The sequence below is a fragment of the Ixodes scapularis genome, unplaced genomic scaffold (assembly GCF_016920785.2).
Source record: "Ixodes scapularis isolate PalLabHiFi unplaced genomic scaffold, ASM1692078v2 PGA_scaffold44__24_contigs__length_19508400, whole genome shotgun sequence".
NCBI classification, from domain to species: domain Eukaryota; kingdom Metazoa; phylum Arthropoda; class Arachnida; order Ixodida; family Ixodidae; genus Ixodes; species Ixodes scapularis.
The window spans coordinates 10,964,486-11,231,345 of record NW_024609873.1 but is presented as its reverse complement, the minus strand read 5'-3'; the positions used below and the strand labels follow the sequence as shown (position 1 = coordinate 11,231,345).

Genomic DNA, 266,860 nt, shown 5'->3' with positions numbered 1-266,860 from the left:
GTGCAAAATAATTTGTCATATCATAGTACAAGGTTATGGATACTCATGTCATGGGAGTCTGCAGCCTTACCGCCGGATTCAGAAACCTCACTCAAACTACACTCAAACTGAAGGGCCCCTCCACTTCCTCGAGGAAGGCGCGAGGGCCGGCGCTGGCCAATCGCGAGGACGGATCCGCCGTCACGATTGGCCAGCGCCGGCCCTCGCGCCTTCCTCGAGGAAGTGGAGGGGCCCTTCAGTTTGAGTGTAGTTCGAGTGACGTTTCTGAATTCGGCGGTTAGTCTCGTGCCAACGTCTTTAGCAGCCGCCATCAAGACAATCTGGGCTACTGAGGTGTTCTGCAACAATTTTGTGGAGTAGAAATTTCCAAACTTCAGGAACATACGTTGCAAGATCAGAGGTTGTAAGGCATCGGCCCTCTAAAATTTCTATTCGCTTCCTCCACCAAATTTTCCATGACCAGAGGAAGCTAACAGCTTGGCAATTTATGATACACGCACTGTAGTCTTTCATGAAACATTTGTACACGATTCGGCACCATTGCTTCGCTCAAATTGTTGTATTTATTTTTTACATAGATGGTTTTTATTGGCTCTTCCTACCACTGGAAATGACGTTCGTTGTTGTAGTGGTTGATGTTGTTGAAGCTGTAGTTGGAGATGTAGGGCATTCGTCGTCGATGTCGCAAAATCCTTGAAAAAAATCGCCCGCCGCCCCCGCGGGATTCGAACCCGAGTTCGCCGCGTGCGAAGCGGAAGCATTGCCACAAAACTACACCGCAGCTTTTTAAATTGCAGCCCTAAGGTGCCCGCTTCCGCGTTGAGCAGCGCCGCTGTCACCGCGTGCGTTTCATTATGGGATGGCAGAGTTTCCCCGCTAAATTTTATGGGGAAACCGATTGCGCAGTGTTGCATTATGGGACGTCACAGACCTATATAAACACAAATTCAGTTTCCCCGCTAAATTTAGCGGGGAATCGAATTGGTGTTGAGGTCACGTGACGTTAATTTTCTCAGTAAATCTAGCGGAGAATCTGTATTTGTTCATGGGTGACTTGGCACAAAGTCATGTGACGTCATCTTCCCCACTAAATTTAGCGAAGGAATCGAATTGGTGCTGAGGTCACGTGGCGTCAATTCTCCAGCTTAATTTAGCGGGGAAGCTGTGGAGGAAGGGTACAGGTAAGGAGCAGAGGGTACGCAGAAGGGAGAAGGAGAGGGCACGGAAGAGGAGGAGGGGAGGAGGAGGAAGGAGGGGAGGGTACGAAAAATGAGGAGGGTATGAAGGAGGAAAAAGACATGGAAGAGGAGGTGGGTGCAAAATCAATATGTTAAAAGAGTGATCTATATATATATATATATATATATATATATATATATATATATATATATATATATATATATATATATATATATATATATATATATATATATATTTCTTTCACAAAGAGTTTAGCACGGTATATTGCAAAATCAAAATACCTCAAGAGCTGCGCTCTAACTTCACATTACAGAGGTTAGTAAACATCCTTTTTTTTTCATTATTGCCCGTTCGGACAAGTACAAAACAAAAGGATGACACTGTTAAAACTACTACCCGTATGCTATCAATGCGTGGTCATAAAATCTAAAATTATTTCAATGTGTCACGTACGTTGTGCATTTACACCCAATCAGGCCCACATTTCAAGTTGGGGTATACAAACTCTACTCTGGAGGCATATTTTATTAGTTACGTACGTATGGGTCGGTTATCCACATCGGCGTGCCTCACCGCAATTCTACTACGCCATATGAAATACGGGCCCAGGATCATGACTAGATCGACAGGGATAAATTTCAGCTTGTCTGTCCACAGGAAGAAACCTCATGCTATATGGGGTTAAAGGCAAGCCTTTTTTAATAGTTCGCTGGGGAACGTCCCAGAAAGAAAAAGCTTCCCAAAAGTCAAGAAAAACATGTTCTAAAGTATCAGGCTTTTTGTACAAAAACAATCAATGCCTCACAGTGCGTCATTTTATTTCTCCCTCTAGTCAAGTTTTGACAGAAAGTGCATTGGTAAGTAACAGGAAAAAAGGTTTTAATAGAAGGGGCAACAATCATCTTTTCTTTTAGATAAGACGCTGCACTCTGGGCCGGCATGAAACATGGAACGATACAATGGTACAGGAGAAACTATTTTACTAAGGTCACGAGTTAAGCGCTTGCATGTGACAGTCGACAAATATTGAAGAGAACAACGCACAGAGAGAAAACGACATGCTTTCACCATTTCTCAAAGAAAACTGCTCAGTTACTTCTGCTCGGTTCAACATGGCGAAACAACAAATAAAAATATTAATTTCGTCTGCAAGTATCGCTTGAAGAGTCATACGAAAAAAAAATGGTTGGTTTGCCTTCTACGGAACATAAAATGGGATGCAGTCTGCGCAACATACAAGTGAGATAATGATAGCCCTCCCTTACTGACGCGACGGAGAAAATTGTCGCGATGCATTCTCTCCGAACCCAACCACCAGATAAAAAAAAAAAGAAGACGATGTAGTTTTTAGCACACGCAAGCATATGAATAAGGTACACAATTTTCGCGATTAAAATATTATCATAAGCGGTAGCACGCGTAAAAATAGGCAGATCCCATTCTCTCCATTTGCCAGCTGCTTCTCGTGTTTCTGTACTACTGATGACCAGTATCGGTTCGATCTCCTACATTGTTGCAGAGGAACACCTACGCGCTATGGCGGTGTCTACGTAAAATTTAGGTTTTCAAAAACGCCGGGCTTTGTGACCCATGTTTCGTGCCATAAGCAGCAGTACTTTTGGCAATTGACAGCAGCACCCCTATCTATGCTCCCAGTAGACCTCCCCTTCACAGACCGGTGCTGTGATGCCGCCGTCTTCTTTAGAAAAAATGGCGACGTCGTCCGCATAGGACCGGAGTTTGACCTCTTTATTTTGTAATGAAAACCAATTAATACATTTATCGCGTATGATAGTTCGAGAAAAGTTCCTTAAATAAATACTAAACAACAGTGGTGATGGCGGCCGGCAACCCTTTTTAACTGACGAATCCAGAGAAATCCGCTTTATTGGTTTCTAGTCATTTATGATCCGTGTTGTACATCCCGTGATTGACAGTTGAACAATTTTTTTTTATAAATCTTTCCACTCGTACGTATTCGAATACTTTACACAGTACGGCATGCTGCTCACGTTGAGATGCTTTTTCTAGATCAATTTGGAGGCTGCAACCTGATCAAGTTCAGCATCGCACAACTGTAATATACGTCTCGCAATGTTTAGGCTCGTTAAATAGAATCTACCTCGGATACCACAGATCTGTTGATACCCTATTTGTCGCAAATAACATTCTGTAGCCCATAGGGTGAGACTTCTCATTATCATTTTATAGTCGACGTTACCTAAAGCAGTGAATCTATAATTCATAAATTTTCTAAATTTTTGTGCATCGTCGACTTCAGGATCAATAACAGTACGAGTATGTGTAGAGAGGAAGGCGGTAACCTGTCTGCCTCGCGCACCTCGATTACTACGGCATGCTGATGCGCAGTTACATGGTATATACATTTATTTTTATTTTTATTTGTAAAATGACGCAGTTAATTTATTCACACCTGGATATGGTGGCTAGAAAGGGAAATGTAACGAGCGCCGTATTCGTGCAATGATAAAGAAGGGCGCAAGGCCCGAAGAAAATTTTGAGAGAGCCTAGATTGAAGAGAATGTTCATCTCAAACCATGGGGTGCGTTTGCAATCTAATGGCGGACTCCACCGCCGCAGATTGATTGCAAGTGCGCATGCGCTGCGTTTTCGCGGGGCGAGGAGGAAAGCAGGTAGGAAGGCTGAAACGCTCCCCAGACGACCAACGCGTTCGTCGCCTCCTCGCAGCTTGTATTGGAAACGCAGCCCATGCACCATGTGACCGCGACCCAGCAGTTGGAAACTCTCTTTAATGTAGGATCCCATGAAGTTTTTGGGACAGCTGACTCGCCTTCTGGCTGCAGCGTCCCTAGCTGTCCCCAAAAGTTTATTCGCTAAATTTTCATCGCAGAATTCAGGCGCACGACCCATTTATCTGGTGAAACGTTCGGAATTCATGTAGTTGTGGAAACCTGAGTCAAAATATAAAGAAGCTATGCGACCGTTCAACGCACGCGCTGCGGGTAGCGCATAAGTTGCGATGAAAATCTTCGCCATCGTGAGGGGCACAGCAGTCATCACGCGTCTCGTTTTTATCGTAGCTATGTGCTGCCCTTCGCTGAAACCCGGCACACTCCACCTTCCAGCCACCATAACCTGGAGCGTTCTTTGTTGCCAGTTCGTCGATCGCCTGCTCGATCTCTGCCACGCTTGTCGGTTCTTCAAGTTTTACTGTTATCGTTTCATCGAGACGGGACACCAGTGCTAAGTAATCTTCAAGTGGCGCGACGCTGCCAAGTTCCTGTCGCAGAAAACAACTATTATAATATTCAATGAATGCTTGTCCCATAACCTCCGGGTGACTACATGGTAAGCCACCGTATTCTATTCCGATTCTGATTTGTTTTTTCCCTTACATGCTAAGTCTCGGCTCTTAATGCCCCTTCCGTAAGCAGCGGGCTCCTCCTCTAAATTGTGTTTAGCGGCGCGGGCACGTGCGATGGCCACTTTATACTTTTCCACCTCTAAGTCCGCAATTGTACTTTTTACTGTCTTAATTTGTTCCGAAAGCAGACCTGGATTTTCATTTTTGAGTTTGCACAGCCGGTGAAGGTAACTAAAGAGTTACTTTTATTTTGTTATTTTCCAGAAAGCAAGCGTGCAGGAGCGTTATATTGCACTAAATTTAACTTAGCGCTGAAACCATACCCATTTTTCGCACGCGCTCACCCATACGGGGTGCATTTTACTTAGAGGGGTGCTGAACCGAAATTTGGATTTTGCAAAATAAGGTCGCAGAAGTGTTGATCGGGACGCTACGAACTGCAAAACATCACTCGTAAATTGATATTTCAAAGGGATGGCCGTATTTTTGGGAAAGAGGGCGCGATCAAGCGAGGGCTATGACGTCACGCTCCTCCTCGAAGAGTTGAGAATGAGGGCAAGCGCCATCGCTTCTCTCCTCCTCGCTTCGGTTCACCAGCTCGACGGGGGTACGAGGGGCGGATTAAAGGGAGTTAGATTCGTGACGTCACATGTGTCTTTGGCCCTGTTGGCCGTGTTGAATCGCGCACTTCTCGTCCAAAAATACGACCATCCGTTACAGCAGGGGTGCACAACATGCGGCTAGCGGACATGTGTGCGCCTGTGCGGCCAGTGGGCATGGCACTGCCGTATGCGCTCAAGACGGCAACCAGTGCGATTATGCCAGATATTGAAAACCCGCGCAGTTCCCAATAAACATGTTCAATTTTTTTTTTTTTTTTTGCCCGCGTCATTTTTGGGTTGTGCACCCCCTCGTTTTAGATATCGCTCTATAAGTAATATGTTTTCGGATTTGGCAGCGTCCCGCCTATCGCTCCAGACTTGTTTTGTGAGTTCCGAATTTCGGTTCAGTATCCCTTTAACAATTGATCTACATATCTCAAAGAGAACGTTATCCTTAAGATGAGTATCATTCATTTTTCACTGGTCCTAACAAAACCGAGGTTTTTCCTTGTAACCATCAACAATAATTTAAAAAAAAAAACTAGTGCATGATTAAAAAAAGAAAACGGCACATTATGGTCTTCGTATCGGGTCAAAAGTTAGATTGACACGTAAGCTCTATCAAGACGAGCATTTCTTGAGGGCTGATAATGTGCGTACCATAAACATTCGTTAATTCTTTAGTAAGCTGAAACGTCCTGCAAACTGTATTTCGTAATCAAATTTTCTTAAATTGGTTATACCACTGTCGCCTTGTCTTATAATTTTGGATCAGTGCGGTGCGCCTAAACACAGTTAAAATCACCTAACAAGAAAACTTAACGTTGACAAACTAAGTTATGGTCAATGCTCTAGAAAAACACTTTCATTTGGTTAAGGACATTAGGTTATATACATTTATAATACGATACACAACATAAGAAATGCAACAGTCGCGAATAACGAGCTGACCAAGACTGTCAACTATAACTGATTGAACTTGCGCGTTCAAGTATATTTATAAAAACAACATACAACTCCCTTACACACCATTTGCTAGCGGCACGCACAATTCGAAAGAATGCAAGAAAGATGCCACTAGGCATGCGGTCTCTTCGTCACTTCAAACTTATGAATCACAAGGACGCCTATATGTTTGTCGATTAGGAGCCTCTTAAACTGATATTGCTGGCGGCACGGGCAAAGCGTCGAACGTTAAGTGTCGCCACATTTAGCTTTCCGGCGTAAAGAGGACCTCATATAACATGGACTCACCTTGTCTAGAGCTCCACAACAGTTACCGCCTCATACCTCGTCAGCCGGTGGGCTTCTCCGGTGCTCTCGGTTAGAAAACAGAAATCGATGCGAGACGAGGCGGTTTCTTCCTCGCGGGTACCGTCTTCACAAACGGCTCCTTCATGTTTGAGTCACCACTAACCTTAGCTGCGTCCGAGTCCGAATCATAATCGAGTTCCCATGGTCTTTTTGTGGCCCGTGCACAAGCATCAGCCATACCCTCGACAGACGGCCTTTGCGACGTTGCCCAGCTGCGTCGCAGAGGTCGTCGTTGGCTCGGCGGCTCTCGCCTGTTTCGCTTCCCTCTCCGGTGCAGCGTTGAAAGGTGTCTTCTCGTCTATCCACGTTGAGACCGCAGCAACTTCTGTGGCTTCCGCCATCTTCGCAAACTCTGCAGGCGCAACTCGGTCGGTGTCATTCTTAGCCCCCTACAAAAATGTGTGTGGACGTCCTATGTCCATTGTTTTGCCGTTCTATTTCCCCTTTGTCCATCCTATGGATTCCTGTAGACAGTTCTTGGACTCTGTATGGATCGCTGGTTTGCCATAGAACGGCCACAAAAGCGCTACAGGGATCTCCGCGAAACAAAAAGTTTTCTTTTTCCTTTCTATTTCCATGCTATGGTCCTTGTGTGTCTGTGGACATCCTATTGCCTCTCTGTGGTGTGAGCTATAGATCGGTAGATTAATAAAGTGATGCCGGGTATTTTTGTTAGGCGTAGTGAGGTGTCTGAGTTAAAGAGTTGTTAATTAAGCGCACCGCATCAATATGTTACATTGATATCTAGAGACACGTTTTTAGCAGGGAAATTTTTTCGCTGAATTTAACGGGGAAATTTTTCCGCTAAATTTAGCAGGGAAATTTTTCCCGCTAAATTTACCAGGGAAATTTCTCCCGCTAAAGTTAGCAGGGAACTTTTTCCGCCTAAATTTGGTGGGAAAAGTTTCCCTGCCAAATTTAGTGGAAAATTTTCTCCGCCAAATTTAGCAGGGAAATTTTTCTGCCATATTTAGTAGGGAGATTTCTCCCACTAAAGTTACTGGGGAACTTTTTTCCACTAAAAATGGCGTGGAAAAGTTCCCTGCCAAATTCAGCGGAAAATTTTCCTTGCTAAATTTAGCGGGAAATTTTTCCACTAAATTTGGTGGGGAAAGTTTTTCCACTAAATTTAACGGGCAAATATTTCTGCCAAATATAGCAGGAAAAGTTTTCTGCTGAATTGTGGGGGGAAATTTCTCCCGCTAAATTTAGCGGGGAACTTTTTTCCACAGAATTCGGCATAAAAAGTTTCGCTGCCAAATTTAGTGGAAAACTTTTCTCCGCCAAATTTAGAGGTTACTTTTTTTTCGCTAAAAAAGGCAGGGAAAAGTTCCCCGCCAAATTTAGCGGGGAACCTTTTCCGGTAAATTTAGCAGGGAATATTACCCGCTAAATTCGCTCATAATGCCCAGTGCGGTTACGCCACGCCACTCAAGCCAGAAACAAGCGCCTGAGAGCTGCGCGCCAAAAAAAAAAAGAATTGTAAGTTGGACTGTTTCTTGTCTTTCTTCCTTGTCCCTATCTTGTTGCACTTTTTAAATACTAAGAATCATATGTTCACCACACTCAAACATTGCTGGGTTATCATGACAAAATAAATTCCGTACCATTAAACTCATGCTCATACATTGACCACGACACCACTCATTTTGGGTAACAAAAGGTGTCGAATTCTGACAATTTTGAATCCTTATAGTCAATGCGGACGACAAGAGAATGTGTGGAAATGTTTATTTTTCAAAAAAGAATGCTGGAGAAAGAACGTCTAGGAAAGTGATGTGTGTGGAGAGAAGGTCCCGAGCAGAGCTGCAGGGCCTTCCCACTCAGGTAGGCTATCTTATTTTACTGACAAGGGGACAAAACACTTTATTTTACAAGGCTATGAACAAAGACATGTGCATTGCCAAACACTCTCCGAAAATAATGAAAACCGGTCGGGCTTTTACAACTGGGAGTACCCAAATTTTAAGTTTTTTTCAAATATCCCCGAATCAGGATTATTTTTACAGGTTCATATTCATCAAATTTTTGCGACATACATTTAAGCACACTAAACCATGTGAATAACTGATCTTAAATGCACAAGCCAGCATTTTGGTTCACCACTTGAAAGGGAACTTTGTAACACTCTTAAAGGGATGCTGAACCAAAATCCCCATTCCACAAAACAAGCGGCAAAAGCGTGCAGCGGGATGCTACTAGCATCAGAACATCACTCATACAGCGATATCTCGAACGGATGACCGTATATTTAAAAAAAAAATGAGGCACATTTGACAGAAATGTTTACGTCATGTTTCTCCGAGAAGGAGAGAGAACAGCCTTGCGTCTTTTCCACGTCGCCGCCTTGAGGGAGCGAAGCGAAGAGAGGAGGAAACTAGGTATCTTCATATCACACGCCTCATCGACCTGGTTCAATCTCGACCTCTTTTTCCAAAAATACAGCCGTCCATTCGAGATATCGCCTTACGAGTAGTGTTGTAGGGATGTAGCGTCCCGCCTACATTTCCTGCATTAGAGGTGAAAATGGGTAGTACGGGGGGCAGGAGCACAGTCATGCAGCTTTACACAGCTCTCTGTCTTGTCCCCCTAAAAATCATTACTATTATGATTTAAACAGCCTCAAACATGTATGTCTGATCAACACAACATAAAAACAGACTTCCTTCGACTTTAAGGGCAACACACTTCTTGGCTGAGAATGCATTTACCTTCACAACACGATTGGTCAATTGCACGCAAGAAAAGTTTCTGGTCATCATAGGGAGATCCATAAGCACCGATTGACATCTCAGCTCCTGAACATAAAATAATACAGAGCTTTCAGATTGATCAGACATGTGACGACCCTGCGTTCTCGAAAAAATAGACACAATTCTTCCCAAAACATGGCTTCCATCATCACACACTGCCTCTACGTAAGAGTTCAGCCGACGAGACTTGTCCAGCCGCTCAACACAAAACAGGACTCCGTTCATTCTAACCTTACTGAAGGAGATGCCTTCAGGAGATACCTCAGATTTGCCATAAAAGACACAGCCAGACAGGCATGTACAGAATTTCTTCAACTTATAGTGTTTGATCAATGTTGTCATTAAATGACCAGCAGACGATTGAGAAAAAAAAGTGCTACGGCTACATAGCTTTGGCAGAGCTGACATAATAAGGTACTTCTCCACAATCTGCCAGTGTGCATACCGTGTACCGTTGACAAGCTTGACAATGGAACCGTTCATGTTTTCAAATGAATAGGCTGAATAGTTCCACAACGGACCCCATTCTCTTACATAGTCAACAAGATGCAGAAGAAGGTGTGCATTGTATGTGATGTGTTCTTTGCCATACAGTTTTTCATATTCTTTTAGAAAAAGTTTCATTTGTTTCGCAACACTTCGAAGCTCATCTAAAGGTATGGATTCCTTCAAAAGAAAATGCATTAAATAAACAAACTGTACCCAGTTCTTGTAGTACACAGGTGGAAGAAGTCCCCTAAGAACAACTGGAGAAAAATACAGCAACCAATTGCGCCATTCCGAGGACTTCCAGTACCGCCTGTGCACCAAAGAACGAGGGAGCCTTGACATCTCATGAATTGGTTGAAGGCTCAGCAACCTACTGTCAACGACAGAGATCTTACCTCCCATGCTAAATGGGAACGCTGACTTGCAGTCGAACCACATGCATGTCGTGTACTTCACAAACCCTGAACACACAGCATGCATGTAGTCGACTACGAAGCCTGTAGGAAACTTAAAAAAAGCTAGGAGCAGGAGAACAGACACGCCTTTAATGCCACGGCATGGTGTGGCATTGCGCTCTGCTTTCTCTGCATTCATCTGAAAAGATGCATGCGTTCTCATAGTCTCATTACTTGAGACTGGGTACACGCGGCAATGGCCTTTTCCTTTCACAACAACTTCCCCTTTGTGTTCGCACCATGCACACCCATATGCTCCATTAAACTGAGTCATGTTCATAACCATGGATCTGGCTACAGTATCCACTGAACATGGCCCAGGAAACACATGGGTGTGCATGGTGTCGCCACTTGGAGCAGTCCATGTGAACCCATCTGAGGCAAGGCGGTTGATCTCCTCAACAAAGGGCTTCAAAAAACAATTCATGTCGGGCTTTCGGGATCCAAACCATAACCCAGCTAACATAACAGAGTTGGTTCGTTCCTTCTGTGGTAGTTCGTTCACCTGCAGCTGCAGGGGCCAGACACTGAACTTCGATGATTCATACAGAGGTACACCATCAGTGTTCCATGTGAAACTGATGTCGCTTGGTGTCAGGGGCAACTCATTGTAGGCCTTGCTAAATGTGATGTCCCCAACATCAAGCGACACCTTCTTCGGTTTTAGCAACACTGAGCTTTTTGGATCCTCTAGGATGTCACGGCACTGACTTTCAATGTCAAGTGTAATAAAAAAAGTGCCATTTTTTGTCAAGTTCGAAATTGTGTGCCTGCTTTCACAATCAGAACAGAGGATGTCAGTGTCCTCATCATTAGGAGCACCAAGATACAGCATAGTGTCTGGGCAGTAGAAATGAAGCTTAGCTAGCTTTTTACACCCTGAAAACTGCTTATAAAAGAGGTACTTCGACATTGGAAACGACGTTCCTTCCGGCAGGTGTGCTTCAATCACCTGAAGCAGGCTTTCAGTCGCTTCTTTTGTACCATGGTGGCGCAGGCTATGGCCCATTACCAGCAGGAGGCTTTCACCTTGGCTGATTCGGCAGCCAGGATAGAGCTTGTCATCCTGGAAAAGAAAAAAAAGCATTACTACATATTACAGCATTTCTACAATTACTGCTGAGCTCCTTGCACTCCATCGCGATATCCTTCCTCTTTTGAGCATTACGATTTATGACATACGTTTCAACTTTCTTGGTTACTTCCCAGAAATGTGTAGAGCTTTCCTATATATATTCACAATATCTTTGCATGGAAATGCTTTTAAAAAACTTGTCGGTTTTATTTGAAAAGGAAGAACCATAGTCATATGGCAGTTCCTTAATCTCCCCTGATGAAAATTAATGGGTTCTAATTGAAAACCCATCAGAAGTCCAAAAACCTAACTGGTTCAAATTGGTTCCTAATGGGTTTTTGTCCAAAACTTAGCTGGTACCAATGGGATTTTTCAGCTGGGCCCTGCTAAAGATCAATGGGTTCTAATAGACGATTTGCAATTTTCCCAAGCGCCCCGGCCCGTGCATGAGGAAGTGTGGGAGAGATAGTTCCTCGTCTGACTGCTCTGCCTTGAGATCGCATTGCCTTGTCTCCCCTTAATCCTCTGTTTTTCAATTTCATTATCTATTATATCTATTCCAGTGTATTTTTATTGCTTCGAAGCGTTTCTATTCCCTTCTGCGCACAATATTTCTTGCATACATACAGTATTTGTGTCCTTATTTTGCCTTCTTCAACGGGAGTGCCGACGGACAACACACCGCTTCGCACGTCGTTCCCTGGGTGAGTACTACCGTTGCTACCGATTCCTGTCGCGCTGTTAGCTGTTCATTTTGGTTCATCTGACGCGCGTGCAGTCGAGAGGAGCCATTTATGAACACCCTCGCACATGTTATTGGGGTAGGCAGAGCTCTGAATCGACAATTGCGACGCGAGAGGTGAGTGGTTGAGTGCGGTGCGATTTAGCCGCCCGCGCTTACTTTGATGACTTGCACTGTAGCGTGTGCCTTCCAGTGCCGACTAAGATACAGCACATCGCTTTGCCGTCGCGAATCATTTGTCCGAATGCCTGCGAAACCGTAACACCGTTCGGCATATCCAACGCTGCGGCGCCTGACAATTGCACGCAGCGGCGCAAGCCCTTAAGCGCGAAACACATGTACGACGAAACTGTCCGATCCGACGTCCGACCGCGCAATACGACGGTCGGACGTCGCGGGTGTTTATAAACGGCTCCTCTCTACTGCACGCGAGTCAAATGAACCAAAATGAACAGCTAACAGCACGACAGGAATTGGTAGCAACGGTAGTACTCACCCCTGGAACGACGCGCAAAGCGGCGTGTTGTCCGTCGGCACTCCCAACGAAAAAGGCAAAATAAAGACGCAAATACTATATATATACAAGAAATATTGCATGCAGAAGAAAATAGAAACACTTAGAAGCAATAAAAAATTAATTGGAATGGATAAGAATAGGTAATGAAACCGAAAAACAGAGTATTAAGAGGAGGCATGCGACAAGGCAATGCAATCTCAAGGCAGAGCGGCCAGGTGAGGGACAGACTCTCCAACAATTCCTCGCGCGCAGGCCGGGGCGCTTGGATTTCACAAAAGGCCTATTGGAAACTCATCAGGTTCCAATTAGAAATCAAAGACCTAAATGGCTCAATTGGCCCCTAGCGAGGTTTTTTGTCCGAACACCTAAGACTAAGGCTATATGCAAGACGTCGTGCACCTTGACCGGAAGTGGCTATACGCACGATGTGGAGAGCTCATTCCGGACAGTGCGTGTATCACTGGGAGCTCGTTAACCTCCCTCCCCCCTACTGTGTTCACGCTGCTTTGTGGCAACAGTATGCGGCTCATAATTGCAAAACTATGAACCCACTTAGGCCCCCCCCCCCCCGATCACGCTGCTTTGCGGCGTGCAGCCGGCGACCCAAGCCATGCACCTCCAAAAAGGAAGCCCCATGCCATTTTGTTAAGCGAAGTTTCGTCGAAAACATTAGCTTTTTTCGGTGTTAATCGTAAGAAAGAAATGTGAATATCGCCAAATGCCTCAACAAAACAAAACGTTGGAGAGAAAAAAAAAAAACCGGGTCCGCTGCGAATGAGGCACATGCATTACCGCTATGCTACACTACAGCTTCGAAAATCTTGTTTTGACAGTCAGTTTCATATGAGAACCAAAAAGTTTTGCGTTGTGCGTATAGCCGCTTGCGGTCAAGGTGCACGACGTCGTGCGTACAGCTTTAGTCAACACCTAATTGGTACCAATGTAATTGTTCAGCTGGGTCGCATAGACTGGTGGTGGAAATATGTGTGGACCAAGTCCTGCTCTCCTCAATTGCAGCCCCCAAAACTTTTTTTTTTTTGGTGATAATTGTAAAAAAGAAATGTCGTAAATATTGGAAAATGCTGTTCTTAAAAAAAAGAGTTGACTTGTACTATGGTTCGAACCCGTGACTTGCAGCGTATGCAGTAGACACCTTTCCACTACGCCACACTAGTTTCAATAGATACGATTTGACAATTTGTTTTATACTAGACCGAACGAGTTTCGCGTAGTCCATATAGACCAATCCATTTAGTGCTCTCTGGGCAGCACCATTTTGTTCGACAGCAGCGCCCTCTCCATACATCAGGGAAATTCAGCGGGTTCGGCGGGGTAAAACGAGAAAGAAAGCACGCGCCCAACTCCGCTAGCAGGCGACAAAACAGGAGGTTGCCATTCTCCATCTTTGGGCTGTATCGGCGGGCTGTACGGAACATCAAACTCTCACTCGTGGCTGCCGTTGTGAAGTGGTTCGCGTTATTAGAATAGTTATGGCGACTCCAAAATCAGCCTAGAGCTCTCTGTTGTTTTACTTCGGTAAACGATCAACTGATATATCTTTTTTCTGTTACTTAAACAGCAGTTGAGTCAGCCGGCAGTACTACCCTCAACTACTGCGTGTATTGTGGCAGGAGAGCACGTTTGTATTTATTATTTCAGACATCCACTCATGGTCGCTAAAGGCCTACACCAGTACGAACTTTGTATGGTAAAAAAGGTACAGCCACTGGATTCACTTTCCACTTGAGAGACCGGCCAGTCCGACACAGTTTTCCCTATCTTCTTTTTTTTATTTGCACGCAGATAACAGAGCAATTGGACTCTTAGTCTTTTTTTTATCTAGCATAGTAATACACGATATCTGGCATACCAAAATCTGCGCATATGTGCTTGAAATTCCCAAAATTACGCGATTTTAAACAGAGGTTGTACGCCAGCCGGATGCTAGGTACTGCCCACTCGGCGGAGCAGACGACAGGCGGGCTAGAGCATTTTTTTTTTCTCTTTTACCCTCTCTGCTATGACCCTCATAGAACGGTCTATAGCAACTTCTAGTGAAGCTGCACTACGTAGTGCATATAGCATTACTCTTATGCAAGATTGAGCCATTATTACCAGTTCGCTGATTTCTGACGGTACTGAGCCAGTCTCACTAGCTGCAGGAAGGACACTTTCGTCGCTGCTCGATGAGTCTGCACCGTCCTCGCTGCTCGATGAGTCTGCACCGTCGTCCCTGTTCGGTGGTGTGCTCGGCACCGCGTTAGTAGCGGTGGGAGGGATGTTCTCGTCACCACTCGAGGATTCTGTAGTAGTGGCGTCGCATGAAGGGGTCGTCTGCATCGCGTCATTTGCACCGTGCATGTCGTTTGACGCCGCTGAGTTCTCTCCGGTTGCAGGAGGGGACGCAGCATCACTGGCGCCAGCGACGCTTCCAACTGCATTTCCCTTGTCTAATCTGCGCTTCGTGCGCCCCGGCATTTCATAACTTCGATCCCACAAGTACTCCTTGTAGCGCTTCCTTCGCTTTCTTTGCTTCCTCCGAGGCTCCGCATCACCCCGCACCGCACTACCCGGCACCGCATCGCCCGGCACCGCTTCACCCGGCATTTCTGTATTCCTAGTCAAGCTACAGAACTACACACAATCGATTCACCGGAATGGCAGCAAAGCGGGGACAAAGCACCGCAAAGCACGCATCAGCGAAACCTGCATTTGTGGCTTTGATATTGGATTAAGCTTGGCTTTTCTGAAACAAGCTGTTGCCAGACGCGCAGCCTGAAAGTGCCCAGATCGACCGAAGTCGCCGAAAGTGTCCGACTGAACTTGGTCATAACACTTTTTAAGCGTTCAAATGCTCTGAAATTAAAAAAAAAGTTATATTTACGAAATTCAGGGACTTTGGAAACTCAACAAGTTTTCCCACGCTTTAGAAATGTAATAATACTGCAACATAAATATGTTACAAAACCCTTCTTGCATCAGGGCGGTCGCTTCCAAGGAAACGTCGATAGGTGGCGCAGGCTACCGCCCAATATAGTTGCACAGGCCAAGGTGGGTACTATCCATTCTGCAATTCTGTTTATTTGGTTGCACCGTTGCACCACGTTTCTTCGCCGTTCACCCATTTCGCCTCGGATTTTTGTTCTCGGTCTCTGTATACCATGACGCATATCTTAATCAAGTGGAAAAGCGCCAACAAATGGGACGTTTATTCTGTGAGAACGCTAGTGGACGAGGAATTGTCGTGCCGGCTCTGCAGTGACCCAACATACATCGATCTTGTCCGTGACAAGGACCACCTCGTCAAATGGGACAAGAACAAGGCAGCAGCACCAGCGTACTTGTTGGCAATAGGTGAGCTTCTTAAGTTGTCTTTGCCTTGTAATACCGCGTTTCACATTTCGGCGTCACCTGTGAAGAGGTAGGGCCAGTTATTTCGAAAAAAAAAAAGTGTAAAACGTGTCCGCTCCCAGCTCTATGATCTTGTCGCGCCGTTTTGTTGCAGGACCAGTTTGCTAGAAACTGCGTCTTAGCTAAGATTTCGTGGGAGACAGCATTGCCAAAACTAGCGCACAAATGCAGTTGCTCGGGATGTTTTAAGCGCTCGAGCGGCCCATGCTTCGCAGGGGCACGTTTTGTGCCACCAACCTCCGCTGTAAAAGTTAGACTTCTCGCCTTGTGTAAATAAAACGCAATTAAGTGTCGATGTCGTTTTTGTGCCGTCACGGTATGTATATTAAAAATTTGTACAAACGTAGGCAGTGCCGTAGCTAGATATTTATTCGAGAAGCGGGGGGGGGGGGGGGGGGGAGGGAGGGAGGGAGGGAGGGAGGGAGGGAGGGAGGGGAGGGAGAGGAGAGAGAGAGACAGACAGACAGACAGGGCTGGGCCAGCTGGGCCCTACGGCCCTGAACGTAAACGCAAAAAAAAACTGTGTTGCAAGTATTGCAACGTCGAGGTGTTGGGAGAAGTTGCTCTGTTTAACGTCAGTGTTACGAAGTTGCTTGGTATATTTGTTTTCTTAATTTAGGAGGAGAGATGGCAATGGAGAAAAAGAGGAACAGGCTGGCTGCCACATATGAAGAGCTGCATCCACAAAAGGTACCACAGAACTAGGAATGAGATAGAAGTTACAAATTATTATGTATTGACTTGCCCTTTTCTAATGTTGACTTGTTTTCATGGGGCTCTACTATGCTTGTGTGGTTGTTGAAGCCGTAAAGAAACAAGTTATTTACGTGACAACACAATACCAAAATTTATTCCAGGTTCTGAGAGGCACGTTGCCGCAGAAAGTCTTGTGTCCCATGCCTTAAAGGGGCCCTGCAATCATATTTAAGCATCTACCTTCTTTTGCGGTTTCCACGTCCTTCAGGGTTCGGGCAAGCCAGCGGGAACGGAGAGAGTAACTAAATATTAGTGCGTCATATTTTAACTGGACGACACGGAAACCTCCACCTGCGGAGGCAACCCGCGGTGCCGAAAGCGTGCGATATGTGACGTTTTTGGTCCTGGGCTTACTACTGGTCAGAGCCACTATAAGCTTCTTTTTAGTCGAAATACAAAATACAAGTGGTGCGAACCGTTTCAGTTGCTTTGTTCACTATTTTTTGGTCAGAAAAGAAACAAATGCAGTTTAGAGAGTACGGAAACAAGAAATGACCCGTCGACATACCTGCCACGTTTCAGTTGCTTTGTTCACTATTTTAGGTCAGAAAAGAAACAAATGCAGTTTAGAGAGTACAGAAACAAGAAATGACCCGTCGACATACCTGCCACCAAGCAGTGGGAAAGGCGGTGCACACTAGAAAGGTGTTGTGGGATGAGGCACCCACAAGCGGCGAGCGTAGAAAGGTCCCGGATGTATGTGGCGGCGCTGCGGTCTTATGTACTAGAGGATTCGACCGGTTCCGAGCGTTCCCAAGGCCTTTGGCGAGCAACTTTGGCTTGCGGTTTGTCCTTTTGGTGGTATGGCAGCGCGAAGTGGCTCCCGTTCTGACCTGATCTTTACCCTGTATTTGTCGTCGTTTGTGGCCAATTAAGTGTCATGCCGAAGTAGTGTTTAATCGCGCAGCGAATGCAATGCGAGCTGCTCTGGCTGCCTGCTTCATACAGCCTATCCAAAACATGCTTTAGTGGCGCCCTCTCGAGCCGTCGACACGGAATGCGGCAGCCGTGACCACTCGCTGAGCCCACTACCCCTCCTCTAGTTCACTGCCACTCAAGCAACCAAGGACGTCATGAAAGGTTATTTTCTGCTTGTTTTTGTAATTTTAATTTGCCTATAACTTTTAAAATAAAGCAAAACTTAAGAAAAGTTTTATTAAGTTACTACGTTCAGTGCAAATTAAAAACCAGTAAAAAAGTTCTTGCAGGGCCCCTTTGAAGAAGCCCTGCGAGGACTTTTTTTGTGGTTTTTAATTTCCACCGCACCTGAGCGCACTGAACGTAGTAGCTTAATAAGACTTTTCTTGAATTTTGGTTTATTTTAAAAGTTATGGGCAAATTAAAATTACAAAAACAAGCAAAAAATAACCTCCTTCATGACATCCTTGGTCGCTTGAGTGGCCGTGACCTAAAGGTCAGCGAGCGCTCACAGCTGCCGCACTCCGTGTCGACGGCTTGAGAGGGCCCCACTAAAGCATGTTCTGGATAGGCTGTATGAAGTGGGCAGCCAGGGCGGCTCGCATTGCATTTGCTGCGCGATTACACACTAATTTGGCATGACACTTCATTGGTCAGAAATGACAGCAAACACGGGATAGAGATCAGTTCAGAACGGGAGCCACTTCGCGCTGCCGTAAGGCCATACCGCAAGCCGAACCTTCTCGCCGAAGGCCTTCGGAACGCTCGGAACCGGTTGGACCCTCGAGCCTGTATACGAGCACAGCGCTGCCGCGTACATCCGGGACCTTTCTACGCTTGCCGCTCATTGCTGCCTGATCCCACTATCCTTTTCTAGTATTTCCCACCGCTTGGTGGCGGGTATATCGACGGATCATTTCTTGCTTCCGTACTTTATGAACTGCATTTGTTTCTTTTCTGATCTAAAATAGTGAACAACTGCTTTTCTAAATAAGTGAAATGGTTCGCACCACTTAAATTTTGTGTTTCGACTAAATAGGAGCTTTTAGCGGCTCTGACCAGTTGTAAGCCCAGGACCAAAGAAGTCATATATCGCGCAGTTTCTGCACTGCAGGTCACCCCCATAGGTGGAGAAGGTTTCTGCGTCGTCCAGTTAAAATATGTCACACTGATATTTAGTTACTGTGGCTTGCTTGTTGTGGAAACCGCAAAAATGTTAGACTCTTACATATGATTGCAGGGCCCCTTTAAGCCATTATATACATACTTCATTCTCCCTTAAAGGGATGGTGAACTGAAATTTGGATTACAAGAAAACAATGCAGGAAATGTAGGCGGGACGCTACAATCTCTACAACACTACTCATAAGGTGATATCTCAAATGGACGGCCGTATGTTTGGAAAAAGAGGTCGAGATTGAACCAGGCCGACGAGGCGATCTCATTTTCTCCTCTCTTCGCTTTGCCCCTTCAAGGCCGCGAGGCGGGGAAGGCGTGAGGAAGTTCCCTCTACTTCGGAGAAACAAGATGTAAAGAAATCTGTCAAATGCGCTTCCTTTTTTAGAAACATACGGTTATCTGTTCGAGATGTTGTTGTATGAGTGATGTTTTGGTGTTTGTAGCATCCAGTTGCACACTTTTGCCGCTGTGTTTTGTGGAATCCAGATTTCGGTTCAGCATCACTTTAAGTGAACTGTGGAGCAGAAGCTATAGGGATTATTTACGCACGCCTTGCGAGCGGTACATTCTGAGAACAGCGCAATCCTTGCTTCCCTGTTAGCAGATAGCGGCAGCTGCCATGCCGGCTGGGTGTTCCTGGCCGCACCCGTGCAGTTGTACTGCTCTGACCGAGCTGCCTCCAACAATTCGTCTTTGCGTCCGGCTAAGTTACAGTATCATCTTTGTCAAGTTGTTCTCCATCGGCTCTTTTGGCCTAAGTTTAAGTGGACAGGGGAGCATACGCTATACTTCGTATCACCTTATGTTGTACTGCAGCGAAGGCTAGAAGCGGGAGCTCGTAGCGTTGGCAGCTGCCCTTGGTGCACGAGAGCTTGTGCCGCCGAGGTGTCCCCTAGAGCAAGGAGCTCGCGCTTGTAGCCTTTCCTTCGGTACAACACAAGGTGAAACAGAGTATAGGAGGAGAATGTAGAAACTTACAGCATGGATTTGTTTGCTCGACAGCCGAAGGATCTCATCTGAGACGGCTAGCTTTGACTGCAAGTGGAAACCACCTGATGCTAAAGGCCAGTGTTCTTCTCGCGCACAAGCAAGTAAAGGCTTACAAAAAAACATTTACGGAAAACCTGTATCGGCGATTTTACAAGTGATTTGACCCCTATCGTCGCTCGGCTGCAGGAACTAAGTGCCGTGAGCGTACTGTACATGCTTCTAGAGATTAACGGTCACATATTTCATGCCGATTCCTGGGCACCATTCACGTTGTCTTGTCGCAGAAAGCGACCTCGTCTTTTCGCACGTATGCGTTCGTTCCAGGCGATGAGCGAAGTTTTTGACAAATCTAGAACCGAGCGATGAGACGGGTGACAGTAATCGATTGCAGTTACTCAGTCTTTCCTTCGTTAAGTTGCCTACATGCAATACAGGCTTTACGCAAACATCATTTGTAAGCCTTCACTTGCTTGCATGTGAAAAAAGCACTTGCCTGTAGTATCGGGTAATCCTGGATATCGGTCATTTTAACTCGGCTGTCGAGCAAACGAAAACAAATTTAGACTTCCTCCTCTTAGTTTATGTTCCCGTCCTCTTTAATTTGGGCCAAAAGAGCAAATGAAGAACTGCTTGACGACGACATTGTAACTGTGCTAGACATGGGGAAGAATTGACGAATTGAATCGGCCAGCAATTCCTAGCTGGCGCGGCTGTCTGCTAACATAGACGCAAAGATGGCGCTTTTTCCAGGATGCACTGCTCGCAAGCCGTGCGTAAATACATCCTATACACCATTTTGTATTACGAGTCTCTCTTCTTTGCTCTGGAGCATGTGAAAGGACACAATGAAGCAGTCCGAGAGCTCAAGCTCTTGTTTCACCTTTGCTATCTCGTTATTTCTTCTTTTTTTTCTGCAATTTTTTGCTGTCAGCATTGGGTACACTGATTTCTATGATGAGGATTTTATGCAGAATGCTCCATTGCCTCGTCCCAGTTATCCGAATCGGAGAACTCAAATTTCTGAATTACCCACCGAACCTCGACCTATTTTCTAGTGGGCGAAGCATTTCAATGCTGGCAGACTTATCCTTAATACGGTGGATTTCAAGCTCAATTGCTGTTTAAAATAGAAGTTTCTTGAAAATTCCTGAAATGATAGTTGCTGCCATTGGGAAGCTGGAGAAAATATGCCGAACCACAGCACTGTGATTGTGACTTTAGCATAGCTGCAAAGGAACACACTGCATGAACCATCACCATCATCATTTATAGCCCTATTCAGCTTTCAGTTATTTTAAGTTATGGTGACATATTAAATCAAACCTTAAAGTGTTGTTGTCTTGTAATTAAGCTTGACTTGCTATTTCAGTTCAGTTCATATGTCCTTATTTGAATTTGTAAGGCCTACGCTTTAGAACAAACAGCTACCGTAAAATACCGGGCAAGCGCCCACTCAAAATTTAGAGATAATCGCAAAAAAAGGGGGAATGGGCGCTTGTCCGGTCATAAATTTTACATATAAATGTACTGTGCATATTTTCTCAGCTTTTAAAAATTTGGATATCGGCGCTTAATGTGGAATGGGCAGGGTGCATGGTATTCTACGGTATACTCGGTGACAACTTTTCTTGCCAATGCCGTGGAAGGTACAGGCACGCATTCCAACTCCCATTTTGAACGCTGAATAAAGCTGTGTGCAAGCTCTCCTCCTCTCCCCGGAAATGCCAAGAAAAGTTGTCGCCGAATGAAGTGATCAGGTTTTAAAATAAAAGCACAATGTTTTTTTTTTTCAGAAACGCTGCTGCAACCAGGCCGAGAGGATTGAGGAGTTAGAGAAACGGGTCGCTGACCTAGAAAGGGAAAATGCAAAGCTTCGGGACCAGCGGATCCTAGCCGAGGAAAGGCTGACTCGGGCAGAAGCTGGACTTGGTATGGCCTTAGTAATTTTGAATCATAACCTACAGGCTGTTGCAAAATAAAGTTTCAACTTGATGTGTCGAGTTTCGACGCATCAAGTAGAAACTTGCGTCGAATACGTCGTGCTGGTCAGATTTACATATTAAAAATGTAAATCTCAATACCAAGTGCAAAAGAAAAAAAAAATTCGAATGCCGAGATTCTCAAATTAATCAGTTCTTCACTCGTGGAAATGGAGCGTGCTGGTTAAGTTACGGTGTTTGTGGAGAATAACATAGAGAACAAAAACAGGACGACACGTTTCATTTTTTTTTTTTTTATCATCAGGTAGAGATTTGAATTTTTAATGAATAAATGAAACTGGCACAATATATGTTCGAGGCAAGTTTAAACTCCATATGTTGAGCCGCTTATTTTTGAGTGTCTCAAAATAAAGTTCAAGCTAATATGAATGGTCCTTCAACAATCAGCGACTGAACGCACCTAGTTCAAACTTACCTCAAATATGTATTTGACTAGTTTCATTTGCACATTAAGATTATAAATCAACTCCAAGTACGAAAAAAAAAACAAAAAAAAAAAAACCTGACTTATTTGGGCATTTTGTTTTGCCTTAAACTTGATATTTATTTTTGTCTAAGTTGTTTGAGGTATCACATTTGAATTAACACCACAGACAGTACATATCATTGCCATCTGCAGAATACAAAATAATGTATTCATTGTTTTTTCACATTAAGGAATAAATTAACTGATGGGAGAAGATTTCTAATAGTGTTCAAGTTCAGCACGTCATTAAAAGAAAAAATTTTTTTTTCGCTTCACGTTCCTGGGACGTGTTTCTTTTAGCCTGTACACATTTTGGTAAAAGAAGATTGTTCCGATGTTCTGAACCTCTGAATATGCAAGAATACAACACTTCCGGCAAATTCTTGATAGTTTTTTTTTTTTTCTTTTTTTCGCCAACTTTTTATCCCCGCATTTATTCATTTTTTTTTTTTTTTTTTTTTTTTTTTTTTACTATTGGCACAGGTATTTAGGTCGAAAAGACATAGCTTTGAACTTCCGAGCCACTGAGCATGTGACTAGTAGTGCCTTCTAACAATGAGTCTCTAACAATGACCATCTACACAATCTTTAATGCAGTGAAGAGCGACAGTCGCTATACGTATGCATAAATAATTTCAGATTAAAATAAGCTCGACCACGCCCTATTTCCCCTTATTGCTTTCTTAACAGTCTGAAATATCTGGGAGGAGGGGAAAGCGACTGTCTCTCTTCGTTAGTCTCTAATCAAATAATTTATGGTTACTCTACTGCTTTCCAGACCTCCAAAAAATGGCCAGGCGTATGAAGAAATCTCTGCAGGTGCTTGTTGAGCAGCTTCCGGCGCACCCAGCATTTGCTGTAGCGAACGTCATTCCCGCAGTACTGGTATGTTCAACTTAATTTATTTGGATCGAGCAGTTTTGCTGGAAACACTGTTTGAGAACTTCATGAGTCTAATATGGGGCTCAGGGCCAAGTGTCTTAAATGGACATTGAACATAAATTGAATGTTTCTTTATTCTATATTTTTGCCTCGTAAGAAATAAATTGCCCAGTTTCCTTTTTAATATTTTAAAAACACTAATTCCTATTCACACGGAAGCATTAGACTGATTTGCATCGAGAAATGAACATGCTTACTGACCGGCATATCAGTATGCCGAATGAAACATGGCAACCAATTCAAGGTCTAGCTCGACATGTGGCATACAGTGCATGGACATGACAGTAATGTTCCGATGCAATGCAGTCAGTCATGGCCATGTGCTACCTTGTATGCATGCAAAATACCAGTGTTATTGCAATTTAATCGTCAGCTGAGAGTTTGAAATGAGGGAGCTTATGTGAAGTTCCAGTTGTTTGCATGGGCACGACCTGTGGGAGACAAACCTACTCAATTTTTTTTTTCTTTCAATACATGCTCGTGGTGCACCAACTTTTTCATTTTTGTTTGCCGAAGACATATGCCTTGTTTAAAACGATAAATATATGGGCTGAAAATCATTTTAGAGTAGGCCAACCACCATAAAATCTACAACCTTGAATCATGGAAGGTTTATCACACTTGACTGCCCATTCTTTTTGTAAGGAATTATCGAATGTTGCTTTTAATATCTGAAGCTTTGAATAGTTGTAAATAAGCTGTAAGGAGCACCTGGTGGGAACCACCTTGGTTAGTCATCTGTTGGGCGCGACATTGATTTGATAATAGTTGCCAGCACCATTGGCCTGCCTTGTTTCATTTAATGGCTTTACTGTTGGCACCGTTAGCAGCATATGCATAGAGGCAAGAAAGGCTATTGAAACACATCTACAAATATGGGATGTACACTTTGCAGTACTGTTATGTGAACACATCTGTGGTTTTTGCATTTTACTTGGACTGGATATAGACATTATATCTTACTATCCAAGTTGGTGCCCCAAATGAGCATGGTCTAAACACTATACTCAGTCTCATCCTACGATGGTCTAAAGCCCAATGCTACATGCCGCCGGGTCCAATCACGAGCCTGTTAGAAACCACGTGGTATATTTGCTTTGCCATACGTATCGGTGCGCCAAGACGCGTCATGCGGAGGCAAGTTTTTGTCTGCTTATCGAGCCCTCGCGGCGGCTCCGTCTGCTTGCCACTACCAAAGACTACTGAAGGGATTAAATACCGTGTGGAAGCAATTTGGCAGAGGGAACCTGGGATCAGAACCAGTGGCCATTAAAAAATGAATATGAGTCGGAGTGTTTGACACGCTCGCGTATGTACGGACCATATGCGCACATACACACATGGTCCGTACCAATCTTTGTGTATGTACAGCTGCAACGGAAAAAGAGTGGCACAAGTGATCGATAACCGGAGCAGACAAATGGCGAAACGCGGCGCTATTGTTTTGGAGCGCTCCTATAATAGCGAGAGTACCAGGCGCGTTCAATATCTCAATGTGGGGGTGGCCAGCAGAAAATGAAGGGATAAGATAGCTTTCGAGATACGGGCTTTAGGATAGGCTGCTTCCTGTCGGACACCCCCGCGTTGGCCGACATGGAACGTGACTGGCAATCTCGCTATCGGCAAGCTCGGGAACAATAGCGCCTTGCGGCGTGATTTGGCCGCTCCGGGCGTCAGCCACTTGTGCTACTCTTTTTCCGTTGCAGCTGTACGTACACTAAGATTGGGTTGGATTGTTATGGCTAAGGCTAAACGACTTTATGTCAGCGTTGCCTGTGCGCCGTTCAAATTTTCCAAATGGTTGACATGTTTACAAAATATGGCAAGAATGTTTATGAAACTAAATACCATATACCCTTACTTCACCAATATAAAATAGCACGCTGTCATAACAGAGAACCATATGCGTAAGATTAGTGCACTTCGTGTTCTCCGTGTCGGAATTTCTCTCGCGCACTTTTTCGCAATGTGGATGCAAGCTTTTCTGAGGTAGTGCCCGGCCCGCCAGCCTTCGGGCCCTAGACCATCGCAGAGTGAGACGGAGTATAGTACCCTCCATGGCAACATTTCACTTAAGATAAATAGAAGAACAGCAAAAACAAACAATCTTTTGTTTGGGCTGCTTGACCACCAGTTTATTTTCTTTTTAAATTGAAAGCCTCCCAAGAATGCAAATAGTGTGGCGGAAAGCACTCGTTAAAGGGAAGCTGAGGTGGTTTTGTATCTGAGGAAACACACTTAAATCATTTTCATTTGACCTCCAAGATCTCGAATATCGAGGTTATTTTTTTAAAAGTTTGTGTATGAAGGCTGCAGAAAATTATCTTCAAAATACCGCTGAAGGCCCTCCTTCCCGGAGCGTGACGTCGCAAAAGGAGTTTTCGGAATCTCCGCTCGCGCGCATCTTCAGCATATATCAAAGCTATGCATGGGCACTCTTGCTATTTTTAAGAAGGGCAGAGATGTCACGACTGATGCGTGTACGGGGGAATATACCTGGCCAGCTTGCGATTACACGTGCGGCCCTCGAGCGACAAGCGCTTGGCAACCAAAAGGTCCTCTTACGACGTCACGACTGGTCAGAGGTTTTTCGTGTTTTCTCGCGTTTAGTAACATCTTCGGGAAAAACAAACGTGATATTCAGATTCACAGGATAAAACTATGCTATAATCTCTATCGAATTTTTTTTTTAAACTGTTTCAGCTTCCCTTTAAAGCCACCAATATACGAAGGGACGATTTATAATTGTAAATGACTGGTGTGACAAAAGTGCAAAGAAACATGGATGTCACACTCATTCTAACTTTTGCTCAGTGCACATACATTGTAAAAAACTAACCAGCTTTTCTAAAGTGTGCAAGCGTTTTAGTTCCATCGAAGTTGCCCTCTTGGAAATTAGCTACAGCAAAAGGTGTAACAGTCACAACGTGAAGTTTCTGTATCTAATTAAAATAAAAGTCTCCTTGTCGTCTAATGCCTACTTACTTGCATTAACTTATACTCTGTTTTACCTTATTTTATACCACAGTAGAAATTACAAGCTATTGGAGCCAATACACCGCTGAGAAGGTGCCCCATGACTTCCACGTTGGAAGCAGGTGCGCATGGAACACAGTCATGTGGCACGCTAAAAGTGTTGGGTTGGCTCCGTGGTGGCTCGCAGCATTTTCTGCAATATATTGTAAGATGAAGCGGAGCCTCGGAACTACTATAGTTGACCAACTGGATCCCTCAAATGATAGAAAGATGTAACGAGCAATTGCATGGTATTAAAATTTTCTTATCATGAAATAGCAGTTTTATGTGGTTGTTGCAGATGCCTTGCTTATGTGCATTCTTATACACTGGTTGCATGTGACGTCATGTCCTTCGTCCTTGCTGTTGGCAGAAGCCTGCTTACTCATTTCTGGTCGCTCGCAATGTTTGTAGAATAGGTACACTAAAGGCTATGCTTGAGGAAGCTTGTCCACCCGAAAGGAGGACCAAATGGCGTCAAGTGCAACCTATGTATACAACTTCTAAAATCGAGGAAGCTTGCATATCAACTTTAGGTATTTAAGTGAAATGTGCCAAGCTGTTGACGCCTCTTTTTCTTTTTCCTTCAAGGTGGACATTGGAAGCAACGTTCATGTGGATGAAAATTTGTTAGAGCAGCTAAAAAGAAAGGAGACAAGTCCTGGGCCTTTCGCAAGGGGCCTCCTAACCATTGTGTTTTCAGATGAGGAGCTCAATGGCCACTCGCTCTTTGGCAAAAAGTGCAATGCACAAAAGGAGGATACAGTAAAACCAGGGCTGGACCCCGTACGAGTTAATGCAGTGATTGGTATGTTCGGAACTGTTGCAATTAGTATTTTTCTTCAGCTCATCCGTTTAGACCAGGGGTGGCCAGGCTGACCCGGCCTAAGAGCCGCAAAAAAAATCACGAACATTTCAAGAGCCGCGGGGAGGGGGGAGGCCGATTTTTGTTTAGAGCAATAAACGAAACTCGAACTAATTTCGGTCTAACTGAGTAAAAAGCCATCCAATTGTGCGTAAGGCAGCAGTAGCACAACATTACCAAACCGCAACCTGTCTTTCGATTTAAAACGCGTTTCATTTCTCTTTTAGGGGAAGTGCTTTGGAGGGGGGGGAGAGGAAAGATAAGGGAGGGAGCGGCGAGCCGCACTTTAACACGGGGAAAGCCGCAGCTTGGCCACCCCTGGTTTAGACAATACACTATGCCTAATAATTGACTTGGGGCCTTGTACCCCTGTACTTTATTTTACAAGTTGTCTACGGCGCTAGCAAAGACATGGGCTTGAGAGTGTGACTCAGTAGAATGCAATGTAGCAAATGGTGAGCTGTGTGAGTTGGTATACAATAAACATGGTTGAAACAGTGCACAAACGACACAAAAGGAAGAGACAAATCTGACAGGACAAAGTTCTGAGGAGCTCCAGCGCTCTGTTTTGTCCATTCCGTCTGTGTATTTTATGTCTCATATGCTCTTTTAACCATGTTTAGCAGAATACAATGTTTGCACAAGCATATGCACAGAGAAGACCTTTCTGAAAGCCATATGCTTGCAAACATAACTTTGCTAGCACTCAAGACAACTAGTAAGATAGACTATGGTGCTGTGTTGTAGCTTGCTACGGAACTCTTTGTGCTAAATATCTACACATGTCTTTAATTTTATTAATGCTAACTGTACCTTATGTTTTAAAGAGCTTTGCTTTATTAAAAGCATTTCTAACCTACACATGTTTCCTTTCAGCAAATCTACGTGCTCAAAAAAGGCTTGGAAACAAATCTGGCGGTTTAGAAGTGTACGGCAGTTGTGTAACTTAATTGACATTGGTGATCATGTTTGAGCTTTTACCTCCTGGTGACTTTGTAATCCAGCTTTACTTGACTTTAAAAGCCGGTAAGTATGCTAGCAACATCGTGACAGTTTTAATGCATCATGATTCCGGACATACTTTCATTAAATTTTGGCACATGTGGCTGTTTGCTTCCATCATGCATCAATGATGACTGTGTGGTATACATTGCAAACCTTCGCTACTTTCTTTGGCTGGCACTACTTTATTTCACTTTAAATTTTATTTTGACCAGTGATACGTCCCAAATTACTAAAATAAACAAAATCTTGGCGGTTAAAAAAATATCTATATCTTTCAGGACATTCCAGTAATGATTAGTAAATTACATATTGGTATAATTATACTTTTGAACATTTCATGGTGTGTTAAACTGTTGTGGAGCTTTTGGTTCTTTTTGTGTGTTCTGGAGAGAAGTATTCAACTAAGTAAATGAATCCATGCATAATGCTCATTCTTTGCATTTTCGACATGCAACATGATGCTGTTAATTATTATTAGGTGACATTATTGCAGCAGGACTACATTATAGGAATTAGTCTATGCCCAAAAAAAATTTCACAGCAATAATTTCTCTAATATATTTTGGTCACTTGATCAACAGCACAAGGTGGCATTCCAACTTCTAACGCCAACCTTTTGTTTATTCCCTGTAGATCCCAGGACTATACTCTGTCTCGCCAAAAACCGTGCAGTGCAGCCAAAGCTACAACCCTCGTAAGCCAGTGGGAAGAGCGAAAGTCAGTCTTTTGCTCTGAAGACTGACAGCCCTCATAAGCCAGTGCGAAGAGCGAACAGCGTTCTTTAATTGTCTCACGAGGGCTGTAGCTTTGGCTGTACTGCACGGTTTTAGTGAGACAGTATAGAACCACCTTTTTGTGTTAGTTAAAATCGTTGCAGACGTTGCACCTTTTTAAATGGTCCAGTATAGTTACCTCTTAGAGAAGTCTGCTTAACATAGTATTTCAGTGAATTTAACCTTGTTCTCCCCTTGTGTCATGCGTTTGCATCTTTAGGGAACAATAACTAAATAACAAACTAATATTTATTTTATTTTCTAGCGTACACATGCAAGATCTTTGGGGACAAAGAAAAGGCAGTGAAGGCCAGCCTGGCCTCGTACCTTGCAAAGAAACACAATTTTTCCCAGTGAGGTGAGTGGAAGTGCTGAATGAATTTATCCTTGATGTTTTTTTTATATATGTAAGAGCCTTAAAATGTTTGACACCCCAAAGGTCGTTTCTTTTTGTCTAACTGATGCAAGTTATAGTCATGGACACGCAAAAAACACCACAACGCAGTCTTGTGGGGCACGCGTGTCAAAAAATAACCTCTACGCGCAAAAAAAAAAAAAAAAAATATTGATGGCGCAAGACGCGATTTAGTCAGTAGTCACCTCCTTTACACTTGTCTTCTCTCTCGGCATTTTGGATGCGTGGAGGAGAAATGGATCAGCTTGGGCCATCATGTTGAGGTGGATAGAATCTCTGACCATCTCGTTGAGGTGGAAAGAGTGTATCATCATTCCCTGACGTCATAGACTTTGCTCACAAAATTTAAAATAAATCTCGCGCCATCAATATTGCTGTAAAAAAACTTTTTTTTTTCACGTAAATTTCTTTTTTTACACGCGTTTCAACCGGATTGACTAAAAAAAGCATTCTTTTTCCTTTTCAGTAAACCGTTAAACACTAAATTGAAAAAAAAAAAAGATTTTTAATAGGCCTAGAAAAAGCAAGCATAATTCAAAATATATCTTGCACGCGAAAACAAATTTTTTGTTGCATTATTCATGCCGCAAGATTCAATTTTGGTGGGGCAGGGTGGAGGTAGCCGCACTCTAAGCTCTGCCCTTCAGAAATGTGCTTAGTTGACTGAGCACCAATTCTCTCATCTCATTCGTCGGAGGGGAGATTGACGTATCAAATTTTAACTGTAAAATTGTTTTTCCGTGCCGTGCACGTTTGGCAGCCGCAGGCTGGCGAAGACATTAGCAGACGATGTAAAACTTGCAGCCCGAAGCCTTGACAGAGAGCCTTTTGGCTTCCGTGCTTGTTCGGCCGCTTAGCCAATGGTAATGGGCGGGGTCGCTGATTTGTGGGCGGACTCACAGCGGCCCGTGACCTCTACCAAAATTATGTTTCAAGACATAAATAATGCGATGGAAAATTTTTTCCTGTGTAGGATTTATTTTGAATTATACTTGTTTGTTCTAAGCCATTAAAGAAGTTTTTTTTTTTTACATTTCAGTGTTCCTTTAAAGTTTGCAAGCACCTATTTTATAAAACTGAAAAAACACACCAAATTAGGTGTCTAGAATTAGCAAAAAATATGGGTTTTGCAGTATCATATATGGAAGAATCATAAATACTGAATTGTTGATGAGATGATTCGTATAAGTAGCAAGTTGACAAATTATTGGCTCTATTAATTTCTGCTTTTTTTTTCAAATAAGTTGCTAGCATCACTGTCACTAGTAACCGCATTACATCCATCCATGCTTTCAGAGATGTTGTCTTCATGGTATTACCTGGTATACCAAAATGTTATTTTTTTCTTTTCAGGTGACAGATGCCCGGTGCAAGACATGTAAAATAAATAGTTCACAACTGATCCTCCTTTTTGTTGTATATATACATTAGCATTTCCCTTAGATGTATGTGGGTCTGCAGACCCCATAGGTACTCCTTGTAGACCTTGCATGGCTTCTCTGCAGACCCCATAAGGACCCTGTGTAGACCCTGTACGGCTTCCCTGTGGACCCTGTAGGTACTCCCTGTAGACATTGTATGGCTTCTCTACAGACCCCATTAGGACCCTGTGTAGACCCTGTAGGTACTCCCTGTGGACATTGTATGGCTTCTGTGTAGACCCTGTATGGCTTCCCTGCGGACCCTGTAGGTACTCCCTGTAGACCTTCTATGGCTTCTCTGCAGACCCTATTAGGACCCTGTGTAGACCCTCTATAGACCCTGTATGGCTTCCCTGCGGACCACGTTGGGACTCCCTGTAGACCTTGTATGGCTTCCCTGCAGACCTCATAAGGACCCTATGTAGACCCTGTATGGCTTCCCTGTGGACCCCATAGGTACTCCTTGTAGACCCTGTATAGATTCTTTGTAGACCCTATGTGGCCTTTCCGCAGACTTCATGTAGACCTCGTATAGGTTTTCTGCGGGCACCCTATAGACTCTGTATAGTTCCTGTGTAGACACCTTATAGAGTCTGTGTGGACTCTATGTGGTGTCTTACCACAGAGAGGGTATAGGATGACCTCACATGGTCAATAGAATAGGACGTCCATAGAACGTCCGTTGGCCAATATTCTATAGGGCAGCCATAGGACGACTACATAGAGGCAAAAGCATGTGTGGTCTCCCTATGGATGCCTTGTGTCCTGCCTATGGACGCTGCTCTATAGAACGTCCTAGGAGTGTCCATACAGATTTTTGTAAGGGCTAGCCCTCCCTTCACGATCTTTAGTAGCGGTAACGGCACTCGCGGAGACTACCTCCGAGTCCAACTCGTCCATGACATGCTCGGTGTTTGTCTCTCTACCTCTGGTTCCTGCGGCAGCTGCGGAAGTCCTCACACCCTACTTAGTGTTGTGGTTGAAATGGTGGCAGGACTCACCCTTGGGCACGTGGGAGTCGCGGCGGATGTGGCCGGTCCGCTAACAGAGCAGGCAGAACGGCGTCCTGCCCGGCACCACGACGAGCGCCAGTCCTCCGGCGATACGCAACAGATGCAGCAGGTCCTTCAGTGTAAGACCAGGGGGGCCATGTAGCACGTTTTGGACTCCCAGGAGACTAGGGAGAAGGAAATGACGTCAACAACGCTTTTTGGGTGTTGATTGGTCGAGTCGCTGATGACGTGTTGCGTAGTGCTGCTAAGCAAAAAAGCGCCGAAAAAATACAGGGACACAGACGAAGGGAAACAGGACAAGGCGCGTCGGTATCCTTATCTACAAATGAGTTTGAATTTTTGAAACGCGGGCTCAGTAGATAGAAAAGAAATGATTCTTTTTTTTTTTTTTTTTTTTTGTGTGTGTGTGTGTGTGGCTATATAACGTGTGAAAGCGCCTTGTCCTGTTTCCCTTCGTCTGTGTCCCTGTATTTTTTCGGCGCTTTTTTGCTTGCAATGAACCAACTGGCCCAAATCTCCACTTTGCTGCTAAGATACGTTCATTCACACCTACGCCACTTCCTTCTCCCTAGTCTCCTGGGAGTTGAAAGCGTGCAACATAGCCCCCCAGGCTTGAGCCGAATGACAGCCGTTCGCGTCATCGACGCGCAGCCCGTAATGTCTTGTACCCGGCACTAATCGCTACCCACTTCGGTTACTGTGCCGTACGATGCCAGCGCTGCCCTCACCTCGTCGTCAGGAACATGGTACAGCAGCGAGTGCAGTTTTGGCGGATGTCTCGGTTTCCTGGGTCGATGACAAGGCTTCACCCCCCCCCCCCCCCCTCCCTTTGGTGACAAGGTCGCCGGCGGCGAGGGTCCTACGCTTACCATCGAGTAACTTGAAAGTGGCAACCTAGAACCGGTTCATCGGGTATGCCCCTCATGAGCGGTGGCTTTGGGGAGCATTACAAAATGCTGCAGGGTTCCCTGGAAGTCCTCGACGCGGTACGGGCGGCCACGAACATCAGCGTGCAAAAACACGGTGTTTAACACCTCAGAACCAGTTGGCAGAACCGGTAGAATAGTAGAATAATCATTAGACGCCGCGCCTTTTAGGGCAGCGCTGCCCTAGGGTGCCTCAATGTCCTTTTTTAGGGTGATACAACCCTTGGTGGTACCCGATGCCGACAGCACGCGCTCATGGGTAAAGTACAAAGAAATCGACGAAAACAAAATGTCGCCATAGCACAGCCAGCGCCACAAGCGCGTACAGGGACACGCTCTTCCACACGCTTCTGAACAAAAAAGAAAAATAAACGTGTGGGTCAAAATGGCCGGATGTCTCCACCCTAAGCAAAGCGCACATGAAATCACTCTACACTGCCCTCCCGGGCCACTCTAGACCCTTTCTGGAATTTGGGCTGGCCACATTGATTGCTATCATTATCTAAAAAAATTGCATATGTGATATATTAATGCCGGCCTTCTGTTTACTGATGAAGAAAGAAGTTGAAGATGCTGCTAAGCAGATGATTGGAGGCCCATACATTCTAGGCGTTAGCACGACGTGAAGCAGGAATTGAATGCAAGTGCTGCCTAAATGTTAATTTCTAACTCGGGCCCAGCCAAAGTGTTAGTAGCACGCACTCGGTTTCAAAGCCCTTAGATGTATAGAACTTCATCCAGGTTTGTATGTGGGTTGGCGCTTCCTTCTGACTGGTTGCATTTTTGTCGCCATCTACACTGAAAGAGATTGAAAAATAACTGTGCAGTGAAGCGCACAGTCTCGTTTACCGTTTACTTGCGAAAGTGGCGGTGCCTTATAAAATACTGCAGACCACAGGTTCACTGCCGCCATTAGTAGAGTAGAAGTTAAACTGCCAGTTGAGTCAACGTTGACCAGATGGCACTGAATTCCGGAAGGGGTCTATTACCGTTTCACCGGATCTCATGATTTCACATCCTCTAGCTCTCTTCCGCTAGCGTCCAATGCCCACTGCACGCGCCGTCTAAAAAAAAACAACAAGATATCAAAATGCTCTTGTATATAGAACTGTCAATTACGCAAACTCGTGCCAGAAGTCGCGCTTTCACGTGCTCAGGAACCAAACAAATTTAGCAGTCTCGCGTTAATGCAGCGACAAGTCACGGCAAACTCGTTGGGCATCGGCGTCGCGTTCAAGCACCATGGGGCAATGGGGTGCTCGAACAAAAGTGTTCCGGGCAGAATTGACATCCGTTTTCTGCCAAAAACTTTTGTTTTGTTTCATTTTTTTGCGGACGCTTTTGTTGTGGTTGTCTTTGTTCCGGAGCGCCTGACAGCGCGTCTCCCGGCATGAGCTCTTGGCATTGACAGTGCTACAAAAGCATTTTTTTATCAGCCTCTTTTTCTCTTTAGAGAGCACGCGCAATGGGCCTTAGGTACTATACAAAAAGCCTAGTATGGAGCAAGTTATTAACGCTGTGGCTATGTTATCACCTCGGCTTCGCACGTAGCAAACCCAGGCTCGATTTCCGCGGACCCAGTTCGATTTCCGTGTACCCAAGTTCGTTTCCTGCCACATCTTTTTTTCAAGCATTTGGCAACGTCGACGACGGACTACAACACCAACAACATTGCGAACTACAACATCAACAACATCGCGAACTACAACATCAACAACGGTCGTCATTTTCAATGGCGGGAAAAGACCACACCACTAAATAATGTAAAAAAAAAAAAACGTTCGGAATTTTGATGATTAGTGCACGCGCGCTCTGGACAAAATTACAGAGAAATATCCGATAACAAAATACCGTCGTAACACTGCCTATGGCACGAGCTCGTCCCGGGAGACACGCGTTTACGCTCCATACGGGACACACCAATAAAGAAAAGCCTATTTTGTTCCGCATGCTTTTGTTCACACACACCACGTTGCGTGACCACAACGCCAATGCCCACGACTTTGCCGTAAAGTGCCGGAGCTGTCGCTGTGACCGCGTGTGGAATAACATAGGGCTGTTCGATTATGTTTGGTTCATATCAGTCGATGGATCGATGGATCGATCGATGGGTCTAAATGGTCTAACACTTTTCGGTTAAAAAAGAAAAAAGCCTTACAACAAATCTGCCCTTAGATTTCGCGGGCCGTTTTGTTACCTTTTTACCCGTGCCACACGGACATGGCAAATTCCATTCAGGACGAATCTCATTCGGGCGCCGAATGACATTACATTTCAAGCCCGTGCTACACGTACATTTCGAATGTCATTTTGCGCCATGATGATGATGATAGCGCCTGCTCTCTGAAGAAAACTAATTCTAAAGTTTTTTGTAAGCTAAATATATTTGTTCAAGGTTATGATCTCTAAAAAGTGTCTATAGGTAGTTTTAAACAAAATTTGCCGTCAATTGACCCCGTAAGTGATGACGTCACAACATGTCGTCTGGGTCCAAAGAAACCGTTGCTAGGGACGTTGCTATGGACTAATGCATGGAGACTCCACATGAGGCGAGATTTTTGCTACAAGTAAGTAAATAATTTTTTGTAAGCAACCTAACTTTTTGATATCTAATTATGAAGATGTTCCTGTCGTCTCAGTGTCGTATTGCAACAATGGAAGCCATTTCTGAAGTATCACACTCCGCTTTCCTTTGGTAGCAGACGACACGATAGATTTGCTGGCCTCTGTTGCAGCGGGCGTCTTCATTGAATTGCGTCGGCAAAAAAGCGACAACAACAAGTGCATTGCCGTGGCCGTAGAGGCCTCCGCAATGTGCGTTTTTTTCTGTGAAGAACCCAGCTTAGTTCAGAGGGGTGAAAATGCCGTAAAATAAAACCGCACCATGCAGATCATTTACGACGACGACCTGAAGTGCGTTAGCGGCGTAGTGCAGGCCAGTATGAGAAACAGATCGTACGCCGTCAAGGTAATTCGTTTATCATTATTATTATTATTGAGGTTGTCAGCTTATTAAAGAATTGCATGTCTATCGCGATTTCTCAGTAACCATTGCAGCGATGGTTACAACCAGGTACGACGCACCCTCCCATAGCGCGAGTTCACAAACAAAATTTGGGATCTCGACCGATCGCCTGAAGTGTTTTTCTTACGAATCCAATGCGATCTTTTAGTAGACAATCATCTCGATCGACGCCCGAACTTTCGATAAACCATCTTTTGCATCGCATTATATCATTATATTGAGAACAAATCGTTATATTTAGAACAAATGTAATATCAGAATACCGTCCTTATTCACACGATTCAAACGACGGCGCCGGCTTGGCCTGCCGGCGTGTGGCAGACGGCATACTTCTTGCATTCGTCGTCTGCTGCAGGCATCTTGAGGATCGGAAGTTGCACTCGTAAATATTTCAGAAACTAGCGATTACTGGCACACTTCTTTCAAAACATATATGACTTTCAAGCTTTCTATATCTGTGATTTTTAGAAGTTTAAATCCTACTCCTTATTATTAAAGGTCGGGTTTTCGTAGCGAAACCTAGCCACATGTATTGGTTCGTAACAACGACCCTAGCAACGGTTTGTTTGGACCCATGACGTCACACTTATGGAGTCAATTACTTCATGCTTTTTGCGTTTCCGCAGTAATTCATTTGCTGATGACGCTCTAGTTGCTCTAGCCGAAATAAGCCAAAGCCAAAAACAGAAGCTGACCAAAGCCAGAAAAAATGGCGCCTGTACAGTCGCGAGTGTCGGTCTTTGCACCGGAGGACGGTAAACGGGTGCGACGGTTGATGAGCGCCCTGATTTCTTTAGGCGCCGAGCACCGAGCCGAGCAGCAAAGGTTTGAAGCCGAAGCTGAGGACGCTCACTCTCGCGTTCGTGAACTCGAAGAGCAGCTGCTCTCGAACTCCGTGGCTCTGGCTGCTGCTTTCGCTGCGCACCACCCAGTGCACCGATGGCGTTGGCGGTACCCAAGAAACCAGAGGGGGTTTCTTGCGGCCCTTGCGGCTCCATCGGAAGAAACTTGGAAGTTCGAACAAAACGTAACAAAACCGAGAAGAAACGCGAAAAAGATGGCGACGCAGGCGAAGTGGCTGTGTCTACTGGGTTAAAGAGTAGCCGCTAGCAAGTATGTGACAAGCCGCGCTTCAAATCTAGTATAAAAGAATGCATACATAAAAACAAACACAAAAAAATAACTTTTACTTCGGGTATATTTTGATTAAAGTAATCACATTGGTGTTTTTTTTTTTTACTTGGGGCCTGGGGTGGAGGTTACACATTTGGCCCGTAACCGAATGCAAATGAGTTCCGCCGAACCCCTTTGGTGGCAAATAACATTTGCAGCAAACGCCATTCGTGCAGGCCGTGTAGCACCAGTCGAATGACATTTGGCGCGAATGTCATTCGTTGTAAATGGCATTCGAGTTGCCAATGTGGCACGGGTGTAACATAGGTCCTTTTCTAATCGGCGAATCAGCCCGCGCTCTTGAGTCCCTGGCACGTGCCATCTGCGGAGTTTCGAGAACTGATTCGGCGCAGAACAGAAATGTACCTTAGCTAAAGGTACCTTTAAGTTCATGTGAATGGGGTATTAAACATCAATAGAGAAGTGGTATCAAGGCCCGTGACTAATAATTAACGTTCCGTGTTTTGGGGGGTTCATATTGCACCGGATTTGAAGGCTTTTTTCAGCCTTTATTTTTTCACAAAGACTGTGTTTTTCGGGATCAATATTGTGTATAGCACTGAAATTGGGGATTACATTGAAGAAAAGAGGGTCCGGACGTAGAATTTCAAAACTCCCAGAGGGCATAGGGATAACCCAAATACTTGGCGAACGTCCCCGTACCAATAATAGAAATGGGCGCAATAAAGTGCGTGGTTCCGACGAAATAAAAACCAGCCTCGTAAAGACTTCAACACTTCAAAGGGACTGCGTTCCGCTTCAACAGTAAATAAACCTCTAGATTAAAGTTTCTTCTTGTAAATATTGTATGTGTGTTTTTTTACCATTCAAGGACTTCTTTAATTAAATTTTTTCACTATGATTGTAATCAAATTGACTCGGGGTTTATTTTCAGCGTTTAATCGGCAGTTACCAAAAATATGAAACCCTACTAATAAACGAGAGAACTACGCCTGCGCGACTCTCCCGGAACTCACTCCGAAGGAAACATACTGTCTTCCTTCACTTCTACTTATTAAAAATCGCCCAATTATTTCTAGCCCTTCTTTTGTGCGAACTTTTTCAAATCGCCAGTAACCTCTTCTGAGAAAAAAAATCGCGGCTTGTTTCTGAAAGACGTTGAATTTGCCGCATTCGAGGTGAGAGGCAGAGCTCTCCAGAACTCAACCTACTAAAGTAACCGAATTATTCGTAAGTCGCTTTGTCTTCCCATACAGACACTAGGAGAACGTAAACTACAATCACCCACCGACGATTGGGAGACACCGTCTCGCCACGGATGAGCAGCAGAGCTAGCCTAAGAAAGAGCCCGCAGGCAAGGTTGCTGTGCTATTGCTGTCCGACGGCCCAATTGCTCAAACTGCAAAATACTGAGCTATATGTAAATCGACGAAATCAGTGCCGAACTCGAGTACGCTACGATTAAGAACACTGAGGTGGGGTACATTGGAGTGCGCTCCGGAACACCGAAAAAGAACAAGCTGAGTCACGGTGGTGTCGGAGTGTCGTATACGAACTCTTGTTCACAGCTTGTTCAACTTCTCATAGAGGAAACTGGTATATTTCGATGTCCGCTGAGTCCTCTCAGCTTACGTGGTGTGTATCCTCAAATTTTTTTTCAACATTTCTTGTACTCCTTCCGGCCCTGCCTAGCATAATTATATAAAAAAAGAAATTATATATTTCTTAATCTTCCCCTTGTCACTGCATGAGGAGTGGCTAGGGTCTGTGGTTGCTTTTTTTAGCAACTATGTTGTTAATATAAGAGCCCGCACTGGTATTTAAAAGCAGTACGTATATTTCGTTTCAGGCGCCACCGTGGTCGGTGCCGCCTGTGTATACGTTTTATTCCCTTGCATGTATTGTTGAGAAGAATGTTAGTCGGCAAGTTGAGGATGAGCTCAAGCACTGCTTGACATGTGTGGTCGCTTGCACGAGTGTTCGACTCTTTGAAGAACTCTGGCAGCGTAGTTAGTGTCAGGTCCCTGGAACTTTTCGCTGATTATATTTGCACAACTGAGCAAATGTGCTGGGGCGACATAAGCTTGTTCACAACACCTTCAGCGTGCATAACCATACTGATGGCCAGTTGTGTTGGAAGGGGCGGTCCCCCCTGCGAAATATCCAGCTACGTAGGTCAGAATATGAGTCTTTATTAAAAAAGCTGCCAAATCATAGTCGGTGACGTTGAATGCAAAAGCTAGGACACCAAGCAGAAGACTTTGCGCAGGTGACTCGCGTGCTAAAGCCGACAAAACATTTGAAAACACTTGTGGTAGCTCGTGCTAAAAATACCCACTATTCCTCCTTGAGATCACACTGAGATTGCATAAAATAGCGTAATTTTTTACTATACTCTCATCCCTCCGGGCACAATAACAATTTAGTAGTGCGAGAGTACAAGGATAAAAGAAAAAAAAATCATGAGCTATTCCACTCTGTGAAGGTTTATGACCAGCGAAGCTGTTTAGCACACCACATAGACTCGCCCCGAGATGCCGGAGGAAACTAGACACTCGCGACGGGACCGCCACCCCGGGAGAGCAGAAGGAAAGGAAACTAGACACGCAATCACTTGAGACGACGACAAAGAGAGGGGGCTGCGAGCGTAGACATGATCGACACGGATCGCCCAGCGGCAAATCTTTGAGAAACCTTTATCTACCTGAGGGTCTACTGATCTTGAATATGGTGTCTATTGACAACTCATCTACTGAATAGATTTATTGCTAAATTACCGAAGAATCAAAGAGAGTTCCGGGAATGGTGTTCCATGCACGCGCCGCACGTTCCGGCGTCTGCAGCAGCATAGCCTCCCCCATAAAAATTAACTGTTGGGCTAGTTGGCTACACATTGGTAAAAATCAAAAGCGCGAACACCAAGGAAAAGAAGAGGAAACAGGGCAGACCGCCTACTCCAATTGGGTGTTTAATGCATTCCCCGACTAAGACATAAAAGAAGAAACAGGACGCGTGAAGGTAGAAAGAGGACGAAAATTAATGTCATAAGTTATAGAAGCATTAAAGAAATTAAAATTAAATTTAACTCCATCCCTTTACACTAGCAAAGAAAAAGAAAGAAAGAAAGCGCGATAAAAAACAAAATTTAGAACTATAAACAAAAGCAACCAAGGTCAAAGAATAAGTTGGAAAACATTAAAGCGACCCGAGTTAAGAAAAAAGGTTGCGGTAGCCCATCACCTTCTCAGACAACGCTATCAATGGTATGCAAGCTTCCCCTTGAGACCAGATGATTTTTGCCTGATATACAGGGTGATTCAAGGAGAGGCCAGGCTCTTTAAATTGATCGCAAAATTAGGGCTCTTAGCCTATCGCGCTACGACTTTGTGCAGCGTTGCCCGCAAATGGTGCATCGTTTTTTTTTTTTTGTAAAATTTGCGAAGAGCGAACTTGAGGAAAAAGTAAAGAAAGAAAAAGGCTTAGCTTCTATGGAAACGCAGCGAAGCCACCGGTCTTCAAACAACACGGCGCCGTTTCGCACGGGAGACAAGAGATGGCGCAAGCGGTTGCGACGCCAACTGCCGCCAACGAACGAGCATACGACGCCGAGAGCCGGCGTCTTTAGCAGACAAGGAACTGCAGTTTTTTGTTGTTACCGCGCCTGTTTTTGTTTCTGTGACTGTCGGCGCCTGCGGAACGCGCGCCGCTTTTGAGTCGAAAAGCTCGTCTGCTAAAGACGCCGACTCTCGGCGCTGTATGCTCGTTTGTGGGCGGCGTTCGTTGCGCCATCTCTTGTCTGCCGTGCGAAACGGCGCCGTGTTGTTTGAAGACCGGTGGCGTCGCTGCGTTTCCATAGGAGCTAAGCCTTTTCCTTTCTTTGCTTTTCCCTCAGGTTAAATTGCTCTTTGCAAATTTTACAAAAAAAAAAAAAATTCAAAAAATATGCACGATCTTTGGGCAATGCTGCACAAAGTCGTAGCACGATAGGTTAAAAAACCAAATTTTGCGGTCGATTTAAAAAGGCCGGCCTCTTCTTGAATTACCCTGTAGTTCTCAGCATCTCATTTTATGGTAGCACATGAGGATTTCTGATTGTTGGAATATAGGTGTGCAGTGGCAGTCCCGGGCGAGTATGGCAAGAAGCCCCGATGGTGATGATTTAAGAGAAAGGTGTTGCTCTCGAAGTGTCACATTCACACAGCGGCCATATTGTCTAACGTACACTTTCCCACATGTGAACGGAATTTCATACACTACGTTGGTGTTACAGATGACGTACTTATGTGTATGATTGACGGTGCATTGTTTAATATTTGCTTTTAGCGAAGTAATCATGGGACACATTTTTTTTTAGTTTGTACGTTGCTGATAATACCACCCGTACTTTGTATTTTATTTTTCAGGCTATTCGTTTCGAGTTGTGTGATATGTTGTGGGTGTATTGTATCATAGCCGGACGACTTTTCTTTTTACAATTCCGTTTTCCTCTTCCACTCGGAGTTGACAGGTATTCTGCCGCTTCAAGCATTAATAAATTAATATACCCGGAATCCTGCAGTCTTTGACCTTGTGCTTCGGAACTACGCTTGGCCGCGTGTTCCGCCTCACCACGGTCCAAAAGAAAAAAAGACTCCTACCGTTTGATTCTGCCCACTCAAAGATGATCAAAAGAAGAATAATACAACATTTCTTCATAGCGGCTCGGCAGGTCTTGTGAACACACAGCCAAGTGGAGCTGTGAACACACAGCCAAGAGATCCACATAACTCTATGAGGCAAAAAACCATCTTGTCTCAAGCGGACGCTTGCATAAGCACAGTATCAATAGTGTTGTCTGAGAAAGATCTTCACCCCTGCCCGTTTCGATCTGCATCAGCATCGTATCGGCGTGCGGTCGTGTGTCACTACTGCGTGGTGCGCGTTAAAGACCCTGGGCTAGCACTCGTACTCCACTGGCTAAATTGCTCATCTACAGTGGGTAACAATGTCGCCATGCTCTTTCAGACTAAACAAAATTAACTGTTGGGCTAGTTGGCTACACATTGTATAAAAATTCAAAAGCGCAAACACCAAGGAAAAGAAGAGGGGACAGGACAGAGCGCTTACTCCAACTGGAAGTTTAATGCATTCCCCGAGGAAGACATAAAAGAAGAATTAGGTATGTGAAGGTAATAAAGAAGAAGGAAAAATATTATTGTTATAGTTTATTGATGCATTAAAAAATATTAAACTAAATCTTACCCCTTGACACTAGCGAAAAAATGTAATAAAAATTCAGAAATATAAACAAAATCAGCAGGGCAAAGAGAAGGTTAGAAAACACTAAAATGACCCGCGTTAAAGAAAAAGGTCGAGGTATCTCATCTCTTTCTCGGACAGCGCTATTGATGGTGCGCTTATGCAAGCTCCCCCGAGAGACAATATGGTTTTCGCTTCATAGAGTTCTCGTGATCTTTTTCTATGGTAATGCTTGAGGATCTTAGTCTGTTGGAATATGGGTGTGCAGTGGCAGTCAGGGATATGTATGGCGAGATGTCCCGATGGTGATGATTTCAGAGAAAGGTGATGCTCTCGAAGTCTCACGTTCACGCAGCGCCCAGGTTGTCCGACGTAGACTTTTCCACATGTGAATGGAATTTCGTAGACTACGTTGATGTTGCAGTTGACGTACTTGTACGTATGCTTGACGGCGCAGTTGTTGTTATTCTCGTTTTGCGAATTAATCTTAGGACACAATTTTTTTAGTTTGTTTGGAGCTGAAAGTACCACTGGTACTTCATACTTTGAGCCTATCCGTTTGAAGTTGTGTGATATGTTGTGGAAGTAGGGTATCACTGCCGGTCGCGTTTTCGAGGAATGCATTAAACTTCCAGTTGGAGTAAGCGCTCTGTCCTGTCCCCTCTTCTTTTCCTTGGTGTTTGCGCTTTTGAATTTTTATACAGACTAAACACTTGTTGTATAAACAGCTAACGACTATTTTTTTTCTGACTTGTCCCTTCTTCTTTTCCTTGGTGTTCGCGCTTTTGATCTTTAACAATGTATAGATTTCTCTAGATTAACAAAGTCTTGCAGATCGCCACGAGAAGCGCCACCGAAATTGAAAAGGTATTGCGGCAGACAGCGGATGAGAGGAGAGCCACGTGAGGGGCGCCCCGCTGCGGCGAGACGCCGAAACAGAGTTTTTTCCGAGCTTTGGAATGTCCGCTCGTGCTCCTCGCTTTCCTGGCGCTACCGCTTCTTTTCTAGTCGGGCTTGAAAACAATGTTTTCTGTCCTCGCCGCAGCAAAAGCTGTGCGCTGACGTCCAGGTTCCCCGAGAAATGCTCTGTGCTACCAGACCCTCGCGCTCAAAATCTGCGACCGGGCACTCATGGCTCTGTCGTCGAACTGCCAGGCTCTTTGAGTATACAGGAGGCTATGATAGTAGTAACCACGGTGTAAGATACACTCTTAAGGTGAGGACATGGCGGGGCTGAACGCGCGGCGCGAGGAATCAGATAGTGTTCGTTCGACGGGCATCCGAAAGGCTGCATCACTCCCCTGCCACCGTGCACGCGGCTGACAGTGTCGCCGGCGGCCAAACGGTGAAACTATGTGAGAGCGAAAAAAATTATCTCGTCGCCATGACACCCCCGGTACACCGTGGTCTTTCTGCACGTGCGACAACCTCGCTGGAGCTCTGCGCGCGTGGTACATGAGGCGGCACGAGCCGTCTTGTACGTGCCCACGGGTCGACGAGTCATCTGCCGGCGCCGCTTGAAACCATAGTGAGAAAAAGTGAAGAGCGAACTTTATTGGGCACGTCGCGAGCAGCGCGCTGTCCTCGCCTGAAGAGTATTATCTTACACCGTGGTAGTAAGTTTTCTGAAGTACAAACCTAAAACAAATGGCATATTGCACACGCGTTCGTCAGTGCTTTGTTTCGTTATTTTTTCGAGTCGTTCATACTGGGAAGGCGTGCGCGTGCGGTGCCGGCGACGGCAGCAGGACCTGTTCTAAAGCAAAAGCCTAAAACAGATGGCATCTAGCACACGCGTTCGTGAAATATTTATTTTGGTTATTTACTTCGAATCTTTTATACGGGGAAGGCGTGCACGTGTGGCGTGTGCGGCGGTGTGAGCCTAAAGTTTATAGTCACTGCACACGAAAACTCCACGGAACCCTAGCCATAAACAGCTTCGCTGCAAAAGCTGTCAAACTAACCTACCTCCGTAGAGCACATAACAACTTCTTTATCTGGAATGGCCTTAATTCGCTGGATATGCCTTTAATTGGCGGTTGGGAAGGAGAATACACAGTGTTAGAATGGCGCACTCTAAAGCTTTGCGTACGCAAAGAATAGCGTCGTCGCCAATGCGGATGCGCCGAAAGCTAACTGCGGTTTGCACTTTAAACGCGCTTTTCAGCGTACGTTATTTTTCAGAATTTTCGTACGTAAGGAAAGAGTATTTTCGCTCCCCCGGGGATTCGTGATGAGAACTTGGCTAAAGCCAAGACGAGCACAGGTAAAAAATGGCGGTTGCAGGACCGCGACTGCGGCCGCTTTGGCGGCGTCGTGAGTGCGACGTTGGCCGCATCCTCGCAGCTGCGATTTTCAATACGGGACGACATTGTACTCCTCCCTAAGGTTCACGTCAGAAACGTTTTGGAAGACCCAGCAAGGCGTATACAACGATCTCCGGCCACTTGCTGCTTGCGATGCGCGAACGTTTCTCAGCGAAGGTGAGACCTCTCTTGCCGGGGTGTCACCGGTCGACCGCTCGGGCCGGTCGACCGTTCGCCGACCGGGCCACAGCTCGCGTCGAATTCTCACGTTTAAACAAATCTAAAATGTTACTCTAAACCAAACAAAATTTGTTCTTTTTTTTTTTCAGTTACAGCATTTCGTGCGTGAAATAAAAATTGTTTCTGCACCTTGGTGGCATTGCTTGCGCGAGGTGCTCGCGCTTTTGCGTCGTTGAGGAGAAACGCCTCTCTAAAACACACCTGCGTTGCGTGCGCTAACACAAGCGCAAAATGTAGCGCTAGCGTGCGCTAAAATTGCGTACGCTAGTCTAGAACTCCCTAATCTGGGGACTTTCGGTTCTTCAGAATAACTTTCCCAACACCACGGCACACAGCAATTAGTATAAGGCATTGATCCTCACATTCGGTCACAAAAACAGATTCTGGTTACCGACTTACGCAGGGAGTACGCAGGCGTCTTGTCTCTGCATTTTTAACGGATTATACGTTGCCCGATTGCGCTCTGATGTCTACTTTTGCATCGATTGCGAGCCGCCCGCAGTGTAATAAAGTTACGTCGCCAAGTCAAGTAACCCTTTTCATTATTTATTATGTTTAGGCGATATAACCTATCCTACTTTCATCTTTGACGCTCAAACTGAAAAGATCGAAATGACGGCGAAAAAAACAAAAAAAAGAAAACGATGTTTCGAACTTTGTAATGCGAAATGAAACCGCAGCTCTTTAGAAGGAGGGGAGGGTACGAAGGAAGGGTATACCCCTCTCCTCCTCATCTGTACCCGCCCCTCCTTTACTCCTCCCCTCCTCCTTCCCTGCTCATCCTCGTTCTCCCCTCCTCCTGCGTACCCTCCCGTCCTCCTCCTCCCATACCCTCCTCTCCTCCAATAGCTTCTCCGCTAGATCTAGTGGAAAAATGGACGTCCCGTGACATCAACACCAAATCAATTTCATACTAAATTTAGCGGGACGCTTACGCCGACGGCGACGCCGCTATGCGCGGAAACGAGCGCCTAAGAGCTGCGCTTTAAAAAGTATTTCTTTGGGCCATTGGGAGTGCTCCCTCATGATCGTCACAGATGCTCGGCGGTAAAAACCTTGTGCTGGCTCCCCTCGGCTGTGTTCCAAATCTTACCCAACTAACCTGTCTCCTACGTCAGCTGGTAATACCACGGGACACCTAGTAAGCGATCCGCGACTCGATTTTGGAACGGCCACAATTATCACCTAAATACTACGCGGATTGGCTTCGTCTTGGGCTATGGCAAAAAGATAACATAGCAGCGATGGCGGAAAACTGCAGACAATCTCTTTTGATCATTGAGAAGGCACTCGAAGACATAATAATATTAACCGCTGCAAACCTTTTCTTTTTTTTAAAGTGACGATGCGGAATTTTGTGAGGTGGCTCCACCAGCTCCTTTTGCTCCCCTTCCTTTTGGGCTGTATTTTGAGATCAAAATGACTAACTCCTTAGAGTTGGACATCAAAATTTGTTTTGATTAATCAGTACAACCGCTGTAAGCCTAGTCCAGGTGCCTTAAATGCTTATGCTCCACGAATCGTAATTTGCACCAGTTTCGTTTTGCGGAAATTGCTTCCACACGGTGTAGCGGTACACCGCAGGGGCTTTCGAAACAATGATATGTAACTTATGTTCGCTTTTACCCGAATATGATTACAATATCACAAAGAAAAGATCCAAAGGGTTGTTGACTGGTCATTTGCATGAAATCTTCGAAGCCTTCACTAAGTTACAAGCGTAATCCACTAATTATACGCGCTTTGGGGAAACAAAACAAACAAGGCTTCCACATTATTTACTGCGTTCGAACATTTGCAGCCTTGAACTTAAGAATACGAAGCTCTTCCACTGCCGAGGACGAGGATACGGAGGAGCTCCCGTTTACGCTCGCGCTCTGGTGATAACAAAAGGTTTACCTTCCTGCGGAAGGTGCACGGTCTGTATGTGGTGCGTGCGTTGAACACAGCAAATCGCAATAACCGCACAAAAATAGCTGCACCTCATTCTCTCTCATTTCGAACGTCTGCCACCAAACTCAACAGAGCAAACGAGCTTTGACGGCTGTGGGTGCAGAAAACAGACTACGAGCAGACGGCGAACAGATCACGTGACGTATTTATTCGATTTGATCCGACGTTACCCACCGATCGAGGAGGATAGCGTAAGTAATTACTCCGGAATAAACAAGCCACTCCTGGAACGCTAGTTGTGACGTCATCGAGTAAGCGCTAGAACGTTTTGAAACGCCATGGTACAAAGCATTCACTCCGGAATTGGATCGACTAAATTTTGGAACACAGCCCTCGCTTGGCCGAGGGCCAGTGACGCAGCTGACGTAACAAAGCGGAGAGCGCAGGATTTATTTTTTAGAATACGTTTATTACGGCGGCCATGCTGGGTTTAATTAACCTGGGGCAATGCACTATACGAAGCAGATCATATGCCGCTATGAGATATATTTTATAGACACCTTCCTTTAGCAAACGTGCTCTTCCATTTAAAAAAAATATTAGCGTCATAATTTATATTTTTTTCCACAAAAACAGGAGCGTGTAAAAAAGCGTGTTTCTTGTCTGTTTAGACAGCCTTGATGCTAGTACGCCTCCACGGGTGACTTGTCTCTTAGCTATAGGTGAGACATTTAGCCTGTGCAGTACAACCGCTATCTTGATGTCCTTAAAGGTGTACTCCGCCGATTTTTGAACTACCTCAACTAACTATATTTTCTGACTCCCAGGCCTTTACCCTTTCTGGAATGCTATTTAATATCGTGAAATTCATAATAGTTATTGCGAAATCTGCAAATGAAAATGATGCAAAAACAGACATTCAAATATACCCGCCCTTTTCAGGGCCGTGACGTCAGTGGAAGTTCAGCTTGCCAGTCAGGCGAGTAGTCTAAAAATAGAATATGCCAATTATTTGTTCCGTGCTGGAGCGCGGGGACTGGGGCGAGCTTCCAAGGCATTCATTTGACACCATGAAACTGCTTCAAATCAGTTGGGAACAAATTCTACAGTCCAAAGAGTGAACCCCTGCACTTCCAATGACGTCACTTTTTCATTGTTGCCAGTAGAGACTTTCAGTTTGAAAAACACGGTGAGGACCAAAATTGTAAATTCAATAACTCCGTGAAAAAAAATTATTTTGACCTAATATTTGGGATACTATTTTGGCGATGTTGTTTGGCGAGTTTAGCAAAATTTAAAGCAAATCGGGGACCATGAAGAAATCGGCGGAGTACACCTTTAACGAGCACCACGCGTTTTCGATCCGGCCCGGCCCGGCCCTTGCCAGATGGCTGTAAGTCTTACCCGACCCGGACCCGGCCCGATGGGATGCCTACCTGATCAGGTCCGGCCCGGGCACGACCCGATGAGAGGTCATGGGGTGCACCTCATCTTTTAAATTTAAATCTGCTCTGGAGGGCGTTGGTGCATTTGATTCGTTTAGCATAATCTGCATGAAAGGCGCTGTAATATCGCAGTCACGCGGTGAACCTTCGAAAGCTTTCACAAATACAAAACACAAAGCTTATCTTTAATAACCAAACAACGTTTTTTTTTGTTTTGTTTTTTCAAAAATTTTGAAAGAAAAGCGAAAGACAATCGCACTGTCCCCTGGGAAAAAATTGCCCTAGTTTTCTTGCCTGTTGGCAGCTATACCACCAGACTTGTGCCCGTTACTCCAAAAAAGTAATTAATTACAATTACAATTACTTGGCCTAAAAAGTAGTGGATTACCGTTACAAATTACTCCCCGTAAAAGTAACTGATTAATTACTTCGTTACTTTACTCAATTACTTTTGCGTTACTTTAAAGGAACACGCAAAATAACTGCAATATCTACTGCGTGTTTGTGGGGGGAATTTCGGGCCCCATCAAAAACAAAACAGATTCAGTACTATATCTACCGATTATTTTAGGATAATAATTTTACGGCGATGGATCTATAAAGCTCTAAAGGACTGGAACAGGTGTTCGATATGAACGAATCTAGCGCTGTCCACCCGGGACAGAACTGAATCCCATGAACATGCGACGAATGCACATGGGTGGCAGAGGCACGCATACTATTCGAAATATGGCAACGGCAAACTTTACAACACGACTCTCCTGAAGTTGTGGATTTTTTACGGTTGCTATATATTGCCTAAATAGGGGCTGGTTTAGCCACTAAAACCAACTGGCTGTAAACATGCGGTACTTGCGTTTGGGCAGGTTTCAGAGTACCGCTCGTTGAAGGTTGTTACCCGGCCTTGACCCACTTCATCTTTTTTCTTTGTCATCCAACTAATCAAAACTGAAACTTCACACGAAATATTCATCCACACTCTTTCAGCCAAGCTAATTTTTCAGTTTAGAAAATATTAAAAAAGCACAATTTTCAGTGAACAGCAGGCTTCAATGTATCTCACGCGTTTACAACCGCCTTGCGTTACCAGCTCCTGTGGAGGCACGCTACTGTGTCCAAGTCAGCCACTGTTTATTCTCAGAAAATTCGGGCTGGTGTTCCCTTTCCCTACAATGTCGGAGTAAGTTCCCGTAGGCACAATCCGCTGACGAGAACCCCAACATTCTCGTTTCTAGGTATATGGGTTCAGCTTTGAAGTCCCAAGCCATTTTGGCTGTTCTCCCCGGCCACCTTATCGCCTGATGTCTAAAGTTACTGTTTGAACTGACATGCTACATTCTTTTTCTGTTCCAATGAGCTGCTGCCACCGCTTCCGTTATGTTTGTGCCTTACGCATCCGCTAGTGCGAAGTCAAGTGACAGAAACCACAAAGCTAATTGGTCCAGCCAGTATTTAGCTTTCACAGCGCTGTCAAAGATGAACAGGGTCAAAATCTAGTTGCAATTTTTTTTTGTTTGCGGGGTGGGTGTGCGTAGGCAGAACATCGACAAGCAAAGGACGGTCTCGTATGACAAAAAAAAAAAAATGCTAATTGGTTTTTGGGGGATAGCACGCAGTGGGTGGGGCGGAAAGGAGGGGGGCGGGGCGGGAAGGGGGCCAGGGGACATCTGCACCACGGTCACAGTGTCCACGTTCGTACTCTTCACGACTCCCACTCGATGGTTTTATGGGCCCTTAGTTTTCTGCTCTTTTGTGCGCTCGAAGCAGTCCGTTCGTTTTCCAAGTCGAAGCTTGTTGCCTTCATGTAGACAGTCGAACCCTCCCAGCCTGACTGCCCGTACGAACAAGTCCAGAAACGGGCCCTGGCTGGGCTGTCGCGGTTTCCGTGAATTCCTTTCCTTCGCCAGCACTAGATCTCTTCGCGAGCGAACCCCCGTCTTGTGTTACCATGCTAGAAGCGCGAAGGCCGTTGCATCGCCCTTCTTCCTCTCTATTTTTCCCTTTGACGGGGCGGAAAAATTGTAACGAGTAATTTCAGCAACGCGTTACTGAAAAAGTAATGACATTAGATTACAAATTACATTTTCAAAAAAGTAACGGATCAATTACAAGATTACTAGAAAAGTAATTAATTACAAGTAATTCCGTTACTTGTAACGGATTACTTCCAAGTCTGTAAACCAGTATACTGATGGATTCCCCGGGATTTTTTTCGCATCTTTTTGCGGGGTACCTTAGTAAGACAGTTTTCTTTACTGCTAAGTTTTCTTAGTGGCGTCGTAGCGAGTTCGCATTTCGGCTTTTTTGTTTCTTTGACATCTAAACAATAAGTGCGTCAGCAATGATCGTTTAGATTTGAAAGAAAGAAACGTTTCAGAAATTGTGGTTCACCTTTGCCCGAGCCCGGCCCGTGCCCAGAAAGAGTCCCTGCCACCCGGCCCGCGTGCCGGCCCGGGCTCTCCGGTTGGCCCAGCCTCGTACAGAGGTCTAGTAGTGATTACACGAACGCGTGACGGTACGAAACTCATCCAGATCGAAACGGGAGGGGTGTAGGGATCGAGCCCAGGAGGTTCCGCAGCGCAAGTGTTCGCTCCACGTTCCGAGCTGACATCCGTTAGCTCGCTCGGCCACCGATCCCTCCTAAGAACGGGTACATTTGAGACAACTACATGCTCTAAAGTTCGTGTAAAGAAAAAAAAAAAAACATTTTTATGGAGTTGTGAAATGTGAAAATGTCCGTGCCAAATGACGTTCTTTTTTTTAATTTTTTTTTTTTATAAAGCTGGATGTATACAACTTGTGGCGCCCAGCTGACTGGGGTGAATACGACAACAAACGCCTATTCCGGGATGCGTTCTTCTTGATTCATATGGTTTCGTTGTTTTCTTTTTCTGGCCTCCCGTCCTTCCAGCCCCCGCGACCGTGAAACCATTTGCAGCCTGGTCTCCCCGCCCGCCGCCCTTGCTCTTCTCTCCCGCCCCACGGAACCCTCATGGCGGCAGCAGCAGATGTCCGCTTCTCGGGCACGCGCCCTATCTGAGCGACGGCTGCCAACCATTCCTCCATCCGAGAGAGGAAGCAGGACGGAGCACAAGCGGGCCGCGTGTTCCCCAGAAGTCTGGGCCACTTTCCTTTCGGTGCTGGCGTCTTTTTTTACTCCTTTGTTTGTCGGCGTCTTCTTTCCTCGTGCACCCCGAGTCTGGGGGCGATACCCTCTCCTTCCCACGCATCTCCCTCTCCACTCAGGCGAAGGCCCCCCATCGTCCGCCGACTCTCGTGCCAAGCAGCCACGGCCACGCAGCGTATTCGAGTCTTCCTGCCGTCATCTGCAGCTAGTCTCGTAGGACCGGCAAGAAACGTCGCAAGCCCACAGAGTATTTTTGAGTTCGTCGATTCCATCGAGCAAGGCCGACGACTCTGGAGCTATTCAACGTACGCCAGTCTTCAAGACATCATCCACGTATGGTTCCAAAACATCCGTAATAAGCGCGCTGCCACTCCACAGTGCATTTTTGCGTTTTTCGGTTTTATCCGACGAAGTCGCAGTCACAGAGCGTACGCGAGTCTTGCAGACGTCATCTTGTACCAAAATACCAAAGACACAGCTAATCACCAGCGGTGTTTTTTTTGTTTGTTTTTTATTTCTTTAGTTTTAAGGGAGGAAGCAGCCAACTGTGGAGCTACGCAGCGCACGCAAGTCTTCCGGAAGTCGTCTGCCACTCCAAAAACATCAGCAAGAAGCGTTGCAATTCCAGACTGCCTTTTTGAGTTCTTCGGTTTCTTTTCTGACGAAGCCGACGACTCGTCATTCACGCAGCATACGCGACTTATCCAGACGTTATCAGTCGCTGATCGCGAAAAATCCGGAAGACGCGTCGCAGCTCCCCCAGTGTATTTTTGCGGTCCTTCCTCGGTCCCATAGCGACCCAACGCTGCGACCCTGGAACCTCGCTGGAGCCCGGGCTATGGCGGCGCGGCGTCGCTCTCGCGCCCGATGCCTTCGCTGCCGCGGCGCTCGGCGTCCTCCGGCGCCGCAGACGTGCCCGCGGCCAGACTCAACTACCGCTACGCCGGACTGGAGCGCTTCTCCGGCCGGCCCCGCGTCTACGAGAACCCGCCGGCAGACGCGCCGCCGCCGTTGCCCGAGCGACAAGCCCCGCTGACTCCGCCCTCCTCCGTAAGTCAGATTCCTACCGCTGCTTACTCTCTTGTACAAATGATTAGCGTGGCGTTACCGGTAACCCCGTTTCCGTAGTATCTCTTACTAGGGAGTTGTAGTAGATCGTTTTTCTCCTCCGCTACGGTATCCCCGAAGAAGACGCCGCAGCTGCGCATGCGCGCCGTCAGCCTTGTCTGCATACTTCAAGGTCTTGGGGCGGATTACGGAGCGCCATCCGGATGCTTAGCGGGCTGCGTGAACGGTGTACTACAATTCCCTACTATTCGCGACTCCAACTAACTATAGGTGGCGCCACTCATTTTCCAAAATGGCGGTTATAGTGAGGGTCGGAGATGCGTGCGGCTGTTGAGCCTGTCTAGTGTGCTGGCTTCACTGAGCGACACAATTTATTTCTGCTGATACGAGGAAGCTGAAGTGTTGTAAGCGCAGGTCCCCTCTTTATCCTAAGAAAAAGAACGGTGTTTAGCGTAATATTTAAGCAAGGATGCGCGTTTTAATTCTGGAGTGAAACCGAAACTAATCTCTATTTTGGATTTGATTTCTCGATATAGGTCTTAATTTCGGATTCGTTCTTAACTCAAGATGTGTCTCACATCGTAATTATTTAGTTAGAGAAGTTCACGGTCGCTTTATTTTGTGACATACATATTCGATCCAGGCTGATATTTGTAGCTGAAATAATCAGCGCCGATATTTGTGCGCTCTGGCTGGTTTTCTCGCTCAGAAATTTGTCGTGGGAAATGATAAACTGCGGGCCTTTTGATGGGTTTTTGGGTATTTAGATGATTAATTGGGTAAAATTATTCCCGGCACAAGAATAAAAGAATTCCAATTTTTACAATATGTCCACAAAGCGTATAAATTAATGAACGCTGTTCTCACTGCAACAACCCTAACCGCTCATTCCCACTGGAAGCGGATCCGCGTTCGCAAAGTGGTTGCGAACGCGGTTGTATAAAGATCCAGTGCAATTGCACGCGCACTTGACGTCATCGAGTGCGCGTGCAATTGTACTGGATCTTTATACAACCGCGTTCGCAACCGCTTTGCGAACGCGGATCCGCTTCCAGTGTGAATGAGCGGGGAATTCGAGTCAGACGGTTGAAGTGCGTGTGTTTTATAGCGACGCGTGACGCATATGACTTTATGTTACATCCAATGTTTGACTGTTTGTCTATCTTGATAACGATGTCAGAGTTTTTCATACGCTAAAAAGAAAACAAAATTATACCTTTTTCAGAAAGACTATTATGTGGCGTTAATCGGAGGCATATATTGCCGCAATTTGTGTTATTATAATAATATCAAACTTCAGATATTTTAATACGAAATTTTTCAAGTTCTAATATAATTTGTTGCTTATGATCTAATTTCAAACGCGTAAGCAAATATGACAATCAAAAGTGTGCTAATTATTCTCACTGGTGCCAATTGCAGCATTTTGAATTACCGAGTAATTGTGTCTAAAATCATCGAAAACATTTGGGCTAATGTGAGACATCCATCTAAAATTAATTTAAATGTGGGTAAAATATATTTTGCTATCAAAGTAGCGACTTTTGACAATCGGCAAAACGTCTAAAGACGCCGCCAATATCCTGCCAGACCAAATGCCCAAAAGCAAAAAAGAAAAAAAACTATTTTTCTTTATTACCAATTTTTTCATAACATTTATTTACTTTCGTTTTTACGCTCCGTCGTTTTGCCAATCTCAGCCTTTCCAGTTCGAAGGAACGTATACCTGCTTGCACGTCTGCTCACTGCAGCACGTTTCGTTGGTGTTGGAAACCGGTAAAACAGTAGTAAGTTGTAGCATTGCGTATACGAGCGAACGCAAGCGCTGTGTTCTTGCGTTAGTTTTGCTTGTTCCACACTGCGCGTGCGCGGAGCCCGAAATTGCGGTCTTGGATGGCGCATGGCGATGAGGCGCACGCACAACGCGGGGCACGCAACTCTATCCCAAATGCACACCGCTTGCGTTTGCTTCTATGAGCATTCTATGCGCAAGACTAAAATCCTCCAATAAGGTACAATCCCATACCGGCTGCAGCGCTGCGTTGGGACAGTAAAGAGTGTTGTTTGCATTCGGAAATGACATATCGCGAGCCATGATCGCGTGCAGTTCCGCCTTGCCCGCTGAGCAGGGAAATCGGGGGACCCTCACTAGAGTGCTTCCGTTTCCGCCGCGGGAGGGCCAGCGTCGAGCTGGAGACGCAAATAGTAGGGAGTTTTAGGGAACCGTTTTTGCACATCCACTACGTAGGATCATCCCTCCGGTACGAACTGCGCATGCGCTACCAACGAAGACGCGCATATACGCAACCGAAAAAGTCCGCCTGGTCCGGGTATCGAACCCGGGACCTCTCCATTACAGGTGGAGCTCTCTGCTCGTACCGGGAGACCTGTCGTAGAGTATCGGATGTGCAAAAACGGTTCCCTAAAACTCGCTAATACTGTTTCCGCTAGCGTGCACGAGCGACGAGCACTGGTGACTCCGCCTTCTTACGTAGGTCATGCTCGCACACAGTGATCGCTATCCCAACAAAAATTTTCGGTACAGCGGTATTATAATACTGGAACCGTTATCACCATTGTGAAACCGGGCTGGGCACGCACCGCATACCATCCGTGGAATCATTAATTATCGTCGTCAGCATTTTCTTGTATTTTCTTTTAACGCGGTCTATGGCGGTGGTTGTCTATAACTAGGGATCCGTGTTTTCGGATATATCCGAAATTCGCAAAAATCCGAAAAACACTCTCCTATAAATTTTCCGTTTGTTCGGATTTATTTGAAAAACTCCGAACTTCGAAGTCATGGCGGGAAAATAGACAGAAAAAAGAGAGAGTTTTACAATGAAACGTTTCTAAGAGCACAAGGTCAATGGTCCCGTGGAAATTCCACGTCAGTTTTCTTTGAAATCTACCCTTTTAGCACGCCAAGGTTCCTTCATGAACAAAGGGTCATGGTACCCGGAGGTCATTTATTTGATTTTTGAATTTTTTTTATATTTTACCCATCAAAATGAACTCGGAATTCCAGAGAATTCGGAAACTAACAAAAATTAACTCCGATAAACCCCGAATACTCAGCGAAAAAGAAACTTCGAAAAACACCCTCCGAATTTCACGAGAAAAAGCTCAGAAAACACGGAATCCTAGCTGCAACGTTTTTTGCCGCACGTCCCCGGCGCGGTTCCGATTCAAGAATGTCCGACACGGTATTGTGGTAACGCGATACTGCGATTTTCTAATCATTTGTTAACTACTACAGTGGTGTCATTATCCTCAAACGGCTGCTTTTAAGGCGCCTTGGGATGTGTGCTTCGTCCAAAAGACCGATTTCACCAAGCGTTCCACGCATGCGTGACGCCGCCATAACTGTAGTTCATAGCAGGCAGGCGCCAGTTCACGAGACAGCTCGTGCCGCCTCGTGCTCTGCTCGCACAATCCCTCAGCGGAGTTGTCGCACCTGTAGAAAAAACTACAGTTCTTACGATGCGTGGAATAAAACCGGCTGTGAGATCCAACGTTCGTGACGTCGGCTGGTCTATTAGTGGCGAGAGGTTTTGGTGTTACCCTCCTATAGAAAGTATTCACTGGACGCCATATTTGTGGGTGCTGTTTAAAGCGCATGCTCAGAACGAGCTTACATCAATAGGCTGCTAAGACCGGCAATCTTGATGGTGTGGAATGCACGTTGCAAAAGAACTGTGGACGCTCGCCGTCAGCACGCGCTCAGCCACCACGCACACAGATATAGCCACCAGTGAATGCTCCCTATGGTTCCCTTTCGTGACGTCATTACCTTGCGAAGTTTGATGGTGTTTTTAATTAGTATGGTGGAAAGTGTGAAATCACTGCGCTCTAAGACGAACAGTTCCAACGCCGTCAAAGTTGAAGTTCTTCCATGACGTTTATATCCGACGAAGAGAAATCCCCCTGCTGACGTCATAGTCAGCATTCGGCCAATCGTGGAAGGCCGACCACAGCGACGCTTTCGATCGCGCACGCCGCGAATACACCATTTCCAAAAGAGGGCAGCCATCTTGAATGTCGTCAGTTCTGGTATGCGGTAAAACATCGTTTGATCTCTCCACGCCGCTGGAAGGTGTTAACAAGAAATGCGTGATTGTCATACATTCTTGTTTTGCCTCACCTCTATTTTTTCGTACATTCCAGGTTGAAATGCCTTATGATTCTTTCCTCCCGCACACTTGATATGGAACTCACAGGACTGAAAACAAATGGAAACGAAAAACGTCTATTTTCGCTGGAAGGCGGCCATGGCTGCTCAGCACTAAATACGAATATATCTTTCTTCGTCATCAGAACACATTGTGGCTCCAGCTCAATAAAGAGGCAAATAAAATACTACACCCATACGATATACTAGTGGTCAGGGGTCTGCCGCTGGTGAAGCCAGATACATTATATATGCTCAAAAACTCTATAGCGGGTTGACTAACGTGGAACTTTGGGCTAGTTGGTATTTCATGATTAAAAATTAAAACAGCGCAAGGACACGGACAAGAACACGAAAGTAGACGAACAAGGCGCTTGTTCGTCTACCTTCTTGTTCTTGTCCGTGTCCTTGCGCTGTTTTAATTTTTAATCCATAGCGGGGCGAGGTTGAGAGGCCGGGACACGCAGGGCTCATGCGTCAGAAATGTAACCCTAGACAAATCCGGGGCCTGTCACTTAAGGCCTTAGCTTAGTGCGTCTTATGAGAGGCGACCTCATGTGTGCATTCTGTCTCAATCGCAGCAGCTGTCTTTCAAGAGAGAGATGTTCTTCCGTGAGAGCCCCGTTGCGTCGAGCACGGTCGGAGTTCCAACGACTGTAGCTGCGGCAACGCTGGGCGCGGGCCTCGCTTCGCCATCTGCACCCAAGGAGGAAGGCACTTCCCCCTACGCCACCAATGGGTGCAGGCAAGCCGAGGGCTGCGTTGGCTTCGCCAGCCTGCCCAACCAGGTGTACCGGAAAGCCGTCAAGAAGGGCTTCGAGTTCACCCTCATGGTGGTCGGTAAGGTGGATGGGTCATGCTCAGCCGAAACACATCGTAAGGGGGACATTGCAGTCCCTCGAATCCTGCAGACTCTGACCAATGCCGCCTAGACTGCAAGGAATTTCGCAAGACGTCATCTTTAGCAGATACCCGATCCGCCCCGTGTGGCAAACACGCTAATGCTCGACGAAAGTCGCTGCTAAGCACAGCTTCTTGTAAAATGGAGCCCGAAACAGTATACACAAGAGTCGTGACTTATTGTTCGCTCAATATTCGGGACACTTAAAGAGAGAACGTGTATGAATGAGGAGCGCAAGTTGGTCTGCTTCCTGCACGGGGGTTGCGATGATGTCAGAACGCCATGCCTTTATTGGCCGATTAAAAAAAAAGTGGGTGGACCTCAAAGCATCTGGCACTCACTATCCTTTCAACCGAAGCTAATCCGAGCTCGGCGACGTTCTTACGCCACCGCAACTCCTATTTAAGAAGCAGACGACTTCCTCTCCACATAGGCTTTGTGAAGTTTCGGTGTTGCTAGGTTTGCCACCGCGTGCGCAAGGTTCATCCTTTCCGCACCTGGGGAGGCTTGGGAGTGACTCGGGCACTTGCCTGTGTGCAGGGGAATCCGGACTGGGCAAGTCGACGCTGCTCAATTCTATGTTCCTGACGGACGTTTACTCGAACGAATACCCGGGTCCCTCGCAGCGGGTCAAGAAGACGGTGCAGGTGGAGACAACGCGCGTGGTGTTGCGCGAAAGCAGCGTGCACCTCTGTCTGACGGTGGTGGACACCCCGGGTTTCGGGGATGCCGTGGACAACAGCCAGTGCTGGCAGCCCGTCGCGGACTACGTCGAAGCCCAGTTCGCCGCCTACCTGGACGCCGAGTCGCGTGTGCACCGCTCAGCGCTCTCCGACGGCCGAGTCCACTGTTGCCTCTACTTCATCGCACCCTCGGGCCACGGGTAAGCGGGCTCAATCAATACCACCTAGATTCGGCGACAAGGTAAGAGCTCGGGCCCAAACTCCTCCCACATCGTTCCATTCTAGTAGACCAACTGTTAGAGAGGGGGTGACCTCCACTTGAGCGTTCGCTCTACTGAAGTGGAAAAGGTCGAAGGAGCTTGCTCCCAATTCTTTGCCTGGCACCAATTACAAGAAACAGGAAATTCTCATTATTTCATAATAATGAGTGCTCTATCTGCCCCAAGCGGCAAACACGGTGAAGAATCAGAGCAAGCGGCAAAGCGGCAGACGAGTGCGCCTTGGCGACGCCGTCTGCAAACACTGCGGTCGTTGGGAGACGCATAGCAAAAAGACGCGCACGCAGCGACGCAGACGCGAGATAGGCGCCGCCGCATGGGTCTTCTATAGTCCCTGACAACGTAAGAACGGGAGGACGTCTCTTTCAAATGCCCGGCCTCCAGAACATGCTCGTTGACTTCCGCCTTGCTTTGACTGTGCGTGCACGCTCGAAAATCACAAAACACCAAAGCGTAAAAAAATAAAAAAAAAATAAAAAAATATTTGTATTGGAGCGATACGCCCCAGAAAGCAAGGCCTGCGACTTCCCCCTCCACCCCCCCCCCCTTCTCCCACACAACCCAAAACGTAGTCACTAGTGGATCCACGCATCGAAGCACAACGGGCGTGACGCGACGACGCCAAGACGAACGTGTCTGCTGCTTTTAGAGCTTCAGCTTCATTGTTCACCGCTCGAGGGCAGGTCCGGGATCCACATACGATGACGTCATGCGCAGGCCTTGTCTTCTATGGGATGCTGGTCGCGGAGGCGGGACAACTGAAGCACCTTGATGCTCCCTTCATCTTGTCCGTGACTATACGGGTAGAAATTGAGAGAAAGGAGACGAAAGCGCGTGGGGACGCCAGAGCGCCGAGCCGTGAGTGGAAAGGGTAAAGGCCCGTTCACAGATATGCAACCGAGTAAGTCCGAGAGAGACCAGACCGGTTTTTGAGCCTTTTGCGAGGTCTTCGGACCTGCTCCACTGCAGCGCAACCACTCCTAAGACGTCGCAAAAGGCTTAAAGAACGGTCTGGTCTCTCTCGGTCTTACTCGGTTGCAAATGTGTGAATGGCGCTTTATGGGTAGACGTAAAGGATAGCTGCCTTCATGTCTACTCACTCTTCGAACGCGCTCGAATGCGAACGCCGTACACCGGCGTTCGAAGAGTGAGTCGAGTCAAAGGCAGCTACACTGCTAAAAAAGGACCTTTTAAGTACGGTAAATATCTCTGTTAAGGGCCGTTTACACTCTTGCAATCGAGTACGACCGAGAGAGAAGAGACCTGTTGAAACCTCTTAAAATTTCTTACGACGAGAGAACAGACTGGCACTCTAACGCCATCTATGCGGTGACCCTGGAACTGCATTTCACAAGAGCGAAGGTTTTGCGGGAAACCCGACGTCAAATTTACGTAATACCTATAAGAAGGGCGTGTTTATAACGTTGACAAAAGTTTTTTGAGCCAAGAAAGAAAGGGTAATGCGCGAGAGGAATTGAAAATATGCCGGACCGCCAAGTTTACACCGCTACCCTATAGATGGCGCCAGAGTGCCCACTCGTTGTAAGAGATATTAAGAGGTTTCAATGCACCCAGTTCTAAGAGGTTGCAAGAGTGTGAACCTTGTTGTCACAACATGCTCTATAGAACTGAATTGCATAACATGTGCCATACTTCCTTAGTACGGGAAATGTTGTGGCAACAAGGTTAGCATGTGGCCGTGCCGCACACGATTAGGATGGTACAAGTCCTGTTTGCTGCTAGCGTCGGGAGTGTGCCATGATGTTCAAATTAAACAATGTTCTGTTAAAATCAATGGCAGTACATGTTCCATTTATACATCTGACTGCACACTCACCATTTTTTACAAAGTACTCCTTCGCTCTCCCTCCTCGCTACCCCCCCCCCCCTTAAAAAATCGAAGAAAGTATTGTTTTTTTTTGTACGGCAAAAATAAAGTATGCATTGCCAAACGCTCAGTTGGCACTCAAAATTAGCTCAAGCCGTTTTGACAAAATGCCAATGTTTCTTAGCTCGTCTTTGTTTGATTCAAATGTTATAACTTACAATTTATTTTCGTCAATTTTATATAGAGGAACCACTGCCCACGAATACATGGGTACGAATGGCGTGAGTTTAAAGGAACGGGCCTCACTTCCCTTTGGAACTTCGTTAAAATCACTTATAATTTTCAAATAAGATGGCAAATTCTCAAACATTGGAATCTGGTTCGCACTCCTAGTGCTACATTTGAGCGGACACTGAACGTTTGACGATGCAATGTATTTTTTTTTTTTAGGTGAACGATCTTTAAATTTGTTTAGAGGATACGCCGTATGATTTTAAATGTTGGGTAAGTTGAGCTCTGCAAATATACTATTCGTAAAAGTGTTTCTATGCTCCTATAGTGTCACATATGTGGACTGATGAAGCCGAAGTTCCTCATGCTGTGGATGCGGCATCCTTTGCGCAAGAAATTTTGGTGGTTGCCCGTAATATGTGCGCGTAAATTGCGAACATGCTCTTCTAAATTTTTAAAGATTCTAAAAAATGTGAAATATACGTTCTTGGTTCCTGATGGAATTCAACCATTACAGTAAACAGATTGTAAACGAAATCCGAGTGTTTATAGCCTCAAAAGTCTTAACCTTTATATCCAAAGTGAATATCATCAGTTGAATATAAAAGTTGAGAGTTTAATACTAAGAGCTCAGGGTGAACTGCTCCCTCCTCTTTCCCCTTAGCAGAGCGAGCGCCGCAGAGGAGGCGACCTCCTCTCCAGCGTTCGGTCTGCAGGAGTGAAAAGAAGTGGGTGGAATTGCTCCTGAGCTCTTGGCCTCTCGCCTAATATGGGTAGAGGAATTTGTTTTTAACTTACCCTTTTTCTTGGAAAATATATTGTAAACACATAATGAATAAACGAAGACCCTTCGCTCAATCACTAAAATATACATATGAAGATAAGGAGTGCTAATAAAAAAAATAGATAAAAAAACTAGTCTCTTGCAGGTTTATAAACGCGGCACAAGGCGCTCCCCAAAAACTCTCTGGCCACAATAATTTGCGGTATCCTCCTTTCCACTGACCTATTCTAAGGTGTTCGCTCTGCTAAGGTGGAAAGAGTGGGTTGAGAAATGTCGCTGTACTACGTTTCTTATGCCGCCAACAAACTATAGTCCTAAGCTCTCCTACCAGGTTTTGCATTTGGAAAGTCCTTGAAGGGTGTTCGGGTGCACCAGAGCAATCCTCCGAGAAAGCTGCCGAGACCTCTTTTCCAAGTTCATGCCCACGAGTCGTTCGCAAAAAACGTTATGTTAAAATGTGAGATCAGTTTAGTTAGAGGAAAACTTGTAATCTTTTTAACTTATGCATCTTTAGTTTGTGCAATTATCTAAAAAAAGTAATACGCTTTTTAAGCATTTCTTTATTAATTCATGTATCTACTATGTAGCTCTCCAAGTATTGCAAATATATTCCACTGAATTAATCTGTTACGTAGTCTGTCAATCTAGCAGAGAATACACCGATGTCGGAAAGCACTTATACTCGCACGTCTCCTGAAGTAGGTCAGGCTCAATCAGTAGCGACATAGCTTATGCCCTATGACCAACATATCTCGAAACTCCAACACCACTCTAAATTTTACAGCTCGAGTGGATACCATAGTTCGTACTGGTTCGCGTTTTTACTGCAGTTCTGTATTTACGTGAAACGTTCCCTGGCTAGGTGTTCGGAATTTCGTGAAACCTAGAAAAATGTGTGGCCACGAGGTTTGACATAAATTGTTTGGGTGCCCGACGCTGATTGCTTAACTGGGAGGTCATGTGACTAGAGGTTTAGGCGAGAAGGAGTTCGACCGCCTCTGCGCTGTGAGATATAGGATCTCTAGAACTATGGAAAGCTCTGGAAAATCGCCAGTTTTATTAGCCTGAATCGCGGTACGTATCGCTTAATTCTAAAAACACCTATAAATTATACAGTTAGTACGCGTTAAACGCTGATGAAGAACGCCATGAGTGTCGGCCTCTGCCGTCTGGAAACCCAGAGAATTGCTAAATGTGCGCGATGCTAGGGCATTTCAAGTATGCAACAGAATTGCCTTAGAATTTGCCATATATCTCTTTTTCGTTGGAGGCTGGAATCAAGCTCACAAATCAGCGTAATCTTTTTGTAGTATAGTTTTCTGGCATGAAATCCTCCCTTTTTGGTTGTTTTATCAGTATTTTATTGTTAAATCTTCAGTTATGTGCTTGGACTGAATCGGTTTGAAGAATCCTTATAGCGACCAAAAGCTTCTTTTAAATCACTAAAAAAAACTTTGTATTACGAGGTTATACTGCAAAAACCTTTATTTTCGCGGCCCCTACTTTTCGCAAATCGGCCACAGGGGACATAATCACGGCCACTAAATTCCTCGAATTCCAGACGCCTCCATTAAAACTCTTAAGGATCGAAATGTTCTCATGCCCTTAAATTTTGCGAATTTTCGAATTCTCAAGATTCGCGAAAATTACAGGCTTCCGAACATTAAGGGTCTACAGAATCTCCTTATAATTTGTTGCAATGCATATATTAGCATAAATTTACCTATTGTTATACTAAATTAAAAGAAAAATGATTTTTTAGCTTTTTCACTTCTTTGAAAATATTAATCAGCTTTCATTACATCGCAAACAGTTTAAATGCCACAAACTGTCAACTGGCTATTAAGTCATGCTTCAAAGTACTTGACGCAGCAACTGGAATGTTGTGAGAAGTACCATTTTACTCGCGACGTTTTGTTTTAATGCGAAAACATTCAATGTCTCATAGAGCGAGCCGACGTCATAATCTTTGAAACCATGCAAAACGGCGCCCTAATGAAACCACGCGCAAAGCTAGCCAACGCCAGCTTTTACACTTCGGTCCCATTGGCTGGCGTGCTTCGACGAGGCTCCCATTGGCCGCTGCGGGTCAGTTTGTGTGGTGTCATCCTGACTGTGTTATCACACTGTTGTGTTATCACTGATCACCGCGTTCGCTCCCCTCTTATCGGATTTACGGCGCGTATCAGTATTCACGGTGGATGGAGTAAACCAAGGGGTTTGTTCTGCTAGGAACTACGTTGCTGTCTGTTCCTTCCTCGCGCCGCAAGGCACACGACACCTTCAACTATCGCTCACTTGATGACGCTGCGTGTCCGCGAGGCGGCGGCTCCACCGTTCCACGCCCAAGGCCAGCGCGTTGTACGCCGCAGATTAAAGAAGGGAGCGAAGGGCGGCGTGCGTGCTTTCGCATTCACAACTCATAAGAAGTGCTTAGGTGTACCTCGAGACTTTTGTTTCTGTTTTGCTCTGAAGCGCGTGAATGAGTGTGTCCTGGCGCAAGCTCTTGGTATTGGGGACCTTTAGCAGTCCGTTACTGTGCTCCGCGTACCGCACTACCGGATCCTTTTAAGCATGCTTTTTAGCGCGCGCGCCACGGTCATGGTATCATCAGGGTGCGCGCTTAAATGCATGCTTCGAATGCACCGGTAGTGCGGTAGGCGGAACACGGTAACGGTTTTATAAAAGCCCCTATTGACAAAGGTACAGGATTTAGTTTCTACGTTGTCCCGCTCAAAATGATCCAAGTGCCAGCTTACCGAGTATCCGCGAATTTAATCAAGCTGTACTCCAATTTAACCGAATTAAGTTGTTATCAATTTAATTCAAGTGCAAATGAGTTTACTCGAAGTTGTAACCAATTAAATCTTTAATCGGTTAAAGAAACAGTGCACGAGTTCGCGTCGGTAATTAATGCTCTAGGACAAACTTGGTCTTTTCAAAAGTGTTCGACCGCATTCCACATGAGAAGCTGCGTACAGAATTGGTGGTTGCCTTAAATATTACTAATATTTTGGGGTAACTAGAAAGTTATTTGACTATGACGCAACAATTTGTACAATTGGATAGCGCGTGCTGCGGTGCTATACACGTTACGTCTGGTGCCCCACAAGGATCAGTTCTCGGGCCTGAATTGTTCTTAAGATTTGTTAATGATAATGTTTGTCAAATTCCAGTCAAGATTAGATTGTTTGCAGATGATTGTGTCGTTTTTAAGGAAATCAAAAGTCTCGGGGACTGTGAAGTATTAAAGTCCTCGTTAGAAAGGTTGTCTAAATGGTGTGCCGATTGGAAAATGACATTGAATTTATCAAAGACTGTTTGTATATCTATTACTCGCAAGAAAAGTCCTTTACTTTTTAATTACTCTATTGGTAACTATAGGCTTCTTAGCGTTTGCTCATATAAGTATCTGGGTTTGACTATAACATCCGACTTAAGGTGGAACACACATGTTAGTAACATATGTAGTAGAGCCATGAGCATGTTGGGTTTTCTTCGCAGGTATATGAAGCATAGCTCCAGTAAGACAAAGTTATTGTTATGTAAAACTCTGGTTAGGCCAATGTTAGAATATGCTAGTGTCATCTGGGATCCCCACACATCATGTTGTATTTTAGAACTCGAGAGAATTCAGAGATTAGCGGTGCGTTTTGTGTTCAATTTGTATTCCTCTTATATTTCCCCCACAAAACTGTCTACTGAAGCGGGCCTGGAAATCCTGCAGGAAAGAAGGAGAACGAATCGTCTAAAATTTCTCTACCTTATCGTTAACGACGAACTTGGAATAGACAAAGATGATTACATTACATATTTTTGCCCCAGGTTTACTAGGCATTTTCACAGCTGAACAATAAAACTATATAGTTATAAAAATGACGCATTTAAATACTTCCTCCTTTCCTCGAATAATTATTGATTGGGATAGTTTGCCAGCTGGGTAGCTAAACTCGTGGAGCAAAACATTCTTCGCTTTCTGACGTAGCGGGGGGAGTGACCAAAAGAATGTCGCAAAGTTTCCTCCTCCCTGCGCGCGCTCAACTTCGCAACTTTTGACGCAAAATCCGCCGCGATCCCTAGGCGGTGCACGAGAGCACGAGACAGCGCGGGGAGGTGAGCGTTCACGCCGCTCGTTGTACGTTGTCTTTGAGCTCTCTAGCGCCGACAATCCCGTCATGCCTCGCCCAGGCAAGGAGCGAGAGCAGACGACGAGAGTTCGTCTGCTGCGATGCGGCATTCGCACAGCGGAACTGAAGGAAAAAGTCGGTTTTCTGCTCGAAATCGCTTCCCCGCGGGCCACAAACTCAAACGCGAGCTTGAATTGTAAGCGTCTGATATTTCACGAACGGAGGAATCGACGAACCGTGTTTTATTTGCGAAATTTGAGTCGCTTTGTTGCCGTACAGACGCTGAAACCTACCAGTGTGTAATGAAAGGCCCAGGACAAACACAGAGGCCGCGAGATCTCGCATCATCTGTGTGCGGGTGAAAAGTGGAACGTTTTTCGACAAAGCTCCCGCAGCAGAAAACTGTGACGCATTCGCTCAGCGTCCGGGAAGGCTAAACATGGAGACGTTGCCCGAGGCTTAAGCAAAGTCATATTTGAACGGCAGCTATGTTGCCCCCTCGTATTTTGTTTGAGAAAGCTCTCGTTCTTAATGCGCTCACCAGGGAAATAAAAAAGTCTTACGAAACGCATTGCTATATGTTCCAAAAAACTAGATTTAAGCCGTATCCTTTCAGTGGTTCACTCATAATACCATACTTAAAACGAAGCAAGCTCTTGCGCGTACAGTGTCATAAATTTTCTCAAGTGTATGCTGTTTTGTAGTCAGCCGGTTTCGGAAACTTACGCCGTCTGTAGATATCTCTGACACCCGAGTTACTTAATTGGAAGTCATCGCAAATAGAAGTTACACGTTGCAGCAACCAACGTCTATAGATAAACGATGTCAGCGACTGCGCTCTCGCATTCCCACCCATCACGTCGAACGAAAAGGCGCTAGTTTCGGTTTGAGGTCGGTACTTTTCTACAACATCTACGGCGACAGCATCAGTCTGCACTCGGTGCATTCGGCAAGTTCGTTCGGGGCCGGTTCTCTGTGCAGCACTCCGCGGGTGCAATGCATTAGAATTCTCACAGTGCAAGTTTGAATCACGGATCGGGAGCCCGTCACTGCCCTCACCGGCGGCCATTGCTTGACACCAGGCAATACGTTGCGTCCTGTCTAGTTCTCCCTTCGTTTTCGTCCTTGTTGTTTTGGCGTATTTCCCCATGAGGCAATACACGCAAATCTAAGGGAGAAACACGCAAAAATAGGAAGCTTGTACGCGGTGCTTGAGGGCGAGTATTTTATGACGTGCTGCGATGATTACATCGGGTGCTTCGAGATGAAATAGACATTCGTCAAACGTTCGAACATTGATTTCAAAAAAGGGGGCCGGAGCGCCACCGACTATTAGCGCCGAGATGTTTCGGTGGCGCCGTCTTATGGTTTCCCTCCGTGACGTCACGACTGGGATTTGCCTCGCCGTGACGTCACCAGTTGTTATTCTGGCTACTTACCATCGGGGGCGACGACGAGTTCGATGGTGTGTTTAAAAAGCACAGTAGAAGCTAGGAGCCATCGCAATCCGAAACTAACACCGTCATAGTTGACAATCTCACAGTGCTCATATGCCCATGGTTTGGCCAATCGTGGAAAGCTGACCACAGCGACGCTTTTGGTTGCGCACATCGCTAATACCGACGTCACTTGCTTCAGTTGCTAAATAAATGGCACGTTCAGCGACTGTACGACACGCTCCGAGTTTCAGTTTGTCACGGAAGCCCTCACAGCAGTTCAAAGAAAAAGCTTTCACCATGAAATACTATGTACACGAGGTTAAAACGATGCGAATGTCCCCAGTAAAGGCCTTCTAACTTATCGTTTGCTGGGCTCTGATGACTCCGAGATCACGAATGACTCCACAATAACTCTCAGTAGCCCTTGTCTCATTAAACACATCACAGCTAACGCCAAACAAAGTCGCCCTCGACCCTCAACCACATAACATTTATTAAAACAAGATTGGTATTTTAACGGGTTTAATATTCTTGTCCAGAATATTAACTGTTATTTGCGGAAACACGATAGAAGTTTCTTGATCGTGAACAACATACTAACGTGATAAAATTGAGTTTTCCCGTTTCTCCTATAGCACGCATTAGATCGTTTCAAGCGATGACTGCCGGTGGTGCCGCTCGACGCCAGCAATACAGGCCTCTATCCGCGATCCAGCCTACTAAGAGATCAGTGGCGCCAGTGCTATTAGGCATAAATCGTTTATTTGCATCGGTACACCCATACCTGCCGGATGTCGGGACGAGGCGCAAAACTGTGCATCCGGCCAATATTGAAGCCGGTTTTTGGCCGAAATTGCCTCGACACTCGCCAAGAAGCAACGTCAAAACTTTTGGAGCATATACTCAGCACCAACATAATCAACCACTTGCACTCGATCAACTTTTTTTACTCTCACCAACACGGTTTCCTAAAAAATCGCTCTTGCGAAACCCAGCTTGCCGAATTCACTCACGACCTACACATTAATATGAATAACAATTATCAAACAGACGCCATATTCCTAGACTTCTCCAAGGCTTTCGACCGAGTTCCGCATAATCGCCTCTTCTCTAAACTTTCAATGCTCGGTATTGACAAAACTATAATTTCTTGGATTCGAGATTTTCTTACGTCGCGAGTTCAGTTTACCATTGCTAACCATCATCAATCACCCCTTGCTAACGTAACATCAGGCGTTCCCCAGGGAGCAGGGCTCTCCCCACTTCTATTTCTCATATATATAAATGATCTTCCGCATGACATCGACTCAAAAATTAGGCTGTTCGCAGACGATTGCGTTGTTTACCGACCAGTCGCAAACTGCTCTGATCATATCAACCTGCAGGGGGATCTAACAAGAATTAACACTTGGTGCGATCGTTGGCTTATGCCTCTTAACTACGAGAAGTGCAAACTTGTATCATTCACGCGGAAAAAATCTACTCTTTCTTACTCATACTCACTTGATGGCGTTTCAATTGGCTCTGCTCCCTCATACAAGTACCTCGGTATCCATCTGTCTTCCACACTTTCTTGGATTCATCATATCGACGTCATCACTGCTGATGCTCCGCGGACTCTCGGCTACTTAAAGCGGAATCTAAAATCAGCACCTTCTCACCTAAAGCAACTAGCGTACACTACATTCGTCCGCCCCAAACTCGAGTACGCCTCGTCCATCTGGCATCCATCACAAGCTTACCTCAGCGACAGTCTGGAAGGAATTCAAAATCGTGCAGCCCGATTCATTTCATCAGCATACTCCCGCGACACCAGCGTGACACAGCTTAAACTTACTCTCGAGCTTCCACTGCTCTCTGACCGCAGAATAATCTCGCGATTATGTCTCTTACATAAATTTTACCACACTAGCACCAACTTATCAGACTCCCTGATATCACCTCCTGACAGAATTTCATCACGCCTCAATCACAGCCGTTGCATCAAACGCATAACAGGCAAAACGTTAGCGTTTAATACGTCATTCTTCCCTCATGCCATAACTATCTGGAACTCTCTTCCTGAAAAAATCATCCTTATTACTGACCAATCCGCTTTTCGCCAATCAGTGACTGCACATATCCAATAAATTTTCACCATTTTAACCTGTATTACTGTGACTATTGATTTTACATCAATTGTTTGTGTGTTCTATTTTTGTGTTTATATGTTTTGTATTACCCCACAAGCTTCCCCCCCTTATGTAATGCCCCACAGGGCCCTTAAGGAGAAATAAATTAAATGAAATGATGTTTCGGCGACTCATTTGTGTAATTTATTTGTTCAGTCATTTTATTGGGTCCCGGGCTACTGTGTACACCCCAAAAAAGAAATGTATAATTACACCTTGACGAGAAGCAGGCACGTAGCCAGGATCTTGTTTCGGGGGGGGGGGGGGGGGGGGGGGCTGAGGGGCGCTCATGACAAAGTGGTCTAAGAAGGGGAAGGGTAGAGGAGGCCCCAGCAAAATGGAAGAGTGTTTTTTTTTTTGGGGGGGGGGGGGGGGGAGGGGGCGGGCCTTATGCCTCCCCCCCCCCCCCCCCCCCCTTGGCTACGTGCCTGACGAGAAGGAGTATTGTAGTTTTACATCTTTATAAAAAGGTGTAGTGCATTATCACACGTTTTAAGAAACGTGTTTAAAACATCACACATTTTTAAAGGTGTGAGGTTTACATTTTTTATAAGGTCTATTGCTACACTTATTAGGGTGTTAGTTATGGGACACCCCACTTACATGTATAAAAGTGTGAAAATGTTTAATATGTGTATATACCTCTAACGGAAGAAAATCTCTTTCATATGATTACATCGTGTGCCGATGAAACGATCTGTCGATGACACCTCGTTCGATGAACTGATTGGACCGCCAATGAGTGACGACTGCCAGTAGAATTTCAGGGAAATAATTCTGCCGGCTGCCGGGAGACTCCAGCCTATCCAAGAATTACCCCGGTTCTTTTTTTGTTTTCCAACATTCTGAATTGTGTAACAGCTTATTAGTACCTCTTCGGATATTACAGAAAAAACGATGGCACCAGCAAAAACTCTGACAGCCCGGCTCACAGTCATGTGGGAGACTGACAGCTAGGTACTCGTCAGTCGCCACCATGCCTTGAAAGCTACCGGTTCCGAAGAACCGGAGCGCGCAGAGAACTTGTGGTTCCACGGTCATGGTAGACGTGATTGCCCGCCACCTCGAAGTCCGGGTGCCGAACGAAGCTCGTCGCAAAATCAACGCACAACGGGTTTCGATAGCCGGTACTGTCGCCGAAAGTTGTCGTCGGGGAGTTGAAGGGCGTCCCCGGTGGTCTCGGTAGCGACGCCGACGGCGGCGGAAGATAAGCTTGGCCACAGCGTACGGCACCGCCGTGTTGACTAAGTTTAACTTCGCCTCGATCTGAAGCGAAGATCTCGAGCCCAAATCACGGCTCTCGCAAAGTTCGGAAACGTCACTGTGACGTCAGCGACAACTTCGACAAACGAAGTTTCTAATGACTTTTTTTTTACACAAACTTTGAAGGGATTTGGAGCGTCAGCAGGCCGCCTATGGACAGTCAGCTAAGCATTAATTTTAGTTTGGCGTAGGGATGTAGGGACAAACGGGAGCTACGTCAACGGCAAAGCCGTTCAATCAGCGGGCTCCTCGCGCCCCTCACGCGCTGCACGCGCGCCTCCATGAACTTTGCTATACTCTATTTCACCTTGTGTTGTACCGCAGGAAAGGCTACAAGCGCGAGCTCCTTGCTCTATGGCACACTTCGGAGGCACAAGCTCTCGTGCACCAAGGGCAGCTGCCAACGATATGAGCTCGCGCTTCTAGCCTTCGCTGTGGTAGAACATGTGAAACGGAGTATACATTCTGCCTCTCTCAAAGAAATGAGCGTTCAAATGATTGACACCTCGCTCCGCGCGACGTCAGCGTCGCGACAACCCAATTAGAGCGTTCCGCAAACTTCGGGCACAAAGTTTTACTCGACGAGTTTAGCGATCCTGATGTTGTAAGTACTACTAACTTTTTAGATTCCTGTTCCCAGTTATTGCAGCAAGTGCAACCTGTGTGACATTATGTTTCATCCACTCCTGTAACAATGTCGAAAGAGATTGACAGTATTAATAAGGAAACAAAGAATGAAAAGAAACCCATCTATTTTAATCCAAGATACACTCAATTTATTCCACCTGTGAGTGAACAATGACCGCTGCTTATTTGTCACAACTGTTTTAGAGGTATGAGTTGCTGGAAAGTAATGAAAGCGTTTTTATTTTATATACGCGTTTCATGATTGCTATCTGATATTACAAATCTATTCCTTCACCGTATGCTTGCGCCGTGCGGAGGTTTTATCAAGAGGCGTTGACGGCCCCTTTAAAGCGTCTGCAAAAATTTGCCGATGTGCTTGCTCTATATCGCGGATACAGATGTTGCATGCCAACTAAACGACCTGTCGATGAAACGTCGTTGGACGAGCTGATTTCCACCAAAGTTGTGCATTTCTGTTAACGCAAGGAGAGGGCCAATTCATCCGGCGAGCGGATTAAGCTGTGGTTTAGGGTAAAGGTTAATTGGGGTCGGTTGAAGCTGGTTAAAGCTACCTGCTAGGCCGAAGAGGGTTGGGGGTCTCCACTATCACCGAGGACCATCATGCCGAACCCTCTTGTGAACTGCCGTTGCCAGTTGCAAAAACTTATAATGTTTCAGCACCGCCCCCCCCCCCCCCCCCCCCTTCCCAAATTTCAGCCGACACTATAATATTGCCGCGCGCTGGTGCCGGGAAATCAACGCTCGGTCACGGAGCTCTAGAACGTTCTCGTTTATTCTTGTTCCAGGTGTAACTTCCATCCTTTATTCCTGCTTTCTTGTTCTGGAAAGTGCGTGTTCATTCTCGCCCTGAGCGCACTACACTCGAACCTTCTCCGCCGAATCTTTGAGATAGTGACTCACTCTTGATAAGAGGCCGTCCGCGACCTAATCGAGTCAGTCTCGCCCCAGCGCTCGATTCTGCTGACACGCCGACTTCGACGCCCGCGACGCTCTGCTTTCTTCTGTTTCCTTCTTTATTTTTGGCACAAGTTCGCCACATTAAACGTTTATTTATTTCTGTTTATTTCTTGTTTATTGGTCACGACTCACCACCCGTGACATTCTGGTGGAGGTGCTGGGTACCGCATGTCCGTGCAGCGCAGCCCTCCGAGTTCCCGCAGTACAAGTCCGAACCCAAGCTCCTTAGGACCCAACGAAGACCAGATCGAGACTCGATCAAGTCGCCGCACCCAAGGGCTAAAGCCGGAGTACGGACTTCTACCACCCAGGACCAGGCAGCCGACGATGGCCAACCAGTCGCAGACCCCCGCCGCTCCTGCCGTCGTCTACCTACCTGTCGCTCCTCGGACACCGGCTCCGTTCCACGGCGAACTCCACGAAGACGTTGAAGATTGGATCGACCAATTCGAACGCGTCGCCCCCCACAATAGCTGGACCAACGAGCAACGGCTGCAAAACGTGTATTTCTCGCTCGAGGGGACTGCCAGAAGCTGGTACGAAAATCACGAGTCTTCATTGACATCCTGGAACATTTTCAAGAGCCAGCTGAAGGCGACATTTGTCAACCAGCACCACCGAGAGAGAGCCGAAGACTTACTGCGTACCAGGACTCAAGGTTCCAACGAGAGCATCACCGGCTTCGTGGAGGATGTCCTGCGTCTAAGCGCCCGAGCCGACCCGGAGGCCACAGAGGAAAAGAAACTTCGAATCCTCATGCGAGGCGTCAAGGCAGAAATTTTCGGTGGCCTGGTTCGGAATCCCCCGACGACCGTCGATGGTTTTGTCAGTGAAGCCACCAACATCGAGCGCGCACTGACGGCCCGAGCAAGCCACTACCACCGACTCGCCGGCGCGCCTACTGCTCCAACCGTCACAGCTTCCCTACTGGACCCGAATACCAACGGTGTCGACAACCTCCGGGAGATCGTCCGGGATATCGTCCGGGAAGAGCTCCGGAAGATCCTACCTGCTGCAGATAGCCCGTCTTCTCTCTCACTCGCCGAAGTCGTACGAGAGGTGGTCCACCGAGCCTTCCAGGCGGAGACTCCTGTCATCGTAGCAGCACCGGAGGAGCCCAGCCTGACCTACGCCGCAGTGGCCCGAAGGCCACCACCTCCTCCTCGAGCCTATGTCGCTCCGCCCCGACGTCGATCTCCTGCGCCGCAGCACGACCGCCACCGCGACGACCAGGTCCAGTACGCCGGCCAGGAGCCCCGCGCACCTCGGAAGACCGACGTGTGGCGAACACCCGACCGACGTCCTTTGTGTTTCCACTGCGGGGAAGCGAACCACACCTACCGCCAATGCCCATACCGGCGACTCGGGCTGCGGGGGTTCCACCCGAATGACCCACGCCCCCGTTACGGTGAACGCCCTCGGGAGATCGACGAGTACCTTCGACGACCTCAGTCCCCCGAGCCTGCCTCCCGCCGAGAGTTCCGGTCGCCATCGCCATGACGTCCGGCTTCGCCGATGCACCGACCCCGACGTGAAAGCCTGTCACCCCTCGCTCCTCGCCGGGGAAACTAGGCGCGGCAACCCCTGGAGGTGGAGTTGCCGAAGACGACCGACGTAAAGAGCCTCCAAGAACGACGGAGCGCTCCCACTCTCCCGACGCCACGCATCGCAACGAAGCTTCTGCATCGGTGTCCAACAACCTAAACGTTGTTATCGACGGCCACGACGCATCAGCACTCGTGGACACCGGAGCAGACTACTCAGTCTTGAGTGGGAGGCTCTCCCGCCGTCTTCGAAAAGTCACGACGCCGTGGGATGGACCTCAAATACGAACCGCCGGAGGGCACCTCATCACGCCGGTCGGGAGATGCAGTGCTCGCGTCGAGATCCACGGTGAGGCGTGCCCTGTCAAGTTCGTCGTTCTGCAAGACTGTTCGAGGGACATTATCCTCGGAATGGGCTTTCTCGGCGAGTATGGCGCCGTCATCGACCTCGGAGCAAACCGGCTGACGCTACGAAAACCTGCTCCACCACAGGAGGACCCCAAAGCGACGTTATCCGCGGTACGAGTCCTCGCAAACCACGTGAACCTACCACCGCGGTCAAGTGTTTTCGTACCCGTCGGGGTCGATGAGACTTTCTGCTGCGACATTTCGCTCGAAGGAAACCTCCAGTTGCTTCTAGGAAGAGGGATCGGCATCGCAAGAGGCGTCACGGAGCTCCAAGACGGACACACTGTCGCACTCGTAACGAACTTCCGACAGGAGGCCCAGCACCTTACGAGAGGCACCGCCGTGGGTCACGCGGAGGAACTCCCGGACTCAGCCGCAATCGCCGGAATATCAGAAAACCTCTCTTCGTGGCCACCCAAGACAACGCTGCCTTCGCAGTTTGACATCGATCCAACCCTGCCTACCCCACAACGACGACAACTTAGTGACCTACTCGCCGAGTTCAATGAGTGCTTCTCCACGTCGTCAAAGGTGCGCCAAACGACCGTTGCGAAACACCGAATTGTCACTGAAGACAACGCGCTTCCTGTTCATCGGTCGCCGTACCGTGTCTCTGTCAAAGAAAGAGAAGTCATTCAGAAGCAGGTCCAAGAAATGCTCGATGACGACATTGTTCAGCCCTCAAGGAGTCCGTAGGCTTCACCGGTAGTCCTGGTGAAAAAGAAAGACGGGACCCTTCGGTTCTGCGTGGACTATCGCCGACTTAACGCCGTAACAAAAAAGGACGTCTACCCGCTGCCACGCATCGACGACACCCTGGACCGGCTGCGCCACGCCCGATACTTTTCGTCGATGAACCTGAAGAGTGGGTACTGGCAGATCGAGGTGGACGAACGAGATCGTGAAAAGACTGCCTTCGTCACGCCGGACGGGCTGTACGAACTTACATGTTATGCCGTTCGGACTATGCACAGCACCGGCGACGTTCCAGCGCGTAATGGACACCGTTCTTTCCGGCTTGAAGTGGCAAAGTTGTCTCGTCTATCTCGACGACGTCGTGGTATTCGCCAGCAACTTCGACGAGCACCTGAGACGCCTGCGAGCCGTGCTACAGGCTATCCAGAATGCCGGACTGACACTGAAGCCGTCAAATTGTCGGTTCGCTTACGGCGAGCTCAAATTCCTGGGCCATGTCGTGAGTGCTCAAGGTGTAAGTCCTGACCCTGCAACGACATCCGCTGTTGCCGAATTTCCGAAGCCATCAGACAAGAAGGCCGTGCGAAGATTTCTTGGGCTGTGCGCATACTACAGGCGTTTCGTTCGCGATTTCGCCAACATTTCTGCACCGCTCACACATCTGACGAAGGACGACGTGAACTTCCAGTGGGGGGAGGAGCAAGAACAGGCGTTCAACGAACTGAAGGAAAGACTCCAGTCTCCCCCCATTCTCGGACACTTCGATCCATCAGCGGAAACGGAAGTTCACACGGACGCCAGCAACGCCGGGCTCGGCGCGGTACTCGTCCAAAGACAAGACGGAGCAGAGAGGGTGACCGCTTACGCAAGCCGGGCACTGTCCAAGGCAGAGAAAAATTACTCAACCACCGACAAGGAGTGTCTCGCTGTCGTCTGGGCGTTAACCAAGTTCCGTCCGTACCTGTACGGGATCCCGTTCCGCGTTGTCACGGACCACCACGCTCTCTGTTGGCTCGCCAACCTTAAGGACCCGTCAGGACGCCTCGCTCGCTGGAGCCTTCGACTGCAAGAATTTGACGTAACCATTGCGCATAAGTCTGGCCGCAAGCATAATGACGCCGATTGTTTGTCTGGGGTACCAATCGAATCTCCACCCGAGAGCACCGACGACGACGATGACGATCGTTTTCTCGGAGCACTTACGGATACTGACATGGGAGCACTTCAACGAGACGACCCCGAACTTCGCGCCGTGATGGACCACCTTGAAGGTCAAGGAAGTTAAGTTCCGCGAGTCTTGGTCCGAGACCTGCCAAGCTTCGTTCTGCGGCGAGGCGTGCTCTTCAAGAAGAACTTCGGAACGAGCAACACTGCCTGGCTGCTGGTTGTTCCGGCCAGCCTGCGAGAGGAAATCTTTCAAGCATGCCATGACGACCTATACCACTAATCATCCAAACTAGAGCTCGGTGTACTTGCGTCCCTGCGCTCTCTAAGCTTCTCATTTCTCTCAGTATGTACCCGTATAGTAATGAAGTTAGAGGAGGGAAGGTGCATGCTTGTTGTATAAGTGATATTGGCGCGACTCCTTCGGCCTGCGTGCGTCCGCTGCAATCCGGTCCCCCACGCACGCCTATTTACAAAGTCCCAGCCCAGTTTTGAAGCCTTTGTTGCTTTGTTGCTCTTGACGCAGGCTGAAGCCCCTGGACATAGAGTTTATGAAACGTCTGCACGACAAGGTGAACATCATTCCCGTGGTTGCCAAGGCGGACACCATGACACCCGAGGAGTGCAGCCTCTTTAAGAGGACCGTGAGCATCGGGGCGGAGACCCTTCTGCAGCCGGGCGTATATCAGTTTCCCGTTTGTTGCAGATTCTGAACGAGGTGACGCAGCACAAGATCCGGCTCTACGAGTTTCCCGACTGCGAGGACGAGGAAGAGAACAAGCGCCAGAAGCCCCTCAGGGTGAGCACAGGTCCCAGCTTATGCAGCAAGGCACCGCAGCTGCAAGAGACAAAACGCGCTTTCCTGGGGGGACGGTGAATGCTGGTGCACATGCGTATTATCTAGGAACGTGGGAAGTCTCTCACAGTATGAAAGACTCACTGAATGCTCTAGTTTGTATGGTGGTGCTACACAAAGTTTGGCCACAGGTACCTTAACCATTTCTAAACCAAAAATTAACCAATCTATTTTTTTTTTAATTTTTCTATTTCAATCAATTTTGGCCTTTCCAAAACAAATCCAGCACAGCCGACTTAAACTGCCACGTCGTATAGGGTTTTCATATCGTTGAAGACTTTTTCGTCAGTTTAAGAAGCATACGTCCGTAGGCTTGTTCGTGTGCACTGTAATTCGCTAGGGTCCGAACATTTTATTTATTTTAATCAAACGGCTTGTCATCACCGCGTTCTTGGTCGCTGGAAGCTGGGGAATGCGTTTTCTCACAAGTCTCTGCTTTAAGGATATTTATTTTAAGGAAAAGAACAGTATGCTCGCCGGTGAGCTTGTTGTTGAATGAACTTCAAGCATGTGCTTTGGTCATTGTTTAAAAGGCTATGGTATGCAATGAAGCTCGCTATTTATTGTGGAAACAATTTTTTTCACTCTTGTCTGTAAAGAAAAGTTTCACAAAAATTTTCTTTACGAACTTTAGGGGCCAGACATAAAGTATTGAATTGGGCTAAAATTGTGAAAATGACTCAATATGCAATATATTTCAGAAATGAAAAAGCGAGGGGTTGAGATGTACACATCTGTGTACATAGCGTTTGAAAGGGTAAAACACGAATTTCTTCTGTACAGCATTCGTATTCGTTGTTACTTTTAATCTTCCAAGAACATACACTGGAAGTTGCATTGTCTGAGCCTTGGAGGAATCTCCTCTGCCAATGTTCTCAGTACCTTCTTTTCGTAGTGATCTTTTCAAGTTGTTCACTGTTCCCTGTGACATAACTTAATTTGTAGAAACGCTGAGCAGGCAGGGCTTTGTTCATTTAGCTTTCCATGTGGATCAATAGGCTCGTTTCAATGCTGTCTTGAAGTGAGTATAAAGGCAAATGAGAAGGTAACTCAGTCCAAAAATGGTAGCTAATGAGCTCCGACACTCACCATTTGGTGTTTGTATTGTGCACGAATTCACGTTGCTCTCTGTGTCCAGGTATAATGATGCGATAAACGAGAACTGTCCCCAAATGTAACTCAAACCGAGAGAGCTCCGGAACATTATCCATCTCAGGTGACGCAATGTCCGTCTTTCCCAGGAGAGGGTGCCTTTTGCGGTGGTGGGCAGCAATACCGTGGTGGAAGTGAACGGCAAGCGAGTGCGCGGTCGCAAGTACCCCTGGGGCGTCGCTGAGGGTAGGTGTCAGTCCAGCATCGCCTAAACAACTACGCCATAGATCCACATTTTCCACTTTACTCAACGAAGGACAGTCCGAGACACCGCTTGGACATGAGTGCTGCGTCAGCGTTATGCAGAGACTCGTGTTTAATTAGCGAGGACACGAGAAGCAGCCGAACACTTACGCGGCACTCAGCTCTGATCTGTGCCCCGCGCTGGCCTCCAGTACGTGACGGGGCAAATGTTGCTTTACGGCCTTGTCATCTAGTACCGTTGGTATGCCGTGTTTCTCGGGCTTGCAGTTGAAAACATGGAGCACTGTGACTACCTTGCCCTGCGCAACATGCTGATCAGGTGAGCCCAGCGGTCCTTCGGGTGACGGGAAAGCTGTGTAGCTGATGACCCTTTTCCGTATAGGACGCATATGCAGGACCTCAAAGACATCACCAACAATGTACATTACGAGAACTATCGGTGCCGTAACCTGGGTGGCATGGGTGGCGCGGCGGAATCCGGCAGGTCCAACAAGTGAGTTCCCCCTCGAACCAGGACGTCCTTTTTGTGGGTTACACCATTTGTAAACTCCAATAGAGGTACTATGTGCGATGCGTTGGGTGTGACCTAGAGTTCCTGTACAGCTACCTACGGTAGCAGAGTTGCGCATTCAGCCTCGGCGCGTGGCCGTAGCGCCGTCTTTCCCGCACGAGCTGGATGCTTTGCTCCTCGCGTGACTAAATTTGGCGAATAGCGGCGCAGCGCGCGCCGCCGCGCATGGAAAACAGGAGAGGAGTAAAAGGAGGCGGAAAGCAGGGAAACATACGCCGGGGCAAGAGAAACGTCGGCGCAGAGCCGTATATGTAGAGAGTTTGGCCATTCGTTGGGAAGTGTAGGAGACAAATGAGGAGGTGCCATTGGCTGAAAGCGGGCTGGGCGTGTTCCAAAGCGTCTTCAGAAATTCAAATGTGACCAACCAGAAGCCGGAAATATTACCCTGGCGGTGGTCGGGAGCAGCAAACCTGATAACTGCATTAGAGTAACTCTGGATGACTGAAAATATAGTACACGTGATGTTTCAATCACGCTCAACCAAAATGATGGTGGAGGAGTGCGACTAGCGGAACGATCGACATAATCCGTCCGCCAAGCGTCGAGGGCCGGGAATCTGCCGTCCGAGCGGTCACACTCTGTCCGAGCAAAACAGAGTTGAGCGGCGGATTCGTTTCTTACATCTTTCTGCATGATCATGATGAAAACAACACGTGCACCCTATTTTCAACCACAAAGAGTTACTACACTTCACTCTTACGCGCTTGTTAAAACCATATACGAACATAGACCTTTGATCAGAACTGTTTCTCGCTACCACCGCTAGGGGATTCTTTTCGGCTTCTGGTTGGTCAAGAGAGCACGCCAAGCCCTCTTTCCGAGTCTGGTGCACGCCCTGGCTCTGCCCGCGCCTCCCATTGACCAAACTCTCTACATATACGGCTCTGCGTCGGCGGAGCGACCGTAGAGGTGGCTTTCTTGCACGCCACCGGATGCTTTGCTCCTCACGTGGTGAGATCTCGGCGAATAGCGGCGTGGCGGCGCGGGGAAAACAAATGCGCAACTCTGGCTCCCGTAGGGAGCCTATACAGGAACTCTAGTGTGACCCTCTGCCCAATCCCGGACGACGGCTAGGGCTTAGTAGCGCCATCCAATTGCTACTAAACAAATTACGTGGAGTTGAAATTTTGAAAGCAGTTGAGACGCTGGCGTTCTGTCGTCTGCATCAGCAGCGTTTCGGCGTTTCTACATCTCATTTGAATCGCGTACAGATACTCCCTATTATGACTTTCTTCCCGTCTTGTTCATGCCTTGGAACGGCTTCTTGAATGCTCTGCAAGGGGTTTTTAGCAAGACAGTTATTCTTGCTCTTTGTGAAGGGAAGGGTAGCTTTCGCCACAAAACAGATATCGTCTTTGGCGCCAAGCCTACCGTATCCGCCGCCCTTGCTTTAACAGTCATAGTTGAAAGCAACTTGCATGCATGCATGCAGAGACTGCTATGGCTCTGCCAGCCTCTGGGTACGAACATGGTTGGCTGAGCCATATCCGTGCCTTTCTTTTGAAATACATATGATGGAATCTGTGGTATATGTTTTTTTTTCTTAATTCGCACACGACACAAGAAACGTAAAAATTAGAAATATCTAACAAACGGTAACATTTTTTGGAAGCAAATAAATTAAATAAAAAATAATTTCTTGGGCATGCCTGGAATTGAATTCCCTATAATGTGTCGCTTTCTTCGAGAAGTTTTCAGGCGCAGCTTTTCACAGCCTAGTGAGAAACACTGCTCGTGTCAGTTGCAACGAGAGTTAGGATACGGCGGGGATGGTGTTTCTTGTTAAAATTGGGCGACACGTGGGTACCTCTGGGGCTCATGGAAGGCACGGCGGGTCTCTGAAGGTTGGTGGCTAAGCGATTCCTCGTATACGTGGCCTCCTGCGTACCCTACAGGAACCCCTTGGCCCAGATAGAAGAGGAGAAGAAGGAGCATGAGGCCAAGATGCAGCGCATGGAAAAAGAGATGGAGCAAGTCTTTGAGATGAAGGTCCGCGAGAAGATGCACAAGCTCAGGGAGTCCGAATCAGACGTGAGCATCTCTCTTCTTTACCGGCTGTTTGTCCCTTAACTCTAGTCAAATCAAACACCCGCCTTATGTCCTGTGGAGAAATAGCTAAACTATTACTTTTTCCCTTTCAAACCTAGAAAAGTTAACTGCCCTATGTTTCCTTTTATTTATTTTGTAATTGCTTTCACGTAGCCGGTTTACACGTGCGACCTGCAGTGTATGGTCACATCACGCTATGCGCGGTTTATCTACCCTCTGCGAAGATATGACCTAAGAGGATAGAAGGTAAGCAACTGAGGTGTTATAAAGTACTTCCCGTATAGTTAAGAGATTCATAATTTTCAGGTGTCACTCTATGCATTATATTTATTAAAACTAAGCAAGTGTAATTGTAAGCTTTGTCGCGCTTTCTGTCAGGGAAATTTAGAATGGCTAAAGCCTTGGGAAGGGTGATCAAATATTGCATTTCTAAGAACTGGCATTTCGTCTAAAACAAATTTTATTATTTGTGAACTTCACTAAAGTCGCGTAAAGTTCAGTGGATAATATTTCGATTGCAAACACTTTATTACAATAATGTTCACAAGAATGGTACAACTTGCCTTAAGTTCTTTCGATTCTTAAAGCGGCGCTGCAAGAACTTTTTCTGGTTCTTAATTTGCGCCGAAGCAGAGCGTACTGAACGTAGTAACTTAATTACACTTTTCTTTTCTCGAATTTCGCTTTATTTTAAAAGTTATAGGCAAATTAAAATTACAAAAACCAGCAAAATAATAATCTCCTTCATGACGTCCTTGCTTGCTTGAGTGGCCGTGAACTACTAGTCAAGGGGTTGTGAGCTCAACGAGTGATCATTGCTGCCGCACTCCGTGTCGACGGCTCGAGAGGGCGCCACTAAAGCATGTTCTGGATAGGCTGTATGAAGCGGGCAGCCAGGGCGCCCATTGCATTTGCTGCGCGATTGAATACTAATATGGCATGACCAGAGGTCGGCATTTTAGGTCGCCCTCACTCACCCTCACCCTCACAGCCACACTCACCTAAGCCCCTCACTCACCCTCACCCTCACAGCTACACTCACCTTCAGCCCCTCACTCACCCTCACCCTCACAGTCACACTCACCTTCAGCCCTTCACTCACCCTCACGGAACCTCACGGCCCTCACGCACTCACCGCCCTCACGGCGGCCCTCACGCCCCTCACGGCCCTCACGGCCCTCACGCCCCTCACTCACTCATGGCCCTCACGCCACTCACCGCCCTCACGGCCCTCACCGCCCTCACGGCCCTCACCGCCCTCACGGCCCTCACCGCCCTCAACGCCCTCACGGCCCTCACGGCCCTCACCGCCCTCACGCACTCATAGCCCTCACGCCACTCACCTCCCTCACGGCCCTCACCGCCCTCACGGCCCTCACGCCACTCACCGCCCTCACGCCACTCACCGCCCTCACGCGCCTCACCGCCCTTGCGGCCCTCACACCCCTCACGCACTGATGGCCCTCACGCCACTCAGGCCAGCTTCAGATGGGGCAATTTCGCCCAGAAACTTTACGTCGCAACACCAGCAACACGGGCCGCCCGCGATCATACGCAGCAACGAATTGCTGCAATTTGCCATCGTCATCATCAAATTTTATTTTTCTTTCACTATTTAGACACAATTACGCGTTATAAACGTGTTTTTATGCATTTAAATCTCGTTAAGAATACTAATGCACCTTTCTGAAACAGTTTATTTCCAAAAAAACGATCGATTTCAAACCAGAACCAAGTCTTTCGGTGTCATCATCACCGGCACGAGGTATCACGTGAAAATTTTGCGTCCCTGATTGGATGCAGCCGCTTCAAACGCATTCGAATTGCTCCGAGTTGCATGGCCCTCACGGCCCTCACGGCCCTCACGGCCCTCACCGCCCTCACGGCCCTCACGGCCCTCACGGCCCTCACCGCCCTCACGGCCCTCACCGCCCTCACTCACCCTCACACTCATGAATTTTCCTGGTTCAGAAACTCACTCACCCTCACCTCACCTGTGAAGATGAGGGTGAGTGAGGGTGAGTGAGGGCCCTCATGAGTGAGGTTTGCCGAGGTATGGGCATGACACTTCATTGGCCACAAATGACAGCAAACACGGGGTATAGATCAGTTCAGAACGGGAACCACTTCGCGCTGCCATACCGCCAAAAGGCCAAACCGCAAGCCAAAGCCGCTCGCCGAAGGCCTTCGGAACGCTCGAAACCGGTCGCATCCTCTAGCCCGTACGACCGCAGCGCCGCCGTGTAAATACGGGCGTTCCGCATGTGTGCATGAAAAGTGGAGAATACCCCTATACGGGGTATTCTCCAATTTTTATACTTACAGCGCGCGGTAGCGTACACGCAGAAAAGTTTGAACTCCGCGACGTCATGGAGCATGATCTGCCCGATTGACAAGTATCGGTTTTTTTCTGGGGTGCCCTGGTACATTTGGAAAATTTAAATATTGCATGCCTTCTGAATTTCTTCCTTTTTTAGCTGCAGTGTAACTGAGGTCTTTCGAAAACACACAAAGCGGTGCTTAGCGTTCCTGGAGCGTGAGCAACGTTGGACTTCCAGCGATAGTAATGCGAGCTTGTTTGTCTCCTTGATTGTCAAGCGCGAGCATTGACAACAGGGACAAGCCTCACAAGTGAATAGTTTACTTTTGATAATGAAATCAAGATGTTTGCGAACAGTCCCTATAGCTAAACAACCTAAAATTATTCGTTAACTTTAAGTTCTTTAACCGTTCGAAAACAAGTCACGAAAAGGATAGGTTTCAAGAGAAAATACCGCACTTCCAGGAACTAAGAAATCCTACATATTTAGAATTGGCAGGGAAACTCGTAGATGGAAAACATTATACAAACGTATAGTAATAGGGATAGTGATTGATTTCGGCTCACGAGAGCCGCAGCGCCACAGAAAGGCAAGTGACCCATATCATGATGGCCCGCTGCGCGGCGTCCGACGATGGTGAGATGGAATAGGCCATTTGCTATATCCCCCAAGTGCCCCGGCCCGCGCTAAAAGAATCATGGGAACGGTATTCCTTCAGCCCCTTGGTGATTGGTAATCCTATCCTTGGTTACGCAGGTTTTGAGCGTAATTCGAAGTCACCCTGAACAAGCGCCTGATATACCCCAATCACCTGTCATATCGCTTTGAATATTTCTCCTCAATGTCAGCGTTTTTGATACTGTGCATGCTGTCCAACCTTTAACCTGGATGGGCTGCAGAAGTCTGTCACATTATTATCATGCTGATATTACGTTAGAAACGCTAAAAAGGCTATAAACAGCTCCGCGGACTCCGGGCTAAATCCTGGTTTTTGTTGTTGCGAATTATCGGCTTTTTAATCAATTCTTGTTCAAACAACAATCACGAGAATGATAATAATTTAAGAGATTTCTGCAGCTCAGCCAGGTTGAAAGGTGGATGGCATGCACAGTATCAAAAATGCTGACATTGACGAGCAATTTTAAAAGTGATATGACAGGCCCTTGGGGTATATCAGGTGCTTGTTCAGGGTGACCTCGAATCACGCTCAAAAACTGTGTAACCATGGACTTGTAACCATGGAGGTGATTTAAAATTAGCCATCACTAGGGAGCTGAAGGAACACCGTTCCCATGATTCTTTGAGTCCGGGCCGGGGCGCTTGGGAATACGGCAAATGGTCTATTGTACAGAGAAAGTTTTAAAAAAAGTGGTCATGATGGTTTAAATGGAGCTTGTGGGCAAGGGTAAGGGGTTAATGTTACGGTTGAAGCGGGTGAGAGGTTTAGGCTTGCAGCGGACTTCACGACGGCGGTTTTCGCGACGCCCCCATGGGCTGCTGACTTCGAGCAGGCCGGTCTCAAGCGCCTGGCGAGAGCTCCTTGCATGCAGGGCTTGCAGACGAGCCGGCCGAATTTCCAGCGACGCAGGGAGTCCAGCACCCCCGTGGTGGGGCTCCAGGGGTTGGCGCCAGTGTTGGTTGGGCGGCGGTTTTCGCGAAAGCGTGCTTTGCAGCCTCCCAGCTTGTGGTAGTGCTTGTAACCGTGCAGTGTAAGCATTGCACTACGTAAGTGTATTACTCTATGTAAGTGTATACTCTACGGCAGTGGTTCTCAACCACTGATGTTTGCAGACCCCTTGTGGATTGGCGGATATTATGGAGGACCCTATTTCTGGTGAGGGAAAGGGAAAGGTTATGGTTAATTATGAAAATTAGTTAATAAACGAATAAAACTATGGGCTAGTGTGAAGTAGAGTTCTCTGATTGACATTCACACGAGAAAACTCACCTGAAAATTGAAATGTTTATTGTCAATATGAGAAAAATACAACTTTAATTGCCTGGCTTGACTGATGAGTGAGAGCTTCGCGGACCCCTAGAATGCCTTCGCGGACCGCAAAGGGTCCGCGGACCCCCATTTGAGAACCAATACTCTACGTAATCGTATAGTTCTGAGGAAAGGAATCTCAAGGACATAATTACGTGGAAGAGACCTGACCTGTCACCGTAACGTAGGCGGAGACTCCCCGTTGCCAGGTGTAGAACCTCACTGGGGAGCGTCAAAGAGAAACTCTCTACTCACACCCATAGGACCTGGGGATGTGCCTAACTGTAGCCTCTGTGACAGCGATGCCGCAGTAGGCATTTATGTTTCCACCAGTGGACTATGTCACGGTGAACCACTGTAAGAACACAAAGTGACGGAAGGCGGTGCTTGCAGCTTCAACGAAGGCACGAGCAGATGAAAAAGAGCCTCGAGCAGCAGAAGCTGGAACTGGAGGAGAAGAGGCGGAACTTCGAGAGGGAGAAGGCAGCCTTCGACCTGAGCTACCGTGACATGGACGACGTCTTCCGCAAACTGGCGATGGACAGCAACAATAGAGAGTAAGAGAACTGAATACAAGGGATGCAGACAAGCTGGTTAAAGGGATACTGAACCAAAGAATTTAGTGTCCATAATAAGTGGCACACGTTCTTTCCACGAGCCAGCAGCCGCGGTGTGCGCGAGCACACGCAACAAAAATGACGCCAAAGACCTCCATTCGCGGTTAAGATGACAGTGAAATGTATGGGTTTCGGACCAAAGGAGAATAAAGACAAGTTTTTCATCTACACAGTGATGTCTGCTGCAAAAGGTAAGCGATTAAATGGTCTAACAAGCAAGTAGCTTTCACTTGTAGAGATGAAAAGCCTGTCTTTATTCTTCTTTGGCCCGAAGCCCATGCATTTCACTGTCCTGTTAAGCGCGAATGGAGGTCTTTGACGTCATTTTCTTTGCGTGTGCTCGCGCACACCGGCGGCTGCTGGCTCGTGGAAAGAACGTGAGCCACTTATTATGGACACTAAATTCTTTGGTTCAGTATCCCTTTAAGGGCTTGCATTTTTTAGCCCTTGAGACTGAGGAAACAAAAACACGGGACAACACGACACACACACTCTCAGAAAGCAGACGTTCGTAGTACTTACCAATTAAAAGTTTGTAACTGCTTGTCACAACAATAACTGGGTTCGTAGTAACTGCAGTGGAGTAACGGTCACGTTAGTAACGTTACTAACTGAAGGAGCTAGTAACCGTTAGTAACCAACCTAGTATATTTCATTACACTTGGCTTGTAACTGGCACTAACTCTAACAAGACTACTCTACGAAAAAATGTAATAGCACTTTCTTCCGCAAAGGAGGAACAGAAATGTACGATGTATTACTCCACAAAAGGAGATAACTTTCCTATACCTTCGGTTGCGAAAGACGACAGTGTTGCGTGTTGCGTTTCGACCCCTAGGGCCACGCAGTTTGATTGATGTAACTTGAAAAAAGTAGTGCTGAAAAAAGCAAGGAAAAAAAAGAGTTCGAATTATCCCGCTTGCATTTACCTCGCCACTCGAGCTCTAAATACACAGACCGCCCATGCAGTAATATACAAAACAATGCACTGACATATACAGACAGAAGAACACACAAACAAGGACACAGCATCCAGAGAAGAACACACAAACAAGGACATAGCATCCAGAGAAGAACACACAAACAACAACACAGCATCCAAACCAATAACGCACTCTCCTCTAAGGATGCCAAGTTCACCCGATCGCTATATATGGCAGTTTTACTTTTGAATTTAACTTAGCCGGTAACTCTCACATTTGTTGCATAAACATAGCGGGTGACAAAATATTAGTAGGAACAGCGCGCACGAACTCTCACCGATTCGCCAAAGCTTCCATCTTGAGCAAGTTTTACTTCTACTTATTATTTCTTTTCAATTTTTCGATGGAATAGTTCATATCGTAATTTCTGTGCGAGTTGTTTGATACGCCTCTTGGTTTAAAACAGCGCGACAATGCAAGGACAGAGTGAAGGCAAAACAGACGATGCCACCGGCTATCAACTGAAAGTTTATTTTCACCACTCCCCGTATATACACACACACGTGACAGGCAAATAAACAGACTGAGAAAGACATAAACTTTCAGTTGATAGTCATGCTGGCGTCTGTCTGGTCTTTACTTTGTCCTTGTTTTGGCTTGCTGTTTTAAACCGAAATGCTTTCAGAAATTTCACAGTAGATGAATCTATTATTAGCGTTTAATACTGATTTGATGAATTATGTTAAAAATGCAGTATTGTCAGTGATTTTTCTTATTGATTATTTAAATTACCACGACGACCCTTCTTTAAGCTTTCGAACATTTTAGGTCGGTGCTGTGATGTTTACTCAACTGGTTTTAAAAACATCAATGCTAGAAATAACAAATAATAACTGGATATATCATTGGCTGCGCATATATTTCATTTATTTAATGTATGCCACTCTTTTAAGGTACTCGTTCATTTATTTGCCCAAAATACAATAATTAGACTGTGTGAATTAAAAGCTAGTAATTACTTAGCGCTATCAAGAATATTTTAATCATGCTTCATAGAAAGAACACCAGGTATGCTAGGTGCAGTAATTCAGGCATCTGTGGTGGTCACCAGCTCAACATTTCCAGCTTGTGATACGTGCAGTTACTGTTACTATTTGTTGCGCGTTTGAGGTAGCAAATAACTAGTAAAATGTTGTAACTTTCAGAACAAAATGTATAAAATGTTGCAGGTACTAACTTTCTACAATCTGACACTCCTTTGAATTTGTAAATATATAGCAAAAAAAGATAGGAATGATCAGAAAAAATTGGTAATTGCAGCAGTAGAAACTGCTGCATTTAGGAACTTTTTACTAGCTTTTTTTCTCAAAGTGAGAGACAGGACAGGACATCACAACTCGTGTTGTTCTGTCCTTCTGTTTTCCCACTTTCGGGGGGTGGAAAAATGTCAAATAGTAAGTGGACAACACTGGTGCTGGGCAGAAAGACCCCCTGGTACCGCGCCAGAAAAACGCTTAACTTGGCCCAGACTTGGCAATTCTAGTGGCCTAACTTGAAGCTAATACGGTGTTGATTCAAGGCACTAGTGCCAAAGCACATTTTCTGGCGTTTTTATGCCTCTATTTTGAATGGCATCATAATTGCCGAAGTGCCAAAATTGAGGCGAAGATGTCACATTTCAACCGAAGCTTAACCAGCAGGGGAACCAAAATATACCACTTGTTTGACCATTTATGGCCAAGGTACGCAGATCTTAGCCAATGAAGGTCAAGTTTGGATCCACCTTGGCTTCTTAGGACTCTTTAAAAACCTAAATTACGAGAGACAACACTTTTTCCCTTTTTGGCCCGAAGAATCGGGCTACCTGGGCCCGCGCATCAGTTGACACTTTGCCTGTGGGGGACAGCGGCTACTGTGGGTGCCTCACAAAGCCTCGAGAACTGACAAGCACAGAAGTGCCTTTGGCCAAATATGCGTCTCACCATGGATTGCCATGCACCTTACCTTTGGCTAAACGTCTTGTAAGACATTCGTAATGAAAAAAAGGAATTATCAGTTCCTCAAATATTTTCCATAAAGAAAGGCAGTCATGCCTTTCTTGTTTCAGATGTTTTAGTGTGCGTTCAAATTTTTTTAAATTTTATACTGTTTACCTCGCGTTATTTTTACTTTTTTTTTTGGTCAGCTTGTCATCCTTGTACAAAATACTTCTGGAGCTTTTAAGATTAATTCTCAGTTTTGTAAGAACAAAAAACGAATGGGAAGGAGTCTCATTCGATATTAGGCATTCATCAGTTTTCGAGAAAATTCCGGATTGCAGTGCCCATGTTCCTCATGCGCGCCATCACCTTAAACAATGAAGCGATTGAGGAACACGAGAGAATGTTGTGACGTTTAGAAAATAAAGAGGGACAGACAGCCTAACTTTTTCAGCATTCCAGGGGTGAGACAGGTGAAAACGGTTTTGGAGCAATGTTTGGAGTAGAAAAATCTGGATTTTGGAGCAGCTTAAAAGCAAAACATTCTCGTTTTGGAGCAGCAGTTTATGCATTTTGAAACAACTTTGAAGCACGAAAGCTTACAGTTGGGAGCAGATAAGGAGCAGAAAATGTTAGAACAGCTTATCAGCAATTTAAATTTAAAAAAATGTAATTTTTCCTTTTTAATTTTTTTCCCACCCTGGTTCCAATAATTCATCAGCGCCGTTACGCACCAATATAAAATATAAAAGATAAACAAAACGGAAAAGGCAATTTCGAGTCTAATGTGCATAGATGAGGACAAGAAACACAGGCTTGCTGCAAAGTTTGGTGGGCACCAGGTACAAGCTTATAGAAACTGGTGCCAAAGCGAAACTTTTTAAAGCGGTGATTCGAAAGCATCAACAGGGAAGCACGGTTTATTTCAACCAGGCATCGATCCGACGCAAGTTGAAAACACGTTCAAATAGAAAAAAAAACACCTTGTGCAAAAAGAAAAAAAGCAGCACATGCACGTTAAATATGGATGTGTGACCGATTCATTCGATTGCTCACGCACTGGAAGCACGTGGGGGATAAAAGTACTCACGACGACGGCGCCGTCCATTTTAACGAAATTACGGACAGGAATGAACAGTTACACAATGGAGGTGCTCAATAGCACGTTTAAGAAAAGGCTTAATCCAAAACGAAAGAAATACCTAGGTCTGCTCATCTTGATAGCCTGTGCGTCGTACCTCCCGCGGCCAGACAGCGAGACCGAGCTACAGCGCACCGGTAGCGTGCAGTCACAAATGGCAGCGAAAAATAGTAGGAAAATCGGTAAAAGACCACGTATCATATGTATAGAAAGGTACAACAGCTGAAATCTTCGAATCCGGCGGTTGCTTGCGCGACCCTGTACCCGTGCCGTGTACATTACTACGGCGAGATTGAATGTTGCCAACCAAGCTCTCGTTTCCCGCTAAATCTAGCGTCGCCGCAAACTTTTTTTTTGTTTTTTAGTTACTTTGGCGCAGTGTGGCGCAATTTCGACCGATTTTGCGTTCTTGGCGCAACTAGGTGCAGAAAATTGGTTTTGTATCAAAATGACGCAATTGGCGCAGATGTCACACCCCTGGAATCGTAAACATTTATTTTTCGATCATCAAAAAACAATTGCGCTTTTGAAAAAAAAATCATTTTGTTCGACGCCGTGGCAATGGCCGTAGACTAAATTGACTCGTGTATCTCTTAAGATCCTAAATAATATAATCTTGGAAATAACAAAATGCGCAATTTCCACGCAAAAATAGTAAATTGGATGAGCGATCCACATGGAAACATTTTTAGCCGATGAGGTCAATAGCATGATTGGAAACAGTAAAGTGTTCAAGGTTCATCTGAAGGATCTTCCCCATATCCTGGGTGTTTGTGCGTCTTGTACCTTCGAACCCTGTTATACATCAGTTATATTTGAACAAAAGCCTTCTATCCACGAGGTTTTGTTTTGGCATGCTGTTTGAAGGAGCTAAGGTGACTTTGTTTCTGGAGCTTTTTATTACGTTGTAGGTAGGACATAGGTTTTCTAGCCTTTATATGGAAAGTCGGTAGACATTTTCCGGTATTTATTTATTGCTTAATATCTGTGTATTTCGGCCTAATAGTTTCGACAGACGCTGAAAACGGTGATTATGTGGGAAGCGACCTTATAAAACAACAAAAAGTTCAAGTCTAAAAGGGAAGGGTTTTCACAAAAGCATCCCTAGCTAAAAACGATACTCACAAAGATTAGTGCTTTTCTGCTCAACCCGATTTGGTATTCTTAACCCCAATAGCTGTTTATCGGGGCTTCTCTGCTTTAACCGATTTTGTATTTTTTTACACCGACGAATGTTTATCGATCGTTTTCGGCTGAAACCAGAAAGTCGACGGCCTTGTTGTTAGGAACAATTAGCTTGCTACACACCAACCGACCGAAAGGGGTGCCAAACTAACCACGGCCGTGTCATACCTCCCTTCACCCCCCCCCCCCCCTCTTTTTTTTTTTTTTCTTTTGCAGACAACTGGAAGGGAAAGAAAAGCGCAAGGAAAAAAGGAAGGGACTCTTTTAAAGAGTAAAGATTGTTCCAAGTGGGGCTGCTGCCGTATCTGCAGCTGGAGGACTGTACTAGACACTACCCAGGCAGATCACCGTGGAACATCCTCCCGCTTGCGTCTTTTGTCCTAAAGCGCTGTATACGTATATGGTGCCAGGAACGCCTCTCCGACTGGTGTATCTCCGCGTACTAAAACGTGGCTTCTCAATTTTCAAACTATGACGTCAATGAAGTATCATGTTTTCACCGGCCGCGATCTTGGCGATGTCAAGGCAGCTGCGGTGAATGCGACAGGCGCCTGTCCTGCCGCAGGTTGCTCGACGGACCACGCAAGGTTCGGCAGTAAGGAGTCGGAACGCCGCGACGACAGCGACACTTGCATTTACTCATACTTTTTGCCGGGACTTCTGTAGCACCAACCGCAAGGATCGCGTCAGCCGACAGCATGATACCACGCTTCTGTGTCGTCATTTGTTGTCACTTGGAGAATATTGTTTGATCTATGAGCAGGATAGGTCGGTAAATACGATATTCGAAGACAGGCTGCAGTCACCGCAGTATAGCCAATCAAGATGCGTATTATCAGTACCCTCAACATCCATATTGTGCTCGATTTCAGGGAGGCAGAAAAAGAGAGAGAAAGTAAGATGGGCACAATATTTCCATGGGTAACCAGAGAAGCACAGAGGGACCCTTCTTTATCCAATTCAGGATGAAGAAGGGTCCTTTGTTTACTATGTACTGTCATTGCCTGAACAATGGTATCTTCTATAATGGTGCCAGTAATCAGTCGTTTTTGTTTCCTTCTGGTCGCCTCAGCCTTCTCATATATGGGAGGCAAGATTTTACACTTCCGTCATTTGCTACTACCAAAGAATCATGAGGGTGCTGCAATGGTCACAAAGTTGTCATACATATGTTGCTACCGGAGACCTTTGTTTTTTATTGTATATTGTCCCTTGGCCCGTCTTCTGGTTATCTCAGTTCGACTAACTTGACCTTCACGTTGGAATTAACGGCCATGCCAAACAACATTCCTATACGTGCTTATAGCAGCATTCCGCCAAAGTGTTTTTTTACAAACGTGGTAGTGATGTTTAACGCCAGTCTAAAAGGACTGAGAAAACACTGCATTGCTAAAAAAAAAAAAAAAGGTGCAAAAATACGGAATGAATAATTTTGCTCACCAGGCCAAAGAATACTGATTTTATTATTTTGTACTTGGCCTTATAATTATGAACAGACTTGGATCTTGCGCTGTTTAGATACCGTGGCTCAACCCAACACTCAAATAAAAAATAATGAAAAGACAAGCAGTGTATTAGTTATCTCTATAAATATGGTTCTATAGATAAAAAAAAGCACACAAATGATGTCCGACTTCGCCGCTGTCGCTATGCTGATTCTCGACGAAATGCGTTGGCATTCAGCGCAGGCCCTCTAGCACAGCGGAGGATGGGAATCCCAACCTGTCAATGGTCCAGACTGTTGTGTTCGGAGAGCCTCTTTTCCCCGGCGTCGACGGCTTCGGATACTGCCACCACGGCTTCCGACTATAAACCATTCCATTTAGCGCTCTCAGGGCGGTCCCGATTTCTTCGACCGCAGCGCCCCCTCCACACACCCAGGAGGTTCAGCAGGTTTGGCGGTGTAAAATGAGAGAGAGGGCACGCGCCTCTACTCTGCTAGCAGACGGCAAACCTGGAGGTTGCCGCTCTCCATCTTTGGGCTGTACCGGCAGGCTGTGCCGAACATCAAGGTCGCGCTCATGGCTGTCGTTGTGAAGTGGTTCGCGTTCTTAAAATATTTATGACTACTCCAAGATCAGCCTATAAAGTTATATTCTTTCATTTCAATAAATGATAAATTCTCTTACTTTGTTCCGTTACTTTGTAGCAGTGGAGTCAGCCGGCAGTACCAAACGCTCAATCATTGCGTCAGGAGAGCACGTTTTTATTTATTATTCCAAACTTTTGTACTAATTTTTAATTTGCACTGAACCTGAGCGCATTGAACGTAGTAACTTAGTGAAACGTTTTAGAGCGCAGCTCTTAGGGGCCCGTTTCTAGCCTGAGCGGCGTCGGCGTCGGCGTCGGCGTAACCGGGGGGGGGGGGTCACGTGACCCCCTCGGGGTCACGTGACTACCCGCAGGTGACGTGACCCCCCTCAGTACCCTTCCCTACTCCTCCTCAAGAGCTGCGCTCCAATTCGGCGTTACAGGGATTTGTAAAGGGCTTTCATTTTTAGAGCGCAGCTCTTAGGGGCCCGTTCCCGGCTTGAGCGGCGTCGGCGTCGGCATCGGCGTCGCCGTCGCCGTCGGCGTCGGCGTAACCGCAACCCTCGTAACCCTCGTGAGGGTTACGAGGGTTACGAGGGTTAATCTCATGAGGGTTACCCTCACGAGGATCACGAGGGCCACGAGGGTTACTTACCCTCGTAACCCTCACGAGGGTTACGAGGGTTAGTTACCCTCAAAAGGGTTACCTTCACGAGGGTTACCCTCACGAGGGTTACTAACCCTCGTAACCCTCGTGAGGGTTACGAGGGTTAGTTACCCTCAAAAGGGTTACCTTCACGAGGGTTACCCTCACGAGGGTTACTTACCCTCGTAACCCTCACGAGGGTTACGAGGGTTAGTTACCCTCAAAAGGGTTACCTTCACGAGGGTTACGCTCACGAGGGTCACGAGGGTTATGAGAGTTACCCTCACGAGGGTCACGAGAGTTACCCTCACGAGGGTCACGAGAGTTGCCCTCACGAGGGTTACTAGGGTTACCCTCACGAGGGTCACGATGGTTACCCAGGTCACGTGACCCCCGTTGACGTCATAGCCACTGATGACGTCATCAGTGACGTCACTGATGACGTCACCGGCATCAGCATTGTCATCGTCATCATCACTGACGACGTCATCAGTGACGTCACTGATGACGTCACCGGCATCCGCATCGTCATCATCATCACTGATGGCGTCATCAGTGACGTCACTGATGACGTCATCGGCATCGTCACGTGGCCCCAGGTCACGTGACCCCCCCGACGTCACGTGACGCCCCAAGGTCACGTGACTCACACAAGGTCACGTGACTCCCACAAGGTCACGTGACCCCCCGCCCCCCGAGGTCACTTGACCCACCCCCCCCCCCAGTACCCTTCCCTCCTCCTCCTCAAGAGCTGTGCTCTAATTCGGCGTTACAGGGAGTTGTAAACGGCTTTCATTTTTTAGAGCGCAGCTCTTAGGGGCCCGTTTCCGGCTTGAGCGGCGTCGCCGTCGGCGTAACCGCGCGGTGCATCATGGGAAATGTCCCATAATGCACCGCGCGAGCCCCCCACCGGGGTCACATGACCTCGTGGGGGGTCACGTGACCCCCGAAGTCACGTGACTCCACTGAGGTCACGTGACCCCCTCCTCGAGGTCACGTGACCACCTCCTTGAGGTCACGTGACCCCCGCCGATGTCGCGTGACCCCCCGATGACGTCATCGTCACTGATGACGTCACCGGCATCCACATCGTCATCGTCATCATCACTGATGACGTCACCGGCATCCACATCGTCATCGTCATCATCACTGATGACGTCACCGGCATCCACATCGTCATCGTCATCATCACTGATGACGTCACCGGCATCCGCATCGTCATCGTCATCATCACTGATGACGTCACCGGAATCCACATCGTCATCGTCATCATCACTGATGACGTCACCGGCATCCACATCGTCATCGTCATCATCACTGATGACGTCACCGGCATCCACATCGTCATCGTCATCATCACGGATGACGTCACCGGCATCCACATCGTCATCGTCATCACTGATGACGTCACCGGCATCCGCATCGTCATCGTCATCATCACTCTTGACGTCACCGGCATCCGCATCGCCATCATCACTGATGATGTTGCCGACATCCGCATTGTCATCGTCATCATCACTGATGACGTCATCAGTGACGTCACTGATGTCGTCACCGGCATCCGCATCGTCATCGTCATCATCATTGATGACGTCATCAGCGACGTCACTGATGACGTCACCGACATTCGCATCGTCATCGTCATCATCACTGGTGAAGTCATCAGTGACGTCACTAATGACGTCATCGGTACCCGCATCGTCATCGTCACTGATGACGTCATCGGTGACGTCAGTGATGACATCATCGGCATTGGGGGTCACGTGACCCCCAAGGTCACGTGACCCCCCCCCTGGTTAGTTTAACCCCCCCCCAGTGCCCTTCCCTCCTCCTCCTCAAGAGCTGCGCTCTAATTCGGAGTTACAGGGAGTTGTTAGCGGCTTTTAGAGCGCAGCTCTTAGGGGCCCGTTTCCGGCTTGAGCGGCGTCGCCGTCGCCGTCGGCGTAACCGCGCGGTGCATCATGGGAAATGTCCCATAATGCACCGCGCGAGCCCCCCACCGGGGTCACGTGACCTCGTGGGGGGCACGTGACCCCCCGAGGTCACGTGACCCCGGTGCATCATGGGAAATGTCCCATAATGCACCGCGCGAGCCCCCACCGGGGTCACGTGACCTCGTGGGGGGCACTTGACCCCCCGAGGTCACGTGACCCCCCGAGGTCACGTGACTCCCCTGAGGTCACGTGACCCCCGCCGATGTCGCGTGACCCGCAATGACGTCATCGTCACTGATGACGTCACCGGCATCCACATCGTCATCGTCATCAGCACTGATGACGTCACCGGCATCCACATCGTCATCGTCATCATCACTGATGACATCACCGGCATCCACATCGTCATCGTCATCATCACTGATGACGTCACCGGCATCCGCATCGTCATCGTCATCATCATCACTGATGACGTTACCGACATCCGCATCGCCATCGTCATCATCACTGATGACGTCATCAGTGACGTCACTGATGTCGTCACCGGCATCCACATCGTCATCGTCACTGATGACGTCACCGGCATCCGCATCGTCATCGTCATCATCACTGATGACGTCACCGGCATCCGCATCGTCATCGTCATCATCACTGATGACGTTACCGACATCCGCATCGTCATCGTCATCATCACTGATGACGTCATCAGCGACGTCACTGATGACGTCACCGACATTCGCATCATCATCGTCATCATCACTGATGACGTCATCAGCGACGTCACTGATGACGTCACCGACATTCGCATCGTCATCGTCATCATCACTGGTGAAGTCATCAGTGATGTCACTAATGACGTCATCGGTACCCGCATCGTGATCGGCAATGATGACGTCATCAGTGACCTCAGTGATGACATCATCGGCAGTGGGGGTCACGTGACCCCCAAGGTCACGTGACCACCCCCTGGTTAGTTTAACCCCCCCCCAGTGCCCTTCCCTCCTCCTCCTCAAGAGCTGCGCTCTAATTCGGAGTTACAGGGAGTTGTAGGCGGCTTTTTTTTTCCTCGAAATTCCCTTTCTTTTAAAAGTTATAGTCAAATTAAAGTTACAAAAACAAGGGAAAAATAACCTCCCTCATGACGTCCTTGGTTGCTTGAGTAGCCGTGAACTAGAGGAGAACTAGTGAGCGTATCGAGCGCTCCCGGCTGCCGCACTCCGTGTCGACGGCGCGAGAGGGCGCCATCAAAACGTGTTCTGGATAGGCTGTATGCGGCGGGCAGCCAGAGCGGCTCTCATTGCATTTACTGCTCGATTAAATACTATTTCGGCATGACACCTCATTGGCCAGAAACGACAGCAAACACGGGGTAAAGATCAGCTCAGAATGGAAGCTACACTGCGCTGTCATATCGCGGAACGGCCAAACCACAAGACACAGCTTCTCGCCGAACGCCTTCGGAACGCTCGGAGCCGGTCGGAGCCTTCTGCCCATGCGACCGGAGCGCCGCCGCGTACATCCGGGACCTTTCCGTGGCGGCGCCTGATCCCACTACTCCTTTCTAGCAAAGTGGAAAGCTGAGCCAGTTGGTTCATGGTTCTTTAAATAATTAAAAGCGCCGAAAAAAGACAAGGACAAAGAAGTGGAACGACACAAGGCGCTTTTCGAAAAGTGCATGCATATATAGGCCCCAGAACCCTGTGGTCATCTCGCCATTCATTGCAATAGAGGCCCGTGTGCGCCAGTGCTACATGACATTAAGATTTTGGCTCGTTATCGTGACCGAACAAGCAGAGAGGTGCACGAGGCGTATGCAATTAGGGATGAGGGCGTTGAGTGCGTAAGTGAAGCGTCACTCGCCCTGTCAAAGAGTGAGTTTGAATATTTGAAAGAAGCGTTGCGACGGACACGCTGATGACTGACAGGGTTCTGGGCCTATATATGCATGCACTTTTCGAAGCGCCTTGTGTCGTTCCACTTCTTTGTCCTTGTCTTTTTTTCGGCGCTTTTTAATTATTTAAAGAACTCCTTTCTAGTATGCGCCGCCTTTTCTACCGCTTGGTGGCGGGTATGTTGACGGGTCATTTCTTGTTTCCGTACTTTATGAACTGCATTCGTTTCTCTTTTGATCTAAAATACTGAACAAAAGCTACTTTTATGAAATAATTAAAACGGTTCGCGCCACTTATATTTTGTATTTCGACTAAAAAGAAGCTTTTAGTGGCTCTGACCAGTAGTAAGCCGAGGACCAAAAACGTCAGATTTTGCGCACTTTCGGTAACGCGGGTCGCCCTCGTCGGTGGAGGAGGTTTCCACGTCGCCCGGTTAAAATATCACGCACTGATATTTAGTTACTCTCTCCGTGCCCCCTGGCTTGCCCGAACCCCAAGAGACGTGGAAACCGTAAAAAAGGTAGACGCTTAAATATGATTGCAGGGCCCCTTTAAAGCCCACACCAGTAGGAATTTTGTATACTACAAAAGGCTGCAGCAACCGGATTTACTTTTCGCCGGAGCGCAGGGCCACTCTGCCACAGTTTTCCCATTTCATTATATATATTTTTGTATTTGCACGGAGGTAGCAGCGCAATTGGACCCGGTTAGTCTTTTTATCGAGCATAGCATTACACGATAACTTGCATATCAACATCCGCAACTCTCCGCTTGAGGTTTCACGAAGGTAGCAGCGCACTTGGACCCGGTTAGTTTTTTTGTTTTATCGAGCATAGCATTACACGATAACTTGCATATCAAAATCCGCCCCTCTGCGTTTGAAGTTTTTAAAATGACGCGATTTTAAACAGGGTTTGAACGCCAGCCGGATGTTAGGTACCGCCCACTCGACGGAAAAGAGTAGGCGCCGGGTGAGAGCGGGAGGGCATTTCTTCTCTCCACGCAGTGCGGTTGCAGGCGAACGGCGTCATCAATGCACCTAGGTTTTACGCTGTCGCGCACTAGGGAGCATCTCGCTAAGGCCGATAGTCGCATTGCGGCCGAGAGTGCATTGAGGCCGAGAGGAGCGATAGGGCCGGGAGTGGCTTTGAGGTAGAATATGTCATAACGGCCGAGGACTGCATTAATGCCGATACAGTACTCTTAATGAGCTGGTGTGGCCGCCATCTCAGGGGTTGCGTTTTAGTTGACGATTTTAGATGCCACCAAATAAGACAGATGGCGCCACATTGAGCTTGGTGGATGAAATTAACATATTTTCAGTCTCGCCAATCGCCGTGGCTTCTTCTCAGATTACAATAATTGGCACTCCGAATACTGTAAAGTACTTAAGTTTCGACAGGGAATAATTTTCACCAATCGCCCACAATTCGCGAAAAATGGGTCCCGCGAACAATTCCGTTATATTGAGTTCTTACCGCATCGCAAAAATTAGAACGCGCAAATTATTCCGAAACTCTATCTTTGACCTAATCGCGAAAATAATTCGTTTACAGTATTCTGCGGGAAAGTAAACTTATGACGTTTTCAAGAGTGTATCTCTCAGTGACTGCAAATATTGCGGTTTTGGGTTTGTTTTCACCCTTCACGACCGGTACCAGTCGGTACGCCGGCCTTGCCTATCCAAATTTTTCATTTATTTATTTGCTTTTCTGCGCTCTATCATTTCTTGTTTGTTTAATCAGTAGTTCCTTCATCTGCATCTGCACGTATTTCCAAATAAATGCTAAAAATTTAGGGCGCCTTTTTAGTTCCACGTTCTTATATTTTAATCATCGGCTTTTTAAGAGTTCAGTGAAACATTTATTGTGTGTTTGGGAGAAGAGCTTGTTGGTTTAAGTCATGGATGAAGAAAGAATAAAACAATTAATACAGGGACAACACAACCACATCTTTCAACTAGCAACAGACGAGTAAATTTTCAACAGCGAGCAGCCAACTATACCCAGTAGGAGTAGGGGAGAGAAGGAGACAGAAGGAAAGATTAGACACGCGAAGTGCAAGTCAGGGTGGTAGGGTCGGTAAAACACGGTATCATCAAATCGTTGTTTTCTTCATCCTTCACGAAGTCTTGCTGTCATCCTTCAGAAGATAGCTTCAAATTGCAGCACATGAGGCTTGTCAGGGCAGGGTTTTTCGCCGACCTTCTCCGATCTGTAATGGAAATGATGATTCGCGGGCCTGATCACCAGTCACCAGCCACAAAAAAGAAAGCCCGATTCGCCGTCATTCCTTACGTACACAATTCAGCCCACTGGATAAAATCCATTACCTCAAAGTTCGACACGAATGTTGTCTTCTCGTGCCGCATGCGTCTTAAACAACTCTGTCAACAAGTGAACAACAACCGAGTTCCGATTGGCTGCACTATTAAACACGAAAAGAAATTCATTCCATGCAAAGAGAAGACAGTTTACTCCATCCCCTTGAGCTGTGGCCACCAATACATAGGACAGACCGGCAGATGAACCAATCACAGACTCCGCGAACATCACAACTAAGTTTCTAAGGCCTCTCCAGATTCTTTTGATCCCATAGTCATACATGCCCGGTCGTGTTTGCGTTGTCATCCCCTCTTTGATGAGACAAAAAAATCCTGGGTGGGGCATGACAGCAGATTCGGCAAGGAAGTCATAGAATCATTCGCCATGACCACAGCAAAAAAACAACGTGTCAAACCCTTCCCTCCTGCTGACAAAAACTGAGGTTGAATTTTTAAAATCCGAGAAAACCCCACCACCCTGACTTGCACTTCGCGTTTCTTATCTTTCCTTCTCGCCCCATCTCTCCCCTACTCCTCCTGGGTATAGACGGCTGCTCGCTGTTGAAAGTTTACTCGTCTGTTGCTGGTTGAAAAAAGTGAAAGCCGCTTACAACTCCCTGTAACGCCGAATTAGAGCGCAGCTCTTGAGGAGGAGGGAAGGGCACTGGGGGGGGTCTCGTGACCTTGGGGGGTCACGTGACCCCCAATGCCGATGATGTCATCACTGACGTCACTGATGACGTCATCAGTGACGATGACGATGCGGGTACCGATGACGTCATTAGTGACGTCACTGATCACTTCACTAGTGATGATGACGATGACGATCCGAATCTCGGTGACGTCATCAGTGACGTCGCTGATGACGTAATCAGTGATGATGACGATGACGATGCGGATGTCGGTAACGTCATCAGTGATGATGACGATGACGATGCGGATGCCGGTGACGTCATCAGTGATGACGATGACGATGCGGATGCCGGTGACGTCATCAGTGATGATGACGATGACGACGTGGATGCCGGTGACATCAGTGACGTCACTGATGACGTCATCAGTGATGATGACGATGACGATGCGGATGTCGGTAACATCATCAGTGATGATGACGATGACGATGCGGATGCCGGTGACGTCATCAGTGATGATGACGATGACGATGTGGATGCCGGTGACATCATCAGTGATGATGACGATGTGGATGCCGGTGACGTCATCACTGATGATGACGATGACGATGTGGATGCCGGTGACGTCATCAGTGACGATGACGTCATCGGGGGGTCGCGCGACATCGGCGGGGGTCACGTGACCTCGAGGAGGGGGTCACGTGACCTTGGGGGTCACGTGACCTCAGGGGAGTCACGTGACCTCGGGGGGGTCACGTGACCTCGGGGGGTCACGTGACCCCCCGAGGTCACGTGACCCCGGTGCATCATGGGAAATGTCCCATAATGCACCGCGCGAGCCCCCCACTGGGGTCACGTGACCTCGTGGGGGTCACGTGCCCCCCACGAGGTCACGTGACCCCGGTGGGGGGGCTCGCGCGGTGCATTATGGGACATTTCCCATGATGCACCGCGCGGTTACGCCGACGGCGACGGCGACGGCGACGCCGCTCATGCCGGAAACGGGCCCCTAAGAGCTGCGCTCTAAAATGTGGTTGTGTTGTTCCTGATTTAATGGTTTTATTCTTTCTTCATCCAGGATTTATTGTGTCTTTTCAATTTTCCGCACTTTAAAGGGATACTGAATCGAAACTTAAAATATACAGAAAACACATAGAGATCAGTCAAATTGAATCAGATAAACCTGTAATTGATGATCGCATAGTCACATTTCAAGCGGATGGCTGTATTTTTTGTTCTAAATGCCTGGATTTCGACAAGCGCTTCAAAATCAGCCGTCGAAGAGCGCGATGCATCTCGGGAGATCCGGCGCGGTCTTGACGTCATCATGCCTCGGAGGGCCAAGCTAGTGCGACTAAATAAGCTACGCTTCAGAGTAACGACACTTGGCCATATTGGGTCTTAAAATCATGGTTGCCAGTTATCTGAAGCTTTATCTGAAATCACAGGTAACGTTTTTCCTCCCTCCACAAATGTTTAAACAGTTCGCGACAGAGCAAAGCAATATTGCATGACCTTCCTAACACCGAATCTAACACCGAGGAAGTCACACTTTTGAGTCATGACGATCGGCAGTTGCGCCTCCTCTGCATACGAGCCAAAATGGCAGCGCCCACAATAATGTCGGGAACGGAGTGCCGATACTCTAAGCGCAGCTCATTTAGTGGCTCTAGGCCAAGCGTACCGTAGCTATGAGTCTTGCCACTTGGTGGCGTCAGCGTGTTACAATCTCGCATAGTCGAAGTACCCGAGGGCTGTAGGATATTACGGAGCCGGCGGAGCGGCTTTGGGTGCATGGTCGCCGACCAACACGACGAGAGCAGTGGGTAGATGACATTAATAAGGACGAAGATGCCGCCACGCCGCTACATCACCAGGCCATGATGGCTGAGAAGCGATTCTGCCTAGAGTCGTATTTGTACGACCCGTCTGTCTTGTCTTCGTCGTCCGCAACTGGTAACAGAGCTTATTCACAAAACCATCTTACAGCAAAACCTAAGAAAAGTTCGAATTCACGAAGCGAAATTATCGCAAGTTTTTCGCACGCTACGATGAGATCCTACGACCACGCCTTCAACAGCGACAAAGCTTTAGGCACTTTTTATGATCAAATTTACATCGCCGGCAACATTGCTCGCTTACGTCGTCGCGACAACCAACGTGCATTTCTATGCGCTCTCTGTGCGCGTCCCAACGACAGAAAATAAGAAAAAAAAAGTAATTTAAACTGAGCGCCGCGGCGGAGACAAACGCTAGAACCATGGATACCTGAAAAAGCTACAACGACAAGGACCCACCGACCAAGCGACCACCGAAGACGCTAGGCTTAGGAAAACACTTCAACGATCCGGGGCAAGACCATCTGCACACTATCGTCTGGCTTGATGAATGGAATACGCCCACGAGACCTTTGTGGACCCTTTTCGTGTGAATAGTGTGAACCCTGACCTCTAACTTGGGGTAAGAAGGCCAGTCTTTCCCCTCGTCGTACCTATAGCTTGTTTTCAGATGCAGCGGTGACGAACGATCTCGTCGAGAAGGGACACTCTCCTCGATTCAATCTCCTTTTTTTTTGTGTGTGTTATAGAGCTCAAATAAACGCCATATGGATTGCCTTCGCAGCTTGGGTACGTACACTTTTTTTAGATGTCTATTTTATTTCGACATGATACGCTAACACACGTCGAGTTATAGAGCAGTTTTTGGAAGCGACTCAATGCTGGTCTAATTTGTCTCTGCCGAGCGTCTTGTCAGCATCGAGTTGCCATTGTCTAGAGGCCCAGCGGTTCATAAAATCGGTTGTAAAAGATCGTTTCCGAAGTGGTTACCAAGAACGCAATGCCAGTGCGGTTCTGCTCACAGTGCGAACAGGTATTTACGTGGATCTTGCTGACACTCTTTTACTTCAAACGTATCTTCCTGGACGTTGGCTCTCTCCCGCATCCCCGAAAAGCGCCGCAGGGATTTGTTTACATGCCTGCAGAGCCGTACGGGCAGTTTCCTTTTAGCAACGATGGTAGTTGTGTTGACCTCTTAGCGATCGAGTACGTTATCAGTTGCGGTCGACGAAGGCAGCTATCTCGTGATCAGGAAAGGTGGCCATGCGGGCCCGTTAAAACAAACATTTCGTAGCTTGAATATTACATCGCACGTACACAGTCTCCCAACCACCCCAAAGAAGCGTTGCCGGAAAGACCACCCAATACTCATACGAACGGTGGCCAACTCTGCTGTTGCTTTCTTCACCAAAGCGCATCGGCGCCTGGGTACTACGTTCAGTCCTAAGTAATGCCTATGAGTGACCGTACTTCCCGTTGTGGCGCTGCTCTTACGGGCATGTTGTCGTCACGACATCCCATCGAAGCTTCACAGACATCGAGGAGGTGGTTTTTGGTTATCGTTTTATTCAGTTTAAAATTCGTTTTCTCGCGTTATCCTACGGAATATTGGTATTGGTGAAGTCCTATTTTAACCCTCTTTATGTTCAAGCGAAGAGATGGGCTCTAGAATTCTGTTTCCGTACCCCTTTAACTAAATTAGTTCTGTCTCTGATTCTACCGGGCGGCTACGAAAACGATGAGTGAGGTTGATTTTAAAATCTTATTTTCAATCCTTTTTTTTTACAGAGAAACGTTGAATAAAACAGATGCTAGGAAAAATGAGAAACACATGGGACATCAGAATGTCAGAACATTGCAATTAACTCACCGTCGGAGTGCATACTTGCCTTGAAGAAGTATCACGTGTTTCGTTCCGTCTCCCTAATTGGCTCACAAGGGCATAGCCTTCGCCCTTTGCTAAAAAATGTTGACACGGAGTGTAGCAAAAAATGAAAATCTAGTCGAAACGGTCAAAGCGCTACATGTTTGATTAATCGTAAAGAATAAAGCAATAAAGCCGAAAACGCAGTATTTGCCGTCACCTAGAGATACAATGTGCGCTAACAAATAAAATAAATATGTGGCGAAATCTATCTTATTTGGTGGCAAATAAAGTCATCAACCACAACGCGACCCCGGAGAAGGCCGCCACACTAGCCCATTCAGAGACTATCTGCCTTAATCCAGTTCTCGGCCGTTATGCCCTATTTGGCCTCAAAGCCACTCTTTGCCCTTCCGCTCCTCTCGGCCTCAGTGCACTTTCGGCCGTAATGTGACTATCGGCCGAAATAAGAGTGACCCGCGTAAGTACGTTCTGCCAGCGCCAGGGCGGCTCGATCCCATCTCCCGCTCCCGTGGCGCGTCATTGGAAAAGTGCGAAAAGACTCTCCCTTTTGTCTGAGAAAAAATTTACTACGTGACCGAAAGAACGAAGCGAAAGAACACGGCAGGAACCACGCGCACACCGCCGCCGCCTCACGATCCAATCCAGTCCACTCCAGTCCAGTTTAAACCAGTCCAAACCAAACCACGACCATCTAAACGACGACGGTCGCATGCATCGGGGCAGTAAATGATAACGGATTTTATAAACATCTTATAAAGGGAAATTGGGAACTGTCTGTCGTCAATTTCCCCAAGCTTTCCCGCAGAAGTGTGACAGCTCTTTTGACTTTTAGAGCACCCATGTTTTTGCTCACAAATCCAACTCAGTCGGGCACAAATTCTCAGAAGCTCCCAGCGACACTCCTCATTGGTTCCATCGCAGAAGAGTTGTGTCACACCTTGTCTATGGCGTGCTTGGGTATAGTAACTATTGTACGGCGTACTATCTTAGTACATCACTTTTAACTGACTCGTAATAAATTTTTCTTCCAAAAAGCGGGGGTAATTTTAGTTGAGTTACCTCCTATCTCAAGTTTTTTTTTAAAAATTGAAGTAAATTTTCATCACCGGGAAAATCCAAGAACGGAAAACCTAGGGTGCCTTCATGTCCGCTTTGCTTAGAGTGGACACATGTCGCCATTTTGTCCCACACGTTTATTTTTCTTTTTTGTTCAAAAGCGCGTGAAAGAGCGTGTCCCTGCAGGCGTTTGTGGAACTGACTGTGCTAGAGCGACATCTTGTTTTCGTCAATTTCTTTGTATTTTATCCGTGAGCTCGTGCTGTCGGCATCGGGTACTACAAAGGGTGGCATCACCCTAAACAGGAGAACATTAAGGCACCCTAGGAAAACCAAAATGATCCGCTTTTTTTTTTCTTCTCGGTCTCATTTTTTTTTTCTTCCAATCGATAAAGCTTTATCAGCTCCCCGGTATCTCGTGCTTTACTCAAACAATTACGTCGTTTAGACTAATTTTGTAATTCTACAGCTCATTTGCACAATCTAAAACATAGGGAAAAAAAAAAACAAAAAACGCTAAGCGTCTGCCTTATTTGCTACTTCTGGGTAAAGTCACTGGATCCTGGGAAAGTAGCGCCATTGCCTTCCCTACCTGCTAGCCGGACACAAACGGACACTAACATACAGACGACCCAAACCTCGCAAGGCGATTGGCTAATCGGTCTACGTTGCCATGGAAATCGCCATTTTGGTCCATTGAAATCTTTGAAGCTTCCAGAGGGTCGTTCTAAACCAGTCGCGCCAAGATTACCATGGAGCACCATTGTACTGGAGGCGTTCCTCGCAAATATAACAGTCTTTGGCACTCTGTATCCAATCAACTTATTATTCATGCCCATCTCCATGGATCTCTTACAATTATATTCTTTTTCTTGAGTATTTCAATAGAGTAAACTTATTTTTCAGTGCCTGAAAGCACCGACACAGCATCTGGTGGTGGTACAAAGGTGTACGTTTGTTTCGCGGGTGTGTGGTTAGCAAAATCTAGGTATACAAAAGAACACTTCATAAAGCTATACCCGTCACCAGCGAATCTAGATCGCCTCACCAAGAACGTAAGGGTCACGGAGAAATTGCTCACTTCACGGACCAAGATGGCGACCACACGGGGAGCTTGGCGTTACTTTCCCAGGATCCAGTGACTTTGCTTCTAAGTTGGCACTTGGCACAAGGGGACTGCTTTTTTTTTTCTTTTTTTTTTTTTGCAGCGCAAGTGGCTTTTTAAGAGTAAAGCATGCACATGCGGCTGTGCATGACTCTGAAGCATGGAAAACATGAACGGTTAAACAGGTCGCCACGCGGCACTCCCCGCTCGCCGCTAGGTGCCCCACAGGCGCTCCGCGCGGCATTCTCTGTACCGACAAGATCCGAGCGACGCGGTGCCGCGCGGAAGGGACGTAGAAACTCCAGCACCGGTTGCTATGATACTGCCGCGCGAGGTCCGTTTGCGTCACTCATGTGTCCCATGCTTGAGGCAATCGCGAAATAATAAGACTACTGTCCCTCCACTATGCTCCGAACTCAGCTTCTATATCATAGGTTTAATGAAGTAGGCGAAGTAAAGTAAGAAATGATGAAGAAACCAATCGTCTTATATAGAAGCTTCAAATGAGAGAGAGAAAATATCGGAATATATCTTAATGTGAAGGAATGCGACCAATTTAGCAATCCTAAAGATGGGTAGCTTTAAGAACAGACTAGTTGCAAAATAATTGCAGTACTCTGTAAACAATAAATAATGCAATGCAGTACAATTTTTGTGCGCTAGTATTTCTACTTCTAATCACTACTTTTGAATCAAAGTGGTTGTGGTTCTAATTCAGTTGCATTTACAAGGTAACTTACCCAAGTATGATAGGTACTCTAATAGTTGAGTCCTAGAAAAGCGTATACTCTAAGGTTCCCCTTCGGTGGCTGCTCCTTCTTTTCTGTGGCGGTGGCTAGTCTACTTTTCCTGCGGCCAAATTTTATCGCCACATAGAGAAGGTTATGCCAGTGCATCTCGTTTTGGAGGGGTAAAGATAAAATTTATATTATTTAGATTACGAGGTGTAAACTGACTACATTAGGACTTAAAGCGCAAAATATTTTATTAACGAACCCCCTCCCCCCCTCCCCTCCCAAAGTTTTCTCCCTTTGTCCGTCCGTCCATCCGTTAGCGCATTTTCTGCTAAATTTAGCGGGAAAATTGACGTCACGTGACTCATACACACTGCGAAAATTGACGTCAGCCAACCTATACGTCAATTCGGCTGCCCTGCTAAATTTAGCGGCAAAATTCACGTCTTGTGACCTAAAGACCAATTCAGTTTTCCTGCTAAATTTAACGGGGAAATTGACGTCAAGTAACCAGTACTACATTACAGTTTTCCTACAAAATTTGGAGGGAAAATATACCTCAAGTTACACTACAATTCTCCCTCCCTATTCGTCTCCGCTTTTTTGTCTCTTTCACCCACTTTCAATCCCTCTCCTCAACCTCCTACAGCGCTATTTCCTAATAAATATGTGCCTCCCTTCCTAATTTTCTCACTCCCGCCTTCCCCTTTTCCTTAAAGATAAAAGTAGGAGGCATTTTTTTCTTTCAAAGGTAGGAATTAAAAGAAAAAAAAAAGCCGTCAGATTTACTTTTTCGAGGGGTCTGCAGAGAGCCAAATCAATGCTTGCAAGGATCCGAAAAAAAAAAGACGACTGCTTACGTGTAGGAATGCAAAAGCATTCCTACGCGTAGCGCATTCTGTCCCTCTACGCAGGCGCGGCGGATCCCGCCGTCTCCACGACTTCCGTGACGATGCATCTTCGTTGCTCTGCTTTTTTCTTTTGTTTTATTTCAGAGGCTCGTCCGCTTTGGCCTTGACAAAGCAACTAAAGCCTTCGCATTAAAAAAATCTGTCTGGTCCATAAACTAAATGTACCACACTGGGCATGACGTGTCGTATCTTGCGCGCTTTACAAACACAGCCTAGGATACTCAAAGCTTGTGAACACACTTCTCTTGATCCACGTTGCATCATCGCACTCAGATGGCGTGAACTCAGCGATTGGGCCCGAGCTCGAAACCGAGCGTCCTTCCGTCCATGTACTGGACACGAAAACCTGGCGAACGCTGACACGGCGCTCGTGTCCAACCCGAGTCTTCGCTCCGTCTCTCTGTGACAATGTCAAAGTGACAGTGCACGCGCTGTGATTATTCTAATGGCCAATTCGTCTGGGCCCGCACCGCACCCGTCCAGTGCTGTAAACTCTTTCCACTTTCGTACACGAAAGACTGGCGGGGAGAGAAGGAAGCTCCCCTGTCCCCTCTAGCCTTCCGTGTACCACGAACCGCACTGCACCGATGCGATACGGGCACAGACGAATTGGCCACAAGTGGTGCTGGCCGCTTTAAGTTGTCACAGCTCAGACCTCTCAACTCAGGTCTAACTCACTTTTTGGCTCCGCACGTTCTTTGCGAGTGCACGCGTACCCCGAGGGGTGAAGGGGGCAGGGCATCTTAGCACAGCCAGTGTGGTGACCGTGACCACATATGCCAAACGATATACAAAGCAACTTACTCGGAACTCAGCCGATATATCTCATCCCTCGCCAGAAGGAGAACCGAAACATCTCTGGTTCGCAGCCTTATGCGGCCGCCACTGCGACACTTGGACAACTTTTTTTTTGTGCCTTGGCAAAGTGCTAGTTATAACACCCTTGACTGCTTACTACCAAGCGCATTACGACCTCTTTGATATCTTACGACGAGAACACACATTGGCACGTTGGCGCCATCTTTGACGTGGCCCAGCATTCCGCTATAGCGACGGTTTTCCAGTATTTATGGGATCGTATGGTCGTGTATAACATTATCAAACGTGTTTCAAATCAGTATTGCAGAGAGCGACGCGCGAAAAACATGGCAATATATGAAATTCCTTACACGGCAACCCGATATGTTGCGGTAGTGTGTTCCCTCGTTCGTAAGAGATCACAGGTCGTGACGCATTCGGCCGTTAGCAGTCGCAAGTGTGTGAACAACTTTGTGGTTCATACACACACTCGCGACTCCTTAGAAACCAAGTGCCTCGAAACGTCTTAAAATCTATTGCGACGAGAGCACAGACTACAAACCACACTCGCACGGTGGCGCCATCTATGCGATGTCCCTGGAACTGGATTTTACTGGGCATGGCCTCCGAGATCCTCCGAAGCGCGGAAACGCTTCGCCGGCCGTCTCATTCGTGCGGAGAGGGCGTAATCGGAAAAAGAGAAGGAGGCTTCGGTCTCCGAGGGGAGGCGCTCTCAACCCAGTCATCGACAGCATGGTGCGAGGCAGGAGAGTTCAATAAAAAGTATTGTTACGTCGATTTATTGCAACTTTTACTTACACTTTTTTGTACATTTTGGTAGAACGGTCAACAGTTCCTCTGGGGACTTAGATCGACGAGTTGTGATGCCTCTTTAATTATTGAATTTGAGATATTCATCTGGAAGTGTTGCGGCTAGCGCCACAAGCGCGCCTTTTCATATATTTGACTGCAATCTGCAGCACGTATAAAGTTTCAGAAAAAAGTTACAAAAATAATTCAGATTTCCCTAAATAAAACTATAATCGTGATGCAATTTTTTTTTCTTATTTTTTGCACGCTGTTTGGCGTAGCTTTCTGAGCCTGAGCACGATGTTTGATAAGATATAGTGTGTTGTGATCCTTTTAATATTTTTTAATATTTATTACGCAATTTTTGCGAGTCGTATTGCGGTGTTTGCTTCTACTAGAAATATCTTAAAACCGGGGTCAACTTTGTACAGGAACACACAGCGCTTCAATGTGCCTGAAATGGTAATAGAGCTAATCATAATTACGTCCTGTGTGCAAGCACATTCCTAACATTTAGCCACCGAATAAACGAAAAAAAATCAAGTTTACGGCTCTTCGACTCTCAAAGGCAAACATAAAGTCTGTGTGCAAAATAAATTGGATAATCTGCTAAAAACGTAGACGCAGCATGCGTCTACGATTTTAGCACTCGACGAGAGTCAATGTTTATTCCGCACCTTCATCTTTTCTGCTCACAAAACAACAACCACTCATGTCGACTTCATTTTTTGGGAACAATTACTGGTACCGCGCTTATTCACGGTGAAATCACGAAGGAAACATCGCCAATGTCTGCTCCGAGAGCGACACAATTCATAACTCTAAAATTAAGCAAATAGATGATGCCACGCGAATACTCGCGTAGTCACGTGACATCATAACGTCATGTGACACCATGATGTCACGTGAGATTACGACATCACAATGCATTATGAAGTCAAGTGACTCTGACGTCCCGATGTCAAGTGACAACACGGAGAGACCATAGCAGCTATCCCTGTAACAACCAGTGTTGCGGAATGGGAGCCCCCCCTTTCATTCCCATTTCATTCCGGGAATTAGGGTTGTCGATAATTCAATTCCTTTCAACTCCAAGGAATGGGGACACTAGGCCCATTTCCACTCCTGGAATGAATGAATCGTTCCACACCATTTCTCTAAGTCATAAACGTGAAAGTTGGCACTTGACAGCTATGTTGTACAATGTGTCCGGCAAGAGCAGCATAAAGCTGACAAAATCAAACGCATAAACAATTGCTAAAAAATGCTAAATCTCTCAAAAAGAGCACTGATCTTACTGAGCTCATGGTGTTGGATTGCCTAGGGTGACTCGAAGCGTCCGCAATGGTTTATCTCAAGGTGAAACAAGGTATGCAGAGATTAGTCAATGGAAATGAGCGTGCATCCGCTAGCTTGCTTGTAACCCTAACCCACGTGAATGTAAAAAATGTATAACACAGAAAACAAGCATCGGAACAAAGGGTAAATAAAAGGCAAACTTACATGTCAAAATGCAGAACACCGCCAATTGTTCTACTGCCACCCGATAGGTGGTGCCAGTGTGTTCTTTTCTGCTCGTAAGAAATTTTGAGAGGTTAAAAGACACAAGGTCATAAGAAGTCGCAACTTCGCAAGTGCGTAAACAAGCCTTTAAGGTGCATCACATACGCCTCTTACTAAAGTGATTTCATACAGATACTCTCCGTGATGGACGCGATGTTGCAAAAGCAGATGTTGGAAAATAGTACATCACATCTTCCTCGTTCCTGAAAACTACTTCTTCAATGTCTTCTAAACAATTTAACTTTTATTTCAGTAAGCGTATGCCCATGAGTACACGGCTTTCAATCTTGCTCTCTTCAGAAAACACCGTCCCGCATTAAAATAAAAAAAAACTATTATTGCTTGTATTGCGTTTTTTTACGTTTAATTTCTTTTTTTTTGTAGCAATGGAAGCTTGGCGTATAAAATGATTTAAATATCTATGCATGGTTTTCAGAGGTAAACATAAACGAGCAATGCTGGACCAATTCTGGTGGCCTAGAATATTTCTTGATAACCGCCTTCTTGTCACTTGAATGTTCCAATGAGCAAGCATGAGCAGCGCGTCTTTCAAGTTCCTCTCGGTGGAAAATCATGAAAATATATATTGAAAATCGAGCTAAGATAGGGCGATGTGTGTCTCATAACCATACTGCACAAAAAAAAATCATCGGATATTGTTCTATGTGGCCTCCGTGGCGAAAGTGACGTTGCCTTACCTGACGGCCCAGTGAAAACTTGTACGTGAGACATTCAACGAAGTTCGAGGCCCACAAATCAACCGAGTTATGCAATTGTTTTCGTGTTGTTAGTGCACGAGAGAGCGCGTGCGAGTACAGCACCGCTTCTTCAACTGCAAGGCGTCAACCTAAGTGTTCGAGTTGGCCAACGTGAAACTATACGCTATGCCTGTCGAGCGTAGTTAAAGGAGAACGTGAAGAATTGTGCCAGTCGTGCTCGGTCGTACCCGCGAAAAAGCGAGCACTGCGTTTTCCACAATAAGTAGAGGTATCGTGATTGGAACAATGCCGTGGCAGTGTGTACGATTTCGCCGCAGTGTGTATGATTTCACCCTACAGCTGAGACGAGAAGCTCCCCCTCTAGCGCGAGCTTCTGGCCTTGCTGAAAACAAGTGTGAACGCGCAGGCACGCGCGACCAATGCACTGCGGAAGCCAGCGAGCTCGCGCTGAAGGTGGTATAATTCCCCGCAAAAAAAACGTGCGGTGCGGGGATCCTATCAATGATATGCACGTGGATGCGGTTGCCAACACGGACTTTAGGGCCCGTTTGCCCGAAGCGCTAACCGCGGCTAAAGTTAGCCGCAGTACCTAGGAGAGGAATTTTGAAATCGTGTGACTGGCTCGGTAGGGATGCGGGGAAACATGGCGGTGCCCCGGTGAGTGAGCGCCGCTCGCTTTAAATTTGATATGTCGTTGTAGCTGCAATATCGGGCGCGTTAGTCAGCCACAATTGGTGCAGCAGGCTTTCGCTTTGCCTTAGCTCACTTAAATCACAAAGCATGACCAATGACCTCGCCGCATTTTTTACACCCGTGCCACACGGGCAACTCGAATGCCATTCACAACGAATGACATTTGAACGATCGGCCAATCAACGCGCGACACTCCGAGCGTGGGGCGTTCCACGCTCGACAGTTCGCGAGCCGATTTTTTGTAAATGGAATTTGAGTTTCCTGTGTGGCACGGGTATTAGATAGTCTTTCGATTCTGGCCATATCTAAGCCTGAATGCATGCGATAATTGTCGGCGTGGCAATGTCTTTGGAAAGTGGATTGCCTTGACTAAATCGGCCGGGTATTGATATCACATAAAAGCAGACAGCGTCCATATAGATCTCTTTCTAAATTACCCATGCATCGTGGAGAATGATGGAAGTGTAATTTAGTGTAATTCCACGGTCCGCGCGCGTTGGCCTTCCTCTTATAAAAGATTCGAAGTAAATAATCATAGTAAAGCTTTGACGAAGGCACGTGCAAGGCAAATTTTGTTTTAGACTTTTTGCTTTCTAACAATTACAACTGCAGACGCCAGCACGTACAACGCGTGTAACTACACTCGTTGCATGCACCTCAATTGGGACGTTGTCTGCTTTTGTGTTCTATCAATACCCGGCCGATTGAGTCAAGGCATTCCACTTTCCAAACACGTCGCCATGCCAACAATTGTCGCGTTCATTTAGGCTTAAGAGTGGCCAGAATCGAAAGACTATCTAAAAAATGTGGCGAGGTCAGTGCTCACGCTTTGGGATTTAATTGAGGTAATGCAAAGCGAAAGCCCCCTGCACCGTTCGTTGCTGACTAACGCGCCCGATATAGCAACTACAACGACATGTTAGTTCCAAAGCGAGCGGCGCTCACTCACCGGGGCACCGCCATGTTTCCCCGCATCCCTACCGAGCCAGTCACGTGATTTCAAAATCCCTCTCCAAGGTACTGCGGCTGCGGTTAGCGCTTCGAGCAAACGGGCCCAGTGGGCTATTTTAGATTCAAGAATCCAGGTGATAAGTTAAGGAAACTAGTTTCGCGTCGTACTTGTTACGATTACTCGACACTCAGGGAGACATATTCCATTTGTTCGAACTGTTCTGTTTGGGGGGACACACAGAAGTGCTTTTGCGTTGGGCGACGTGGGCGAGTTATAAAATCGAGAGAGTCTTACCAGTTATTCCATGTTATGTTTCACGTCTTGCTTTAATCGTGTCAGAAACAGATAATTTAGTGCATAATAAAAATAAAAAAGATGAAACACGTTTAAGACTTCCTGTAACGCCCAATTAGAGCACAGCTCTTGAGGAGGAGGAGGAGGGGTGGGTACGGAGGGGAAGGTATGCCCCTCGCCCTCCTCCTCTCCTGCTCCCCCTATTTAACAGAAAACTAGGGAGTTTTCGTAGATCGTTTCCGCTGTCCCGCAACACTCTCCGCGACCAGTTACGCTTGCCGGAACTCTACAGTCAAAACCATCGGCGCGCCGGCGCAGCAGCGGCTGCTTCTTTGCGGAGGGCTTAGTGGAGGGGCAAACGCGGTCTACGAAAACTCCCTAATATTCCAGCTATATTTAGCGGAAGACAATCGCCTTTAAATTTATTGGGGGAATATTTTTCGCTACATTTAGCGGGGAAATTTTTTCGCTAGATCTAGCGCGTAATTTTTTCCGGTAAATCCAGCGCGGAATGACTTCCACTAAATTTAGCGGGGAAATGTTTTCGCTAAATCTAGCAAGAATATTTCCCACTAAATTCAGCAGAAAAAATTCTCTCCTCCTTCTCCCTCGTGTCGTCACACTTGACATCACTCCTGGCCCTCGTGACGTCACAGGTGACGTCATTGATTGATTGATTCATTAGGGTTTTATGGCGCAAAAGCATCTTAGGCTATGATGCGCCAGGTACATACACTATTGCAGATAGGGTTTCGAAAAGGATAGAACTTTAGTAGTTGATGATAGGATAAAACTATGTGTATGACTTGTAAATAGTTATGGGCATGAAGTTGGGTGTGAAATCATAGTCGGTGTAAAAGGCCGATAGCTTTCAAGAAGCTAAAAACGCAGTGATTCGGAACTAATGGTTTGTTGCCAAGCAAACTAGGGAGGTTTAAAGGCGTATGTTCTTTATATAGCTGAGAAAAATGTTTCCGTCGGTCTAGGTCATAAGCAGGGCATTCTAATAATATGCGTGCGACAGTTAAAGGATTATTGCAGTGCTCGCACTCTGGGGCTTCCTCCCTGCGCAGAAGGTGGCCATGGGTGAGGTGCGTATGCCCTATCCTTAGCCGACACAGGATAACCTCATAAAAGCGTTCACGGTGTCTTGCACTCTCCTACTCACTAAGCAGAAGTTTTACAGTATGCAGCTTGTTATTTACTTCTTCATCCCATTCTTGCTGCCACTTTTCTCTTATACGATGCCTTAAAAGTCTGTGATAGTCTTTATATGAAATGTCATGCAGTTCGACTTCTTTGTCACCAGCAGAACTGGCTGCAAGGTCTGCTTCCTCATTACCCGGTATACCAACATGGCTAGGGACCCAGCAAAAGACTATTTTAATGTTCCTTTTGGAAGCATCGATTATTTCATTCTGTAACTCTATGATTATTGGGTGTTTAGAGGTATTTAGTGATGAGAGCGCTCTCAGTGAACTAAGTGAATCAGTATACACAACTGACTTCCTGCTCTTCGTTTCTATAATATGATTAACTGGCAGGCGGATACCACATAGTTCAGCTGTCAAAATATTGGCTGTATATGCAATTCGTTGAACATAGCGAACAGAGGGGCCAACCACAGCACATCCAACGAACGTTTCTGTCTTGGTGCCATCTGTGTAATACGAGATGTGTCCAGCGTATCTACTTTGGATTTCATAAAATTCCTGTTTGATGCATTCTGGTGGGGTGTCTTTCTTTCGGTACTTAGTGAAAAGTCACACAAAATGAGGCTATATTCCCATGGAGCTATTGCTTGAGGTAAGGGGATCACGGGCATTGTAGTGCTCAGTACAACCGAATCTGCTGCAGCTGCATTTCTTATACTAAAAGGCGGGATTACAGAGGGCTTGTTGTCAAAGGTGCGCATATACCTTGTTTCTTCTACAGCCTCGCGTGCAGGATGCAGGTTGAATGAACGTATTCTAAGGGAATACATAAACCCCAAGGCAAACCTTCGCTTCTCCAGAGACCATTCATTCGTCTCTGCATAAAGGCTGGGGATAGGCGACGTGCGAAATGCACCTGTAGACAGTCGCAATCCCTGGTGATGAATGGGATCAAGCATTCGAAGACCTGAGGGCCTTGCCGATCCATATACATTGCTACCATAGTCGAGGCATGAGGGAACCACCGAACTGTAAATTCGGAGAAGGCAGAGACGATCAGAGCCCCATGAGGTATGAGAAAAGACTTTAAGAATGTTTAGTGCTTTCTGGCATTTTACCTTAAGATACTTAATATGGGAAAGAAAGGACAGTTTACTATCAAAAATAAGCCCTAGGAACCTCTGTTCAGGTTTTGTTGGAATTGGGTTGGAGTGCATGGTCACTGATGGATCTACTGTAGCTCCCCGTAAGCGAGAAAAGCAAACAGAAACTGTTTTCTCTGGTTAAAACCTAAAGCCGTTTCGATCAGCCCAGTTGAGCAGATTGTTTACTGCTAATTGGATCCTACGTTCACAGAAAGCAATGTTACAGGATGAGACGGATATCTGAAGATCATCAACATAAAATGAATACTGTACGGATGATGGGATGGCCCGGGCTATCGAGTTTATTTTTATTATGAAAAGGGTGACACTCAATACGCCTCCCTAGGGAACACCGTTTTCCTGGCAGAACTCTCGAGAGTAGGTAGTGCCTAATTTGACACGAAAGGTACGTATCGCCAAATAGCTCTTTACGAATGCTAGCATCCTGCCTCGAACGCCATAGCTATACATATCTTGTGGGATGCCATGCCGCCAGGCAGTGTCGTAAGCCTTTTCTAAATCGAAAAAGACAGAGAGGCAGTACTGTTTATTTACGAAGGCCTCACGGATGGTAGACTCCAAGCAGACAAGATGGTCCAATGTAGATCGTGACGAACGGAAGCCACACTGATATTTATCAAAAATATTTTCTTTTTCTAAAAAGTACATAAGTCGCTTGTTAAGCATTCTCTCCAGAGTTTTGCTAAGACAGCTTGTTAGCGCTACTGGGCGGTAACTGGATGCACACGATGCATCCTTTCCAGGCTTTAGGAAAGGAATGACGGTTGCCACTCTCCAAGACATTGGAAATGTACTTTCTGCCAAATGCGATTAAACAAATACACAATTTTGTCGAGTGTGGAAGGGTGAAGGTGAGTAAGCATATGGTAGTGAATTCCATCTGGTCCAGCAGATGTAGGTTTAGTTTCATGAAGTACCCGTTCCAGTTCATTCAGTGTGAGAGCTAAGTTGTATGCTTCTCGAGATCCGCCGGATGTCCGCACGGATTGGCGTTCTGTTTGTTTCTTGTGTTTCAGAAAAGCAGATGAACAATTCTGAGAGCTAGGAACACGTTTGAAGTGTTTCCCAAGGAGATCTGCCTGTTCTTCTAGGCTCTCAGGGCATAGTCCGTTTTCGGAAAGAAGCGGTACTGGGTAAGCCCGGTAATGCCCATTGACTTTATGTACTCTATCCCCATACTTCCTTGGTGGTGGCGGTGCTGTTAATAGAGGAAGCATAACCTTGGAAACTTTGACGCTGTGAGACGCGGCGGATGTATCTCGCATGAGTCTTCATCCGCTTGAAACTGATGAGATTAGTCACTGTTGGGTGACGTCTAAATATGCCCCATGCTCTGTTCTGCTTTTTTCTTGATTTTTCACAGTCGGCATTCCATCATGGTTTAGGGCGGCGGGGTAAGCGAGATGAAGCCATAGGGATAGCTAAAATTGCAGCATTGAGGATGTGGGCGCTAAGCAAATTGATTACTTCATCGATAGACAGTTTGTTAAGCGATGTACAAGCGAGCTGGGTTGCCTGGCTGAAGACAGACCAGTTTGCTTCCTCAAACTTCCAACGGGGAGTTCGTGTAGGCACTGTAACAGGTGGATTTAGCCGGTTCAGAATGATAGGAAAGTGATCGCTCCCATAGGGGTTAGGATCGACAGCCCAGGAAAGCAAAGGAAATAATGTCGGACTGCAAAGAGACAGATCAATAGATGTAAAAGAATGAGTTGGGGCACTGAAATACGTAGACTCTGGTTTGTTCAGCAAGCATATAGCTGTTGAGGAAAGAAAACGCTCTATCATCGAGCCACGTGTATCTCGTCTTCTACTACCCCAAAGATGATTATGAGCGTTGAAGTCACCGATAATTAGGGCAGGTTGGGGTAATTGGTCGTGAAGTGATTCAAGCTCTTCGCGGGATACAGGATAGCTTGGGGGAATGTAAAGTGAACAGACGGTTATTAAACGGTCCAACAGAACACGGACTGTCACGGCTTCCAGAGTGGTATTCAAAGGAACCTCAATACATGGGGTAGACGGCTGGAGAACTATAGCTACTCCACCAGAACTGTGCGACAAAAGAGGTCTGTCCTTGCGAAAAACCTGAAGGCGCCTTAGGATATTAGAGTGACTATTGTTTAAGTGTGTTTCCTGAAGACAAAATGCTATAGGGTGATGCTGGTCTAACAGAGAGTGCACGTCATCGTAGTTTCGAAGCAACCCTCGACAGTTCCACTGCAGGAATGCTGCCATTATGCATGAATTAGAAGAAAGACCATTCATGAAGACCTAAAATCAATTTTGATGCGGGGTCTATTTTTCTTTTTAAATGTGTTCTTTGGCCTATCTCTGTTACCACAGAAAGTCGAAGGTAAGGATTCCAAGCTTGAGAATGGCCTGTCGTCCTTGGACTTGGGCCCGCTCTCGTCCATCGGCTCATCGGGGGCCGCCTCTGGCTGACCCCTAAGGGCCTGTGAAACCGACGGCTCACCAGGTTTTCGGGCGCCTTCGGAGGGACGAGAGGGAAGTCCCCGACCTCGAGGCACGTGGGTTTTGGGATGGCGCAGGGATTGAAGAACCCTGCGCTTGAATGGACCCCGAAGCGATAGGATCTACCTTTCGCTTTGGGGTTGAAGTGGTTTGTGTCACTCCAGATGAGGTTGAGGGGGACTGAGGGGGGGGGGGGGGGGGGGGGACGCAGGTCGTCCGTTGACGTCTGCGTTCCCGTTGACGCCGTCGACCGCGCCGGCCCCCTGCGCGCGGCCTCGGCATAAGAGCCTTGAGAAATAAAAGAATATCTTTTCCGTGCTTCTGAGTAAGAAACATTTTCTTTGGCCTTTAGTGAGATAATTTCCTTCTCTCTCTTCCACCGGGGACAGCTGCGAGAATAAGCTGGGTGTGTCCCTCGGCAGTTGACGCAAAGATGGGTATTGTTGCCACAGTTGTTGGAAGGGTGGTCATTGCTTGCACATTTTGCACAGGTGGCTTTTCCTCTGCAGGTTAGTGGCCCATGTCCAAAGCGCTGGCAGCGGAAGCAACGCCTTGGATTGGGGACGTAGGGGCGAACTTTGCAGTCGAGATACCCGGCTTTAACTGTGGAGGGAAGCGTTGTCGAGTTGAACGCTAGTACAATGTGCTTTGTGTCCCGTTCTTCACCGTCGCGACGGATAGTGATACGTCGCACAGCGACCATCCCTTGATCTTGAAGTCCCTCAAGTATCTCGTCGGTAGATATTCCAAGTAGATCATCTTCAGAGATGACACCCTGCGTGCTGTTCAGTGAGCGATGTGGAGTCACTGTTACTTTGTAGTCCCTTACTTGGTTGAGTGCAAGAAGTGCTTTGCTTTGTTCGGCATTTGTGATCTCCACAAGCAGGTCGCCAGATGGAAGTTTTTTGGCTTTAAAAGATTTTCCAATTACAGTTTCTAGGGTCTTTGCGACTAAGAACGGGGAAAGTTTTGCAAGTGGTTGATCTTCATTCTCCGAGTGCATTACTATAAATTTGGGAAAATTCATGACTGGCAAGGTAAGGCTTGTTGATGTCTCTTCGGTCCGGACCCTTTTCGGGGCCCGATCAAGGAAAGATTTAGCTTTAGTACCCATATGAATGGGAAAAGGATTTCGGCACCTGCGGTGTGCCGCCCACCATCGAGCCCAACTTAGGGAGTAGTCAGCAGCCCAGAGCAAAATGGGCTTTGCTGGAACCACTGATCTACTAGCACTTGCCCAGGTGCTATACCCAAGTGCGGTTAGGATAAGGGTATCTGCCACCACACAAGGTTGGCCTTGCCGCCAAAGAAGGTGAAAGTGAGGGAGGGGGAAGGGGAGAAGAGAGAAAGAGAGGATAGTAGAAGAAAAGGCGACTTGGCTGAATCATCCTGGCCGGGCCTTACCAGGACTCCCGTCTACGAGAAGCGGGGGCCGAAGTGGTGTATTGCCTCACCCGGGGGGCCCCGAAGGGTCCAAACCTACCCCGGGCTCGGCTCAACCACCAGGATGCCCTTTTCCCCGGACACGGGCTCGCCACGCACAGCCAGACGTGGGTCGGTCTTACCCACTTTTTACTCAGGGTCCGTAATGTAGTCAATGTGGCTGGGGTCCGTGGTGTCGCTACTCACCAAGCACCTAGCACATAAGGTGCAGGCGCCCCCTGCGGGGCTCGGGGTCCGTGGAGACGCCACTCTCCAAACACCTGCTTTCACAGGTGCCCCCTGCGGGGAGGCGACGTCATGTGACGGCATAATTGAGAACGTCCCATAATGCAATGCGCGGTTACGCCGACGGCGACGGTCTACGCCGCTCATGCCGGAAACAGGCGTTTAAAGGCGCGACCACACTGGCGTGGCGGAGGCTTACGCGCGATGGTCGACGCCGCAGGCTGCCGACCAAAACCAGTCCAGCTTGAGCGGCGCGACTTAAGTGCAGCGCCGGACAAGCAACCGGTCCTTGCGCGGTTCAGAGCTTCTCCTCGCCGCAGAAGAGAGGAGACAATCAGAGGTGGCGTAGATAGTGACGTTGCGATGCCATGGCAATGCTCAAGCCCGTTCTCCGCGCGTCTTTCACGTTCTGAAGGAACGTAGCGTTGTTTCGTTTCGTCTGCTATCCCTATTTCCCTCGATGCCTTCCCTAACGGAGCGGTTCCTTGAAGCTGTGCAACTGTTTCCCTTTTTATATGACAAGATGCAGCCAGACTACCTACATATGGACGCTAAGAACAACCGCTCGGAAATTATAGGAGAGTAATTCGGAATTACAAGTTTCTCCGTGGCACTTGTTGCATGTCGTCCGTGTTGTGCCCGATGTCGTGTTGATTTGGTGACACTCTCGAAAGTAGCCTTCATTTCTGGCGCGCCGCTGGGGCAGCGAAGCACTGACCTTTCCTTCAGTGTTTCGGTAGAAACAACTCGGCCGGACCCGAAACCGGCGCCGTCTTTCCTCAGAGCGCGACGACAGCGCAAGATCAACCAGCAGGCTAGGATAATCACATTCGGGCTGATTACCAGGTCATCATGGACACCTAGCTTGTAAACAGCGAGTGCGGTTTCGATGCTGATATATACGAAAGATGAGAGCCGAAACGGAAGAATCTAGCTAAGAGAAGACGACGAAAGAGCGGGAAATCCGACGGGAGGCTAGCGCGCGATCGCGAGAGTCAGTGCTGTCACGTGAGGCCCGCAAAACGGAGGCCATTGTGGACTCCTCCGCGCTAAAGCACCGGACGGCGGCCCCCCCCCCCCCCCCCCCCCACACACACACACACACAGCGGCGCCGATCAGCGGCGCCGTTAAAGCTAGTGTTACGAAAATGCGGCTCTCGAACTTAGAAATCGAAGTGTCCGGAATTGATACGGAACCCAACCCCGGGTTCGGTTCTATGTGAAACGGTCCCTTCCATCCTGAAATCCTCCGCTGACAAAAACTATAACATATAAAATAGCGCAACAGAAACAAGGACAAGAAGTAAACAGGACAGGCGGTAACTTTACTTCTTGTCCTTGTTTCTGCTTCGCTATTTTATATGTTTTACTAAGTTGAACCAACTAGCCCAACAACGCACCTTAAAAAACTATAACAATTTGCGTTTTTTTTTTGTTTGTTTTTTCGGTTCATGTGTGTTTTGCAGGAGTTTGCTGTGGACTCCCAAATACACCGTCTGTTCAGAATCTCACGTGCGCCCTAAAATTAACCTCTGCAAGATCTGCTTTAATGTGAAATAAAACTATTATTTTAATTATTAAATATTTTATGCAGTACCATGTGTGTCTGTGCTATAAAAGCCAGGGTTCGCGCTAAAATATAGTAATATTTTTCGGCGTCCGAATGTTCGAAGGTGAATAATATTAATTCATATTTCAATTAATCTTTATTCGCATTCGAGCTCAGCGTAGTTCAAGAAGCCAGTGGGCGCGGAAAACAACAAAAGATCATTTTAATTATGGAACATACCAAACACAGCGGCGATGTTGCCCTTTAAAAGCAAGCAAACAATACCCGAACCGAAGGTATTTCCCCCTCTCTGTCATGGCTGCCGGAAGTGGACCGAATGCCATGTATAAAACGGCACTATGCCAGCGTCGTCTAACCGGCGGAGACAAATTGAATGGAGAAAAAAAAAATTCAATAAAATCTTGTTAAGGGGGAGGGGGCGGTTGCTCTTTGGCATTTCTCTTTTAGGGAGAGGGAATGGAAGGGGCTGCTCTTCGATTGTAATGTACAGAAAATACCATAGACATAGCTCCTTACTCGAAAATGTCCATTCAAACGCTCACTCTATAATTAATCCATTCCATGCGTTACTATGACTCTGTTGATAAAGGTCACTGCCGCGGTCGTTGGAAATATCTTTTTTTCTTTTTTCTGGTGTATGAACCCTGTTGCTGAGATTAGCCCGGAGTGCAAATTCACTTTTCTGAGACACAGTTTCATTTTATGCCTATGGACCACAGGGGCATACGTCTTATTTCGACAGCAGTGCAAGCCAATAAGGCAATCCAAAGCGATATCTATAATTTATATGTCACAGAGCAGGCAAGAAGATCCTTTGTACAGACTAGTAAAAACAAATTAACTGCATAAAGCGGTATTTAACCAGCAGCTCCTGTTTAGTTTCGCCTCGCTTCAAGCTGATCTAAAACGGAACCTGCTTCCAGTCCCCAGCGTGGGCTTGCCATGAAACATAAGCGGACGACTGTCGATACTCATGGATGAGAATTGTCGACGAGGAAAGCGGCCGCATAACAAAGGGAATGTTCGCGATGCTCTGCCTTTGCTCATTTCAGCTGGGCGAGACCCCGGAGATCATATACTACAATTCCCTTTATGCCCGATCGCAGCCGACGCACCAATCAGACCGAGCCAATCAATCAGCGTGAAAACAATACCGACAGGGCGCTCATCCTCGTTTTGCGTTTGCTCCGACGAACTAAACTGGTCATATACGGTGATTGGGCCGCGATCGTACGCTTTCCCTTGTGCGTGATTGGCTTTAGCGGGCGATATAGCAAACCCGGAAAGAAAACAAGAGCAGTGACGATGCACCTTTGGTACTATTGATTGGCTCGATTCTATCGTAGCGTTGGCTGCGGTTGAACTTCACGCGAAAAGGAGTAAATTATAACACCCTGTAGGAAGAGGCTTCCTGATTCGAACCGGGAAATGGCAGATTCACTTAGGTCTCCGTGCGCTTCCGTACGTTTCCGTACGAGACATGCTTGTCCTATACTTTGTTTCAGCTTCGGTCCGAGCGCGGCCGATGTTATGAGCCGAAGGGCCAATCAAACAACGAAAGAGGCAGAACGTTATGGCGTGCTCTCTGCAATTGATAAGACCAGCCGATAATCGCCGTCTCCCTGTGCGCGCTCCTCCGCCGGCTAGTCCTATCAAGCGCAGAGAGCACGCCATGACGCTGCGCTTTTTGCGCAGTTTGATTGGCCCTTCGGCTCATAACATCGGCTGCGCTCGGACAGAAGCTGAAACGAAGTATAGGGTTGTGTTCATCCCTGAGTCGACGGCGCATTGGAAGCGACGAGCTCTTTGGGCCGGTCATGGGTTTTTCTTTCTTCGCGTGGTCAGGCCTCCGCTCATACCTACGCGCATAGATTGAGGTCACGTGATGAGAGAGGAGCAGTTGATTGGTACTGGGACCACGATTTGCTCCCATCGCGCTTAGGGTGCCTACATGTTTCCGCTCAACTTTAGGGTGGCGCCAACTTCTTGTTACCCTTTCCCAGATCCTCTCCCACCGCCATTTTGACCCACTTCTTATTTGGCTAAACGTACACAACATTGATTTTTCGTGGTTTCGACACACCGGCAACACTGTGAGGCCACTTCCGTTTCCGTTCATAAGAGGAGTCGGACGAGTCGGAGGTTCAGCGGGATGGGGGTCGTCGTGGCTGTCGCTCTCTTTACTCGGGTGTTTCATACTTTGAAGTTGCGAGCAGGAAGTATACGTTGCGTTTATCGAAACGTGAGTCCCCTCGACAAAATGGAACGCAGCAGACCGGCATCGCCCGCCGAAACCTCGCCGTCGGAACGAGAGCGTTGGGCGCTCCCTAGCCCTAACGAGGATTTGCGGAGAAGCGCGAGCGCACGACTGGCGAGTGTGACAAAATGGTCGACGAAACAGTGGAGGCTGCCATGGTAACGAGGTAGGCAACACTGGTTTGTCGGCAACAGGTATCACAAACGTTGTCGCCACCCTAAACAGCGGAGCGGCGGAAACATGTAGGCACCCTAATCGCGCTGACAGCTTAGGGATGAACGAAGTACCGGGTGCTTGTGAGAAATCAGAACCCGGCTTTTCGCACCGCAAAAACAAACTAGACATCGCGGAGAGCTCAAACTCCGTCAGACCGTACGCCCAGTAGTTCGAGCAAGATGCCAAAGCTTCAGCACTAACCAATATCTCATTCAAAAGTTAGAAGCGATTTTCTGAAAATTTTAATAGAAAATGGCGGCCAACGAAGCTCTCGAATACATTGAGCTCTATGCCGCCAGAAACCGAAAACGGGTAAAAATGGGCCCCATTTTCTTAATAAAAATTTCGAAAAAATCACTTGTCAACTTTTGAATAAGATAACGGTTGGTGCTGAAACTTTGGCATCTTGCTCGAGTGGCTGGGGCTGCGTACTGACAGAGCCTGAGCTCTTAGCGATGTGTCGTTAATTTTTTGCGGTGCGAAAAGCCGGGTTCAGATTTCTCACAACCACCCGGTATATACTACACACTCGCACAAACATGAAAAAAAAAATTAATTTTACAGGGTTAAGGAGAGTACAATAAAGTTGGTTCTTTCCCGTTCGGAGATTAATTTTCGTTCATTTTGAAGTTTCCAATATATACAATATGTTTCTTTTTTATCTTTATATAGTTATCGAGCAGATATTTAGAGGTTTCATTTGTATTAGATACGCTTCATACAGGCATAATTTAATTGACTGTAATTATTGTGGACTCCCAACGAAATGTTAAAATTAATTGGAATGCGATCGCGCGATTTTTTTTTCTGTTTTAGCTACAAAATCGTATAACAGTCAGCTCAGACTTCAAACTAAACGATGCTTAGGGCTAAATAACTAAAACTTTATTTTTCCTTACCGGTGTGGTGATTGATTTTTTTTCTTGGGTGTTGTGAAACTTGACCCGCTAAGTCGCCGGCATGATAGGATCTGGAGCAGCCGGCGTGCTGGTTGCAGGTGCAGAATCTGGAAAACGAAGAACGGACGCAAGGCGCACTTCGGCTCGGGTGGGATGGTGTTTTGCCGAGTAAAAGCAGTCTGAATCGTTACAAGAGGGGGATCGTAAAACAGAGAATGTCTCAACATCCGGTGTACGTACCGCCAGATGTTTTGCGCGTCATGATGCAGCAGATGGACGGATCAGTACTACAGCGTCAGAAGATGGTCGCTTATGTTCGAGACCATCTCGTTGCAGCCCCTACCCACCTTACAGAAGATGAAGCCGCTCCCCTTCTAACGACGGCCTTTACTGAAACTAGCGGAGAAGATCGGAACCCGATGTACTCTCGATTTATCACCATGCAGCTTTCCAAGTTCCTTGGAGTTGGGGATTTGCAATCACTCGAGGAGTTTATAGAGGAGCTCGAGAGCTTATACCTTATTCGTGGCCTCAAGACCGAGCACCGCATCAGCCGCGTTATTCCTGCAGCACTCGAGGGAAGTACTAAGTTGTGGTTCCGTTTCACAGGCACCTTTGCGAGCTGTGGACGGCTTCGTCACTTCATTAAAAAAAAACGAGCCCTCCCCGGTGAGCAAGAAGAAGCGAGTGAAAGAGGAGCTGCGGAAAATAACTCAACACGCCGAGCAAAACCTTGAGAAGTTTGTTAACACCATCGATGGTTTCTACTAATGCATCGATGAGCCTGCAGCAGATGCCCAGAATGTCGAACGGGTACTCTAGCAAATGCACTTGTTATCCCGGGCTCTCATATAAGGAAGTACTTGTGCCACACTCAAGAAACTCACCGATACTTCCGATGGCCTAAAGGAGCCCGTGTGGCGGCGCCAGGAATGCGTAGCTTCTCCTCAGCCGAAAATAAGTATGGCCGAGATTTGGCGTTTTACAGTCACATGACGACACGACCCCTCCGGCAACCGATTCGAGTGCTGCAACGTGGATCACGACCGCCCTGGATGCTACGACAATGAATCCCTGGCCCCTGCATCCAGTGGCTATATAACCGTCATATTGCAGGGATCAGATCGATGCAGCAACGTTCAAGAGGAATCCTCACCACTGGGCCTACACGGTCCCATTCTTCAGCGCCAGCGTATCATTCAAGGGGTCATAATTTCGAAATCCTCAGTCATCGCTGCGGGGGCGCCAGACACATTTCACACCAGTGCCCTACGGACAGACGTCAAGGCTCCTCTCGTCGCTTCCGCTGCAACCAATATGGCCGCATGCAAGCAAGTGTTGCGGAAAATGGCATATAGAATAGAATAGAATAGAATAGTTTATTCCAGGTTTCTTTCAAAAATACATTTTCCAGAATCGTCTCACTTAAGCACATGTGTGCTTGTGTGTGAGAACGGGCAGTCCAACTCTACAAGTCTCCCTCCCCCCCCCCCCCCCCAAACGCATTACTACAGGAAAAAAAAAAGAAACAACAAGAATAAAAAAAAAAACTAAATTTCAAGAACCCGTGGGGTGTCGTACTGTGGCTCAATAATCATGAACACTTCGCGGATTGAACTTTGCGTCGTGCAATCATATCCGTTACATTCATCCCGCGTAAAAAGAAGAAACACCGCATGCAGCAGTAACCAAAAACAACAAGTAACGCTCAACACGGAAAATGTCTATCCGAGCGAAAAACAAAAAATAATGAAAAATATATACATATGTAAAAAAGATACCGTAGACGTTGCTCGTGAATTCCGATAATGAAATGCAAAAGCAACTAGAAAATATTTGAAACTAAATGTTCAACAGCAAAGTCACTACACAAGAACCAACACAAGCAGCGGCCATGAATCAGTAATAAAAAGAAAAAGAAGCGACAAAATTGTTTGACATGAGTGACAAGGCGAGATTATGAATAAAATCCAAGGGCCCACTTCCCTTTGACATGAGTGACAATGCGAGATTATGAGTAAAATCCAAGGGCCCACTTCCAAAATCAAATCGAACTGCTTTGACACCATTTCAATATTTCTTTTTTCACAGTACGTAACGATTGCATTTCCTGCAAATTGCCAGGAAGTTGGTTAAAGAGATTCGGGACATAATAATTTCTTGATCGTGTTCCATAATTCGTGTATACTCTAGGAATATCATATTTCTCGGTCCTCCTAAGCTGCTTTTGTCTGGTTGACTTTGTCTTGTAATCGGTCGTGAAGTAGTTTGACGTGATGATTGTATAGTTCCTCAGATTACCTATCGCCAGAAGATTAAGTTCGATAAGCTGTTCTTCGAATGGGATGTGCTCGAGCCGGGTTCCATAAGTGACGTTCTTTACCATTCTTTTTACCATGTTATCAATTTTTTGCTTTTTGGTGTTCGAACAGCATGCGTAGATTGTTATACCATACCTCAATTTTGATTCACGTAACATTTGGTAAACTGTTTTCCTTAATGTGACGTCTGCGTGACTACGAAGTCTGTATAAGTAAGATGAAATCATCCTCAACTGCTTTATTAGGTTATCTGTATGCAAATTCCAGGATAAATGTTCGTCAAAGTAAATTCCTAGGTATTTAGTTGCTGTTGCGTATGGTAGTGGTGGGCAGCAACAATTCGTGCATTCCGCAGAATGTAAAAAATATGGGTTTGGTGAGGTGAATACGCTTTTGATGGGTTCTGAAGCACATTAAAGTAGTCTTGTTTTCATTTACAAAAATGTAGTTTTCTACAAACCAGTTCATTATTTGTTTGATGTCTTCTTGTAAAGCGGACGCCGCAGAACTATAATTTTCGTTTGCTAGAACTAAAGCGGTATCGTCTGCATATTGATATATATTTGATATTAAAGGCAAAGAAGCAAAGTCATTCATGTATATATTAAATAGCATTGTGCCTAATACCGATCCCTGGGGTACACCGCAGGTGAGGTTGATGGTGTCACTTGTACTATTGCTAATTCTTACTTTCTGTGTTCGGCTGGTAAAGTAATTTTTGAAAAATCTAAGGAACGGTCCTCGGAATCCCAGACTTTCTAGTTTATCTAGAAGAATATCATGATCTATTGTATCGAAAGCTTTAGTTAAGTCTAAAAATAAGGCAAGTACAATTTTATTATTGTCTATCTTCTCATTAATAAAATCCGCTACGTCTTCGAGTAGAAGTGACGTATTTTTATTTTTCCGGAACCCATACTGACAGTTACTTATTAACGAGAATTTGTCGCAGAACGAGGTCATAGTTTTTAAAATAAATCTTTCCATTATCTGATGAATGACTGACAATAAAGCTATGGGCCTGTAATTGGAAACATCTTTTTTGTTCCCTTTTTTATAAATTGGCCACACTATCGACACCTTCATCTTATTAGGTATATCTCCTGTTTCAAAAATTTCGTTTAATATCGCCAAAAGAACATTTTGTAGACTGTTAAAATGAACGCGCAGATCTCTGGGCCTTATTTGGTCGTATCCGGGCGGTTTTGACGTTACTATATTGCTAACTATATGTTGTAGATCTACTTCTGTTATTTGCGGCATGTACGCGGAGTTTTGTGTACGGCTCCGTAAATTAGGTTTTGTGGTAGATTTGTTTGCGTGCTTACGTAGGTCTTGCACCTGCTTAAGGTGCAAGACCTACGTAAGCGGTCTTGCTGATAGTAGGCGGTGTTCCAGCGAGCGTCTACACACCAGTCCAGGTTGCTGGAACAGCAGGTGGAAACGAGCCACTTTTGGAGCGCCATATAGCGGACACTGCTTTTCGCGCGATCCTCGACATCGGATCAAGCACCACTCTTGCAGGAGATGCATCGATAAGGGCAGCTGTGGCTGGAGGTGCATAACTCCGTCAAGAGGAACGTCGTCTTCGTCTTGTCACTGTGTGGTCTCAATAACAACTTCTGTGAGATGCCGCGTGCGTTAAGTAAGGGGATCACGCAAGCAGCGTTTCCTCCACGTTCCATACCTTTGTCGGGACACTGTGCTGGATGAAGGCTTCCTTGAGACTACTAGTATTTCCGTACACGTTGCTCTGAAAGCTTTGTCGCTGGGGTGTGAACACCAGAGTCTTGTCCCTGGTGCCAGAGAAAAGATGCCGGTCCGCCCACGTGTGAAGAGGCGTTCGGTTTGGAAGATCTGTTTGCCAAGAGCGGGAGGACAGTGGGTCGCAGGAAGGAAAGGCCACAGATGCCCAGTACTCGCAGAAAGACAAGCCTGAGATTGATCATGCCGGGCATCCACATCTTGTGGCTCTGTTGGGACGATTTGGCACGATCTTTAACAAACGACCTGGCTGCAGCAGATTAATGGAGCATTACATAAACACTGGGGAGTCCTCTCCAATCCGTGTCAGGCTTCGCCCAATCAACGCTCAAAAGCGGCAGATGAAGGATGACTGCAATGAAGACCTGCTGCGAGAGGATCTTATCCAACCAAGTGCCAGCCACTTGTCTTGTGGGCCGCCTTAGTGGCCAAGAAAACTGGAGGTTGTAAACTGGCTGTCGACTACCGCACTCTTAATGCTAAAACAAATTTGCCCGTCTTCCTAGTGCCAAAGACGTATCGGGTGTTAGCCTATAGATGACAAGGGCAAGGTTGTTTACAAGTTTACATTTCTCTCGGGGCTTTCTTCGGATCCAGTACGCAGCAAGGACGTAGCCAATAGGACATTTATATGTCACCGAGACACGTTCGAGTTTAAAAGAATGCCCTTGGGGTAGCTGGCGGACAAGCCACTTTCTAAGCTCTGATGGACAAGGTGTTGGGAGATATTAAGCAGAGATTCCACATGGCTTTCCTGGATGATGTGTTTATTTACTCCATCTCCTTCGAACACCACCTGGGCCACATTGAGGAAGTGTTCCACAGGTTTGAGCAGGCTCAGCCCGCAATCAATCCCAGCAAGACCCAACTGAGCAGGCAGTCCCTCAAGTTTCTAGGACATATCTTTTCTTTAATGGAATGTCGTTCAGATCCACAGAAGGTTGCTGCAGTGAGAGGCTTTTCCACCGCCCAGAGAGTGAAACAGCTGCAAGCATTCTTGGGCCTAGCAGGATATTATCGTCATTTTATTCCTGGGTTCTCAGAAGTAGCAAGACCCCTTTCTTTCCTGCTGCGGAAGGATGCTTGATGGACGTGGGAAAATCAGCAGCGAACGGCTTTCAATGACCTACGAAATCTTGTTGCGTGCAATGTAGTAGTAGGGCTACCAGACCTGAGTAGACCATTTGTCGTCGGTACCGATGCAAGTGCCATGGGCGTGGCTGGTTCTGCAGGGCGAAAATGATCACGCTAAACCGGTTTCATTCATGAACAAGACTCTCAAGGAAGCAGAGAGACACTACACAGTGCGTGAATGGGAGTACCTGGCTGTCGTGGGGGCATGAACCAGTGTTGCCGGTAAAGGGGTATTCAGACGAGGGAGAAATCCCGAGATTTCTCCCCGGCACGCCCGTATCACGAGATGAAAACGCGAGGCTTTTGCACATCGCAAAGCCTGACGTTTTCGTCGTGAGATGCGCGTGCCGGGGAGAAATTCCCAGGATTTCTCCCTCGTGTGAATACCCCTTGACGTGTTACAAGTAATGTCGTTAGCGGTAACGCATTACTTCTTTCCGGTAACGTGTTACGAGTAACGCCGTTATCGGTAGCGCATTACTTATTCCCGGTAACGTGTAAAGTACTCGTCACTTTCTGAAAACAGTAACGGGTAACGTACTTTCATTAATTATTCGAGTAACGTACGGGTAACAGAGTTACTTTACTCTTTACTTTTTCTACTCTAATCTTTAAAAAATAGAGATAATAATTTAATATTTTCTTGTTTTCAAACGCCTAGCTATGCGGATTTCTGAGTTTTTGCTTTTTTCTTTGCGTTTTTCCATATAAGTATTTTGGATAAATCGTAAAAAAATGAAGTAATTATGTTCAATCTCTGCATGCACCTAATATTTCTTAAAAGATGGCGCTTATGTGTACCTGTATGACAGTAAAACGTGTTAATTCATAATTAAGAAAGTATCGCAAATGTAACGTGCATTACTTTTTATCGGTAACGGCAAACTTGGGAAGTAATTCGTTACTTTTCAAGTAATTCTGTAATTGCCACGTTACAATTTTCAACGGTAATTTGTAATGTAATTTTATTACAAAATATTGGTCACTGATTACTTTCATTACTCGTTACTTTTTTAAACAAAATATGAACATAATACAGTAACTGGAGCTCTAAGAGCAGAACATTCAGCAGCATAAAGAGTGCAAGTTCAGCAACATTGAAAACATCAGGAAGGGGAGGATAGCCGAAGAGAAGACAGAATTTTTTTGTATGCCCGGCAACTAGAACCACTAGAAAAACGGGCAAGAAATGTACAGATATACGAAAGACAAAGATCAAGTAAGGTAACGCCGAGTAGGCCCTCCGTCACTTTCCAGTGTGTGTTTCTTCCTCTCCCGGGCAGGAGAAACCGCTTCGTGTTCATTTGCTTTTGTCTTTTACACCCCTTCACTCTTTCAAATTTTTGGACGCCTCCCGCCACTTGCACAGACGTCAAACGCTGCTCGTACCCCATCGATTCGCGGGTTCACAACCCGCGTAACAGACGATGTGGCTTCGCGCGAGGGGGTCGAATTCTCTTTATCTTTGATGTGCTCTATTGTATCCAAGCACACTCTTGAGGCACGGTTGGAAAGCGCCCGGTCCGAGGTTAAGAGCATCATTCTCGAGGGTACGGACGATACTTCTTTTGATTTACCTGTCAAGGCATGGTGGCTGAGTTCACTCCTAACTTTAGAGTCAGCTGTCAACATAAAAGGGGGGGGGGGGGGGGTTAAGCCATGTAAGGAGTGATGACAGAGAGAGTGGGAGAGAACCCGTAAATGTGGTGTGATAATCTGTTGTTTTGAATGACCGAAGGACACCGCTTTTCTCTCTCTGTATGCCCTCCCCTCCCCTGGCCTCCACCAATATTGGTATGAAAGTCGGAACCGATGAACGATCGATAACCCATAATCGCCACCATTTCTCTGACAGGTCGAGTTTTCGGTCATGGAGTGTCCGTCGTCTCCATGGCCATCTGTTAATGTTCAAAATTCAGGGCATTAAGGGGAACGGAAACCTAGAGTTTCAGTGCATAATTTGCTTGCCAGAAGAAAAAAAAAACACGCACACACACATTGTCAACAGCAAGCGCAACAAACCTTTATCTACGGAAACACATCTAGGTAAGCTGGTACACCGTTGGGCTATACATTGTAAAGTTAAAACCGAATTTTTCTTTTCTTGTGAATAACAGGTGATACACCAGAGTCAAACGGGAGCTTTCGTAGATTGCTTCTTTAGCTCCGAATATATTAGCGGAAGTAGACGCTGCCACTGAGCGTGCACACCGCCAGCTCTGTCTGCACAATTCCAGGGATCATTTCCGGGGACTGTAAGCTAGCGGGATGGCGGGTGTGGTTGCAGATTTCGGTGCCTTGTCAGCTTGGAGGAGCTTGGGGGCATCTACACTCTTTCGCTTAAATACAATATTTTATTTTTACAAGGACTACCATAATACGGGCGTATGAGAAAGGGAAAGTAGTTTTGCCGAACATTTTTAAAAAAATATCAAAATTGGTTTTGTTGTTTTCTGGTTCATTGTAGGGAAAAAGTAACGTAAGAGTAATTTGTAACGTAACAAGCAAAGTAATCCGTTACTTCTCAGTGGAAGTTATTTGTAACGATAATCCATTACATTTGAGGCTCGGTAATTTGTAGTTGTAATCCATTACATTTTTCGAGTAACGAGCCAAAGTCTGGATAACGGTAAATGTATTAAATTAAGTTACTTGATTACACGAGAAGAAAATTAATTGACTGTTACTTTAAGAAGTACCCGTAACTTTTCCTATTACTTCCGTGTTTCAAAACGACATATTTCTTGCGGGATTAAAAACTAGTACTTCGTACCGTCCAATATTGAATAAAAATAACCTAACTATAAGCTGCTTATCTTCTTAATTCGCCAATGAACCTTTCTGGAAGGTACCGCGCCCTCAAGCGGCGCGCGTGAGGAATTCTGGGAACAGTGAGGGTCGCAGTTCCGTCGTCTGCTGCCGCTACCGCCGTACCGCCTGCGAGCAAAAACGTGGCCTAAGTTCGCGTTGGGTCCCTGTGTACGGCAGACGGCAATCTTTACAGCGTCCTGTGCTGCGCTGCTTTGCCAATTTGACGTGAGAAACCCTCAATCCCAGCACGTCGGTCTACTGCCCTTTTTGTGAATTGGCCATCTTTCTGGACAAAAAACCGTTCCTCTTCTTTTTTTTTTTTTTGTGGTCCATCGCACGTGGGTTACGCGGCAAAAGAGCGAGTTATCACTCACGCACCCAACGTGGTTTGTTTTTTAGTTATTCTGCTAGAAGAATCAGTTGAGCTGGTTGGTACATTTTATTTTCCTTCGCCAGTAAACAAATAAACGCAACTCGTTCCAACAACGTTCGAAGACCGTTAGCTAGCCCGGATGCAAGAATGCATTAAGAATGGTGTTGCAATTCGGGCGGCAGCATGCGCCACCTAGCACGAAAGGCTTCACTTGTCTAGTCTTGGCTTGGCTAAAGGGCGCGACACACTCACAGTTCCCATAATGCCCCAATGCGCTCACTGGTGACGCTGGCGTCTCCAGAAAGGTAAATGCTGGTAAGCCATCCTTCTCTCAAACACTTGGTTCAAGGATTTCTCGGTTGAAGAAACAAGAACGCCATTAGAAAGGCAAGGGGATAATAGCAATTTATACGAGTAATTTCAGTACTTTTAAAAGTAATCATATTACGCTTGTGATTAATTTATAATAAATGTATTCAAATTATTAAAAAACTACTTCAAAAAGTAATCGATTACAGGTAGTTTCATTACTTGTAATGAGTACCATTCAAGTTTGCTTCTGGAGCAGCAAAGGGGAGAAGGAAACTCCACGAGCTAGGTTCTTTGTACACTGCTAAAATCTGCGGATTTTACAGCGAAGCTGTCAATGACTATATGTGATTTTTCGCGTGCGTGACGAAAAACTCTAGCTCGCATCGCCGCACGTGCCGCAGGCGCACGCCTCCGCCGTATAAAAGGTTCGAAGTAAATAACCACAATAAAGCGCTGACAAACGCGCGTGCATGATGCCCCTCGTTTTAGGCCTTTTGCTTTAGAACAGTCACTGCTGCAGGCGCCGGCATGTGCGGCGCGTGGACCACCATTCCCAGAATCCTCTCTAATGCTCGAGTATTTTAGCAAAATAGGCCCATTCAGTACATTAGTTATCAATAGGAACCGTTTTCAATATCTGTACTCTATCAGGTAGAAAATAACTGTTTCTCAAAGATTTGCGGCTGTGCGACCCGCGACGGCCATGTCCGCGCTCGCACAGCCCCCTCTTTGTCGTCGTTTCAAGCGCTTGCGTGCCTAGTTTCCTTTCCTTCCGCTCTCTCGGGGTGGCCGTCCCGTCGCACGTGTCTACTTTCCACCGAGCGGCGGTCTCGTCGCACGTGTCCAGCTTCCTCCGGCTCCCCGGGGGTGGGTCTGTGTCGTGTGCTAAAACAGCTTAGCTGGTCATCCACCTACACCGAGTGGAATGGCTCATGATTTTTCGGCTTTAAAGAATAGAATGCTTTAGAAGATCGTTCAGTCACTCCCGTTGCGCTATACGCTAGCCGCTACAACCTCCGCTATATGTACTGTAGCTGAACCACCATTTTAAGTTTTAGTAGAACATGTGCAACCGACTACGTGTTACAACGTTACGAGAGCTAACACAACGCCGCCAGCGGCTATTTCAGACACTAGGCCTCGCGTAAAATAGATTTGTAAAGTAATTCTGCGGAATTTTTTTTTATTAACGTGGGTATCTTAATACAGTAGTTTGTTATTTATTGAATAACGTGCTAATCGTTGCTTCTTTTGTAAGTAGACGACTATTATGTTTGTAATTGAATAAAACTAACGGCCAAGTTGTCCAAGCCATTCCGATATAAGCCAAAAGTCCCAAAGCCACCGAAAAAAATCTTCAAACATAAATGATAACCGTAGTTCTTCTGTTGTGTCATTGTTCACCGAAAATGAAACGCCACGGAAATCCCTCACATCCGCCTGCTTGCTCGCTTCCTTGGTCGGTTTTGTCCTCACGACAAAGCGGCCGGGCAGGAGGCCGCACCCTTCGCTCACAGCACCACAAACTGCTTAGCTTTTTTTTTTCTTTCTTTTTTGTTGTGGCCGTATTTAGCATGTCCGCCGTAAATTGCTACCTGTTGCATTCGTGGAACGGCTTTGTCGCAGCAACTTGTTACAGCAGCAAGATAGAATCCGCCCCTCAGAACCACCATCGCGAAGCGCACAGACCGGAGAGGCGCGGCGTGACGGCCATCTTGAATTGCGTCCCTCGCTGACTCTCGCTTATCTCGGCAAAGCTCGTTCTCGCGAGACCCAGCTTGCACGCCGCGCTACGCGCCTCGCTATTTTGGTCCGATAGCGCTCCTCTGCTAGCCTTCGCAGCTCCGCAATATTTCCGCTATCAGCGCGCATACGCAGTAGCGTCGTTGCTCTAGCGTGTAGCTTAGCGGGAGAGCCAAAACGATCTAGTAAAACTCTATTTATGTGTAGTGGTGTTTTTACGACCGAAACCGGGGGTTGTTCTAGCCCCTTCGGACTATAGTGGCGTCCACCGTAAAATAGCGTAATCTTCAAAATTGTACTTGGCCTGTCTTGTGACATAGCCCACAGTTTTGATACACAAATGTTTTTAATATCCGCACCTGTAAATAATCCTCATGGCGCAAAATAGGAATTCTTAAACGTGTGTAATCCTCAAAGCGGCATCTTAATAATCTCTTCTTTTTTTTTTTTTTGAGCAGGAATAAATGCAGAAATTTTAAATTCCTTTTTTTTATCTTTGAGATGAAAATTGTTTTATGTTTGACGAAATGCCATTACAAATAGCTTTAACCTATATACATTCAGAAATATTTAGCTTACAAATCTTGTTTTACCTTTGCGTGATTTTAATTAATTAAACTAATTTAGGCTTTTTTTTAAGCGTGGTGTAGTCGTAGTAATATTTTTATAGAAGGGATACTTTAAAAAAATCGTAGTATCTTTAGTATGCCCTAGATCGGCTCAAATTTTTCACCTGCCTGCTACATGTGACGTAGACATCAGAACTGTACTCAGAAAGTGCGCTAACAGAATTTTCACGCCAGATAAATAACCTACTTTTTCCAGATCCAAGCGTGTGATGTAGTAAGAGATATATACAGCCGCCATATTGCGTGTATATCTCCACAGTTTATAAACCAAACTTTCTACCATCTGAACTGTTCTGGTGGAGACAAAGCATGTCCAAAAAAATTAACTTTATATCTTGTACGTGGGCGATATCATGGCCAACAAATATAATTTCTAACGTACTTACAGGTACAGCTTTTTGAGGCATGTTTTTCGCTGTTTCGTTCCTGCTGGAGAGTCAATGCTTCAATTCAAGTCTTTAGGGCCACTTAGACATTCCCCAGTTAAAAACATTATAAAGTAAGCACGACAATTTGCTTGTTTGTTTTTATTTTTGACAGGAACATCAAGATCTTGAGGAGACATCCTAAAATCCTGGTGCTGAAGCAAAAACATTCGTAAGTAATAAAAAAAGAAAACACCACTGAAACATTTCAGTGAACATCTTGTTCCTATTAGGATTACAGATTCATGTATTCCCGTGGGTGAGCGTACATGTTAAACAAAACGTCCGAAGGCATCATGAAGAGCCCACGACGAGGTTGAAATAATATTAGTAACAAACGATCAACCAATAAAAAATTAAAACAAAAATAGAAAATAAAACACACGCGATCCGCTCTAACGTCTCCAAGTTCCAGAAAGTTATAAATTTACATTTTAGAAACGTTTCAGCTATGTTTCCAACACAACACTAACAAAATGTTTGCATTCGACTTCGATAAGATCTATGAATACGTTTTGAGATATATCAGATCTCGGCTGATAAAAAAAAATAAAACATTCGGTTTCTATTACTATTGATTCTTTATATTGGTTAGGGAGTTCACTATTTCTGTTCTATCTGCAATAGCTTGTGTTTAGTTTTGCTGTCTTAGCATAGATAAGAATGTATCGAAAAGTTCAATGCAACATTTCCTACTCAGCGCGAAAACGCAATATTCACTTATTTAGTTCAATGGTGTTTGAGAAGATTAATTTACTTACTTATTGCCGATGGTCTGATGTATGCCACACCGACAATGATCATATTGGGTTTGTCTTTTTTATTTCTATTTTCGATCGGAGAAATGCAAAATAGATAATCTCTAAATCACTAAATCTGTACAGTATGTCTAAAACGGGCAACGTGCAGTCGCTCCCAAAAACAGGTGTCTTTAATGACCGCTTTACGCCGCTATATCAGCACAGACCATAACAACAGGAATCTCTTTTAGAATCACTAAAAATACTTAGATCAAGCCGCCCTTCGGAGCAACGGCAAAAGAATGAAAGCACGAAAGAGTGGATCAGCGTTTGTTAGGCGACCACAGCTTCAGTTCGCCGCCCTCGGCGTTCTCGCAGTCGTGGCCAAAGGAGGCGCCGTAGAAACGTCCTCCTCTTCAGACTGGTCATCCATGGAGCACTTGACATTCCCTTCAAAGTCGCAGATGCCTGTCTTGGGATTGAACAACAGGCCCTGCTTGCAGTAATGCGAGAACTTCTGTCCCCGATGACAGCGGTAGAAGACGTGGCAGTGGCGGGCGAGGTCTGGGTAAAAACCGTCCTCCATCTGATTGCAGTCGAAGTGGAATCTGGACGGAATGCCATGCGCGTGGCGTTCCAGCGACGTCACCGTCCTGTTGTCGGTGCAGGTGACCGAGTCTTCGGCCTCGCAGGTCCAGGTGGCCACGTTGAAGAGCGTGCCGCTCGGGCACTGGTAAGTGACGGCCTTGCCGTCGATGCAGCTCACGTACTTGCGGCATCCGCTCGCGTGATCGGCGTAGTAACCCCGCGACTTGGAGTAACACAGGTCGCGAGGGTGCGCTGACTTGGTGTGGGACGACCGCGGTCGGCAGTCGACCTTATTCGGCATGTCGCATGTCTTGCTTGCCGGATTGAAGAGAAGAACACTCGGGCAGCTGTAAGTCTTGCGGATCGTCCGAAAGCAGATGTGGAACTTTTGGCAGCCAGAGCTGAAGTCCGCGAAGAAGCCTGTCTTTCCAGATGGACACGTGAACCCGGTATCATCCTTGTGTGGGCGAAGACCCTGTGCCGGTGACGGTGTCGTTGTAAACGCCGTCAAGAATGGGGTCGTAAGTTCGTTCGAACTAGAGGTCGTTTCGGGCAGCGACGTAATGGTCGTGATGTCATGCGAAGGGCGTTTTAGTGCGTGCCGTTCTTCGCAGATGACATCGTCAAATTTCGAACAAACCATAAGAAGCTCGTTGAAGAGAGTTCCGACCGGGCAGTACACTGTGGTTTTTGCACCGTTTTCGCAAACGAAATACCGTTTGCAGTCCTGGACGTAGTCGGGGTACATCCCGTCCGGCCGGCTGTCACACGAGAAGCTGTCTTCCGATCCCGGCCAAACATGCTTCTCGGTGGCCCTCGTACAGTTGTGTTGGCTGGAGAGATCGCAGAGTTTGTTTGAAGTATTGAACACGGAACCGTTAGGGCAGCGGTGAGAAGACAGTCCACTAGGAGCGCAGATGTGGAAATCCTGGCAATCCGAACCCGCGTATACTCCAGCGGGGCTTTCGCCGCAATCGACAGGAACGTCACTTTCGTTTTTGGGCAGCGTTTGTATATTCTTGCCGATGGAGGCTACCATTGAAAACCCGATCTTGGAGGATTGGCAGCGAACCTTGGTAGCGTCCCGACAATAAAGTCTCTCCGTGTCGAAAGCCTGCCCCGTGGGACAGGAATAAGACACGCCCTCCGAACCAAGGCATTCGTGCCAGGTTTTGCAACCGCTGTTGTAGTCCACGAACACTCCGCCGTTTCCTTCCTGGCACCTGAACGTACCGACCACTCGCGGCGGCCTGCAAGCGTTCTCCGTCTCTTCCGTGGCGTTCCGACATCGAGCCGACTCGGCGTCATACTTGAGGCCTTGCTCGCATGTCTCTAGGCGCTCCTGACCGTCGACGCATACCTTGTAGCCCTGACACAACGTCAAGTAGTCGGGAAACACGCCGATTCTTCCGTCGCACTCGTACTGCGAGTACGCCACCGAGTCTGGTGCCTCAGCGACCTCCCGCGTGAGGCAAGTAACCAGTTTCTCCGGCAGGCACGTCGCAGTGGCGCCGTCAAACAACGACCCGCCCGGACAGACCGACGTAATGACCCTGTTGCCCCCGAGACAGACGTAGAAGGCCATGCATCCCGACTTGACATCCGGGTACATTCCGTCCGAGCGGCCTTGGCAGTCCGGATCGGCAGCGGCGGCGCAGGTCACCAGCGAACTCGGCTGGCAAGTGCCCGTTAGAGCGTTTAGCGCTTTTCCCTGTGGGCAGGATCCCAGTTCGACCATGACCCCGTCGCGGCAGACGACGAAGTCGTGGCAGTTTGTCTCGAGGACGGGAAAGACCCCGTTCGACCTGGACGAACACTCAGAGACTTCCTTGGGACGCTCACAAGTGGCTTTCCACGGATAGTCGCAGGCCAGATGCCTCCGGTTGAAGACGAGATCTGACGGGCAGGCGAACGACTTGGCCTTAGAGTTGATGCAGAGGACGAAATTGCGGCATCCGCTTCGGAAGTCAGGGTAGTAGCCGTCTGGTAGACCCGCGCAGGAGAAGCCGGTCCAGCCCTGGCAGCGAACTGTTCGAGAGTTCTGGCACTTGCGGGACTTCTCCTGGAAAAGCTGTCCTTGGGGGCATACCAGCTCGGACTTGACGCCGTCGCGGCAGCTGTAGTAGCGGCGGCAGCCGTCGGCAGTGTCCGGGAAGACGCCGTCCTGTCCCTCTACGCAGGACAAGTTCTGGCAGGACACCTCCTGGGCGGGACGGCACCGGCTTGTCCTCCAGTCAAAGAGAAGTGAACCCGGGCAGTTGAAGACAGTGCGACGGCCTCCTGCGATTGGGATTGGACGCTATTTATGGTTAATATCTCTTCTCTGACTAGAACCCCAGTTATGACGGGATTGAGAGAAGGGTAGAAACGACATACTGCAATACAAACAAATATTCGGCCACTCAAACAAAACTAACAAACACCGTACTACGAAATGCGTGCGACGTCATTCTTAAACACCGATTGAGTACAAGACGGTCTAAATATTCGGAGGTTTATGACATTGTGAGTGTTCGGTAAAAAAACAATACATATATTTAAAAAGAAGTGAGTACTGAAAATACGGATCTTTCCAAACGCTACATAGGCGACCTCGTAAGATGTTGCGAACTAATCCACATACTGCGCAGAATATTTGAGCAGCCCGTCGAATAGCAATAAATGTGAAAGTACATCTTCAGTAAGCTCAGCAGCTACAGGCTGCTTAGTGATGGGAGAAAAAATAACGTACACATTGCGGTGAGAATCAGGTAAATGTGAATAAGTAATCGCTGCCAAAGACAATTAAGATATGTAGAATTCCTAAAAAAGTAGCACTCTTACTCGTTATATACGAATGAAGTGCAATTAAGCAAGCCATTCTGTGGTTTTCCTAACGGAAAACCCCAGAAACTTTTACGCACATTTGACTAAAACAAATTTAGCTATCAAGGGACTTGGCCACAACGGGAACACGCTCACCAATGAACTGAGTATAGTAAGCGAGATTAATTGCTTTTTTTTCTACTGTTTATACCATGAATAATTTCATAATGCCACCATTTACTCATGACCACCGTAAAATTGGCGACTTAGTAGTGTCAATAAGTGGTATTTTTGATAGCCTCCTCCGACTGGACGTTAAAAAGTCATGCGGCCCGGACCGGATTCCTAACGCATTCCTTCACAGGTATGTGGAATGGAGTGCGAACTATCTTTATGAAATATACTTTTGCAGTTTAAAAACTGGCGAAGTTCCAAAAGACTGGAAAGTAGCGAAAGTTGTGCCAATTCATAGAAGTGGAGATAAAAAGTGCGTTTCGAATTACAGACCTGTTTCGCTGCCGAGCACATGGAGCAAAGTTCTTGAACATTTTTCTTTAAACACATTGTAACTTTTTTAGAATCCGCAGAATTTTTGGTAAAAGTCCAACATCGGTTCCTACGTAGTTACTCAACAGTTACTCAGTTTCTCTACACATTCCATGAATTTTCTCCGACAGTGGACAACGATGGCCAAGTGGATTCTATCTTCTTAGATTTTGCGAAAGCTTTCGACAGGGTGTCGCATCGAAAACTACTGTTCAAATTTAAGCAGATGCTCGAAAACGATTACCTTTTACGTTGGGTTGATTCCTATCTTACGAACCGTCGACAGTACGTTACTGTTAGGAAAGCGGAGTCCCTGGGTTTGCCAGTGATGTCACGAGTGGGAACGCGACAGAACAGCACACGACAAAACAGCACGGTCAAAACAGCACGCGTCAAAACAGCACAGAGTCAAAACAGCACGGCGACAAAACAGCACGCGTCAAAAGAGCACGCGACAAAACAACACAGCGTCAAAACGGCACAGCGTCAAAATGGCACAGCGACAGAAGAGCTAGCACGTGCCAAAACACTACTGCGACAAAACAGCACGGATGTAGCAACTTCGAGCGCGCTCTTCACCGCTCTCCGCGCGAATGCTTTCAAACCTCCTTGACCCTTGACCCTTTCATTTATTGTCGCTAGGTTGTAAAGGATGGCAGCCTACTACTACCACTACTTCACTACGCTGATCTCTGAAGAGATTGGTTAGTTAGAGGTGATATCTTCGCGGCGAGGTTAGCCGCATTGTCTTTTTTTTTTTTTTGTAGAGCCAGCGCAAGAGGAAAATTTATTGGGAAAGAGAAATCCATAAGTTCAAGTTATGAACCGTCTGGTTTGCGTAGGTCCGGTGAGGTTCCGTAGTACTCGTTGTTTCGTAATTACCGCCCAAGCGCAAAACGCTCCCCCCCCCCCCCCCCCCCAAAAAAAAAAAAAAAAAAAAAAAAAAGTGGGAGGTACGTTCATTGCAGATGCATTGGTAGAACCGGTAAGATAAGGGACTTCAATGTCGAACGTATTCAAGGTGGACCATGGGCACCGATTCTGCAGGCTTCATTCGCCGTGAACAAAATGTCCCCGAAACACGCGGCTGCAGCTTGCAGTCGAGAAGTTACTTTGAGTTAAATTCACAGATTATTGCAGCCGAACGCCTCGATCGAGTGAAAACCGGTGAAGCAGAAACATGCCACAGTCTCAATGTTGTTGCCCTACAGCATGGGCTGAGCGCACCGTTGCGCAAGCGCTTTTTTTTTTTTTAACTATCGACAGCACATTGCCGTCCAAAGGATTCATTTACTGTAGACGACATCACCAGTAATCTTGCGCGCCAAAATTAGCGGAACTGCTCGAGAAATAGCCAGAATACTAACCACCGGAGGCTTCGGTACTTGCCCGGGGAGGGGAGCCTTCATGTCCCTATCGAGTATAGTCCCCACACCGAACTTGCTCCCAACAGTACGGATTCGAGAAATTGATCGTCGACATGTTGGCTTTCGACGAATCGGCCTAGACCCTTCATTCCTTTACAGTACCTACTTTGAAACTAAACATTTGAGAGAAATCTCTCTGGTTGGGGAATACAATAATTAAAATATGGCAACCAACCAATTCCTAAACATGTAGGCGATGTCCACGCTTGGATTACTCATGCCCCGTCCAAAAGATCGCCCTCCGAAAGAAAAAACGCAGGGCGTGGTTTATAAGATCCCTTGTGCAGATTGTCCAGCCACTTACATCGGCGAGACAAAGAATTTTAATGAAAGCATACGCCAACACAAAAACGACGTTCGCAAGCTCGACCACGAGCGCAGTGCCGTCGCCGAGCACTGCGAAGTCAAAGACCACCAGATTGACTTCGACAACACCAGCATTATCGACGCAGAGACTAACAACCGACATAGGCTTTTCATCGAGTCCTGGCATATTCAAACGACGCCAGGCAACATAAATAGGCGCCTTGGTGCTTTACCAACAGTGTATGTGAACGGGCTTCGCCATATTCATGAAAGAAGAAGATCGAGAAATGTGCCACATCCCTGAGAGAAGAAAAAGAAGATCGAAAAACGTCGCTCCTCAACGGCCACAGTCGCCCCTGACGAAGAACCGAGTCGGTTCGAAACGTAGGGCTCCTACATGTTTAGGAATTGGTTGGTTGCCATTTTTTAATTATAGTACCTACTTTGAGACATGCATTTTTTAACTCCAGCGTTTTCGGCTAAAACCGAATAAAACCGGTAATGGTACGCCGAATTATTTTTTACAAATTCGGTTTGAACTGAAAAAGGTCATTATTTTCTAAGGCGTACGGAGGGGTGGGTGCGGAGGATGTGACTTATTAATGACCGTATGACCACTTCCTTTCGCAGCTTTCAGCTTGTCTCCGAGATCAGTTCAACCTTCAACAAAAGCTCCGGAGGTGCAGGGGTCTTCAGGACGAAATCTAGGTTTTTCACCTGAGTTTTGTGTGCCGAATTCTTTGTTCAAAAAGGAGAGTTTTTTGGTGAACTGAACAATGAAAATCAAGGGCATCCGTAAATGCCGCACATTTTATAACACCCCTAGCTTCCGTCTACTGGAGGAGGGCATAAACACGATTGTTTTATTGTCGTTTCTGTGGTCGGCGCGAATTTACCACATCTGCCAGTCGTGAAAATTGGGGAAAACGCACTGAGTATGATGCTTGCAAATATCTGCATTTTGATATTTGCCTCTCCGACCGAAGTGGTAGTGAAGCTCATGTTCGTCTTTTATACAAATACGAGCATACGACGATAATGTCAAATCACGACAGGGCGCAAGCGCGTCTTGCAGAACAGGCCACGTCGGCTGCCACAGACAGCAACAAGTAACAAAACCAATACATAGTTTATTTACTATACATTTTAAAGAAACGCTTTTAAATATTAAATTATCGCCAGTGTACTGATTTTTGTCAATAAACCGAAAAGAACTGAGAAGTTTATGAGTCTACAAATATTCACCGCAATAGACCGAAATCTTCTGTTTGGAATAAAAACAGAAAAAAGTCCGCCGAATTTCGAAATAATAGAAATCGAAGACCCCGAACCCTAGCTATATCATCAATATCCTGTTTTGACACTGAGCGTTTTGGTCGCGGTGCTGTTTTGACGCTGTTCTCTTTTGTCGCTGTGCCGTTTTGACGCTGTGCTGTTTTGTCGCGTGCTATTTTGACGCGTGCTGTTTTGACCGTGCTTTTTTTTCGCGTGATGTTTTGTCGTGTGCTGTTCTGTCATGATGCCGTCACGAGTACCCCAGCGCTCGGTGCTCGGTCCTTTTTTTGTGTGTGTTTGAAAATGATCTGCGTGTAGATAAGCCCAGGATTCAGTGCCGTTTTTTCGCCGACGACTGTGTTTTGTTTGCCAAAGTGTCATGCACTTTCGATCAGTTATGTTTGGGCAGTAGCCTGCCATCTGTGTTTCCTTGGTGTCAAGCATGGCAGATGGATTTGAACGTATAAAAATGCGTGCAAATGAGAGAAACACTAAAGAAGTCTCCGATTTTGTTTTGCTATTCTATGAACTCAGTACCGTTAGGAAATGTCCCTTCTTATAAATATTTGGGCATTACCATCACATCTACTTTAAGCTGGTCTGTTCACTTAGAGAACATTATCGAAAAAGCGTCTCGTAAACTGTGGAGTCTTCGAAGGACTATACGACATCGTACCCCGGAAACTAAGCTTGTTGCGTACACTACTTTGATTCGTCCATTATTGGAATATACTGAAATTTTATGGGATCCGTATCCACAGTCATTGATTGACAAACTTGAGGGAGTGCCAAAAAAGGCACTGCGATTTATATATAATGCATACGGCATGCATACGTCTGTGTCATCTCTTTATGTGTTATCCAGATTAACCCAGTTATCGACGCGCAGAAAAGTGAAGTGTCTGATTTTTTTTGTATAAATTAATACACGATAAGATTGGATTGAAATTCGAAGATTATCTTGTGTACAATCTCAGTCGAGTCCCACGGCATAAGCATGACAATCTTCGAGAGTTTCAATGTAGAAAGACATTTTTTTTAACTACTCTTTTTTTCCGAGAACTGTCCGAGACTGGAATGGCCTGCCTCACAACATTACAGGCAGTGCCACCTTCGACTCATTTGTCAGCACCTTAGATGGTGTTTTAAATCAATTCGACTAATCATTTGCCAAGTGTTACCTCTGTTTATTGGGAAGCGTTTGTACTATATGCCTTTTACTTTTTCTCAACTATGTTTTTTGAAGCCATGTATAACTAGAGCTATGCTGTTGATATATCACATATGTGCTCACATGCCGTGGCCCGCAAAAGTAGGGCGGCATTATTATTCAAATAAATAAAAAAAAATCTCTAATGTATAGCAACACATGCTTTACCATAACACGACACAAAACCTCACAGTTATGTCTTAAGTTAAGGTGACTGATGGCTGATGATCGAGAAATAGTTCGAAAATCAAAACAGGTTAATCAAGCAATAGTCATTCGCTTTGCTTGTACTCAAGCTTGAGAGAGAAAATATGACGAATACTCCGATTAATTTCACTAGCGCACCAATAAGCGAGGCATACTGTCCAGCTCCGTGGGCGCCTGTCGCAGTTTGTGTTTTTGACGCTTCTGGATTGTGACGTAATGCACAGCAGGACTTGGATTAATGAGGAGGCAAATGGTCTTGCACAACTTCCTCGCAATATGTAACTGCGTTCCGTTACAACTCACTTGATCCGTCCAAGGTAACTAAACAAGATTTCCAGGTTTTTACAAAACTCGTGTGAACAAAGAATTAATTCACAGGAATCACGTGGTCATACGACATGGTCAAGTGACCATGTAGCGAGAGCACTCATTCGTGAGACCTTTCGGCCGTGACGTTAAAACGTTTATCAGAATCATATCCCGAGAGTAAAAAAAAAAAAACGAATTATCGTTCAGAGAAAACTTCTAGAATACGAGGTTCAAACGCGTAGGAGCCTCCAAGCAGCTCTGGGTGTTGCATAGATAGGTATCAGGTTTAAAAGCGCAAACAGACAGGGACAATAGAAAATAACACAAACGACATGGACAAGGTGCTACTCTCAACTGATTTATTGCAAGACCGTTCAACACTTTTATAGACAACTCATCCACCGTTTACATTTCAAACAACGCCAACAGCCAATAAAAATACCTTACAGACACCCCTCGAGATAGGTCACTTCTTTATCGAGTAGGCTAACAGATGGCGCACTGATGCACTTGTCATCCTTCTTTTAATAAAAAAAGCCTCTATAACCTCCCGCTCTGTTTTTTCTTTCGCTTTTTTCAAGAACGTTGTTGACTCCAAAATCGGCTAGCAACCTCAACGCTTGCAATGCTCCGACAGATGACCCTCCAAGTTGTTGCGTACAGATAGCTTGTGCTCTCTTGCCCTGTCATTGAAACAGCGTCCTGTTTGTCCTATACGCACTTTCCCGCAACTAAGCGGTAGTTCATAGATGACGTTAGTGACGCAGTCAGTATATTGGCTTGCATGCTTCTTGGAGCACAGAACTTTCTTTTTTCTGGTCATCATCGGACACATCTTAGCCAGTTTGCAGGGCGCAGAAAAAACAATGTTAACATTGTATCTGTCGGCAATCTTTTTTATGTTGTGTGAAACTTTGTGCAAGTATGGGATGACATGCACTCATTTTTTTGTCTTTTTTTGTGATACTGCCATTCTGTCGGTTCCTTTGTTTGATTTTTTTAAGCAGGCTTTCACACACACTAGAAATCCGCCATGAAGGGGACCCTGCATTGCGTAGCCTTTTAATCTGTATATCAAAGCTAGTCGACATTTGGTGATTACAACTTTTTGCAAATCCTGCCTGGAGGGAGGTTATAGCGATTCCCCTCTTAATGAGCTTAGGCTGAGCTCTGTCAAACGACACTAGGCTTTTCTTTGACCGCGGTTTATACATCCAACAAAAATGGTCTCCAGAAAAATTTATCATAAGATCTAAGAATTGGATGCGCTTGTCATCTGGCATCTCCCAAGTGAACTTCAGACCTCCTGATGCCTCTGTGAAAGCTCTAACAACTTTCACAACAACTTCATCCAAATTAGTATCAGTATTTAAAATTACAAGGAAATCGTCAACATACTAAAACGCTTTTACTATATGTAATTGCTCAAGACCTTCAGAGATCCGCTTGTCCAACGATTCTGCGGCCAAAGAAAAGCCTAGTGTCGTTTGACGGAGCTCAGTCTAAGCTCATTAAGAGGGGAATCGCTATAACCTGCCTCCAGGCAACATTTGCAAAAGTTGTAATCACCAAATGTCGACTAGCTTTGATATACAGATTAAAAGGCTACGCAATGCAGGGTCCCCTTCAGGGCTGATTTCTAGTGTGTTTGAAAGCCTGCTTAAAAAAAATCAAACAAAGGAACCGACAGAATGGCAGTATCACAAAAAAAGACAAAAAAATGAGTGCATGTCATCCCATACTTGCACAAAGTTTCACACAACATAAAAAAGATTGCCGACAGATACAATGTTAACATGGTTTTTTGTGCGCCCTGCTAACTGGTTAAGATGTGTCCGATGATGAGTAGAAAAAAGAAAGTTCTGTGCGCCAAGAAGCATGCAAGCCAATATACTGACTGCGTCACTAACGTCATCTATGAACTACCACTTAGTTGCGGGAAAGTGTATATAGGACAAACAGGACGCTGCTTCAATGACAGGGCAAGAGAGTGCAAGCTATCTGTACGCAACAACTTGGAGGGTCATCTGTCGGAGCATTGCAAGCGTTGTGGCTGCGAGCTGATTTTGGAGTCAACAACGTTCTTGAAAAAAGCGAAAGAAAAAACAGAGCGGGAGGTTATAGAGGCTTTTTTTTATTAAAAGAAGAATGACAAGTGCATCAGTGCGCCATCTGTTAGCCTACTCGATAAAGAAGTGACCTATCTCGAGGGGTGTCTGTAAGGTATTTTTATTGGCTCTTGGCGTTGTTTGAAATGTAAACGGTGGATGAGTTGTTCATAAAAGCGTTGAACGGTCTTGCAATAAATCAGTTGAGAGTAGCGCCTTGTCCCTGTCGTTTGTGTTATTTTCTATTTGTCCCTGTCTGTTTGCCCTTTTAAACCTTACACCTACCACGGACCAACTAGCCCAAACCAAAGTTTTAACGTTGCATAGAGCATGCGAAGTACAACGCCAAAAGCTGCTTGGTTGACCCAAAGAGCCGGGTCCCCCTTCTCTAAAAACACTCTTAGTTAAGCGGTATTCACACGAGGAAGAAATCCCCGTGATTTCTCCTCGGCGTGCGAATCACGCGAAGAGAACTTCAGGCTTTTGCGATGAGACACTGTTACGTCAGCTATGCGACAGACGGAGGGAAGGAAGGAAGCTTCGGCGGCACAAACAGTCCTGGCTGGGCGGCGGATCAGCCTGTTCTCAATATTATTTTGCCGTTAAACTCTTTGGTGTCAAATGTAGAGCTCTCTAAATAAATTGTCCCGCGGTAGTGTCAAGTGTGGAAACCGCTCAGCTGGACTGCAAAAGCCGACATTCCTCCACCCTGACAGCTCGTCGGAGTGAACGATGCAGCTGAACGCCGACGTTGAACGACAAGGCGAAGATTTGGAGGACCTAAAACGTTGGAAGCGGGGGGGGGGGGGGGGGGGGGGGGGGGGGGACTGATCTAAAAAAATGACATTAGAAAGTTTCTGGATAGGGGGATTTGACGCTTCGGAGCGCCCCGCGAGGAGCATGGGAGACCCTGAGCCCTGAATGCAGAGAGATTAGTCAATGGGTGACGCGGGCAGAGCCTGGGCGTGCACCAGGCGCAGTAAGAGGGCTTCGCATGTTCTTTTGGCCAACGAGAAGCCGAAAAGAACTTCCTAGCCGTGTTAGCAAGAAACAGTTTTAATCTTTTTAATAAGCGCTTAAGAGTTAAACACAGTAACCCTCCATCGTTGAAAATAGAGTGCACGTGATGTGCCGATCATGATCATGCAGAACGATGTAAGAAACGAATGTGCCAGTCGAACACTGTGTTGCTCGGACAGGGCGTGACCGCTCGGACAGAAGATTCCCGGCCCTTGGCGCCTGGCGCTCGGAATATGCCGATCGTTCCGCTCGTCGCGCTCTTCCACCGTGATTTTGGATGACCATGATAGAAACATCACGTGCACCACATTTTCAATCACCTAGTGTTACTCCGACGCACTTGTAAGGTTTGTTTCTCGCGAATACCGCCAGGGTATTATTTCCGGCTCCTGGATGGCCATATTCGACTTGGTGAAGACGCCCTGGAACACGCCCAGCCCACTTTCGGCCAATTGTGCATCCTCATTTGTCGTCTACACTTCACAATGAATGGCCAAAATCTGTACATATACGGCTCCGGAGAGATCCAAAAAGTTGGGGCGGGCTGTCCTAAAACTTTTTTATGTTAATCGTCAGCATTCGCAAAAAGAAACAAGGTCGTTACTTCGTTAGTAAAAGGTAACACGTTCCGCACAAATCTGGCAGCGACAACGTAATTTTCAGCCCACCTCTGCAGAAGTAGAAGCTCTTGCAGCCGGCCCCGTAGTCGGCGTACACGCCGTCCGACTGTCCCCCGCACTCCCCGACCAGGGAAGGACCCAGGCTCCGATGGGGGTCCAAGCAGCGGACCTTGGCAGCGGCGTCGCAGTGGCCGCTCTCGGGGTCGAAAGCCTGACCCGGACCGCACCAGAACGCGTGCGCTCGACCGCCCTGGCACGCCCTGCAAAGGCATAGATGGCTCTTACGTTCCGTTCTCATTACAGTAGGGTAACCACACGTACTCGTTTGACAGCAACAGCCCCGTTCTAGAGGTGCGTGTTTTCTTTGCCGTCCCTTCACTTTGTTTTATTGAAACCTCAGCTCCCGTTTTGGTGGGATTAATACATAGTTGTGAAGAATACCGAAATAATTTCCCTTCTTACGTTATACTCTATAAAAAAAATAGGACATACTATAGAAGTTTTACGTCCCACAGACATAAATTTCGAGCTTCTTCTGTCGGTACATCTGCCAATACATTTTTTCCCAAGTAGACGTGTGCACGGAAGGAATGCTTCAATTTGTAGCATTCTTTCCCCAGTGTTTAAAAATGGAAAAGAAGGGAGGTACTTATCTTTGGAATAAGAAATCAGGAAAGTTTTTTTTTTGTTTGTGTTTATGTCGAACTGAATAGTAGCAGAGTGTACTTTCTGCTTTCCTTGCCCTTCATTCATTCCCCCATTGAGACGTCCATTTTGGACCGGGACAACCCCGCTCTAGATTTTCTTTTTTTCTTTTCTGCCGTTCAATCACATTGTATCAATAACCAATCGTGTGCCGTTTTCGTGTGAACAATGCATAGTTTCGAAGAAGACCGAAATAATTCTCACTCGTTGCTTAAGTAATTCCATAAAAATAAGCATACAATAAAATGTTTGCCTCCCATTGTGAGCATTTTTGAGATTTTGTAACTACATCCGCCAATATTTTTTTGTTTTCTTCACATGGACGTGTGTGTTGTATGGGTGACACAATAAGCGGGCAACAGCTAGCGCGCGCTCGTGCGTCTCGCGCCACTGTTCCGGGGCGCCATTCCTATCTGAGCCAGCGCACCGTTTGCACCACCCGCTGCTATCCTGCCGCTCCCTCACGCCCGTGACTATGTGTCGTACTCCGGTAGTCCTGCAATAAAGATGTGCCAGCGAAGAACCCCATCGGCCTGTTACTCCAGATACCACACAGTGGCGACGAGGACACGGATTTCGCTGCTACAACGGGATGCAGAGACCGTCGGACGACTCAGCAACTGAGGGCCTTTCAACTGATGTTCCAGTATCTGGCATCTTGAATCAAGGACCAGAGGACCGGAAGGCAGTCACGATGGCCTTATTCGGGCAAGTCGAACCTTTTGATGACACGAAGTGTGATTGGTTATCCTACGAGGAAAGGTTGCGAGCCTTTTTGAGAGCAAACGGGGTAGCGGACGCAAACCGAGTTGACGTGGTCATAAGCCTCATAGGAGCTGACACGTATAAGTTGCTCAAGACTCTAGTAGCGCCTAAGGACCCGGCATTGAAGAGTTTTGAAGATGTGCTGGCCGTTTTGCGAAACCACTTGTCGCCGAGGCCGTCGGTCATCGCAGAAAGGGCAACGTTCCATAAGAGAGAACAACAGGAAGGGGAATCGGTCGGAAAATATGTCGCCGAGCTCAAAAGAATGACACAGACGTGCAATTTTGGAAGTAACCTGGAAGAAACCCTCAGAGACAGATTCGTCAGCGGTCTGAGTCGTGTTGACATTCAGAGAGTTTTGTTTGCCGAAGATGAGAGCCTGACATTCAAGAAAGCTGTGGAAAAAGCGTTAACTATTGAAAGAGCCACCATGAATGTGCAGGCGTGTCATAATAAGGCGGACAACGACCAACTCGAACTGCAGAAACTGACGGCGGTGAAACCGAAAGCGGTAGTGGGGGCTCAGGACAAATGTTTCCGTTGTGGGTCCCCTAAGCACATTGCCTCGTCATGCCCGCACCGTAACGCTATTTGTTATCGCTGCAACCGTGAGGGTCACTTCCAACGTTTCTGTAAAGCATCACTGGCCAATACACCAGGCAGAGCAAATCAGTTCAGAAACTTCTCCGCTGAGGAAGAAAAGAGTGAAGCGATATACGGGCTTCAAGACAGAAACATGAATGCGCCGTTCTACTACACGCTCAAGGTCGGGAACGCTCCTCTTCAGATGGAACTAGACACCGGTGCTGCCGTGTCTATCATTTCGAAACGCCAGTTCCAATCGTTGTTTCCTCGCACAGAGCTGTCTCCGGCGTCACTAATACTGCGCACGTACACCGGCGAGCGTGTCAAGCCAAAAGGAGTGGCGACGGTGGACGTAGAGTACCGAGACTTCAAAGGAAAACTTCCGCTTCACGTACTGGGAGAAGATGGGCCACCTTTGATTGGCAGAGACTGGGTCTACAAGCTCAAGTTTGACTTGGGATCGCTAAACGCGGTCAGCGTTGATGTAAAAGCGTCTCTCCAAGACATCCTAATACGCTACCAGGATGTGTTCAAGGACGAGCTCGGATGCATGCGAGGGGAAGAGGCTCGGCTAAGCTTAAGGGAAGGTGCGAGTCCAAAGTTTCTGAAAGCTAGAAGTATGCCGTTCGCCCTGAAGCCAGCTGTAGAAGAAGTGCTAAAGAGACTGGAGGTGACAGGTGTCATTGAAGCGGTGGCCCATAGTGACTACGCTACACCAGTTGTCCCGGTTTTGAAGAAGGATGGGTCTGTACGCCTTTGCGGGGACTACAAAACAACGGTAAACCCTTGCCTGGACGTGGAGCAGTACCCGTTGCCAAGGTTGGAAGATATTCTAGCAACGGTAGCTGGGGCGACTGTTTTCTCGAAAATAGACTTAAGTCGTGCATACCAGCAAGTTCCGGTCCACCCTGAGTCACAACCCTATCTGACAATCAACACGCACAAGGGTTTCTTCCGCGTCAAGCGTTTGGCGTTTGGGATCGCTTCAGCTCCAGCACTGTTTCAAAAGATAATGGACAGCTTGCTGGCGGGAATTCAAGGAGTAACCTGCTATCTCGACGATATCCTGGTAACAGGGAAGACCGCCGGGGATCACCTGAAGAATTTGGAGCAAGTCCTAAAGAAACTGAGTGACAAGGGCGTCCGAGTCAAGAGAGAAAAGTGTGAGTTCTTGAAGGCAAGTTTGAAGTTCCTGGGGCACCAAGTCGGCGAGCAAGGGGTAGCTGTGTTGGCAGAAAATGTGCAAGCGATCCTCGATGCACCTCAACCGCAAGACTCAAAACAGTTACGGTCGTTTTTGGGAATGGTGACATTCTACGGAAAGTTCCTCCCAGACCTCTCGACCACAATAGCACCGCTGAACGAGCTACTAAGAAAAGATGTCGTCTGGACCTGGAGCAAGCGCTGTCAAGACGCTTTTAACATGGTGAAGAGGCTTCTGGTTGACGCACCTGTCCTGGCACACTACGACCCCAAGCCAGACCTTCAGGTGTCATGTGATGCCTCGGCATACGGTCTCGGAGCCGTCCTGTCCAGGGTGTACTCCAACGGCGACACACGGCCAATCGCGTTTGCGTCGAGAACCTTGACATCGAGTGAAAAGAACTACAGCCAACTAGAAAAGGAGGCACTGGCTATTGTGTTTGGCGTGAAGAAATTTCACATCTACTTGTTTGGACGATCCTTCGTGTTGGTCACTGATCACGAACCGTTGCAAACCATTCTTGGTCCAAAGACGGGAATTCCGAGCATTGCTGCCGCACGTCTGCAGAGATGGGCTATTACCCTTTCCGCCTATCAGTACCGATTGGTTTACCGACCGGGTCGACTCAACGTGGAGGCGGACTGCTTGTCACGACTTCCAGTTCCTGGGTTTCAGGATGAAGACTACGAGAATGACGTCGCGGCGTTTCTCAGTCTCCGCCTGCAGTCTTTTCCGGTAAGCAGCCAAGAGATCGCACAATTTACAGCAAAAGATAAAGAGCTCTGTCAAGTGGCAAGATTCCTTGCCGGTGCGTGGCCCGCAAAAGTAGAAGATTGTCTGAAGCGTTACTCTGCAAGAAGAAGCGAGCTGACGTGGCACCAGAATTGCCTTTTGTGGGGAATGAGGGTTGTGATCCCGAAGGGACTGCGCGAACGCGTACTGGACGAGCTGCATGAAGGGCATCCTGGAATCGTAAGGATGAAAGAACTGGCACGCAGCTATGTATGGTGGCCGGAGGTCGATGCGGATATTGAATATCGCGTCAGGTCGTGTGATACCTGCCAACAGCAGCAGAGTCTTCCAGGTCCAGCCCCGCTGCATCCGTGGTCCTGGCCAACTCGTCCGTGGCAAAGGCTGCACTTGGATTTTGCGGGACCTTTCCAGGGCCGTCATTTTCTGGTGATCGTCGACTCCCACTCCAAGTGGTCCGAGGTTTTTGTGATGAACAGCACATCGGCCGAAGCAACTATTGAAAAGCTGAGGGAGCTGTTTAGTCATTTCGGTCTGCCAGATGTTGTTGTCAGTGACAATGGCCCCCAATTTTGTTCCCAAGAATTTCAGATTTTCTTGCGAGAGAACGGTGTGAGGCACGTCAGGACCGCCCCCTACCATCCATCAAGTAATGGGCTGGCTGAGCGTTTCATCCGCACCCTGAAGGAGGCCTTACGAAAAGAGATGCCGGGCCGGCCTCTGTCCCGTCGACTAGCAAGTTTCTTGTTAGCTTACAGAAACACACCGCACGCCACAACCCTTCAGAGTCCTGCGGAGTTGCTGCTTGGGCGGCGGCTCACTACCCGTCTCGACAGACTGCGACCCTCTGCAGAGGAAACTGTTCACCGCAAGCAGGACGTGCTACAGGTGAAGCACAGTGGCAAACACCGACACTTCGTGCCGGGTGATAAGGTGTACGTCAAGAACTTCCGGCCGGGTGAGAGGTGGTTGCACGGAGTCGTCATGGCTAGATCCGGACCGGTCTCCTACAGGCTTCGCGTGACCACACCGCGGGGGACCTTCGTGTGGCGGCGACACCAAGACCACCTGCGGTTGCGGGAGAGCTCTACCCCAGAGGAGGAGGAAGGTGGTTTGCTGATACCGAGTGTCCTGCCATCATCGCCAACCCCAGGGCAAGGGGGACTCGTGAACGAGCTGCCTCCAGTTGGGTCACCGGTGGCAGAGGGACAAGACATGGGATCAACTCCAGTCTCCGGTCGTTCCCCAGCCCAGCCGCAAGAAATTCAGCGCCGGTATCCCGAACGGCAACGGCGTGCGCCTAATAGGTTTTCGCCTTGAGAAGGAAGAGAAAAAGACGAGGACTTTGTGTTTTTCAGAACTGTAATTATTTTGTATTTAGTATGTCTGTACTTTGTACTTTCCAGAACTTCAATTATTCTCGTGTTTTGTTAAATTGTCATATCGTGTTACTTTGTGAGTATTGCACTGGAACGCCGTCGAATGGTATTACTGTGCTGAACTAAGTGTGGGGGAGTGTTGTATGGGTGACACAATAAGCGGGCAACAGCTAGCGCGCGCTCGTGCGTCTCGCGCCACTGTTCCGGGGCGCCATTCCTATCTGAGCCAGCGCACCGTTTGCACCACCCGCTGCTATCCTGCCGCTCTCTCACGCCCGTGACTATGTGTCGTACTCCGGTAGTCCTGCAATAAAGATGTGCCAGCGAAGAACCCCATCGGCCTGTTACTCCAGATACCCCAGTGTGCACGGAAGGAATGCTTTAATTGGATACATTGTTTCCCATGTGTAAAAATGGGGAAGAAAAACAATTGTCTTCAAAACAACAACCGCCAAAAAATATTTTTTTTATCGAGCAGGATAGGAGCATAATGAACTTTCTACTTCGTGTCGCTTTTATTCATTCCCTCCTCCCTCCTCCTCCCCCCCCCCCCCCCATCCAAATATATCAACCTCCACTTTGAGGAATACCGTCACCCTGAGTCAAAGGCAACTTATTCAGAAAACCACTCCCGAAAATAACATCACACCCAGCCTTGTGCTCGTTACTTGAAGAATGTAATGGATTAATATTACAAATTATCGAGCTTCAAATTTAATGGATCACCGTTACAAATTACTTTCGCTAAAAGTAATGGATTACTTCACTCGTTACGTTACAAATTACTTTCACGTTACTTTTTCCGTGCACTTATCCAGAAAACAATAGAAATAATTTTGATATTTTTCAAAAATGTTCTGCAAAACTACTTTTCATTTGCTCATGCGCTCGTATTGTGGTTGTCGTTAAAAATAAAATTTTGTATTTAACAGGAAGAGTCTAGGTCCACGCCGTTCAGTTCTAAGCTGACAAGGCACTGAAAGCTGCAACCACACCCGCCATCTCTCTAGCTTACGGCCCCCGGAAATGGACCCTGGAAGTGTGCAGACAAAGCTAGCGGTGAACATGCCCTCTAGCAGCGTCTAACTCCACTAAGAGATTCGGAGCTAAAGAAGCGATCTACGAAAGCTCCCTTTTGAATCGGGGGTTTCGCCTGTTATTCAAAAGAAAAGGAAAACTTGGTTCTAACGTTACGATCTATGGCCAAGGCAGAATGCAGCTGTCCAAGCTTACCTTGATGTGTTTCCGTCGAATAAAGTATGTTGTTCTTGCTTATGACTATGTGTTTTTTTCGCAAGGAAAGTATGTACTGAAACTAGATTCCTATTTTCCTTAAAGCCATAAATTTTGAAAATCTCATTCAGAGGTGACCGTGGAGACGACGGACACTTTATGACCGAAAACTCGACCAGTCAGAGGAAAAGTGGTGGTTGCGGGTCATCAATTGTTCATCGGTTCTCACTGTCATGTCAATATTCGTGGAGGTCAGGGGAGAGGAGGGCATAAAGAGCTAAAGAAGCGGTTGCCATCGGTTTAAAAAAAAAAAAAGTATCACCACTTTTAGGCGCGCTCTCTCTCTGTCAGCGCACCTAAGATTGCCTACCACCACCCCCTCCTTTACGTTGACAGTCGACTGTAAAGCGATGAGTGGACTCGACCACCATGCCCAGACAAGTAAACCAAATGAAGTATCGTCCGTACTCTCAAAGACGATGCTCTTAGCCTCGAGCCAGGCGCTTTTCAGCTATGCCTCAAGAGCGTGCTAGAACACATTAGCGCACAACAAATACAAACAGAAGTCGGCCCCTTCGTGCGAGGCCACATCGTCTGTTACGCGAGTTGTGAACCCGCAAATCGAGGCGGTACAGACACGCATTTGACGTCTGTGCAGATGGCGGAAGACGTCGAAGAAGTAGGAAAGGGTGAAACGGAGAAAAAGACAAAAACAAATAAACACGAATGATTTCTCCTGCCCGGGAAAAGAAGAAAAACACGATGGAAGGCGACGGTGAGCCTACTGGGTGTTGTTCTACTTGACCTTTGTCTTTCGTATATTTGTGCATTCCTTGCCCGTTTTTCTAGTGGTTCCAGTGGCCGGTCATAAAAAAATCGTGTTTTCTTTTCGTCTATTCTTTCCTTCCTGATGCTTTCTATTTTGTTGAACTTGCTCTTTTTATGCTGGTGAATGTTCTGCCCCTGTTGCTCCAATTACTATATTATGCTTATAGTTTTAAAAAGTTACAAGTAATTGAAGTAATCCGTTACCAACATTTTGCAACTAAATCACATTACAAATTACTGCGGCAAAAAAGTGACGTGACGATTACAAAATTACTTCAAAAAGTAACGGATTACTTCCCAAGTCGGCTCACACCCAGATGGGCTTTGATGGTGGATTTGCCGCGGTAAATGCAGCAATAAACAGGCAGGAGGACCTTCTCAGAGTGTATAGTAACGGATAGCTTAAGAAACTCTGATCGATTCTCGTAATCCTCGCGCCTCTCGCTTCGTGATTCTTCGTTTAGAATTCCTATTTTCTAATGACGTCGTCTCATTGGCTGCAGAGCGATAATAAGATATGCTCAGCCGAACCCTTCGTTTCGTACCCCGTCATGGACTATATATATCGTAGCCATAGTCACCGACAATTTCGAAGACGCATGGCTCATACTATCTATTCACGCTTTTTGCTTCGTGATGTGGTCCTCTTTGTTCTTATCGGCCAGTGCAGAAGTCTCATTGGCTGTGGAACGAAAATCAATTGCTCGGGACTCGCCACGTCCCACGTTTCTTTAAGTTGCAGGTAGCTGCATAGCACATCGTAATTAATATTTTTCGTATGCCTCCATCCCACTGGCGGTTGAATAGCATTTCTGAGGTGGTTGCGAATGCGGCTGTTGAAAGGAAAACTCAAAAAGTCATTGAAAAAATTTAAAGAAAACGAGTTAGGGGCGAATTTTAGAGTATTTTTATCCCGTGCATTTGAACATCGCGTTCGTATTTTTTCCCGAAGATGTAACTCAACGCGGAGAAAACACAAAAACACCTCCGACCAGTCGTTACGTCACACCCCGATCTTTCGGCCGCCAAGTCCGTGACGCTCGAGAGTACAGTGCGTGTGATTTCAAGCCTGCAAAGTAAGTTGCCTCGCACAGTCGTGACGTCTTTTCCTGACCTTTCCTTTTCTTGTGTAGCCAGAGTGCGCGTGCAAAGCTTGAATAGGCGCTGTGGGTGCACTAGAACGGAGATTCCGAAAACTCTGGACATGACGTCACAATCCGGGAACTTTGAAAAGGATTTTATGCAGCCTCCGCGTACCAAATGGAAAAATAATCTCGATATTCGTGATAGAAGAGGCCAAATGAAGAAGATTAAAGTGTTTGTCCTGAAATGCTGAACCGCTTCAGGTTCCCTTTAAAAACTCAATATAAATTCACGCGCACCTGAATATGAAAATTAGAGAATCCGCTTTACGGTTGCCATTAGAGCGGCAGTGTGAATGCAGAATTGCTAAACTCCTTGCGTATCTGCCGTGGTAACCTCCCAGTGCAGAGCACCACTTGGCCCGGTCCGCCCGTCCTCGCTGCCATGCTGCGGAGAAAACCTTATGGGATTCCCTTTCCTTGACAGAAGGCCGTTTCCCTTCGCTATACACTGACCATGCGGAGGATCAGCTCGTTTTTTATCACGCTCGTTCCGTGGCCTCGGAAGGTCTCACCTGAAAAGCCTGCAGCCCCTCTCGAGATCAGGGTAGACGCCGTCTGGCCGTCCCTCGCAGAAGCGCAGGTCTCGGCTCAGCGATTCCAGCTCGTTCCCTGGTGGATCTAGATGCTGGTCCTAAACAAAACAACAACGCAAAGAAAAAAAAATTAACAAGGAAATATGCAAGTGGTTTTAAAGTCACGGCAACGAAGTAATTGCTATGCGGAGAGCAAGCCGAGCTGCTTCTTGCACAGAAGTTGCGGTGACGTCAGAACAACACCGAGCTTTGATTGGCTTCGACTGAAGGATAGTGGGTAGACCTCATGGCAGCTTGCTTTGAGGTCTACCCACTATCCTGCAATCGGAACCAGTTAGAGCTCGGCGTTCTGATGTCACCACAACCCCCGAAAAGAAGCAGACGAACTTGCGCAATAGACCGATCTCACCAAGCGTTCCACGCATGCGTGACGCCGCCATAACTGTAGTTCGTAGGAGGCAGACGCCAGTTCACTCGACAGCTCATGCTGCTTCGTGGTCTGCTCGCGCAGACCTCCAGCAGGGTTGTCGCGCGTGTAGAAGGACTACAGCTCCCACGATGCATATCGGCAGCGGTGGCGTACTCAAACTAGCTGGTGAGATCGCTCTATTGCCATTGACGTTGCACGGAGGGCAGGGAGTTTCTTTCGAATATCTAGGTTTAAGCGCGTGCCCGTTGTACTCCGCCGTGCAAGTGTAGGTTCAATACTCAAAAAACGTTGACGTAGTATCGAAGGTATGGTATAGACTTTTCCCGCGCTTACAAAATCGCAGTCCAGCGTACGATCTCCACAGTCGACACTGTTATAAATAGGGGGTGTATAGGGGTACACCCCTTGGCTCATATGGAGCACCCCAAAACTAGATTTTGACGTTCAGTCCACTGACGTCGAGCTGGCGATGCCAACTTTTACGAGCGGCTTGATAGCTGTTGGATATAACGTACTAAATAGCTAATATGCGCATGAAAGGCTAGAAAAGAAAAAAAATATCAGGGAGGTTGTGCATCAGCGTTAAAAAAAACATTGATTGTCGTATACTCTAGTCTTTAATGCGTACATTAGCTATTTTAATAAGTTGTATCGATCGACTATCAAGCCGCTCTTGAAAGTTGGTGTCGTCGGTTCAACGTCTGTGGACTGAACGTCGAATTGTTGTTTCGGGGTGCTAAGCATGGGACAAGGGGTACGCCCCTATACACCGCCTATTTCGGAGAGCGACCACGTGCATGTTCGTCGCTTACGAAAGCAAGGAAATCACGCGGCCTACGCATGAACACTCAATATGGCACTGGCCACAAGCTCCTTTCGTGAAAAGGTCTGTATCTGAAGTGGGAATCTCGCGCCGTAGGTGGGACGAGTGAAAGTCGACCTCGGCGTTCTTAACTTGTCAGTAACTATGCGCCCAGAACCTCAGAGAGAGAGGAGGAGATGAGGAGACGAGAGGAGACGTCAGAACGCCAACCTCGGGTTGGAATGATCAAGCGCCGTTCACACTCTTGCGACCGAGTAAGACCATGAGACACTGCAGACCGGTTTTTAAGCTTTTCGCGACTTCTTAGGACCAGATGCGCTGCAGCGGAGCTGGTCCTAAGAGACCGCAAGAGGTTTAAAAGCCGGGCTGGTTTCTCTCGGTCTTAGTCGCAAGAGCGTGAACGGGCCTTTAGAAAGTAGACCTAAAGCTATAGCTGCCTTTGTCTCCTCTGCGGCCTATGAACGCTTTAGACCGCTGAACGCCGGCGTCGGACGCTTCGCTTTCGCATTCCAACGCGTTCGACGAGTCTATTTTAAACAAAAGCAGCTAGCTTTATGTCGATTTACTAATCATTCCAACCAGAGGTCGGCGCTCTTAAAATACCCTCGCGCTCTCGTATCCTCCTCTCCTTCAGTTTATCGGCGCATATCGAAGGTCGTTGCAAGCGCTTAGAACCACCTTGAGTATAAATTGAAGAAATAATTCTTAAGTTTTCTGAAAACTATAAAAATATAAAAAAAATTACTTTTTTATTGCATCAACCATACTTGAGTAAAACATTAGCTTCAAAAGAAAATGTATTAAAAAACAGACTATATAACAAAAAAAAAACAAAAAACATCGCCAATCTTGAAATAATGAGCTAGAACTTTCATAATTCGAACTATACGTAATGTTAAGTACATAATACCTGAAACTACGCATACTTGTGTATAAAGAGCTAATATCAGAAGTGTTCAAATTAGTCGCTGAAAATATTTAAAAAATTGTATTAAAATTGAAAACGCCAAGATTGAAGATTGGCGATTAGGCTGAAGCTAAACCATCATTTAAATTTCTATACGCTTGGTCGTAATTGAGTAGCCGCGAACGCCGCCTTAACCTAAATTGTTCGTTTTTTTTTTAATTATTGCATTTTATTTTGGACTGCCTTGGAAATAATTTTTTTTTTCAAAATTTGTTTTGCGGATTTGTTTCCGCAGAGGGAGCAGATATAAAGGCACAATGCCTGACTAAGCCTCCGTTCCCCATCGTAAAGTTCAACATAGGAGCAACAAAAGTTTCAACCAAACCAACACCGCTGTAACGAAATAAAGCACACTATGAACAGAGAACATAAAGGATGGTGTCAGGAATAAGCACCGAATGAAGCGTATACAAAACAGGTCAAAACAAATATTTGGCCAGAAAAACATCTGCGCACTGTAGAGGCGTATAATGCACGAAAATGACAGCAGAACTATACACTGCAATAATTTCTAATGCATGACCCCATCCAGGCATGTTTGCTCCTAGGCTTACTACGGCAGATAATACCACAACACAAAAACCGAATGGGTGTTGCGAGGTTATCCAAGTTATCAAACGCTGCGCCAGTTTACGGTCAGCCTGTTGCAACCCTCTTAATATGACTGGGTTCGTATAACCTCAAATTTCCGTTCATCTTCCGTACAATGTAAGAAAAACAAATAAAGCACCGAATCTACCGCAATGGTTCGGATGGTGACGAAATCACGACGTACCCCTTCGGAATCAAGGCACCTCGCAAACCCAGCCAGCAGCACCAGCAACAAACCTGAAAAAAAAGAAAGAAACTAGTTTGTTACACTACATATTAACAATTGCTACAAATTACAGGGTGCACTCCTTCTACAGATTGCTAGTACAAATTACTAGTTTTTTACTACTTATAGATCACTACTGCAAATTACTACGAAACACCGGGAGTGTAAGGCTTCCTGACGCGTCGCACTGAAGAAAAATGATTTCGTAATACTAGCACGCTTTGTCAGGTGTATAACGACCTTCGTTAGAATAATCCCTGTTATAATCCGTTTAAAGCCCGTCCGTTCTTAATGGATTAAGCAACCCGCGAAACGGATTGACGGGAATTACTTAACCGAAGCGATTACGGTGATTACCCCAACTGCGGCCATCAAAAGTGCGGGTTGTTTCTCGCTAATACCTGACTATTAAGTTATTCATCGTCCCACAGACCACAACCACGAAACGTTCGGTGCAAGGATTATTATTTGCGGAAGAAACAATTAGGGGCGTTGGAATGGCGGTAATGAATTATTCACTTGGAGCGATTCTATACCGCAATGCGTTCGCCCCGAACCGGCATGGCTGCTCGTTTCCATATATTTGTTTCTTATTTAGTTTATAACCGTATATTATGTGGCAATTTCTATTTGCTTCATCTCTTTTTGTTGCCGCTTTCTCTGTTGCGTGGAACTGTGAACCTTGAACCCGATTATTAGCCTACCTTTCCCGTTTCTGCACTAGGCGGAACAGAATGTACAGGGTGTCACAAAAGAAAATTTACAGGGTTTTTATTTCCGCAAAAATAAACTAGGCATCGCAGAACGCTCATTCTCCGCCCAAAGGTAGTGCTAGAGGTCACAACTAGATGCCAAAGTTTCAGCCCGATCCGATAACTTAATCAAAAGCTATAAGTGATTTTCTGAAAATTTCAATATCAAAATGGCGGCCGAGGGAGTTTTCGAATACATGCGGCTCTATGGGCACCAGAAACCGGAGACAGGCAAAAATGAGCCCCCTTTTCCTATTGAAATTTTCAGAAAATCACTCATAACTTTTGATTAAGTTATCCGATCCGGCTGAAACATTGGCGTCTGGTTGTGACCTCTAGCGCTAACTTTGGGCGGAGAATGAGCGTTCGGGGATGCGTAGTTTATTTTTGCGGAAATAAAAACCCTCTAAATTTTTTTTTTGTGACACCCTGTAGTTTTCTTAGTTATAACAACAGCTTTGGCGTATTTTGAAGACAAGCCACGCAGCCCGAATTCTTACGCAGAAAACTAAGGTAAATAAATCTTCCGTTAATTCATAAATATGAGTGCAATTCATCTGCTATTCTTCACTTTAACCCGACCGAGACGTCCGCCGTCGATAACGTCAATCTCCAAAACAATCATATATTTAATTCCTTTGCCCCTTTTGGAGCTATTCTCAGTCGTTAAAACGCGTGCCACCCGCTCATGCTTGTGAGACCTTGACGATCATTGTTTGAGCGCCACGATTCAGAGCGGTATGAGTTGGATCACCAAATGTAAAGAAAGTGGATTGAGTGCCAAAAACTGCCAACCATGTTTTTCGGCCCAGGGAAATAAACTATGCATCGCAGAAATCTAAACCTCGGTGAGATTGTGACGCTAGCGGTTTGGATAGAACGGGAAAGTTTGAGAATATTATGTTGTCTGGATCGAAAGATAATTGAGTAAAACTAAATTTCTCTAGGAGCCGACGTTCGCCAAGCCGAGTATCGTCAATACGTGGCTTGTACATGCCGTCATTAGGGAGTTGTAGTAGATAGTAGGGAGTTTTCGCAGACCGCGTTGCCCCCTCCGCTAAGCGTTCCGCAACGAAGAAGTTGCTACTGCGCCTGCGCGCCGATAGCCTTGACTGTGGAGTTCCCGCTATCGTAGCGGATTGCGGAGGGCCTTGCGGGACGGCGAAAACGATCTACGAAAACTCCCTATTTTCTCTCCTCCGCTACGGTATCCCCGAAGAAAACGGTGCATCTGCGCAAGCGCGCTGCCAGCCTTGTCTGCATAGTTCAAGGTCTTGTGGCGGATTACGGAGCGCTATCAGGGTGCTTAGCAGGCTGCGGAAACGGTCTACTACAATTCCCTAATGAACGAGCCCTCTGACGACCTCCAGAGAAAAGGGGAAAGAGCTCCCCTCTTTACAGCATCCTCCTTTGTGCCTCCTGGACATGCACAGACGTCGCTATTCTCCTCCCAGAATATTATAGAAGATTAACCTGTCTCTCAAAATTCTCAGAAAAGCAGCTTCCCTCTCCTCCTTTTACATGGTGCTCAAAAGTATTCGATGTGACGTCAGTGCAAGGAGCCTATTCGCGCCTCCAGCTCGTTGCACGCCCTCCCGCGGCGGAAACGGGTAGCGCTCTAGTGAGATTCGCCCGGTTCTCCTGCTCAGCGGGCGTGGCGGAACTGCTTGCAATCATGGCTCGCGAACTGTCATTTCTGAATGCAAGCAACACTCTTCACTGTCCCATCGTGGCGCTGCAGCCCGTATGAGATTGTACCTTATTCGAGAATTTTAGTATTGAGTATAGTAGAAGCAAGCGCTGTGCGTTTGCGTTAGGGTGGCGTGCTCCACGTTGCGCGTGCGCATCGTTGCCATGCTCCAATTCAAGACCACAATTTTGGGCTCTGTGCAAGCGCAGCGTGGAACACGCAACGCTAGCGCAAACACACAGCGCTTAAAGCGGGAAACACATGTACGACGAAACCGTCCGATCCGACATCCGACCGCGCAATACGACGGTCGGAGGCGAGGGTTTTCAACGCTCTCCGATGCTACGAAAACCCTCGCCTCCGACCGTCGTATTGCGCGGTCGGACGTCGGATCGGACGGTTTCGTCGTACATGTGTTTCGCGCTTAAGTTCGCTCGTATACACCTTTCCAAAAAACGCTCCTAGGCCGCCGCCATGTTGCTGATGCTGATGCGGCTGGTGCGACTCTCGCGCCCTCTATCAGCTAGAAGTTTTCTGCCACTCTCTGGGACTGTGAAGACCCGCTCAGGGCGGTTCTCTACATGCATTTTAGCCGTTTTGCATTCGACGTTTTCTCGCTCTCTTGAAAGTTTCCACTTCATTTTTTTATGCGTGCTGCCTACCCTTCTTGTGTTATCTTCCATTGTGAGAAATAAGGCTGGTAAGTGCCTGTCATTCAAGCTTTTCTGCTCGACATTCACGGGAAACGAAGCAGGTGAAGGACGTCGAACGACCCTCGACGCGATTTTGCGAACATTGTTCTCGCCCCTCCCAGAGATAATCCGCGTAGAATCCTCAGTCATCTCCAAAAATAGTTGCCCCGGTTGGGGTGACAAACGGGTCAGTCGCGTCTGTTTCTTTGCCTTGGTGCGGTTGTGAAAAAAAGGAAGCTCTCCCCAAAACGTGCCCCAAAACGAAGTCATCTCGGATTCCGTCCGATCGTCAAGATGCGACTGTCGTTGACTGTAACTGTGTTATTCGAGATCTTTCTCAAATAAATTCTTTTTGAATAACGCTGCATCGTGTGGTATGTACGATATATTGTTCTAATGTTATTACTTCCTCAATCGTATGTCCGTGTCCTGTCCATCGGTAAACACGTTAGTTGTGAGCGTGAAAAATGCATGAATTTCGGCCGTCTTCTGTTGCAATTTATTTTTTACAGCAAAGCGCTTTGTCGCTTCACATGCGGCGAATCCCGCGGCGTCGTCAAAACTGATCGTAAGAAAAAAACAAATAACTAGAACTATACATTCCAGTCGCACTCGTTCTGTCGCGCGCGTACCCAACAAAAACAGTTTACAGGTTTTTTTTGTTTTTTTTTTTAGTGTGACACAATGCTTTCTCAATGCCCTCGGGAAAATACATGTACAATGAAACACAAATATAGCGGGAAAAAAACGAGAATTTAGCCGCCAGCAGCGTCTGAAACTGCGCCTACGCAGGCTGCGCCTATTGAAATCACAGTCCACTCGGTTAGGGTCTGATTGACGCCGGTGAGAGTCTAGCCTCAAACTCAGTGACTGGGCTCGAAAACGGATTGTGGTCCCTGGGGTCGAGTGTTTTTTGGAAAGGTGTATATGCAATACTAAAACTCGCTAATGTTTCACCGGCTTCCAACACCAACGAAATGTGCTGAAGTGAGCAGACGCGCAGGCAGGCAGGGGTTCCCTCAAACTGTAAAGGCTGAGATTGGCAAAACGACGGCGAGCAAATAGGAAAGTAATTAAATGTTAAAAAAAGAGCAGTAATTAAAAAGAATAATCCGTTTTTGCTTTTGTGTTTTTCGGAGTGTGTGTGTGCGTGTGTGTGGGAGGGGGGGGGGGATTAGGTCTGGAAGGATATTGGCGGAGACTTTGGAAGTTTTGCCGATTGTCAAATGTCGGCATTTTGATAGCACTTTCAATTATTTTAATTTTACATGAATTTCTTACATTAGCTAGAATGTTGTCATTTATTTTACACTTTATTTGTATCATACCTTGGTAATCGAAAATGCTGCAATTGGCACCAGTGATGATAATTACCACACTTTAGATTGTCATACTTGTTCGCGCGTTTGAAATTAGATCATGAGCAAGTAATTATTTTAGAGCTTGAAAAATTGCGTATTAAAATATCTTAATTTTAGTATTTATATAATATTAATACGAACCACGGCAATGCATGCCCGCAAATAACGCCACAATCACCAAAATACGCAATTTAGCCATAAGCCTTTCCTGAAAGGTATCATTTTGTTTTCGTTTTAGGGCATCAAAACATGTGAGATCGTTATCAACATAGACAAGCAGTCAAACACTGGATGCAATATAAACTCTTATGCGTCACACGTTGCTTTAAGAACACGCACATTTCAGCTGCGTGACTGGGATTCCGTCTTTGATTTTTTCTTTTGAGAACAGCATTTCTTAATTCATAGGTTTTGTGAACATATTGTATAAATTCTATTTATTCTGTTATTCTTGTGCTTTAAAAAATGTTAAAGTAATTAATCATCTAAATACCCTTGAAGCCATTGAAAGGCCCGCAGTTTATTATTTCATGTGACAATTATCTGAGCGAGAAAAGGCAGCAAGAACGCACAAATATCAGCGCTGAGTTTTTGAAGAAATAATAATATTCTACGTTAAATCTAAAGTGCATGAAAGACCCTGTCTTTAAAGGGACAAAAGCTTCCGCGAACAACTTTTTTAACTAAATTACTGCGTGAGACACATTTTGAGTTATGAAAGAATCTGAAATTAAGACCTATACCGAGATTTAAATCCAAAATAAAGGTTAGTTTTGGTTTCCGTCCGGAATTAGCACGTACCTCCTGGCCGAAATATTACTCTAAATACCGTTTTTGTTTTCAGGATAAAAAGGTGACCCGAGCTCATAACACCGTAGCTTCCTCGTATTACCAGAAATAATTTGTGTCGCTCGGTGAAGCTAGCACACTTGACAGGCTCAGCCGGCGCGCATCTCCGACCCTCACTAAACCCGCCATTTCGGAAAACGAGTGGCGCCACCTATAGTGAATTGGAGTCGCGAATAGGTGAGCGGCGTTTCGCAACATTCGGTTCTTTACGAAATTTCGTTTAGCTGTCGACAAACGACGACGATGATATGAATAATGCCTGAAGAAGCATTACTCTAAAAACTACAGCCTGCATCTTTCAGAATTATGCCTGGACAGCCTTGCAGCTCATTGTATAGTCATTTGTCAAAAATGAAACAGTATTTCATAAGGAACCGGAAGTTGCCAAACGGCGCTCACCTGTACAAGAACTGACATTGAGGACGCTTGTGGGCTTTACATTACTGAAAACACGATCATCAAGAAAGAGCACAATGCGTTCTTTCTGGCTAAAAAGTTTTTTTTTATTGAAATATATGTTACAGGCGCCCACAATGTCATTTCTTGCTTTGGCAATATTAGGCTTAGGTGGACGTCGGTTCATTTGTGATTTTCCTTAATTATGTTTTGGTCCAGGTAACGTCAAGTTCTCAAACTTTTGCGTTTTTTATCCCGCTTGTGTCAGATTCTCATGGTAAACGAGCTCTCTGCGATGCTTAGTTGATTTACTCAAGCCGAAGAACACGTTTTTTGTTTTTTTTTTTATCGGGAGCTCTTTAGATATATATTCTGTCATATACGAAGCTACATCGTCCTGGATATAGACGTTGAGGCAAATACCCCGCTCTTGCGAACAACATTACAAAGCATAAGCACGTGACCTTTTCGCAAAGAGGCATCTTGTTTTCTATAGTCATCCACAGCTTAAGAAACGTATAGGCAGGGCTTCATTCGATGAAACAAGTTTAGCCCCTTCCCCCAATATCAATAAGCGTGACGTGTTTACACTTATCGCTTCATGATTGGTTCTTCGGCGTTCGTATCGGCCAATGCAGCACTTTCATTGGCCGCGTATCGATAATTAGATTCTCGAGGCTCGCCACTCCCTCTGTTTCTTAAGCTGTCGGTGACCATAGCCAAATAACATTAAGCTAATATTCCGAGGCCTTTGAAGACGATAATGAAGTATTGTCAAGAGCTGTATTTCGAGCGAGCAACCCACGTCAACGTACTTTCGAGTATACGGGGCCTGAAACGCGTTTCTGAAGCGGTGTGTCTAGCGTCCTGTGCGGAGCGCTCGTTCGTCTGCTTCCTTTGCAGGGGTTGTGGTGACGTCAGAAAGACGCCGAGCTCCGATTGGTTCTGACTGAAGGATAAAGAGGAGACCTCGAAGCAGCTAGCTTTGAGGTCTACCCACTAACCATCAGTAAGAACCAATCAGATCTCGGCGTCTTTCTGACGTCACCTCAACCCCTGCAGAGGAAGCAGACGAACGAGCGCTCCGCATTCCGCACATCTATCGAAACTGGTCCCGAAGTGGCAGCACGTGACGTATCAGAAGCCGGGTCGTCATGTCTTCGAAGCCTGGAATCGAATTCGAGGAGTGGCTTAGCACGCGGCATACGAAGCAGGGACGTCATGGTTTCTCGCAGCCGCGTCGCAGTCAGGCGCGCTCGTACGCTCTCTAACGCATGTGCGTAGGGGCCTTTAGAGTTCCGTATTCGTGCAAGCGCAAGCACTGTGTGTTTGCGTTAACGTTGCGTGTTCCACACTGAGCGTGCACGGAGCTCCAACTGCGTCTTGAAATGGCGCGTGACGACGACGCGCATGCGCAGCGTGGAGCACGCCATGCTAACGCAGATCGCTTGCGTTTGCTCCAATATAGTAAAACTCTCTAATGGCTTTTCGACATAAATGAGTTTAGTTAAACAGCGACCGTGTGGATTAAAGCCCTTCTGCTTCTGCGACATTTAATAAAACCTGCACTTCAAAAAGGATCTGCAAAGTTCGTTTTTTTTTTTTTTCTGAAGAAGAACACGGGACAACAATTAGAGGCGTAGAACAGAGGTGTTTTAGCAAATTTCGAAATGTATCAAAGACCACAGCCAAGTGAAACGACGTGATCCTTTCTTCAGTGCACATCGCTTTTTTTTTTTTTTTCCTTTTAATAAAATCGTATTTTGAGCCCGGTTACCCGCTGGGATTCTTCTATTTTAGGTCATGATTCGTTGCCTCGTGCCCAGCAAAGAAGAAAAACTCGCGGACCTTTTCTCATTCATTTTCTAGAGTGTATTTTTACTTAGAATATCAAACGAATTACACCCATTTTAAGGCAAAGCGCGGTTGATCTTGCAGAGCGTTTTTTTTCTTTGCTTGTTCTTTTTTTTTTGGGGGGGGGGGGGGGGGGGATTTCCAAACGCGTGGAGAATGCACAAAAGTGCTACCTTGGGTTTTTATTTTATTTTGTAATATCTAAAGCGTTAATACGTATAATTATATGGCGTGCCTTTTTTTACGCGCTCTAGCTATAATAACCAAGATTTTTTTTTTTTTTTTTGTGGATACAAGAATTGTTTATTGTGAGAACTGCTGCACTGAGCAACATCGTGAGAAATCACCACAGAGAGAATTAATATCTAAAAAAAATTCCTCTAAATTTTAGTAACAGTTATTAGTTAAAAGTGCACACTGTTTTATGAGCTAGGCGGTGTCTTCATGCCTCTTGCAGAGATTCGTATACAAATGGAAGCTTAAGCCTATCAGATTATCCTCAGAAATTCAATAAACTGGTCTACAAAGGCGGGATGATTGATTATACAAACGGAAATAAACGCACCCGGCAACCTTAAGCAGTTAAAAAAAAGTTATCGGAAAAAGTACGCAGTGTGGTAACCAGACGTCGGAAGTAATTAATTAGTTTTTCATCAAATTCTGTAAAGGACACGTCACATTTTGCCGACCGTAATCTGTTGTGCGATTTAATCGCGAAGTATTTGTAAAATATTTCTTTATAATTAAAAGTTACTTCTTATGAAATATGATCACAATAGAGTAATTGGAGCATCAAACTCAATCAACCTAACAGAAAGTGTTCAATAATAAGCAAGATCTACTATTATACACGAAATTGAAGCGTGCAACACATAAGTGATAGGAGCAAACCCATCGCGCGCTCTTTTTCTTTCCTTGGCAGTCCACGAGTTAACTTTTTCTTTGATTATTTTGAAGAATGCAGGCGAAACCGCGAGTGATAAAACCGTTATCAAATTGCAATAGTTATTATACACCTTGCGCCAGTGAAATCCTTACTAATTTCAGTAAGGCTAGCTGTGTTCCGTTGCGGGCGATTGCAGAGGACTTGACTTGCATACAAATCGGGAATATTAAATATTCTCCTCCTCTTTATATCATTCCAAGTTCCGCAACCTTAGGCAACCTAAAGTGGTGACGGTCGTAAGATTTTCACATAAATCTCGCTCCCTCTCGTTAAATACCGCTACAGGATATATTTGTAAAACCTGGCAGTAAACGTTATTTTTTTATTTTTTAGGATAATTTGCGTTGATAGCCGTCAAAGGACGTGGGCGCGGTTAGTGGAAAGACATGCTGGGATTTGATGTGCACGAGTACCGGAAAAAACCTAAGATCGGTCCAAACATGTGCTCTTGCTCCCATGCCGCTTCAAAGGCTTCGCACAGCTAATAAATTTTAATAAAGCACCTCATTTTTATATATTGTGCAAAGACAAGAACGACTTGAAAATGTGGTGGATTGAAGGTTTTCTAAAACGTTACTGCTGTTTTTTTATGTTTTTTTTTGGTATTCTAGCATAGTAACGCCGAATGTAGTAAAAACAAATAATGGATTACTGTAGTCGTTACGTTTCGTAACGACTACAGTAATCCATTATTTTTTTACTCCCCTATTGGAAAAACCATCATGAAAATCAAACTGGCCAAGCTAATAACTAAGGTGGTCAATCTGGTCAATGTGGTAGTCAAACTGGTTTAACTGGCAATCAAGCTGGTTTAAGCTGGGCAAGGTAGAATTTAAGGTGGTCAGTCTGGTTTAAGTAAAAACCAGCATAATCTAACTAGAATCTGGTTTTAGATTCAATCTGGTGTAGCTGGGAGCCAGTCTGGTCCTAAATGGTCAAACTGGTTTTCCATGGAGCCAATGTGGTCAAGCTGGGAGACAAGCTGGTCATGCTGGGAGACAAGCTGGTGAATCTGGTCGAACAAATAATCGTGGTGGTCAAGCTGGTCATGCTGGGAGCGCGCACGCCAAGGTCGGCTAGAGATAGCCGAAATGGCATTGCTGGGAGCGCGCGCGCCAAGGTCGGCTTAGGATAAAACGAGGCCACGTCCTGTTCTTTGTCCTCTCGTTTTTGGAAGACGACAGGGCGCGTCAGGCGCGCTGCAAGCTACATTTGTGTGTGAGAAGAGAGAGAGAGTGGTAGGAACGGAGAATTTTTGACGCGTTTGGTTATCTTCGGCAGATTTTCGAAAGGACGGCTGTGTGCGCGTTGTTTGGAGACTAGTTGAACGACGATAAAAGCGAAGTGGGTTTTGAGGAGACAGCGAGCGGCAGTCCGTTCAGTGCGGGAAGATGTCGGACGTCCCGACTGAAGCGTCGCTTCCTGTCTTTGAACGTGTGTGTGCTCGTGAATGACGGTGGTGCCGAGGAGTATCGCCAATGCCAGCCAAGCCACACGGATTTCCTCGCCTCTGCCGACCACGCAAGTTGCCGCTTCGGCCCCATCACTGGCGGGACCCCAGGTTCGCTTCTCTCATCCGAGTAGTTTTTTCTTTAGCTATGGCCTGTTTTTGGCGTGTGTCTAGTATTTTTTGTGTTGAAAGATAAGCAATCTGGTTTTATTAACATTGTTGGCTTTGCACCGAGAACCAGTGCCTGTGCGTCGGTTAGTACTGTGTGAGCGCCGAGGATATGTAGCATCACAGTTCATGTGAGGCGGCCGCAAGTACGAAAATAATAAATTGGATGCCTAGTTGGCTTTTCTGAAGAGCTTGGCTTTTTATCCTGTGCAGTTATTTAAACAGTTTAAACTGGTTGGGAATTCCACCAGCATGACCAGTATAACCAGCATGACCAGCATGCCAAACTGGGCATGCTGGGGCAAATGACCCAGCTTGAAGCTGGGACCGGATCAACCACCACGACCAGCATGCCAAGCTGGGCATGCTGGGGCACTAACCCAGCTTGAAGCTGGGACCAGATCAACCATCATGACCAGCATGCCAAGCTGGGCATGCTGGGGCATTAACCCAGCTTGAAGCTGGGACCAGATCAACCAGCATGACCAGCATGCCAAGCTGGGCATGCTGGGGCAATAACCCAGCTTGAAGCTGGGACCAGCCTAAGCTGGTTTTTTCAATAGGGTCAGCAAATTAGTAAAGGAAAAGAACTACATATCAGGTTTAGTAACTAGTAATTGTAATTCATAATATGCGTCATGCGACGGGCACAAGTCTGCTGGCAACCATGTAATGTATGTAACCGTGCTGCACGGAATAATGTTCCTATACCAGGGTGTAAGATAAACAGGTGGGGAAACGAGAGCCAAATGAGTGACCGCATTGTGTCCCCCTTGGCTTTCTCTTTTTCTGTGGCGTCATCTATGTGGAGCACCGCGAACTCTCACTCCGGGTGGGCGACCGATGGCGACCGGCTAAACTGACGGAGATGCTTTTTGTGGATTTTTAATAAAAGACTGTCGTGCTCTCGGTTTATTTTGCGCAGTCTCCCTTAGAGTTCCACGCAAATCCGATTCCGATTTTTTTCCTCTCGCCGCAGCGCCATCTGTCGCAAGTCGGGGGTACCCGCAAGCAGACGAGTACACAATCCGGTCACGGCGTTGCGGTAGGCTTCTATGGGCCGTTTCCCCACCTGTCTATCTTACGCCCTGTCCTATACTCTGTTTCACCTCATGATGTACCCCAGGAAAGGTTACAAGCGCTAGCTCCTTGCTCTAGGGCACCTCTCGACGGCACAAGCTCTCGTGCATTAAGGGTAGCTGCCAACGCTATGAGATCGCGCTTCTAGCCTTCGCTGCGGTACAACATAGGGTGAAATGGACCATAGTAACGACGTTGCCGGAGAGCGTTTCTTTAAAGCCGGGGTCACACTGCTTATATGAATCGTACAAAAGACAGTCTGCATAAAGATTCGAACGCGAGTGAGCTCGCGCGATCTGTCCATCGAATGCCGAATGGCAATGAGGCCGAGGTGAAACTTTGCAGGCGACATTCAAACTACGGATATTGAGGTGACAGTGGACCCCGGCTTTAGGAGGTTCGAAGAACCGTCGTCTTTCCATCTTGCATCGGTGGAACTGGAGCGGGAACGCGTTACCTTTTCGAGTCAGTGGCAAAAGAAACGGCGTTCCTTTTCTTCTTTTTATCACTTTATTTACAATGTTTCTAAATATAGTATACGCAGTTTCGACTTATTATTATTGACTATTTTGACCATAGAGGTATTATAATATACGCTAGAGATTCAGCTGGAGCTAGTGTCTATGCTACTTTCGTGACGCAGATTGACGCCCAAAGCAACCAGTCTACTTTTGCAGTACTTCTCTGCATTCCGATGGCGAAACGCGCGTGCATTTTGTCTCTTCGCCGGAAAATGACACGAAACACTTTGGTTATTTTGGTATCACCGAATAGTATAAACCTCGACTAACACTGTAAAAGTGTAATTGCTTTAGTTAGCGCATTTTTCTTCATCAGTGAACGATGTATAACTTCGCTACATCTCAGTTTTAAACGTGTGTTCCGCAGAAGGTGTAAAAACAAGCGACGATTCAAAGCAAAATAACAACCGAAAGGAATATAGAGTGTGTTCAAGGCTCGCCAGCATTGCGGTGTATGTATTGCTAATATGCCAATCCTGTCACTAGATGAAAATGACCCCATCGTGCACGAGCGGCTAAAAACATTCAAAACGTAGAGAATAAAGTTCGTGGCCTACGAAAGGTGTCTTTTCGTTTTGTTTTCTCTGCCGAGCAGCCTTTATCGGGCACTTGCTCTCAGAGATTTCGAGCGTGCGCGTGATATTTTGAACGCAGAACAAACATCTTCACTCGGAGCAGAAAGAATAAAGCCGTACTTATTTAAAATCGGAATAGATTACGTGGGCTTCAATTTATTTTGATCGTACATGCACGGGTCGTTACTGATACAGTGTTACTGCGTAGTTCTTGCCGTCTCCCTTAATTTCCAGATGTTCTTCGTTCGTTCGTCGCGTATATGCCTCATGGTGAAAAGCGCCGACGTCGTGTTCGCGCTAACAGTGTCCGACAGGGCACATAAATACACGTACGAATCCGTTTTAGCACCGCTTTTAATGCAATGAATTTGAAAAAAAAAAACAAAAAAAAAACAACGCCGTAACTGACCAATTATTTTGTCCTTGTGACTGAGAAATGTTTCAAGCTATCTGGTACGTACAAATTATTCAAGATATTTGCTCTTATGATCGAGCGTAGGGAGAAAATGCACTCACTTTTTCCCACAGCAATGCATTAACGGAAGTCAATTTTCGGCTGGTTGCTGTCTGCACACTAGCGCCACTTGAACCTCTAGCATGCATTATAATAACTCTATGATTTCGACATTATATATCGGGGAAGTGTACGAGAGATAGTCGAAAACAAAAACCTGGATCAAATGCAATCGTGGCGACTCTAAACGTATAGTCGGATGTGGATAGCTTTACTTGTTTGATTGATTTTATATACGGAAATGAGTGACAAGAACTCGTTCCGTTCGAACCAGTAGAACTTGAAACAAGAACTCGTTCGAAGATTAACAAGGAACGAGGAAAGAATCTGCGTTCCTGTTTTGGAGGAACGTTTACCGCACTGAACATCATCCATTGCGCGACCTCACTAATACCCGTGCCACACGGGCAACTCAAATGGCATTCACAACGAATGACATTAGAGCGGACAGCCAATCAGCGGGCGACACTCCGGGCGCAGCGCATTCCACGCGCGGCAGATTGCGAGCCGATTCGCCGATCATACAAATATCATTCGTTGTAAATGGCACCCGAGTTGCCCGTGTGGCACGGGTATAAGCTCATCGCAGGCGTAAGTAATGCCGCCATAAGCGCAGTTCACGGGAGGCAGGCTCCCATGCACGAGACAGCTCGTGTCGTGCCGTGTCGTGCTCTGCTCGCTCAGACCTCCTGCGACGTTGTCGCTCGTGAAATACTAAAGTTCCCTCGACGCATCGCGGCAGCGGTGGTGTAGCCAAACTGGCTGATAAGATCGGTCTATTAGCGGCGAGATGTTTCGGTGGCGCCCTCGTTCGGTTATCTTTCGTGACGTCATTACCTTGTGAACAACAAGTTCGATGGTGTTTGTAATTAGCATTCTGGAAGCCTGAAATCATAGCGGTCTCAATGCAACACTGCCAACACCGTCTAAATTGAAGTTCTTAGATTCCCCTTATTTCTGTCGATGAGACATCCTTTGTTGACGTCATACTCAGCATTCGGCCAACTGGGGTGGGCCGACCACAGCGACACTGCCGATCGCTCACATCGCCAATAGCCCCAATCGGGGACCCTTTTCCTTCCTACTTCACGAGTTTCCGTTTTTCGAACCATAGTCTCAGGTTTCAATCATCACCTACATTCCTTGTTCATTTCGCGTATATATTTAAAAATTTGAGATATCGAGGGATTCTACCAGATTCCTGTCCAGGCCGAGTTTCGCTAACCGTGTAAAAAAAAAAAAAAAAAAACACGAGCAGCGCCGTGTACGTACTAAAATGCATCGAGAAAGCAAACGAAGACTGGTAAGAAATAAAGAGAGCGAGCGAAAGAAGAAAGAGAGAGAGAGACGGAATCGGTAAATCCGCTTCGTTGCAGGATATGCGGCATCACGCCGAAGAAATAACGCACGCGGATCATCCATCTTGAGCCCGGTCGGTTGGACGCGGGAGAGAGGGAACGCACGGTAATCGTCGTCGTGGAAGGGAGAGGGCACACACACACACCCGGATGCGTCCGTCTGCCGCGCGTGCGATACAGGCGGCCATGTCGAGGTGTTGTTAGGGGAGATGGCGGCCAGTGTGCGCGTCGACTACACCCCGTTCATCTCCCTACGCTGGAGGTGCGGTGGGGAGCTGCGTGCTCTCTGGACCAGTCGCGGGTCCATCTTTCGTCACGTGATCACTCTCCCACCCGTAGGCACGCGCAGGGAGCGAGGTCAGGGACGTGTTCGAATGGTCCGGCGAGCGGGTTGTTGCCACCGCACTGTCAGCTGAACACGGCGTGTCACGAGCCGCCAAATTTCGATCGGGTTCGACTTTGTGTTTTTCGCACTTTTAACGCGACAGACGTTCGACCTAAACTCAACTTTTGCGCGCATGCGCAAAAATTTAAAAAAAGAAAAAAAAGCGATTTCACGTTACCCCGAGGGGGAGAAACGCAATATTTTTCGGGTATATTTGTTTTGCGTTGACTAGCCGTGAGAGTTTTCGTAGATCATTGGGATGACTCCGGACGACAACTCGCAAGGACCCGGCCTCGCCTTTGCGCATGCATCGTATCGTTATCGAGTACCTTTATCGGAGGTATGAGAACGTTCCACTAAAACGCTTCGACTACGGCTAACGCTGCTTGCTAGACAAATCGCTGGCTAATAATCCTGCTTCTTTTTTTTTTTTTCTTCTGTGCGTAATTTGCGTAGCCGACTGTAGCAAAGGCACAGAAACGACGAAGGGAGTGAGGAAACACTTTTTGACTTAATGTGACACGGAATATAGAGCATTAAAAGTACACTTTTTTTTTGCTTTGCTTTTGCGCAAACGTATTAATAATAATTTTATAAGAAATATAATAAACTACTTTAAAAATTGTCTTTTTTATTTCGTATTTTATTTTACTCAATTTCAAGTTTTCGTGAACAAGTCGAGCAACTTTGCCCATAGCTGGGATTTCGTCGAACTTTATTTGAAGGTCGAAGGTTCACTCCGAACCGGTCAAACCTCGGAGTGCCACCAAAGTTCGCGTCGCCCCCACGACTCGAGTGCGATTGCTCGTTCATGGCGCCGCTCGGTTTGTGCGTTTGTTATAAAGTCCGTCGGTCTCGCATCGTCGGTGGAGCTCGGTCGACTGACCCTGCAGCTCTTTCTCCCTGATCTGGCTGTGTTGCTCACGGGGGATTGGCTGATTGCCGATGATTGACTCGTCAATGATGCTTTGCGGCCGGAGATAGAACGGAAGTGTCCTTTTTTCTGTATGTGTGTGCGCACACCATCGTTCGTGGTATCTGGATCGTTATGCTTGTCAGTTTCGCAACGGATTTCGTCAAGGTGACATGACCGAGAAGAGTCGGACAATTTGCTTTATTGTTAGTGGAGTTTGCTTTGTTAGATCAGTAATCGCTTCATCTACCTTTCATGTTTTGAGGGCATATCAGCCAGTCTTGGGCAGTAACTAGTTACTAGTAACGCGTTACCGGTAACTAGCTACTTTTTACGGTAACTTTTGCCTGTAACGCGTTACTCTTTAATACTGGTAACTTGTAACTGTAGCACTGTTACTTTTTATTGGGTAACTGTAACTGTTTAGGCCGTTACAGTTACTTTTTTTTACTATATAAATTAAAACCTACTGCAGTGGACATAGAGAAATTGCCATCTCGAAGTATTTTTCTCCATACTCCTCGCGGACAAAAAGAAAATGTTTATATATAAGAAGAAGAAGCGTGGCCACAAATTAAACAAACAAAAAAATTGCCTGGTTTGGCCCACGACCGAGAATGGACGAGGGACGAGTCAGCACGAAACCGGGAGATAAAAGAAGCGGCGCCCGCGGTGGTAGGGGCTGCCGAACAACGTCTGTTTCACCGACTTTGGCTCACTCTTCTATCACGGGGACCATCTGGGGGTGTCGGTGGTCGCGCGATGTCTCCGGGTATTCCGCCCGTGCTGACGTTTTCACACCCAGCCGTTTGCCGCTTCCTCATCCCTATTAGTTTTCAAGGAAGCCGTCCCCATATTGTGCAGAAAGCCGGCGCTTGTTTAACTTGTTCATTCTCTTCGGAGCCGCTCGAGTGAACACGGTTTCCACAGTTGGCGTTTCGGACATAGATGCCGCGGTGGTCGCTGTAAACTCGTAAAGTACTAGAAGCCTTTCCCCCTTTATTCTTTGGAAGCTGTTTGACCTGCTATGTTTAGGCCTGCTTCCGAGTATACCCCATAAGGTAATTAATTATGTGACCATCTCTTTCCTCATTCGTTTCGGAGGGAAAAATAAACCAAAGCGTTCACTGACGCGGGCTGATGATCACTTGGAAAAACAATTGATTTTAAGTTATAACAATTATTGCAAATAAATTATGCTTATCAGAATGCTGAAACGGCGAATGACGAAACAAATAAACACCCTTCGGGTTTAAATTTTCTTATTTCTCAGTTTACCTTTCCTCTCACTATAGTGTAACAAATAAAATAACATTGCTTTGTTTTGTGACCACTTCTGTCCAATTTTTGTTCTGTAACGAGAAAGTAACGGCGTTACTCTTTTTGCAGTAACTGTAACTGTAACACGTTACTTTTTTGAAACCGGTAACTGTAACTGTAACAGAGCTACTTTTTCCCCCTAGGTAACTGTAACTGTAACACTGTTACTTTTAACTGGTAACGTGCCCATGACTGATATCAGCTCAACCTTTCCTTTTCTTTTTTTCTTTTTTTTTCGGTAGGCATATTTTTTGAGTAAGCCAGCTGTACCCTACATTTTTTTTTCTTCTTTTTAACGAGGAAAACAACAAATTTTTCCTTCGTTTTATATTTTTATAATTCGATCTGGATTCTCCACCAAGTCTCGAACGTTCAGCAAATAGGTAAAGTTATAGAATGGTTGCAAACGTTTTTCACGAAACAAAAATCAAAGTGCAGCTTCTCCTTTCGATAAAATAAAATAAACAAATAAATATTATGTGTGCCTTAATCAGGAATTTCATAACTTACAGACTTCACAAAATACATCTGGCTTCGCACCCCCGGCAGTGTCTCAACTTTGTGCAGAGTATAGTGCATATAATAAGCGAAGTAGTACTTACAAGGTGTGGTGGGCAGAGGAAACAAGCAATGCTCTTTGAGTTCGAAACGTGTATTTGTCCAAAAATAAGAAATAAGTGGCCTCAAACACACGCACGCACTCCTTTGATGCCTCGTATTTTTCCTGTCCCCATTTTATCATAGTTTCGGGGTTTTTCGTAATTACGTTTAGGTAGAAAGAATAAAAAAAATAAAAGGGGATATCAAAACCGCTCCCGGATGTGTTGAGCATTGTTAAAGTACATTTCTTGAGGTAAAAAAAAAAAAAAAGAAGAAGAAACTTCTAAAAAGAACTATAGGAGCTAAAGTAAAATCAGCGCGCATAAAACAAAGGTGTGAGAGGGACAACCGTATACCAATAATATGCCTAAACACAATCATAGCTAAGGAATAATTCAGAAAGGTATATTTTTGTCATCGTCTCCGCACCACTTCTCGTGTTTGATTTCGCGTAGCAAAATATACGTACAATAAAGAGAAACGTTTCCTCAGTTTGGTCAACCAACCTGTTCGTATCAAGGCGGGCAAGCTGTATGTCGGACATTAAAAATGATCAGATTACTTTCTGGTCTCTACACAAACTCAACTCTGTTACGTCACACCGCTGTGGTGGCACTTCGGGCGCCCTTCCGGAATGGTGGTGTGGGCGGAAGTCGTTATGCGGGACGGGCATTCCTGTGTAGTTATGGAAGAAAAAAACAGACTAAAACCTGCCTTCTCGTCGAAACGCCGAGACTGGGGTAGCACCAAAATGGTCGGGAACGGTGTCAAGATCAGTTTTCTTATGTGTTTTGAGCCTGTTCGGTTCGTCTGAGAAGGTGGATAGTTGCCGTGAAATGGGATAAGCAGACGCCGCCTGACCGCGATTGCATGCTTGTCCGAGAATCACTCTGGGATGAATTCACGGATAATTGGGGTTGCCAGATTAATTAGTTTTGTTTCAACATGAACGTGGCAAAATCGCCAAGTTGCCCGGACCACTCGCGAACCACGATCAGTGCGTCTTCACATTAAAATGGCCGTCTGATAGTCGAAATTGTCGTCCGCTGGTTCAACCCATAGAGGTTAGTATAACCAAACGTTGAAATAAGAATTGAGTGCAGGCCTCAAAAGACTTTTAAGTTTCAAGCTTGCTTGGGATAAGTAGGCTCGGTGTAAACAGTAGACACAACAAGATGTTGATCATTGTTACCAGTGGCCATCACGACATTGTTAGGCTCGATTCATTTGGTCCGGTTCTAGTATTTACCTCGAGCATCGCAGGTATACCCTCCATGCTTTTGCAGCCCGAGCGAATGTCACGACTGAGAATAGAGAGCGGAATCTCATTCTATAGTTCAGAATTTAGCGTCTACTCTCTCGGGGTTCACGCGGAATGAATCGCCGCAGGTGAGATGATTTACGTGATTTTTTTGCGATGTAGCCTCGCTAATCGCGCTCTACGCCACAAAACTAGTAAGGCATTGAGGGCAAGGCAGAGTCAACACATTTAACGCAAAGTAGAGCACGCGGAATCACACCGACAGCGACAACGTCACATTCAATATTTTTTAATGCTTTTTGCTGTGTTTTTTGCTCACACAGCGCACATGCGCGCCAAGGGACTACCGCTGGGGGCGCTCCGGTTTGTTTTTAAGCATGAGTTTGTGTGTAGTCCGCTGGCTATACATATTTTATCGTTGAAACGCTTGCGCGGTGAGAAATATCTACATATGTGCCTATACAATAATTTGTAACGCATTTGTTTTGACGAATGGTGGTGAATGTTGTGAAGACAAAATTTAATTATGAAATATTATTTATGTATGACAAAATATTTTTTTTTTTCTGTGGGAATAAAGCCTACGTTTTTCAAAATGTGAAGTGCAGATTTTTTTTTTATTATTTCCATACGGATTATGCACTAGGTATCGACTATCTAACAAAAACCTTTTCATTCAGGCAAAATTTGTCCCTGCCGGCTTCCAGAAAACGTAGTACTAGTATGGTACCTGGAGCGCGTCTTCGACTGCTGAGTTTACCGCGTCCAAGAAAGTGGTCCCTCGACTTCCGCCCGATGATGTCAAATAAGATTCACGCTGTCGCCAGTCGCGATCCCGGCGGTGTGCCTGCAGCGGTGGTGAACGTGGCCGGCGCCTGTTCTATCTGCAGGTTGGTCTTCTGTGTGGCAGTACACGGAAGCTACGACAAACAGAAGTTGGGACCCCGGGACGACGGCGACACTCGCGTTCGCGCGTGTTTTTCTCCAGCATTTCTACGGCCAACCGCCAGGATCGCGACATCCAACAGCCGGACACTTCGGCTTCTGAGACGTCATTCGTTGCCTCTTCGGGAACACTTTCGATATATGGGCGGGATAGGACGCTAAACAGACCACTCCGAGACGCGCTCCTGGCACCCGTAGTACTACTAACCGTAAAGCTTTCTATTGCCGTGTACATGGTGAAGTTAACAAGGCACGCGGACGAACGGAGTTCAAACCCCACAGTGCCCGGATCTTTACTACATTGGTCTGCACCTTTTGCGGAAATTTCCAGCACATTCTCGGCTGCCGTTAAGTGTTTCGGCTCGAAACATTTTTGAACAAACAGCGTTTATAATAAGAGCGGTCTTGCGCGGCCTCGAGTCTGGCACCTTCCCGTCGATATTGGTATGCGCAGCGAAAATTCGTCTGCTTCTTTTGTACGGGTTGTGGTGATGTCAGAACGATGCCGAGTTCTGATTGGTTCTCATCGAAGGATAGTGAGTAGACCTCAAAGCAAGCTGCCTTAGGTCTATCCACTATCCTTCCCAACGGAGGTAATCAAAACTTGGCAGTCTTGTGTCACCGCATCCCTTGCGCAACCAGCAGACGAACTTACGCATCGCGTAGAATGTTCGATGTATTTTTTTTTCTGTTTGCAAGCAAAAGGTCGTGACAATTTATTTTCAGTTTTACATTCGTTTGCTATTTTCCATTCGTGACACTATTGCGACGGTGAACAACGTTATAGTAGAAATGAAATCAAAGTAAAATTTATCGGTCACTGACGGCTTAAGAAACACAGTGAGTGACCTAAATATGTTCATATTTCTTGCTTCGCTCTTTTGCCTCCTTGTCGAGAAATCCTGCAACCTCATTGGTCATGGGGCGGTAATAGGCGTTGGCGACTCTCCACGTTCCGCGTCCTAGCAACGACTAAATATTATATACAATTTACGCAATAAATATAAATCGTTCCGCACTTCCCTGATATCTGGCTGATGACATTCGTTGGGGGTCGTATTCTATTTTTCTTTTGAGCGGAACTTCATAGGGCTAACTAACCTCAGAAGCAACTTTCAGATGCCGCGTAAGCACATTTGTAGATCGGTCAGTCCGTATACCGACAAACGATCTTGAAACAAAACGGGGGAACGGGGCCAGAGATCGAGCGTCAAACCACGGTCACCGGCGTGGAAGCCGAGTGCACTGCTGGGTGAGCTACACAGCAAGCACGAACGGGAGGTACAAAACCCCTCCCGTTCGTGTTCTTAGTGACCCCAAAAATTCAGCGCAGGTTCTTTTTTATCCCGGTGGTGCGGAAGAAAGCGCGTAAAGCGTCACAAAGAGACAATGGTGTGACGTAATCTGTTTCCACAAAAACTTCTTCCCCAGACACCACCTGAACAATAAAGAGCACCACCGACCTCAGGCATTGAAAGACTAAAAGTTATCCTGCCATAGTCACCTGACTACGGCCTCTACTCACCCTATAAAGCTAGCGCATTTACACGCTTTTGGAAGAATGACAAAACAAAAACGTGCAGCTAACTTTATTTGTATGATGACCTTTGTATGCTGACGCAGCGTTCATTGAACACTTCGAGTCACTTCTGAAAAGGGTTGATTTTACGAAGTATCTCGTCCAGATATATGGCGACTTCAATTTGCCAAGGATTGAATGGGGCAACGGCAAGAGTAACTTCTAAAAAGGCTTACTGGTTGTTTTCATTTTTAAGCTTTCTAGATTTTTGTCAGTGTAACACACTTTTGAATTCTAGCGGAAATCTACTTGATATGTGTTTAACGAACGCCTGAGATTGCGACTCCCGCTTCGAACCCTTTAGTGCCGGTTGATATCACCCTCCTTTTACTACGAAATTCTGCACATCGTACAGGCAAAGAGTAAAAAATAATTCGGTTGAATACTCGTATTCCCGTGGAAATTATCTTGAACTGCACCAATATCCGGAGCAATATGACTGGTCGAATGGCTTTAAAGATAATGACATTGACTCGGCTACTATTAAAATGACCTCGATGTCAAAGGCGCACTTGAGGCATTTATTCCGAAACAACTGGCGCGCTCCTCTCATTACCCGAGTTGGTTTTCAAAATAATTAAAGATTGTGTCCCGAAACAAATTACACTATCATCGCATGTTTTAGAAATCAGGATTGCAGATATGGTATCAAAAGTTCAGTATGTATCGTAGTCTAGACAACACACTTTGCGAACAAGATAACCAGTTGTACTTAAATGGCATTGAAAATAGTCTTGACTAAAAATTGTAAGGAGTTCTGGCGCTTCACCAGACAGCATTTGCGGGAAAATCGAGCAAATATTTGTCTTCGTGATGATGCTGGTCATCACTGTGTGACAGGAGAAATTGTGAATCGTTTTGCAGATTTTTTTAGTTCTTGTTATTCGCCGGAACAACAAGGTGGCGCTTTTATTGACGTTGGTATCCAGTCAATAAAAGCGCCTTCTGCCTACTTTTAAGGTTGACGATAACGACATTTTAGAAGCCATAAGTGAACGTAAACCTAACTTATCCACGGTATTGATGGCATACCTAGTTTTATTATTAAAGGTTGTACCTTTCTTTTTGTACCAGTACTGAAGCATATTTTTAACTTGTCCCTAACTCAGGCTAAGTTTCCTGAGCTCTGGAAATACTCGGTAGTTGTTCCCGTTTTTAAAGCTGGTGATTCTACTTTAGTTAATAATTACCGTCTTTTTCGTTGTTATGCGGCTTCGCGAAGGTTTTTCGAAAATGTAGTGCATAGGCGGATTTACTTTTACTTGAACAGAAAATTATCTGATTTCCGGCACGGTTTTTTTGAAGGGCAGGTCCGTAGAATCAAATTTCTTCTCATTTTTGAATTACTGCGCTCCAGTGGTTTCCGGAAGAGGTCAGGTTGACGCGATTTGCTTTGACATGTCGAAAGCCTTCGACCGGGTTAATCACTAAATATTGTTGCACAAGCTTGCCCTGCATGGTTTCAGCCCGCACTTCTGCGCCTGGTTTTTCAAACTATCTCGGTCATCGCCGCAATTAGGTTCGTGTTTCCGGTAGCTACTCCGATGAGTTTATTTCGAGTTCCGCGGTGTGCCACATGGACTCAATTCTAGGGCCCATGTTACTTTTTTTGTTTATAAATGACGTTGTTTCTTGCGTTAAGGATGCCAAAATTCTTCTTTTCGCTGATGACGTTAAGCTTTCATAAATGTCCAGTCAGTTTCTGATTGTTGCAGTCTTCAAGATGATGTAGATTATGTTTTTACATGGTGTACCGAAAACTGTTTGTCACTGAACCCACAAAAAAAAAAAACTAGATCTATTGTGCTATCGAAAAAGCGCGAGAGTCTTTACTTTGCGTACACTGCTGGTGGCGTCCCGATTCCGCTCGTATCTTTTATCAGAGATGTTGGCGACTCTCTTGACAGCGCACTTTCTTTTAATAATCATGTCGTTAAAACCGTAAATGCAGCACTAAGAGTATTAGGTATGATTTCACGTTTATGTCCCCAATTTTCGGCCCCTTCATGTTTATTGCATTTGTACGAGTCTTTGGTTAGATCACGGTTAGAATTTTGCTTTGTGGTTTGGAATTCACTGACTATTTCGCAAGCTATCGCGACTGAAAATGTACAGAAGCGAAGGATTAGAACTTTCTAGGAGAGGTATATTGGAAGGGGGTGTTTCTACCACTACGTATCATTGCTTCACAGGTTTTTATTGCATAAACTGACTGTGAGAAGACAGTACCAAGATTTTATATCTTTATACAAAGTTGTACATGGTGAGGTAAACTGGACGGACTTATTGCAGTCTATTGACTTCCATGTTCCACCCAAAATTATTAGGAACAAATCAACTTTTCATCCCTCCTGTACATCACCTGCCATGATCACCTCTTTTGAGGGTTCAAATGGATTCTAATAATGCACATCAGAATAACTTTGATATTTTTTGTGCACATCAGGATCTTATACAGAAACTACGCGAATGGATACAATTGCCTTAAGCAGGCCAAATCAAGCCTAGCCCTAGTTTTTTTTGCTTGTGTTTGTTGTTAGTTCTTCTTTGATGATTTGTATTTTGTCTTATATGTATATTACTTCACCCATGCTTGTGCAGCACACAGTAGACCGCTAGGTTGTTTGTGGAGACTGGAAAATAAACCATTATTATTATTATTATTATTTGTCTACCGCGTTTTGCCTAGGTTTCACTATACACGAATATATTCTTTTTTAACCCATGATGTTACGTTTATGGCCACAAATGTAAACCAAGCCGCCAAATGTGTTTAACGCAAGGTTAAGCGAACGCTTAACTGCGCTTCATGACCGCAGGTAATTCCATTCGGCGCTCACTGACGGCGGCACTGAGAGCTGTGGAAACGGTGCACTGACGATTACCCTGTTTTCTCTCCACGTTTCATATCATGTCCATCACTGACCCTATCCGTTTAATCTTCCTTACACGCGGAGAAGAACTTGCCATTGGCATCATTTCCCTTCAACGTCGTTACCCCGCGTCCGACCCATGCGTGACAGAGCGCCGATTGGTGTCAGTGTACCACGAAGGCCCTCGACGACGACGACGACGACGACCCGTCGACATTACACACCGGGCCCGCTGGGATTCCCGAGGTGGCGCCGGTCTCAGGCCGTTTCATTCTTCGTTTCCGCACAATGCCTGTAGCGGGCCTCCGACCGCTGTGTTTACCGCGTCGTCAAAAGTGGTCCCTCGATTTCCGCCTGACGACGTCGTGGAAGAGTCTTGCTGTTGTCTCTCGCGATGATGGCGGTGGCACATCATTTTAGGTGGATGCGGCAGTCGCCTGTTCTGCTCATAGGTTGTCCTACAACTGGACAGTCCGTGCAAACCAGTATACATACACGAAATGGAACGCCGCGACGACGGCGACCACCCCGTCCGCTCGCCTTTTTCACCACCATCTCTACGACTAAACTCCAGGATCGCGGCATCCGACGGCATGATCCAACTCCACCTATACAGATTAATCGACGCCCCTGCGAATATCCTACTCTTCCTCCATAGAGCGTCGTCACAGTCGTGTGGCGGCAAACATAGCCCCCTATATACTGAAAAATCTTGGCAGATCGCCATGAGCAGTGGCCGCCGAAACGGAAGAGGTGGAACGGCAGACAACGGATGAGAGGAGAGCCACGTGCAGACTTGTACCGTACGCATTGCAAGTAATCAAATTACTTGTAATCGATTACTTTTCGGAGTAATTTTGTAATCAGTTGATTACTTTTATTAGGAAGTAATCACAAGAGTAATCTGATTACTTTGTGAAGTAATAAAATTACTTGTAACCATTACAATTTGTCCCCCCCCCCCCCCCCCCCCGGGCACACGCCTTTTTTTTATGAAATGACAAAAATAAAATTTGCTTTTTTCCTTTTTCGAACGGAAAAAATTAAATATTTTTGCGGAGCTGTAGGAAACGATGTCAATCTCTTTCTATGTACAGTTTCTGTGGAATGTCCGTTTCTTTTTTTTTTTTTTTTTTCGAGCTGGGACCGGGAGTGGGAAGCCTCAGGGAAGCCACAGTGCGTGACAAAGGCCATTCAGGGCGAAGTAGAGGAAGCAGAATGTAGCTCTGTGAGTGCTTCGTTCAAACTAGCCCCCTTACGCACCCACACACAGAAATAAAAAAAAAATAAAAAAAATCCTGCTTAGGGTATCTACTCGCAGCCCGTAGGAGAACCAGAACCGAAGAATGCCTAAAGCGGATGCAATATATAACAAAGGCAGTTGAAATATTTCCCCATTTCCCCTACGTGGTCTTTGTGACAAGCAATGTTTCGAGTTGAGAAGTGGTCGGGGCGATTTCTTCCGCTAATAGATACTACACATGATCCGTTTCACATCCTGGAGCTGCTGCTCTTTTGTATAACATGCGAGCTCATCCATATGCGAATAATAAAATGAGCGACGCAAACTTTGAGCAACAACCCTTGCTCAAAATTAACAAGATCTAGAACCTCCTCGCCCCCCCCCCCCCCCCACACACACACACTGGCGAACACCCAAATCATTAAACGTCTTCAAACGAATTCTATGCTTGTGTCCGCATCGTGAAGGTGCAACGACCACGAAGAGGGAGCCAGTTTTTCTTCGTCAATACCTGTGCAAATGTGAAATATAGGTTGGAAGTAGTTCATTGTTACGAGCTCTAAAGGTGTGTCTTCACACGGGATGAGAACGATTCGTCACATGCGCCCTCGTCACAGGACGATTGGTCACAGGCCGATTCGTCACATAGGAACATTCGTCACAGGATGACTCGTCATGCGGGCAACTGGTCACATCGATTAGGCAGGGGACGGTAGTAAATCGCAAGCTTCAACAACTGCCCACGTTCCCTGATAAGGAGTTTGACGACTTCCCACTGCCACATAAGCCAATGGTTAGGAAAGCTAATCTTACAATACTCCTCCGCTTTTACTTTCATTATATTACGAGTCTTCAGTAGGTTGATCTCAGTTGCTGGTTTGAACGAGCAATAATCCGACTGGCAGCCAATTGAGTTTTTACATTTGCCTTGCATACACCTATTCGACAAAATCAATAAGTATCGAAATTCTTTCTGCTGAATGTGTACGAGTACCCATCGTGCAGCATCATGGCTCTACCTCTCTCTGTTGCGATCACCTCCATTATTTTGAATGTAGCCCGAGCTCAAAAATAGTCGCTCTTAAATATTGCCTCCGCATTCACCGTTCGGGACGGACCCAGAAGCTAAAACGTCTGTTACAAATTCTTTGACCTTGAGAAGCGAAAGACATGCTAAGATAAGAGGTGACCCAATTTGTGAGGCCGAACCTTCTTGTTCGGGACCGAACCAGGAGCTAAAACGTTTATTACAAATTCTTCGTCTTTCAGAAGCCAAACACATACTAAGATATGAGGTGATCCACTTCGTCTGCCCGAACCAAATTGAACAATACATTTTTGGGGGGACGACGAACCGGTTGGCCGCGTGACGAGTCATCCTATGACGAATGTTCCTGTGTGACGAATCGTCCTGTGACCAATCGTCCTGTGACGAGTGTGCATGTGACGAATGGACCGTATCCCTCTTCACACAATAAAGTAATCGGAAAAGTAACGATTACTTCTTTAAGTAACGTCCAATTACTTTTGCCGTCGAGTAATCAAGTAATCTAATCGAATACTTTTTAGCCAAGATTAATAGTAATTGTAATCGATTACTTTCTTTAGTCACGTGTACAAGACTGGCCACGTGACTGGCGCCCCGCTGCGGGGAGACGCCGAAACATACTTCTCCTGAGCGAATAAGTGTGCTTCGGGTACTCGCCGCTGCAAAAGTTGTGCGTTGACGTCCAGGTTCCCCGAGAAGTGGCTCTTTGATGCTCTGTGCTACCAGATCCTCGTGCTCCAGATCTCCGATCGGGCACTTTATGGCTTCCTCGTCGAACTGCCTGGCTTTGAGAGCATAGAGGTTGCTATGCGCTAATTTAGCAATTGGACCCAATTTCAACTTCGAGTGTCCTTTGACGCATTGATTGGACTCGAGGCCCAGCCCCAGCACTGACGCAGCACTCGTCTCTATTCTGTATTTCGATCTCACGACGTGATAAAGCCCATATATTATAGTGACCAGGCTTAGATTATTCAAAGCTGTGTTTTCATGTGGCCCGCCGGCTCCTCTTGACGCGAGTTGTGGCCACTTCGGAACCCGCACCGGCGGGATGGGACGGTATAGACGCACGAGGTGAAAGACGCGTTTCAGGGATCGTAGCTTCCGGTATCGAAAGCCGTTTGTGCATGTCGCGTACTCTCTCGTCCTCCCCCTCCTTCTCCTCTTTTCGGTGTTCCTGCGGCTGCCTCCGTGATGCGACCGTTCCAATACGGGAGAAACCAGTCCAGGCATAGGAAGGAAGGCATTCTGGCAACCACTTCCGCGATGTTGTCCCAGAAGAACCGCAGAGATCACGCGACCTTACGCTTAGCGTTATCGTCTTGGTCTGGGGTGCGCGGGAGAAGGAAGCACAAACAAGCGCGCCCAAGAGGAATTCATTTGTGGTGGCGAGACAGCCCGAAGGGAGGTCAACTGCAAGGGTGACCACGCGTCTGAAGGACTCGGATGACGTTAAGCGCCTCGTCTGGGTGAACAGTAGGAACTATTAAAGTAAGCTCTTGCGGTTTGTTTTACATTTTAATGTTTAAGTGGTTTCTTTCTGAGTTGCCATGCCGTTCGTAATGCTCATAAAGCAAAAGCTTGTGCTAGCGTCAAGGGAACTTGTTGGCGTATTTTCGTTAATCAAAATCGATTGATCTTATGGGCGTAAACAAGAAAGCAGAAATAAAACTACACAGTGTAGATTTACAATTCTCTACGTTCTGTAAAATTTGCAACGTCTGGCAGTGAAAAAGTAATATAAGTTACACGAAATCAGGTGCCAGAAAGCAGCGCAGTAAAAGTTCACAAATAATAAATAAATATAGGCACGCGACAATCAGGGCTCTTTCAAAGTGTTATAATAAAGTACAGCCGCGATAATCAGGGTTCTTTCAAAGTGTTATAATAAAGTACAGCTGCATTATCTGACCACTTGACATAATTTTATGTCACTATTTTTGAACTTTCGAACTTTATTCTTAACACAAATACAGGTGGTGAAAGCGAAGCTGCAGAAATGCAGCTTGACGGCAGAGCTCCGGACCCCCCCCCCCCCTCCCTTCTTTCCTCTTTCAGCAGCTACTCGGAGTACAATTTTTATACTACAAAAATGTTGCATGTCAAGAAAATACATAAAAGATAATCGCGTTCCTAGTATACATACATCGTCTCTAGCATGTATTCGCTCATATACATACTCCGAAAAAAATACAAAAATGAAATTCCAGCTAGATGTGCGAAGGACAAAGTAATATAAACAAGTCAAATATGCCGCTGTTTTATAGTGGCACCACAAAACAATCGTTCAGTTGAAGAGGCAAGGAATGACTTCTTCTCTGCTTTCCATATTTTTTTCTACACCTCGGAAGTTGCGAAGTCTAGTGGTCGAGTAATACCTACTTTTCTTTTAAATCAGAAGGCTGAACAACTGTATTCCAGCGCCCATATAACGTATATTTATACCCAAGAGATAAACGATAATTCTAGATAGGGTGCATGCACGTTAAGGATCGTTTATTAAAACTTTGAAAAAATGTCATTGAACATTTTAATAAAAACTTAATCTTTTTATTACATGCTTCATAAGTCAGTTGTTTGTACATGGGATCTGGTAAAGAACATTTGCAATCCGTAGTTTCTTAGGTCAAGCTTCACTCTACAAGAGTCAGGGCTGCGCATATGATGTGAAGTCGGGATACAAATCAGTATTGAGAAATCAAGTAAATCAAGGATTTAATATGATAATTATTATTTTGGTATGTCTCAACTAATTTCTGAATATAAAAGTTATCAAATCGCAGTGCTATGCCTTGAAAATAGGACATCTGTGTGAATGGCATATACACGCTCAATTTGCCACAAAGCAAAGACCTCGGTTAGCACTATATGTAAGACCGTTCCGGTGTGTTTTAGTCCTACTTCGCGAGGCAATTTGACAATAACCTAATTGTGCAACTCATAACTATAAAAATAATTTCGACCCGTTCCCGCATAGAAAAACGGTGTTTGTAAATAATAAGATTTCAAAAAGCTTAGTCGTAACGTGATCTGTAATAATTTGTTTGATTATTGCGCCATTAAATACCAAGAAGAATTTCGATTCCATTTGATGCATAGGTCAAAAAACAAACTAATAGCGTTACCTTTGGTGACATTTTCATGATTTATAAATTTAAAGTTAACGGTACACTGGAAATGTACACAATTGCTTTGGGCGGAATAAAATTGCTCTGCCTTTATTACTATAGATTTGGAGTGATAATTTACGCGACCCGAAGAACATATATGTTTTAGAGAGTAAATTGCTTCAGATGAAATATTGTTTATATCCTTTCCTTGAAATATGATTCCATGCTGCTAGAAATGTTTACGGTACATTTAACATACATGTTGAATACTAACGGTGTTGACGCACTTCCCTGTGGTACAGGGACCCGTAGCTATTTCACATCAGAGAATTGGTATGATCTAAAAGACTAAAAACGAAAACATAAATAACTTAAAATAATGACACCGCGATTCCAGAAGTTTCATCATTTTAAAGTTCACTTATAAGTTTCTCATGATTAATCCAGTTCAAAGCTTTTCAAAAGACATAAGAAAATATTTTAACGTTCCTAGTTTACATTTGAACATTTTCAAATAATTTTTTAAAATATATTTAGCAGTGCATGTTTCGTAGAACGTACTCTTCTAAATCTCTGACTGAAAATTTGTAATACTCCATGAAGTTTCACATAACTGTGAAAGTCGAAACAATGCAGGTTTATCTCTCTTTTTTTATTAACTTGCAATGTTCTTAACATTGCAAGAAGAAAAACTGATCTACAATTCGATCAATATTTTGGCCCCCCGCCCCCTTGACTGAAATTATTGAGGCTTTTGTGCTTCACAACTTTTTAGAAATATGTTCTAAGTTAGAATAAACAAATGACTTAGCAGGGGTGAGATTCCGAAACCTATAGTGTTAACTAGCTTTGTGCACCTGTCATTATATCACTTCGTTTGTTGTTACAATGGTTAGGAAGGGAGGAACAGACCTCTCAACATACGTAGGGAAAAAAGAGAATACTACTATTGATATACTCCCTCCAAGTACATGAGTTTTTGACTGTTACTACTGTGGCAGCTGTCAAACAAGCTATTCAAATGTGCGTTAAACGTCTTGAGAAGTTCTACCCCTGTGATTTTTCTTCCATCTGCTTGCAGGGTGTCAATGGAACGAACCGCTCATGTATTGTCGGAAATTTAGTTTAATTTCCTCCAGGTATTCTCACTGGAATATAAACTGTGAAATATATATAAAAAAATAGGCAGATCTAGCACGTTTTCATAAACTTGCGCTACCGAATCCAGGATTCCTAGGTTTTGCAGCGCGAGCGTATACGCTTCGTGTGCTCCGAGCTTCGGTGTATTAACTCGCTCGAGCCCCGAGCTGCCTGAGCTTGGGCGGTTATTTACAAACCCAAACCTAATGCATTTTCTGAATATCCAGGTGTCACTCTTCCCGGCCCGACATTTATTAACGCGATATAGCACTAAGGAGTTCGTCTCACAGAAAAGCCTGCGTCAATGCCGTCATGACGGAAAACTCCTGATTGGTCGATAGAGTCATGGCGCACAGCCACATACCTCGCGCGCGAATTTCTAACAACTCACAGCGCACATAAAGTCACACGTAGAAGGAAAGTGATTAAAAAAAGCGTAGACATACAACGCGAATTAAGGTCGCCCAAGGTCGCCCAATGTCTCAAATGATTTCACTTTATAAAGTAATTCGTTTGCATTAAAGGCAAATGTGACGAATTTTAGGCGCGATTCAAACCCAGGACGCTGCGGTTGCGAGCCAGACACGCCACTGACTAGGCCATGTCCGGTGCACTCCCTGCTCAATGGCAGGAAGAGCATGAAAATCGAATGAGAAGATGCCACCGATGACCGGTAACGCTATTGCGTTTCACTCTTAAAAGCAAAGCTAAAGCGTCCTCCGACTTTTATCTATAGATTCGAGAGAGCTTTTAGAAACCCCCTAACAAAGGTAATGCCAAAAAAAAAAAAACATTCAAATTTTCTTACGCTTTGCAGGTGGGCAAGGTCACATGTTGTAAAACTTGCTAGTCCAGCAGGCAGTCTAGGAGACGCAGTACATAGCGCATTTTCTTTCTACTGGATGCCAGCATGCATTTCGCGCCACCGAACGTCACCCGGTGGGAAGTTGTGCTACTGCCCAAAACTGGCTCAAATTGCAGCACGTGGCGATACAATTTTAGCGTTACCTCTAAGTATCTCAGTTCAACAAAATGAAAACGCTGCATACTAAATGTCCTAAGCTAGTAAAAATAAATAAATATAAAGAGTGAAATTGACATGTCGAAATAATCCTCAGGCAAATCAATATCTATAGAAATTTCGCCGTAGCTGCCCTTATCCGCGACCCCGATTCTGAGGGAAGCGGTCGACCCAGTTAAGAGGTTTAGCGATTCAAAAGATTAAATATTGGACCTCTTGATATACGTTGGAAATCTTTACTCATATTTCACCAAGTCAAGAGGTCCAACAAATCACTTGACCTGACATTAACCTTTCAACGCCTTTTCCTCTCCAAAGCAGGAGATCATGTTGACTTCTACGAGAATAGGTCCGGTCGCATCAGCACAATCTTATACACTCAGCGAAGCGCTTACCTAACGCTAAAAGTCACAATGCGTATCGACAATCGCCCAACAATTGACCAACTGCAGTGTCTCCAAAACATATACAAAAATAAAATCATAATTTAATAACTTATGAATGTGGCAATGTTACAATGCGGAAATTGCGATAGAGATTTCGAAACACCGCCTTACAATAACCGTGTTTAATAAGAAGCAAATAAAAAGAGGATCGTCAAAAGAAGGAAAATATCTAAAGAGGCAGTGAATTCTCTGATTTACCACCCTTATGTATTAGTAAACTATTGTCAGACAAACCTAACCCGCTGTGGAATTGACTTTGGACCTGGCATGGATACTTGAACTCATTCGATCTCTCGATTCAATGAACCTTTTGACCCATATTCTATCTGTTTACTCGGCTGTCGTGTAGCCTATCTCTTGCGTAGAAGCGGAGTTTAATCGCATCTGGTAAAAAAAACAAAAAAAAACTCGAAATTTGGTTTGTTTCATGTTTCTATTTTTGTTCACTCTATTCATATCCGTAGGAAAAGAAACAACAAAAACACTCGTCTAAATGTTTATGAAAGGAAAAAAAAAAACCTTCCAGCTTCTTCATCTTCCTCGAAATTGGAAAACGTTTAGCGTATTTCGTGCATGCTGCCTAGGTGAAAAAGAAATACGCTAAAAGTAGCCAATTTTTGTGCTCTTCCAAAACACCTAGCTAAACACATTCGAGGTGTAATCTAGTTTATTAATAGTATAGTACCGCATATACTTTTTAGTGCGGACACTTTAGTTGCGAGACAGAGTCAAAGCGCGGACCACACCGCTAAAATTCGAAATGCACTAAAAGTAAATTAAAAGTTGTACTAAAATATCCTTTGAGCAATTTTTTCTTCATTAAGCCGCAGCCACACTGCTGATACATGTACAAAAGACGCAGTGTTCGCTGGGGACATGGCAACGGAATGATCTGCGACTCGCCTAAACCATGTTCGGATCATGTTTGCTTCGTACATTATCTATGCCACGAACATGTGTTCGGACAGTTTTTGTATAAACAATGCGATAGGACAGTCATACAAGGAAGAAGCCCGCCTTAGTGTCAGCATGCAGGCTGTCTTTTGCATGATTTATTATCAATGTGACCACGGCTGAATAGGAAAATAAAAAAGAAAAAATCACAACAACTTAGTCGGCGTTGTTTTTCTAGCCTTTTTTTTACCAAGGGCCAGCACTCGCACGCGCACCTCCAAATTCAAACCTTTAAACCGCGCGAAAAAAAAAACCAAAAAAAAGCTCTGCGAGTGACTAGGACAGAAAAGAGAAAGTCCTTGCCCAAGTGGAAGAAGGGCTGTCGGGTCGCAGCCGGCGCCTCCGGCGGCGCTGCGCGTGGGGACTTCATCACGACGCGACCAGTGGACCGGCAGGAAGACGCGGAGGTCCCGGCGTCGCTGGCGGCAACGGGCATGCGTCGTCGTCCCGCTCGCCGCACGACCGCTTCTTCGCGCCGACTCCCTCCGACCGCCGCATCCTGTTCTTTGCTCGCAGTGCGGGGGACAGCTCCGGCTCGGCACGAGCGCGTCTCCGCGCCGGCGAGGGAAGCACCCGGAACACCGCAGGTAGTACCGGGGTCACGGCGGTAGGGGTCGCCCGGGTCGCGCAACCAGATGGCCCCCGCTCTCGTCTCTCACCCGTACCTCCCCGCCCGTTTTCGAAGCTCCTCCTCTCTCGATTTTTGCATTGTTTTTGTTTTGCTGTTCTTCGCCTCGTTCGACAGCTTATTCTTCTTCGGACTGCACCGCGGAGAGTTTCAACTGCGCTCTTTTTCCTTTTTCTCCTCTTCTCGGTCGATTTATTTTACAATTTTTTCTTTATTTTCTGGTCTCAGAAATATGCGGCCTGGCAAGGAGATTTGTATGGAGGCTTAAATAGGCTATAAATATATGAGATAGCCTCGCGCTGTACGCGTGCTCGAGAAAAAATCAAAACAAGATTCATCTATGTTGACTTTCTTTCCCGCAAGGCAAGAAGCAGGCAAATCATTGCGATATACGCTGCGTGAAAATGTACTGAAAAAAAAATGAAAGCCGCTTACAACTCCCTGTAACGCCGAATTAGAGCGCAGCTCTTGAGGAGGAGGAGGGAAGGGTACTGGGGGGGGGGTTAAACTAACCAGGGGGGGTCACGTTACCTTGGGGGTCACGTGACCCCCAATGCCGATGATGTCATCACTGACGTCACTGATGACGTCATCAGTGACGATGACGATGCGGGTACCGATGACGTCATTAGTGACGTCACTGATGACTTCACCAGTGATGATGACGATGACGATGCGAATGTCGGTGACGTCATCAGTGACGTCGCTGATGACGTCATCAGTGATGATGACGATGACGATGCGGATGCCGGTGACGACATCAGTGACGTCACTGATGACGTCATCAGTGATGATGACGATGACAATGCGGATGTCGGTGACGTCATCAGTGATGATTACGATGACGATGTGGATGCCGGTGACGTCATCAGCGATGATGACGATGACGATGTGGATGCCGGTGACGTCATCAGTGATGATGACGATGACGATGTGGATGCCGGCGACGTCATCAGTGATGATGACGATGACGATGCGGATGCCGGTGACGTCATCAGTGATGATGACGATGACGATGCGGATGCCGGTGACGTCATCAGTGATGACGATGACGATGTGGATACCGGTGACGTCATCAGTGATGATGACGATGACGATGCGGATGCCGGTGACGTCATCAGTGATGACGATGACGATGTGGATGCCGGTGACGTCATCAGTGATGATGACGATGACGATGTGGATGCCGGTGACGTCATCAGTGATGATGACGATGACGATGTGGATGCCGGTGACGTCATCAGTGACGATGACGTCATCGGGGGGTCACGCGACATCGGCGGGGGTCACGTGACCTCGAGGAGGGGGCCACGTGACCTCAGGGGAGTCACGTGACTTCGGGGGGTCACGTGACCTTGGTGGGGGGCTCGCGCGGTGCATTATGGGACATTTCCCATGATGCACCGCGCGGTTACGCCGACGCCGACGGCGACGGCGACGCCGACGGCGACGCCGCTCAAGCCGGAAACGGGCCCCTAAGAGCTGCGCTCTAAAATAGAGAGAGAAAATGCGGTTTGACACGTAAATGTTATTTGTGCATAGAAAATATACTGACAGTACCCCCAACCAAAAAAAAATTCTAAAATATTTTGGATTTGTTATTGTACCATTGGCGGCCCCTGAGCTAAGACGGTTGACTGCCCGCCTAAGGTGGTAAAATGCCGCAAAGGATGCCCCCAGAATTTCGAACCATGGAACCTAGTACAACACAGCAACGATTCAGAATGCGGCACTCCATTTCAACCTCCATTTTATCGGCATTACTCACCCGGGACCTTCACGGCATTCAGGATTAAACGCACCTGGACCAGTTCAAATTTTCGCACCCAGTACAGCCTTGGGCCGTCGATATACACGCACTCCGAGATCGCTCTCGCAGGTTTAGGCGCCACATGCGCAGCTTACGTGTCGTGGTAAGCGGACAGATTTGAATCAACTTTGGTTATGTTGGCTGCAGTCAGGTCAACTACCTCGCCTTAAAGCACGACAGATTCACTCGGTATGTGTTTGTTCTGTTGTGTTAGTGCCGATGTTTAAATAATTAAGAATGATTCAGGTCAGTAAGTTGGGCCACGAAGTCGTAAGGAATATCTAGAACTTTCTATGGCTGATGATGTCTCTGCTAGTGATACGCTATAGCCTTCGTGTTTAGCAACTTTCTCGATGCTTACAGCACGCGTGAGTGCGATCATAACTGTGTCTGAGATTTCTCTGAATACGCCGTCTTCAGCTGCATAACCAATTTTGCACAAAAAAAAGTGATTATTACCAATAAAAAAATCGTGGATTAACAAAGAAATTATTCAAATGCATCGATAACTCCGTATGCATTTGAAACGACCGTAAGATCAGAAGCTTATCGTTGAATTAAACTATGATTTTAGCAAAAAAAAATTAATCGAAGACGCAAATCGTTTGTTCTTTAATGTGACAATGTCCTCCTTTCCGAACTCCTCTCCTGAAAGGTTTTGGTGCTTCATGCGACCATCCAAACCAAAAGTAAATAAATTAAATATTCATACTGAGAATGTGGATCATCTTTAGTATATTTTTCATACTTTCAACAAATATTTTACGTCAATATTTAGCTTAGGTGACAGACCCTATACGGTTTGGGAGGCTGTCCGGGAATGCAATGAAATCGCTGAAAATGCTTTGCCCGATGGAACTATTTTGAATGAAGGTATTGTAAATTATCTATTGAATATTAACGTTAAAAAGGGTGGTTGGGCCGGATAAAGTTCCTAGTGCTTTTATAGGAAGATATGCGGAATAGAGTGCAAAGTACTTGGTTATAGTATTCAGGCAGTCGCTAGAGACATCCACTATCTGTTCAAAAAAGAAAATAGCAAAAGGAATTTCACTTTTAAGAGCATGTGATTTAAGGGAGGTTTCTAATGATATACCTATTTTTTTGCTTAGGATCTGTAGTAAAAGCTTGACAAATGTGGTGTTTGAACTTGCATCATGATATTTTGACCCGAATATTTTTTTTTACTAGTACTCAACATGGCTTTTGCCAAAGAGTTTCTACCGTTACTCAACTGACGGACAAAGTGCACGAGTTTGCATCTGTAAATCATGCGCGAGGACAAACTGACACCGTATAGTATAGTTTATTTATCAAAAACGTTCGACCGCGTTTCACATACGATGTTGCTGACTAAGTTGGACCTTCTAAGTAATGGTAAAAGTTAAAGGCGGCTAGATATTTATTTGACTAGAAGACAGCAATTTCTTCAGTTTAATGCCGCTTCCTCCAATGCCACATTTGTGACATCTGGCGTCCCACAGGGATTGACAGCAGGCCTCTGTTGTTTTCAATAATTGTTAATGAAATTATATAGATACTCCTAGTTACAATTACGTTGTTAGCTGACGATTGTGTTGTTTTTAAATGTTTAAATAAATCTAAAGTGGACTGTTTGCTAGAAAAACTGTCGAGGTGGTGTACTGAATGACAAATATCACTGAATTTATAGAAACCCGTTCGCATGTCAATTACACATAACAAGTATCTATTGTTTTTGAATTATTATATTGGTAATTGTCGTTTAGATAGAGTATAATCTTACAAGTACTGTAGGCTGACTATCACATCTGACTTAAGGTGGAATTCACGCGTTAGTCACGTAGTCGACCAAGCAATGAACAAGTTTGGCTTTCTCCGAAGGTATATAAAACGGGGCTCCTGTAAGTCAAAGCTTTTATTTTAAAAACTCTGTTTATTTTAGTGCAATAATATAAAACCAAAGTCTGGGGTCTGCACACATCAGGTTGCACTTCAGCACTTAAAAAAGTGCAATGTCTTGCAATGAATTTTGTGTATAAGCTGTACTCTGTACTCTTCGTATGTATCTTCTTCAAACTCGGGGATAGAGGCGGGCCTCGAAACTTTACAGAAAAGAAGGACAATAAATGATCTTAAATCATTCCTCCATATCGTTAGTGATGAGCTTAGCGTAGACAAAGATAATTACATTACATTTTTCGCCCCAGGTGTTGTTTTGGTGTGTAAATACACAGCAAAATAATAAAACCGTATATAAAAACGATGCTTTTAGATTCCTTTTTCCTCGTACAATTAGAGAATGCAACAGCCTATCAGCTGATGTTGCAAGTGCTACAAACGTATCTCTTACAACCGGTAGGTAACGCTCAAGCGTAAACAAACCCTTAGCTAGAACTATATATCTAGAGGTAATTGGAATGCATTTGAAGTATATATTTTGATTTGTCAAATACGTTTTAATAATTACTATTAAGAATATATTACACTTAAATGCATAAGTACCACGTTAGAACTTACGAAATGCTTTTCAAATATATTATTCTAAATATAAAATAACTTTTCTCAGTGTGTAAAATTGATTTATAAAAAGGTATTGAAAATAAACTTGCTAAAATACGCTTTTTGTTAAGTATGAGCTAAGCACACTTGGAATACACGTAAATAAATAAATGCTGTTTAAGCGCACAGTAAACGCATTAAAATTATATTTATGTCGATATAAAATAAACACATCTAAAACGGACTTTTGATATATTTATAATGCGGAGAATGTTTGAAGCGCAACCGTGACCAAAAATGGTAAACAAGTACTTAGCTATAAGATAAATAAACGTTAAATGTCGTTCCGGAGGTGCCTAAAAAGGCAAAAAAAAACGCACAAGGTAGGCTTCTACAAAAAGTGACGTTAAAAGCAGGGCAAAGTTTCAGCGAGAAGTTTTAATTTGAGTACATAGTCATAAAATCTTGAGAAAAAAAAACACTCTTTTTAGCGGTTGGCAACACTGTAGTGGGAGGTTAAATGGTAGCAGCTCCACGATCTGCTCCGTCAGTTTCTACATTTTTAGCCTAAAACGTCTGAGTTCTCTTTGAGAAGTTCCTGGAGGGCTCTGGGATTGTTCAAGAAGAGCATAAAATAGGTTCTTCGATTGTTTGTGTGGCGTTTTCAGCTCTTAGGTGCACGTTTCTATCGTGAAGTGACTGCATATTCAATATGGCTGCCATCTGCCCGCCACTGGTGGCTAGCTGTAGCCGAGTCTTTCAGCGGGAAAAGAGCCTAATTATAGCCGGAAAGTTCTTGGAGGTCCTCATGGATGTACGAGTAAGGCGCACGGTACGTCCCCCGGCCGTTTGCGTGCCTTTTTAAGCTTTAAGGAGGTGATTCCCATCATGATGTGGCTACGAAATCAGCATGACGCCCTTCTTGCTACCCGCCTGGACAACCTCAGTGGCACCTCTCGTGGAACTTTGCGGTGCCTTCTGGTGGTCAGCAGGTATATGCCGGACGCTTTTGCGAACCTATACAGGACTTCGCAGGATGACCGGATGACGACCAGGCGATTAAACGGCGAAAACCTTAGTGCCGAGATCGACAACCATTGTTTGCGGATATCGTCAGTGCCGGACGCTAATCCGCCTCCATTGGAATAGATTTCCAAGCATCGGCCGCCCGCCTAAACGGACGGACGACAACTCATCTTCGACAGCTGGCACCCAGCAAGCGTTAATTTTTTTTTCTTTTCGAAATGCGCATTTTAGTAGTTGTGCTCATTTTTAATGTTTGTTTACATGTACGCCCGAGTCTCAGAAGTTGGGCAAGGAGAAACAGTTTTTCTCTCCTCTACCTTCAAGGCCATCAGCCACAAGTTCTTTTTCGTCTGTTCTCTTTTCTGTTTTTCTTTTACGTCGCATGTGTACGTGTTGTTGGAAGCAAGGACTTGCTTTTTGTTATGCGTAAAAGAGCATTCTATAGTGGTATGCAAACAGTGTTCTGGAATTATAAGGCTTCGTATACAAAAAACAAAAAAAAACAACAAAAAAACACGAGAAGACTGAGGGGATGAAGTTAACCATTGTACCGGTAGTACAAAATAAACGTTTCTAATTGCAATCGTTGTGAACTGCTCAATGCGTTTTACAGTTCTCTCTTGTGTTACTAGCACCCTGGGAGGGATCTCTGGTTTAGTTTCAAAGAGTGAGCACTATTTCGTGCGTTTGTGATACTACGTAGATGGCTTGAAGGTTTGGGGAAATATATATAATGTATAAAATTGTACTGCTGAAATGCATATTAATGCTATTCAGAAATGCATTTCAAAACACCTTTGAACGTCCCTCCCGTGCACTTCTAATACATTATGAAATGCATCTTAATCCTTTTGAAACATATTTCCGGCAATAATTTTAGTGCGTACGGGAAAGATATTCACATTGTAGTCTAGAAAATGCATTTCGAAAGTGAACACAAAAATATAAAGAAAGAAAACGTGTACTAAATCCATTTAAAAGTTATTTCAAATCTTGCCTTAATTTTTTTCAGTTTTAAACGATTTGGCAAGGGAAACTTTGCTAACAAAAGAAGTAATGGATACGTCTGTGACAGTTTCATTATTATGTTGGCCTAGTGAAACAAGGCCTTCAGAATAGGCCACCCCAGGCCACTTTATGCGGTGGCGGTGAGTCTATAGAGAATAAAGCCGATAAACATGATTAATGAAAGACACGACCTTCGTTACAAACTCGCGTATTTGCTCAATTCAAAATCGCATCACGAGGCGCACCGGTTTGAGGGTCTCAAAACACGCTGCAACGAAGCCAAGGTTTCGCGCCGTCCCGAGCTCAAACGAGGGTTGTGCCCATTACAACGGCCGCAAGCATTGTCTCCATCAGTGAAACCATCAATCAAAAGGACACTTCTTTTTTTTTTTTTTTTTCTGTGGGGGATGCGGTATATAATAGAGGGATCGGTTGTCCAATATGTTAGCGCACCGCAGTTCGGAGCATATATTGACCAAAAGCTCGCGTTGCAGAACCCAAGCGTCCTGGCTTTAATCCTCATCACTGCCCGTCTCGAGGGTTAATATCGTACACCGGCATGCCGTCACGCATCACTACTGCGTGATTCACGTGAAAGACCCCACGCTAGCAATGGCTAAATTTCTCATCGGCAGCGGAGGGCAGACTCACATTGGGATTGACTAACATCTCGCTGTCTAAACGTACACAGAACACAATTAGTTAACCATAAAGCATGCATATCTCGTTTCTGTTGTGTAATTTTATAGAGCGACAAAAGTGCAAGCTCGCTTTATTGCCGAGTTGGATGGTGCGCGACGACGCGGCATATTTCACCACACGCATGCGGTAGAGCAAGCAGATGATCGAACTCCTTGGCACCGACCCACCTTGCAATTCCTGAAGCTCTAAATAAAGTATTTATTAGACAAACGGTCATCGTTGGATATACAAGGTAAGGTTTCTTTTTCTACAGCAGAGGCAACCTAATTTTTACACTCAAAGATCAACAAAACGAGAGAGAGAGAGGGAAAGAGAGAAATGCTTGATGCACCAATGCGCTCCCTGGTTTTCATTAAAGTAGTGTATACCTCTTTTTTTGTTTTGCGGAGCGACATTGGACAATGGTTTTCCGGTTTAAATCAATTGCGCATGAGCGAGCTGGAAAATATTAAAGTTTGTCCCGAATTAGAGTATTTTTTTACATGTCGTAATAATTAAAACCTCTTATGGTATTTACGGTCACACGTAATCAATAAACATATACGGTAGTAGTGAAAAGCAAACCCTAAAGCTGGGGTCACACTGCTCATAGATCATACAAAAGACATGGCGTTTGCAGCGTTGCCTATGGACACACCTCCTATATTACAACGGATTCTGTCACACCTGTCATACATTGTGCGAGACGCATCTGCACGCTCATGTATCACTATAGAGTGTGACTGGTTCACAAAAAAAAAAAAGAAAAAAAAAGAAACTGAAGGGGCGGCTAAAAACTTATGTCGTAAATTTTTTTTTCTATATTATTAGGGAGGTGCCGTATTGGGTAAGTGAAATTTTGCCATAGCCCCGCCAGCTTCGGCGCGAATAATGCATGGAGAGACCGAGAGCGTTTACAGAAAAACTAGGAAGAGTCCCGTTATTGGCGGCGTCATCTGGCCTTAGCTTGCATTCAAGCTAGCCCAATGACGTCACGACGCTTTGGACAGTTGCAGAGAGGCCCCTCCAGGCATGCCTTGCGGCAATAGCGGCACGGATTTTTCGAAACAAAGGCGGTTTACGTTTAATTCTACCCAAGCTAAGTGCAATAACTAAATTCACGAGACAAAAAGCTAGAGAAGTACCCTCGTAACTCAGCTTCCTTGGAAAATGTACCAGATGTTTTTTTAAAGAGTTTGTCTTACAACCTATGGATTACTTTCTTTACGATGCACAACTAAAAAGCAACCCTTTTAATTTAATTTTAAGTTAAGCCATGTTGATCATGCGTGTTAATGCAAAGGTGCGAACGAGCTTGCAAAGAATAACGATAGTAACTTTTGGAGTGGAGGAACAAGGGGAACAAAGGACATACATAATTCTCCAAACACAGCTAGCGCGGACGGTGAGTCCAGTTGTAGGGCTGTCTCTTCGTCTGCCTTTTTAGCACCCAGTACGCGCGCCAGGAGAGCTGCATACTCGTGCCAAGGAAACTGAGGTGGGAGCATCGACAGCAGACGAGGAAGGCAAGCGACGATCGGCTCAGCTTACACCGGAGTGTGAGTCATCGAGCGTATCAACTGTACCAAGGAAACGAGCATTCAGCTCCTCACACGGTGACGCCATACCCTGTTTATAGGAAGTCGATACATCCATAGAGCGCTATTGGTACGCTTGAAGTCGCTCGCTGTGGTGCCTGTCCCTAGCGGTCAACAAGAACAAGCAGCGGTCTGCGGAGAGGCACAGTCCAGCGGGGTGAATGAGACAAGTTGTAACGCTGACTCTTCGTCTGCCTTTTTAAGGTAACAATTCTGTTTGCTCATGCTTGCTTTTCTTCGTTTACGACCTCGCTGGACTGCTCCTTTATCCAAAATGACTCTTGTTTAATGTTTAATTGTAGAAAATCAATTTCTGCGGATATCCAAAGCCTGAAGTGTGTTAACTGTAAGAATTGTTATCATGTGGTAAAGTACTCCGGGTAACCAGGATTATTCTTGAACTAAAACTTGAACTAGAACTGGGCAAGAACTCACAGTTTGGCGGTCCGCAACCTGCAACCTTCATGAAACTAGAGAGTTTATATCTTTAATGAGGGGTTCACAGGAAGATAGTCCAGCAGAATCGCAGAGGTAACAGCGGAACAATCCAGTGTTACGGCATTTATAAATTTCATCCCTGAAATGGGCACAAAACAAACTCAAGATTTAGACCGATACCCTAATATCGACAAGACAATCCATAGTCGGACAAACAGGACGCCGTAATAGGGAAGCTCTCTACTCAGGGGAAGACTGTGGAAGGCATAGCGCACTCGTTGGAAGTGTCGGAAAAAGAGTAACATGAACGTCTGAAAAGGTAAGCAGTAAGGACAATACATTTTAAAATCTAATACACACCACCACTGAACTGGAACAGATGGTTGCCAAATAGGACTTGGAGATTTAGGAGCTCAAAACCGCGGTAGATGCTACTGAACCGTACTCAAGAAGACAAAATGAAGCAAGTCACGGAATCCTCGAAACTATAAAAAGAACCTTATGGAAACCGTCCAACAGCTCTCTGCTAAGATGCAGCCACCAGTCCCGTCACCAAGACAGTATAGAGGCAGTACACACATTGAGCCCGGCGGAGGGTAAAATCCCACCAATCATTGTCCGATTCAAGGAAAGAGCGGTTAGAGGTCACTGGATTTCCAGACGTAGAGCTCTGGCCTCTGGCGAATGAACGGTTATTCATTGATGAAAACTCGACGAAGACACTTCGACGACTACTGTGGAAAACGAAGTCGTGGGCAAAGGAGAAGAGCTATAAATTTGTATGGATGACTAACAGAAACATTCTGGTTCGAAGAGAATAAGGTGCGGTTGCGATCAAAATTGAAAGGGAACAAGACTTATCTAAGCTACGCTAATCATGACAAAGTCGTATTCATATCTTCAAGACTGGGACGTCTATGTCCAGAATGCGCTAGCAGATGTTGATGGTGGTAGAATTGATTTAAACGTATTTCACATAAACGTCGAAAGTCTACAAAAACATTGGGACCAGTTAAATGTATATCTGTGCAACCGATTGGTAGGTCTTGATACTCTAATTTTGACAAAAATCAACATGTGCAATGATGGTTACTTGTTCCAACCTGACTGATTTTCACTCGTTCCTTGTATATAGAGAAGGAAGACGGGGCGGGACGGTGGTGGACTGGTGTTTATAAAAGATAGCTGGATTTCTGATCAAGTAAATATATTTTTAGAACACCCCGAAGGTATGGTGTTTCCTGTGCCTAATTGGCGGGTGTCCTTTATACTCTGCGTGATATCTAGATCACCATTGCGAATATACATTTTTTCTCGATGAATGTTTTGATCTACTTAACACATTTCATTATTGCTGGTAACTTGATCACAGATATTCATTCATTCATTCATTCATTCATTCATTTATTTTCGTGCTCATGAACGGCGAGTAGCCTATGTAATGATGCACAGAGTCAAAAGAAACACACATAAGAAATCAACAGCACATGCAACAGCTAATATCTACTATGGGGGAACAGGAAATAGGTAACAGTTAAATATCAGACAGAGAACACCTAAACGCTTGAACACTTGAGTTGAAAATGTCGATGTCGATGCTGGTTGTACTGAACCTGTTATAAAAATGTTGGATGCGGTTCATGGGACTGGAGAGGTTGATTTTTTGAACTGAGAAAGTGGGATTAACCCTCAAAAGCACTCGCGGTACATATATGCTAATAGCTGATGTGAGGGTCGAACAGTCAATGCCACCATGAACGCATTTATACAAAAAAACTAGATCGCGCTCAAGTCTTCTCGAGCTTAGTGTGGTACAATCACATCGTCGTAAAAGCCTGTTATACTCATAATAAACACTGCGGCCAATATAGCGATCATATACAATACGGAAGAAACGTCTCTGCACGTTTTCGATTTTTGCTTGGTTTGCATTACCAATACAATTCCAAACAACAGAACTAAACTCAAGCTTGCTACGTATTAATGAAAAATACAAAATGAATATGCAAGCTGACGAAGGGAATTCACGTGTTATTCTCGAAATAACACCTAGCGTCCGATAGGCAGCATTTCTGATGTTGGAAACATGTTCATTGAATGACAAAGATGAATCAATATATACTCCTATATCTCTTGTGCATTCAACCCTACGCAGAGGTAGGTTCTCAAGATAATAACAAAAACTTACAATTTTCAGTTTCTTAGAAAAGGACATAACTACAGTTTTTTTAGGATTTAGTGTTAACGAATTGCGGCAACACCAATGATGCACAGCATTAACATCCTCCAGTGTCATTTCACAGTCATAGATGGATGAGACCTGCCTAAACAATTTGATGTCGTCAGCATATTGCAAAATATGTGAATGGCGGACACAAGAACCAAGATCATTTATAAAGACATTGAATAAAATTGGTCCTAGTATGGACCCCTGTGGCACACCTGAAAATGATACATAAGGTTTAGAATGATGTCCCATTATACGAACGAAGTTTTTTCTTTCCATCAGATAGTTCAAAAAAAAATTTGCAAAGCTGGTTATTGACTCCATATGTCCCCAATTTATGGACAAGAATTGAATGATTAACCAAGTCAAACGCTTTCGATAGATCAAAGTATACGGCGTCTACCTGCCCACGCTGATTGGTAATCGGCGAAACGAAGTTTAAAAATGATACTAGATTGGTCTCTACAGACCTGCCAGAGAAGAAACCGTGTTGTGAAATGCTAATTTTACGTTTAAAAAATTGTGACAAATGTTCAAACAAAACGATTTCATAAACTTTCGAAAATGCACAAAGCAAGGATACCGGCCTGTAATTCTTTACGTCATCGGTCTTGCCACCTTTGTGAACAGGCACAATGACAGAATTTTTCCAAAGCTCAGGAAAAGTAAAACTTGACAGAGACAAGTTGAAAATATGAGTTAATATCGGCGTAAAAATGGAGGAACAACCTTTAACAATAAAGCTTGGGATGCCATCAAATGCCATTGATATCTTGGGTTTTAGTCTTTTTATCGCAATCTCGATTTCAGCGCTTTGAAAAGACGTTATCGAGAGGTTATCATAAAAATTGCTACTATCATCTGGCGTGCATGGCGTAGCTTGGTTTGAGGAGTAGACAGATTCGAAATAATCAGCGAATGCGTTTGACACACATGCAGGTTCATTCAGCACTTTACCAGATGCGTCACATAGGCTTATCGCAGGAGAGGACGTGGTCATGCGATCATTGACATACCGCCAGAAATACTTGGGGTCGCGGTTTAAGCTGCGTTCAACTGACTCTCGATAAGATTCTTTGTCCCTCTTGATTAACACTTTAGCTAACGCTCGTGATTTGGAAAACTTATTATACCAAAACTGTGTTTGTTTAACCTTATATTTCCTATGGTAGTGCAGTTTTTTTCTAAGCTCGGACCTAAGCTCGTGCGAAAACCAATGAGGATTGCGGGATGAGTGACGACACTTTTTTGGAACAAACATTTCGATGGCGTTCGTAATACAGTTAGTAAGTAACTCAACAGCGCAATTTACATCGGTTGTTTCATATACTGGTGCCCAATCAACGCTATCTAAAAATCTGAAAAGGCCAAGATAATTACCCCTATTAAAAGCGAATGATTCATAGCTTGTATGCTTTGATGTCCTGAAGGAAGCGTTGAAGGAAGCGGAGAAGGGAACATGCCACTCATCGGGGGGAACAAGGGGCTTAGAGACCGGTACGAGGGTATGAACATGAAAGTTCACTAAAGCGAGGTCCAGTACGTTTCCCGCCGGGTTCTGAAAACTATTTAACTGATTCAATCCTAGATAGTTCACAGAATAGAGTAGAGTATTCGCCTTAGATGTTACACAACCAGAAGATGAGAAAGGGTGCTCTAAATTCCAGTTTATATCAGGGACATTAAAATCTCCTAGAATAAGAATACGGTATTTGTCGACGTCTAATTGATCACAAAGCAGGTTCATTTGTTCCGAAAATCCGGTGACATCAAGGCTCGGCGGGAAGTAAAACGTGCCAATGAGCAAGTTGGAGCCGGCAAAAGTTATTTCCACCCAGACAGATTCACCGCTAAATTCAAGGTCAAATCTCCGTACCGCCTGCAAATGTTTTTTAACAGCAATGAGTACACCACCCCTGAAGTTCGCCGACATGCCTTCATAATTCCGATCCCTACGGAATACAGTATATGCTGGAGGAAAGTAATCAGATGATGAAAAAGAGCAGTTCAACCATGTTTCGTTTAATGAAATTATGTCGTAATCACTCACTGCAACATTTGTAAAACATGTATTGGCCTTAGTACGTAGTCCACAAACGTTTTGTTAGAATACAAAACACTTCATAAAGAAAAAACACTTTTTTTTTGTTAGGACGGCACTGCAGCTGGAGTGTCTTCATCAACCCGTAATGGCCCAAAACATTGTCTGAAGAACGAACCCATGGGCCAAACGTCATCAGTATTGATCTTTTCAAAATCCTCCTCATTTACAGAGATGTGAAACGACGAGTAGCTGTCATGTTTGGCTTTCAATTGAGCACACTTAAATGACTTATCCTCTAAGATGGGAGCAAGCACTGCCTCAACATCACTACACACGGTAGTTGGGTGAAGGCGTGAAACAAAGAGTGCTTTACGCCTTTGCGGCCTTGGAACGGAAGCCAGCTTACTGTTTGTACACGATCCCGAAGAAGGCTTGACCCTCCGCTTTCGTTGAACAAGTGTGAATCCATCAGCATCTGTTGCTGCAGTATCCTCGGTCGTTTGGCGCGATGGTCGATTGATGGTTGAAGCGGTCGGGTAGGACTGCACAGGTTCGTTGCCACGCGTATGTCCGTTCTGGCTTCCTGGTTTATTGCGAGCGCCCTGTAAAGCAGCGATGCTAGTCGAATCTTTGCGGGCGGCATCAGCAAAACTTGCGGCGCCACGGGTTTGTTGGGAAACCAGTGGTGGTGTGACGTCTTGGGTGGTCAAGCGACGCAGCAGTTCCGTGTTCCTTGCGAGATGGATCTGCAAGGACTCGTTATCCGCCCTGACAGACGTAACTTCTTTCACAAGAGCGTCAACCTTTCCACACAAATCCGCGACTAACCTGCTGACACAGCCGCACGCGCCACAGCTTTCAACCGTCGGAACAGTTTGAATTCCAATGTCGCTCAGAGTGGGCGAATCGGTGGCAGAATCTTCAGCACGCATGGCGACATCTTGAGCGCCGTTGCGCCTCGTACAATTTTGACACTTGTACGTACTTGAGCCGTACGCGCCACAGCTTTCAACCGTCGGAACAGTTTGAATTCCAATGTCGCTCAGAGTGGGCGAATCGGTGGCAGAATCTTCAGCACGCACGGCGACATCTTGAGCGCCGTTGCGCCTCGTACAATTTTGACACTTGTACGTACTTGAGCCGTTGACCATGAAGAACTCGTAGTCATCTCCCACCACGTCTATGCACTTGCAGTGGAACCGCGCTTCGCAAGGTCCCGAACAACGCAGATATTGCTGCCTTCCGAAGAAGGGATCGGAGCAGCTGCCGCACACGTCCTTGCTGCCTGGCATCAGGCCAAAGATATAACTAAGACTGCCAAGTGCGGTGTGCCGGGCTACCTGAATCTACTCGTCTGCTACGGATTAGAACAATTATTTAATGATTACGCTATTGAAGAATATCTTGGAAACAGTATAACGCAATCTTGTATTTATCATATTATTGTCAAAAGGACCTATCTCAAATTGGTTTGAGTGGTGATTAGACAAAAAGTTACTGATTACTACTTTGTAGGTCTGACTATATTGGGAGTAAATTTGGAGGAAACGGAACATACTGTCAACATACGAATTCTAGACAACAACCGAATGGATAAACTAATAATAAAATAGAATTGGATGTCACTAATTAAGTATTCCACTACCTATCAAATGTTCAGAATCAAGAGGGGGTGCATATATAGGACAGGCTGTGGAATATATGTAAGGTAAGACACCCAGAGGCACATATCAAAGGTGAATTCTGGAAGTTAGGAAATAAGGCAACCGCAGTAATAAGGTTAGCAAGCAGTATTATTACACAAATATGTTTCAGAAGTGTCAGAGAACCTAAAAAAAAAGACATTTGACCAGTCAAATTAAGGGCTAAAAAAAGCCAACTATCGATTATACCAACGCAAAGGCTTTGGTAACAACAATGTTATCTCACTGTGCAACTTATTTAACGATTCGTTTGCAGAAAGGGCCATGGAACAGAGAAAAATGATAAGGTATCCAGCCAGAGGACCGCAGGATTACGATAGCAGTTTGCAATTTACATACTTGTCACAGATGGCAGAAATAGATCTAGAAAGGTTATAAGAAATATGATAGTGTTGAAACCTGCGGGGAACGTTTAAATGCGTTTAAGGAATATCGAGTTTCATTTTTGCAAAACTTGACAAAAATATTTCATTAAAGGAAATTAACGAATATCTTCCAACTTCGCACATTCCCATAGGGTTAAAAACCGCGATAATAAATTTACACAAGATGATTGAAACATGAGACTGTGGTTTGGAAAACGGAAACTCGTGAAGTAGGAAGAAAAAGGGAAGACACGAGTTTCCGTTTTTCAACCCACAGTCTCAGGTTTCAATCCTCATGTATAACTTACACCAGCTCGCCTGCACTTTAACCGTTTTTCAGTAATAAGACTTTTATATAAAAATAGTAAAAAAAAAGGGTGTCAACTAGAGGCCGATTTTAATATTGCCAGTAAAGCGCAGATTATTAAAAATGTGCACTCAGCACAATAAATTCATATTGTGAAAAGTGTGATTTAATAATACACGTGCGGCCTTTGCATAAAATAGGAGCACAAAACGTCTGCTGGCAAATTTTACAAATCACATAGGTTGCAGTCTGGATGAAACGACTTTGGTTTATGCCCTTTTTTGGATTTGACAAAGGCCTTTGAGACAATTTATCATAAACTATTACTACTGAAGCTAGGATATATTAATTTTAGGGTGCCTTTCAATGCATTTTTTCACGATTATATATTCAGACAGGAATCAGCTGGTTAAAATGGGCAACTGTAAAAGTAATGTTAATACGGATTAACTCGGGAGTTTCTAACGGCTTAATATTAGGTCCTCATTTCTTTATCATTCATGTAAGTTAATCGGAGCACTACCTCTTGCATCTCGAGTGTATCAATATGCAGACGATACTGCCCTAGTGCACGAACACATTGACGAAGCAAGCGCAATTTCACTTTTTCAATAGGATATTGAATTACTAATGACATGGTTTTCAGAAAATCATATTTGTGTGAATTCTATTAAAACTAAGTTGATGTGCTTTCGAAATCCCTATAAATATTTGAACTTGGCGACTTCATTGTTCCCTTATTCTCATCATTGCAGAAACTGTAGAGGCATACATTTAGGGTATGTACAAACAACAAAATATTAAGGAATTCTTCTGGATGTAAATCTTTTATGTAAGGATCATGTTGAAAATTGAAACAAAATGATGCGTCCCGTCTCTGCTTATTTATATAGGACACGGATTGTAGCAAATTTGTCTCTGATATAAAAGAATATATCGGACAGGGCGATTTATCTTTCGTTATGTTACATCATTATACGGAACGTGTTCAAAATATAAAAAGCCAAAAAATCGACAAGGTTCCATAAAAAATAACACGTGACATCACATGCTGCGCAATGAACGAGGAAGCAGAGAAAGAGGGAAAAAATAAACGAAGCGGGGGTCTTAACTACAGATCAGTTGCACTGCTATGCACTTCTAGTGAAACGTTAATTCGATGAAAATTTAAAAAGTCCCTTAACAAAAGAACGAATTCCATAGCGCACTGAGAGCTTTGTGCTTCCTAGGGCTTTAAACTCGTTGAGCACAAAGTAGGGGCCAGGCCGAAGTTCACGGAGAGCACCGATTGGACTACCACGACGATGACTTCGCGCTTTTGTCGCCAGCGTCCAATCGGCGCGCTGCGCGAACTTTCGGCTCCAGCTTTGTGTTTAACGAATTTAGGGCCCCTATAGTGTATACTAAGTATGGAAGAAAATTGACGTCATACTACGTTCCGTTTCACTTTAAGGAACTACCAGAAGAACTTCTCAAATTGGATTCATTGAAACGAAGAAGTATGAACTGAGACAGTGGGGCTTTAATTGTAATACGTGGTTGAAACCGCGTTTTTATTTTCTTCCTTTAGCATGTGCGAGTTTTCTTTGTTTTGCTTTGTTTGGTTGCATGCTAACAATGCATGCTGTGCTTTGTTATCAGTAAGCACGCAGCCCGTTGGACGCCAGGTCCCCCAGACAAGCATACTCAACCATGCTTCAGCGGATCGCTATGTACAACGTGAAAGATGTAATAAAACATTTATTGTTATTAAAAAGCTAGGTAACTGTTGCGCGGCTGAATATATCCGCCTGCACCTGGTATCGAACCAGGGACCTCTATTTCTAGTGAGCACTCTGCCAACTGAGCTAACTAGGATTTAAAGATCACTAAAGCGAACGGGTTTTAAGAGCTGTCTCCGGTCTAACACCAAAAAGAATGAACGGCCTGCATTTTAAACTTTGATGATATAGCACCTAATGCGAAGGTGCAAGCGGGCTGAACAAGAATAACGATAGTAATCCCCGGAAAAAGGGGGGGGGGGGGGGGGTACAAGGGAAACAAAGGACAAACATAAATCTCCAAACACAGCTATGTGACTGGTGTTCGACTGTCAAAACCCGTTTGCTCTACTGACGTCTAAACCTTGGCTAACTCAGAGCGCTCCACTAGAAATGAAGAGGTCCTTATTTTGATACCAGGACCAGAAGGATTTCTTCAGTCGCGCACCAGTTACCTAGTTGTGTTTGGAAATTTATGTTTGTCCTTTGCCTCCTTTGTTACCTTTCTCCGGAGATTACGGTCGCTAAACCAGGTGAACCGTTTTTATATCGAATCGTATTATGGAACCGCCTTAAACGTTTTCCCGGAATATTCGCCCTATGTTTCCACAAAGGTATAACATTAAGGCATATGGGCAAATATAGTGCACGCATGGTATGCGCGCTATTATATAGTGTGCGCGCAAAAAACTAAAGTGTTTTTCTAGTACCGCCGGCATGCTGTTGTTGGCTTTACTTATTATCTTGAGGGATCGCCAATAGAACGTGTACCTCTCGTAAAGGATTTTGGCGTGTGTGGTGACTGTGCTCTAACTTTGAAAAAATCATGTTTTCTTATTGGTCGGAAACGCTTATAAAGAAAAATATCCCGATTGACACGCAATTTTAAACAACCCCTTTCAATGATCCACCTTTTTAATTCCTTAGTGAGGTCACGACTCGAGTTTGGTTCTGTCATATGGAACTCGATATCTAGGACACAGGCTTCAACAATCGAAAATGTTGAGCAAAAGGTTATTCGAATTGTTTACGATAGATAGTTTGAGAGGCGCGTTTGCTATAATTTTGAACATATACTTCGAATGTTTTCACCGGAAGATCTGTTCGAGACTTTGTTTTTCTGCACAAGGTTCCTAATGGTGCATTTGATTCTCCGCAACTCCTTGAAAGGGTGAACTTTCATGTTCCTTCACGTCTAACCAGACGTTTCGTTTGCTTCTATGTTCAATCACTGTACAAAGCATCACCTCTCTTTCGGATTCAGTCATTATATAACGCCATCACTCCACCCCACCTTGATATATCTGCAGCTCTTACAATGTACCGTCGCCATATCGATAATCTTACATTTTTCCGTTAAGTTTATTTTGTGTTTAGGATTTTTGTTTCTTTGCTGGTTTTATTTTTTTGTGTTGGTGCACCAAGGGGAAGACCGATGTGGTTGTTTTGGGGCACCCAAAATAAATAATAATATTATTATATAGCTATGTGAATAATGTACAGCGTGTTCCCTAAGCAAAATTACATGTTTATTTTCTTTCCACCAAAAATAAAGTACACATCACCGAACGCTCTGTCTCTATTCAAATGTGGTGCTCGGTACGATTCAAATGCCAAAGTTTCAGAACTAACCGTTATCTTATTCGTGAGTTATAAGCAATTTTTTTGAAGCTTTCAACGGGAAATGGGGCCCATTCCTGACTATTTATTCCCAGGTGTTCTATGGGCAATTTGTCGGACGCCATTTTACCATTGAACATTTCCGACAATCGTGAACAACTTCTACATAAGATAATTGTTTGGTCTGAAACTTCGGCATCGGGTGCAAACCGCCAGCTCCCCATTTCGACCTTCAAAAATAAATAGCTTATGTTTGTGACTAACACATTGCCTATATTTGTCGAAGTAATAAGTACTATAATAATGTCGAAGAAAAATCTGAAAAACACAAGTTCCAAGTTCAAAAACAAACGATAACAGTAGGAATCAGGCCGTTTTTTGCGTGTTTCTTACTTGTGTTTGTTCAAGGTTTCATACAGTAGTAGAAAACACAAAATTTAAACAGAAAAAATCATGGTTCTTGCAAAAGAAAATACTACAGCCATCAATGAAGATACGACTTTTTGCTGTGTATTTTTTATTGTGCTAGCAATACTGAGCCTAACTGAACTTAATTCTGTTAAATATATTAACGTCTTCGTTCGTCGGGTTTAAGAAATGGCAGATGTTTCAGTTAACTTAAGTAATTTACATCAAAAGTTCATGAAAACATTGGCATCCTGACCGAACGGATGACTAATTTCCTCCCACTGCACATTGCTGTTTGTTTAAGTTAAGACAATGAGAAATTATAATCAAAAAACGTTTAGAGTACAGGCGAGCTGGTGGATGTCTAGTACGTCGCAACTTAACCCGAGACTGAGGTTTGAAATAAAAAAATAAAAGTAGAAGAGACAAAGAAAAGGATGTGAATAACGTCACAAGCGCAGTTAAAAATAAATTCAAAGTCACAAGGTCACGAACCACACAACTTACACTTTGCTAATGGAATGTCGACTCCCTACAGGTCGTTTTGGATCGCGCCGAGATCGACTTTTCTGGAGCGCGCCTTATTCACTACGGCGATCAGGATCAAAACGGACGTGTGCCACTTGTCGTTTTAGATCAGCTCCCACTCCAGATCTCGATCCGGATCCGAGAAAAGTCGATTCACCGATTTCGGCAAATTCGAGAGGAAGGCAGCCTGACCAGGGCTGGGCTCGCACACGTGGCTTCGTTTTTTGCCGGGCATCTCGCCTCAGAAGAATTCGTAATCGCCACTCGCGAAGTGCCAACCGCTGTACTGCTGCTGCAGCTTGATGACAGTTCGTTGTCAAGTTGCTCGAGCAGCTCCTCCAGCAGCAGCACCTCGAGTAGCAGCGATGATGAGGATCGCTTGTATGTCCAGCAAGAATTAGACTGCCTTTTTGGACCTCCGCAGAAGAGACCGAAAATGGAGACGTACTTGGACGCTGTTCACGCGTCTTCCGATGATGAGGCGACTGAGCTACGCTGATGCACACTACTTATTGATTCGCATCGTTCACATTTTGATTAACTTCTTCTATGCCTTGAACACAAATTGTTAGCGCTGCGATTGCGAAAACATGTGCTTCGAAATTCTAAACCGCAGGAAAAGGTTTCCCGGCAATGTAAGTGACGGAAAGGTATCCGTCGATCCCAGGGGAGTGGTCGTGCTCCACTGGGCGCGAGGCGGAGCGACGTCATTCGGATCGTGTGTTCCACCTCGGATGTGGTGTACTGATCCCGGTGCGATAAGACACAACGCACCACTCATAAGAAACAACGCACCAGGACAAACAAAAGAACACAACCAGAATAGGACAATGGGACGCCCCCTCAACGAACAGAAAGATAACAGCTAGGACACGCCTTCCGAACGTAAGCTAACCCTCCACTTATACAAGAAAAAAAATGTTTATCTTCTATGGAACATCTGGCACTACACCCGCGAAACCAACATTCACCCTGAACATGTATACAAAGATCAACATCCTCCAGGATTAACAAGAATAAGAATATAACTGGGAAGAAACTTCTGCAAAGCTACCAATCTGGAAAACCAACCTCAAAAGAGAGACACTTCAGGACGCACTCTATCAAAGTGCTATCGCCTTTCACCCTTCAAACAACATTAAAAACACATAAAATTTTTGACTGCCTCTGAAATGCTTTCACATTGTTCACCACCTGCAAAAGTGCCGGACTAATAAAACCACCGATTGATCTTTTATCACTTTCCTAGTGTCATTCCAGTCTCTATGTATTATTTCCGCCCCTGACCACAATACAGTGCAATTATTACATTCATTTATGTGCTATGCATTTTCAAAATGTGTTGCGTTCTTCGGCTTGTCTATAGTTTGAACTTTAAACGGTACTCTTAAGCACCCTCTAAAATGACTTATTTATTTATTTCAAGATACTGCTAATCTCTCTTGGGGTCATCACAGGAGAAAGTAAAACATATATACAGTAATAATTAGCAGAAGTAGGAAACGAGAAACACCGCATACATATATCCTAATTTGCATTTGCCGATTCAAAAGCAAACATATACACAAAGCAAAAACACATACCACTCATATTAAATAACTGCAGAGCATTATGAGAAAGCGCACGTGCACCGTTTCAATGGTAACAAGAAGGAACTAGCTTCGCAAGCGCATTATAATTTTTAAGAACTCTTTAGGAGAACATGAGTTAACAATTTGTTTTTGTGGAAGAAGGCACCATTGCTTTACTGCTTTAGAAAAGAAAGAATAGTGAAATACATTGATTCTTCTTTTAAATGGCTGGATCCTTTTAGAATGGCTACTTCTTGAAATTTGAGTAATACAGGATTTCATAAACATAAAATGTACTCGAGTCTAACATTCCTCTGCCGGTCAGAAAAAGTTGAAATGCCGAGTGGTTTTAGCATGCCAGCAACAGAGTCTGTTGGTTTGTATCTGGACAGCATATACCGGACTTCAAGTCCTTGAACATTCTCCAATTTCTGAATCTGTTTTTTTTTTCCTGAGGGGGGTGCTATATTACATTTGCGTAGTCTATTACTGGTCGAATGACTGGTCTATAGACCGTCAGCTTGGCGCTCATAATTGCATCCCTAATTTATTTTTAGATTCACATATACTTTAAGCAGAACAGTAGATATTGTTGACAACAATCTCTTTTTTAAATTATTTTCGGTTGTTACACCCAGGTGTTAGTCGTTATTCACACCTTTTAAGGAGACCCATTGACTGTATATGCATAGGGTAGAATATTTATATATATTTTCCTATAGTGTGGTCAATATTAATTGCCATCCCCCATTCTTGGCACCATGACCCAATTGTTTGTAGAGCACTGTCGAGGTTGACTTGATCCTTCCTAGTTTTGATATATGTGTAAATGTGTCAGTCATCTGCAAATAATCGCATCGTGACATATTCATTAATAACTTGTGATATGTTATTTATGTATACCACGTATAAAACCGAACCTCCAATGATACTGGTAAAACGCTAGATAATGTTTGATATGTTTCAACGAACTGTCTTCTTCTCTTTAGGTATGCACTTATCAAATTCTGAGTTGACTCAAATTATTTTTTGTTCATTTATTAAATATCAATGTGGTACGCGATTAAAAGCTTCTGACATATCTCGAAATATGTCGTCCGTTTGTCCCCCGGAGTCAACAAGTTTCGAAAGGTCAGGAATGTATTCACTTAACTTAGTAACTACTGAAAGTTCCCGTCTAAAGCTATGCTGTTTCTCGTAGAGAAGGTTATTCTTTTCTAATAAGTCGTGTAATGCTATTGAGACCGCGTGTTTCATTATTTCATGGCAGGTGCTCGTGAATGATATTAGCCTATAACTGGTCGGAGAGAGTTTAGTGCCAGCTTTAAGAATGAACACGACATTTGCGCGTCGCAAATCACAGGGTACGAAACGTTGCGATCACGAAGCTGTGAACACAAGCGTTAAACATATTGAGGCCTTCTCAACATAGCGCTTTAAGAATAGGTTTAGAATGTTATTGGGTCCCCAGACTTCTGCCCTTTGATTTGGAACAAAAAGGGAACAATACCTCCTTCTGAAAAAAAACAAAAAAACTCTGATTTTAGATGCGTCGTTTATAACACAACTGCCTCTCACATCACGAACAGGAAAACTGAACGTGCTATCGGAAAACACGGACTGAAAGAAAGTGTTGAAAATATTTGCAATGATCCTTAGATTATTATCGACTTTACCGTCTGTGCAAAACCTATAAGGGGTTCGCTTAAACTCCATTTTGGATGCAAAAGGGTTTTTCATTGCCAAGTTTCTTTTCTAGTAAGCCTGGGAGGAATAGTATTCAAGGCGCAACCGTTCTTCACGAGCTAAAAGGGGCCTTGGGGCATCAAGAAACCCTTTAAAAGCAGGTATTTTGTTAGAGCGTACATGTGCAAAACAACATGCCATCGGAGTTTCATAAACTATACTAATCTTGCTATGGATCGATTTTTCAGGATGAGCTTTCCTATACTCACGCACTCCCGTTTCAAAATAAATGAGTCTAGTCAACCTAAAATCGGAACTAAAACAGTTTCCGCAAAAATCGCTTAGCACACGTCTTCAAGCAATGTGAAATTCCATAAATATAAGGGAATCAAAGCAATCCGTCTTTCTGACTTTTTTTTTCGTTTTCCTCTTTGGTGTTTACATTTGAATGCCTTTTTATTAACGCATTTTTATACCCTGCACCACTTAGTCCCTTCCATTGACCTTACAACGGCTTTGAGATCAAATGTATGCACGACCGGTCTAGACCATTTCTAATCAAATTTTCTACTTTATACCCCAGTCTCCTGTTGAGTTGCAACAAGGTAAACTATTATTACAAGCTTATGGCCAATCGAACACTAATATTTTTGATAAATTTGGATTTAGTGCAGTGCATATGAAAGGACAGTCCACAGTTCGCCGTCTGCAGCTCATCAAATGTTCTCCCCTTCCCGGAACGTAATTCCTTATTAAAGAGTTTCTTCAACCACATATTCCTTCAGAAGAATTTCAAAATGCTGTTGCAAACAAATACCGATACGTATTTCTGTTTTCTTGCGGAGATTTAATATTGCATCTATAGAATAAGACACCCATCTTATATTGCGTAATTCAATAAACGCGTTCATCGATTTGACCCCATTTCCACTCTCTAATTCTACTTTACCAATTTGTTTCGTAAACTAATGAACGATATGTTTCATGGCTTCCGTTCATCACACGGAACAGAGGTTACCGCAAATTAAATATATGCGAAAGGGCCGCACTGATTGCACGTTCATAAAGACAAATATTCGCAGTCTTCATGCAAATTGAATTTTCTTTAGCTTTATCAGCAATTGAAGGGTAATTATTAGGGCTGGGCTATTGATCGATTAACCTTCCGATTAATCGACTAAGGCTTTAATCGCGATCAAATTTTTTAACCGGTTAATCGTTTGTTTTTAATCGGTACTCACAAAGAAGTCAACTGGACGCATGCATTGCTCTATCTTGGACGACTTGCCCGAACTAGGGCTGACTCATGCCCCGCCCGCCCACCCCTCCACCCCCCCGCCCACCCCTTCCCCCCCCCCCCCCCTCTCCCCCTAACGAAAACGCTGCGTGGCGTGTATCCGGGCGTTCTGTCCCGAGCGGTTTTCCGTTCCCAACCAGGCGCTATGAGCAAGGTTCAATTCTCGCGCTCGCTAAGCGTCACGTGTTCGAGGATGTACATTAGAGTTCTGCCGAGGCCAGACGAACAAGCCGGGCCGCAATTGATCCCCGCGCGACCGCAAAACTTCACGTGTTGAGGATCTATTACACATCCTGCCCCGGCAAGACAAACAAGCAGAAAAACAAGCTGGGAAGCTAACAACGCCATGGTTACTTCTTCCAGTATTCGGCCCGTAAAAATGGACGACTTCACGAGTATGAAAGGCTATCTCGCTGGAAAGTTTGGGTTTAAAGTAAACTCCAGCGGTGAAGTTTTTAACGCGAAGGAAGTTCACTGCATCATCTGCAAGGAGCCGTTTTCGTACAGTGGAAGCGTAAGTTCGCTTCAGTATCTCCTACGAGCGAAGCACCCCTGCACGCCGCTGCAGCGAGGGCCATCCGCCAAAACGCAGACAACAACCAACGCCTTCTCATCGAGGCCCATTTCTCTGAAAAAAGAAGAAAGCATCGCTCAAGCCCTGGCTTCTTGTCTTCGTGTCGGAGAATGTAGACAAACTTCTTTGTCTTCGGAGCTGGAGCAAACATATGTCTTTGAATCGTTAAACTATATGTATCCTCAATTCTAAATGTCCTTTGCGCAGTGTAACAGGGAGTAGAATAAGTCTTCAAAGGCAAGACGAGTTGTCGCATTCTTTTTAATATATTATTTATAAAAAATCAACGCAACCGATTAATCGATTAATTAATCGATTAAAGGGTGGCGATTAATCGGGTTAAAACTTTTAACCGACGCCCAGCCCTAGTAATTATACTAATGAATCTATAGGAACCCCCACCGTTTTGATTGTGTTTTTCTATCGGGATGGTTGTTTGTCTTCCGTTCATCTCAAGTGAATTGTGCCACGAGGTCGTCGAGTATCTACTCTACTTTTCGCGTTAGTATTTCTTTCCTCTGACGAGGTTAATGAGTTGCTCATGGACTTAAACGCGCGACGTCGGCAAACCGGCACTTATTCTAGCATGTCGCTGTCTCTCTCCGTCTGCGTCTCCTCCTTTACTTTTCTTGACGCACTTTTTTGCTTTGTTTTGTGGTTGATATTCGGTAAGATGGAATATAAGAGCTAGCTTGTACCGGAAATTCTGCATTCTTCGTTCATGGTCAGAGAAGCCTCCATGACTACCGACTTCATCGCTTCATCGAGTCGGGTCAACATGGATGCACGGGCGCCGATCGAGACCCAGTTCTGAGCGGAATCATCGAGAGCGAGAGAGAAAGAAAGACAACACAAACATAAAAAGGAATAACTCATCTCGGCAATGAATCAAACGGTGAAAGAGGCTAGCGTCTACATGCAGGGGTCGAGTGGATTCAACGTTAGTTGATAAATGAGCGTTTCTCGTTGAATACTATTTGCATCTACCAAGTATACGTGCCTATGCAACGGGACACGCGACGGAAACTCGGTTGCTTCTTGAAGTCTATAGGAAAGAAAGAATAGAGAAATACATTGATTCTATTTCAAATGGCTGGATTCTTTTAAAATGGCCACTTCTTAAAATTCGAGTGATAAGGAATTTCATATACTGGGCATAGTCAAAGTTAAAGATGTCATGATGCATCATGAAAATGTACTTTTAATAAAGATCAATTATAATCAATGTTTATGGTTCATAACTTGTAAAGCTCGCGATAGCATTTCTCTATACGCTACTGCACTAATGATAAAGCGCACAAAGCGCAGGTTTATTTGCTTAACTTGCAGACATAACAAGCGGCCACCTGATCTGGTTCCGTTTTTTTTTTTTTTCTGTCGCCAATTGGACCTTTTCGAAAGCCTTTCGAGCAACATAGTCGGTCGCCATCGCTTGGACCCGTAGCGTGTGATTGGATCCTAGTTGAGTCCGAACGCTGATGCAATATTCGTGTCCAGTACATCCTCAGAGTTCCTGATCAAGCAAAGGCGGACATGAATGCGGGAACTTTAGAAAAGGGGGGTATAGAAAGGATTAGAACAAAGGGTACCAGCGCATTGGGGCCTCAGATCAGTTTTGGGGAGTCGTACTGCGCATGCGCTAGACCAACCTGCTTGTGGGACCCAAGGATTTTTGGTCCCCTATTCCAAAACTCTCTAATGTTCATTGTAGCCACGCTCTGGGCTTGACAAGGAGCTGGGCAGTCATTACAGCCACTGGACGCTAGTCACTACCTGAATGTAGGTCGCGGCATTGATTGTCGCGAGCAGAAACCGAGTCTTCGCGCAGTGGTCTTGTCCAATCTATGGTTTCCATTTGGCATTCGTCACTGTGGGTAAATTGCAAAATGACTAAGTATGTCAATAATGCGCCCCCTTCCCCTCCGACGCGCATATACACACACACGCACCGTGATACTTCATCGCGTTTTGCTGGGAAATATCCAAAATGAAATGGCGCGAAAAATTTGAAATTACAACGCAGCAAAGAGGCGTCTTTGCCAGTGTCGTTCGAATATGCGAATTTTCTTGTTTTTGGGAGAAACCAAAATTATATGGGTACCCGTGCGCTTGCGCACATTGACCTTTGTCTTTCTTGAAATTCTCTATAGACATTTGCAAGCATGGCGCCCCGACCCATGCGAACATGCACGTGCAGCGTGCGAGGGTACATGGCTTTGGCAAGCTGCAATTGTAGGGGTTTGCCAGCACGAGAAGAAATACGGCGGCGGAGAGTCTCCTTGCTTGCAATCGTTTATAAAATAATTTCCTCAAGTATACAAAAAAAAAAATACACACACCCACACTCACATGTGCGCACGCACGCGCACATAAAACCACGTTTCTACAGACAAACACGCACACGCAACTGCGCACTCAGGTTCCTAAAGATGCGCGCAAGCACACACACACACGCACACATGCATACATGCACGCAAGTGCGCACACGCTCACGCACACACACACACACGCTCGCCCACACCGTTACACGCACGCACAGAGAACATGCATAAGTGCGCACAAGCGACTTTGATGCACAAGTTCAAATGAGAAAGGTCAGGCGTAACAGATGGAACTGATAGCTTTCATTTATATCTCAAGGGCGTGGCTATACATAAATATTGTTCCTTGATTTCTGCGTGCATTTTTTTGTAGAGCCGAGTTCAGCACGCAAAATCGGAAAAGAAAAAGTTTTCACTTATTATATTAAATGCGATTCTTCAAAAAAAAAATATTCTGTAGAGCTTTGCCCATGCTTTTGAGCCAATACCGGAAACAAAAGAAGAGCATATTTGTGCTGAGAAGAAAAAAATAGAAGGAGATAACAAAATAACGAAAAATATCAAGTGGCGGTAACTAAAGATGTTGTTTAGTTTGTTTGTGCGGGGGAAATTAAAGAGAGGATACAGAATACCTAGCAAGTCTTAAGCATGTGGACACACAGAACTGGACACATAATATATTAGGGGTTGGTCTCAGAGAAGCAGGAGCTCACACATGTCCTTCAGAAAACACAGAAGAGCGAACGTAAAATTATTGTCCGAACTCCGAAGGACGGGATGCCAAGAGCAACAAGGTTCACAACCGGAATCTGATTAAAACGGCGATAAAACTCTGCTCTTTCCTCTCTCTATCGTTCTCTCTCTCTCTTTCTTGATTTTGCTTTCTTTCTTTCTCCTTACTCGCTTCGTGGAATGGGCACACCGGTGAGTAAACGGTTTCAAGACTTTACGGTTCCGAAGCCTTGATGATAATCTCCATCTTGGCTTACATATCCGCGCCGCCCGAGAAATTTTCGGAACGCAGGGCTAAAATAGGCTAGACAAAGTTGCGACGTCAGTCCCATCCTCCATCGTGAATTGACACCGTATTAAATTTTGTGTTTTACATGTCAACCCGAAACTATAACAAAACGAAAAAGGCAAACAAAAGTTTTCAAAGTTTACGATTTGACTGTATCCGCTTTCTCCACGGCCATGCCGACGCAATGCCGTAAAACTCGATTTTCTTCTTTTTGCAATTTTTTTTCACGATTATATTCTTGTTTGGCTAGTCTTTGAATATATATTTGTTTAATCCTGTTGTTTTAACGCCGAGACACTCGGCGAGCTCTGTGAAGTGCTACGTAAACGGATTGACTGACATCACGTATTGCGCTATTGCGAATATTTGTGTTGGTTTGACCCTTTTTTCTGAAATTTCGATACTCAACGCTTTACGTTATGATGAAGCGGAGAATAGGCCACCAGCCATCTGAGCCAACCCAAAACCGCGTTTGTGTCACGTGACCTTCGAGAGGGGCACAGAAACGCACAGGGTGCGTAGTCTCGTGATATGTTCCCAAGCGTATACATTGGCTAGGATGCTTCGTAGAGTCCACTGCAGTCCATCGGTTGCTCAAACGGAGCATATTGTGGTGGACTCTATATTTTCAACATGTGAACGTAACAAAAGACTGAGAGCACAAGCTAAGATGCTATTGTGCTTGTCGAAATAACTACTCAACCATGTGTATTACCATAAGTAATCCTCTACATATGCTACATTTGGGCTGCGACGAGGCTTTCACCCTTTCCTAGTTACGATCTTTCGATGCTAATCCGGATTTTCAAGGTCATCACTCATAGGAATTCTGACCGGTGTAGAGGTTTCTAAAGACGTCGCCATGTGTACGAACTATTTTCAACATTCCGAAAATATTTGTTCCTCTTTTAATTTTCCTTGGTTCCCATTTTTTACATACATATATTCATTTTTTAAAATTTTATTACCGCATGTTTATTTAAATATAGGTTCCTAAACTTAAAGGAAAAAACGAACAGTTACTTGGCATATAGAGCTATCTCCATAAGCATATACCAGCGAGCGGAGGATAAGGCTGTAGGAGACATTTATGTTTATGCGCTACTTTTTGCCGGATAGCGGGGGAGCAGGATGCTCGTGTCGGACAGTACATCCTTTTTTTTTCTTTTTTTGACAACCTGACATGTGAACGTGGGAACTGACGGCCTTGGTGTTCTATAGTGTCACCTCTGACCCTAAATGTTTACTCAAAAAGAAAAAAACAAACAAAAACACCTTGCACGATCGTCTCAACGAGGAAAGACATGAGTGCGGGCATGTAAATGCTGGCGCACGAATAACCAAGTAAAAAAAAATAACAGAAAAAAGATTGGAATAATTTATGCGGCCTTGTAGAACCGTTATAAAAAAAAATATTACCGTCTCTCGATATCAGCACTCTTGGCATTGAAAGTCAGTGCCAAATTTGAGTTTCGGCACGCAACGCTGACCGGTTAAAAACATTATTATCTCCTTTTCTTAATGTCTTATAATGGGCCTGAGCTTACATGTCGATGCTCTAAGTCGAGAAAGGAAAGATTATTTTTGTAACGGCACTAACGGTACCTTCAAATCGTTTAGCGTTTCAAATGAACGTTGCCTGGCAGATGGTTCCAAACAGAAAGCGACCATGATGCCAAGCTGTGGTCTTTAATTAGTGATGAGTTTGATGAATGAGGAACTTCTAACTTACGGGACAGCAAGTGCTTTTCCTCACATCCGGTACCCGACGGTGCCAAATGACGTCACTTTTAAGGCAGACCCGCTGCAGAGAGTAATTTGTTTGGCGCGGGACATATAATTGCACAGTTACCCCCGTTATGTCATCTCCGCGTTTATTTGCGCGGGTGTAGATATGATACCTTTAACGAGGATGGAATATCATTTTATCGATTGCGCACTTTGTCTCAAATTCTGGCAACAGCAGATTAAAAGTACCAAATATTTTCTTTCTATTAAAAATTGTAAAAAAAGCGTTGCCTGTATGTGCTTTGTCATAACTGAGAGGTTGCATAAATGATCTAAATGTCCGAATTTATTTTAAGATGAATACGATCTCTCGACACTTGACTGAACCGTCAGTAGTTGCTCATGTATATAACTATGTTTACACATCAGTTTTACGCCTAAAAACGAAATATGAATGCAATTGGCCTTCAGCAGTCTTGCACTCCCTACAGTTTGCATTATCTACATTATAAAGTATAATTCATAGTTAATTAATTTTCTCAAAAACATGAACAAAACAAGATAAGAAAAATCGAAGATTAACATTTTAATGTTTCCTATCTTTGCGTACTTTATTATTGTTTATTCAATGTTCAGCATTCTGTGTTACTTTACGGTTTTGTTTCTCAGGAAATGTTTTTGGGTAAAATGATTAATAGTGCGTCATCAAATAGAATCCAAGACCTAGTCTTTTTCAATGCCTCTGAAAAATAAGGTTCATTTATATTTATTTGATATAAAACAACTAGCAACTAATTTCGGGTATTTAAGCTAGTGGAATGCCAGCTGCAACTAATAACTGTTTTAAATCCTGACGCAACGTTAATACCTGTAAGTGAAAATTAAATATAGTTCCTAGATATAAACGTGTTAAAAATGATCAAAGCCTTCTGCTATTGATTGATGCTGTGTATATAAGTATATATGGCAGAAAAGCAGGCTATTATCCTCCGCATACAAAATTTCACGCTCAAAAATCGACACATAGATCCGATAGCCTCATAGGTTCTGGCAAATTCACCAGTCAGCAAAACGCTGTAAACAATTTACTTTAGCTAAACTGACGGCCCTGTAATATTACACGAAATAATTATAAAGGGCAATATATAAATAATCTGAACTACAACAGGAGTAAAGCACACTGTCCACTCCGAGATACTATATATTTTTGGTTGGCGGTTCTTTTATTTACGTTGGATAACTGTCACAGTTTGGAGATGCTTCGGTTCGCTTTTGACGTGAAAACCTTATCTAGTATCCGCACGTTTCTTGATTCTGGATTGTTGTAAGATGACGTCGAGGCAATTTATCCTTGCCGCTGTCAAACGAACATGCTATATTTAAAGCAATAAAAAAGTAAAGTTGTTCGTTTCTGGCGTAGGACTAATTTAATTTTTTATACGTATGTATTACATCGCTCTGACATTATATATTTTTCTGTGTTATGTGTCTTTGGTATTTTGATTGATTGCCAGCCTGAAGTTTAAGTGTCATGTCGTAAACATAATTAATATTTCTTCACACTTGCTTGGCGTTATCTCAGGCATGACTCGCAAATCCCAATGTTTTTCGTGCATACTGCTCTTATTCCGCTCCTTGGTGCTACCAACATTTGCAATTCTACTATATACAATGCCCTTCGCGTTATTCAAACGTTTAGGTTAGAGTCTGTGCAACGAAGCTTTGTAAGAGTTGTGTTTGATCGGCACATTCAACAGAGAGTTTATTTCATATAATGGTGTGCGTCTTTTCGAGACTCTTAGCCTTTAGCTTCTTTTAGTCTGACAGGCTGTTCGCGATATGGTGTTTTCCTGTAATATGCTCAACATAGTTATTGAATCTCCCCTGATACTTAGTAGATTCTCCTGATACGATTACCGACGACAAAATAGATCCATGAATTCTTTACTCTTTTGGCTCAGAATTTCGCTCTCTATCGACACGCGTGCAGCTCATGTACAACTCGGTTAATAACCTTGAGGTGCTTTGTTCGTTTTTATAATTTCAAGAAAAGTGCAATGCTAATTTTTACTTGCTTGTTATTATTTTTTCTCTCCTATACTTGCGCGCCCCTCTTCCCCTAGGGCCTGCCATATGTTTGGGGGCACAAAAAACGCATGATTCATGATGATCTCCCATATCAACAACACTAGCACTATCACGAGTTTCTGGTCGCCATAATGAAAAATCTCAATATACCTAGTCACGGCACAAAAGCATCGTACTCATATAGAACGCATCCGAATAAAAATTGTATTGCCTCCATAAAAAAAAAAGAAACATCGGTAAAGGAAATAATTTAATGTCTACATTTTTTTTCTGACCTTAACGACATGTGCGATTATACCCCCGTCCTAAAACATAGTGTGAACAAGGTGTCCAATCGAAAAGAAGGTGAACGCATACTTCCCAGTCATTCAAATATGAATCAACGGGTTGGAAATCTCAGACGGTGTGGAAAATTCGGTCGGTATTTGCACTACAACGTCTTTTTACCGCATATCTCGGACTATAATCCTTCCTCTCAAAAAAAATGTTAATGAAAAAAATGGTAGCTTTTTAGATAGGCTAAAGTCCACGCCTGGCGCGTATGCAAGCACCTGGTGCCTAATTCGCACGTAAATAATATTCCTACACGTCACAGCTTGAAAAATATTTGCTTTATTAACTTACGAAGAAGCTTGTGTTCTACCTAAATCATCAGTAACACACTCTGTCAGTTTCAAAATCTGCCACTTCTCATAATGAACGATCTAGAAAAAACAAATCGTGGAATAGTCGGCACGCATGGAGAGCCCGCATCGCGTAAAATTTTAGCTTTTAAACTCTTATTGTCGTCGTAGTAACTGAAACCAAGATGAATATGCAAGCATTCCCACTTATATTGGTACACTTGCAATTCGACTGCATTTAAACTCAGTCAGCTGCAATTGCTTGTAAAAGATTACTGTAAAGCTTTTATATCTGGTGCTCAGAAGTTGATTGTACTAATAGTTTCACCTTTTTTAAAAATAAAATTGCTTAACGTAAAATTTGTCACCGAGGTGTTTGAATCTCAGTGAAAATGTACATTTCAGGAAAGAATGTGTAAAGTTCGGCATAAAAAATGAATTTTAAAACTCATTTAAGTTTGCATAAAAATTCCGATTCCTGCGACAGGTTTTCCGCGGAGTGTGTGTTGCCAAGTTCAGCTTTCATTTGCACAAATTACCACGTGCGATAGACTTAGCTTTGTATAACTTGACAAGTTCATATATCAAGTTCTAGAATCATTTCGTCATATCGCTCTTTAAAACTGACACGTTGTTATAGTGCAACATATTGACATATTTTTTCCAATGTATTATGCAATGGAATTGTACGCGCTTGACATATTCAACCTGATTTTCAACCTAACCTGGAAATATTCAGCTCGCATTAACTTCCATCAACGCGAAGCGAAAGTATGATAGTCATTTGTACTCACCGAAACAGCAGAAAAGCATGGCAACCCTGGGCCCGCGTTCCGGAGCCCTAAACGTCATCGCCACGATCTTGGCAAAAAGTCGTCTGCAAATGGACGCGGCGATTTTCGAAGAAGACGACGTCCACACGCACGGATCTCACACACACTCACTCACGCACGAGCACACATCCGTTACAATATTCGAACGAGAAAAAAAAATTAACCGGGTAAATACCGCTGAAGTCAGCGATGAACCGCACGGTGAATCCGTAACACCACGCCGATAAAATCCTTCCAACTTCAATTCGGAAATTGCTGACCGTTGAACAACTTCTTTCACTCAATCGGGACGTTCTGCACGTCTGCCGCGCTTTGGCAGACGATCTTCTTTACTCACCCGGGAGGAAAGCGGAAAGCAGACGAAAAGCGAATCGGCGGGGGAGGGAAGCTGAGAGAAAACCCGGTAGGAGAGGGAACGGCCCGCGCAGCCAATAAAACACCCCAAAACAAAAGAAAAAAAAAAGAGAAGGGAGACATGCCGATAAAAACGAAGCAGGTAGGGAAGCCTACCTCTGTCAGCAAGGATTGCTACTTTCTTTTTTTATTCTACCGGTTTGATTTCTTCTTAGTCACAAGTTCGTATTTTGCGAGTAAAATCTTAAAGTAATTCCTTCATCTGTTTAAGTTTTCTTTTTGGCGTTTCTTGCGGTGTAAGCGTCTTGAAGAACACCACTATCTTGGCGGAAGCTTTTTCGCTAAACTTCCACCGCATTGCGCTGGAAGCGCGTCATACGCCGACAGGAGTGTGAACGTCTTGTAACGGTGCCAAGACACCTCTCGGTGACGACATGCTGGCGAGGATGTTGGCCTCTGCCACTGAGGAAAATGAGCAAGTTATTAAAGACGAGACAGGGGCTACTTCTTTTCTCTCTCGCTCTCGTTATTTCGCTTTATTTTCTGCGACAGGAATTGGCGTCTGCAATGCAGGTTTCAGTTTCTGGGTTCTCCACCCTTGAATGGTTCAACAGTTGGGCTCACGTTAACGGAGATTGGGTACGGTAGAGTTTGTGCAGAAACACAACTTAGCGCAGCCCCCCCCCCCCCCCCCCTTTCTTTTTTTTTTTAAATCTTGTTTTCAGTATTAAGATCAGAAATCATTCATTCATTAATTTGTTTCTTTATTTTCTGTGATCGTGAACAGTTTGACGCCTTGATAATGATGCGCCAAGAATAGACCACAGGTTAGTGACAAACGCTACAAAAGTTGGATTAGAAACATGAATATCTGCTACGCGAAGGGTATTATACAAGTGTTGAATACGGGTAATGGGACCGGTTGGGATGATTTGATTAACACGGAAAGGCGGAGAAATCCGCACAAATCGATTTGGAACATGGACATAAACAGCTTATGTAAGTTCAGGAAAATCAATTAATACGCGAATACAGAAATATTCTGGAAATATAAAGCCATCGGGGGCCAATCTTCAATAATACACTTAATGATATATTTAAAACGTAGTTTGGATTATTGGTATTACCTAAACACAAAACAAAATGGCGTTGTAGACGCCATTTTGTTTTGTGTTTACGTCATTTCCCCCCTCTTAAATGCCCCGTGCCATTTCCCCCCAGTGTCAAAATCCCCGTGCCCCATTGCCCGCTATGTGCCTGTGGATGGTTCGGTTACGTGTTTTTCGGTGCATAAACATTTCGATGCGCGGGTGTGTATGCTTTTTCAGAGTAAAACACATCGGCGCACAAGCGTTTGGGCGCATGGAATGTTCGATGCGTGGTCATTTAAACTTTTAATTTTTCAACGGTTATTGCTAAAATTAAGGGTGTTATTTTAGAACCTTCATTTTCATCTTGTACGCATTACTTTTTGACATTTGTTAATGCACGCGTGCCATATCTTAATGCACTCGTGCGTAATGTTATTGCACTCGTGCACCTCTCCTAATATTTGACCGCCGCCTTCTGCACCTTGACCTCGACCCTTTGACCTCAACATCTTAGATAACAATGTTATTATCGCTCCAAGAAGTCATCCAAGGCTGTTGAGGTTCTTTTATATCGATGAACCCTAGGCTGCGCTTCCTTAGTGCTCAGTCGTTCTGCCATTTTCTTTTTTTCTTAAAAAGTTGTGTTGTTAGTTGTGTTGGTACCTTTTCGTTTTGTAATTCGCCCCGTAAGAAGGCTCCGGGAAAAAGCCGGGGGAATTGATAAGGCGAAAAGGCTAAAGCCAGGAAATTTGAGGACGGGGGAGATAGCGCGGGGAATTTGCAGCGTGATTTTGACGCAGGTGTTTCAAGATTGGGTTATTTCGTGCACCACCTGCAAATTTACTCTCAATTATCATGATACCACTCCGAGCCGTCATATCGGTGAGCTTCTCGCATCTTTCATATATGTACAAAGCGCATCTGCAAGCGAAGTGTTTTTGTTTTATAATAATAGGGAAATGTATTTGTGCATTCAATCGGTGAAAACTTCGTTTCGGGGAAACGAGAAAAATAAAAACTGCCGTGAGATTGTTGAAAAGGAAGTATGAGCAAGTCATAGGGCTCACCACCAAAATGAGGAAATGAGCCATCCACGTAAGTGAATAGTCTTCATTGAGGATGCTTTGTGAAGAGTTCCGACTGAACTTGCAGTACATGATCCTATTTGAGATCTACTGCTCCGACTTTGTCGCGACCAATCTCCTTTGGGGAAGACTATCTTTACGGAAACCCTCAAATGCGGAGAAAGCGTGAAAATTAATCTTAAGTCCACACGAGATGGCGCTCGGTTTTGCATGCGGGAATATCGTATATAAAAACTGGAGTCATCATTCTCCCAATTGCGTGACTTTCCTCGTACACATGTGCAACTTATTTTTTATTTATTTTTTATGTTTTGTGTTGTTACGTGTATTTGCTATCTTTATACGATGTTCAATTCTTATCGCCGAAAAACACTTCCGGGATTCATCGAAGGTCCCACGAAAAATAGAAGTTGTAAAAGAAACGTATCTCGGCGTTGAATCATCGCTGTTTCTTTTTTTCTCTCTTCACGTTCCACTTTCTCCCCGCGGCGATTCTGGGGCAATGGATTGTGCAGCTCCTCTCTGCACCAAGGGCTGCAGCAACGGCAACAGCTTACCTAATGTGCCTTAGCTTCGTCCACGTCCAGTTCTCGTCGCGACACTCTGCTTTCGTTTTCTTGGAGAAAAGGGTAAGAGAGCGAGGGAGCGGGTGGCACGTGACAGGAGCGTGGTGGTGGAAGTATACCTGGGCAGACATCTTACGCAGCCCCATGTACCTCTCAAAGTGGCTTGAGTGCTGGGCAGATTGGTACGGTACTCACTGCAAGTAATCGAATTACTTATCATAAATTACTTTTTGGAGTACTTTTGTAACAATTCGAACACTCTACAACCCTTTAGATGTTCGCGGCCCCTATTTTTGCCGAATCGGTCACAGAGGACATAACCGCAGCTACTAAATTTCGCGAATTCCAGCCGGTTGCATGGAAACTCCCATTGACCGAAATTTTCGCGTGCCCTTAAATTTCGCGAAATGAAAAATTCGCAATATTTGCAGAAATTAAGGACTCGCGAACATTAAGGGTTTTACTGCGCACCTTTTTAGGAAGTAATCGCAAGAGTGAACTGATTACTTTCGGGAGTATTAAAATTAGTCCTAACCGTTACCATGTGTCTCTTTCCTTTCTAATGGTGCATTTACACTTGCGAATTCGCGGGCGTATCCGCGTCGGCGGCGAGCGGATTTTCGAGCCGGGAGGCGAAATCCGCTCGTTACTGGCAGAAATCTAGATCGGTCTGGAACCCACATCCCGATTTTCTACCAGCGACGAGTTAAGTCGCTCGCCGCCAGCGCGAATGCGCCCGCGAATCCGCGAGCGTAAACACACCATAATGGCGCATTTTGTTTCTCCAAGTATACCTGCCAAGGGGTCCTCGAACCAAGCCTCCGACAGAGAGTCTTCCCTAAATTGGCGGATTGAGACGATGAGTATTTTTTAATTCGGTGATTCTAATTCATTATTAGAAAGAAGGACTCCAATAATAGACAAAACAGTTGTGAAAATATGAAGTGATCACAAAAGTCAAGGTTACTTTCTAACGTAGCAGCCGATTACTTATCTTTTCAAGTAATCACACAATCAAAGTGATTACTTTCTAACCACGCGTAATTTTAAATTTTAATATTTTTTCTTAGTAACGTGTATGTACAAGACATGTACCGGCAAAGGCCAACACCTCCTAGTAGATAATAGAGAGCTTTCGAATAAGGGTCCCCAAAAACGTCTATCGTTCCGAGCAGCTAGGGGCCTCACACCGCGCATGCGCAGTGCGACGGCGAGGCGTTGATACCCCCTATTTTAAAATTCCCTTATATAAACTTTTAGTAGACCGCTTTACCCTAAGGTGCGGAGCAGTAGCAGTCAACGACAGGAGGAGAAGCTTGGGGCGTCTTATTCGGATGCCCAGGCCTGCAGCACGCTTTCGTTGCCTTCAGTCGTGCTTTGGCTGTGCGTGCATGTTCGAAGCTAACGATACCCTCAGGACTTAATGAAGGTATCCAGCTCGCGCTGGAAAAGAAACAAATGAAAGTTTTTTTTTGTGTGTGTGTGTGTTTGTGTGTGTGTGCGTGTGCGTGTGTGTGTGTGTGTGTGTGTGTGTGTGTGTGTGTGTGTGTGTGTGTGTGATTTTTGTTCCTTTCCGCCGAGCATCAACCTGGTGATGTGCACCTGGTGTCGAGCCAGCTCCGCTTCGTCTACTACTGAGGTCATTTCATAACTGGACGCGCCCTGAAGCTCATACGCACAGTAGCATTTGCTTACATTTTCCTAAGTTACATCGAAAGTCACCGGAACATTTGTGTTTTGCATGTCGCGTGCAAAGGTACTCCTTGAACTGGCGGCCACGCAATTCATGCCAAGAACGAATGGCCCGGTTACTCGCCTCTGTGAAGAGACGTTACTTACTGTATCATAACGCAAAGATAGGCAGACGGCACAGTATGAATGGGCCTTTACACTCGCAAGACAACACCAAAACATTGCAACCTTTAAAAAAAAGTGTTTTTTTTTAATTTTTGATTGTCAAATAATCAAAATAACAGCTTATATAGACTATATTTAAGGCTTTTCACAAGTTTTTTGGCCAGATTCCTGTAATTGTTTTTCACACTGGAATCAGTTCCAACCGCGGATTATTTGTCAGTATCTAAGCGTTTCAAAGCATAGAACGCTTCAATGTTACTTTCAAAACGCTCAACAGGCTCGCTGATTGCACCGAATCTCTACTTGAAGTGTGCTGCTGTGCTTCTGCGCCATTCGTTCAATATACCCCCAAACGTGGCGGCTAGCGTTTATGGTCTGTTCTAAAGGTTATCTTCGACAAACGACAGGAATCGAGCAAAAAAAACGTATCCTACTACACGCTGTCGGCTGGCTTCTGTAACACTTTACTTGATTGAAGTCTTAGAGTAGTAAGATGACCGCTGTTGGCCGCATTCGGGCAGAGAACAACCGCTATTAAGAAGAAAAAAAAAGACGTTTGGTTTAAGGAGGTTTAAATAGAGGGGGAGCCAGCTTGACGTGATAGAAACTGAAGCGAATGCGACTGGGTAGTAGCGAGAGTCGAATGAGGTCCATCAGAAGCGTCCGGAGGCTTTACTATGACGTCACAAAACGATGCGGCTGTGACGTAGTTCCGTCACACATTTCCCCTTTGGCGGGGCTCGCGAAGCGCACACCTCCTCTATTCTAACCTCCTTGATCTCGGAGCGTGCAGTGGATGATACGACGAGGAGGAGGCATTTTGAAATTCGAACCACGCAGAGATTCTACCGCCGTGATAGTAGCAAGACGTCGCCCTGAGGTATGGAACAATCTTAAGTACACGCACGCTGCGACGGCATAATAAAATTAAAAACAAAATAATAAATATAAAAAAATTACGACGATGTAAGAAAGGGAAACAGAAACTCGGGATCTGCGAAAGCAGATCAAGCATTCGAGACGCCACCGAGTTCTGAAAAGATCCAGGTTGCGATGCCGGTCGCTGGACAAAAAATGCCTGCTTGGACTTGCAAAGGAAATATTTGTCATTCTTACTCGCTTTTTTGCGCTTTTTTATGACAAGCCTTTATATCTTTTTTGGAGAATGCCTTTTGACAATAGGAGCACTATAACCTTCAAGGCAATCAGTATTTTTATTACAATTATATTTTCCCCACTGACGCTTTTATATAAAAGTACGCGGGTCCGACAGCTTCCAAAGTCACGGAACCGACACCAAATCTGCTGCCTAGGCCTAATGCCTAATCTAAACTCTCGTCCTATCCTGATAAATGAGTTCTTGAACCCACGTACCATCTTTAATAGGCAGTACAGTATAAGAACTGAGGCCATCTGACTGCGTACAAAAAAAAAAAGTAATTTTCTGAGATTTTGTTTTATTCAGTTTTGGGTGCTGAAATGCTTTCCATAACGGTTCCTCGAGTGAGCCGTCCTTGCGGCGACCTTTCGGTCGCTTAGAAGAAGCGAAAAATATTATACAAATAAATCATTGAATCTTGATTTATACATGTTAAAGACACAGCATAAAATATAAACAAAATATATAAATAATTCAAAGACGTTTATAAATCTCCATAATGGAAATCAGAGCGCAACTCCAGAGGTATTTATATTTTGCGATATGCCGTGATAACAGAATTTTACGAATATATATATATACATATATATATATATATATATATATATATGGGTGATTTCATCTCAAATCGGGCAGGCTAAAAGGGACTAGTTTTTAATTTTCACAAAAAAAATATATGTTTTGAGGGCATTTTTTAAATGAGGAAGGATGCAAACCGCATGTTCTCCCGATTTTTTGTTCTCGAGGTACGAGCCGTAGAAGCCGCAGTGGCAGAAACTAGTGTTTTTGCCTGCCGTCGCAGGTCGCGTGTTTGACACCCTGTGCTGACGCTATTGTTTTCTCTACACCATTTTAACTTTTACCCGTCATTTAATAGGTATTATAAAGATACCTTGATGTATTCAAATATTTTTAGAAATTTGATTGTTTTTTAAAACACATGTCAAACTCGTCACTCCGGTCGCTTTTTGGTCCAATTTGACAGGTCATTACTTTGTCTGTACTTAAGGTAAATTTTCTTTCTTTGGCTCTACAGAAAGCCCAAAGCAAGCCCATTATAGATATAATAATATCATTATGATCTGTCGACTGGCCGCTACGCTACTTTTACGTAAACGTTGTAAGAAATAACAAATGCTGAAAGTTTCAGGTCGATATTCTCAAAAGTACCATTTTGTAAATTTTGATTTTTTAGATTCTTTTAGAAATATTGGTCGACTACAAGAAAAAACAGTCTAGATATGTAATATTTTGGTTGTATGTCCTCTCTTTGAGCCGCAATCGCGTGAAATGTGTTAACATTTGTTATTTTTCACAACGTTTACGTGAAGGTAGCGGAACCGCTACTCAGTAGATCAGAATGATATTACAATATCTATACTAGTCATGCTTACGGCTTTCTATAGAGCCCAAGAAATAAAATTTACCTGAAGTACAGACAAAGTAATGACCTGCCCAATTTGACCAAAAATCGACCTGAGTGACGAGTTTGACATTTTCTTTAGAAAACAATCAAACCATTAGAGATATTTGAACACGTGAAGGTATTTTTATAGTACCTATTAAACAAGGGGGAAAAGTTAAAATGGTGTAGACAAAACACTAGCGCCCGCAGAGGGTGTCAAACACGCGACCTGCGCCGGGAGGCAAAAACATTAGTTTCTGCCACTGCGGCTTCTATGCTTCGTAACTCGAGAACAAAAAATCTGGGGAACATGCGGTTTGCGCTTTCACGGTGCTTCGCACCCGCAGAATTCTTGCAGGCCGCGTCCCAGAGTTTTGTGAGCGGCATGCGGCCCGCGGGTCGCGTGTTGTGAAACGCGTGACCCGTGCGTTTCAATACCGGGCTGCACGATTCTTTAAATTCAAAATGCAGGAGATAAAGCGACAACAAAACGCCGTATTGTCTATGGCATATGTTGGTGCATACATTTTTCCACCGATCCACTAAGATAATACATATACATATTTGACGGTGTTTCTTAGTAACTGGAAGTCCGAAGCTCTAGGCATAATCTACTTACTACTTTTGTCCTTAAAACAACCGCTTGCACTGCCTACAATAATAAATTATGTGAGTGAGTACACCGATGTAATTTAGAGGACCCGACATCAATAAATTTAATAATACACATCAAAGAAATTTGAACTATACCCGTCGTGTTCAGAAATAGGCTGAATATGATCTACAATATCCGTAAATGACAATCGCACGTTTTTATTTTGAGCCGGATAACTGCATTTTTCGTTACAAACAGCCCTCTAGCAAGCGCTCGGAGAGCAGCCAGCGAAGAGCACCCCTTACAAGAAATTGCAAATCTGGACTTATGTAAGAAAGAGATGTGGTTATATAAAAGATTGGGCATATCTGGCTATATAAAGCATACGACTATTTATAAGGTATATCTGCCGAGATGTTGCCAATTTTTTTTATATTTCCATATCCGGGTTCGCCAAATAGGGGTATATCTGCCTCCCATATAACGCCAGATATGACCCAATCAAAGAACGGAACCTGTATATATATTGTTCTTTTCTACAATAATCCACCAAAAAGTGACTTATTATTTGTATGAGAAAAAATACCGATTGAATGCTGAGCATGTACCAAATTTTATTAATTTTTACATGAGATGCTTTACGCAACTCCTGATTTCGTTCAACTTGGTTCCCGAGGAAAGCAGGATTATCGACATTCGCATAACGATCGTCGACAAAACTGGTGTCCATGAAACGTGTATCCACGAAAAGGTGGCCGTGGAGCGTGTTATCACGAAACGCAGAAAGAATAAATAATTCAATATTCTACCTTCAGTTGTGACATGATTTCAGACGGCCTTTGGCAGGTGACTGCTGGTAGAATTTCGGAGAAATCATTCTCCCGGCTGTTAGGAGAGATACACGGGCTAATCCTAGAGGTAGTCCGGAAGAGTATTTGTAGAAAAAGTATCATCTGTCATGAAGTATTTTGCAGCGCACTTACGTTGACGATACCGGACTTGAAAGTGGAATCCGAGGTTTATGTCGACAAGGGCACGGCAGAACAACCACTCAAACACACAAACGAGAAGGAAGGTGTCCGTGAAGATTGAACACGATGTAGCACAAGCTGTCATTTGCAGAGCCGAACACTAAACGCATCACGAAAAATTCTTGGGCTTCTTTGAAGAAATCGCTTGTTGCCTACATACGGGTAGTACTTTTTCTACGAGATATCATTTACTACAGAAGCAGAATCCGCAGCAGCCACACAGGGCGCACCAAACGGCAAATTAGGTCCGAAAGCAGGCTTTCCGAGATTGCCAACGGCTAATGCGTCATGCGTCACATTGCGCAACCACGATTTTGCCATTTCCCGCGCACAAAAAGCGGAGTCAAGCGATAAAAAGTCTACGGCTGATTGGTTCGGCAAGTGTGCACCTTCTTCCAAGCTTTTTAGCCTAGGGAGAGAGAGAAAAGGACAAAAGGAAAGGTTAAAACGGGAGTGCACACACAAAAGGCTTATCTTCTGGGTCATCCCAACGATGACCACAACGAGAGGATTTGTCAGTTGTACCCAAGGTTGATAGTGCAATGAGTGCTATGTGTGGCCTTGGGCTTCAGGCAGGTGCCCTGTTCTGCATTATCACCAGCTTCAAGACTGTAGTCACGTGACCCTAACCACGAATACGATTGGCATGAGACACGGATAGCGTCTACCCTGCTGTCAATACCGAGTGAACATACACCTCTATGAAGTCCAGCTTTTGAACTTCCAAAGGAGCTGTCCGGCCCAAAAGTGACCCAAAAGGATGCAAGTTTGACGATACTATATTTTACGCCATATAACCCATATTATAATTTTAAATGAAAAACTAAACACGACTATTTTTTGCTCACAATATCCACAAATAAATAAATATATATATATATTACTAATAAATTTAAAATTATGTATACACTGTTAGGTTCGCGTTTCTAAAATTCGATTTTTTACGAAAGAGTTACATATAAAAAACACCACGGACAGCACACCTTCCGACTTTACCATACGATGAATCGCCGACGCTCGCAAACGAAGGTTGCGATGCTCCGCGAACGGTTTTTGAAAGATGCTGAGTAGGGTACGTACTCGGGGCGCAACGGCTGCGCAGCCGTTCGAAGGGAAAAGGATTCGCGACGACAAAGTTGCGTCTTGCATCTTCAGTAAGCTAACGGTTCATGCTTCCCCGCTAAATTTAGCGAGGAAACATAAACAAAATTAGTTTCACTGCTACATTTAGAGAGGAAAATATACGTCACGTGACATAAATACCAATTCAATTTCCGGCTACATTTATCGGGACGGTTACACCAATGTCGACGGCGATGCCGACACCACTTAACGCGGAAACGGGCGCCTAAGAGCTGCGATCTAAAAACTATTATTTGACTAACTCGCTTTCCGATCTTATGGACTTCGTCATATTGTCACACGTCAAACATAGAACCAAATTTCATTTGTGTTTCAATCTTCAAAATGCGCAATTGATTAATTGGTCCAAATACCTGGAATGAATTCACTTTAAGGACGTACGTTAACAATAGTTAATTAATTACAATACATATAAATGAACTAGTGTCTTCGCGAGTAGATGTGACTTTTCGTTTGCATGACCGAAACGGGCCTATATGTCAATATCAGGGGATATATTTTTACCCCTTCGCTATATAAGGCAGCATTTGGCATTTTATACCGCGACATATGCCAGTATTTAAACTTTTATTCTGCGATATACGACCTTATTTGGACTCGTATATGGCGATATATGGCCGTATTTACGTACTTGTATGGCCATATGCGACAGTATTTTTCCACTTATATGAGGATACTTGCCCGTATTTGCTCCCATACATGGCGGTATATGGCCATACTCGACTCCTTATATTATCATATATGGCTATATAAAAAGTATATCAGGGCCATATATGACATTTTCGTACGGGACGTCACATCCGGCGTAATCGTGACGGAATGAGCAAAGCTGCGGCGAGGCTGATGTCGTAAAGATGCCGTAGCCGTTTCAGCCACCGAAGCGGTTGAAGCAAGCTGCTTTTGTGTGAATTTCGAGTGATAAGTTAATCTTCTATAACCCAGTAAAGGAAGAATCGCGATGTCTGGGACGCACACAAGAGAGCCCCGTTGAGCGGTGAGTTCCTACCTCCCCTCTTTTCTTGTGCTGGTCGTAGAGCTGTCGGATGACGTCAGGTTCAAAGGATTTATAGACGTTTTCTGCTTCCTGTCTTTCTCAACTACGTGGGCTCCGTATGTGGTATGCGGGACGAAAAAAATAATAAAATATTTTAACCTGGAATAGGCGAGAAAATATATTTGAGGCAAAACAAAACTGGGTGACGATTACTCATGTTTCGTAAACACCTTCCACCGGCGTGGAGAGATTTAAAAAATGTTTTACAGCGTACCAGAAGTGAAGACATTCGAGATGGCTGAGCCCTTGGGGAAAGGGTGCCTTGCTTTACACGAGACAGTTATCATAACTACCCGTCAAGGTTCCTGCTGTGATTAAAATTTACCGTATCGAGCGTGTGGGGGGCGAGCTCGTGATAGGAGCCGTCAATCCTGTGCATGGGATACCAGAGAAACTGAAAGACGAAGCAATCTTGTTCTGAGCCCGACTGAGAGAGACGTAGTTTTCTGCACCGGCAGGTCCCAGCTTTGAACTACGCCATGACCGACGCCAGGTAGCCCAAGCACGTAAGTCCTCGTCATCAGACGAGGCGGCCAAGACAACCCCGGTTCTCCTAGATACAACAGTTTCTAGACGGAGATTACAAGTGAGGTTTCAGCGACATCCACCAGGTGCCTTTTGATAATCGTTTAATTCGGCTTAAAATTCCTTTTCGTGTCTTTTTAACAAGGTTTTGGTGTGTCAGATGTGATACTGCTCCTTTGAATGCGTATATATAGACGAAAAATAAGAGCCGACATTTCTTTGTAGTATCTGTTTAAGGCCAACCTTCTTTTTATATACATTGGATCAAAACTTCCACTTGTGATGATAGCCCATTCAAAGTTTTCCTAGCCCCGATGGCGACGTAAAATAGGCACCCTCAAATTAGATGTTACGCTCACGAGAGACATAACTGAGCCTGTTGCCAGGTGGCATAACACGACGGGGTAAAACAAAACGGCAGGTTCCTAGCTGTGGTCAACCCAGTCGCTGCACACTCTGCTGCTCACAGACGCCTCAAGATCATACTCCACGCAAGCGTGCATTTATCCGATAAATATAGCTAAAATAAATTTCCCGCTATATTTATCGGATACATTTGCTACTAGTGTTAGCGTCGCGGCGGATAAATTTCTTCTCTAAACGTCAGGTTACACCCTGACGTCATGGCCCATTGTGACGTTATACGACGCTGGGACATCAGGTGCCACGACGATCTTACAAGGTAAGGGGTGGATGCACACCCCGGCATCCGGTGCGAAACTCGGGTGCCTTAAACGCGTCTCCACACTGGCATTTTTAACCCTTGGACCGGGGAAACCAACCGACAGGATTTGTGTTTTCTTCCTCTGTTTACCCACTCTTCGGGGTTAAAAATGTCCGTTCTAAACCAGCTCGCCTGCACACTCGCATTCTCTCGAACTGGTGCGTTTAAGCCGTCCGAAAAAAGTGGTCCCTCGATTTGTACCCGATGACGTCAAACAAGAGTTACGCTGTCGCCGGCCGCGACCTTGGCGGCGTAACGTCGGCGGTAGTGCATGTGGCAGACGCCCGTTCCTCTGCAGGTCGAGTTCTCCTGCTTGACAGTGGTTTCGTCAGCTTCGTCAGCCAAGAGTTGGGTCGCCGTGGCGACAGCCGCGTCCCTAACTTTTTCTAAACGCCAACGGCGTCGGCTCATCAAGATAACGGGAATTTCTGCACGGCAACAAACATCCCAATGTTCGTTCTGAATATTTAAGACGACTGTCATAAAATGTAAATAACTAGTAATTAAACGTTTCGACGAGTAAAATTTTTTATTCCAAGGCTCTAAACATTTTTTGCACTGGATCCTACGGGACTGTGATTGCCTGGGTATCGTTGAACGGAAATAAAATAGAATTTCAATATTTCAAAGCAAACTCTTTTCGTCCACGCAATGTCCCAGAAAGTTGGCCGTGGACACTGCTCGTGCTTTTCGAGGGAACTTCTGCGATTAGATACCACCAGGATCGCGACATACGAAAGCAAGGCATTCGACTTTTGGGACGTCATTTCGTGTCGCTTCGGGACCACTTTTGAGTCGTTCCGGGCGGAATAAGGAGGCTAGACACACCACCATTCGTAGACGCGTTTCTGGCACCATGCACTGAAACCTAGCCACTAACAAACGGCACGCGGGAAAAAGAAGGGCGCTGCTGCGGCGGCGCTGTTGTCGGAGCGGCGCATGCGCAAACCCTTTACGCGAATTTTGTTTCCGCCCACGCGCAAAGACTGTCTTTTTTGTAAACAGCGTGTCGGTCGATAAAGGGCGTTTTATTGCGACGTCCATAATGTGCCACCAAAAAACGATTCCTTTGTATTTACTTTCATTGACATTAACTATACGAGTTGACGTATCATTTGTAGAGGCTCGGTCCTCAGTCCAGCTTTGTACTTTTGCTATAGTTTATTATTATTATTATTATTATTATTATTTATATTATTATTATATAGTTTTTTTTTGGAGGGGGGTGGGTGAAGGTGGGGTGCGTGGCACATATCTTTCGCCCAGGCACTGTAATTGAGGCCAGTCCAAAGAAGATTCGAGCACTTCCAAACAATAGGTAGTTTGTGAAATTGTCACGACGGGCTGGGAAGCTCGGATCTGGGTCGTTACGGTGGTATGTACCGCTGAACCTTTTACTCACTTGACAGCAATGAAGCTCTGCAGTAAAATATATATATTTATACGCAATGCAATCACTATTTTTGAAACTTGTTTCAATATGTTTGGTTAAGTATGCTCACAGGAAAACTAAAATGCCATACTGGGAGCAAGATTTACGTTCTCTTTATATATATAAAACTAGCATTGGAAAGTGTTTTAATTATTTACTGCAGTTTCCAAAAATAACGCTCTTTTTTTTCGTTTCTCGCGGACAGTTTATACTTGCAAACTTGCCAGCCGAAATTGCCTTGCACATCCAACTTTTTATTTAGAACACTACATACCTTAATTTCGTAAAAAAATGTCCGCACTTACTATTCTTATTGTTGTCTTTTTTTCTTATTTCTTTCACTCCCTTTACAAGGGCTGTATTGCTAGTTTTTTTCTTCATGGTATTACTTTGCTGCAGTGATAATTCGACTACGTCACCAAACTTTTCATGTTTGTTTTGTTTTCGTTTATTATGTTGCATAGATACGCTTCATATATAAGATTTATTATGTATACTCCCCTACGAAAACGCTCCACAGTGGCGCTGTAGGTGTAATAAATACATTCAAGAACAAATATAGCCTATGACGATTATCACAACCCGCCACCAAACATTATCCGGTTCTTTCGCAAGGAGTTAGTTCAAAATTAACCATGACTATTGTTCCGCTTTCTGTGTAGGAAAACAATTTTTTTTTTACCTGAATCCCGTTATTGCGCGAAATTTTACATTTTTTTTCATGGTTAACGTAAGATTTATCATCTGAGTAGAATTTTCGGAATGCCTGGCTCTATTCGACGAAGTTCCCTTCTCGATTTGGGACATTCTGAGAAAGTGTAAGTTCAGTAAGTTTTAATAAACGTGAGCCTTGAGTGTTCTTTTTTACGACATACCGATTGCTGATTTTTTTTTCTACTGCATAAAAAAGTCAAATAATTCTGAGCCCCAATATGATGATAAAAAAGTAAAAGAATTTAGTTATCTAAAATTAGTATGAGTATCCAACAAATGCAAATGCTGTTTACGCAATTTTTTTTAAATAATTGTTAGCCTCAAAAGTTCTGTTGCTCATGTTCCAGTACTCTCTTTTTAGTTTTTTTCGCAAATACATCAAACACCTTATATTTTAAGCCTAAAGAAGATGGTAAAATCTAAAAAAATGGGCATCGCTAATTGTAGAATGAAACGGGCAACAAATATTGCTTACGCAAGTTTTGTTATGTAACAAAACTTGCGTAAGCAACATTTCGGCCACGTCAAACAAAAGCAACACCACTCTTCAGGCGAAGAATTGCACAATCGTTAGCCTCAATAGTTGTGGTACTTAGGTTTAATTATTTAGCAAGCGTCACCATGAGCAAATGGACCAAATGGGTCGAAGCTCAAACTACCTATCCAAAAACGTGACCAGCGTACACCAGGGTGATTTTCTTAAAGTCCTTCCAAGCTCTACCTTCCTGTAGTAAGGTGCGACTCCCACCGAGCTCGATATTTTTATTAATTTCGTAATTCACACAAAATGTCGACCAAGTAAAACTTCGTACGTGCTCCGAATTCATGTTTCTTGAATCATAGTCCTAATGACAAAATGTTGTATGAATAATCATGTCTTACCAGCACTGCGAGTTAAGTATAAAAATATCTTATGACCATGCTCGACCATTCATATTAAATCTAGTTAAAATGTTGCAATACAAAGGGCGGATATCGTAATAGATCCAGGAACATTTAATTTGATTCCCCAATTTAAGGTTTCCTTTAACATAATTTTAAACTCGATCTCCCCTTAGTCAAAGATGTGGAACATTTAAAATCTTGCTACAAGAACAAAGATGTAAACGTATTTAAAATACCTCTTATGTGTGTATTTCTAATTCGATATAAGTAAGGCCCATTTCAAATATTTAAAATGCACAATTAAAATATTTTGAGAATTTTTCCTAATTACCTACATAATACTCGATGTATTTATTTATTCTATTAAAATACCACATTTCCCGATGTACCCATACGTAGAGTTTTTTTTCCGAAATTTTCGTCGCTGCGTCTTATTCAATCGTGCAATATACTGTAAATTGCTTTTTTATTGTCGTGGCTCCTATTTTTCGCGAATTCGTCACCGACGACACAATCGCGGCCACTAAATTTCTCGAAGTCCAGAAGCCTGCATTGAAACTCTTTAGGACTGAAATTTAGCGTGCCCTATATTTTGCGAATTTTTCAATTCGTGAAATTCGCGAAACTTAAAGCCTCGCGAACATTAGAGTTCTACAGTATTTGATCTTTTCCCCTACAAGTAGAACTTCACCCACGAAAGGTTTTCATGGGGGTTATATTTCTGGCTCAATTTGTGGACGAGAATATTAAAACTTGCAATAGCTTGCGGATATATTGCAATCAAAACATACATATACGGGCTTATCAACGCAGTGCAGCCGCGCCGATCATACAAATATAGGGTATAGGTGCGTCTTATACAAAGATGCAACTTACACACCAACTTTTCGTTTAACAGCCTATTAGCGGGGCGTGCAACTTTACAAAGGTGCGACCAGAAAACACGCTACTGATATTTCGTACATTAAATACAATTGTAAATGAATACCAATAAGGCTTCTCTTTTTTGACACGTGAAAGCAGTTATGAGAGCCCAGCGAGGATAAGAGTTTGAGTATCCCAGACTTGTACGTAATCAGTTACAAGTAACGAAATTACTTGTAATCCCTTACATTTATCAGTAAATTAGTAGCTGAATAATTACATATTTTCTAGAGTAATTTTAAAATAATTCCCTTACATTTTTTACGTAACGGATTCCTTGTAATCTGTTACTTTTTTTAAGACCACCCCCCCTTTCTGAAGGAAGGGTTATTTTTATTTCGGTAAAGTCGAGCGCAGTGACACTGTCACACCCAACGGGAAGCTTGGCACCCTTCATTTCCGCAAAGCCTTTTTTTTGTTTGCCACACCAATTCCCTGAATCTATTTCTTTAGACCCTAACGACAAAGTCCTTTTCTTTCTTGTGATCGAAAACGGGGAGAAGAGGACGCGAAGTGATTGTGTACCTCTTCAAGAAGCTCCAGACGGCAAGTGCACAGACAAGAATTCACAATGTTCTTCTCGTTTATGCATGGGTTCCACTGACGTCACACCGCATTCTTTTGACCACCATGTAAGAGGAGGAGAAGGACGCTGCTTTTGTAAGAATTTTGAGTGACGGCTCAATCTTTTATAATCTTCTGGGAGGAGAATAGCGACGTCCGTGCATATCCGGGAGGCACAAAAGAGGGTCCTGATAAGAGGGGAGCTCCTTCTTGCCCTCGTCTCTGGTGGTCATCGGAGCGCTCTTTGAATGACGTCACGTGCAGCCTATGTATAATGACTACGATCATTTTCATTATGTCACAACACCAGACAACGCTCCGTATACACTAAAATTCACTAAAAGAGATGTGATAATATGTAAAGGTGCTATTGCCACAAGCATCTTCGTTCGTTACTGCACACTTATCATCTTCTCGAAAACAGGATGTATTTTTTTTCTGTTTCTTTCACCTTATTTTACCCTGTTTTAAAAGCTACTTACTTTATGGTAGTCCAACTTCTAGGGTTGGCCCACTTTATTTTTGAATTCCAGCCAGGTTATCTGCATCTCGGTCACACTCTTTGTGAGTCAGCTTTTTGCGAGCACTTTGAAAATTGTAATTGTCTCCTTTTATTCTTCTTCCTGCTTTTCCCTTAGCAGGACGCATCTTATCTGAAGCAGATATTTTTACGAATGAACATAATAGTGGCTGACGTAGACTTAATGGTATTCTGGGCTTGGGGAGAGAGTGGAACTCGAAAGTGGGACCATAGCGCGGCTTACTTAGGACTCTGCCCTTCGGTGCTTGTGGCATCAGCGGACATCTATCTGGAGAACACCGGAGTAAACTGCAGTCGATTTGTGCACCGTGTGTTTTTGAACGGGACCAAGAAAGGTACTCACGGCAAACGTGCGTTTACATTTAATTTTTTTTAAACCGACGTTCTAAGTAATTGTTGTTATGAGTGTCCTTGTTTTTCGATTACTTATATTTATTTACTGGAAACTTTTTTTATTCACCAACGTCTCAACCAAGGCTCGACCTGTTCAGATCAAAAGAAAAAAGAATATCGAGCCAAACCTTACTTTCTATTTAAAGGGGCCCTCCGGAGCTTTCTGCGATCGTCTGTTTATGTTGTTATGTTGCGTAGTAGGTGCAAGTTAATATGTATACAAAGTTTTAGATAACAAAACCGTTTATTAACCAGATGGCAGAAGAAACATATCAGGACTATTTTCTCTTGGAAGACAGTCCCCCATTCCCTGCCCATCGCTAAAACTTGACCAATGGAAATGCTGCGTCTCGCGGTGAATGCGAACGTTATTATTGCAACACTTTTTAAGCTTGTTGTAAATTAGAGTTTGAGAAAAACGTAAACTGATTGTGGTGCGGAAAACATAGTCCGCAATTATCGCTCCAAAACTAGCGAACTATGTTTTCTCCCCGCAAGCTTGTTGCTAGGGGGTGATGCGTCGGCGCGTCGGCTCGTCTGCTTCCCGGGGCGTCTGCAGGCGTGCGTTTGCGGGACACATGTTCCTTCTTCCCGTGGATCCCGACTCCGAAGCCAGCTTTGCGATCCTTCCACGTCAACGAGTCAAACTTTTCCTTGTCATCTGTGGAATGCGACTGCGTATTGCAGTAGCAGCGCGACGGTGCGGTACGACGAACGACGACTGCCGAGCACAAAGTCCGGGTCCCTTGACGACGGTCAGCGCGTGTTCGAGAGATTCCTCCGCGGGTCGGCGGTCGGCGGCGTTGGTGACGCGCAGTGACGCCGGGATCCTTCGCTTGCTATTGGCTGACGCGTAAAGAGATGCCCCTCCCTTTTTCCGGGGTCATCTCAGAAAGGGGGGCGTGCCGGGGACTTTGATAGCAATTTTGGTAGGAAAATCCGCCGCGCATGACCGTAATTTTATGATTTTTAGGATCCTTAGGGCCCGCAGATTGAGTTACCGCCATAAATAGACCATCGCAGAACGCTCCGGAGGGCCCCTTTAATTATCACCTTACTGTTACAACTATGTTTTGCTATTATCGCTCAATATATGTGGGTATAGTAAGATGGACATAACTCAATTCTTGTTCTAGTTTTGGCTAGACGTGTGATGACTTCTACAGCTTTGTGACTTCAAAAATGGAGAACTTTAGTCGATCGGTCTGATGACTTCATTAAGGATACCCGATAATCCGCCGCAACAATAAGAGCTTGAATAACCCTCTTCCCTTTGTTTTTTAATTGAAGATAATATTGTTGAAATTAACGCCACGAAAGTAACGGATTACTATTTGGGGTAACGGTCACTTACCTTCATGGAAGGGTAATTGTAATTGTAATAAATTACAATTTAGCCTTGAGTACTGATAAATGTAATTCCTTATTATTCTTGAGTAACGTGTACAAGTCTGGATTATCCGCATCCAATACGGATCTGCCGACTCTGTATCTCCACTCGAAGAGAATCGGCAATGTTCGTAAATTATTTTATGCGTATCCGAATCGTATCCGCATACTTTTACCCGCATCCGACCGGAATCCGGGAACTTCGAAACAGCATCGTACCCGCAATACACGCATTCATGTTATATCGTAAAATCAAGCCTAAATAAAAAAAAAAATAAAAAATAAACTTTTTGATGGTGTTTTGTAAACCATTTGCTTGTCTTTATTCAAAGAGCACTCAAGTTAGAATACGGCGAAAGTAATTTTATTGTATTCAGTTTTTTGTATTTATATTACAATCGATCACCCTTCCAGAGACATTTCCCGTCGCTAAAAAGTTGATCTCAGCATGAGATCGTGCTGGCGGTCTGCGACTCTGCCCAAAGCACGCGCCCAAAAGGAAGACTTTTTTTTTTTGCAACATTCATTTAAGCAAACACGCATTTTCTAAATATTAAAATTAATAAAGGACATACTTACAATATCGTACTTTTTTAGGTAAAACAATAAAAAAGTGGGTAAGTAAAGACGGTTACAACTGCGTCACTACGCAGCGGGTCACCGAGCACATCACTGGGAAAATACCATAATAATCAGTAACGGCAACATCTACTCGCGTCTGTTTTAGACAGGAGCCCCCCATTGCATGCTTTGAAACATTTACTTTGCAAGCACTTACCTACCACCGAGAAAAAAAACACAGCCACATCACGTTTCACTTGTCGAGTTACTTTCGTGTGACTCGTACACTTGTGGGTTCTCTTTGTTCGGAGAACATTTTTCTCTCTCTCAAAAACTGCTTAATTTGGAAGGCAATGAAAGGTTCTACATGTGGTATTATTTTAAAAGCAACACTAAACATAGTCGACTAAACAAAACAACAGATCTGCAGTTTAGATCACAGTTGTCCGCGGAGGCATGTTCGGGGATTTTTACAAAGATTGGAGCGACGAATGATAAATAGTAGTTATAATGTCGTTTTACCTACTTGCAGATATATCATACCAAAAAATATAGACCTTCTCCTTTTTAATACTTTGAGATTGAGAGTCATTTACAAGCGCCACACACGACAATCGTGAAAACCTCGTCGTTCTTTCCAGCTTGTTTGAGATATTTTTTTTTTCTCAGAAACTAAACATGTCAGGACATTAATGTAAAAAGGAAATTACTTCTTGGAGCATGCGCCACGAAATATAAAAATTTAACGTAAAATAAGAAAATACGACTGCACCTCGTCGCCTGAATCCAAATGAAACCGCAAGTATATATATAGAGAGACAGAGAGAGAGAAAGAAAAATGTCCCGAAAACGGGCAAACCTACCCCCCTTTCTTCGTAAGGCATCTTGCTTAGCTTGTGCATCTCTCTTTCGAGACTTCATTCTATATTTATGCTAAAAAGCAAACCAAAACAAAAGAAACTACTCTATGGCACTGCACTTCCAGCGTTTTAGCATCAGCTTTCACTGCGCTTTTTTGTTTTTTACCTTCGACAATTTTTAAAGTGCTTTTCAAATTCCTTTGCCAATAGCTGTTTACCTACAGTTCCCCTGAGGATATTTCTTTAAATGCTATTTTACCCAGGAAGTGTCTCCTTTTTTTAACCGTTTTCCTCCCTCGCTAATATTTCTGCCCCTGGTAGCCACGCACGTTGTCGCTCCGTGCTTGACCCGGACAAAGTCACGTGGCCAAATTAAGACAGGGCGAAGAGAGTTTCTTTATCGTAAACAGAAAAATAGACAAATATGCTAAGTTTCTGTTTCCTCGTATGCCTTGTTTTTCTTGTATTTTTTCCAGTCTTCAACTCGCTCTAAATGTTTCGCTCACTACGAGAAAAAAAAAAAAAAAACGCGGAAAAGAATTCCTATGTTTTGTTTACAATTACGATGGACCGCAGCAGACGCTACCAGCCATCTTAGCCAATCGAGCGATGTGAACGTAAGGCGCGACTTCATACCCCGCGACTTCATCTGCCGGAGGTCACGCGGTACTTAGATGGCATTGTATTGGCTTCAATGGCCCTTAACCTAACCTGCGGTCCAGGGTAAGGTGAAACGTAGTGTAAACAAGGACCCCCTGAAGCCCCAGCGCAACTGGCACTGCTCAAAATGGTATTCTTGGTACCGTTCCAGACACGTACATGTGGGAGAAAACGGGCAATCTGGAAGGAATCTTTGCTGGAAACGTTTACGTAACAGCTGTTGTTCCGAGAGAAAAGTAATAACCCAACTACCGGAAATGTAATTCCACTTGCTTAATTCAACTCGTCACAACACAAAAAAGAAGGAAAAAAGGAGACCTTATCTACAGGGTGTTTCAAGTAAGAGTGTCGAAAATTCATGAAATTAGTGGATTCGAGGTAAAAGGAGAATTTTATTGGGGCCGCATCACTCGTCGCGGCAGACGTCAGAAAATGAGCGATACTTACTAATTGGTTCGCTAATTATAAAACGTACTAATGAACTTTTTAATTAGGGAAACTGGACATACGTTTCCAATTAGAAACTTGCTGAGCGTCATCGAAAGTCACGAAATCAGTAGTTTCCAGAAAAAAACACTGAGCACATGAGAACTTAGTAGTGCGCTAAAGTTGCCACTAGCGGAGCAGGTGCAAGGCTGGGCTTCTTAGCAGGAACGGAAAAATCGCGCGGGCGCCTTGCCCCAACCGCTAACCTTCTACACCCGCCGGAAATATGGAGGTGAACACCTTACCTGGTTTCTTGCCTGTTTTACGGCTCCCGAAAGCTATATTAACTTTCAACATCTCAAATCCTACGCGGCTTGGGGTCTAAACTTTGCGTTCTCGCCCTCTTCTGGAACAGAGCTTGTTCTAAAACTTGCAGGAGCGTCAAAAACAAAGCTGAATGCTGGGCTAGTTGGTATTGGTCTTGGGTTGCCAAAGGCATGGTAGCACTTTTTTGGACGAGGACAAAAGAAAGAAAGACAAGACAGACACGAGCGCTGACTGCAACTATTTAATCAACATGGAAATGTGCATATATACACGCTTCAATCCTATCAATCAGCCAACCCCAGGCCTTGCCGCCACTTGCATGAACTGCACCTCCTTATTGAAAAGGTCGATAGATGCAACGCTGACACACCCCAGCCCTGCCCTTTTTATCTCGTCCGCTTCGATAATCTCCCTAACAGTTCTATTTTTATGTTTAGCTAGTACTGAGCATGAGTTCAACAAAGGTTTGCACCCGCAGTCATGGCAATGCATTGAAAGGTGGCCATCCCGATAGTTTTTAATGTTTAGACTATGTTCCCGGAGCCTGTCGTTCAGGCATCTCCCAGTCTGAACTACATATTTCTTACCGCATGTTAACGGAATCTGAAACACCACGCCCTCAACACAAACAACAAACGGATTTCTGTGCCTAATCACACAACCCAGCGAGGCTTTGCGGAAAGGGTTGGTCAAATGACTCAGCCTGGCTAGCTTCTCTGGCGCAGAAAAGACCACCTTGGTATTTATGCGGCTAGCTATTTGCTTTAGGTTATGCGCCGTCTTGTGCATATAAGGCACGACTGCAATCCTTTGTTTACTCCTGGCCTCTTCTTGACGGGTAAAAAAATTAAAAAAAGAACCGTGAAAGATAAACTAATGCGGTTTGTGCAGGAGGGTGATACGGCCAGGCGGATATTATGTGGGTGGCTAATCTTTGCGATAAGTCGGCTAATTAATTAAAATCGTTAATTAACTTTTTACTTAGTGAAAATAGACTTACTGTTCCAGTTAGAAACTTGTAGAGCATCATCGAAAACCCCTAAATCAACTATAAATCAACTATTTTTAGAAGGATATAACGCCGGGGGCAGCATCTTACGGCGTTCTGTAAAAACGCTTCATTTGGACGCGTTTCTAGATTTCGGTTTCTTATCGGAGCGCATCTACGCGCCCGCAGTCCTGCTTCCCAGGGGCTGAGACGCACAACACACGTGCGCCCAAGGTTCCCTCCGTTCTACGAGGGAGGCGAGGAGGTGGCTTCGCGCCGCGACCACCGCAGAGTAGGACTGCGGGCGCAAAATGCGGTCCGATAAGAAACCGAAATCTAGAAACGCGTCCAAACGAAGCGTTTTTAGAGAACGCCGTAAAATGCTGCCCTGGCGTTATATCCCTTAAAGATAGCTGATTTATGGCGAATTTCACTTGTCATTTTGGAGCGCGCTGAGATCGACTTTTCTGGAGCGAGACTATTTCATGGGCGATCGGGATCGAGACGGACGTGTTTCACTGGTCGTTTTGGATTAGCTCCCGCTCCAGATCTCGATCTGGATCCGAGAAAAGTCGCTCCGACGATTTCGGCGGACTCAAACGGAAGCCAGCCGGGCCAGCGCTCGGCGCACACTCATGACTTCCTTTCTCGCGGGGCATCTCGCCCGATCTCGCCCATCTCGGCTCAACAGATTTCGTAATGGCCGCTTGCTTACCCCTTGGCTCGACAGCCACTTCGTTTTCCAGGAAGGAGAAGGGAAGGTGTTTGCCGCGCTACGGGCATTCCGGCAATCTTTGCTAGAAGCGTCTGAGCTATTCCTGCCGCTCGTGCATCCACCAAGTGTTAGCGCCGCGATTGCGAAAACGCCTTCGAAACTACCGCGGCGGCCGCGGAAAGGGGATTCCCGGGCAGTGGAATGACGGGAAGGCATCCGCCGATCCCGGAGCAGTGGTCATGTTCCACTGGGGATCCATAGGTGGTGCGACCCCGTTCGGATCGTGTGCTCCATTCCGGATCTGGTCAACTGATCCCGGTGCGCTCTAAAACGCCCAGTGGAATTCGACATTACTCGTTTTGAATGATGCTCTACAAGTTTATAATTGGAACAATACTACTATTTTCACTAATTAAGAAGTTAATTAACGATTTTTAATTAATTAGCCGACTTATCGCAAAGATTAGCCACCCACATAATGTCCGCATTGGCCGTATAAACCACCTGCACAAGCCGCATTAGTGTAGCTTTTACGCTTTTTTTCAACAAATGTGTAAGAATAAAAAAAACACCCTATACCTATCCACCTATCTCTCTCTCTCTATCTCTCTCTCTCTCTCTGTATATATATATATATATATATAAACGAATATGTGCAGATGAATGAACCGTACTTAATCCAATTAATCAAAGAATCAAAGTTTTCAGGAACGGCGGGTTCCTGAAAACTTTGATTGTTTGATTTATTGGATTAAGTACGGTTCATTCATCTGCACATATTCGTTTTTATCCTCCTCGGAGACCACGTACGATGGTGTGAAGTGCTCGTGTTATATATATATATATATATATATATATATATATATATATATATATATATATATATATATATATATATATATATATATATATATATATATATATATATATATATATATATATATATATATATAAAGTGAGAGAATAAAATCACAGGATGCCGAAAAGTGTAAACGGCAGGTAAACGTACCTGGGATCGTTTGGAGTTTCATACCACATTGTTCGTAAAGTCAGTCGACATTTCGGCTTGAGACGTCGAAACGTCAACTGATGTTACGAATAATACGTTATAAAACTCGAAGCAACTGTCTCAAATACGTTTTGGTGCCGTTTATATATATATATATATATATATATATATATATATATATATATATATATATATATATATATATATATATATATATATATATATATATATATATATATATATATATATATATATATATATACATATATATACATGTATACAAGTCAAAGATGCGTATTGTCGGAGTTACTAATACGAAGCTTATTGCGACGTTTCGGATGCGGACCGCTCTAGATCCCTATATATAAGTACATTTGTTAGCTTTTCGCGTGTCCCAGTGACGAATTGATAAGTTCTGCATACGAGCTGTATTCTTCTCATGATAGGTACGAGGGGCGCCAAGAATAACCGGGACTTTTGCCGATGAGAAAACTGCTGAAGGAGTGTAGCGTAGTGAATCTTGCGGAGGGAATTACCGTGTTTTCTTTTTTTTTTAATGTCCCGTGTTAGGCAATGTTCCGTTCACGCATGCGCAGTAGTTCCAGCTATCATGGCGGCGAGCAATGTGGACCAGTCGCGCATAACCCATTTTTGGGCACAGAATGTTTGGTAAAAGAACTGAAATTTTGAGATTATCGCAAGCACAGCTTGGGCAGCGAATGATGTTACGAACAAACGTGTACGAATTGCAACAACAGCTTGGCGAAGGAAAACAGCCGGTGGCAAATAAACCGTACAGACACGTTCATCCGACAGCTGTCGCGCAGTCCATTTTTCTTTTTACGCAATAGGAGCCAGGAAGTTACCGAAATGATATGGCAGTGGTGCCTTGGCGCTCACAAAAAATATTTCGGAAAACTGACTTGGTTTCGTGCTTGTTGCACTTACATTTTCCTCTGTAGCAAAAAAAAAAAAAAATATATCCTGCTCAGCCTTGAATGACCCTTACAGCGCAAAAATTTAGACAACTAAGTGTGGCCTAATATATATAGTGCTAGATCAAGTCACGCGATTGCGCCTATATGTTTGCCTACGTTGTTCGCTAAGTATAAAACATGTAGCCTGAAGCGTCCATGCTACTTGGCTAAAACGGTTTTCGTCCTTCATTCGAGCACTGCGCACCGATAGCCCAACCTGCGGAATTATTCATTTTACTGTTTTTGCCCTTTTGCCCTGCTAAGCTTTTTCGCGAGGTCATAACTATATTGCCTTCGAAATTCAGAAACACGCCAGTCTCGTCCTAACGTGGATTATATCTGAAAAGGCTACGAGGATGAGCGGGCAGCCTTGATTTGCTCCCGTAGCACGAGCTCTCGTACAGTTGAAACGCATTGAGCGCAAAGAGCTCACGCTCGAAGCAATTGCGGCTAGTCCATGTTAAGTGAGTCGAACTTGTTTATATATATATATATATATATATACAGGGATGGGCAGCATTTCAAATACAAGTATTAGAAATACGTATTTCAAATACTTTGTGTATTTTGCATTTGTATTTAATTGCAAATTGGGTAATGTATTTGACGTGTGTATTTAAATACTAAAACGTGGGTATTTCAAATACAATTGTAATTAAATACAATTTTGTGGGCGAAAATACATTCCTCAAATTGATTGTCACGACTCATTTCGCTCATCCTAAGACGTGTCCAGAGCAGGAAGAAAACTATGTTCTCCACCGAATGCAGTGTCTCAATCAAGCACAAGCGTTTAGTGACTTTGTGATTATGGTGCTAGTCCAGGGCAAGAATAGTGACGGAAGCGACGTTCACAGGCAGACTGGCTAAATAAGTGCCTGTGACAACTTGTGATGCTTTCCAGCATGATTTCCATCCCTATTTTTGCCTGGAACATCCTAAATGCGCGGGTCGTCCAGATTTTTGTAACTTGTGCGAGTTGCAATAATAAAAAGTTATCTAGCTAGTGCTGCGCGTCTTGGTCGTCTCGGTTCTTTGTTGGTCTATACCAAAATGTAATCGACAAAAAAGCTGCTTGAAGCTTTGTATTTTTTCACCTATTACGTCCAAGCTGATTAAATTTTTTTTTGTGATTATATTTCTATTGTGTTACTAGAGCCTCGCACACTAACTCCCGAGTGTGTGATGCAAAATTAAAATGAGATACCCCGAAACCCGTTGCAGGTGCCCTGAAGTCGCTGACACAAATTTTGAGGAATGTGTTTTGAAAAGTATTTGGAGGAGACCAAATACATTTGGTTGTATTTGTATCTTGTATTTAAATGCTTTTTTGGAAATGTAGTTAGATTTGTAATTAAATACATTTTTGACGAAGTATTTCGTATTTGTATTTCGATACATATTTACATGTATTTTGCCCATCCCTGTATATATATATGTATATATATATGTATATGGGTGGTTTCATCTCAAATCGTGCAGGCAAAAAGGGTCGAATTTTTAATTTCGATGAAAAAAATATATGTTATGGCGCCGTTTCTAAAACCGCAGTAGACACAAACCGAAAGTTCGTCGGACTTTTTTGTTCTCGACTTATGAATTTTTAAAGAGGCCGCGGCGAAAAGCAGTGTTTTTCACACCCGTCGTGGGTCGGATGTTTCGCTTGATCTCCCGCCATGGATTTTCAGTCCACATTATATTATCTTTTTTGAAGCACTCTGTGGACACATTTAAAAGGCTCAAATACCATAAAATAATTTTATGCCTTTTGCTTTTTTTCTGTAAAAATGTCAAAAACGCCTCCTCGGTCAATTGTTGACGAAATTTGACAATTAATTACTGGCGATCTGCTTGGGTTACGCCGATATTTTTTATGTCCACGGAGAGCCCAAAACACGCTCTTTATATTAACTATACAATTTTTCGGCTGTATAAAATATCCTTTGCGGTACGTTTACGTTAATATTATTCAAAAACCAAAAAGTACCATTTTTTAAATTGATTTTCTCAAAAAACCCAATTTTTATTTTTTTTATTTTTTGTTCAAATGTATATATGATAGTTATCTACACAAAAATCAAGCCTAGAAAGTGTATATTTTGTTTGCATGTTTTATATTTAGGCCTCAATATCGGAAAAAGACGTCTTTGTTTTGCAAGACCTAAGTCAGACATAGCGACCCATGCGTCTCTATGAATTGTGAAAAAGTTTTCTTGAATTTTCTTCTGAATTTTGTAATCAATTATAAACAGATTTTGTGGTATTGAATATTTATGTATGTTTTGATAAGAGCGGGAACCATGAGATACATATCTAACCAAATCAGCAGGCCTAGTAGACTTTCAATAACGAAAAGGCACAGACGTTCTATTGTTTCGATTTATAAACCTTTCAAAGTAAACTAGCACGACTAGCTATTAGCTGTCATATTACAAGACAAAGAAAGTCACCACATTGTCGATATATTATATACAATTCTTTACGAAACCAAACACTGGGGCTTGTTCACCGCACATCGCACAGGTCACCAGGAAATGTCCTTTCACTTCCGTAATACACAAAAGTGGTGACACAGAAACGGTCCGAAACACACAGACAGTGCGTCATAGAGAGGGGTAGGAAATAAAAGTAAATAAATAGGAATTAAATTGCCCAGCTCCGATCTTAACGAAAATTGCGTTAAAAAAAAAAAAAGTATTTAGGTTCGAGCGGTGGCAAGGCGATAGGTCCACGCCTGGTGGAGAGTCAGACAAAGAAGTCGACGGCACGTAAAGGTAAAACAAAACAAAAATCAATAATTTAATAAAGACGGGAAAACTCAGCCGCACATGGCAAGAACAAAAACCAACTCCCCCGGGCATTCCCTAAACGGGACGCAACCAAATGCGTGCGAACACGCTCTCTACATCACCGCCAGGCCGCTACGTCATGACGAAATAAACCCAACAACTGAACAGTGCTAACAAACAATTAATAAGAAAACATTGAAAAAAAAAAAAAAAAAACGTTCAGAAAAAACCGCACCCGAGAAACGAAGTTCAGCGGGGCGAAGAAACACACACGAGTCGGTCCCACGACATTGAAGTCTGGCAGGATGACGGCGTCCAGATGATGCTCGAATCTGTTCCTCCCTCTATTACGCACATCCACAACGGCCGTGCGGAACAGAGGCTGTACGAAAGAAAGTGAAGAATAGATTCGAGCAGGCGATGCGCGAGAAGGTAACCGAGACTATGCTTCGAGCTTCATTTCGGGAGAGGAGCTTTCGAGGTAATTTCTGCAGTTACTCAAACTTTCTCTTTCCCTTTCCTTTTTTCAAAAGAACACGTCAGCCGGCGCTAACCTTTCCTCTCGGGAGAAGCCCACTCTTCACAAACGGTTATAGTTGACAAGGAGGCTGACTTCAACCCAACTAGTCTCCGGGCAGAATACAAACACAAGTATATTTACCAACACGCTCGCTTTAATGTCGGTCTCCGGGCTTTGCTGTTTCCAAAAGAGATAACCCTTTATAAGGACAGAACGAGCGGGTTGGTGGGGATAATTCAACTTAAACACTCCCCTCTCGTTTTCTTCCTCAAGTTTAATAGATAACCCTTCGGTGCTATCGGATCTCCCCGGAGAGAGAGAGAGAGCACAGCCGTTTCAAGGTAAGGATAGGGCGCTCGAAGTTAGGGCAAACAGGCGGTATCGTTTCACGCATGCCCGGATGGCTGGTTTCAAATTTCCCCACATCCCTAATGAAACCGGCCAATCTTCGTGTGTGCGTCTGCGGGATTTCTGTCCCGCGCCGCCGGTTTTAGCGCGCACGTGGCGTTGTTTTTTCTGGCAGAACAGTTGTTGACCGTCGACATTGTAAGGCCGTGGTGTCCTCATCCTTTCAGGCAACGATTCCTTTGCTTTCCCTTGTGCAATACTCTGACAGACTCCTCCTGGGTGGCTGTCACTGTTCGCCACGTCAACGACAGAATCGTACCATTTCACTCCCCGTGACACAGGGTGCGCTGCTCGCTTTACTGTCACGGGCCGTCCCATCTAACACAATGAGAGCAAAAGGTCGTGGTCATCTGCTGGCTCCAAAATGGCGGGACGTTCATCGAGGCCAATGAGGGCCCCGAATAAATAAGACGTCTGCCGACTCCTACACGTTAAAAATTTACGACACCTGCTGGTCTGTTAAGAAGTGTTGCTTTCTCTTTTTGGAAGTCCTCCGATGTAGCTTGCCGCCTATAATAAAATTTAAATAATGAATAAATATATCAGGGTGGATATACTGTATTTTATTTTTATATGGGAACGTCGAAAAAAATAAAAAAACTATTTCCAAGCTTGTGAAGACGCGCAATTCGCAAGTCCATTTCGAGCCGTAAAAACACGTTTTTGTACGATATTGATGCTTAAATGTAGAACATACAAACAAAATATACACTTTCTAGGCTTACTTTTCGTGTAGACAACTATCATATCTACATTTGAACAAAAAATAAAAAAAATAAAAAATGGGTTTTTTGAGAAAATCAATTTCAAAAATGGTACTTTTTGGTTTTTGCATAATATTAACGTAAACGTACCGCAAAGGATATTTTATACAGCCATGGCATTTTATAATAAACATAAAGAGCGTGTTTTGGGCTCTCCGTGGACATAAAAAATATCGGTGTAACCCAAGTAGATCGCCAGTAATTAATTGTCAAAATTCGTCAACAATTGACCGAGGAGGCGTTTTTGACATTTTTACAAAGAAAAAGCAAAAGGCATAACATTATTTCATGGTATTGGAGCCTTTTAAATGTGTCCACAGAGTGCTTCAAAAAAGATAATATAATGTGGACTGAAAATCCATGGCGGGAGATCAAGCGAAACATCCGACCCACGACGGGTGTGAAAAACACTGCTTTTCGCCGCGGCCTCTTTAAAAATTCATAAGTCGAGAACAAAAAAATCCGACGAACTTTCGGTTTGTGTCGACTGCGGTTTTAGAAACGGCACCATAACATATATTTTTTTCATCGAAATTAAAAATTCGACCCTTTTTGCCTGCACGATTTGAGATGAAACCACCCATATATATATGTATATATATATATATATATATATATATATATATATATATATATATATATATATATATATATTTTTTTTTTTTACGAAGAAGACGACGATGACCGTCTTTATCGGGCCGCTGGCAGTGGGGCTCGCTCCTGTGCGAGCTGGAGCGGGCAGTTCGATTAAGAGATCGAGGCTGAAACGGACCGCTCTTGTCCTTGCTCTTGATTTCCATCGTAACAATATATATATATATATATATATATATATATATATATATATAGAGAGAGAGAGAGAGAGAGAGAGAGAGAGAGAGAGAGATATTGATGTATTTTTTTGTACGAACTCTTAAAGTTGAACAAATGAAACCAACTATCTGCGTGGATAACTTTATGTGGCATCATCACGAACCAGCGGAAGTAGACAGTTATTCAAAATCCAAACACACAAAAAAATACACTCACACAGCGCTGAACTATCAACTGAATTGTATGACCAGTTCTCCTGGGGTCAACGGAAGGTGCTCAAAAGGGCCCGATGTATTAGAAATAAAACCTGTTAATACTGCAGATTGGGCGAGTTGGTAAGGCATCATCACGAACCAGCGCAAGTAGAAAATGTTGCATATTTTAAATATGTGGCATATTTCAAATATGTGGCATATTTCAAATATGTGGCATATTTCAAAATAAGTGAAGGGTGCTCGTGTGCACGGATTTGATTGGCGCTAAATGTGCTCAAGCGCGCTAACAAATCTTGTTCTGCATAGCCACAGAAAGTTGGTTGTCCACGAGTAGGGTGACGTTACCGTATTCTTAATCTACACCGTGCAACGCATATCTTGTGTGGAAGCTCCACCACCAGCGCCAGCTCTTTACCTTCGGTGATACTTTGGTACACGCGCAGTCAACGCACGACGAGAAAACAACGAGCTCGTGTCCGGCCACGGAGCTTCTCCTGTTCAACTTATGTTCCAACAAAAACCATAGTGGGTGCGCATTTTGGATATACCGGTTACTAGGACGACTGGTCAGATGCGTTCCCTAAAGTGTATCATAGCACGGGGATGAAGCCAAGAAGCGTTTTATTCCACGTCGGAGGAGTCAATAACCAATAGCTATCTAACAACCTAACTGCATGGCTTCGGAAGTGAACAAAGCTACAACCAAACACAAAACAGTATATTTCGTGTCCACCAGTAAAGTAAGTACAATAAAACAGATTTGATGGCGTGGTGTGACACCTAAATCATTTAGGAACCCTTGGATTGCTGACGACATCGACATCCAAAAGAGATCCCTCGGATTAAAACTTTTTAGCAGTAAAGAGCCCTCGATGTCAGAACCCTTGGTTCCAGAACAACGGATGTTACTATCTGGGGTAAGAAGCATGAAAGCGTGTGTATTTTTTGTCTTAGACACTTGAATACCGGAGCTACAAGAAAAAAGAGATGCACGCGTAAACGAAAAAAAAAAATATTATAAAAGTGGTTTTTGTTTCATTGTAATTCTCCGAACAATTATTGATCTCAACGTGACCCTTTTGAGAACTAAACAAACTTCGGAGCGAGAATCACTATTTCAATTGCTGAAGCTAACCATCCGGCTTAACAGTAAATAATAATTTTCACCCAGCGTCGTGAAATCGAGTCTTCAGCATTACTAGGCCATGTGGAGACGCCTGGCGCACGATTTAGCTGCTACGACGGTGAATACCCGGTGCCAAGGGTTATAACAATTTTAATCGACTCACAATTCTAGTTACTGTAATAACTATGTCTCTGACATCAAGGAACTACTGTTACAATCCTCAATCTGGAGTGCAAATCAGCACCATACTGCATCTAAAAAAAGGTAGTTTATAAATGTTGGCTCTCTCTTCTCTCGTGACTTCACCCACCATTCATGAGTTTCTTGCTTCATGAATACTTCTGTTAAGCAATCATTTCTGATGCCAGATAACATTAAGTAAAATTATACAGCAAGTAGAAAAAAAATACAAAAAAACATACAATTTGAAGTATGAGGCTCAATCAAGGGCAAAGCTGATTATTGTTTTCCGGTGAGTAACCTGAGTAAAACTATGGTCATAAGTTATACTTTTTACTATTACCTTAACGTAAGAAAACTATTGTTACAATTCTCTATCTACAATTCACTTACTACCAAAGTGCGTACATGAAAAGCAGTTTTTATGAGCTGCTGCTTTCTTTTATGAGATTTTCTTCTATTTATGAACTTCTCAATTTGTGACCTCTTCGTCCATTAACCGATGCAGGGGTTCTGATTCTTGAAGAGAAGAAGTAAAATTATACAGCAAATTAATATATATATATATATATATATTCTAGGCATGTTGTCCAAGCAAGGGCTTAGCTGGTGAATAATCACATCAAAACTCTAAACTACTCATTTGACGTCAAGAACGTGTTGTTTTAATTCTTGATCTGTTCAGTTCAAGTTGGTAGCTAATTGTGCCTATAAGAAGCAATTTATAACAGTTTTCTTTAGTGAACTTACTATCTCTTTATAAATTTATGAATTTTCGAGAATATGAACTGATTGGTTCATATTCTCAAGGTCAATAAGTGGAAGTATAGAGCACGAACAATAATAACTTTTGTTCAAAGTACTCAGCTCGGCATTTGTTTATGGTAAATAAGCACATTAAAACCATAGTGGGTTATTCTCTCGGCTATTTCCTTGATGTAGGAAAACTATTGTTACAATTATCAATCTGCACTTCACTTGGTACTAAAGCGCATTAAAAAAATCAGACAATAAAAGTTGATGACCTCTTTTGTCAGCTCACTCACAATTAATGAATTTGTTATGAATAATTGTTCCATTCACTAATGACATCCGATTCTCGGGGTCAATTGTGATAGTATACAGCAAGTTAAACGAAATAAATTTAGGTATGCTCAATCTGAAATTCAAACTGGTGCCAAAGTACGCATATAAAAAGCTTCTAACCCGGTGCTATTCTCCTGCCTTTTGTGTGCTCATTCTTTATTTATAAATTCCTTAACTTGTGAACACTTCCTATATTCAATTAAGGGTACGTATTCTCGAGGCTAAAAATTCAAATTACGAAGCATGTTGAAGAAAACAATTCTAGGTATGAAACACAAGAAACAACTCAGCTAAAATGCGATAGGAACGAACTAGGCTGCCATGTATTCCAGGCAGGTGGATATTTAAAAATGAACACATACATTTATGCACTTCAAAAGGAATTGGTAGCATTCATTTATTTTTAAATTTCAAGCTCTTCTGCTCTTGGTCAGGGACAGGTCGTCATAAAGGAATAGTGGGCAGCTTGCGTTGCAGAAAAGGGTTTTGCGATTAATATAAAACTAGAATATTAAACCGAGCCCGCCTATTAAACTATACTTTTAGAAATATGGTATGATCAAGTGTTTCCAGTTTTAAAATGTAAAGATATAATGCCACATATTCAAATAAACATTTTGTGTGATACCTATTCTTGGGACACAGCGCACGAGTATATTATTCGAGGTGCTCAAAGACGTCCCCCCCGAAAGTTGAGCTAACTTCAGAAAACAGACAAAAATGATTGCTATAGAGGAGCATTCTTATCATTTCCAGGCAATGCAAAACTTCCCCGAAAAAATAAATTATGAGTGGAAATCATCATTCTTCAAGCACACGTGCGTGACGTGTTCCTGCGAAACGTTGGTTACACTCATGGCGCCAAGAGTTTCTTTGGAATCCAGCAACGCACACAGAGCTCAGAGGTTAGGCCAAGGGCCCCGCGCCGGGCGAACAACATTTTAGAAACCGGATATCAGTCCTGCGCGCTTAAAGTGCTGCGCTGAGTGCACACTGAACCTAGACGCCCACACTTAGGAGAGCAAGACGTTTCAAACTACATTGACAGTTCATCCGATGAAGGAGCGGATTCTCGAGAGAGGGAGACCCGTCCGAAGGGCGCGCATTTACCTACCTACCCCGAACTGCGATCTCAGATCAGAAAGGGCGAGAGAGATTTCCCGCCAAATCCACCCACGCAAGGCCGCACGGACAATAGAAGTGTGTGCTTGAGTCTCCCAAACGGAACTTAAGAGCACCAAAAAACCCTAAAACAAACAATCTTGAAAAGAATGAAAGCCAGGGCGCGGGAATACCAAAAAAAAGATCACATAAAGCGCCGTGCCCGCCCCTTGCGGCCGCCTCGAGCGCCCAAAGCACCGCGGAGCAGAGGGGGATAAGGCGTGGCTGGCGCCCTCTAGGTTAGCAGCGGTCATTTATCGCAGCGGCGCGTGCCGGGCACGTGGGTCCCGTCTCCGGCGCGGACCAATCAGAGCGCTCGACGGACCGGGTTCAAAAGGTCGTGCCGGAGCGAGACACCGGGGCGATTCTGGGCACTATGCTCTCCTCCCCCGCCTGCGCTGCGCCGCGCTCCGTTTTAGCATAGTGGACTGGAGGCGGGGAGGAGGAAGGTTCAAGGTGAGGTGGTATAGTGCGCCGATCGGGGGGAGATAACGCAACGGTTATTTGCGATCTCCCGCACCACCCGCGCGCGCGAGGAGCGATTCACGTACCGGATGTGCGGGACTGGAAAAGATGGCGGTACGCCTTTCTTTGCGCCCCGAGCTGCTGCGTTTGTTGTTGGTTCTCGGGGAGGACGCCCGGTCTAAGAGAGATGAAAGACCCGGTACAAACTGTTTCGAGCCGAGATGTGAGCGAGGGCCATCTCGTGTGAGGCATGAGCACGACGTCGGGGCCAGTCACGGAACTCTGCTCCCATTATTCGACGGTCCGTCTTTCGTGGGGCTCATTTTAGTTATTTATTCACTTTTGTTTGCTCGCGGGCCCCGGATGCGATAGCCGCTGCGGCCCGGGCTGGCTTCGCGTGTCCCACGTAGCTTTTCCGTCGGTCGGCCGACGCAGAGCCGTGCAATTGTCGGAGCAGTATCGTGCATCCCCTTAGTTCCGGGAAAGTATGGAATCCAGCGGATCTGTCGGATGCGCCATACGGTGGCGGACATATCCATAAAGCAGGCTATCCCGCACGACACAAGGCAATGCCGTAAAGCTAGCTTTACGGGGTGGCAGCTGAACTGGACATCCGCGCTTTGTTTTACTTGCCACATCCTATAAGTTAGCCAATTCATGAATTAAACCGTGCTGTCATGCACATTCGCTCTTATCGAGCGTCCGGATGTGCTAACTTTGTCTTCCCGCCGTCTCTATAATCCATTCAAAGACATCTTAAAATTGTCCTTTGAGAGTGCAGACTTATTTTGAGGTATGAAAGCTGCTGATTCTGTTCACCTCGTTATACCGGCAGGTCTTTGTGCAGCCGTGACTCCTTGCAGACAAAGCAAGCGGAAAATTTCTCACACAACCGCACTCTTAAAATGACAGGCCACGAAAAAATACGTGGTACTGCCAAAGAAGGACGGCTTCGTTAGAATCCGTGAAGTCTCTAACAAGCCGAAACGTTTCCGGAACTAGCCGGAAGGACCTCTTCTCTGGTTTCCTCGAAAATGTTTTTCTCAAAGAGGCGAACCAACGAAACTGAAAGCAAAAAACCCAACATCCTTGCTGGCCGTCTTACCGCCCCCCTTTCCCCAAACACACACACACAAACACACACCTGTCTCCCCGAGTCGAAAAATTATAGTACTAGTACGGTTTGTAACCTTGGCACACACACGCAAACATGGCCATAAATTTAAAAAGAAACATTGGCAGCAGAACCCACGGGCCGTTCTTTTTACCATTTTTGGTTCTTTTTTCCTCTCCCTAGTCTACGTCCGCCTACAAATGCGGGGCATTTTACAATAAGGCACAACAAAAGACCCGAGCCGGTACGGCGCGGCGAACCGGACTCTACCGCAATTTTCTCAGTCTCTCCGACGCTAACAACGTAAAAAAAGCGAACACCAACAAACATCAGCCACAAACTTAACTTAAAGTCACGGTTTGTTCTGCGTCCGTGCGGCTCTGTTAGCTTTCTTCGTATTGCATCTTCTTTCCTTCGAAGTGTACGAAGAGGAGGCGTCCGGCCGTGCGCGCTTATTATAACAGAACACCCACCCCACTCCGCAGCTTCCCTTACTCTCCGTAGGGGGGGCTAACTCTTCGGGCTATGCGGCGCTGCGGACGTGTGCGTGCCTGCTTGACGTGCCGCGCGTGTGGGGGCGGATGTGGCTGACCCCACCGACCTGGCCCCCATGCTCGCGGTTTGCCGTCTCGTGACCCCTCGAGGGGGGTTCGGGGAGGGGACGGGGGTGGGGTCAAGAAGAAGGTGCGTCACTAGCTTACCTGGAAAGGGAGCATGGCTGTCTCCTAATTCTTGACGCGCCTTCGCGCGCTGATGGCCAGTTCGCGTGAGAGCTTGCCTTTCGGCTCCACGCGTCCGTGCAACTATGCGAGTTTCTCTGAAATTCGTGTCTCGAGTTGCGGTGCGGGCAATTCGGCTTGATGTCGGGTTGCAGTGGTCATCAACAACGGTTCTGTGCTGCTCTGCCTAGAAACAATGTATTTGGAGAGGCAATGTGGCCGCTACAGTGAGGGAAAGAGGAAGAGAAGGGTAGCTTTTTATCGAAAAGAACTGGGCCCTATGTCCAGCTGGCGTTCATTGCGAAGGGATTATGGGTTCGGCTGGGTGGACGGCACGTCCAATCTCTCAGCTTTGATTGAAGATGTTTACCCTTGACCGTGTTGACGTAACACTGTGTACCACACAAGCGAAAAAAGAAACAACGAAGAAACAAGCAAATGGAGGATTTTCGTTGTGTTTATTTTGTGCGATTACAGCCTCAGGATCGATTCACAAGAGACCGTCTGGGTATCGTAGGACACACAAAACGTGGTGTTAGGTATTGGGTGCAGCACTCATGACCTGCATTAAGCATAGTAGGAACCTTGTTGCCGAAGCGGAACCGAGCCAAACTGGTACCGGAACCTAATCTTTTATTGTTTAATGAACCGTAACCAAACCAAGCCAACATATCTACCGCCATTTTCGAAGCAAACCAGTATCAATCAAACAAGATAAAAAAGTT

At 45.1% G+C, this 266,860-nt stretch overlaps 4 protein-coding genes across 7 annotated transcripts; 2 read left to right on the top strand and 2 right to left on the bottom strand.

Annotated features, from left to right (window-relative positions):
- Positions 1 to 9,074: 9,074 nt before the first annotated feature.
- Positions 9,075 to 15,100, bottom strand: LOC120844695. Its single transcript, XM_040216602.2, has 2 exons — positions 14,609 to 15,100; positions 9,075 to 11,225 (listed from the first exon to the last, which is right to left on the bottom strand). Exons 1-2 carry the CDS (start codon positions 15,098 to 15,100, stop codon positions 9,075 to 9,077), a joined length of 2,643 nt encoding a protein of 880 aa, XP_040072536.2.
- A 492-nt stretch (positions 15,101 to 15,592) lies between these two features.
- Positions 15,593 to 30,662, top strand: LOC115325473. Of its 2 annotated transcripts, none has more exons than XR_006078170.1 (7): positions 15,593 to 15,847; positions 16,524 to 16,594; positions 21,541 to 21,676; positions 22,992 to 23,098; positions 26,762 to 26,978; positions 27,912 to 28,061; positions 29,079 to 29,152. XR_006078170.1 is itself a non-coding variant. In XM_040216563.3 (7 exons), exons 1-6 carry the CDS (start codon positions 15,655 to 15,657, stop codon positions 29,168 to 29,170), a joined length of 816 nt encoding a protein of 271 aa, XP_040072497.1. In that variant the 5' UTR covers positions 15,593 to 15,654; the 3' UTR covers position 29,171; positions 30,582 to 30,662. The 2 variants fall into 2 exon arrangements, 1 of the variants encoding a protein (XP_040072497.1); XM_040216563.3 differs by lacking the exon at positions 27,912 to 28,061 and adding an exon at positions 30,582 to 30,662 and having other exon boundaries at positions 29,079 to 29,171.
- A 20,272-nt stretch (positions 30,663 to 50,934) lies between these two features.
- On the top strand, positions 50,935 to 91,894 carry LOC8053373 (septin-7). 3 transcript variants are annotated; one of them, XM_040216687.3, is made up of 11 exons: positions 50,935 to 52,046; positions 56,817 to 57,075; positions 57,677 to 58,019; positions 75,884 to 76,001; positions 76,064 to 76,156; positions 77,455 to 77,551; positions 77,837 to 77,888; positions 77,952 to 78,062; positions 80,036 to 80,171; positions 84,891 to 85,054; positions 90,559 to 91,894. In XM_040216687.3, the coding sequence occupies exons 1-11, from the start codon at positions 51,864 to 51,866 to the stop codon at positions 90,608 to 90,610; spliced, it is 1,608 nt and encodes a 535-aa protein (XP_040072621.1). In that variant the 5' UTR covers positions 50,935 to 51,863; the 3' UTR covers positions 90,611 to 91,894. The 3 variants fall into 3 exon arrangements, with proteins under 3 accessions (XP_040072621.1, XP_029826619.2, XP_040072632.1); XM_029970759.4 differs by having other exon boundaries at positions 56,820 to 57,075; positions 90,559 to 90,815; XM_040216698.3 differs by lacking the exon at positions 56,817 to 57,075 and having other exon boundaries at positions 51,722 to 52,046; positions 90,559 to 90,798.
- Positions 91,895 to 136,164: 44,270 nt separating this feature from the next.
- On the bottom strand, positions 136,165 to 243,223 carry LOC115325646. Its single transcript, XM_040216600.1, has 5 exons — positions 243,148 to 243,223; positions 161,362 to 161,414; positions 158,346 to 158,464; positions 149,288 to 149,499; positions 136,165 to 139,686 (listed from the first exon to the last, which is right to left on the bottom strand). Exons 1-5 carry the CDS (start codon positions 243,221 to 243,223, stop codon positions 137,168 to 137,170), a joined length of 2,979 nt encoding a protein of 992 aa, XP_040072534.1. The 3' UTR covers positions 136,165 to 137,167.
- Between the last annotated feature and the right edge of the window lie 23,637 nt (positions 243,224 to 266,860).

What these genes read in the sequence shown, in the direction of transcription:
- LOC120844695 (XM_040216602.2), bottom strand. Translation starts at nt 15,100, where the DNA reads ATGCCGGGTGAAGCGGTGCCGGGCGATGCGGTGCCGGGTAGTGCGGTG. An exon ending in CGTCAGAAATCAGCGAACTG is followed by an intron (nt 11,226 to 14,608) that starts GTAATAATGGCT and finishes TTTCTTTTCCAG; the next exon opens with GATGACAAGCTCTATCCTGG.
- LOC115325473 (XM_040216563.3), top strand. Translation starts at nt 15,655, where the DNA reads ATGACGCATATCTTAATCAAGTGGAAAAGCGCCAACAAATGGGACGTT. An exon ending in TCGGGCAGAAGCTGGACTTG is followed by an intron (nt 21,677 to 22,991) that starts GTATGGCCTTAG and finishes ACTGCTTTCCAG; the next exon opens with ACCTCCAAAAAATGGCCAGG. An exon ending in ACGAGTTAATGCAGTGATTG is followed by an intron (nt 26,979 to 29,078) that starts GTATGTTCGGAA and finishes TTTATTTTCTAG; the next exon opens with CGTACACATGCAAGATCTTT.
- LOC8053373 (XM_040216687.3), top strand. Translation starts at nt 51,864, where the DNA reads ATGCCTTCGCTGCCGCGGCGCTCGGCGTCCTCCGGCGCCGCAGACGTG. An exon ending in CGCTGACTCCGCCCTCCTCC is followed by an intron (nt 52,047 to 56,816) that starts GTAAGTCAGATT and finishes TCTCAATCGCAG; the next exon opens with CAGCTGTCTTTCAAGAGAGA. An exon ending in TCAGGGAGTCCGAATCAGAC is followed by an intron (nt 80,172 to 84,890) that starts GTGAGCATCTCT and finishes CGGTGCTTGCAG; the next exon opens with CTTCAACGAAGGCACGAGCA.
- LOC115325646 (XM_040216600.1), bottom strand. Translation starts at nt 243,223, where the DNA reads ATGAAGAAAAAAACTAGCAATACAGCCCTTGTAAAGGGAGTGAAAGAA. An exon ending in GGTGCCTTGATTCCGAAGGG is followed by an intron (nt 158,465 to 161,361) that starts GTACGTCGTGAT and finishes TGTTTTGTTTAG; the next exon opens with GACCAGCATCTAGATCCACC. An exon ending in AGGGGCTGCAGGCTTTTCAG is followed by an intron (nt 149,500 to 158,345) that starts GTGAGACCTTCC and finishes ATGCCTTTGCAG; the next exon opens with GGCGTGCCAGGGCGGTCGAG.